The sequence below is a fragment of the Prinia subflava genome, chromosome 3 (genome assembly GCF_021018805.1).
Source record: "Prinia subflava isolate CZ2003 ecotype Zambia chromosome 3, Cam_Psub_1.2, whole genome shotgun sequence".
Taxonomy (NCBI): domain Eukaryota; kingdom Metazoa; phylum Chordata; class Aves; order Passeriformes; family Cisticolidae; genus Prinia; species Prinia subflava.
In genome coordinates, this window is record NC_086249.1 from 15,484,946 (window position 1) to 15,723,290 (window position 238,345).

At 45.9% G+C, this 238,345-nt stretch overlaps 6 protein-coding genes across 16 annotated transcripts; 2 read left to right on the forward strand and 4 right to left on the reverse strand.

Annotated features, from left to right (window-relative positions):
• Positions 1-10,244: 10,244 nt before the first annotated feature.
• Positions 10,245-21,575, reverse strand: LOC134548840 (phospholipase A2-like). The gene is made up of 4 exons (XM_063393975.1): positions 21,309-21,575; positions 18,037-18,202; positions 13,510-13,616; positions 10,245-10,488 (listed from the first exon to the last, which is right to left on the reverse strand). The coding sequence occupies exons 1-4, from the start codon at positions 21,346-21,348 to the stop codon at positions 10,325-10,327; spliced, it is 477 nt and encodes a 158-aa protein (XP_063250045.1). The 5' UTR covers positions 21,349-21,575; the 3' UTR covers positions 10,245-10,324.
• Positions 21,576-40,566: 18,991 nt separating this feature from the next.
• Positions 40,567-65,547, reverse strand: LOC134548842 (claudin domain-containing protein 1-like). 6 transcript variants are annotated; one of them, XM_063393981.1, is made up of 7 exons: positions 65,427-65,547; positions 64,374-64,468; positions 47,852-48,023; positions 43,627-43,924; positions 42,320-42,427; positions 41,790-41,927; positions 40,567-41,709 (listed from the first exon to the last, which is right to left on the reverse strand). In XM_063393981.1, exons 4-7 carry the CDS (start codon positions 43,913-43,915, stop codon positions 41,489-41,491), a joined length of 756 nt encoding a protein of 251 aa, XP_063250051.1. In that variant the 5' UTR covers positions 43,916-43,924; positions 47,852-48,023; positions 64,374-64,468; positions 65,427-65,547; the 3' UTR covers positions 40,567-41,488. The 6 variants fall into 6 exon arrangements, with proteins under 6 accessions (XP_063250051.1, XP_063250048.1, XP_063250053.1 ...); XM_063393978.1 differs by lacking the exons at positions 64,374-64,468; positions 65,427-65,547 and adding an exon at positions 48,397-48,533; XM_063393983.1 differs by lacking the exons at positions 64,374-64,468; positions 65,427-65,547 and adding an exon at positions 48,397-48,533 and having other exon boundaries at positions 43,627-43,952.
• On the forward strand, positions 54,581-56,902 carry LOC134548841 (G-protein coupled receptor 15-like). The gene has a single exon (XM_063393976.1). It carries the CDS (start codon positions 55,727-55,729, stop codon positions 56,828-56,830), a length of 1,104 nt encoding a protein of 367 aa, XP_063250046.1. The 5' UTR covers positions 54,581-55,726; the 3' UTR covers positions 56,831-56,902.
• A 7,882-nt stretch (positions 65,548-73,429) lies between the features above and the next one.
• LOC134548846 (immunoglobulin-like domain-containing receptor 1) lies at positions 73,430-90,427 on the reverse strand. Its single transcript, XM_063393991.1, has 8 exons — positions 90,294-90,427; positions 88,100-88,270; positions 85,971-86,120; positions 85,261-85,380; positions 84,976-85,122; positions 80,594-80,725; positions 78,790-79,586; positions 73,430-77,661 (listed from the first exon to the last, which is right to left on the reverse strand). The coding sequence occupies exons 1-8, from the start codon at positions 90,337-90,339 to the stop codon at positions 77,620-77,622; spliced, it is 1,605 nt and encodes a 534-aa protein (XP_063250061.1). The 5' UTR covers positions 90,340-90,427; the 3' UTR covers positions 73,430-77,619.
• Positions 90,428-91,153: 726 nt separating this feature from the next.
• Positions 91,154-149,526, forward strand: CFAP44 (cilia and flagella associated protein 44). 5 transcript variants are annotated; one of them, XM_063393985.1, is made up of 35 exons: positions 91,154-91,221; positions 95,904-95,971; positions 97,588-97,765; positions 98,785-98,947; positions 99,955-100,057; positions 100,372-100,588; positions 101,838-101,952; positions 102,456-102,620; positions 103,718-103,873; positions 104,520-104,567; positions 105,346-105,445; positions 106,679-106,773; positions 108,402-108,608; positions 109,539-109,649; positions 111,299-111,451; positions 113,136-113,354; positions 113,789-113,931; positions 114,774-115,044; positions 116,991-117,046; positions 117,473-117,635; positions 117,951-118,081; positions 119,054-119,268; positions 119,656-119,821; positions 120,617-120,794; positions 121,891-122,373; positions 123,814-124,017; positions 124,446-124,641; positions 125,645-125,755; positions 127,235-127,365; positions 128,484-128,600; positions 129,182-129,383; positions 130,070-130,230; positions 130,966-131,097; positions 131,613-131,774; positions 148,546-149,526. In XM_063393985.1, exons 2-34 carry the CDS (start codon positions 95,929-95,931, stop codon positions 131,745-131,747), a joined length of 5,268 nt encoding a protein of 1,755 aa, XP_063250055.1. In that variant the 5' UTR covers positions 91,154-91,221; positions 95,904-95,928; the 3' UTR covers positions 131,748-131,774; positions 148,546-149,526. The 5 variants fall into 5 exon arrangements, with proteins under 5 accessions (XP_063250055.1, XP_063250056.1, XP_063250054.1 ...); XM_063393986.1 differs by having other exon boundaries at positions 148,549-149,526; XM_063393984.1 differs by lacking the exon at positions 148,546-149,526 and having other exon boundaries at positions 131,613-132,028.
• BOC (BOC cell adhesion associated, oncogene regulated) lies at positions 131,944-187,658 on the reverse strand. 2 transcript variants are annotated; one of them, XM_063393989.1, is made up of 19 exons: positions 187,224-187,658; positions 156,101-156,274; positions 155,461-155,739; positions 147,603-147,749; positions 147,179-147,322; positions 146,477-146,770; positions 145,408-145,680; positions 144,585-144,883; positions 141,718-141,880; positions 141,031-141,141; positions 139,618-139,824; positions 138,627-138,808; positions 137,402-137,507; positions 137,095-137,217; positions 136,219-136,440; positions 135,606-135,832; positions 134,956-135,035; positions 134,131-134,324; positions 131,944-133,798 (listed from the first exon to the last, which is right to left on the reverse strand). In XM_063393989.1, exons 2-19 carry the CDS (start codon positions 156,189-156,191, stop codon positions 133,614-133,616), a joined length of 3,327 nt encoding a protein of 1,108 aa, XP_063250059.1. In that variant the 5' UTR covers positions 156,192-156,274; positions 187,224-187,658; the 3' UTR covers positions 131,944-133,613. The 2 variants fall into 2 exon arrangements, with proteins under 2 accessions (XP_063250059.1, XP_063250060.1); XM_063393990.1 differs by having other exon boundaries at positions 141,718-141,877; positions 187,224-187,657.
• Positions 187,659-238,345: the final 50,687 nt, after the last annotated feature.

Sequence of the window (238,345 nt, forward strand, 5' to 3'; positions counted from 1 at the left end):
TTATTCCCTCCTCAAACTCTTCATTTGTTTTGATTCCTCTTTTTCCTTTCATGGATATTTTGGCTTTGCTCACCAACACTTTGGCAGTACTTCCTTCAGAAGACCCTCACAAACTTCCATCTTCCCTCTGAAGTGCTCAGTTGGTCCCAGTTCCATTCCTAATATGATTCCAGCCTGGTAATTAGAGGTCTTCCCACTTTCCCAAGCCATTTCAGAGAAGTATTTGCCTCCCAGGTTCCTTTACCCATAGTCCCTCATACTATGGTTCCTTTAACCATAACCTATCCTGCTTTCACTGATTCCACTGCTTTGGGATCTGCACACCAAAGCTAAAGTGACAGCTGGTGACTCCAGGAATGGGCCATTGCTCCTGACATCATTTGGTCTGCGAAGTTTTGCGAATCAAGTATGAGTCTTTTTTGCTTTCAAATGCAAAGGAAAGCAGAAATACTCAAGCCTCCCTCAGCTGCGTTGTGCTTTAAGAGTTATGGAATTGAGTCTTTACTGGATACTCAAAACACAATTCCAATATCTGTGGAGTTTTGAAGATAGCAGGATCATTAGATAAAGTGTGCCATAATCCCTAATCCTGTAGATGAGGAAAGAGGTCAGACAAGTGGTGACAGCAGCCCATGCTTTGTACAGGCGTAGCACAGCTGGCAGGGCTGGGTGGTACAGGTGAGGCTTGGAGCTGCTGTAGCTCCTCTCACAGAGTCCTGCTCTGTGTGGGCCTTGTATAAACACAGACTAATTCAGAGCACCCCTCCTGGTTTTGCAGATAGGCTGCCCTCTCCAGCAGTTTTGCCCTCCACCCAAGTTGCATGAACAAGCTCTACTTAAATATAAGTAGAGTTTAGGTAGTCAACGTTTGATGAAAAAGGATTTGTTCTGCACTGAAAAAAACTCCACTTTGTATAAACACCAGGTGCATATAGCCACAAAGATACTGAGTTTCTGAAATTTCCTTTTGTGGTGCATTAGAAAATTAAACCAATGCTCTTTGTGTCCTCACCATCACTTGGGAGGGTTTCAGCAGAAGAGAGGTCTCCTTTCTATTCGCAGCCCAAAGTTGTGGTTTATACAAGCCTAAAGTGAAAAACAATGTAATATCTTCCCTCTGCTCTCAGAGCATTTTTGACATGTTCTCAAAGAGAGAGCAGAACAGCCACGGGGGAACTAATTGTTGTCACTTGCAATGTGGCTCTCATCCAGGGAGCAGGCAGAGCACTGTGAGCTCAAAGCTGTGGTAACTTTAGTAAGTGTGACATTCACTGGGCAGAATGTGAGGTCCTGTTGCTATAATACACACGTAGTTTTTACCCGTACTACCAGAGGGAGAGATGGTGAGGCCATGTACTTCAGCAACCATGAGCCAGCACACTGGGAAACTCTATAGATCTGCAGTGTCTTCATTCATCTTCTTCTTGGTGGTGGGTGAGTACCAAGCCACCTTCCTTAATTAGAAGAAATATAGGTTGTTCTTGGAGCTTGCTTGAGAAGTTATCTTTTTTTTTTTTTACCTTTCTCTTTATATACTTTCCTGTTCATCTAATATAAATGTTCAGAAAGAGTGTGTTTGCCTGTCCTTTCCCAGATGTGTATTGTTATTCCTAGAAGCTTCATTTCTATTTTGTTCCTCCGATGTATTAGCCACCAGTTACTGTCACAAGGTAGTTATTCATATCCATTTGTGAAAGCCAACCTCAGCCCAGGGAAAAAGTCATATAAATTAAGAGATATTTAAGATCAATGTGCAGTCATTGATCACTTGATCATAGATGTCTGGGAGCTGGATACAGCTTGTAAAGCATCTTCGCAGCACCAGCACGGCATGAGTGTGAAGCTGAGCTCTAAAGCAAACAAAACCATCTGAAAGACAGTAATTTCATCAGGAGAGGATATTTTTGTGGGTTGGAAATTGAGCCCTGTTTGCCCTCAACCCCTCCTCCAGCTACTGATTGTGAATAAAGGAGAGGAGATTAAACTGGAAAGGCAGAATTCTGCACTGACCTCCACGCACCATTTTGGTTCCCCCATGCTGTTGGCAGCTGGCAGAAGCTTTCAGGGTGCTCAGATTTACTCCAGGCATCAAAGACTTAAGTGAGGCTCCAGGACAGGAAGAGAGTGCTGCTGTATTTTATTCTTTCCTTTTGTCCCCCAGGGCTCCTCTAGCCTGCTTTGCACATTTGAATTCATCACTTACAGGTTGATATGGCCTTACATGGGGAAGTATAGACCTGCAGATTACGTAGAGGGGAGGCTGAGGGCTTTAGTAGGTGCCCTATTAGTGCTGCCAAATGTGGAGCACTTTGCCATATTACAGGGAGTCCCAGAGACCTTTCTCCCCTTGTGGCTGAAAACTGGACCCGAGCTAAGGACTTCATATGACCATGACCTATTAGATCATCTAATCGTTTGTCCAGGTCTAGACAAGGTCATCCATGCTGCATTTCTCTGTACCCTGTCTAGCTCAAGTGCTTTCACCACAAAGCCTTGCATTCCTCTCCATGGGCTTGGGCCCCACAACCCGCATGACAAGGGACCCACACATCACCCTGCTAATGAAGCAGTTGACTTAAAAAGAGCTTTGAAGCAGAGTCAGCAAAGCATTTGGCATGGTATGCTCCCAGATGCCGAAACGATAAGGGCATTGTGTAATTGAATACCAGTGAACTAATATGTTCCAGTTTCGCAGCCTTAAAAAATAAAAAGAAAGAAAAGAACGGGAGAAAAATAGAGGTAATGCTGTAACCTTTTCGGTGAAACCCCCAAAGAGAGTTGGGACAAAAGAGGGCAGCCTACTCCTCTCCTAATTTTCCTAAATCATTTTTAATTTTCCCAATTAAGTCACATGATTTGTATTGGATCAAAGATGTGGAATAAAACCAGACCAGTTATTTCATGATAGGAGATGCGTATAAAACTCATGATGAACGGAGGCAACTTCAAAGCACATTGTTCCTACTCAGTTACATTCTCTGTGCCACTAAGCGTCTGTGTAAAAAGTATACCTTTTGCATCACTAAAAGAAATAAAAATTACAGTTGTGTTACAGTGGTGCATATGGCAAGACTGTAGCAGGGAAGAAATTTTGTGGCCATTCCATGAAAACAAGGTAGCAGTAGCACACTCTAGCTAAAGCAGCAGTTATCCAGTGGAGAAACTGAGATTTTTAAAGAGTACTCATTACAAAACTGCTCAAATTCACTCTAATAGATAACCAAATAGATCACTTCAGAATATTTGATGCACAAAAGTACAATATGTCAGGCTTTGTCAGTTATTTCAACTATACCTTGTATTTCCTCAAAGTATCTTGTCAAGATACTTCAGCTTTTATGACTGCTGCCTCCATACATGTATTTAACTGGACAGGGAAGATCTGGACCTCAGATTTCCCCAAGAAGCTCCAGTGGGCTCATTGGTAAGATCACATATGAACAAAAGGATAATATCTCACCTGGTACCTTTAATGAGAACTACTAATTTTAGGGGACCAGATTCAAAACTACATTTGGGTACCCATTTCTCAGGCATCTAATTCCCATAAGTTGGTGTTCCAGTTCTAAGGCAAAAAATTTCACTTTGAGGTAAAAGCACAGAGCACCAAACAGCTGGTAAAGTGTTTCACATGCTTTGTTGTTGCCTAGTTTCACAGCCAGTTTATGGTTCCTGTATTTCTGCATCCAGGAGTTCTCTCTTGTCTCATATTTAAACTGTGAGCTCTATACCCCAGTCTTTTGTAAGGTGCCCAGAACAACAGGGCCCTGCTGGCTGATAGAAATCCTCTACTCCCATATGAGTCATAAATAATAACAACTATGAATACAACTGTAATTTTTGTGTACAAGCATGCCTGGAGGAACCATTCAAGAAACTCTCAAACTGATCATAAAGGGGTTTGGTTTTCCATTGCCTCGAGACATTTGTCTCTGAGCAGAGAGTGTCTATTGTCATTGTGATGCTTTACCAGACCCACACAATAGCGTTTCACACTCTGTGGATGGCAATGAAAGACTCAAGACAATGGAAAATCAGGACCTTCACTCTGGAGTGGTCTGCAGTCCTTGAGAGGACACCAACTAGCTCGAAGGGAGACTATTTCACTTGAAGAAAATAAAACAACAGAAGAGCCTTTTCCAAAAACTGGTCTGAACTCTTTCTTGGCAAAAACTTATTTTAAGGTTTGCTTTTCCCTCTTTTTGAGACAGCAACTATTCCTCTCATTTTCTGTGCCCAGTCTGCTGTTTCCAGAAATGAGATACACTCTCTTAGCTCAAGGGTATGATACTGTAATTAGCACCTGAGTATGAGAAGGCAGGTTGAAATGCCTGCTACAGACATGTTCATGTTTTTCTAACAAAAGTTAGCAGGAGATGGTCCCTTCAAAGAGAATGGCTGTTGCCCTCAGCTTCCGTACGGGCTTAAAGCTGATTTTCTGTCTCCCAGCCTGCTGATAGGGGTTCAGTCTCTGGTAATGGAGAGTCTTCCCATGATTACAAGATTTGCTGTCCTGTAACTGAAAATGTATGCCCAAAATTCTAAGAATCACATTAGGTTTTGGGATGTAGGCAATTTCATTAGATGCACACTTTTTCACTGTACTTGCCAAACTGGAACTGCCAGTGTATAACTGTACATGCATATTTTGCTTTGCCTCAAAAGCAGCTGAGGCAGGAACATCAGACCCTGGGACTTTTCGGGGTGAGAAGAAAGGGGTTGATGGTGCAGATGGAAATGGGCCTGACTGGACTCTAAATTTCACCCAAAGCCATTAGACAACGGCATTAATCTTCCTTCCTCCAGTATGGCAGTAGAAAGGAGCTGATATTCAGGAAAAGACTTGTCTGTACACAAGAACATAATCTAAGCAGGAATAAAAATCCCTATCATAATAACAGTGACTGCTCTCACGTGCTAATTCCAGGAGCCATTCTTTGTGCTGGTTAGAGGTCAGGAGCAGCAGGGACATTTATCTTCCTCAGCTGACCTCTTCTCTCTCTTCCCTGGTGCAGATGTCGGAGTTACTGGTGGAGGTGCAAACAAGGAGAATGCAGCAGCTGTGACTCCTGTAACAGCACAGCCTTTGTTGTTGACACCTGAGCCTTGGAACCTTTTGTTGACTCAAACTCCAGCCAAGGAGAAAGCCAAAGAGGGTGAAACTGTGGTCTTGAACTGTCATCTTAACAGTCCACAGCATCCCTCCATGGCCAACCTGATGGTGAACTGGTACAAAGAGGACGAAAAGGGGCAGACGGACCTGCTAGAAAAGAATGCGACCATCTTGCCAAATAACTCCAGGATCTTCATGAGTGGAGACTTGTCCCAAGGGGATGTTTCCCTGATTATCCTCAATGTGACAACCAGTGACCATGGTATTTATTTCTGTGAGGTTACACTTCCAGACGGGAAGGTGGTGACAGGAGATGGCACAAAGCTCAGGATCAGGAGGGCTCTAGGTAATGCTTGGAGTTATTTACTTTTTTTCTCCTTGTTTTTCCTCCAAAGCTGGCCTACACACTTGCAGAAACAGAGAAGTTGGCCTGTTTAGCCTCTGGCAGTAAGGGCCTGGTGTCATGGAGTGTATGCTCTATAGCATTTCTCATTATTTTTGTAAGGCCAGGTAAAATACATTAGCTCGTCTCTATAAACAATCACAGGTGTTATTATAAGGAGGAGCATTTACACCACAAAAAGAAGGAATAATGTTATCCATAAAAATAAAGTCACTGCAAAGAACGAGACAGTCAGACAAGTTCCCCTTGTACTCACAGCAATGGCAGAACCCCTATGAGTGACAGGTGACAAGGTGCCATCTCAAGGAACAGCTCTAGACTTCTTTTTGTTTTACTTTATTTCTCTCCAACCCACTGACTTGCATAGTCATTCCTTAACTCTGAATGACATAAGTAATCCCACGACAATCATGAGGATCATATAAAATATGATCGTTATATAATTTCTGATTAACTTCACTCACATTAAAATGAAAGTTGCATTGAAAGTGCCATACTATGTTTTCTTAGCCTCACAGATAGACACTAGGCATATTAAGTAAAGAGGTGACTTGCTATGTCTGTAGCAGCTGGAAATATCAAACTTTCTTTTTCTGTAGGCTAAACAGATTCAAGTCCCAAAAAGTCAACACATTAGGAGGGTTATTATCTTATTATCTAATTAACAAAAAATACCTCCTGCTGTGTCAACAGTAAATTATGCAAGTGCCATTTTCCTCTTTTTCATCATCAAAGTTTCTATCTCACCAAGATTCACTAAGCCTTTGGCCTTTTGAGCCTGAGCTACTAATTTTTATAACACTACTCAGTTTGAACTGTAACCCTAAGGCAAGCAAACTGTGCCCCTCTGCAAGGGCTTGGTCGTGTGTCTAATGAGGTCTCCTGTTGGCTTGATCTCATGGTCTCAGTAGCACACAGGTTACTCTTGAAATGTCTGCACTCTAGCCAGCATAATTGCCTTTCTGTGTTCCTGAGAAGATGAAATGTATAATTTCAGCACTGTGCCATCTCTGCCATGCTCAGTCCCATGAGCAACCAACCCATATCTTGGGATATCCCATATCCTTTCCTATTCCGAAAGGATATCGGAAGAGCTCTCTTTGCTCTCTGGTGCTGTCTCCCTTGGAAGTAGGTAGGAAGACTGATGGCTTTCTCAAAGCTGTCAGAGTAATTTTTTCCCTTTCAAAAATAAAGTATACAGGCCTGAGTCCCATTAATTCAAGCAGCAGCTTCTTTTGCTATCCCGTAAGGTCTAGCTGTTGAGGGAGATTTTCTGAGGCAATGGAGTTGCCCTGTCTCTAAAGCACCAGACAGCACAGCAGCTTAGGAATGCTGCTGAGGAGTTCCTACATAGGAATGAAAAAATCAGTAGCTCTGTGGTGCAAGTCACCCTCTGGTGTAGAAGGGATTTCATGTCAGACAGACATCAGCATGATCACAGTAAGCAGCTTCTTCTGCAGCCACTGCATTGCATATATTTGTCTGGAAAACATCTCATGTAGCTCTGCCTTCCTTTCTCCCCCAGGCTTGTTTGGTATAGAAGAATCCATTGGAACCATCATTGGGGTTGTGGCAGCTGGTATTGGAGGCATAGTGGTTCTGATCGTTGTTTTAACCCCGCAGCTGAGGAAGTGCATCCTCTGCATGAGACAAGAGTCTCGCCAAAGGTACCTGTGTTTTACCTGAAAGACAAATTAGACGTTTACTTACTTACCTCTGGTCAGACATGGGACCTGGTTCAGGAAATAAGCAGTGTGAAGGAAGCGCTAGCAGAGCTGGTTCTGTGTTCCATCACTTTTTCAAACAGTTTTTTATTTATGTTGTAGAGCTTCACCAATGGGCCTAATGAGTTACCGATAAAGAAAATAGGATCTTCTTTAATTGCCACTTTGGACTAAGAGTTTTTCAATGAGATGCTGCAGCTACTTTTAACAAAGACCAAAGACTCATTCAGTTCTTTTACATTTATGCTGAAGGATGGTTCTTCCTCCTGCCAGCTTTGTGCTTATATCTGTACTCTTGCAATGCTTGTGTACAGAAAGCCTATCATGGCTTAGGTGTGTGAGGTGTGGTTTCTAAAGCCCTACCTAAAGATCTATTTTCTATTAGATCAGCTAATAACGTTGGGAAAGCCAGACATTTTCACCACACATGAGCCAAAGAAATGGCCCAAAAAGAGGCTGAGGTACCCAAAAGCTCGCCTGCTTTTTCTGTTCTGTCAACTGGTGTAATTTGCGAGACTGACACTTCATTCTGAAACAAGTTTAGTTCCCATTTTGAGCAACCCAAGACGTGCTATGCGTTTCAGAGCGAGCTCAGCTGACTTTTTGCATTCATTGAGGAGACGTGTGATTTGCACCTCTTCTCCTGGAGCTCAAAAATCCAGCTCAGCCTGATGGAAAATTCCCCTCCCCGAAGGGCGGAAGGTAGAGCTGCTCTTGCCATTCACTGGAGCGCTGCCGCCACCTGATGGACAGCGTGCCATGCTGACACCGGGAGCTCTGCCTCTCACCGGGGAGCATCTTCCATCCTTTACTGGGAAGGGCACTCCCTTCCATAGGCTGATGCTGCCCACACTGCATCATCCCTCTGCAAACGCTCTACATTAAGAGTTCGCTACTTCTTTTGCCAGAAAACCTCGGAGGAGTTTATTGTGTTGTCCTGACACTCTGTTGCTCACTCATTCTCTCTCCTTTCCTTCTTGCTCAGCATAGCTTGAGGTGCAGCATTACAGGAGCCACTGGGATATGAAGCCTGCAGGTGGAACAACTTCTGATGACCCACAAGCCAAAAAATGGAGTTCTAGATGGAATAAAAGCCTTTGCCTCTACACGTTGACTTTGGTGTTTTTATTTTTGTTCACAAGCTTCTTTTTCCTGCAGCTTTGACAGGCACAGTGGCATATTCACCATCCTCCTGCAGCAAGGAGCAAAGCAACGTTTTGTGTAAAAATTTGTATTACCAGCTGCTGAAACTCCACTTAGTTTGGCTGCATATCTCTGAATTTAGACTCTGATGAGGCACCCTGGGTTTTCCTGTGCCATCAGTTCATATTTTATAGGTGCAGTTCCAAGTTTGTCAGCTGAGTTTCTGCAGAGACAAAAGGATCCCAGCCTACCCAGGTGCTCCAGGTGCCCATGTCATGCTAGCACTACCCAAGGAAATCAAAATCATTGCTTCTGGGAGTGCAGGTGTGGCTCCTGTCTGTCTGTGCCTGCTGCCAAAGAGGCTCCTGTCCTGTTGGCTTGCTCCAGCCCAAACGCTTGAGACAAAGATGCAGAGAAGGCCCACTCCTACATAGTTATCCTGGCTGAAAGAATGGGGTTTTGGTTTCTCTTGCCAGAAGGAAAGGTAGCATTTGAACATAAGCCTCTAATACCCTTTAAAAAAATGAGAGATGAAAGATTTGCTTGACAGCACTGATGTTCTCCACAGCCACTGTTTCGTGGTGTGGCAATAATTGATTCCCAGGCAGTCAGTGGCTGGGGGACATGCCAGTATAGGAGACCATCTTCTGTATGTATCAGAGAGCAGTGTACCAGCTCTGAAGCCTGTGGAGCAGTGAGTATATTCTTTTGCAAAGTGTGGGTATGCCTGCTAGTAAGTAGAAGTGAGAAATCCTTGCTGACCTTGCAACTGCAATTGCACAGCATAACTCTGCTTACCCTTGAACACAGCTCAGAAATGTCTCCAGTGCTGTGGTGCAGGAGGGGTGAGACAACTGGGCTCTAAGCAACCTGGTCTGCTTAAAGGTGTTCCTGCTCACTGCACAGGGATTGGAACTACATGATCTTTAAAGGCTCCTTCCAATACAAACTACCTTATTATTCTATGATTAAAAAGAAAAAAAAAAAGTGCACTATTTGGTGACAGGAGATGTGTTCCCACTACACCACAGACCAAACTCTCTGTTTCTGCAAAGGCAGATCTTGATCATGATCAGAGCAAGATCTTCCCTTTGCTTCAGCATGTGTTACCCTGTCACAGAATCACAGACTGGGTAGGTTTGAAGGGGCCCCAGTGGATCATCTGATCCAACATCCCTGCTCAAGCAGGGTCTTCCCAGAGCACATGCACAGGGTTGTGAGAGACTCTCACTGGAATATCTCCAGTGAGGGAGACTCCACAACCTCTCTGAGCAACCTGTTCCAGTACTCAGTCACCTGCACAGTATAGAATTTCTCCCTCCTGTTCAGGTGGAACTCCTTGTTTATCAGTTTCTACTCGATGCCTTCTTGTCCCATTGCTTGGCACCACCAAGCAGAGCCTGACACCCTCCCTGCAGTTATTCATGGACACCAGTGAGGTCCCCTCTCAGTCATCTCTTCTCAAGGCTGAACAGACCCAGCTTCCTCAGCCTTTCCTCATAGGAGAGATACTCCAGTCCCTTAATCCCTTTGGTCCCTGTTGTTTCTCCAGAGGGTGTCAGGGCAGTTAAAGTCCCCCACCAGAACTGGGGACTTTGAGGCTGCCTCAAGCTGCCTGTAGAAGGCCTCATGCACTTTCTGGTGTTCAGGTGGCCTATAGAAAACACCCAAAACATTGTCACCCACATTTGTCTGCCCTTTTTTCCTAACCCATGAGCTCTTGACTTGCTTGTTGTCCCCCAAAGGCAGAGCTCAATATATTCCAAGTGTGTCTCACAGAAAGGGCAAGCCCACCACCACACCATTCTGGTCTGTCTCTCCTCCCCATAAATCTAGGCCAGATAGAAATTCTCTCACACCATTGTTAGGTCTGGAAAATGAGGGAAAATTTTATTCCACCACCTTCAGGTTCAAATTGTTAGAATAAAGGTCCTAAAAAGACTATTCTGGCCCCCCAAAGCTGACATGGCAGGTGGGATGAGTGTGTCCACATAAAAAGTCCGGCCAGAGGATGAAGTGTGGATTGTACGGGGCTGCTCCCCAGCACTTGGCTGCTTCTTGGTCACACAGGCACACCATTTTTTCACATCGGTCTGTCAGGTTATCTGCAAAAGAAAATGTGAGCTGAGAATTAGAGATTCTGTATCAAAGGCAAGAAATAGTTTTAGGAGGACAAATTCCCTGGAAAGCAGTCCTCAGGGATCAAAGGCTGTGGCAGCAGGACCAACATGTTGTGTTGTGAGTGGACCTGACCCTCCCCTGCCCTCTCTCTATCAACAGGTCTGTCCTTAACTGTGACAAAGAGCATCAGAAAGTAGTAGCTAAATGTAAATGGGAAATGCTTATAAAAATCTGCTCAGCACAGAGCACTTCTTGCTTCTAGAACTGTGTGAACTATGAGGGTTTAATTAAGCAAAGCTAAAAAGGAGAATAATTTTATCTTAGCCTGAGGTAAAAATATTCCTCCATTCCTCAGCTGGTGAATTTCCCTTCTAACTCCTCCCTCTGCAAAACAGACTGATTTCAAAAGAGAAAACCAGTACTTTGAAAGGAGGAGCCTCCCTGAGGGATATTCAGAAACCTGAAGGCATCAGAGCACTCACCAGGCATCCTTCACTCTTGCTGTATCAGTTGCTGTTGTATCTCTCTGATCACAGCAGAGGAGCCAAGGAGCTTTGCAGTAGGGCCAGGTACCTGATTTTTATGAGCCAGCAGCTAGCAAAGTGATCAAAGTCCTACATGGAACTACACAGAATGCAACTATGTGACTACATTATCATAAATAACATCAAAGCCACTAGCTTAGAAGGCTACATTGCAAATGACTGAGTTGGGGTTAATGAACCTCATCCCACCTATAGGTGGTTTAAATGCAGCTGTTGGGTTCATAGTATTTCAAAGCACAGTGCCTTATTTATTTGAGGCTGCTACCATGGGTTATCTAACAGCCACAAAAACCTACACCAGGCAAATGTGCCAGTGCATGTGGGCTCCACTCTAAAACCAACTGCAACTGAGTACAGGAATTTTTTCAGATTTCACTGGACTTTGATGGATCAACGCTGAAAAATAAGAAAAGCTCGTGTTTCCTAAGCTGGTCTGAATAATCATGTATTCACTGGTAAAACTGTTTTAAGAGTCAGGGAGGACTTCAGGCCACTTTTTTCTTCGCTACCAGTCTTGCCTGATACTGTCCTTGCCCTTCTGCTCCTTGAGCTCTTCCTATGCTGTGCCAGCAACTGTTAGTCAAATGTGAATACAGAAGTCTGGCTTCACAACATTTCTGTTAGAGAGGAATGATTTTTTGACAAGACCCCACAACTAACAGCCTCTTCCGTATTCCAGATAGCTATTGAATCTGGACCTGCCTACAGGTGATGGCACATCTAGACTGGAGAATATGGTTTGGGCAGGTTTTTTTCATTTTTCATTCAGTTTTTGCACAAACAAAACTACCTAATGGTAACCAAAAGACGAGAAATGCCAACTAAAATGAGTTGCTGTTCATTTTACATGATTTATGATACAGTGTCAGGCAGCAGGCATTTAATTCCTGTTGCATTGAAATGACAGTGCAAACAGTTTTACTTCTAACCCTTCTGGACATCATTATCCTGGGCTCAGCAACCATGCCTGGAAATTTAATACTTCATCTCCTTTGTTTGAATGGGATCAGACATTATACCTTCACATCCCAGCAAGACCTGCTGTGCTGTACCCTGGGGTAGGAAATTTGCCTTCAAAACACATTTCTGTGGTTCCTCCTCACCAGGGATATCAGGGGGAGTGAAGCCTGCTGAGGGCTTGTAGAGAACAGCTGATGGATGCATCAGGTCCTGCCTGGACATCAGTTAAGGAATTAATGAAATTCATTTAACTTCTGCTTGTTGGCCAAGTCAGAGCAACTGCAGACTTCTGCACTCATATGTCCACTCCCATGGACTCAATGATACATCTCATGTCTGTAACTTGGATTGTTCCTTCACAGCAAAGAGAAACAGGACCTTTTTCCTGTAAAATGACTAGCAGAAAATGTCAGTCAAGTATGGAAATATGGGTAGGCAGGAACAAGGGCATTTGTGCATTAAAGTGACACATTCCTCTTCCAGCACTTTGTATTTAATGGATTGTTCTGGAACTTGGAATAGAGCAACTGCAGATGTGCTGTGTCCCATCCCCTATCTGCGGCAGATCTTCGGCTGCTGGTGAGGCTGAGGATTGCACCAGTGGACTATGGTTTTCTGATAAGGTAGAAATAGTCTTCTAATGTTCTAGCAGGTAACTTTGATGAGTATGGGGATCAGTTTCACTCTCACAATTTCTTTTCAAACTTTCAAAATGTTCTACAATGGATTTCACCACCAGGGGCTTTCTGGAGACTTAGAAATACGAGTGACAAGTTCTAAGACTCAAGTCATCTGGTGTATGTCAAAACAAACTGTGTGAGCCACTGACGGGCTGTGACTGTGCAATTCAAACCCTCTTGACTGGGTACCAGCTGTAGAGCTGAGCACAGCCCACACTTGCTGTCTGCCTGAAGCACTCGAGAGCATTTGATTCTGCACGGTTCAAAATCCCTGCTGGAACCCCAGGACTGCAGGCTGGAGACCCACAAGGGCAGAGGTGCAGGCTGGCATCCTATTTAACCTGTCTTGCAGCCATGCCAAGTAGCCTGGCTCTTCTCTGGCAGCGCTTAAGGGCAGTAAAAAAAATGAACAGTCCTGCTGGAGGGAGGGCCAGAACTGCAATGGGAAGAGCAGCCCCGAAGACCCACACCCGTGGGAAGAGGCATGCTTAATGCCAGTGAGCAGAAAGTCTCCAGAGAGTCATCTGCACTCCTGCCGCACTAAGATGGCTTGTGGACCCCCTCTCCCACTCTTCAGCCTGGGGAAATCTCAGGTTACCCGGAATGGGTTGTGCTGGAGCTCCAGCTTTCCTCCCAGCCCGTGGCAAGGAACGGGCAGGGAGCTTGGAAGAGAACAGACATTGCCTAGAGCAGCTTTGAAACCAGCTTGGCAAACACAAACCTGCCCCTGGGGCCCCCAAAGCTCCTTGGTGAGCCTGGTGCCTGTGGAGGAGGGAGGGAGGGAGGGGAACCCAGGGGACAGGAGGAGGGCGCTCCTTACCGCACCGCACGGTGTTCTGCTCGCACGCCCACTGGTAGCGCTGCACTTTGGGGTTGCAGCCTTCCTTCTCTGCCGTGTCATAGCAGCAGTCGTGCCTGTGGCAGCACCTGGCAGAAGAAAAAGAGAGAGTCTGGGTGTCCTCCTGCATCCTGCCTCTTGGCACGGACTCCAGGGTGCTTTGCTCACACACAGCTCACAGCAGTGTCCATCCCGGCCTGTCAGCACATCTTCTGTCAATGTATCCTGGCATCTCTGGGACAGCTCACATGTCTCAGGAGCTCCTTAATGCCATATTTACTCCCATGACCACTGTGCTTCTTCCTCTGAGCTTTTGCCCTGGTGGAAGCATGTGTGGTCAAGACATGGTAATCTGGCTGAAAGGGCGCAGAAGTGTTCCTGTAAGTTGCGCTATTGTGGCTCACTGGCTTCGGCTTAGACCCAGCCCAAAACTTGGAATTGGGATGTTTCTTGCCTTCCTCAGTATCACCAAGAAGCTTCACCTCTTCAGTTCACCTGGACATGCCATGTGCTGCTTGGCCCATAAAGGTTCTGAGAGGAGGCTACAAATTAATCAGTCTCAATGGTGAAATTCGTATCAGTTAACTTAAGAACCTTAAAAACCATCTACATCTAAGGCATTCATCCATCTTCCCTCTATGCACATCTGCACCATAGTTCATATTTTCATGCTGCAGCAATCTAACATAGGGTGAAAAGCATCAGATTTGAAAGTGCAGTTGTGTTTCAGTGACCATAGAGGGAATGAGGATGAGTAGCTCAGATTATGACATTTCTCCTATGGGCTAGTCAGTGAGATAATTCTCATTGTCAATTACTTGTGATTTTATAGAAAACTTGACCTCACCTGAATTATATTCTGGTAGTTTAGGGACTCAAATTCCACTGAGAGAATATTCAGCACTTAGAGACATTCTCTGCTGAATAAGAAAGGTTGTTTCAGCTGGAGCCAGAGAGCAGTGATCTCCTGCATATCCAGAGGATATCCTTGCAAGATCACTGTGACTCTACAGAGAAACACTCCACTAACTGGGAAAAATCGAGGCAGGCTGATTTTCCACAAAAAACCTGAAGCTCCAGCAAAGCCTAATCCATCCTCAGGGGAATGATAGGCAGCAGAGCAGGCCCAACACTAGTGTCTCATGTATGGGACACTGAGCACTGGAGGCTGTGGTCGAGAGCCACACATCAGGCTGAGCTGAGTGCCAGCTATAGGAACCAAAGGTTTGTGAGGTCTGGGGAGTGAGTCAGTAGCCAAATTGGTAAAGCTGGTGTCAGTGGTGGGGGAGCGTGGGGAAGAAGAACAGTGTGGAGGTAGACGGGCAAAGGGAGGCGTTAGGAGCCTCTGAGCAGAGGGAAAGAAATTGCTATTTATGGAGAGACAGGGGGAACAAACAGAAAGAGAGGTAGGAGAAGTGAGGAGAGATACTGTAAGGAACAAAAGATGTTCTGTGCATCAGGCAAGGACAAGCAAATGAGCACTGAATTTGCACAGGCAAATGGTGTTCTAGCTAGCTGTGAGAACTCACTGCTCCTTATCTGGGTTGGCAAAGCCAGGTGCATAAACTCTGCAGGACCACAGGATTTGGGGCACAATTCTGCTTCCCCTTACAGCAGCTCCTCCTAATGATCCCCAGAGCTGCAGCAGGGCAACAGGTAGCTGCCTCCAACACAAGGCAAGAAGACTTCTGGCTCCTATTCTACAAACATCTGAAAGAACTGCCAAGGAAGAAGACTGAGGAATCCCATTATTGTCCTTTGTCACCTTCAGATGGTCCCCACCTGTCTGGAAATGCCCTTTGCTGCACTTGGGTCAGAGTGGTGCTAAGCTTTTAATAACCTGCTAACATTGGGTTACACCAACACAAGCAGAGGCAGCCTCCAGCACGGCAGAGCCCCGGGCACCAGCGGTGGCAAACAAGCACAGCTGTGTCACCTGGGCAGTGGACAGCCTGCTCATCACCCCTGGGCTACCAGACAGCCCTAATGGCTACGGCAGGCATCAGCTGGCCAGAGCCCTGCTGTTGAGCAAATGCCAGTAAGGTAAGAATTTGTCATCTGGTGTTTGTCACTTCAACAGCACCCTCTCTGCTGTGCATCTCATCAACAACACCTTCATTTTTCCTTTTGCATTAACATTTCGACAGAGGGGAAATCTTGCTCTTCCCTTGGAGTTTGCCAGGATTTAACAGTTGGATGCAATGATCTTAGAGATCTTTTCCAACCTTAATGATCCTGTGACTTAGATGAGTCACAGATGCACCCTGCCTTTGTGGTGTTTTCAGGGAAGTGCTGAGCACCCTCAGGTCCTACTCTATAACATAGGAGCTGCAGCAGTCCAGGGAAACAGAAAGGAGAAGGAGAAACAAATCTATTGACTCTATGTGGAAGAAATGTCATTATGCCTTCAAGTGATGGAACTGTGAGAGTGGAACAAAAGGGAAAAGGTAATTACTGATGCCACATCAAAGTCAGTATGTGGAATAAACCTTGTAAAAGGATTACTCACTCAATGGCTGTTTTTTCTTTTGCACATAAAAGAGAGGTGCTTAGAAGCACTCTAGCCCTGTCTAGACAGATTGACTGAATTACACACAAGAAAATTACTCCTTTTGTAAGGGTCTCTGCAACAAACCTAGAAGGTCAAGGGGGTGAATAATTTCAAACAGTATTTGTCACTCACAGTCAGCATCCTGCCACTCTCCCTTTTTTTTTTTCTTTAGAATGGCAAATATGGAAAATAATGTGGTCACTTTGACAGGTGTGGGGTATTCAACCACACTAATCGTTGCAGTAGATCTTAGTAGCAGATATCAGTATTCCTCTAGCAAACAGAAAATGGAAATTTTTAGGGCTGAATCTAGTGTGGCATTGCTGACTCTTCCTAGCTAAGAACCTAAATAAAACTTTTAAGTTTTTCTACAGCAGCCAAGCAATGCAGCTAAGGAATAGTAATGAGTGTACTTAGAGGGTCAAGCTTCCCTTTTGCAAACTCTCTGATATTTTGAGGCATTTTCACTTGCAAAGTCTCATTTTCTACCTTTAGGATAAAATCCTAAAATACTCTCTGGAATTTAAACAACAGCAGAAACACTGGCTGATGAACAAGTGGCCATATTTTCCTCTCTCTTTTTCAGGAGTGCTGGCTACTTACATCTCCCAGGGTCATATAAATTTGGACGTCAGTCAGCCTCTGTGGAAAACAGAGGTCACTGCTCAGCCCTTCAATAAAACCAGTACTTCAAATTTGTGAAGTCATGTTTTACTTTCAAGGCTTTATTATGAAATTTGTTAAAGGATAAAAAAACAAAAACAAAAAAACCAACAAACAAACAAAAAAAATTAAACACCTTACAGACACAGCTGTAGATAAGCACTGTGATAAGCAGGTCAAGAGATATTAGTGCAATTACTCATCATTTGTGAGGCACATATTGGCTGTTTCATAGATGAAATATTTCACAAAGAGAGGAACATGATGAGAGGGCTTTGGGAGTGGAACATCTCACTGCATTAATTAAGACAGCTCCATTAATCTTAAGGGACAGACAACTTCTCTTTCATGCCCACAGAGATCTTTAACCTTGAAATTTTTTCTTCCTTCCCCACTCTCCCCTTTTTCTGTCACTCTAATTCAGCAAAATCTGCTTTTATAGCAACCTGCAATGTTTCCAGCAGCAAGGTGTTCTGGAAAGCTCAGTTTCCTTCCCAGAGAGCTGCAGACTACCTTCACCCCTGCTAAAAGCAGAGCTTGCTTACTAGTAGCACCTGGTCTGTTGACTGTAGATAGACCTGTGTGCTTTGGCTTTGATATTTCAAACCTGGCAAGATTGCAAAGACCAGGCTCGGAGCACACAAGAGGCCACTATCCTCAGCTTTACTCTCATTTACTCTCTTTAAATGTTGATTGCACAGTACAGGGAAGAAGCCTTTGATTGCAATACCTCTGACACTTGTTGGGAATAACAAGACCAACATCCTCCCCACTAAGAAAGAAAAGGAGAAATAACACCGTGCTCTCCCTCATTGTTCTACCTTGACTCAATGTGAACTAACAGCCAATGCAGGCAACAGGTTTGATTACTCCTTGCAACGATAAGGATTTCTTCAAGAGGACAAACAGTGATATTTGCATTGCTTCCATTTTAGGGACCTGGGTGAAATGACCCTCCAAATATCTTGGGTTACACTTCTTTTGTCAGGCAGGGTGTGATCGCTATGAAAAAAAAGTGCAGCTATTTCAATAAATTACATCCTGGTTTCTCCTTTGCTCTCTACCCCACATAGTACAAGGTCCTGAAAGCTTTGGTGTCATCCAGAAGGAGGTTAAGCCCTCATTCAAATCCCAAGTGATACATGGGTCACCACTCACAAATCCCCAGTGTGTTCACATATACTAAGTTCCCTGCCCACAAGGCAGCAAATGAGTCAGTGGATCACAGTAGCACAAACAGCAAAAAGCAGCGAGATCTGCACTGCTTCTGGACACACAGCTGAGCTTTCTCTTACCAGTCCGTTTTATCTTTAGGCCAGCCTCGTCCTCCCAGTCCACAGTAGCACCCATAGCCAATGTATGCCAAGGGAGACCGTCCCGTGCCACACGTTATGGCTCCAGCCAGCTCAATGATCCCTCGCGTGTGCAGTGAGTGGGACTTTCCCAGAGCACCTTTCCAAACTGCAAAAACAGGACACGGTTACACACAGGGATTAAACATGCCTGCTTCTGATTTTCCTACAGTCCTTAAAGGGACATGGTTTTCATTTTGACTGGTTGGCTGGGGGCAACCCTGACCATCTAACTAGTCATGACATTCAGCTGGCAAGGGGTACTCTGCAGGGAGCTTTGCCTGAGGTCTGGGATAATCAAAAGGTGGATGCAGAAATACCCAAGCATGTTATTTCTTCCACAGGAGCTCAACTCAAGCAGGACTTACTAGTTCTGGAGTACTAGAGTGTGGTTGCAGCTGCACTGCACCAGGAGCAGTGTCCCTGGTCTTGCACATCACAGAGCCCAAGCTGTCAAGCTTTGCAGGGTCTGTGCCAGCACCATGCAGGGCCACCTGGGCTTCACTGCACCCCAGAGCTCCCAAACCTGGGACAGTTTTCCAGCTGTGCTATTGTCCTGACCGGGACATGAAGCAGCCGAGTAGAGCCAGGAAACCAGACCTAACCAGGGCTCTGTGGAAAGAAATGAAGTTTCTATGTTGCTCTTACATTATCCAAGCTTCCCCTACTATTCAGGACCTTTTAACTTATATTCCAGGTGGCCAAACGTCCTGATAGTCCAATTAATCTGCATAGAGGTACAGCTACATGCCCTTGAGCCTGTAGAGTACACACTTTGTCAAGGACAAAGTGCCTCCATTAGACAAGATGGATGCATAGCTGCTTTCTCTTGGGACTCTGGAAGTGCTGGCAACACTTGCATCCACTTCCATTATAATGTTCCACTTAAGTCATAACAGGTGGGCAGCAGTAATTTGGGGAAAAAAGAAGAAAGGAGCTCTGTGTCAGCTGGAGCGTGTGGATGGCCACCCAAACCAGTCTGGAGATTTTTGAGTTACAAGTCTTTTGAACAGTGTCGTGATTTTGCACGTTAATTTGGAACTTTTTTAGAAACCACAGGCTCAGTCTTGCAGTAACTGTTATGGAAACCAAGAGCACCCTGCCCCTAATACTCAAACCACTGCGATGCTCTGTTGCAAACGTTGCTGCTTCTTGTGCTACAGTGACAAATAGGAGCATTTCATGCCTGGTTTTACTGTGAAGCATCAAATGCACTTTGCACTGCTCCATCAGCAGGATGAAAATCCTCAGCCCAAAAGCCAAACCCATCTGCTCATCCCTCCCTTGCACAGCCACTCCAAAATCAAACAGGGGGACTTGCCAGCATGCCTGGATGGAGAGGGAGGTGGCACCTGGAGCTGGGAATTCACCACTGGAGTTGCTTTGCCACCTGCCCCTGGCTATTGCAGCACCCTTGACCTCTTCGAAGTGTTGTGCAAACACGGGCTAATTAATCCCCTAAACCACCCAAGGACTCAATACTATTATTAAAAGAGTTGCTTTCCTTTTAAAACCTAGCCTCTAATCCCCTTGCTTGGGCCTCTTCCCTCATCTCCTGGGCTAGCTTGCTCCCCGAGACCAATCCAAAAGCCAGTGAAGACCAGGAGGGTCTCTGCCCATGAAGGACAAGGCAGGGCTCTGCTCCCTCTCCCAGCCTGACCCCCGGCAGGAGCGGGTGCCACATTTTCCCCCAGGGATTGACACCTCCGGCTGTCCCGGCACAGCCTCTGTCTGCTTCCTGGGGCATTCCTCGGGGATTAAAGGCACATTCCTGAAAAAGTAAGCGGCTGCTCACCTAAACACTACTTGAGTGTTCAGGTTTCGTGCTAAAAACACATTGGATGGGTTTTATTGAGAACTAAAGAGACCACTTATTTTCCTGGTCTAAACAGCAAGGCTCCAGAGTTAGCAGGGGGCTCAGCTCCCAGGGGAAATCACAAGTAGTGAGCTGCTTTGGATCTGGGGGTATAAATCATGCTTTTTCAACCTGTTGCAGTTTGCAGACCCTGAAAATGTTACAGTGGAGACAAAAACTTCTTTGTAGGAATCCCAGCCTTCTGACAAGCAGCTTGAATGGTTTTTTTAGCTGTCTCTCACTGGCCTCTTAAGCCAGAACTGCTGGGCTTGGTCTGTTGGCCACTGGCTGAAAATGGTTGAGGCTGGTGTAAGGTAACCTCATCCAGAAGAAGAAAGGCCATTCTTCTTTTGGGGATATCTCTAGGGATCAAGGAACTGTAATTACAGTCCAGAGCTGCTATGAAAGTGGAAAACCCCAAAGGAAATTGAGTCCAAAAGACTCAATTAGCGTGCTTAGGGCTGTATGTTCTGCAAGAGGCACCCAGGCAGCCTCTGATGTTCCTGTTCTTTGAAAGCTGTCTGGGTTTCGAGCCAGCAGCACACTGCTGCAGCTGAGAGGTCAGCCCCAGCAAGTACATTTTTAATATTCAGGTGCACAGCTAATAACTTGACCAAGAACTGAAATTGCTTTCTCTGTGCTAGGCAGCCGAGCCAACACAGTCAGGAAAGCCTTGAAAAAGTCTGAGTCTCCACAGCAGCCTGCTCCTAGCCAATGTCCCGTTAGCAGCGTGTCCAATCATTAGTTAAACTACTAATGGAGCACCTCAGAGAAGAACATACCTGCAGAGAGGTGAGCAGGGGTGAATCTGACAACTTAGCACTATTTCCTGCTTAAACTGGCAGCCTTTGCTGCAAATGAAGGCAGGGGGTTGTTTTTTCTCTTTTAAAACGCTGCTGCAGGTATAACCTCAGACCAGTGCCAATTTAGTTTTGTTGCCTCTGTGTGTAGTGGCTTTATGTTAGCAGTCATTTATGGCTTTTATAAACAGAATTTTTAAAAATTATTTTAAATTCAGTTGTGTTGAATGCTCACTCCATGGCCACTGGTATAAAAAAAAGGTATTTCTATGAAACACAGACACTAACAACTCTGTAGCAGAAAACTATTTAAAAAGAAGACCCGTGTTTATACAGTTTATGCAAACCATAGCTGGGGCTGGGAAGTGAGGCAGGCAGGCTGCTCACTTACACAGCCCCTCACTGCAAAGCTGAGGACGGTCCAGTGACACTTTTGGCCAAATCACACGGAGGTGCTGGCACGAAGCACGCCGAGCTGATGGCGAGGGGAGAGGCCGTCCCTGGGCAGGGGGAGGCAGGGCAGGGCAGAGGGGCCGAGAGGAGGTACAGGAGGTACTCACCTGCCTGCAGCAGCAGCAGCAGCAGCAGGCGGGGGCCCATGGGCAGATCGCTCCCACGCTCGGTATCGGGGGTTCGGCTGCCGGCGCTCCGGCAGTGAGAGCCTCGCCGTGCTGCCAACTCAGCCGAGGTGTGGTTGTGCTCAACAATCCTCCCGGGCTGCTGCCCCAGGCTTTATATACACACGGCTCCGCGCCCGTCGGCAGCGAACCACCCTCTCCTGCGCTGCCCCGAGCCCAGCGCTGGCCCCGCAACAGGAGGAGAGGGCGAGGGCTGCCCCTGTTTGCCCGGCATCGCCTTTGGGAGGGAGGGGCTGCTGCAGGGCATTAGGCTGGTGGCTCTGGGACGGCCCAAGACCCAGGCACTAAGCCGGGCTCCTTCTTTAAGCTCTTTGCTTACAGACCCTGGTTAACCTCTGAGAAGTGAAGCCTCCAGCCGGGCTTTCTGTGGCTTGGGCTCTCTGCTGTGGCATTCCCTTGGCAAGGATTTTCTCCTTTTATAGATTGCTTCCCAGGGTATTTTTTAAAAAAATTATTTTATTTTAAGACTGATTATTTTCATGTTTAAAAAAGAAAAGACAAAACTATAAAAATCCAACAGAAAGAATACTGTTAAGTGCAAGCATCTAATTATAAACTGACCAGAAGAGCTAATTCGGCACCACTCTGAGGGATAAATACCCTCCTGGCCTGTTCTGCACCTGACTAACACCAATAGATCTCTTGAAGACTCGTCTGTCTGCAGGTACCAGCCACGGTAGAATTCCAGCAGCTGACTCCAGCCCACTGGGGCTCTGGTCAGCCAGATCCAGGGGTGGCCTCCCTGTCACACAGCCTCTGCTTGTATGGGATCACAGGCAATGTGAGCAGGAGGAATGGCCACAGTTATTTTGTCTTTGGGCTTGAAATAGCTTTAAAACTCCTGCTCTCCTTGGTACAGCAGCCACCCAGCTTGTTGGGGTCCGAGTATCTGCGCCTTCCCTGGTGTGGGCATGAAGGGCAGGATGGGCTGCTCTGCTGGAGTGGGAGAGCAGGGCAAGAAGACTGCTTGCCCTTCCCAGGCACAGCCCAGGACTATCACAGCAGCACCCCTTGCCTGAGTTCTACATGCTAAAGCTGTGCTTCCCTTCTGAACGGCATGAGTTTAAATATTTGCTTGCTACACATTGGTAGTCAAATCAAAGGTCATCAGCAAGTCGTTTATGGGGCTCCCTTCTGCTGGGGTCCGCCCCAGTGCAGCTGCCATCACTCTTTGCCAAGCAAGTTTTCAAGATACAGTACATCCTGGGTGCCTGTGATACAGGGCAAACGAGACAGCAGGACTGAGTAAATCTCATTACAATTACCAGCCTGAAATTTCCTGCCCACCACCACCACAGTGATGGGCCACCTGCTGGTAGTAGGAGAGGGGGAGGACAACTTGAGCACACCACTCACCCAGCTGCTCCCTGCCCTGCTCTACCTCAGACGGGCTCGGGAGGAGCTGCAAAGCTTCTGCCCTTGGAAACTCCCTTCGGTAATTATTCATTTATTCAAGTAATAATGTCAAATCATGCAGAATCTTAGAACCATCAAATCAGAAAATCACAAAATCATAGAATTGTTTGGGTTGGGAGGGACCTTAAAAATAATTTGAAACCCCTGCCATGAGCAGGGACACCTTCCACTCAAACAGGTTGCTTCAAGTGCTATCCAGTCTCACCTTGAATGCTTCCATGAATGGGGCACCCACAAAATCTCTGGGATGCAAAACAGCAAACCTGTCCCAGTGCCTCAATGCCCTCACAGTAAAGGATTTCTTCCTAATATCTAATCCACGCCTATTCTTCTTCATTTAAAAACCATTCCCCCTTGTCCTGTCACTACAAGCCCTTGTAAAAAGTTCCTTTCCAGTTCCCTTGTAGCCCCCTTTAGGTATTGGAAGGCTGCTATAAGTTCTCCCTGGAGGCTTTTTCCCCCCCTCATGAACAGCCCCAGCACTGTGTCTTCATAGGAGGGATGCTCCTGCCTTCAGAGGCCCTCCCCTGGCCTCGCTCCAGCAGGTCCACATCATTCTTGTGCTGGATGCAACACCTCATTTGGGGTCTCACCAGATCAGAGCAGGGGGGGACAATCACCTGCCTCAGCCTGCTGGCCACACTGCTTTGGATGCAGCCCAGATGCAGCTGGGGCTGTGAGTGCTCACTGCTGGGTCATGTTGAGCTTCTCATCCACCAATGGCCCCAGATCCTCCCCAGGGCTCCTCCTGATCCATCCTCCACCCAGCCTGAGTTTGTGCTCAGGGTTACTATGTGTGTGAGCTCTTGCTGGCAAATGTTTGACCTTCAGTACGGACCTTTGCACAAAGAGGATGCTGGAGGACAGATGTGCTGTGCTCAAAGGCTCTCACTTCTATGGGCCTGTGAGATTTGTAGCCAAGACAGGCTTTGAAACACCATGTGAGGTCTGGCTGAACTACACCCTGTTAGAGTAAACCCGACCCCTGACAGGACGTGGCTGGCCCACTTCGTAATTGGGGACCAAGAGGGAGTTGTGAGGAACCTCTGCAGATGCTTTACAGGATTCCTGGAGTCCCAAGTCCAGAGGAACTGTCACCAAAATTATCTGCTCTGATTTGGATTTGTCAGGATAATTTGGATTTGAAAACACACTCAATCTTGTTCTTCCAAAGTCTTGCTGATTTATAAACCTGATCAAAAAAGATATTATAAGTTTCAGATCACAAATTAATTCTATTCTCCCCATTCTCATAGCATCCCAAATTACAGATCAGTTTTTTGCAGCAAATTCAAAATAAAGAAATAGAGACTCCTGTCACAGCCAAATGTTTCTTGAGTTTTGGAAGATTTCTTCAGGGTTTTAGGAAGAAATGCCCAAATTCAAGCTGAAAATACAAAGCAGAGTTAATACATTATATCCTCATGGTTGTTTCACACCACTGACTGGTCAAGTTTGTTAATCTGTGCAAATACTGATTACTGTTGCCTAAGTTAATCAGCCTATTTATTAAATAGTATTAAATGCTAATCATGTTCTTACTATGTTACAACAAATGCACTGGGACCATGAGGGCATTTCTAGTACTGTTTAGGGAAATAAAATTAATTTTCCAGTCCTACCCATTCATGTGAATTTTGCATGTTACCTGTGTGAGCTCCACTCTCACTAGTAGCAAGAGGCAGCACATGAGAGTGTTGGATGTCATCTCATCAAACTCAGACTCACACTACTCTCTGTCCAAAACTGCAAGCAAAATAAACCTCCTTTGAGCCTCAGGTCACTTGTGTGGGGCAATCGATTCGTGCTGTTGGGGGGCTGTTTCTTCAGATCAACTAGCTCTGCTGAAAACACTTCCCTTGGTGTGTACCACCAAACCAGCGGGACCTCAGGGGTGGTAGCACTTCAAACTCTTGGGCTTGTTGTTGAAAACAGTATTTGGGAAAAGTCTTCAGCTGAGGGGGAGAAGAAATTTGTAAGCAATCCACAGTTTTTGACAAGGCTTACCCAATGAAGTTCAGGATATTCAAGAAGTTGTAGAAGGTGGGCTGTCCTTCATCTCCTAGAGGCTGTGCTTCCTCAAATGAAATACCCAGCCACCACTGTGGATGTTGCCACCAACCTGAAGAAGAGATCTCTGTTCAGCACCAGCAGAATCAATATTGCTTCTGCTCTCCAGGCCAAGGGGTTTTCCTACGGGAGGCAGAGGAAGCTTTCTTGCAATACCATGAGCGTTAGAGATTCCCTAAAGCATCTGCCCCTCCAAAGACCAGGAGACTGGAGGCTGAAGGATACAGAATGATTGTTTGGGTAGTCAGAATTAGAAGAGAAAATCAGTTCTAAAGAGAAGCAAACTTCACATTATCTGTCTGGAGGAAGAAAAGTAAATCTAAGACTGCCACATGATTTCTGGTGACATAACAGAGTTAACACAGTTATATAACAAGTAAACAGTCTTGCTTAATAATATCTTGCATGGAAGGTCTCCATGTATTTTAGTGCTGATAAAGCCCAGTCAGCCTTTAATGAAGAAAGACAATATTATTATTATTATTGTTATTGCTATTGCTGTTTCCAGTTTCTAAGTCAGCCCCAAAACGAGTTCTAAAAGTGCCTCCTGGTTTAAGGGTGTCATGTGTGCATCTCCTTGAGTTTTACTGCTGCTGTGTGCTGGTCTCATCTTGATGGTGGCATTTCTGAATAGCGAAGCTGGATGGCTCCAGCCTGCAGCACCCTCTCAAAATCAGTGTTTGCTTTTGTTATAGTCACACAGCCCCCCTCAGGTGGTAAAGGCAAAAGGCCACCTCTCTCAAGAGGTGTCACAGTTTTCTCCCAGCAGGCTCAGAAGGCACTGTCTCCTGAGCTGACTGTGGGGGACCTTCCCCTCTGAAGTAACTTCTGCACATGTCATTCCCCTTCTGCACACTTTCTTGCACTCCTGCCTTGAAGGAGTGGACCTCATGGTCTGCATGGATAACCTGCTGGAGGGAAGGCAGGTGGAGCTGACAGGAGTCAGGAAATGACAGGACTTGAAGCAGGGAAGTAATATGGTATGCTGAGGGAGCAGCAGCTTCTTCCTTATCAGCATTGCTGAATGTGGGGTAAGCACTGTGGGCTGTGAGCTGGAGAAGAGCTACGCCACCCCAGCAGGCTGCCCTGCCACCCTCACGGCTGCCTCCATCCAGCCCTCGTGAGGATCCGTAGCCACACAAGGCCCGTTCATTTCACACAAAACCCAGAGCTGCATCCCTCCACACACTCCTTCCACAAACCATGGAGAGAGGGGATGCAATCCACAGGAGAAAGATGGGGTGCAAGTATCCCATTGCTGAGCAGTCACTACAGGCAATGACAGGCCCCAGCTGCCGCCTTCTGTTGTCACTGGGAACATCAACAATTTCCCAGCCTTCTTCTCCCAAGTGTTAGTGCCACTCTTATGCTGAGGCCTTCAGAAGCATCCATTTCTTTGTTTGTTCTGCCCGTTTGTTGGCCAGCAGCCTGAGAGACAAACTCACTCAGGAACAGAGAGGTTCTCGTGTCCTCCAGGAACTGTTGGGCTTTGGTGGAACTCAACCCACTGCAACTGTCAGGACAAGTAGCCATGACTCCAAAAAGGTTTTCAAGACTGCAGTCAGTGTCCTTTGGCCATAGATAGTCAGAGATCAGAACCACAGAATGCCCTGGCAGTGTGGAACCTGCTGCCATCACCACCTGGGGACATTGCTGTCAATACAAACCGAGGGCATCTCCTTGGAACCACACTGAGCACTGCCTGTAGCAAAAGCCAGGAATGCATGATCAGCTGAGCACCCTGAGACAGCTGGCTCTCAATTTAGAGCCCTGGTGACATTTCCCACTTAAAAGATAAAGTAAATGGGTACAGGTTGAATAAAGGTGTCTTCTTTCAATACTGACACCCCCTCAAGCTGCTTTAGCCTGTGAGATCCACCAAGAGGTTTGGCTGCTTCATCCAACAGGAGACTAGAGGACACCCATACACCCAGAGGTGAACATACAATCTGGTATCCAAAACAAGTTCCTGGAATGCCTCTGAGTTCCCTGAAGAAGAATGACTAACAGAAATGTGCTCATTTAACAGGAACCCCTGTTACAGACAAAGCTGAAAGACCCATGACACAAATTCATACCAATGACACCAAGATTCATGATGCTAATCAAGACTCGGAAGCCCATTAAAATACTTGGCTTGATGTGTCAGTGTTTCAAAGCCTGTTGTTTAAATTCACAGGCAGTTCTCAACAGAGCAAAATGGTACATTTTTTTTCTTTTCTGGTTGTAAAGTTAATGTAAACAGAGGTGTGCTCATAGATCTTCCTGGGAGACAGAGGAAGGGATGGCTTGGGTGGGGAAGGCGTAATACCAATCAGCACATAAAATCCTTATTCCACCTTTGCATGTACATTTCAACCCTGACAACTCTAGACCACTATCCTCACTCAGCTCTGCCCATATATTCCAGTGCTGCCTATCTACATAGTCTGCCATGCACTGCCATGCAGTCTGCTTTAGTTTCTCATTTGCCCACTGTTCAGGCTTCATTTTCCTTTTTTTCAATTGCTAAAAGTTTTCCTGCTTCTACACTTGCCATCTAATATCTCTCTCCCTCTGCCTTTTGTCCCAGCCTACCCCTTTCACCTACAATGTCATAAATAGCTTGGAGGCTCACATTGGTAACTGTCTCCAGCCTCAGGTAGCAAGAGACACTGAAAAGTGTTTTTTTAGTGAAGGTTTCCATTCATAACAGCAGGCAGTCCTGTTTAAATCATGGAGCACTTGGGAGCTCTGAGTCTTCCACTTCTAAGAGGCAGGACAATTAGAGACTTCCTGAAGAGAAGAGGATGTGTGTTACACTACCTCTGCTCCATTATTCAGATTGCTAAATTAGGATGCATCGAGTGTACAGACTAATGTCTCCTATGTTTGATATCTGAGTATATAAAGAATAAGTCAATAACGGGCTAAATTTTAGGTGGTGTTGCTACTCCTACAGGAAATGTGAAATCATGCCCTGAAGATACTGCTATGATGATTTGCTATCAGCTTTCCTGTAGCCCTTCTGAAGGCTGACCATGAGTTCAAGGTTACTGCTACAGACTTACTAGAAGAAACACAGGATAGCAAAGGTTTAGCTGCTCTCCTTTCTTGACACCCACCAGTGCTGCATATGGCAAGTATATGATCATGACAGCATGATTTTAAGCATTCCTGGAATCCCTCTGCAGCTCATCAGACCAGGATTTTGTTAACCTACGTGGAGACACACAATTACATTGATTATAGCACCCTAGAAACTCCTCCTCACTATTTCCACACTCACAGTCTGAATTATCAAGTCCAAGTTCAAACAATCTACTTCACACAGTGGATATCCTGCCACAGGCCCTGCAAAACCTCTCTCTTTCTTTAGATATATACACATCTGCACCAACATTCATAGTCACTACTCCTACCTTGTTTTGTTACACGACTCACCACCTCTGCTGTTTTGGAATTGTTGTTTTCTGAGTTCCATATTGGGTTTATTAAAAGGTTTTGGGGGAAAAAAAAAAAAAGAAAAAAAAGAAAAAAAAAAAAAGACAAGGAAAAACCATCAGGACAGTGAAAAGAGCTCCACCCTTCAGTAAGAAGAGAGAAGATGGCTCTGCAATTTGTTCTGCTGGTACACAATGCTCTGGGCTGGTCACTGTGGTCACCTAGTAGGTTTGTGGCTTTTTCCTGTCTGTCCAGCCCCTAGATGAGGGCATGCTGCCTGTATTACATCCCCTCTTCAGCCTTTGTGCTTGCAGCAGGTAAATGACCATGTTGCAGTCCCAGTGCCAGTCCTCTCCTCCCTTACATGATAAGGGTTTATCGGATCAGAGCTGTCCCTCTGTGCCCGAGGACAGGCCTGGTGAGGGCTGGATGCTGCTGTGCTCTGAATGCTGAAGGACTTAGTGCTTTGTGCCTTGAGACACAGCAAGGAACTGCCAACACAGGAAGCCCCCCAGCCCCATGGAGCTTCAATTCTCAGTCAAGCTGCCTCTCTTATATTCAGCAAATAATTCAGGTGAGGCATTTTGATTGTGACTTCACACAGCCTTTTGCTGATAAGTATAGGAAATTTTCAACTTCTACTCTGCTTTCTTGCCTGTTTCTCATACCAGACATAGTACTTACAGAAAATTTAAGACTGCACTGGAGGACACAGTGTATTTATAATTTTAACTGCTGAAGTATGGTTAGAATGCTGTTGATTGTGAGGTGGTGGAATGAGATAACAGGCTGTGCTGATGAAATGTCTTATCACTTCATGGATGCCAGTCATCACTTGGAAGTTCAGGACTTCACCCAGTTCCCAGCACACCAAGAAACTGGCTGCAATAAGAATGTTTGAATAGTTAGCAGAAAAAAGATCTGCAATGATAAATTGGGTAAATTGATGTTGGGTGTGTGGCCTTCTAGGCTGGGCAGCAAAGACTAGGCCAACTCCAGGTAGCCCTGGTTAAAATGGCTATGTTCTACTTCAGTGCATTTTCTCAAGTCTAGACTCTCACCTTTCCCCCTTTGCTCCATTGTATGTTTAGAACTTGTGTATTTTGTCTCTTTTTGCATCTTGCTCCTATCCATGTATATCCCACTGGACATCAAGTCCCTGATCTCTATCACTATATTTGCGCAGTAAGCAGCATCCATCCCTGCCTGAAGGCATTCTTGTCATTCTGAACAGCTCTGGTATGTGTTGCAATCAGCTCCTGAACTCGCTGACATAAGACTTATTGAAGGTTTCAGTATCTTCACAAACAAAGCTATATTGGATGCTCAGTCCATTTGGGATGTATGAGAAGATGAAGGTTCTCTTTTCTCCAGGCAGAAGAATGAGTGTGACCACTCATTTAAAAAAGTAAAGTTAAAAGTAAAAACTTTACTAAAAGTTTGTGACACTTCTTTGCCTACTCACAGTTTCTCTCTAGCTTCTGCCTGGAAATTAGCTCAGGGGCAACTCCGTCGATATTTACTCCTACTTCTGTTGGATTGAGGATACAGATTGTTTTGGTTCTCAAAATCCTCTGCTGGGCAGCCAGCGTATTACAGTGCAACAAGAGCTCCAAACATGTTTTTTTTTGTGGGGACTTTCTGCCCATCACTCCAGCCTGTCGAGGTCAGCAGAGCCCTCTAGGGTATTGGCCACTCCTCCCAGTTTTGTGTCACCAGTGAACTTGCTGAGGAGGCCTCTGCCCCTTCACCAAGTCATTGATGGAGAAGTTAAAAAATACTAGGCCCAGTATTGGGGGACACCACTAGTCATCTCCAGTTAGACCCTGTGCCACTGATTACAACCCTCTGGGATCTGCTGTTCGTCCAGTTCAATCCACCTCACTGTGCCCTCATCCACTCCACACTCCCTGAGTTTGCCTGTGAGGATGCTGTGAGGGCCAAAAGCCTTGCTGAAGTCGAGGTGGACAATATCCACCGCTCCCCCCTCATCCACCCAGGTTATTCCTTCACTGTAGAACACAACCAGGTTGGTGAACCATGATTTACCTTTAGTCAACCCATGCTGACTACTCCTGATCTTCTTCTCATCCATGTGAAGAGATGTCTCCAGAGTGAGGCCTCCATTACCTTGCCAGGGATCGAGGCACTGGTCAGTTGGTCCTTGGCTTCATGTGCTTCAGCACAATGATTCTATCTATTTGCTTATTTCTTCTATTACTTGAGAAATACAGATTATTGTCGGGTTTTTTTCTTCAAAAAATTCAAAGCAGTTCATCAGGCTCTGCTGGACTTAGTGACAGAAGCAGTCTAATTCTTGGAGTAACTTATCCAGAAGATGTTATTTGTTTTGCTTCCAAAACATTAATTTTTTCTGCAGTTTTGCTAGAGAAAAGCCAAAATCACATGCATGCTCTTCCTCTAGCAATTGTTTTGTCTGTAGATCTACCGAGGGCATCACTTGCCACTTGTTTAGGATGTTTAACTGTAAATATATACATCCATCAATCAAAACATCTCTCTCAGTGATCACTATATTCACTGATATTTTAACCTTTATATTTTCCTTGGCATTGCAGTTTGGCTTTCCCTGGCAGACTGATAGTTAGGCCACTGTTTAGCTTAAATTTGGCTTGGCAAGTTTGCTATCCTCTCTTGCACAGCACTGAGCACGTCTTCACACATTCCAACCACTGCCAAGTTATGTGTTTGCTGCTTTGTTTACTGTTTGTACAGGGAGTATTTTTTTCCGAGACTACTGCTGAATTAATTTTTGCTTATCAGCTTATGTTAATGCCAGATATGACCAAAATATTGTTTTCTGTGTCACATCGTATTTCCTTTGAAAGAAAACATTTCTCTCATTTTCTTCTCCGCAGACTTTTCTGGCTACAATTACTGTACTTGGCTAGTAAAAGATTTCTGAATTTGCATTTCTTACTACCTACATGTGGTGAGAAGTGCCAAGACTGATATTTTGCCCATGGCTGTAATTGTGTACTTGTGCATTTACTCTAACTTGTGTATTCAGGGCTCTGTTGTGCTATTTGCTCACTGGTCTCTGTACCATCCTACAGAGCTTTAACTGGAAGCCTGATATTAACAGGCTTGTGGAAAAGTAGAGATTGGAAATGTTCAACTGGCTGACACTTTCCCTTCACCTTTCACCTAATACTTTTGTAGGTCTTCATAGGATAATGCCTCAGACAAAGTAAATTTGTCGACATTGAAGCAGTCTGACATTCTACAAAGCAGTATAATCCTAGAGATTAAAAGCGCTGACGCAGTGATCTCTGGGGAGACAGTTTTCTTACTATGATTTTCTTTGACTCAAAAACAAAGAAAACCTCAAAGCAAAGCAAACCCCATGAGCTGAAAGCCACAACGTGGTTTCAAAACAAATTCCCTATACCACAGAGTCTAGGCAAGCAACGAAGTCCCAAAGTCTCTCCTTATTTTTTCTGTAAGTGTAGGGCAATATGTTGAAACAAAATTAACATCTAACACTAAAATCTTAAAAAATTTATTTAAAACCCTTTAGTGTGTGATCAACTCTGGTTTTACTAGAGCTGAACTCACAGCATTTCCTTCTAAGTTTTGGATACGAGACCTATCACATCAGCATCACAGACCCAAAGTGCCCAACACTGTGGCTTTGAGATGCTAGAAACTGCCTTCAAATTTGATTATTTCCAGTTGGACCAGCTCTCCTCTCCATGGGCTTACCTGCTCATGATTTTTATGTTTGCCTCTTGTTTGCTAAATTTTGTCACTAGGAGAAGATTTGTGCAGCTTTTGATAACAGAGCTGGAAACAGTTCAAAGGATTCATCTGAGAGCCGTCAGTCACACATCAGAAAGGATTTTCATTAAAAAATAAAGACACAGAGAACAAAGGGGAGCTCAAAGAGAATTCTGTCTTAGAAACCTGTGAAAAGTAAAAGAAATCTGTAACAAAGAAATCTTGCTTAAAACCCATCATTTCCAGAGGTAAATTCCAAAGAAGTTTGTGGGGAAACTGCTGATGAGTACTTCTGTGTGAACAAGCTGAAGAATACTATCTCAGAACAGATGTGACTGTGTCACTAGATTGAGACTGTCTGCTTTCTTGCAAGGCCAGAAGGAGTAACAGCTTTATTATTTACAGTTCAGACTTATTTTCCAAATTTTGCTTTTGTATAGTTCTGTCACCTCTAATTTTTGATGCTTTCCTTTGATCACTTTCAGCCTGACTCAGCACAACAAACACCTGCCCTTATTCTCCTGTTTAATTCTCCCTATGAACTACTCCAGCACTGCCTAAGAGACAGCAGTTCTGGGCTACAAATATGTGTGGTTCCATTTCAGCCCTACAGGAAATGCCATAAGTGGGACAGGAATACAGTGAGATCTGTGATGTAGAGTCAAACAAAGCTGCTTCATTTACAGCAAGTGACAGACTTTCTTAGAATGCTGCACCAAGGTTCCAAACAATTATGTATCCATTACTGTGAATTTTATAGACCAGATCTGCATGGCATCACTCAAATGTCTGCAGGATTTCAAGGCTAGTCTTTTGTTTGTTCTAAATCCAGGACAGCAAACCCCAGTGCATTTCTTCCATGTTTTGCAAAATCACCTAAAAAAATCTAGATACCTAATACCTCTCATTCATTGAATAACAGTGACATCAGGGATTAAAAAAGAAGGGTAAGATTACCATGAACTGTCATCTAGACAAAGAATTATTCTGCTTAGAACATCTTAGTAAGCACCTTGATGCCACCTTCAACAGAGGCACCAACAGTGTCCCTGTCCTCTGTAAATTAAATTAGGTTAATTTACAAGGAACAGAACAGTATTTCAGCATCTCTGGCTTGAACTGGCCAATAAATTCTAAAGGGGAAGGAAGGACAACATCATAAATACATAGACATCATAGTTTCCTCAGGTTTGTCTCACTGAGCAACTACATTAAATAAGCCCCAAATTAAAAATATCTCAAACAAATGCAACAAACTAAGATTTTAGGAAATACCTATATAAGTGACTTTTTGGAACACATCTTGGGACAGTGTCTCAGGTAAAATAAGTAATTGAATCTTCACCAAATTTCACAACACTCATTTGAGGGTCCATGCTCAATTAGCAGTTTTGGTATTTGTATTTCACAAATAATTCTGTGACAGAATAAAGAAAGTCCCACATGAACGGTGTATTTCTCTCTAACACTCAGTTAGAGCTCTTGAGTAGATGACACATCCTCCTGAACATGGCTTGGGTGAGGAACAGTGTAGGGCTGAAAGGACATACAACCATCCACCCAGAACCAAGCATGCCAAGACTGAGATGATTTTTTTCTGTCCAACAGCTTAGTGCTCCTCTACTACAGACTGGTTACCTCCTGTCTTCTCACCAATGGATGTGGACAACTACCAGCAATTCTCTATATTCATTTCCTTTGTAAAAAATGTCACCTGGCCCACCCAAAAAGTCCTTCCTTCCCTATCGTGTAGGTTATGGTGTCTAAAAGTTCTAGAGGTGCTGTTCACTCCTCTTGGGATACCCCCAGCTATTTACAACTTCAACACACAATGCCAGTTAAGGCTGAACATGGTCAAGTGAAGAACAATTATTTCCTGCATCTTTTATGCATGCCCCAATTTACTATGCCCCAGAATAGGAAACCTAGAGAAAACATCATCTTTGTCTGAAATTCAACTTTCTGAATCTTCATTTTCAGTGACTTTCTTTGTCCACGTCTCACTGCTTCAGCTAACCCTCATAATTTTTCATTAAGTTGGGAAGTTTGAAATCTGTGACATCTTTGTTGAAAATACTCCTTTCCAATGAGAAGACAAAGGTGACTCCTATAATTTCTAAAAATTCTACCAGTAAATCTAAAAACTACCTGCAATAGAGGAAAAATCCAAACTAAACATATGATAGAGCCCCTGAAAAATGAGGGGAGAAAAAATCTCGTCCTTATCCGTAAATCAGAATCTTTGCATTATGTACGACACCACCATGGCAATTTTCTCTAGTGCTCTCCATCAGTTGATCTCTTTTTCCTTGATAGCCTGTTGAACACCAACAATGTCCATGGATCAGGAAGCTATCAGCTGCCTGCTGGCATCTGGGGTGAAGATGACCCAGGGCAGGGAGCTTAACAGAAGCACAGAGCCCAGACTGTACAATGCAAATCTTTTACTGCAAATTAGGCTCTTATTTCTCATTGTGTAAACACTGGATGCAGAGTTTAGACTGTAAACTGAGCACTTGGCAAAGCAGAGCCAACAGCACCCAGGCCAGGTTACATTGAGTGCCGGTGGCTGTAGTTGCCTATCCTAACACATCCCTCTGCCTCACATTTCCAATTAGCTGGTTTTAGGATTCCTGGAATGGGGATGTGGACAGATGTAAGGTCCTCGAAGGATGGCCCAAAGTGCCTCTGATATGAGCAGCTAGTTTATTGTGGTGAAAGAAAGAGAACAGAGAGGGGAGAATCAGTGAAGGGACATTCAGGAGCTGGGAGAGGGAAGCAAGGAGACACACAAGGAGAGTTACAAGTTTGCCACCTGGATGATGCCACTCCCGTCAGCTCACCAAGGTGGCTGAAGGTAAAGCACACGTATCTGCTGCAAAATCGCTTTGGCTTCCTCTCCCCACAATGCTGCACACTTCCTTGTGCTCCCGGCAGAGGCCAGCCCTGGCTGCTCCAGCCCCGCTCCAGCCCCGGCGGGTGCGCAGGGGAAATCCCGGAGCGTGGTCCATGCTGTCCATCCCTCTCACCACCGATCCAGCCGTCCCACTGCTGCTCCCGGGCACATCTGCCGTGGCTCTTGCAGAATAGTGAGGCTGCTCCAGAATCTGGGACACACTCTGCAGGGCTGCTCATTTCCCACTGCAGCCTGAGCCAGTTCAGCAGCTTCTCCTGCCTCACCTCCCAGTGCTGCACTGGGACACGAGAACATGTGCATATCTGGGGTGTCTCTGACAGCAGCATCGTGCTCCTGGCACCGCTGGTGACATCCTCCTTATCTGTGGATGGGTAAGCACTCCCCAGAACTCCAAGACCTTCAGTGAACCCGAGCAGTCCCAGCGCTGGGCAGACACCGTGGTTCTGCACCACTGCTGCTGTTGTTTGGTGTGGAAGTAAACATCAAAATGCAAATCAAGGCTAGCTGGTTGAATGGGTCACTTCAGCGCAAGACAAAAGGGATCTGTTTGCAAAAGAAACTTCTGCTACAGCCCCAGGAAGCTTTCGGAAAGCAGATGCGATCTGTGGGCAAGAACCCCACCCCTTTCTTAATCAAAGCAATTTTATGAGGGCTGGAGAAATGACTTGAGTAAAGTCACTGGGACCACAGAATTACCCACACAAAGCAGTTTGTTTAAACTAGGGAATTAGCAGTGGGTAAGTGAGCACTGTCCAGTGCAGGGCTGAGACCCAGGAAGGATTTGGAAAGGCTGTGGAACCAGTTCTCTAGCATCTGCTCTCTAAATCACCAGCATGCAGGAAGGCTCTGGCAGAGTTGAGGCACCACAGAAAATTAGCACCCACTCTGCACTGCCAGTCCAGCACACTCCTGCTCTCATGCAGCCAGTGCTCAAAAACCCACCAACTCGGTGATCAACTGGTGGATTCAATCAACAATAAATCAACATTAGCATAAACACTTCAGGTGGCCACCTTTGGTGCTCTTATACGTGTTTGTCACAGGCAAATCCTCTGAAAATGAGAAAGGTTCTTGGGGAATTCACATGGAAATCATTTAATGTAAAAAGGTATTGGCATGGTCACTTTACCAACACTGTCAGCTACCTGGCTCTCTAGAAAATTTCCCAAAAAATCCAATCACCGAAAGGTGCAAGCTGGACGCAGAGGATGAAAAAAAGTCCAAAATTCATTGCACTGCTGACTCTAGCTCAGTCCAAGAGTACAAACACTGATGGCACATGTTGGTTGGACACTGCTGGGACAGGCTCTCACCACACTCGCCTAACATGGAGCAAAGGAGATTCCATACTAACACAGCCAATGCAACTTCCCCTGGCTGAGCTTCCAGGGGCAGGAATATATTAAAAAATATAATTTTCTAAAACATTTTAATGCAAGAGAGAATTTAAGAGAGACACATGAAAGACATGAGAAAGTTGGGAGGAAAAAAGACTATTAAAAATATCCCTAACTTTTTTTAAAGAGGATTCTGATTAAGTAAAAATTTTCATTAAACAAAAGGTTCTAGCTTTCTTGAAGATTTGCAGTCTTCACCTCAGGAAACCCAATGTGAAAGAGATGCTTGGATCCCCTACCAAGATCAGCTATTATCTTTACCCTTGCCTGTACACAGACAGCATGGAGCAGAGACATCTGACACTCATGGCTCTAACCTGAAGAATAAATAAAACACTGTCCCTGTGGCTATTTTTAAAAGGGGTAAATTTAAAAGGAGGAGACAAAGGAGTGGAATATAGTATTACTTTCAGGTTTTTTTTCAGTGCTCATTGGTTTGTACAAAGGCTTGGCATATATCAGTAGGCAGACAAGTGTTTGTTAAGTGTCAGTTTTGCATATGGCTGTTACTGCCATAATCCAGATATCTATGCAATCTTCCAGTTATGGAGGCTCCACTCTTCCACGGCCACATATCTGAACCACAACATGATCAAAGGCTTCACTTGGCACTCTGTAGTCCTGAAAGCCAGTTTAAAAACACAGGACAATATTCTACAGCAATAGGAAAATTAAGAACAAGAATGCAAACTTTTCATCCTTTCCTACTTGAAACCAGTTTATAAAGTTCTATAGCACCAACTCTAGCTGTTCCTGAGGAAATGAGAAAAAAAAGCAGCTTCAAGATGTTATCCTCTCAGCTGAGATACACAATCCACTCAAGCAGGTGGACAGTCAGTCTGAGATGTAAGGATAACAAGCTGCTGACATTTCAGAATTTTCCTTTGAATAACAGGTGCTGGCTGAGTACACACAGTACTAGAAAGTGGAAAGAGAGCTCTTCAGAAGTCATTGCCTTGAATCACAGAACACTGCAAGAGACTGACTGCAAGCTGGTACATAACTTGGTGCCAGCCGTACGTGGCAAAAATCAGAAGAGAACAAAATAAACCCAACCCAACAAAAATCCAAACATCTTTCTTGAAAAAATACTTCAGAGCATTTTAGATGAGAGGAGGCATTCACTATCACCACAGCAAAAAGACTGCAACAGACCTGCTCTGAGGAAAGGATCACCAGTCCAGCATGATCCAGAAGGAACACCAGATCAAGACACAGTTTCTGGCATGACAAGATTTAGAAGGGCTTCTTGGGTCATCCCAGACTCACCACTTGCACCCAAAATATATCATTACTTTTATATGTGGCAAATTGTCCTCTTTACACAGCAAACCAGTATTTTGTGTTTGCTCTATACTGCTTTTTATTTCCTTACTTTTTTATTTAAGTAAGGAAATAGGATTGACTATTCTGTTTTCAGCCATCTGTAATACCAGCATGAGTTGTCCTTACACAGAAATAAATAATAAACCCCTCTTTGCAGCTTCATTGATCAGTCCCTTCTCAGAACTGCTGGACAGAGTGGGGAAAACATCCATTTGAAGAAAAAAATAAGAAGCTGCTACCTACACTAAAAACTTTATTGATCTGTGAGGCTTTCTGCTAGTCTTGATTCCCCAGAGCTTTCAGAGTTGGCAAGAAAACAAACCCAAGCCTGTGAGGAAGAAACAATGTCATACAGTGGCATGTCTGAAATGCAGCTGCTGACCTCAGATTTGGCAGACAGAAGCTTTAGGAGCTTCTCATAAGCACAAGAGCACGATTCCCCCACTTAAGCCACCACTGTGACAGAGCTGTGAGAGGTGCAAGAGCAGCAGCTGGCCTTTGCTATCCTGACTATACAAGACCACAAGGGGAGTTCATGCTGGAGCCCTGGCAGCTCGCTCTAATGTAGTGCCAAGAGTCTTCAGTTCTTATGCTTTCCAGATTCCTCCTGTTGTTCCTCCTTTTCCTTTGACATCCCTTCTATTCACTTTCACCATACAATAGTTAGAGGTGTGTGCCATTTCCCCTGTGCACACAGACACACAGTAGCCCCTTCTGTCACCGATTTTCATCTGACTGTGTCTGCCCCATCCCTACCTTCAGCACTGAACCAGTATCAATAAATATATTCCATGGTCAGACCACAAAAGACTGAGGAAGACAAATACAGCCTGGTGTATTTTTATCCTCCCGAGTCGAAGCAATTCTTGCTTTTTTCAGCAAGGGTGTCTGCATCTGCACACATGTATGTGACCACAAACATACACATATGCCTCAAGTTCCTCTTGAATGCAGCTTCTGAACAAGGCATGAGGCTCTGGCAGTGTGAAGAGCCTGTGTCACACACTCTGGGTCTCTCATTATTTGTTAGTTAGTGTGTTTAACCACATCTTTTACAGAATTATTCCATCCTCAGTATCACCTCTGCTGTTCTGTCCTCCAGTGCCATTTATTGGACCCAAGCCAGCAGTCAAAGAACTCCTCTTGCTCCCATTTGCTCCCCTTGAACAAAACATACATACAAAAGCAAGATAGCAATACACAGATCCACCACCCCAAAGTGAGAGGGCCAGCCCTCTTTCTGGGCGAGATTTGCCTCACCAAGATCCACTCTGATGAAGAAATCTTTACACAAGGACCAAACTGAAAATAATCCCCATCAAATCTGAGAGGAGACCCTCATTTCAGTTAAAATGATCCAAATCAAGGCTCAATTAAAGCCTCTTTTCTTCCTATCTGAGCAGAGAAAACCAAACATTTGTCTCAGGCACAGATACAACCAAGCAATCTTAGTTTTGCTGGTATTTAAAATGATGAAGAACTAACAGCACCTCTAAGATCCCCTTTTCTCCCTATAACAATTCTTTTGGAAGCAAGAAAGCCAACATTTGAAAACTGAGATTTACACTTCAGAAAAACAAGTGTCCCATATAAGAGGAGAGAGTGAGGGCATGGGATTTCCACTGCTCAGATTAAAATCACACACTATAATTATTCTGCCAGCTCCTGAAAAAAAAAAAGAACAAAACCCCATAAACTATACCAGATAAAATCAGCAGCAGTGTTTCCTCTCAAGCTGCAGAATGGCAACTTCAGTCCTTTTGACCCAGGCTGAGGCTTGCGTGCCCTAGTAATTCTAGCACATGAGGAACACGACAAGCTGAGCAGCTAGGCCTTATCTATCTAAGTCAGGATAATGACTCTGAAAAAGCACCCTATCACACACATCAGGCAGCACAGATTTTCACTTACTCTCAGATACTGCACAAAAGTACCACACCCCCTCTCATGAGGTTACAACTGGCCCAGACTTTGCAGGGGAGGAAAGAGACTGTTTAAAGAAGAAAAATGAAAATTACTCAACAGCAGGAGAAAGAGGATAATCTCGAATGGTTTGCCACTGCTTTTTCAGTGATTCTGGTTTTCATCATCATCTTTGTTTTACTTTGTAAAGGCTCCAACAATGATAAAAAAGAACCCTGTCACATACTTGAGGAAAAAAAAAAAGAAATTACACAAGCAGTTACACCTGATCTTCAGGGAAATCATAACTAGGGCTGTTTGCTGATCCAACAAACGTAGCTTGGGTAGAAACACCCACTAGGAAAAAAAAAAAAGGCAAAAAGGCACAATAGAAAAACAGCCATGAGATAAAAATGCCACTTTCTGTGTCATTCTCATCATCTAGTATCTCACTGAATCCTTGCCATCACTTCAGTTTTGTAGGGAATTATTTCTCCTAAGGCATACTTCTTTTATTAAGCCTGCAGTAAGGAAACAAGGTGAGTTAAGGCCTCAGAATTAAACAGTTCAGTCTTGGAACATCTTTTTCTAGATATGACATGTCACCCAGTCTGGCTAGAGTTACAGTGATTTAGAATAAATATAACAGTTTTGAACTAATTAGAAATTATGGGATCTTGTGACCACCAACGATGAGCAGGAGAAAATTTCAAGTTAGCAGGAGCTCAAGAATTTAATTTAAAAAAATCTGATTTAACGTCATTGTTTCTGGTGGCATTTCCATGAAAACAGAGAGTGATCTAGACACTGGTTCTACTTTCCCCAATAAAATCCACTCTAGATCTTTCCCTCACCCTCCCATCAGATTCATGCAATGCTGAAAATTTCTGAGTATTTATTATTACTATTATTATTGAATTTAAACAAGACGGGAAAAAAACAGCACCTTTTAAAAAAACCCTGTTGTGTGCTATACAGGATAAACAGGTGAGGTTTAAAAAAAGTTAAGTTTATATATGTACATATACACACATACACTAAATCAAATTAAAACCAAAAAACTTGTGAGGAGGTCATTTTCAACAAGAGAGAAGAAAGCCTTATTCCACATCAAGCAAAAGCACCACAAATTAAGATTAGAGTGCACAATCACATGTAGTGCAGGTACCAAACTAGCCTGGATCCTGGAAGCAGTGGAGCTACAGCAGGACAGAGCTCCATGACGACCATCTGATCCCACTCCTTGGCAGAAGGAAGTGCAGAGTGTGCCTTCAGGAGGGTGTGCTGTACAGGCACTGCCACAGCTGCCTGCTCTGACTCCAGCAGTTTTGGCAGATGCCACAAAATGCAGCAAACTAGTGATAATGGGAGGCCCAGAGCTGAACTACAGACTGATTCAGCTACAGTAATGCCATAACAGAGGTTTCTGAGTTCCCCCATCTCTCTTGGGTGCTCCCTGTAGGTACTGCCTGCTTCAGTCACAGAGCAGACAGCTCTTGATTATGTGTTATTTTTGCACTGAGGTTCCCATTCTTATGTACCCACACCTTTTCTTGTCTCTCTTCCACCCCACAACACCACTTCTGTTTCCTCCGGGCTGATAGGGTAATAAAATTAGGAAGGGGCACGTACACCTAACTAAGGGGAACTGTCAAAAACCAAATGTAGCTTAAAAATAATAGCAATTCTTAAAAAAAACCCAATTAAAAAACCTGTTCAAGTTCTGCAGACTTCTGGCAGGCTTTGGTCATTTAGCCCAGAGGTCTTTGTCTTCAGGGCCTGCAGGCTAAATTGTCTTGACTGGCAAGAAGCATGCAGTACATGATAAAATTCTGACTAAACGAAAAAAGTAGTGAGGGCTGGGGGAGAAGAGGCTCTAGCATGGAGAGCCCAGACTGCAGCAGCAGCCCTTATGCCACACGGTAGGCTTTCAGGAGGGTGAATTCCTTCCTGTTGGTGCGAGCTGCCCAGATGAAAAGCGCAGCTGCCATGAACTGCAAAGGTGCTGAGACACAGGCGAGGCAGAAGGACCAGCCGAATTCACCCCTCACATCCTCCGGCAGAGGCAGCTTCCTATGGAGCAGCTCAATCCCAGCCACGTAGCAGCCAACGAGGCCCAGCGTACACAGCCCTGTGGAAGGAAGCAGCAAAGCTCAGTGAGCTCACCAGGGGCCCTCCTGAGCCGCTGCAGGAGGGTGGCAGGACACTCACCTGCTAGGAAATGCAGGACTCCAGTGGCAATGGCCGGGTAAAGGCTGCGGCAGGCACAAGCACAGAGCCCAATCAGAGCCCCGAAGCACATGAGGCCGATGCTGACAAAGGGCAGCAGAAACTGCAATCGCCACAGATCTGCACGTGAAAGGAACACACGAGTCAAGTTTGCTGAAGATGGGCTAGAAAAAGATCTTCTCCCACCATCTCACACTCCCTTCTACCCTGCTGTTTCTGCTTTGTCAGACATTCGACATTCACAGTCAAAAAGCACCAAAGATTCCACTGAAACAGAAAGAACCTAATTTGTTAACTCTCAAATCCCTGTACAGCATTCACAGGCAAAACCCTTGCTAACACATCTATATCTTCCTTTTAAACTTTGACCTACTGCCTGTGCAACTGTAAAAAACAATAAATGGTGAGTAAGACCGAAAAAGACAGAAGCTCTCCTCACTAGTGACTGAATTTGAGAAACAGGGTTTTTTTAATTCTACTTGTTTATCTGCCAGAAGTGACAAGACACTTACAGGTCCGATTGAAATCCGTGCCACTGTTGTGATTTCCAGGCTCTATGTACTTCTCTACAAACTGATCGGAGAGGGAGAAACTGATGCAGTTTGTAGTCATATCAGTTTCTGGGGGTGGAAAAAAAGAAAAAGTTGCCATTAGGTATGTCCCCTCAGCCTTCCTTCCCCCCTTTCAAATCCTCCTTTCCCAATGATCTGAGCTACGCAGCTCCTCAGAATTCCATTTGTGAAAAAGAAATTACCCCTCCAAACAGACCTGTAGATGCTTCCCTGTGATGCAGTTGGCACAATGTGTCTGTTACAAGGTACTGCACTAAGGGATAGCATTCCAATATGCAGAATCTTCAAGCTTCCCTGGATTATCCACAGAGAATTGGGTCATGTGTAACAGACTGGCAAAGTACTGCGGTGGCGAACGATGCTCAGCTATGTTGTCACATATCCTTGAACTCAGGGTCCCTTAACTAAGGTGTGCTTAGCTCCACATGCAGAATGTGCTCTCGTACTACCAGTTAAATCAAAAACGGGACAGAAGGGCCTACTTAAAGAACATGAAGGATTTGCTTCTTGACACTAAGTTTCTGCCTCAGAATCTGAGAATACTATGCAGCAGAACTGGCTTAAACATCTTCCAAAATAAGTATTTTCGTGAGAGGGGAAAAAAGAAAGGTATTTCATGTATGTTTTTTTCTCAACAAAATGTAGTTGAAAGTACATCTTTAAGAGGGCTCAAAATTAAGGAGTTCGCACATACAGAGAGTACCCAAAATCGGCTTTGAAGCAATTAAAATAATTGTTTACCACATATTTTACCCCCCAATAATTTTAAAAAATAATACAAACATTTCACTCTATATCCATTCAAGGAGTCCAAGGCGTGCTGATGCAATGGTGGGATATTTGTGACGTGAACAAAGTGAATGACTAGCTAAAAGGAATGAGTGCCTCCTAGATAAAGGTATTGTCTTTATTCCATTGCTAGATCCCGGGATCTGCCCTAAAAAGAGTGTAACTGGTAGAGCAACTATAAATGTATCTCCAACTGGACAGCAGAGGCAAAAATAAAAATCAACCTTGTAAGACTAAATTTAGATCAAGTATCATGTGTCAAAACCAGAAACTGCAGCACTGACAGCCAGAGACCATTTTGCCCTTCACTTCTTCTGTTTTTATTTAAAATCCAACCAACCAAAACAAAAGCTAGAACTAAGCCTTGTGGAGGAACAAAGTGGCACAAATCTGTTCTGAGGAAGTTAACACACAGCACCCCAGGGAAGCCAGGGAAGTGACAACTGCTCCGGAGATACCTGGTGGGCTGTACCAGTGCGAGTTTTTGGGGACGGTGATGCACCTCCGCCACAAGCCGACCGTGCCGTTGCACCGGAAGAGCGCATCCGTGTACGTCTTCTCATCCGCGTCCTTGCTGACAAACTCCTCCCAGATGCTCCTGCCCGCCTCGGTGACGTTCTCGGCGGGGGACAGCGTGTGGTACTCGTACCAGAAGTCGGTGCCGATGGAGGCAGCCATGTAGATGGTGGAGATGAGGCTGAGCACGCAGGCGATCACCAGCGCTGTGGCAAACCGGTTATCCATCATGGCGCCTGGCTGGGGGCACAGCGACCAGTGAGCAGCTCTGCAAGTACAGTGTTAGCCAGCAGTGCCATCAGCCCCCTTCTGCAAGGTCCCTTCAGGACATGCACGTCTTCCTTTTCCTACCTGCTGCAATCAAAGGAACACTGAGCAAATCTACAGTGCTGGCCAGCATCCACTGGATCTGGGAGTTCCAAGCAGGGCTAATATCCTGGAGAGTGCTCTCCAGCCACACAGCACCACCAGCTCGCCCTCAAACAGCAACTGAAGAACAACAGCAACCCGTGCCCAAAGCAGATGCCACAGCTCACTGCCAGTCATGATCCCGACTGTAGGGAACGTCAGAGACTCCATCCACAACGCCCAGGAAGAAGACTTAGCTTTCCTTAAGAGATTATCAAGGGTAGAAGTTATTTTTAGCCTGCCACCCCATACGGCTTTCACAGCTTGTGTTTACAGCAAAGACAAGAACCACAGGCACGCCAAAAAAGCCTTTCCAGGCTGCTCACAAAGGGCAGCCATGCCAAGGAGCTGGAATGCCTTTAGGGAAGAGAGAAATGTATCCAGGCACTAGAGACAGAACATGAGGGAAGCACTGGACGACAAGTTTGGAAATCAAGATAAATGCTGCAATAATGCCACAATATATACCCTGGTATTCTTGAAGACCTAGAACAATGCAGGAGGGTGGCCTGTTCCATGGGAAAAATGTGACAAAACTGAAACGCCTTCATATGCTCCCCATGAGGACTTTGCTCCGTGTCCCTCCCTTCGGGGTCATTTACGTCCTCCTTTGTGGGGTCATGCTCCCAAATGGCAGACTCAGGGTCACAGGAGGCATGGGGAAAATACAAATGCCACACATGCTTATGACAATACCATGACTTTAATGAGTAACTGATTGGTTATACAAAAAATGTTTTGTGGCTGCAATACACCAGAGGACTCCTCTCAGATGCCAGTTGTTCTCAAGTGCTTTCAGTGCTTGATTAAATTTATGGATAATTATGAATCAGGCTTGAGGCACTTGCCAGAAAAAAAAAAAGAAACTAGCTCAGCAGCTAGAGGTAGGCTGGTGGCAGGAGCTACTATCTAATCAGCTCTTGTCTACTGCTTGCTCTACTTCTCTTCTCCCACACACTTTGATCAAAATATTTTGGTCTCCTTTCTTTGCAACTGAAGGAACCGCAACTTGAAACAGCGACTGCCTTAAACCTCAACATTCATAAGGAAAAAACAGTGAAGTGCCTCAAGTCAGCCTTGTCAGTAAGGAATTATGAACTAAGAAACAAGCTGCAAATTGAAGAAGGAAATTTCAAAAAGCATCAATGTTTGCTGTTAACAATACCATTCTTATTTCTTTCCCTCTCCATCTGCTCCTCTATTTGTCTGAAACTGGCTAACAAGGAGGAGAAATTATGTGTTCCCATATCATTTCCTCAGTTTCATTTCCATATTAAATGAGGCACACTCTCTGCAATATCCATCCTTGAACTGCATCCTTAGCAAAGAGAAAGAATAGAACTGATTTGGGGTGAACTGACAAGTTCATTTGAAATACTGCGAAGTTTGCACACCACAACTGTACTTAAATAATAATCTACAAGCTGTGAACTTTTATCATGTAATAGAAATATTGAGAGAGAGAACACATCGTAGCCAGGTTTACTTGTGTGGAAAACACAGAATCAAGCTCAGACTTGGAAGCAAATTCTCTGTGCAGTGGTTATGTACTTCCACTCTCCTTTGATATCCCAGCACCTTGCTCCTGGTAGACAGGACATGGGACAGGGACAGCAAGTTTCTATATATTTGTGACCTCACCATTCAGCCATACTGAGCTAACTGAGGGATCCTCACCCTTTCATTCATCACCCCAGAAGCAAACAGGGCAAGTGGCACCAGCAGGGCCAAAGCTCCTGCGCAGCCGCACTCAGAGCTGAGCAGATCTCTCTCAGAGCAAGCAGCACAACAGGCTGCTGAGCAGGCTGGTCTGGATTTTCCACTATATTGCAATCACATCTGCTGCAAGAGGAACCCTCTGCAACAGACTCCTCTCTTTAGACAGGGCTCTCTCTGGATGGAGGGATCACAACGACCCACAAGCTCCATCCTCAGAGCAGTGTCTGGTGAAAAAGAATATAACCAGGACATTACTGGGCCACTGATCTGCTGTCACTACCTTTCAATATAAATGCTGACAACGACAAAGCCCCATCAAACTTATACCTAACACAGAGAAAGAAAAGAACTGGCCCAAAAGTCTTACTTTCAGCTACATATCCCTGCTGCCATGTGCAGGACACTAGTGCTGGCAGTATCCCTACCAGATCACCATTAAAAAACAACAAGACACGTTTGGACCAGCCTCCAGTGTGCTGCTGTGCTGGCAGCACGGCAGAGTTGATGTCAGCTGGCAGCCAAGACCAGTTCATAAGCAAAATGAAGGCTTAATCACCAAGCAGCAAATTGCCCAGTGCTCTTTATCCACTTGGTAAAAGGGACATGGCAATGTATACACACTCAATCCTTGTCATGTAACTGCAGGCACAGGTAGAGAGCAGCCAAGGGGGCTACAGACCCCAAAACCTGGCGGGTGAATCTGTGTGGCATCTGTCCCAAAATGACTTTCAGTACAGGCAGGACACTGACAAGGCAAGAGTGGACACCAATCCCTTACAGTAAAGGCCCCCCCAGTGCTTCTGCCTAACACTTTAACCACTCACAGAAAAGATGAAGAACCCCACCACACCTCATGCAAAGCCTGAACCAGTTTTTCCTGCCAGTGGACCAGACTTGTCTATCCTGTCCATTCACTGTGCATATCCACTGCATCTTCATTTACAGGAGACACACTCCCCCTTAAATGAGGTGTCCCTTCAAAGGAGAGAACCATCCTGCCAGCCCCAGAGCGAGCTCAAAGGGAGCAGTGAGCACAGTCAGTAAGAAATAGTTACCAGAGAGGTCCATGAGGAAACTCACAGCGTGTTTATAGGATTATTGCCACGCTTTACAAAAGATTCTGTGCAGAGCAATGTATAGGAGGTGCTTTAGAATAAACTTACTTGTGAAAAAATAACATTACTACTACCAAAGATGACACTAATTATAAGGACACAAAGATTGATAACAAATTAAAATGCTTTTTATCCAAAAAGGCTGTCAACAAGAGCCTTCATTGTTTTTAACAGGTTTGTTCACACAGCTCAGACAGCACGTTTTTGTCTAACAGCAGAAGCTATTTCAGACAAGTTACACCTGAAACTAAGCTGTGCAACAAATTTAAGATAACACTAGGTGGTTGTAAACAGGCAAAAGTGCTTAATGAGATACTGCAATTATATTCATCTTTTAAAATAAGTGAGACACATAAAAATCTTTACATTTTCAAAAAAGAAAATTTTTGAAAAAAGATTAAAAAAAGAGAAGGTAAAGGCCAAACTGGAAGCAATACCCAACAGAATGACTAGACTGCATGCACTTCAAAGATGGGAAAAACAAAGGGGACAAGTCAGTAAAGTTGGGAAAGAAAAAACAGAGAACGGAACAAACACAAGCATTCTGGCAAAAAATCAACTCTAAGGCTGAAGACTGGACAGCCTTTGTAAGAAGTTACTGTACCATGGCAGAAGGGAATACAAAAACATGCATATTTTTATCTTGTTGCTCTGGTCACTCCTTTCAGCCAACTGCGGGTCACCACATTTAAGAAACTCCTTTTACGTGACATCACAAAGAGCCCCTGCTGCATTCGCTGGCATTCTCTCAGGAAATCAAAAAGGCTAGGCTTTTTGCTTAGCAATCAAAAAGGGATTAGGCAGAAGGCCTACAAGAGGGTGCCAATGTGGGGAGAGGACTGGAAACAGTACCAAGCTGGACTCTCCGTTCTATATTCAGGGCAACAAAAGGTTAGGAAAGATTGCTACCAAACACTTTTTTTACCTTCAGAGATGTTCCTTCAGGACACACAGCTCCGATGATTCCAGGTCTCTTCAGAGGCACGGCGTTGTCTGGGTCCTATGGCCAGCGGAGAGCACGAAACGCAAACTTCCCTTCTGCCCTGAGCGTTCCATTCATTCAGCTCCTTCCACACCACCAGCTCACAACAAGTGACCTGCAAGCAACGAGCACACCGAATGGCTGGACATCATCATTTTACTCTGAAATTACTTCACAGACATCTTCCAGTGCTATCATTAACGAGAAAAAAAAAAGATAAGATGGAGAGAGGAAATTACTTGGCAAGCCCTCACTCAGGCCAAGAGCACCTGTCCCAGCAGGACCAGCCCAGCCCCGGGCCGGGCCGGCCGGGCATCCCCACACAGCGCGACCGCGCCCGGGGGTCTCGGGCCTCCCAGGCGACAGCCCCGCGCGGGGGGCGACAGCCGCGGGCCGACAGCAAACCCGAGGGGAACACCCTGAGCCCCCGGCCCCGTCCCCCGCCTCAGGCCGCCATCCCCTCACCGCCGGCCCGGCCCCGCACCCACCGCCCATCGCCGCCGCCGCCGCCTCGCACCCGGCCCGGCCCCGCTTCCGCCCGCCGCGCCCGCCCGCGCGGGGCACGCTGGGAGATGTAGTCCTGCCTCCCCTTCCGCAGCACGCCCGGCAGCGCTTCCCAATGGCGCCTCATCACCCGTCCCGGGGAGAAATCCCTGCTCGAGTCCGGCCGAACCTCCCGGCACCGTGTCCTCCCCTCCTGTCGCTGTTCCCCTGGGAGAAGAGGCTGATCCCCACCTGGCTGCCCTCGCCTGTCTAGTTCTTTCTATTCCTCATGGTCGCTTGTAAAAATAGTGATGTGACAACCTGGCTGAATGACTCGAGAAAACACCAAGTAAGGGGGAAAAAAAAATCAGGAAAAATCGCAAAAATTTGCAACAGTGGCTCCATGCCTGACACCGGCCATTTCCCTCCATCCCTGTACACGAAACCATGGAAATGACAAGAGGACTCTGAAAAGTGGTTAACAACTCCCCTGGCTGAGAGACCTGCCCACCTAGCCTTGGCTTTACAAGACTCCAAACAGGCACATTAAAAAAACAAAAACAAAACAACCCCACACACAAAAAACCCCAGAAACATCCGAGGCTTTCACACCTCTGAGGACTTCTGGGGAATTATCCTGACCAACTCCTGTGCCAAACAGCCAGGTCAGAAACGAGGATGTAGAGATGAAAGCAGCCATAGACTAAACTTCTTGGGTTTGATGCAACATTAATTTTTTAATTTAAAAAAAGTATTAGAAATTATGTTTAATTTGAGAAATTTATGTCTCTATGCCCCACCTGGAACGTGGAGCTGTCTCAGCACCACCTCATAATGTAACTGTCTACAAAGATGTATTTTGGGATCTGTCTGGGATTTATCCTGGACTCTAAAATACTTGGCATCTTTATCAATAGCCTGGAAGAAAGCAGAGTATTGCTGATAAACCTCACAGATGATACGAGGGAAGGGTAAATAATGACATGGAGAAGGCACTGGGACAGGGTGACCTGATCATGCAGCCGGGGCAAGCAAACATGCATTTCAATAAGGTCATCGATGAGCTCATTAATTTAAAAGCAAAGACTAGAGGCTTTACTTACCTGCCATAAGGAAAATACATGGGAAACGCAAAATTAAAAGGAAAAATGTTGGTGAAGTACCAACTGTCAAGACGTGGCCCCAAAAAACCCCCAAGTTTCCCGTAACCTCGGATGTACAAACTGAGAAATCACAAGGAGGAGAGAAGTGGTATCACATCTAGAATTGCTGCTGGCTCTGCAATAACATATCTAGTTTTGATACACTGACAAGGTAGAGATAAACCTGAAAAGGGATATGAAAATCACTGAGCAATTAGAAAACCTCTCTCGATTAAATGTATCACAGAAGGACAGTCAATTTTATTTATAGAAGAGAAGTTTATATAAGGAATTAATTTATTGAACTAAGGATTTGCAAGACTATGAAATACATGTAGTAGCAATAGGGAAGAAAAAAAACCAGGAACTTTTTTCCGTATACCTGGAAAAGCTATTGAAGGTTGATGACAGAAAAGATTAAAAGGAAAAAAAGCCAACAAAACCCCTGTGTATTCTAAGCTGTGGTAAAAGCAGAATCTGAACCATTTACTGTAAAGTGCAATGAATTATTTGACACATCTTCAGTTTTTCTGCTAAAGCTCTAATTTCATAAAAATGAAAATCAAATCTGAAGAGCTTTGCATTTTGCATTTTGCATTTGCAGCCATTTCTACTTCCATTATTAAATTAGGTCTCTTCTTTTGCCTAATCTGCCCTGATCAATATGAAATGTGCAGCTTCTCAAAAGCATCCAGAGTGAAGAGCTGCATTTTCCTTTCATTTATTTAAAATCATATACTCTCTACAGGTTTCACCTTTTTTTTTTTCTGGAAAAATACCCTTCCATATAGTAAGAGTAACCCAATAAAAACATGACAAGTGAATGCACGGGGTCATTCCTTGCCAACAACTGCCTTTTTTCTTTTTTTTTTCCTTTCACACCTCCTCACAGTGTGCCTCAGCAAAACTGCCGGTTGATCAGTTTAGTTACAGAATAGGATCAGCTGGGAAGGTTTTCAAAGTAGGAGTTTGCTCTACTGTGCACAGGAGAGCACAAAGGGAATAATGCTGAGGGCTATAGCATAAATGCTGTTCCTGCTTTTTGCAAAAGTGAAGTTTCTTTGGTAGCAGACCTGGAACATGAGCATTACTAACTTCCCAGGCACTGACAAAGAGTTTAACTTCAGAGTGCTGCGAACAAAACAAACAAAACCAAACCCCCAATATGTTGCAAAAATAATTAGATTGTTTAGTACAAAATGTCTGTAATTTTAGTTCTTGCAATCTAAGGAAATAAGTAAACACTTGTAGGAGGTGGCACCATCTGTATTAAATGAAGCTGATACAGGGCAAAACAAGCTTCTTCACGTATCACATTCACATCAGGAGTTACTGATTCAGACCTGAAAAAGGTATTCAAAATTCTCTCAGTTTTTTCCAAAACTACTAGCTGATTTACAAGATGTCACCTCCCCTAGTAAATATTCTCTTTGCAATAACAAAAAGGGCAGATTTAGTTTTAGGCACCAGCTATGAGCATTTTACACAGCCTGATTGAGCAGAAAATCATTTTGATTCCCTTCAGACTTCTTTACACAGTTTGCCTGGTTTTATTTCTGCCTTCTTTATTTTTCTTTAATATTTTTGTGGCACAAGACACAGTAGTATAATTTTCACAGACAGAAAACCTTCTAGATATGCTTCTCCCAAATACCATGAATATGAATAGCATGAGGCATTATAATATGACTCTGTGTCAGTGGTCTCCAAACCTTTTTATTATGTACCTTGTCAGTAAAAACTTTTTGAGCAGGCAGGCCTATTAAATAGAAATATTTTTTTAGAATTATACACATGTAGTACAGCACCAATAAATAATGTGCATTATACAACTTACACAAAAATATAAATTAAAAAAAGGATGAGATAAATGACAAGAAACAATAATCAATATTTTAAAATTAAGTGTACAAAAATATTTTCTTCCTGCACTGCATTTTGTAGACCGCTGCTCTCAGCGTGAAACTATTTCAGTCTATCCTGATGCACTCTCTCAGTGCCCATAATTTTACCTGAATAGGTTCCACCCTTTTCTCTTTGTTGAGACATTAAACTTCCATTGGTTAGCCTTCATGTGATTGCTTCTGAGCCTGCCTTCAACTAGCCACAGCACAGTAGGGCAGTTTCAGCCAATTTAGTGTGGGGTTTTTTCTTTTTTTTCTTTTTTAATTATATCTGTTTCTTACATAGTTTTTAAAATTATTTAAAAATCATTCAGAAACTAGTACACTTTATTTTACAGCCAAATGAACCTCTGTCCTTTTCAGCATTTATCACTATTAATAATTTACAGATATGTACCTTACTTTATCTAGATGCCTGTGCTTATATAAAAGTGCATGTACAAGCTGGAATAAAATGACGTTTAAACTAAATGAGGGTGAAACAGAGGGTGTTAAACAACAACAACAAAGAACAAAAAATAAACAACCCAAAAAACTACACCCACACCTTGCTACATGAAATGCTTCAATTGCAGAAATTTGTAAGGGGGAGATCGTGTGTGTTACAAAGAAAATCAGCAACACTGGCTACTTCCTGTGCATTTTTCCCACAAATTACGTGACACTTTACCATAACACTTGTATCACAGGCAGTACAGAACCATGAACAAAGACATGAAAGCTTTTCCCTTGCTGCTGCTGGAAATACCTCCGCATTCCTATGAGGAAGATTTAAGGAACGATGCAAACTCTGACCTGGCAGACCTCACAGGTGCATTTGAGAGAGGCAGAACCATCTGAGAAATACACAGTTTAAAGCAGATCTGGCCAAATGCAGTGCCACCATCACAGTACCTGCTCTGATTGCCTGGTTATAAAAGTTAAGTTGGTTCTCAGGTTCAGCACTACTCAGCACGCAGAAGCTTCATCTGTTCAGAGCTGTGTCAAGGGCTGGACAAGATGGGTATCCCAAATGGAAGAACATGCACCCAAGCAAAACCAGTAGCTGGTTGCTTCAGCAGAGTATTTTTTGGGGGAAAAGGGTTTGCATGTATCTAGAGAAGCCTGGGAGGAGGAAAATGATGTGGAAATATAGGAGTAGGATGAGGAGAGGATGGAGACTGTCCTCCTGAGCTTTATGGAATATCTATGCAGGAGTGTTATGAGAGGAATTTCCATGTGCTCGGTATTTTTGATAGCTTGGCTCTGTTTCAGGAAAGAGAGCTCTGGGAAGACCCTACACGATGCCCTAAGTGAATCACTATGGCATAAAAGCATCCCAGACTATGGACAAATGTGCCTGCTGCTGCTCCACTTGGATAATCAGATCACTTTATCATTCACAACAATGCTTTAGATTATCTTCAAAAATCTTCACCCAGATAAGGGTGCTTGTATTGCTTGTGGAATACAGCAACATGCAGTGACATCCATAAGTCTGCTTAGAGCATTCAAGGAATACAGAGCAAATTAAGTAGAGCAGAGTTGGTCCCTGTTGGAAAAGGACTATTATTTATTTTTTTATTTCAGTGAGTAAGGTTATTAAACCATAGGGAGACAACCTAGTGAGGAACCACAAACACAGGAATACATAGACATAAACTTATCTTTATGATGCAAACATAATTTTCGTGTTTGCTCTGAGATGGCGAGGGAAGGAGTGAGTTTCAAGGAGTGTTAAAGAGTGTGCAATGGAGTGAAGAGAAGTTTGTGTCTGATTTCTAAAGCTGGTAACTTCTTGTAGGCTGTTATTTTCTAACTGCAGAGTAAAATAAAACATAGATCCACCTTTGCAAGAGAGACAGAATTAATGTAGGACTGAGTGTTGGGTTCAGCTGGTCTCTTGCTCTAGTACCAATAGAAAGAGAATGCCTCTATTTCCCAGTGCTTCTTGGAAAAAACAACCAAAACAAAACACTAAAACACATTCCTTGAAGCAGCAATAAGCAAAGATCACACAAAATTCACCACTGGACTGAATTCATCAAACACTGTTTTTGTAAAGTGTAAGCTACTTGGGCACTTTTACACAAGTCTTGGCTGAAAACTCAGTATATTCTTTGTACTCTTCAGATGGCGAGAGGATGATTTTTAGCCTGTTTTCTTGCAGGTTTACACTTGATGTCACTTGCATGCCAATTGCAATGTCCTCATTGCAACCCGATTTGAAGGGTTTTAGGAGTTTGGTTCCGTGCGTCCTTCTCCCAGCTTTGCCAGGGAAGAAATAAGCTGGCACACAAATGCATACAGTAACTGACCACTGACAAGTCTCTCATAAAGAAAAAGACTTGCAGCAACAGTACCTACTCACTTTAATCACCACAGAAGAGACTTTTACATTTCACTGAAAATAAGAATTGTGTTTTAGGCAATCAGGTGCAGGAGATTACTTCTAGAATAACAGTGAGTCATTTTACAAATCTATGGAGTTTTTTTACTCTGATTCATGAGTGAACTAACTAAACAGAGTTACTGCCTCTTACTAAGAAGAGGAGTGATTTCTAGGATGAATGCTTAAAACCCACTTTGAGATGGCAGGAAGATGACTTTTAGCTTGTTATTCGTTACAGGTTCACATTTACATCTGTGGCGTACAAATCAATCATCTTAGCCAGGGTGTTTTTATACACCTTGATCTTTTTTCAGAGTTTGTGATGGCTGAATTACACTCATTAAGTTAATGTTTACACGTTCCATAAAAATAGTCAGCTAGAGTCCACTAGTGCCCGACAGATAGGAAGGCAGTTGTGTATAAATGGGTACTTATTAGATATCAGAATATCTACACGTGAGCCAGTGCCCACCCAAAGACCCTTCCATCCAGCAGCCAGTCGTTTTACAGCAGCTCCTGCTTTTCCAGGTGTCTGGAAGTCTACCAGGCACCTGCTGCCCAGGAGCACATAACCTGAGCAGTGGGAGAGTGAATCTGAGTGCATCCCGAGTGCACTGGAGGGACTAACCCGCTGTGCATGCAGTTGGGAGCTGCTCTTTGCATGTGGAGACACACACAGATGCAGTCTGTCTGCCTGGGGATGCAGCAGGAAGCGATTTCCTCCAAGCTTTGAGAATCCTGGAGGCCCCCCGGTCTGTGAACATGCTGGTGAGAGGGAGAGGAAGGAGAAAATGAGTTTATTTTTAGAAGAGAGGAAGGATGATGAAGACCAATAGTGCAAGTTTCAAATTAGTATGCACTGACAAAGCTGTAATGAATTCAGTAGTTTTAAAAATGAGAATTTCTGTTTGATTTATGCCACGCTGAAAGGGCTGTCTGCAGGGTAAGTCACAGCTGGAGCAATACTGATATTGCAAATGAAAGCTGAAGGAAATCAGAGCTCGTTAAAACGAGTGCTGTGTATGAGAACAGCTCAAGAGCCCCACAGGCTGTGCAGCCAGAAGGAGAAGGAACAAACCACTGCTCTGGAGTCCAGGACTACGGCTGATAAGGAGGGCTGTGCAGGGGATGGGAGCATCAAGCCAAGTTTCAAATGGCAGAAGAATATACAACACATTGGAAAACTGTTCTCCAAGCTTCTAGTACATTCCTAAGGTTGGGTGTGGAGAGTCCAGATCTAGGGGACTTGGCAGGGCTGCAGGGCAGGAGGGGGGCACTGGCAGGGCAGCCAAGAAACTGGGACTGATAAAGAACAACAGGGCAGAATGGACATAGGAGTTTTAAATGTTTCTCCCTGCATATATTCATACAAGAGAATTACTTTCAAACAGAAAACAGCAATCATAAACGGTCAAGTAAAGTAAAAACCTCCAAGCCTCAGGAAAGTCAGACTTGCCCTGACAAGCAATTTATACAAAATGTTTTGAATTTTAGATAAAGGTTGGGGCACCTGAATTCACTGTTCTCAGAGTTCTTACAAACTGGTACAATCTCAAATTTCTTCAAACTACCGATATACTTTCCTAAAAGAAAAAAAGTTCAGAATCTCAAAAACTACCTTCCCTCCACCTGAAAGAAAAGCAAAACCTGGAGCCAGAAAATGCAAAATGGAGATAGAATCAGTAAAACTAAACCTGATTTTTAAAAAAGCCACACGCATTTATTCTGAAGGCAGGGTTTTGATTAATACGATGCTCTTGTTGCTTGTTCGTTGCTTATGTAGAGTACAAATTACGTCCCCACAAAACCACTTTTCTCCTCCCCTCTCTCCCCCTCCCCCTGCTCACTGACAAAATGTTTCTAAAGAAGGCCTGGAAGGGAAGGGTAGGGGAAGCTCAGAGCCTCTCACAGCGAGAGGATGAGGACAGCTGGGCCAGAAATGGAAGTCCCCCAGCTGTCATCCACGACTACAGTCACCTTCAACTACGATGACTACTACTATGATGACCAGTGCCCGAACCACCACCTGCAACATATGTCTACTTTCCTCCCTATCCTTTACAGTGCCGTGTTCCTGGTGGGCATTGTTGGCAACTCAATCCTGATAGTGGCCTTGATCGTCAAGCGACGGGTCCAGAGGCTGATTGACATCTTCATCATCAACCTCGCTGCATCTGACTTCATCTTCCTCACCACACTGCCTTTGTGGGTGGACATGGAGGTGTCGGACAATGGCTGGAGGGCAGGAGCTTTCCTCTGCAAAGCGAGTTCCTATGTGATCTCAGTCAACATGTACTGCAGCATCCTGCTCCTCACGTGTATGAGCGCTGACCGCTACCTGGCTATCATGCAGCCCTCCATCGCGCGACGCGTCAGGACAAGGTCCTGCTCCACAGCACTCTGCATCTGTGTCTGGTTGTTATCCTGCTGCTTGGGCGTGCCAACCCTTCTGTCCAGAGAACTGAAGAAGCAAGATGGAAAGACTCACTGTGCAGACAAAGCCGTGACAGAAGCCAAACAGTTCATGTCACTGATGCTTTTAATCCTGGCCTTCTTCTTCCCGCTGTTGAGTATCTTAACCTTTTACTGCTCCATCACCAAGAGACTCTGTGTGCACTATCAGAAGGCTGGGAAACGTGATAAGAAACTGAGAAAATCCATCAAGATTGTCTTCATTGTAGTGGCGGCTTTTGTTGTCTCCTGGGTTCCTTTCAACCTTTTCAAGCTTATGACCATCCTTTTGCGACTCCTAAAGCAGCCCGACTGTTTTTCTGGCACGGTTGCTCAGATGGGCATAAAGGTGAGCAGCCCTTTTGCTTTTACCAATAGCTGTGCCAACCCTTTAATTTACTTTTGCTTTGACAACTACATCCGCAGAGCCATGCTCCAGTGCCTGTGCCCACAGGTGAAAATCAGCAGCAACAGCTCTGATACCCTGGACACCCAGCTGAGCCATTCCTTATCCAATTTTGTGGCAGGGGAGTATGCCACCAGGATGAGGAAGCGCTCTGTGTCCCTCTGACTGCGAGCTGGGACTGTGGAGGAAGGCACTTCTTTCCCCCAAAGGTGGCAGGAAAAGAAAGAGACGAGCAACAGAGGCAGTGCAAGTGTAATCCAGCCAGTGCTTCGGGTGGGAGGGATGTTGCTTCCTTTTAAATGCAGATAGATGGAATAGGAAACCTTAATCACAGAATTACTTTACAATGATTGCTGTGACAATGCACGGGGTGTAAATGTGAAACCATCATACCAAGAAATAGCTACAAATGCTTATGCTGCAACCCCAGTACAAGTGTTACAAACTACAGAGAAGAACCGTGTGATTCAGTCAAGGGCTCTCCGAGACAAGCTTTGAACTTATGTGCATATAGGTTTTTATTCTGTGCAAGAAAAGCATCCCGAGTGTTTCTTTTTGGTTCCTAGCTTGCCCACAAATAGTTCACAATGTTCTCAAACCAACCTGATCAATTCTGGGGTTTTTGGAGGATTTTTGAACTTAGAATTCCAATATTTTAATGAATTTGTGTATTATCAGTTCTCACAACTAGAGTCTTGTGCATTTGAAGTCTCAGCTTCTTATTACAGCATTAAATCTTTAGTTTTAATCATAATAATAAAGTGTTTAACCCCTCTGATTTCAGAAAAAAACAGACTTGAAGGCAGATATACCAGGAGACAAGCAAAACCATACACTTAACCTTTCTTTTAAAGAAAAGAAGACCAACAAAAGCACACTTGTGCTTTTTAAGACTTTTTTGAGACACTTGTGCTTTTTAAGACCTGACTCAATTTCTGATTACTTAGTCAGAACTAAAGAGTTGTTATCTTCTACTAAGGAAAAGGACCCAGTGAGTTCTAGAGTGAAAGGTAACACACATGCAAACCTTCTAGAAGGCTTCAAAGGGAAGACAGCTGTATCAGCTAACACAGCTCATGAAAAAAGCAGAGAAAACCCCTGGAGACTGGGCGATGGAAGTGGTATCCCTCTGATGTAACTGCAGCATGTGTACAGTCACCATGGCTTTTCTTTTCACACCTCTGTATTTTCTAAATGTCCTTAGATGGGAATAACTCTTTTGGGTGTTATAAATAAATCCTGGTATTTGCATTTTGTATCAAACCTTGTTGAACAGTTGAGCTGCTTTATGTCCGCAGAGAAATGAGAGCAGGGGCAGTGCAAACCTGGAAACCAAGGTGTGCACACCTTGCCCAGCTCCCCAGCCAGTTCCACACCGCACCACTGGCTAGCAGAGCAGGTGGAGAGCTGGCTCTGCAGGCTCGGGGGAGGCAGAAGTGTCTTTCAGCAATTGCTGGTGGCAGAGTGCTCTCTGGCACACAGTAGGATACTGGGATGCTCACCTGAGCTAAAACGGGAGTATCACAGAGACACACACCAGCTTTTTGCTCTCCCCTCCCTTCACTGCATGTGTTTGTTTCCTCCCTCACTACTTCTTCTAAAAGATTTTGCTTTTCTTCCTCCACATGATAGACAGACTTCCCTTCCCACTCCCACCTAATTCCCAAACTCCCTATTCAGCCTTACACATGAAGAGCATCAACTGTTCCCAGACCTGCCAGGGTTTGAGGATGAGACCAGTGTCAGTTCCGATTTTAAAGTGATAAAGTTTTACATTTATTTACAGTGACCCTCAGGAACTGCTGTCTCTCCTCAATGTCTTGTCCTCTTTCTACCTTTACAAGTGTATAACAAGAGCCCCCCCCCTTTTTTTTTTTTTTTTTTTTTTTTTTTTTTTTTTTTTTTTTTTAAAAAAAAATAAGCCCAAGATTTGCATTTCAACTAAGATCTAAGATATGGTTTTTATTATAGAAGAAAACCAGTAAGTCAGATTTTTTCATTATTCCCTCAATCCCCACCCAAAGCACTACAATACTTCAGAACACATTCAATCTACACGACTTTAAATACTTCTATTTAGAGCTGCTGGTTTCTTTCTTTCTTTTTCTTTAATATTTCAAAATACCAGATCAAATTGGAAAAATTACTAAGGAACTTCACCAAGATCTCATGCCTGAAGCTTTAGTTTCTGGAAAATAACAAATAAACTTGATAAATATTGCCAGTCTTGAGGAGAATCACGTATAAATGCCAAAGCAAATGCTACACATGAGCAAAGAAATAAAAGACAGAAGAGGCAACTAATTTAGCAAAGAAAAACTTGCCAGATTCTTTCAGACTTTCATCCAAATTAGTGTAACTTACTTTCTTGTGAGCTGCAGGTCATTTGACACTTTCATGACATGGTAAATATTAATTTCAATTTTTTTTTTAAAGAATAAACAACCAATGCTTGAACAGCTTTACTTCAGGAACTTTTACTATTCCGTGTTAACATTTATTATTTTTTTGTTGGCACTAACATATCTTAGGATGATACCAAAATTACTGTGATTGAATGTATTTAATGTGGTAGACTTCAATAATGTAACAGGATGCCTATTTTATCTATGTTAAAAGAATTGAATGACGGTAAATTGGTTTGCTACGTAAAATGGAAATGGTGCAGTTCTGATATGACACCTGCCAAAGACCTTGGCAAGTAATTTGGATTGGGCTTTTTTCCCCCACAACATTTATTATTTTAAAATAAATCCAGACATTCCTGAGGTCAGGAGGAACTTGTGAGTAGTTTTACAAACTGTAAGCACAAATCATTACGCGTCCCAAAATGTCAAACTGAAACGCTTGGACTCAATGCCCTTAAAAGTCTTTCCCGATCAAAATGATTCTATGATTCTTGTCTGGCTTAAAAGGCTTCACCCAGTTAAGGAGCACATTTCATGGCAAGTGAAGAACAGAAAGCAGAGAGCCACAATCCTGCAATGGCAAATCGATCACCTCAGGCTGTTTACCAAATATGTCAGCATTCTGCATATTGTCAGAGAAAGGGTGATCAAGTCATGAACGGGAACAAAGAAAGAGCTCCCTAAATCCACAGCGGATGGAACCGATGTGTTAAATGGCCCCAGAAGTAATTACAGTGCTACCAAATGTCACACACAGAGGTGGCTGGAAACCCCTAGAAAACCAGAAAGGGCCCACGGTATCTCATCTAACATTTTAACATTATACCACAAAGCCTGCAATTAGTGCACTCTAGGTCTCAATAAAAACCCAAGCAGCTGCTCAGTTTGCAGGTGCAAGTGTTCAGTGTGCTGCTGGAGTGTCGCTGCAAGTGACAGGAGCTTTTGGAATAGTCCAGTCTTACTAAATGACACAGGGGGTTTGGCCTCAAGCATCTGGGCAGCTAAGACCTGATTTCATAATGAAGTAAAAGAATGCAAAATATGGGAGATGAGAAAGCAAGTATATTGGAAATCAACAGCCTTCAAGAAGAAAGGCAGCCCTCCACCTCTGAGTTGGTAAAAAATAAGGCAGCCTTCCACCTGTGAGTTGGTAAAAAATTCCTGCCAAAGGCCAGGCTGCTTGTGTTGGTACTTTTTTATAAAATATGCGTTGAAACATACAGGTTTTTTTCCCAATTCACCTCACTTATGTTTCTGTGATGGACTGCAGCAGCTTTGGAAATTGAGGCCACTTGTTATGGTTTGAGAGCACTCAGCATTATCAAGATCAATCATCTAAATAATGCATTGTGGCCAAAATACATCTTTTCAAACTTCAAAACTGTTTCATAATTAGTTAGAGATCACATTCTTAGTCAGAATCTCCCAAGATCTGGTAAGTAAACATACATCCTCTGCTGTTTACTTCTCACATTTTCTAGAGTACACGGGATTTTACAAGAGACATCTCAGCAACAGATCCCCAAAAAAAAGGCAAATGTTTCTCTTCAAATTTGGACTGCGTTTAGCTGCTTTGGGGATGAGAGTAGGTCACAGGGATGGTAAGGTGAGAATTCTATCTCAAAGAAAATGCTTCCCACAAGGAGAATTCGGGGGCTTTCATTTGTATTCGCTTCAGAACCATTGCAAAGCATTGATAGCCAGAAAAGGTGAATGCTCACTCTCTAAAAAGCAGATCCTTCAAAAGTGAAGTGGATTCAATAATATCAGGAAATAACTGGATGCATCCAAATGTTACTAGTCAATTCTGGAAAAAAAACCAAAACAAAACAACCAAGCAACGTTCTGTCTTCTACTGGACAATGGAGTCCCCAGAACCTGATGTCCTCTTTCTTTCTACACAGATAAAACTAGTTAATATGAATAGAAAAGAATAGCTGCTTCTCAAAGGATGCCCTTTCTTTAACCCCCAATTTGAGGCAAAGAAAACCAGACTGTGAAACTGTGTGTCATCTGCTCAGAGAATGAAACTTGGTCAGTGGTTTTAAAATCCATCCAAATTTTCTGCCTTAGAACTGTTATACAAAATGTCCAAAAAGTCAGACTTTAAATGCAAAGAGCAGCTTTTTCACTGAGAAACACCGTGTATAATTAAGTACAGCACAAATGTTTGCCATATATAGCACCATGCACCTGACTTGACCACTCACATGAGTTCCCTCTATGCGCTGCCTAGGAGAGTGCGTGACTACAATCACCATTTCCCCCATCATACATCCTCATCCCCCTCCTCCTGAAACCACAGAAACTTGTACTCATGCCTCCCACAGAGAGAAGATACAAACCATTACCAAAAAAAAAAAAAAAGAAGATTAAAAAAAAAAAGAGAGAGATAGAGAAAAGAGACAGGTGCATCTTTGGTTTTGCCTGTGTTTGAACCTGTGGGTGTTACCCACCATGGATACAATCACGCTACCTCTAAAAGGTGTTGCAAATTAAGAGTAGAAGCTTGGCAGCTTTCAAGAAACACATGCACATACATAAACTTCTGCTCTTCTCCTGACCAGCCAGGACACTATGCACAGAGTGGTGCTGAGAGGCAGCAACAAATGTGCTGAAAAGTGCAGTGACATGCCCAAAACCTCAGCTCCAGAAAACGTGTCAGATATTATGAGATCTAGTCAAAGAACATGGTACTTCCAATCACTTAGGAACACACTCAAGTAATTGAAAAACTTTTTCAGATATCTCCCCAGAAGAGAGAAGGCGGCTTTGGAAATATCTAGAGCTAGAGAAGAAAATAAACCTTGAACAACCCTCATAATCCCCTAGCTTCCAGGACTTGTGTTTTGGCAACTGCATTGATGGTGTTGTGACACACACTTTTGTACAGCCACTTAAGAGGCTGTGACCTTCCTAAGGCTATTAAAAATGTCTGAAACCCCTGCTGATTCATAAAGGAGAGGTAACTCTCCTACTCTTAATTTTTAAGTACTTGTGCAACTGGACTATAATGATGCTTATAGGTCCTTATTTCCACTCTTGTCCAAATAAATACTAATTAAAGTCAGTATGGAAACTGCTGATTTTGTTGTAAATCAACTGGAATTTTATATGACTAACTTCAAGAAAGCTGGGGTTTGGCTGACAGAGAAGACTAAAAGCCTAACTCACAGACTACCTACCCAGTAGTGAACCCAGCTGGATTAGTGTGTCTCTCAGAATTCATGCTAATGATTCATCTCCAACAGCTCTGAAGAGCCGTGAAACTCCTAATTCTGTGGCCTCACAGAGAGAGGAGCCATCCAAATACGTGCTGCTGGACTAGGTTTCCTGATGCTGCTGGCTGCACCTTCCTTCAAGTGCCTCTAAGCAACTTGGATAAAGCGCAGGGCAAGGTCACGGTGATTTAGGCATCTGTGTTCTCTGTTTAGGCATCTCTGTTCCTGCTCCTCTCCTGTGGCTGTAAGGACAGGACAAACTGTAGTGTAAAACCACAAAGGCTAAAGTGTCTGCTAACAGCTGCAGGGTAACTACCAGCGTTTGACAGAATGTCTCATGTTCATGGAGAGGACAAATAGTGACATGCATCTTCTTCCTTCTTCTCTGAAAAAAACAAGCCTGTGTTCTGCCTCACGCTCCAAGTGGCATTACCAGCACAGCTGGAGAAGGCTGCAGGCAATCCTCTGGTTCACTAAGAGCAAACACTGAACAGATTATATTTCACATGCATCTGTCAAAACCCATAAGGGTAGGTAGCCGTCCTTTATCCTCAGAACTCACAAAATTCACTGAAAATCATGAGATGCCATGCAAAGCTATTCAGAGGTTCCTTTTATTTGCTTTTGAACTTGTAGATTTACCCTTTAACCACACGCTTTCCTTGCCCACTGGAAGGGAAACAAACATTCCTTTAAAAGGAAAGCTGAAGGGTTTTGGGGATATAACCACCTATTAGCATCACATATAGCCAGTCCACTCAGGGGACAGACATGCTGCCACATACCAATTTAGGTGCTTCAAAACCAGGGTTTTTATTTACTCAGTTATTTAAGTCAGGTCTGAGATTTGCTTCAAGGGAGTCAGTCATGAACCCTGGTACCCTGTGGGCACTCATGTGGGAGCAAATGCATGTCAAGAACTGAAGTACTTTCTGCATTTGTGCTCCATATTTTGATTTTATGTGTTATGACATGAGTCTGTAATGTCTGCATTACCTGCCAGCCCTCTGTGCTGGATAGCTGACAGTGAGCTGCCCAAAAAACTTTTAACAGTGCCTACTGTTCTTGTCTTTTGATATAAGAATTTTTCTCTAGGTTTACAGATGACAATTGCCTGCACCATACTTCTAACACTGCACATGAGCTGGAAAAAAATTACTGACCTATGGGGAGTCAATTTAACAGAGAAGTATTTCTTTTCCTCTCTCCTTCACTCCCATAGGGAACCCTCCACAATAATATATGATGGAGCAAAAGGCACTTACAATTGAAGTGGAAAAATTTTAAACCTAACTGCTATTAAGAAGTCCAAAGAAGAAGGATGAGGTTTATATGAACAAAGGGTGTTTTTAGAAACACAGTTAATCAGATTAACGACTTTTCAGATGAAGCATTGCTTCTCAATGAATAGTAAAGCATTACATGCCATGTGTACGTATGTGGATTTTACATAATACATCTTTATTTTTCTGGGGTATCTATTTGGAAAAATGGGTAACTCCAAATAAAATTATCAATTTCTCTCTCCAGCAAAATCTACCAGTTATTTTTACAAAACAGGACTTCTGTCAAGTCAACCTTATCATTAGAATAATAAAAACTCTTTTCAAATCTAAAACCCATAAGTCTTTTTCTGACCAGAAAGGGCTTAATTAATTACTTAGATGGCTAAAATAATTGTATGTAGCTCCAACGTTTTTTGCCACCCCAAAAGAAGAAATAGGAGACTTCCCACTTCCATGCTGAGCGAAGCAGCTCAGAAACAGGGGTGACCTGAAAGGCTGAATGGGCCCACAGCCACAGCGGCAGTTTAACTGACAAAGGCGGCATTAAACTGAGGACAAAACAGCCTGTGGCTATTAGCCAGGTTTGATTTATGTGGGTTTCCTTCCTTAAAAAAACCCAAACCCAAACCAAAAACAAAACAACAAAAACTCTGGATTTAATTGACCACAACTGAAAACAGATTCCTCCTGCAGGTCACACAGCCGCGTTGGCTGTGTTACAGTTCTGTGCCCTCCAAGTATCAAAGCTGATCTGAGCACAGCGCTGGGGAGCTGCTGCTGGAGGGAAGGTTACCTGGGAGGGTCTGTGCTCCGCTCCAGAGGGAGCAATCCGTCACTGGCAGGGCTTGTAATGTCAGGCACCCCAGAGAAAAGCATGGGCAATGACACCTTTGGAAAGAAGAGAAAAATGTTACAATCAGGAGAAAACAACCATCTTGAAGTATTTTTTCTAAGCAGGGAACTTAATGCACTTGTTTTCAAACACTGGGTCACTCACACATTTTCCCTCACATCCAAAGTTTTTGTCTCTCGAGTGAAATGAGAATAAAACAGCCCCAAAACCAACATGTGAACCCATTTAACAAGGGTGCTACAGTAAACCTGGAGATAGGAAGCTGTGAATATAAAGGTCAAGATAAACGATCTGTGCTCTTCACTGACATGTACAGCAGCAGCACTTGTAAATATTTCTTCTGTTAAGATCTCCAGTAACCAGTGCAGCTCGGGGTTGATAGCAAATGTTCTCTAAACCATTTCCAGATACACCCCTGTATGGCAGTGAGCAGGTTAATGCTTCTCCCACAAAGTACGAGGTGTACCTGATGCTGTGGTGTATATCTGAACACCACCGTCTTACGGCACTGGGGAACTTTAATAAAGCAGTTTTATCACAGCTACTGTCAAAACAGCTAGCTTGGACTTGTGCTGCAATTTTCTAGGTTTTTGAATAGCAAACCCAGGAACACTTTAAGAAACATGTCACAAATAAACACTTTTAGAAGTGCCCTGGTCGCATATCACCCCCAAATCTAACCAAACAAACAAACAAATCTGCAACATGGGATCATCTAACTCGGCACACCCTTTCTCCCTCACAAAAAAAAACTGTCCGCAAAGCACAGCGCGGTCACTACACGCCCAGACGAAAGGAGCCCCCACCTCTCTGGGGAGCCCGCAGGTAAGGGAGCAAACACATGCGAAAAACTTAACAGTGTATTACGGAAACAACATCCAAACCCTCCCCACCCAACGCCGGCCCAGCTGCAGCCTCTCAACCCTACCCCGGCCCATGCCCAAACACGCTCCCCGTTCCACGGGGTCAGGCGGTCGGCAGAGGGGAATTTACCTGTCCCAGCCTCACCAAAGAGCGGGATTACGGCTATAAAACCGCTCCTCCCTTCCTCCAGCCGCTCCTGCCCGCCTCCCGCCTCCCAGAGCATCCCGTGCTGGGCTGGGGAGCCCTCGCCCCCGCGGGCAGCTCCTGCCTCCCGGGCGTGCTGCGCTGGCCGTGCCGGGCAGCCGGGCTCGCGTGCGAAGCGCGGCGGCGGCGGCGGGGCCGCTCTGAGTCAGCGGCGGCGCCGGGGCCCGCGGGCAGCGGCGCTGACTGATCCCGGCCGCCCGCCCGGCACGCAAGGCTGCCGCTGCCCCCGCGCCCCTCCGGAGCCACCCGCTGCGCCCCCGTGCCTTGTCTCCTTACTGACTCCGCGTACCCCTGCACACACAAGCACCCCGCTTGTGATTTTGGCGTTTACGTGTAAGATGGGGAAGAGCTGCTCTGCGGGGAAGGGCAGAAGCGGGGAACCATCAGAACGATGGCCGTGACTGCTCTGCGCCTTCGTGCGCGGCCGGCATCTCAGCCTGCTGCTTCCCCTCACGGCCCTCACCAGGGGACAGAAACTGCGGTACCCAGAGATAGAATGTCTGCGTGTGAGTGAGTGTGAGCGCCGGCCATAAGGTTCAAATATCTTACAAGACTTTTCCCAGTCCTTGCCTTCTCAAACCTCCCGCTCCCGACTTTCTGCTGCTGAAGGACTTGAGGTGTTCGTCGGCAAGGGCAGCAACCACTACCCAAAGCAGCACAGAGCCCGAGGCGCGCGGTCCCTTAGCATTAATTAAGTGATTTTTCCAAGTGTTAAAGAGGCGAGGAGAGCTAGGAAGTGTAAGAGCCGTCAACGCTCCGAGCTACTGAAAACAGTGTAAAGCACCCACCATAATAAATACTTCTCAAGAAGGAGCGTTTTTGCAGAAATCATGCACACCTGAGGGTTATTCCCCCATCTCAGAAACAACAGAAACCTGACATTTCTTAAGATTTCATTTTAATTGACTCAGTTGAACCAGTTACACCACAAGCTTTTCCAAATCTCCGAAGTGAATGATAATTACTCAACAAGAAAGTTTCTATGACATGAATCTCACTGGAACGAATGCTTCACTTATGAAGCCTCTCCAAGAATCTTGAAGCACTCAGTGAACTCTGCAACAGAAATCACTTGGGAAGTGATTTCTGAACATATTTTAAAAAGAAATTACAGACTAACCTGTTTATTCCAATTGAAAATTGAGAGTAGATATGAAACATTTTAACATTGAGATATAAAATAGCCTTCCCATTACATGTCCCATGAATTTGCCCCAGGGTCCTTTTTGGGATATAAATCTTTTTTTTCCTCTGCCCAATCCCAGCCTGAATGCTGTCTCAGCTGCTAGTTTCTGTCTGAAAGGATGCCAGTAACATCAGGGGCAGAAGTAGCGGTGGAAGGTTGTCTACTTTGCTCTTCATAGGCTGCCCCATGTTTTAGATTGTACAAGAGATTAACTACCTGGAAGGTTTTCTACTTATTTTTTTTCAAATGTAAAAATGCATAGCATAGATAACCAAGTACATGATCAGGAGATTGAGTATAAACAAACACAGAGATCTACAGTCTGATTCCGTTTTGCCCCTCTGCTAAAATCAGACATCAAACTGCTAATCAGGATTTGTCTGGCTTGGATTTTCTTCAGGTTACATTGCAAAGAAGCAAAAGGATATAACTAAAATGTCAATTTTGTTAAGTTTTAGCACAGAATTCATAGCAGCTGCTGCGCTGCTCCAGCTATGCAGTGATGCAATACAGAAATGCCACTGGGTTGCATTGGTGAAGTCACATAACAGGCTCAAAATGCAACATGAGGACCCCTAAACTTTCCAATTTTTTTCTACTCTTTTTGGCAGTGCATACAAGTAGATTGAAAAGGCTGAAGCACAGATTGCCAGGACACTAAATTCTTAAGAACACATTCAGGCTTTTTCATATGACTCATGACTTTCACTCTTTCAGAAAGAAATAGTTTTGAAATACCAGAAGAACAAGCTATATTCTGAGAAAATGATTCCTTGGGATAAGAGGGGGTTTAAGTTGCAGGGCTATTCCTTATAAGTGTTATATTTGGGAGAAAATTAAAACACATTGAACAGACACATGCAAAACCAGCAGGAAGGAAATCATACCTGTAGCAAAAGAGCTAAAGGTCCTGACTTTTCCGTGTGGTATGTGTTCTTATCAGCCAAAACTTCTGCTTTTCTGAATCTCCTCCTAAATACTGCTGCATCTACATAATACATATGCATGTTCATTCATTGTGGCTGCAGAAGCAGACACTGTCTAATGAAAAGAAGCAGCAGTGAATAAACCTGAGAAACAGCTCTGCAGAAGTGGTGAAGCCACCTGGGATGGAAGAACTTGCTGCTCTGCTTGGGGACACTGATTTCATTGTGATTTCACAGGGTAAAAAGGAGCTGCTGGGACAAGGAAAATGGAAGATGAGGGGATTTTATTCCAGGCAAGTGGATAAGTCCAAGCTTATAGCTGATCTGACTGATAATTAAAGAAACAAACCAAAACAACAAAATAATGGGCTTGCTGTAGCCTATGCCACAGCCTCCAACTGTGATTTCAGAAAAATTGCCTGCTTGCTTCTGCTTGCTTAATGAGAAAGAAGAGGGATTTCTTTGTCCAGTGTGGGCATCTGGGCTGATGCAGTTACACAGGACTGATGAGGACCTGCCAGGTCTTCATACACAGTGCTGGGCATAGGTGTCCCTCTCATGAACTGGTGAAAATAGTGAGAAATTTTCCACTCACTTCTCCTTTGGAAAAGCTCGTTCAGTAGCCTCTCTGGCTGGCCAATGAAATACACTTCCAAAGCCCTGTTTAGGTTGATGGACGGTTCAATTTACTGGCATTTGTTTTCCCAAATTATCTGAAATCTTCAGACAGGCGATACAGGTGCCCCTATTTGCTTCCTGCCTAACCAAGGAGCACTATCAGTTGTGGCTACGCTGAAAGATGCTCATGTAGTGCTTCCTCCACTCAAGAGGAATCTGAGCTTAGTTAAAAGTGCCTGAATATTCAGGGTTTGTTCTCATTGCCTGCACATATTTCTTGTGAATCACAGCTACGTGCTCAGCAGAATGGGATGCCAAGGTGAGTCAGATTCCATAATGGTCAATACAAACAAGAAACTTGAGGAAGTGTAACAACCGACATTTTTTTTTTATTAGAGGGGCAATGCCCAAGCCATTCAGGAGGAATTAATTTTCAAGATTTGGCTACAGAAGAACTCTACAATCTCTATATTGCCTTCCCCATGCCCAGCCGCTTGATTTTTTGTCCGGGGAGGCTTCAGCAGATGTCTTCCATCTTTTGGTCTTTGAAGGTGGGTTCCCTCTAGTGGCATTAAGAGGAGCATCGATTCTGTCTTATTGATGGATCTTGGTCCGTAGGAGGGGCAGGGGGAAAGAGGACACTGCAGGGTGTTACACACTCACATCAGGAAACACTGACTTGTCTTCATTTGGCTAATAGCCCAGGATTGTTGTGTACCACAGGATCTTCATTTTTTCAACCAGCTGATCAATCATTATACTGACTTTAGTTGCTTCTTTCGTGATTCTCTGTCTGCAGGAGACAACAGGGTATGTGGTAAGATACACAGGATTGTGAGGGCAATCCCCATCTGCTGTAGCTAACACTGCCTGTCACTGAGTGCAGAGCTCCTCGGCAGTCCTAGAGGGGCTTCCCTCAGCAGACAGGGATAGGCAGTACGTGTGTGCCATGAGTTATGTGAAACGGTCTCTAGGTTGATCATGCTTCTCCTTTTGGGAGGAAACTCATTCCCCCACCTTGAGCAAGACATATGCACAGCTAGAGCCAGTTCTGTGATATGCATCAGGTGATCCTGGCTCACTGAGTACCCAGCCCCTCACAGCACTGCAGCATCCTTCCAGAGCAGCTGATTCTCACCAGCCAGCAGCCTCCTCTCTCGCTACCCATGGAGAGAGAGCAGCACCTGCCATCCCTGTGAACATTGTCATGCACTATGTGCCTCCCTGGGAAGAGCTTGTGCTTTCACAGGAGGCCATCTCACCTGACCCCACCTTCCAGCACCTCTCTCCCTTGGTACATCAGCCTTTGGTTCCTGATTCATTTCCCATCGGATCTCCCCACATAGATAGCTGATCAGTCTTCCTCTCTCCCACACCTCCCTTTCCCTTTTCACACATAGCTATTGGAGTGTGAGTACAGAGAAGCTTTCCATACCTGGCCGCAGTAACTGTTGGACTCTGGACAGTATCCCAAAAGAACTGACTGACTTTAGGGTACACCTTGTTCACAGCTTCATAGAAGTAAGATGTAATTTTCTCAGGGATAGCCAGCCAGTCACGACGGTCTTTGTCAAAGAGGGACTTTGACTGCACTTCTGAGAAAAAAAAGGCAAAACCCCATGAGGCTTCTCACATCACTTGTGTCTCTGGTATCTTCACCCAGGTGCAGGGGAAGAGATTTGAAATTCTGAGATTCAGAACCTGTCCCAGAATTTGCTCTACAGCATTCAGCACCCCCTCTTGCCCAGTCATGGGTAACTGAGTCATAGACCTTCCATGGCAGAGTATTTGCACCAAGTATGGGCTGTTTTCATGCCAGGTCTCTGTTGACTTGTTCCACGCTGCCAAGCACTGTGTGTTCGTGGTCTTCAACTGAATTACTTGGCTTCAGTTCTTCTTCACGGTATGTGAGAACCTGCAGAGCTGAGCTTTGTCGCAGGCAAACAGCAAAGACTTACCAGGGAAAGTGGTGCTGAGGAGCAGAATCAGAGCTATCACCAATGCCCTGGATTGCAGCATGGTTTGAGTACCAGTTCTGCTCTCCGCACAGAGAGACCTGCAGGAATCAGTATACAATGTCTGGGTTGTTTTCAGGGAAAGAAAACATGTTGGTTAAACACCAGATTTTTGCAACAAACCTAACCAATGAACGAAAACAAGAACAGAAAGATCATGGTGCATTTTCTCTGAAGAAGTGAAGAAAAAGCAGTATAGAAATGAAGGTGTCCTTTTATTTGTATAATCACAAATATCCACAAAAATAACTTTCAGAGCTCAAAGAAATATGGACAGTTAAAGCTAGTTCTTTTATATGACAGCTAAAATCCCATTTCAGTACATGAGCAAACCACTAAAAGTGCCAGAGGTCAGAATAGGTTTCCTACATGCTTAAAAATTCATATTGTGGGATTTCTTAATTTGATTTGTTTTGGTAAATTGCTCTAAAGAACATTGTGCTAGTTAGTGCATCACATACAAAGATCATCTTAGTGACCCAGTGATCTGAGTACTTTGTCTTGCTTTAGTTGAGAAAAGTAGCTAACTAGGTTCCTTTGTCTTTTTCACTCTGAGATTTATGCAGCAGAGAGTATCCTAAGCAGAACAAGTTCCCAAAAGTGAGTGGATGCAAAATTTAGCTTCATCGGACTTCCTTTGCTTTTGTCTTTTAAAAAAGTCAGCATTGGAGAATTGGAAGTTTACTACTTGGTACACTGAAAATACGACATTACATCTAAACAAGCTTTCAAACACACTGCACTTAAAAAGGTGTTTAGAAATTAAAATTGATTTATGCCCCCAATTAGAGGGCTGCATCACTCAGAGCAACACGAAGAAAACATTGAACATAGGAATTGCAATGGCAAAAAAGGCTGAAAATCTATTATATGTGAATGCTTTACTAAATCCTGTACCAGGTGGTTACAAGTCAATGTTCTGTCTTATCCCACAGTAAGGAGATTTCTTCCATTTTTATTTCCTTCTGTGCACAGATTACCTCCAAAAGCTACCACCCAGTTCACTAGATGTTTGCACAGATGCTCCTTTATTACCCTTCCTTGATTTTTAATCCCAGAACCAGTTTCCCTTTGTGTACTCCAAAGGCAGAAATTTGCTTCCCAGGAGCATGACCAGATGCTCTTACCCACTTCAGAACCTGAAGTCCCTGTGGTGACGGCACCTGGGAAAGGGTAATGTATCTCCTAACACTGAAATTCTGCAATTCCCACCATGGGCTTGACCCTCCTCTGAGTGTCTTATGGAGCATCCATCTTTCAGCTTCAGAGCAGGTGACCCCAGGTACTCCCCTCCCTCTATTTCAGCACCATTCCCGGCCATGGAGCGTGAGAAGGGCTCACACTTTGGTTTGCATGAGGAGATGGGCAAAATAGGAGACGACCTCCACTCACTTGTCTATGATCTAGATACACTAATCACAGGTCCATGCCACCCAGAACAGAGAGTTCAGCTCTTACCTGTCCTGCTTTCTCTCTTTCTCAGGCCCAAGCTGAGGTAGGTGCTCATCTGAGACCCCGGCATTTATGCAGAGCTAATATAGTGGTAGCAAGGGGTCAAAGGTCCTGCTTTGTTTCCCCATTTGCTCTTTTGCAAGCACATCCAGCTCAGTGAGACAGGCAAGAGGCTGTGGAGGACTCTGGACCTGTTTTTGAGATTTGGTAATGGAGGGTCAGTCTGACCTCGGCCCAAGAGATGCAGAAGTCAGCTTCTGGGTCACTGAGTCCCCTACCTTCGTAGGCAACCATGTCATAGAGACCCCTTTCATAAACTGACCAAACTCCACATTAATAGTAGCTAGAGCTCGGCTCAATTTTGCTCCCACTCTTCCAGTGCTCTAACCCCACTGGCTCTCACAGTTGACACTTACCTGCAGCTCTTACACCAATTTCCTCTCCATTTACAGCAAATGCATTAACCAAATGCACCCCTCTCATACTTCTCTTTTCTTCTCTCTGACCAACTCTTTTTGCACAGGTTGACTAGATAAGAATACACCTGAGACAGCTGTCAAAACTTACCAGGAGGAACATCCAGCTACAGGATCCCCAGGCCAAGAAACCCAGAGCTGTTAGAGTAGATCCAGCAGGGCACAGAAAATCGTCATGGGGTTGGAACATCTTTCCCATGGGGAAAGTCTGAAAGAACTGGGACTGTTCAGCCTGGAGAGAAGGCTCCAGGGAGATCTTATTGCAGCTATTCAATACTTAAAGGGTTCTTATAAGAAACACAAAGACTCCAAGGCTTGCACTGACAGGAGAAAGGGTAACAGGTTTAAGCTGAAAGAGGGTAGTTTTAGATTTGATGCAAGGAAGGATTCTTTACTGCGAGGGTAGTGAGACACTGGAACAGGTTGCTCAGAGAAGTTGTGGACATTGGAAGCATTCAAGGCCAGGTTGGATGGGGCTTTGAGCAACCTGTTCTAGTGGAAGGTGTCCCTGCCTGAGGCAGGGGCAGGGTGGAGGAGATGATCTTTTAAAGTTCCTTCCAACACAAACCATTTGAAGATTCTGTGGTAACATCTCCTGAGGCTCCCCAGTCTCAGTCAGAAAGTGGCTGCGTTGCTGCTGTAGGGAATGTTTTCCCAGAGCTCGTGTTCCAAGTGCCCCTTGGGTCTCCAGTGGGTCCTGTCACCTGTGTTTGGCACATGCAGCCAGGGACAAGAGACAGAAAGGCTGCAACACTGAACTACAAAGGGCATCAGCGGAGGAGTGGGAGGATAGAAATTAGGCCTACTGTGTGAGACTCAACCAATTTCCATTCTTATGTCGACCACTTATTTATTAAGTGACTCTCACGTGTGGGAAGTGCAAAAAGCTCAGCCAGTATCTTTATTTATCAACCAAACAATTTCTAGAGGACTTTTCCTCTCATGGTGCTCCAAATGCTTTAGAACCAAATGGTAAGTGTTCTTATTTTAGACATGGCAGCCAAGCTACGAGTCACATCATTGAAGAGGGCTGCCAGTGGTTTCCAGAAATTTTTCCACTCTCTAGGTATTTATCCAAATGATCTTTTATCTTAGAAAAACAAAGAAAAAAAAGTCTCCCAAAACAAGAAAAAAAAAATCCCACATACAAGCAAACCATTTTGCATTTTTGTCCAAGAAAATAACAACAGAAAATTCTTACTGATGTGTAAAAATGTTAACTCAAGAAATAAGAACAGAGACTTTTCAGTTCCACTTCTGGTGCAAACACTAAAAAGCAATTTATGGTCTAGGAAGAACACACTAGAGCAACTGGTTGAAAGTTCTCTTATATTTCAGTTATACATTTGACAGTCATTGAAAAGAATCTACACACTTATCATCTTCTTTGACAGCTGGAATAACATTCAGAAGACCAGCACAAGGCACATCATAGGCATTTAACTTAGCAGAAACAGCAATGAGCAGTCATTACTAGGAGAGGTTAATTCAAGATAACCTCAAGTGTCATTTCTTTCTTCTGTCAGGTCAACAATTGGGAGGCTCTAAGTGGGTGTTTTAAACTGATGTGCTGCAGGAGGTAATAAGAGAAGGGACTTAGCTGCCCTGTGTGGTAATTCATACTGCTAAAGAGCTTTGCATTGTGGCTGTTACCACACAAGGCAAGTTCCCCAGCCCTGAAGTCAGCCTAACTTTAGGCAGTGGTGTCATGAATACAATCCCAGAGATAGCAACTGGGCATTTCAGCACTTTCTAGTGCCAAACGGGCACTTGCCAAGACCAGATCAATGATTGCCCAGAAGCAGCCCTTGGCCACCATTCCTGGAATGGCATTCCAGAATGGCAGGGTGCTCTGCAAATAAGCAAGAAAGCCAGATATTGCAAGTACTTTCTTAATCAAAGAAAAATCACACAATTCTTTATCTCTCTTATGCTTCTCTGGTCTGAGGTAGAAAGCAGCTGACTGTAGCATGGGTGACCTTATCTGGCCCTGTGTGGCATGGTCACTTACTCGTTACATTATTTTAAATTAGGGTAACAGCGGCTATGAAGGCACTTTATCTGAGACAGAAGATTCATTCTTTGAATCTGGGGGTAAGGTATATTCCTTGTTCTTCCAGCAAGAACAGAAGAACAAAAGTCTAGAATAGCAATAACTCCCATATGTGAAATATTCAAATTTTTCCATCATGAATGGGCTGACATATGAACATCAGCTCTCTGGAATGGCTAAAAAATTAAGCATGAATAAATTGCAATGTAGAAAGAATGAGGCCAGGATATTTCCTACTGTTATTTCTTTCAGTGTGCTGTGTTGGAGCAGCTCAGTTCTCTCTCTCTCTCTTAAAAAGACAAAGACCCTGTGATCTTACTGGGAAAAGGTTCTATGTTGTATTGTGCAATGCTGCCACAATGGGTTTCATTTAAAGCAAATTAAAATCAGAAATAAGCATCTAAAGCAGAGCCTATTTCCTTCCCACTTTTCTGTCTGCGAGCAGTTGTAAAGCACGCAAAGATAGATTTCCTTTGTCGTTATTTTACAGCCCACCAGCTGGTGCTATATGAACCGCAGTGGGCTGCAGACCACTAAGCCTAGTATCATTTCTGCTTCCCTGCTGGATCACCCAATCTACTTCTGTCACAATTTAAGAAGTTGCAGAATTAACACAGAGATACAATCTATTTTCCCTGAAGAGTTTTGTTTAATGGTTCTATAAACATGAACGAAGTGACAAAAGAGGAAATCAAGTATGATATAGATAAAACCCTTCGGACTTTACAATTTGCGAATTGTGTTCACAAATCTACAATTAGTCATCCTAGCTCAATTATGGGGACTACAGGAACAAATAAAGATGGAGGGATCCTTCATAGGTGTAGATAAAAAAGCACCACCTCTGCTTTTAGCGTGCTCATACTCCAGCAGTTCCAACAGCTGCTCCCATTACAGAGAGAGTCATCATAGTTTTCTTGCAGTGTGAGTGGCTTCTTGCTCTTGGGAAAACTTGCTGGCATGTGTTGGCTTGTACACACTCGAATGTGCAGGAAAGAGAACTCCTTCCATGCAACTAGCTTGGGATCTCACCACGTGTCTCAAATAGCCTCTACTCTTTGATGAAGAAAGGGTCAGCCCTTTCCTGAAACCTGGACATCTGGGCTAAGACAGGAAAAAGTTCTCTTGCATGATGTATGAACCTACTGGAGTCACAAGGAGGGAGTCAAATTCCAGGTTACCAATTCAGCTTCCAAGGGTAGAATCTGCAGGGCTCTGGCTATCTGCTAAAAGTCAGCAGAGGGCAAAGCTAATGTCTAAACTGGTTGCTAGTTTTAGAAGAAGCAGCCCCATATAATTTTCCGTCACTGCAGTCAACATAAATGCCTCTTAACTAATAAAAATAGTCCATCATACAAAAAGGTGGTTCATAAAATCCTAAGCATGTCATAAAATTAGAAAAAAAAAAGATCCACAGACAGTGGCTGATTCAAGAGTGATCCTAGCTTTGCAAGTTCTGTGAACACAATTCCCTGTATTTCAAATGTGACTCATGGGTCAATTCACATTGCTGAGTCTGGGCCTAAGGCAGACAAGCACTATGGTAATTAGAGCCCTCCTTTCTTGATTTTAAACATTGGAGTAAGTCTTCTAGATCTTTTAGCTCTTTTTTAATTTTATTTTTTTGATAGCCATCAACTGTGGGAAAGAGACTCTGTCTTCAAAAAGTAGGCCTCCAGTGCTGAAACAAAGTCAACCAGAGAAGCTCCTTGGTCCTCCTGCTGTATCTCCATAGGTAGGAATTATGAATAAGCATGTTCAGCCAAGAAACTGTAGGAAGATGAGCACTCTGGAGTAGCCCTGGGTTGACCAGCAACTGCATTGCATATCCAACTAGGATCACTTCTTCAAAGTGTGGTGTTTCCCATCATTGTCCAAAGAAAAGAAAAAAAAAGGAGGTGGACAAAGTGAAAGTCTCTCCAAGTCTTCCAGGGGAAAGCATAAGCACATCAGTAATTAGGACATTAAAAAACAAACAGTAGCAGTGTCCCATGTGGCAGTGGCTGCGAAATAAACTAGGCAAGACAGTCATTGCTACTGGCCAATCTCCACTGCCTGGGTTACAAAATAATTCTCAAGATTCTCCAAAACATCCTTGCCAACCGCGGAGTCCCTCAAATCCAAGAAGTGCCTCCTGCAAGACAACTTCCCATGGAAGCAGCCAGCATCCACAGAGCTTCTCTTTCTCCAGAACATTTTAAATTAAAACAGTGGATTAATCTCATCAAGGAGAGATGACAAGTTCTCCTTCACAACTGGCCTCAAAGCATAGAGAAATTCTGCCTTCTAGTGTCAGGTTGAGAATGGAGGAAACCCTACAATCCAGCTCCAGATCAGAGGCACCACACATGCTGGTGTAAGTGTCAGGGTAAAGATCAGTAAAAATGGTGACTCTAAGAATTCTTCAGAGTCATTTATCCCACCCCATGTATATGATACATGGCACAGAGAGGAAAGGAAGACTACAAAATGTATAGAAAAGAGTACATGGCTTAGGCAAGATATATTCACCAAAACCATGCCTCCTTGAGCGGAAGGAAATTCTGCTCCACGCAGTCATACTTTGCTCAGTCCTTGTAGGCAAGGACAAACCTTGGTAAATTTAGCCCTTTAAGTTTACAAATAAATTCAAGTCTGTATGAAAGGCTAACACAAGTATCTTTTAAGGCACTAAGGTCTAGGCTCAAAGTAGTAGGTTCTTTCAGTCAGTAAAGAGCAAATAAGCTGGCAGTTTGCAGACATGCCAGTGAGACCTTATTAGACTGTGATCCTCCTGTTTGGGAGAGAGGCTTAGTGGGGACAAAAGAAAGCAACTGTCCCAGCTCTGCTGAGCAGCCAGGCCGAAGCAACAAATGTTACACATTCTGAAGAACAACAAAGGGCATTCCAAAGATGTTGTGACTCCCCCAACAAAGCTCCCAGGGGACTGGATCAGATGACCTCCAGAGGTCTCTTCCAATCTAAATTATTCTACTGTCTTGTTACTTTACAACTCCTTGAACATTGGAACCTTTCTCTGGTAAACTGGTGTGCAAAGCGTTTTACACACTGGGCTCCTTGCAGTGCCACGACACTTAATAAAGAGAGCTGGTTTCTCTCTTTAAAGACTGGGAATACACTATTTACTGAAAAAAATCTGCTGTTTCTACTAGAACGTTTTCAATGAACCTCAGCCCATTAGAACTTAGCTCAACCTAAGCTTCCAAATCACAGCAATAAAAATGTATGGCTTTCATGGCACCAGACTTATATTCTTCAGAGTTGTAAGTCTAAGGGGAAGCTGCTTCATCTGTTTTATTGCTGTTTGTTCAATCAAAAGCAGCCATCCCAACCTTAATAGTAAAAAATCTAGGAGGAGTCCAGTGGGCATTTTGGTTCTTCCAGTATTGACATTAAATGACTATGCTTCTTCCACTGTGGGAACTTCCTCTGTCCTGCAAGACAAAATAAAAGATTCAGGAACAAGAATCATGAATGAAAATCCCATGTCTTCCTACCTGCTCTGAGCACCATAACATAAACCATTCATACATATACACATTCCAGCTGGAACTAGAATTGCACTTCCTTCCAAAACACAGAAGGGAAAATGATACTGTGCAACATACAGCCCCTCAAAATACTCCCACCTGATAAAATTCTGCACATGTGTGGTAAGAGACACAATATTTTTTGATTTAAAAGATTCTTCATTTTTTCAGGGGGAATACACAGTCTAATTTGGAGATTAACAATTTGATATGAAGCTTTGCACACCTAGGTTGATACCTGAACTCTAATCCCAGTGCAAACTGACAAGAAGAGCTGTGAACAGTTGCTGTCCCACTTAATGTATGTTCAGTTCTCAGGAGTCCCAACAAGGGAGTCATCCTCTCCACCTGGCCTGGAGAACGACACATTCTTCATCCATGCCACCCATGACCTTAAAGCCTATTTCATGTAACTTTAGCCATCTTACCTGGATGTTTTCCCATATGTGCCATCTTAAAAATATCATGCACGTTTTAAAAGAAATCAGTAGTAAACCAACACCAGAGATGGCTACAGAGGGATGGATGCTACTGCCTAGTCTAGACGCGCTTTCTCCCCAGTCAGTACCAGAACAGCTATTTTAACACCAACATATACACAGAATCCCAAAAGCCTTGGATGGGGACAGGAATATAACATGTCACCCTGTAGGGTTCTTAATTCATTGCAGAATCCCAGAATCATAGCATGGTTTGGGTTGGGACCTTAACGATCACCTGGTTCCAATTCCCCTACCCTGGGCCAGGACACCTTCCACTAGACCAGGCTGCTCAGGGCCCTATCCAACTTGGCATTGAATGCTTCCAGGGATTTGGCTTTTTACTTTGCCCCTGAACACACTGCATCCAGGCAATGCCTGTCAAAAGGCAGGAACTCAGCAGTCTCTTCATAACCATGCTGTGCAGAGCACTCCTTGCTCCTTGGCCTCTGTTTGAAAGACAGCAGGCTACAGAAAGTAGGAAACATTCCCTCTCCCTCCCTACACCCCAGCTTTTCCCTTAGATGGGAAAGCACAAAGGCAGGTGACTCACCGAGCGGGTCCCTTTGTGCTTCTTGTCCTGAGCCGGGATGATTTCTAAGGAGCGGTAACTGGGGGGTTTCTCTTCTGGCCACTCGCGGGACCTGCGGTTCCTCCGCCTGCGGTTGGACACCGGGACACGGACCTGCTCTTCTGAGGAGCTCCACGAGCCCCTGCGAGAAGAAGGGGGGGAGTAGCTGTGCCGCCTCTGCCCGGAGTAATTGCTCCTCCCAGCATGGTGCTCGTATTCCCGCCTTCCCCCGGGCTCCTGCCTCCCACCACGGTGGTGGCTGGAGCGCTCCTTGGTCTCCTCTGGATAGAAACTGCTGCTGCTCTTGCCCCTCTCAGCCTGGCGCGGGGGTGACGCATCCCGTCTGAGGTGCTGGGGCCTGCCATTGTAGCCGCCTGTCCTCTGCCGCGGAGGGTGATCCTCTCGCTGCCTGTCCCAGGGCTCCTGGCTGTAGCTGGAGTGAGAATCCCCACTGGAAGGCAAGGGCCACCGCCGGTTCTCCCTCCTGTCCTCCACTGCCGAGTCCCAGGGCCTGGGGGTGCGGGAGGCTCTTTGTGGCCGTGAGGAGTTGCTGCTGCCATGGATGGAGGAGACGTGGTCGGCAAGAGGAGGTGGCACGATGTCGGAGCCCAGCGAGGACAGCAAGCTGGGCTGCACAGCCTGCCGCTGCTGGGAGGACGGCCGCAGCTGGGACGTGTGCAGGTTTTGGATTTCAGACTCCAGATAGTCCAAAACACCGTTGTTATGGGAAAGCTGGGCTTGTGGCTGCACCAGTGGAAGACTGTTCTGTAGAGATACATCTAAGGATAAAAGCACAGGAGAACACAGCAAGTGAATAGGAATCACTGAAGAGAAGGCCCTTCTGCACTCATGATCCCGGCTGAGTTCCTTCTCTTCTCCAGCTCCACCTCACTGCAAAGCTGCACAAGTCCCAGGCGCCACAACCAGCACATCCAGACCAAATGAAGTATGGTGCAAAGAATACTAATGCATAAGCTGCAGCATGATCAAACACGTTTTAGGCAGTACGGAGGTAAGAAGTCCAGCATACTTGGAAATACAGTCTGTGTATTTAGAGGAACATTTTTTTCCTACAGCACTGATACCATATTTTATTTACAAATAATCAGAGAAAGACCATAGTGTTTTCTTTTGCATTTCATTGAACTGGAAGAAGTACTGCAAAATAAAATGAAAATAAAAAAGGAAAATTTTTATACATATGCACACATACACCCATGTGTATGTACAGATATAAGCAACAAATGGAGAAGAAAATTCTTCCTGGTTCATTAAAGAGTCCTTCATTTTTTGCTGCATGCAGGCTAGATCTATTGCACAGAACGCAGTTTGCCCTTAATCATTTGAAGACTAGACATTTGATAAGAACTCAAACAAATTGCACCTCACTTGTCATGTCAGTTTTGGCTATAAGGAGTTGACCGTGACCAGCACAGCAGAACAAAGAGACAGTACCCTCCTCTGCCACACAAAGCAAGATAAGCTGGGTATATTTACCCTGCAGTTGCTGGGGTGTAGCACAGATACACCTTAGTTAGTGTTAAACTGCTTCACCCAGCACTGAGCCCAGCAAGACACTTAGGGTAACAGGCTGTTGTTATGCACCCAGACAAGTTTATGGAGTGCTGCAGATGTGGCAGAGCTGTCATTCTAGGACATGTAGTCATGCTAGGAACATCTTTCTCTCTTTTCTGGTAGAGACGCTAAAGCCTCAATGCTAAACTTCCCGAAGAAGTTACCTATTTCTCATCCTGATTTCCCTCTGAAATGATGCCCATGGTCTCACCTTGTTGCAGCAGAGGGTTGAGCTGGTAAGAGGAAAGTTTTGAGTTCCTGTCGCCAGCACCGTAGAACATGTTGGGTGATAACCAAGGTGCCAGTGCCTGAGCCCGCTTCATGAACTGGTGCCGTTCCAGGACTGGAAAAGAAAAAGAAAGCCTACAGCAGCTGTCCAGAGGGCACAGCTTGCAGATCACATACCATCTTGCTTCACAGGCTGTAGCCTTTGGATACAGGAAGTTCACAAAATTAAAATCTCTCTCCTCTCTATGACAAAGGTAAAACAGAGCATGGGAAATTCCAATGCAAAGTTGTAGATCTTCAAAAAAGTACCTAAAACAGAAGAAAAACTTTACTGCCTAATATTCTGATTCTAGTCCCAGCAATTGAGAACAAACAACACTATGGATAAGTATGCAGCACATAACTAAGTTAGGACTTCTGCTTGCCCTATCATTATGACATGAGCTGCAGAAAGGTGGAAAATAATGCTTCATACATCAAGACATGCAACAGTTCTCTCTCTCTCTCAAAATTCTTTCAGCTCATCACTGGTCCTTTCCCCTTTTGGCTTTGATTTTCCTGCTAAATGAGACCTTTCCTTGCCACCATTATGTGGGTTCTGTCCAGATCATATTTTCCACTTTACACTCCATCATTTTCTCTCTGTTTCACAAAGAGGGCACTCAGAGGTGCACTGTCCAGCTTTTCCCTTTCTAGTCTTTTGACCGCTCTTCTTGTCACTCCTTAATTTACCTCAGAATGACTGCTAAAATTAAATCCCCTAAGACAGTGTGGTCAAAGTGGTGAGCAAACTAAATTTCCTGTTCTCAACAGCAATGTCCAGTGTGCCAAAAGGGCAAACAGTGGAAATTTCTCTATTTCACAGGGCTTCCACCATTGCTAACTCCAGACCCCTATCCATGGGGTCAAACTCCAATTTCCCTTCCCCTTTTTCAGCATTTCTCTCCCACCTCTTCAACACAGACAAGCTCACTTGCCATCAAACCACAGCTCATTGCTGCTTCTTTTGGGAGAATACCTAAAAGCATCTTAACAGAAACTTATTTCTTCTGCCACAAACACTTAAAACTAAAGTTCACAAGCAAGTAAATTCTGCAAGTCCCTGACTTTACAAAGCCTGGTTTGTCTGTTATTACTGGCTGAAGCTTTTCAGCAATTGCACCTTTAAAAATTTCTTTTTTATGGCTTTCCTGGAGTTTCATAAGTGACAGAGTTTTACTGCAGCCTCTTCTCTGGTCAGGCATGAACAAAACATTACAGTTCAAGAAACAGATAGGAACATAATTGCCTTTGAGACTTTTACCCCTCTGATCAATCTGGCTGAAGCTGGCTGATGAAATTAAAAGCTATTGGAGGGAAAGAGACAAGGGATAGGCAGAGAAGTTGACTGCATAAGATTTGCTTCTTTAAGAAACGAGGCTACAGCTAAGCTCCAATTAATTCTGTCCCCTGGGTTCACTGCAGTAGGCAGCATTTAGACTGCACGCTCTTTGGGACTGAGCTCTCCACTTTAGGTAGCACTCCAGTTATTAAACATGTCCTCCTTCAGCTGTTTCACTGGATTTATCCAGAACACCACTTGCAGCAAAAGAAGGATGCCTCTCAAGACATCCTTCCTTTTCTCCACAGTTCATGCAGCTCCACTTAATTCTCCACTGCAAACTCCTTCCCCCTCCCCAGTCTGGCTTCAACCAGAGGGAACTACAAAGCTGGAAACTTCAGGGGTTTTAATCCTAATAATCTGGTATCCTCAAATCTGTGTGGTTTGAGGTAGCAGCTTCCAAGAATTTTGTGTCAAACTTGATTCTTTTTTGGTCCCAAGGGATATCCTTCCAGTTTATGTTTCGAATTTAGAGGATGAGAGAAAGAATACAAAGAAAAGAGATCAATATAAGGGGAAGGTCTTATCTCTCCCTCTCCTATTCCTCCAGTTACTACTCTGATAATGTCCCAGAGCCTGCTGAGTGCACGTCTTGGGGTTTTGACCTTGGTCTTTGCCTGAGGAGTAGGAGGTCCAGCACCTGTGGGCATACCTGCTTAGCATCCTCCCTCTTAAGGCAGGAAGGCTGTCACTAGGAACAAAGTCATCCTGAACAAATTCAGAATTAGCCCTGGTCTTCCCTCATTACCATCAGCCCCTCTTCCTTCCCCAGATACTTTGCCTTCCAGTTTGAATCCAATATATACTCTGATTCCCTATCTGCAAAACAGAAGTTTTTCATTTTAAAGTGAACATATTTATCTGAGGAAGGTCAGATTCACCCTAATTCAAAACTCCTACCCTGCTTTGCCAGAAGGTTTTGTTGCTCCCTCAACTTACTCTCTGTTGGAAAAATCTGTTCTTCACCTTTGACAGACTTTAACAGCTTCTGGGCTAATTATAAAAATAAAATATTTTGCAACTTAGTGAGACCCAGGTGCAAGTATATCCTATTTTTCCCTGATTCATTACTGGAAGAAGTCCACAGCAGAAAAGGAACAAATAGGAACAGCAGGAGGTCATATGTATATTTACTCTGATGGGCTTTTCTCAGAGCTTTCCACAGGGAATGTAATTGGCTTGCTCCTGGGGCATATCTAATATTTCTGTACATCTATCCTGAATCACTCAAACAATGCCCATTTCAAACCTGTTAATGCTGTGCTTCGCAGCACCCAGGATTGTCCTGCCTCTCTGGCACCTGACTGTTCAGCAGATCCACGCTGTCCTCTAGCGGCCAGCGGCGGGGAAGGAAGCACCCACACTCACCCTGCGCTCGAACACAGGTGAGGATTTCTGCCTCCTCCTCAGCTGTGTGGAATGTTACTCCTCAGCTCATTGTTTTTAAGATGTCCCCTGAAGAACAGACAATAATCTGTCTTCTTGTGTTCTTTGAGGCCCCCAGTTCATTTCTTGGAGTGCAAAACAAGTAAGTTAGAGGCAGGATGAAGTAAAGAGAAGGTGTGTTAGCAGAGAGGAGCAGGTACATGGATCCCTTGCAAAGTAGATAAAGAGGACAGGCAGCTTGCAAGGAAACTGCAGACACAGAATCCAACATCCAGTCAAGGAGACTGGGCTTGTCTGTACCTTCTCTCATGAACATTGAGAGGTTTAGAGAACCCTGCAAGAATCCCTCCTCTTTAACAGGAGGCAGGAAATAGCAGCAGCAATCTGGAGTAAGCTATAATCTGCAGCACAGAAAAACAGAAAGGAGCTCACACAAACTCTGAACCTCTTTTTTGCTGAGAACTAGGAATTCTGGAAGTGTGAGTCTCTCATCTCCATCACCTTTCATCCCCTTCACAGAAACCGATTTTTCTGCCAGATTTCCATAGCCTCTGCAACACTACACATTTTACATGACAACCTGGAAAGCCTCCAATGTTTAGTTTTGGTTTTAGCAATAAAAGGGATGCTCTGTTCACTCTTTGCAAGGGCTAAGCAAATTAAGCTTAAATCTAAAACTCCCACAGCTTACTAACACCCAAGCTATACTAAATAGCTGTTTTGAAGGTAAAGGTAAACCTGAACTAGAGCTCCTTGTTCCTAAATCTTCTCCTTGCAGCATCTGGGGAAGAACCTGGTGATTTCAATGATAAATTAACTTATTTGTTGTATTTTGTTACTGTCAGACTATGTAAGCTTCAGGGAGACTAGTCTACTTGTTGCTAACCAAATTTCAGTTACAGGAATGCAGAGGTTATATGAAATTAAAATTCAAACAGTTGCCTTATTAAAAGAACTGCATCAGGATGCAGAAACTTTATTACTGATAAAAGCAAACACAACAAAGTTTCTTTTGACCCTGAAAACTTCAGAATGTGCTTGCAAGGCTGACCAGCAAGAGAGACCATCTTTCTCCACTTTCTCAATTCCTTCCCCAAAGGAAACCAAACAAAACCTTGTTCTACTAGAAAGAACAGCTTTGAAGAAAACATGCAGATAAAAAAAAAATCCAATTTTTATGTAATTCTTCTCAGAGCAACATATGAAAGCAAGGCTTGTTTGGAGACTAGTACCAAGGCATTTGCTTGCTTTTCTCACAGGCACAGGCATATGAAAAAGAAGACAGGAAAGAAAACTCCTGAGCTACCTAGACAAGGGAATTGATTGTACCCTGGATGGTGTGAGAGAAGCTGGTAACAAGGTGTGAGTGAGGAGAAACTTCTGATAGTTGGACACAGAGGAGCAAGATAGATTCCACGTATCCAAGATACCCTCCTCTATATTCAGATTAGCTGGTCTTGGAGGACACACTGGGCAAAGAAATGTCTCTGTTTATATGGATGCTAAGCAAAAGGGAGAAAGTGGAGCTCAGCAAGCTCTCGGCCAAGCTTTTGTCTTGACAGAAGCCATAAATGGATGCCCATTTGCTTGAATCTCACCTTTCTGGTTACAGCAGCACCGTGTTGGACAGCAGCCACACTGGATGTGGCAGCAGCAATACTGGGGGCAGCACTGGCACCAGCATATCCCGATGAGCAGAAGGAGGAGGAGGCCACCGAGAATGATGAGGAGTACTGTGAGCCAGTCTGTGGGGAAAAAACGAGAGAGAAAAAGGATTGATCCTGATGTATCATAGCTTACTGAGCACCTCTCCACTGCTGGAGATGTCTTGGGGTGGAGGAGAACAGCAGGAGATATCTTGGCAACAAAGCACAGGCACTTACGGAGAACAATCAGCTTAACTTCTTTGTCCGCATCGCCTGAGGTATCTCCTGGTGCTTCCACAGTGCAGTAGTACATGCCATGGTCCCACCACATCACCTCACTGATGACAAGGTCTGCTCCTGTGGGACAGGGACTGAGAGGTCAGTGGGCTATTTGCAACTAGCAGACACTGCTTTCAGGCTCTGCCTGCAGGAGATATAGAGTACTGCATTTCCCCTCTTCCCAAGCACAGCCATCACCTTCAAACAATCCCACTTGAGTCCACTGAGAACTCCCACAAACAGCTTTCACTGCTAGTCTGTGTTTTCTGTGTGGCTGGAAGCCAACATTACTGTTTTCGGAACACAGATCCCTCTTAGGTCAGCAATCCCAATGGCTCTTCTGGCAGCAGCAATATCTACTGGGAGCATATAACACACCTGGACAATTATGCAGTACTTGGAAGAATGTATTGTTTTCTAGCCTCTGAGCACCTCAGCTGTTGTGCTCTCCAGCAAAATGCTCTGGCATTCTCAGCTCAGCCTTGGGTTGTAGTGCCTCCAACACCCTCAGGCCAGCTGGGGACAGGGCCTTTCACTGCTCTCATTCCATTTCCCTGTGCAGTATATAAGCTACAGATGACTTTAGCCATGATTATGCTTCTCTTCACTTAGCAGACTCAGAGATTGGACAGTTGCTGAGCTCCCTGCCTGCCTGGGAGGTCACTCACGGTTCTGAATGGTGATCTTTCGCTGCTGGTAGTCGATGCCCAGCACAGGGTCCTTCTGCCCGAATTTCTGGATGACAATGCGCACCTTCCGCTGGCTGTCATTGCAGTCGTCAGAGGGGTCCTGGCCGAGGGCCAAGCCAGCCTGGTATGCTATAAACACACATCAGCAGAGATGTCAAAAGTCATTTCAAAAGACCAATTTCTATCCTCTCGTAAGCAGTAGAGAAATTCTGGAGTACACTGTGTGCAATTGCTTTGGTTTAGTAATACAAACCATGGCTTCAAACCAGTAAGTTGCTCTGGAGTACTCAAAAACAAACAGAGGTAGAGCCACAGGAATGGCAGAGATTTTGAGAATGTGGGAGCTGCAGATGAGATGCCTCCTGTACTCCCAACTGAAAGAACAACAGTAGAAAGAAGCTAATGGTGGCAGGCTGGAAGGCAGCTCCCAGTATGAAGCTGAAAGGAAAAAAAGTCATAAAACACCCAGGAGTACTAGAACTAAAACAAAAGGGTGTTTATCTACCAAGCAAAATCTTCAGACTACAGACTACATGGACTGCTCTGTGGACTGTCTCCCATTCCCTCCTGTATCTCATTACATGTTGTGGAGCTCATAAAGATAGAAAATAATCCATCATCTAATTCCAGCTAAGGATTAAATGTAAAGACACAAAAGAGAATTAATGGAGGACTAGAGGCAATATCTGTGCAATACTCTTCTGACAGACTCACATCATAAACCAGCATTGAATTTCCAAGTATTTAGGAGCTGAGATTTGGGGAAACAGTTGATTCAGTCAGCATTTTCTGTGAAGAGTTTGCAGTGAAGAGAGATGAAGACAAAGCTTGTCAAAGGCTCTTGCACTGCTATATCTAAAATGGAGCATGAAGTCCCTTTTGGGGACTATTAGCTTGGGCCTGAGCTAAAAGCACTCACATTCTGCTGGCATCAGCTGAGCCAGGGACCCACCTGCCTCGGGACTAGGCTGTAGAGCCCTTGGTAACATGCCTACCCAACCCATCCAGACTGCAAAAAAGAGAGTTGGGGAACCAAGCACCCACTGTGAGCTCAGTTCTAGGTGTACAGTTATGCTATGGCTGCCTACCTAAACATTCTGCAGGGTTTACAAACAATAGAACAGAGCAGAATAGTTCAGTTGGCAGGGATGCACGAAGGTCCAACTGTCTGATTACTTCAGGACAGACTAAAATGTAAAGTAGTATACTACTGATGTAGTATTGAGCCATTCCCACACATCCTATCACTGGATACCAGGGAGAGGAGATCAGCACCTCCCTCTTCACGTCCCCTTCTCAAGAAGCTGTAGAGAGCAATGAGGCCACCCCTCAGTCTCCTTTTTCCTGAATAAGACAAGCCCAAAGTTCTTGGCTGCTCCTCACAGGATGTGTCTTCCAAGCCTTTTATCAGCTTTGTTGCCCTCCTCTGGATGCATTCAAGTACTCTGATATCCTTAAATCCTAGGATCCATAACCACATACAATACTCCAGGTGAGGCCACACCAACACTAAACATAGAGGGATCCTCACCTTCTTGGACCAAGTGGTTATCCTGGGGTGCAGTTTGTGTTCCATATTAAACACCCCTGAATTAAGGCTGCCTGCACCAGAATGTCTGCACATGAAGTGCTCCCACCACTACTAAATGTTATTACTTAGAAGTCTTCATGCCCTTCAAAACGCATGTGTTTCTTCTATTTCCTAAAATCACTAACATCTGGTCACAGGTACCCAGCTCCAACCACAGGTCCCCCATGGAATCCTAAAGCCCATTTGTTGCAGGGCCCTTGCTTTCAAACATGCTGAAGCTTAAGATGGGGCTGCCAAGACTGACTTGTGTTAACCACAGCTGAACTGCCCTGTACTCTGAGTCAATGACAAGGAGGACAAAAGAGCTCCTTTGGATGGGATTTCTACGATCTCATATGGCCTTGACGTTTCAAAGGAAATCACAGACATGACCCGCATTTCCTTGGCACGTAGGGAAAAGCCACCACCTGGTTTCTGCATAGGAAGGGGTCAAAAGCCTGTACTACCCCAGTGAGTCTACCTTCCCCTTTCTTCCCACTTGAAGAGGGATTCCTTGGAAGATGAGCCCGACACTTACAGGCTGAGTAGTAGTCAAAGATGGGGTCCTTGCAGAAGGATTTGAAGCGCCAGGTCACCACCACGTCTTGCAGCTGCGCCGAGGTGCTGTAGTCACACTTGAGGATGACAGTGGCAAATAAGGTGGTGTAACGCTCGACATCCTGCACTGTCACCAGGAGCGAGAGGCAGCCTGCCAACAAGAACACAGGAGGCTGTCAGCCCACAGACTCCTCAGGCCTCCCATCACAGCATCTGCACCACACCAACAACCCAAGTACGTCTCCTTTGGCCCCATCCAGGACCTGCACCTCCCAGCCCCTCCGGGGAAGTCATCCAGGGTTACAAACCCTGGTTAGAACATGAACCCCATCTTTCTCTGACAGAAGAAAGCAAGCTTCATTGGCCCACCTTATGGACTGAATTATTTTCTTCAAAGCACGAGTAGGCATTATGCAGCACATCACTGTGTGTTCTCCTACATGCGGAAAACTGTCCCAAAAGCACATGAGGTGGGACTTCCTTGGCTTTTAATGCTAATCAGAAAAGTTCTGCAGTGCCATATGTTTGTATAAACACCAAATGAATTTTATCAAGGTCTTGCTCAGACACTCATCAGAATGTTATCTAGTGGTGACCAGGATTAAGACAATACAACTTTCAGGCTGTAGCACTGTAGTTAATTGTTTATCACCACTTCAGAACAGCACACATCAATTACCCTCCTTTTTCCTTTTAAATTAAGCTATCAGTATGTATTTGTTATATACTCATCCTAACAACCTCCACAGCACTTTCCATCCAAGCAGCTGCACACACTCAGGGAGTTTTCACAAAGTTTCTCACACCCTATGCTGTAGTTCAGCTATATTCCAGAAACATTTCTATCTTATTTAAACTTTGATAGTACAGTAAGTTGTGCTTGTCGTTAACAATAGCAAAGTTATCACCAGTTGCCTTTGATAAGGGAATACAAACAGTGCAGGGCAAGTGTAGGATGCCCTCTTTGGAATATATGCCAGAGAACCAAACAGAGATTGCAGTCCTGTACTATTGCTTCTTAACTGTGGAGCATGACAGCAGGAAAGGTGGGAAGGAAACTGGGATGCTTGAAGGTACCAACTGTACAGGTCTCCATGAACCAACACTCGATTTTTATCATATATTCAAAGATTTCCCCTCTAGTTCCTTATTTTTAAAGGGGTTGAAAACCTGCTGTTCCTCCCCAGCAAACAGTCAGATGTTGCTGAATGTCCAATGTTTCTCATTAACCTCCTCCAAGAAAACTGAGAAGTTGTGAAATTAAGGCTGGTTCCTAAACCTGGACTGCATTACTCTCCTGCAGGACACTATCTTTCCTGGTTGGAAAGAACAAATAGGGACACCACCAATCTAGTAAGTTCTGGCTACATCTATGGCTTTGCAGTGAAGACACGAAACTCTGGAGCCAGCGTAGCCAAGTTTGGCTAGATCATCTCCCAGGAGCATACCCTCCAGGCTTTTTTGCTTCCTTCATGGGTTCTCCGTGAAAAGTATTCTCTGAGGTTCACTGTTCAAAGCCAGATCATTAGCCAAGACCCAGGCATCCAAGAAGTGAAACAATCACTTTCTTTCCAAGAGGAGGTTAGAAGCCGTCCGGCGACCCGCAAAGCTCTGCTGGCTGAAGGCCGCCCGTGGGCAAGGAGCTGAGCTCCTGCTCTCCACACGAGCAGTGCCCAGCAGGTGCAGCAGCACTGAATGACCCCAGAAATCCCCAAGAGGCTGAGGCTGCTCAGCCAGCAGCAAAAACTCGGGTGGGCGCTTGCGAGGGGCCAGAGGGGATCCATCCCCCCGTGTCCGCGCCCAGCCCCCGGTCCCAGCCGGGCTGGCCACAGGCGACCGATACCGGAGGCTGCCAGGAAGCAGGAGGCCACTTCCTCCTAGGCGAGAGGTCAGCCGCACCTTTAGGGAGCGAAACTCGTCTCCGCACGGCTTCGTGCCGAGCCCGGGAGAGCCCCGCGGGCGGGAACGGGCCCTGGCGGGGAACAGCGCCCGCCCGAACCGGGCCGCCCCTTCCCCTCACCGCGGGGCCGCCGCCGCTGCCCCGACCCCGCGCCACCTTCACCGAGGGCGAAACCCGAGGGCGCCTCCCGAGTCCCGGCCCTGCGCCGCGGGGGTGTCCGGGGCAGGGCGGGCCGGGGGCCCGGACGGGGCCGTGAGCCCCGGGCCGCACTCACCGGCCGGCAGCCAGGCCAGCAGCAGCGCCCACCCGTGCGGGGCCATGGCGCGCTCTCCTCCTCCTCCTCCTCCTCCTCCGCCCGGGGACGTCGCGCCCACTGTCCCTCCCCTTCCGTGGCACCTGTCCCTGGGCCGGGCGCTGCCGCCGGCTGCAGTCCCCTCCCTCTGTACCTGCACCCTCCGCCAGAACGCCAGACAAAACACCAGCCGGCAGCTTCGAGAACTGCTTTTAACATATATATATATGTAAAATGAAAAAGATACATTTCAAAACATGTGTTTATTGTATCAATATTATATATATATATATTTATGTCCTGAGCACACAGGTGTATGGGAAGTTCCCCGAGCTGCGCCGCCCGCGGCAGCGCGCCCCAAGCGAGGGGCGAACGGGAGCGCACCCTAAAGAGTGCGGGCGGGAAGAACGTCTGGGGAATTCAGGGAATCACACAAATCGGATCGTTTGGAAAAGACCTCCGAGATCATCCAGTCCAGCCTGTGACCGAACACCGCCATGTCAACTAGACCAGGGCACTGAGTGCCTCGTCCAATTTTTCCTTAAAACACCTCCGGGGACGGTGACTCCATGATCTCCCTGGGTAGCCCATTCCAATATCTAATCATCCCTTCTGTGAAGAAATTCTTCCTAATGTCCAACCCAAACCTCCCCTGGCTCAGAACAAGACTATCTCCTCTGGGCCTGCCGCTAATTTAATTTTCCCGCTGAGTTCTGAAAGCACCGCCACCGTGGCCAAAGCAGAAGTTACTTTCAAGAAAAAAACCCGAACAACCCAAAGTCAAAGAACCACCAGCCCCTGCAATTGGCGCGGTAGCGCGGCGGGCCCGCCCGCTGGCTCCGCTCCCGGGGCGCTGCCCCGCCGCCGCCGCGGTTGCCTGGAGACGGGAGCGCGGCGGGAGCGGGCCCAGGTACGCGGGGCTGAGGGGAGGCCGCGGCCGCTCCGGGCCCAGGTACGCGGGGCTGTGGGGAGGCCGCGGCCGCTCCGGGCACAGCCGCCCCCGGCGGGCCCGCGGGTGCCATGGGTTGTTCCCGGTAGCTCCGCTCCTCACGCCGCCGCCGCCGCCTCTGTGCCCCCCGGGGCCCCGCTGTGCCTGCAGCCTCCCCGCGGCCCCGCTGAGGCTCCCTCCCCTGCCCGCCTGCGGAGCGCCGGGTGTCCCTTGCCTGCCCTCTGCTATCCCCGCTAAACAATGATGAATGTCCTGCAGCGGGGATAGACCGTCCCGTACTTCACCTGAAATGTGGGAATTGTTGGGTTTTCTTTGCCATGTGTGAGGCAGTTATTTTTATTGCCTGTCGCATTTGTGGTACTCCTCTCATATTCATTTTAATGATTTTTCTTTACACTATAAGTTAATAAGTAACTGGTGATGTCACCTGCTCTTATTTCTGCTTTGTAAAAAACCTGGTAACCTTTATTCACAGGGCAGGCTTTAATAGACTTGAAACTTTTGCTTGCATGTGGCAGAGCTAGGATATGTGGATCATACAGTGGGCTACTTTAGGTGTAAGACTGTAAATTAGAGTTAGAGTTGTTTCTCCTAATGAAATAGGAAAATACTTAGCATGTGTGCCACATAGTAATAGGAGAACAATAGAAGGGCTCCTGTCCATGAATAGGAGGGTTCAAGTCTTTTCTCTCTGATGAGGAAGAAGAGAGACAATGGGGCTATGATAACATGCCTAGAACCTGGTTTGTAGCTTTATCCATGTTGTCTCAGTCTCTGACTAGTAAATAATTTATATACCTAAGAGAGAGTTGATATCTTCTATTATTCTCTCTGCTCTCAAGTCTTCTAGCTGTTGTAAGAGCAGCCATATTCTCTAGTACTTTTTTTTTTTCCTTCGGATCTTGGGTTGATTGCCTAAACTGACTTTTATTACTAATTTTCTAGTGCTGATGGATAATGATATACAGACAGCATTGCTTTCTATGCCTGATTGACACTTGGATATTTTTCTTTCTGTATATAAGTACTATAAGACTTTTTTTTTTTTTTTTTAATGAAAGTAAGATTTGCAAGGCTCTCCTGTTTGCCCATTTTGCACTCATCAGCAGCCCAGTAAATTGCTGATGTACTCTGATGTGGTCTGAAGGCAAAAAGGAATGCTAAGAGAGATGTTTGATAGTCTGCTGTTTTTCAAAAGGAAATGAAAGATTCAGGAAAAAGTACTGGGGAGACCATAATTGAAAGTGAGTTAAAGAAACAGGCAGATGAGAAGAAACCTGACACACCAATGCAGAGCTAGACTCGAAGAAGATGCCTCACCCTGAAAGAGATGATCAGTGTGGAGTTCCTTGTGGCAGACACCCCTCATGATACCCGAATGCTGCAGCTGTGTTTGAGACCAGTGCTACCCCCAGGACAGAAAGAGCAGAGAGAGCAGCCTGGAAGGCTCACAGTGCAGTGATAGGAGGAGACAGGACTGGAAGTCCTGGGACAAACTGAGTTCCTTCATGTGGAATGAAAACAACTAAAGGAATAACACAATCTCTCACGAAGGAAGGAGCAAGTGTCTTTTTTTTTTTTTTTCCTAAAGCCCACCAGTGGGTAAAGCTTTTCTACAAAAAATTAACACGTTTTGGAATGAACCAAAAAAATAAAATCCTGCAGAAGTACCACAATGTAGAGATAATTTTTTAATCTCTTGCTTAATGCTGGTACTTAGAGCACTGCAGTTTTATTCTGCAGTAATAGTTCCCTACTTCTACATAAACTGAATTAGTGGTCAGAACTGATGATCACTCTTCTGTGGATATAAAATCTGATAGGAGATGTCATTTAAGCACACTTAAACAGTTAATGGAGGGGCAGAGACAGCTTAAACTAACTGTTAGATATGTTCTGTTTTCAGAAGTAAAACTGTAGGCTGCATTTTGATCATTATTTAATTTCATGTATTTTATGTAGTTGAAGTGTCAGTTACAGGGTTTATGAAGGCAAGAGCTGCATTTATGAGGCTTACACTTTCAAACATCTTTTTTTCTGGAGAGAAGAAAAGTGTAGAATGAGAAAATAGATAATGGTGTCATCTCACTGAATTTGTTTATGTGTTAGCAAATAAATACCCATTTGATTTAATTATGCTGTATTTTGAATAAATGAAACAATTGTCTGAGATGAGAAATCACTTCATGTCCAAATTTAGTGAGATTTTTTCAGAGACTTTCATATATAAAGATTTTGTGTGGCAGCAAATTTGACAGAAAAGAATTGTTTTGAAATAACTGAGGTCATATACCCAAATGAACACATTTCTCCATTCTGTGGCTTTTGAGAACATAGCTAAGAAAAAGGCAATTTGAAAGAAAATGGAACTTTGCTGAGATTCCCAGTTTGTAGCGCTGTCCACTGAAACAAGGATAACCTGGATTCAGTCCTGACTTGGAATGAGTTCCTGAGTTCTTGGAATTTATGAGACTGATGTGGATGTGGTACAGTATTTCAAGTCTGTGTCTTGATTTACTAGGACTAGGAGGAAAATATATTACCTTGGTCAGACATTGGCAGAAAAATTATGATTGCTAACTTGTTTTCTTTTCTTGCTAGACTTGTCACACCAGTTCTACTTGTTACTCTCTCAGTTTTCAGTATCAAAAGGCTTAAATATTTCTGATTTAGGAAATCTGTTGCAAAAAAACCTACCAGCTTCCCCTAGGAAAATAAAATCAACTTTCAGAGAGATACATGGCTTTGTCATGGTGACCCTGTGCAAGAATTTTCTGGATCAGCCAGTCAGGAAACCCAGAATCTGCAGCCAAAGTAGACAAGTTACCCCCTTGAGCCTCTTCTGAGTTCTTAAATTCAAAATTTGATTTGGCACAAATTTGCTTGGGTGCCATCACAAAAATGTGCACAGTGGACATTGCAATACCTTTCTTTTAACTAGAACCCAGATATCAACACGAGCAGAAATGTTCATATCCTCTTTCAGCCTAAAGCATTTTCCAGATAGGAATTAATTTATAATGAAAACTATGATAGTCTTAATTTTTAGAAGATAAATGACTGCTAATTAGTTACAATAATTTGAAATCTTATAGCTCTTTTCTCTGTGGATATCAAAACACTTTGCTAAGATGGGTAAGTATTATTATCTAATTTTTCACAGGAGATAACTGAGACAGCCAGAGGTGAAATGGCTGATATAACTTGTACACGTCATTACTGAGTTTGAAATTAGAATTCAGGTCTCTGAACACTCCACTATCTATTTATGCAAATAGTCTGTAACTATTTCTTCAGCCTCAGTGATATCAGTTGTGTTACCCCATTAAAACACCAAGAATTTAATTTAAATATATTGAGATAGATTGCAATTGTTTTCATTTGTTTTCTAAATGTAAAACTTTCTACTTGTCTATTTTCAAGTTTTTCTCAGCACTCCTAAGGGATAAAAGCTCATTTGTCATTCTTATGTGAGATTATGCAGGAAAGTCAGATTCTGGCAGATATTTAGGACTTTTGGATGAAGATTGGCTATATAATAATAAGAATGACATATCTGAAATATTTCTTTTTCCTCCTTGTCTTTCTCGTGGATGGCATTATGTTAGGACACTTTGCCTTTCCTGAAATATTGGAAAAGCCTGACATTCCTCAAAATATTTTTTTCCAAACCAATTCTGATCCAAAGCAGGAAACAGGAAATGCATTTTTGGGACTTCTTAGTGGTATCAAAGTCATGATTACAAACGAAGAGACATTTGCTTGCATCCTGCCCATATTTCTTATTCTGAGTATTCATGTTTCTTTATATACAACTTCTGAATTTTCTGATTTTGAATAGTTTTTTAAATGCTGTAATATTGATACAAAGTTGCTCCAATGTGCATTTTGAAGTGTTTCATTTGGAAACAGAGAACACATATGAAATCAAAAGGCAGAAAAGATGTAGAGTAAGAGTAATGCTTATGCTTTTTTGCTTCTTTTTGAGACTTTTGTAAAAATGTGTTCAGTTTTTTATATGGCAAATTTTGACCTTTTCCACTTCAGAGGACAATAGTAACTAGTGAAAATTGTAGCACCCTGAAAAAGATGGTCTGAAAGATGAAAATCATGTGAGGGAGGGGTGTTATTAAGCCGTTTAATTTTTTTTTTTTTGAATTTTGTTAACTTTTAGAATTTGTTTTCCATTATCATAAAATGTTTTGAAGAAAGTCCTTTTTTAAAAAAAGATTCATCTCTCTTGCTTTTCCATTCAAGATATTAGGTGATCTCAGAATGTCTATCTCTGGATATTTTTGTGAGTCCACCACAAAGGTGAAGGAATAACCCTGTTGTCTCTCAAGCAGATCTCATCCCAATATATTAAAGAGAAGCTCAACACATTTAAATCATGTCAGTTCCCAACATTACACAGTGTTTAGATGAAAGTCTTGCTGTAGCAATTTATTCGGAGCTTGGAGTCCTAAAACCTGAGCCAATTAATTTACTACAAAGTAGGACATATCTTTAGGTTATCCATATTTGTGTACAGGCAGAAGACAAACAGCATCTTTGGGAATCTCAAAGCATTTGAGAGGAAATGAAAATGGTCTAAATGGCAAATAAAGGCAAAAATACTAAAGATTTGTCTTTACCACTGCCAGGGAGAAAGTACATCCATCTTTTCCAATGGAACAGGAAGCAGAAGAAGATACACAGGCAGATCCCAGTGGTGAGTATTTCCCCAATATGTCATGATTTCAGTACTGAACCTACAATAACTTTTGGCTTCTTCCACCATTCACCCCTTTCTTGCTTCATCTCCAGTGCCTGCTCTTGTTGTTGCCAAACCTTATTTTTACTCTGGTCATAGTGGAGTTCTGGACTAAGCCCTGTGCCTGCTGTTCCTGCTGTGCCTCAGCTCTCAGAGTCCCTCCCCTGAAAAGTTTAGCTGCTTAGACCTCTGTCTGTAGCTAATACTAAAACCAGATTTTTAACTCCGCCAGACTCTTCCAGTCAAAGGCTGGTATTTTTCTTTTTAACATACTTTTCATCTTGAAATGCCTGTCCAGTGTCTATTTTAGGTGTCCTGCATGTGATCTAACACACTAAATCCAGGCAGCATGAATAACAAATCCAGTTTAGAAGGATTTTTTGATGCATTGCTGCATTATTTTTGGCATTTGTTTGATCTTCCAATTACATCTTTTTTCTGTTATAGGATGTGTTTGTTTTTTTCCTTCCCCTAAGTTTTAAATTACTGGGTTTTGGAAGCAAACTTCTTACACTTAATGCTGGAAAGCTGCTGTTGGACAGAGGAGACTACAGAACTATATATTTATTTAATATGACATGTATGAGCAAATTAGTCAAAGGAATTCATACATAAGAGGGTGAACCCAATTACATGTTGCAAAAGAAAACAAAACTAGTGTTTCAATGGAATCACCAACTGCAGAGGAGCAGGAGGAAGAAGGGGAGCAAGTAGAATCAGACATTGAGAGCATTGCTGAGAACTGGTGTCCACTGAGGAGATGCTGGCACAAACTTAAAACCCCCAGTATTTTCTAGTTTTCATTGGTTTTACTGTTATTATTAGGAACAGCTTAACAACCTCAGACTCTAATCAGTTACAGTGATGAAGTACTTCTGCTCCCTTTCAGTGGGCTTAGCTTTGCTCTTTGCCTGGCTGGTCTCTGACCCCTTTGCTTGTATCTCATGGCTCACCTAGGAGAGAAAACAGTCAGGACAGCATGAAATGCTTACAAAATCGAACCTGGGACAACCAACTGGAAACTACTTTTAATGAGTGCTTATGACTAGTTGGAAGTCAAGTTGACAGTATTGTGCATTGTGATCCGGTGAGGAACTACACTGGGTCAGACATCAGCAGTTTGCTTTCTTGAGGACAGTGGTGTCTTCTGGCAGTCCATTATATGTGGTTTTAATAATTGTTTTGTGTAACAATGTGCATTCAATAGCTACTGAAAAGAGACACTTTAAAATTGCTTTGGTTTCTAAACTGGAGACCTAAATACCAAGCAAACCTCAACTGAACTGCTTTGGTAAATCTTGAATTTTAAAACTAGTATTTTTCAAATGGTCTCAAAATTTTTCTTGTTTAAATTCTTCAGTTTTGAATATTTACAGTGAAGTTTTTAGAAGCCCATGGGAGTATTTGTTGCAGACAGTTCCAGGACAAGTATTTACTAAGACATAGGACTCTTGTTTTGATCTATGAAGTATTGATTGCTCTGTCAAAGAATTGTGACTCCTTCCCTTGTATGGTTAGGTGCAAAATCAGCAACTATGCTGAATATAAATTTCTGTTATGTTCCCACTCCTGAGGTGCAAAAGGCAGTTTGGATGAACAAGATAATCATCAAGTATCCTCAGAATCACAAAAGAAGCCTGAGAAGGTGAAAAGGAGAATCCCAGAAACCTTCGTCTACTCCTATGAAGAGGTATATTCAGGACCATATGCCACTGATGACAATGAGATACCCACTGACCTTCTTACTTTTAAGTATCCTTTCTGTTGAGCTTGTGCAAATTCAAAGCTAATGATATTTAATATACGTTCTCAAGATTGTATTGATCAAATTTGGAGTAGGTTGTGTGGCATTAATGGGATACCTTTGGTTGAGACCCAGGTAAAAATCCTGGCCAGTTGTGGTTCTGGGTGAATTTAATCTTCGGTGTTGTCCTGACCTCATAAACGTAAACTGTGCGTAGTGCTTACTAAACATAAGTATTCCTGTAAAACTAGATCACGGAGAAGCTGATGTGACCAGGTGGAACACTGGTATAAGAATATGCCCTGCAAAGGTCTCCCTTGATCTGTAGCCACACTGGTGTTCCCCAAGAAGCTGAGAGGAGCACAGAAGAGTTCCTGTGAACCTCATAAGAGAGAAGTGGGAAAGGAGCGAGGTAGATTGGTATTCTGATGCTCAGAAGATCTAAACTAATAGAATAAAGGAAGTGGTGCCCATCAGTTAAGAACTACAATAGACTCTTCAGTAGGTATGGTCAAATAGGGTAGGATATGATATGTGACTCTCATATATGCTGGTGTTTTTTTCTGCAGACATAGTTCAGTTAAAGACTGGATTTCCCCCTTTTTACATCTGCCTATAAACAATTAAGAAGTGAGCTTTAAAACTTGCTTGGTTTGATCTCTTATCTGTAGAACTGTTCCTGGTAATCTGATGGACATCTTTACATTTTGTCTGAAAAGAGAACACAGACAAAATATGAATTCCTTGCAGCTTCAAATGATCTAGTTAGAAGCAAAAGTGCTACCCATAGTGGAGATGAAAAGATGGCATAAGAACTTTAGAAGGCCTTTTCTTGTGCCTTCCTTTCAGTTATAGAATCAAGATATATTTTACTTTCACTGTATACTGAAGAAAATTGTCTCCTGGCATCAGGCTTAGTCACTAGTTTCAATATTCCCACTTCAGTTTCTGTTTAAACATTTCTATCCACTTAGTAAACTGTCTAGAAAGCGAGTGTCTAATCTTTTCCTTATTGGACTGTTCCCAGACAATCTTTTGGATATGACTGTACCAGGCCAGTAAACCTGATGGTAATGGACAGACACACTGTGGGCTATATAGCAGGCAACCAGGTGGTGCTCCAGAACCTGAGAACCAACTACCAGAACTATGTCCGGAGCAGCTGTGGCAGTGGAATTGGGTTTATCACAGTAGGGCTTTGGTTTCCTGTTTAAGAACTTCAGTCACTTTCTAGGAAAAAAAAGTGTTTGTTTGGTTGTTGTTGCCAGATATGAGACTTCTACAGTTGCACATGCATCTACATAAGAAAGTATGGGATTGATTAAAGGAATGTGTGGACCATGCAGCATGGGCTTCTCGTCCCATCAATATAATTGGCAGAGAGCAAGTATCTGCACACCTTAATCCCAGGCTCAGCTACCTAAAAGGACTGACAAGTCCAGCTGGGATTAATTTTTAGCACTTCTACATACTTATTTAAATTATTTGGCTCATAGCAATTATTTTATTTTTTTTTCAACACTTCATCTGTCCTAATCACAACTGATACTAATATAGAGTCTTACTTACAATTAAAATTTGGGAAATCAAGCTCCCACACAAATGAAGAGGAAAAGTATCTGGTTTCACTCTAATAAACTTATCAAGAGCTTGAAGTCTCAAGTTCTGTCTCTGAATTTGAAGCACCTTTCCCTGTGAAAGCTCTGCCATCTCTCAGTTTTTATTGCACATGAACAAGGCTTTCAGACTACCAGCCTCAGACTGTCCTGCTTCATTGTAAGCAGCCTTTTCTGGGGTGTCAGTGTACATTTTTACACCTTCAGAGTAGTGTCATTTAGGATGGCTTTTCTGCAGCAGTCTGCTGAAGTAGATGGCTGCTGACACAAATGCTGCTATGGAAAGATTAGCTAGTGGGGCTGAGTGAGGTAGGAATAGTAAAAGGATGCATCACAAAGCAGATTGTTTGACCATTTGTCATGATTCCGCAGTATATGTGTCATATACCATTTTGTGTGCATAGTGGCTTCCTTCCGATATTGAGCAATATGTTGGCAGTTGCTCAGAATAAACACACAGAACAATGCAATCTAGTATTTATGGCAGTATGTTTTGGCTAATGAGTGAGGGAACACAATAACTAATAGGATAAAAGCAAAGGTGTTATTACAGCATGCTACAGGACTTCTGCTTTTTCAAGGCACACCCTACTAAGGAGTACTTTGCAGTAGGAGAAAAAGGAAAGAAGCCAAACATTGTCATCTACACATATCCTTCAGTGAGGCCCTACAGAATACTGAAAGGTAGTGTAAAAAGTTCTATTTTAATTTTATACAGATGGACTAGTGTTTAAAGATCCCAGCAGATGGAGTAGTGCATCATTTTTAGTTTAGAAGAAAATAGAATCTTTTGGTCCTTCACAGCGGAAATAGAAAACACTGGTTTCAAGATTTTTCATTGTTGCATGTTTTATTTAATAGAGATACCCAACCTGAAGCCATTACCTATTAAAAAAAAAAATAATTTCAGTGAAAATTGAGCTCCATCTGAGTGGATTTTTGAGTTGTTTCTAACTCTTTCCTGTGACTGTGTATTGTGGCTTGTACAATTTCTTTAGGTGGAACAGAGGTAGCCTATGTTTTTGGTGATTTCAACCGTACTGGCACTTTGCTGGCCAGTGTTGGGAGCAGCCCTGACTACATGTTGACTATCTGGGACTGGAAACAAGAGGAGACTCTGTTGAGGTCAAAAGCTTTTGCACAGGATGTGTACAAGGTCATGTTTTCTGCTGAGAACGAAGAGCATCTAACTACAGCTGGATCAGGACACATCAGGTAGGTTTGCTGATCAGGATTAATACATAACACTTTCATGATACATAGGAGATGACTAACAAGAATGTACCATTAACAATCATGTACCAATGAGGAATTCTGTATTAACTGGCCCTTACAATTACAAAAATGAGGCATTTCAAATCCTTCAACCAGTCAAACAAATCTTTCAATATCTGCTGTCCTAATAGTCTGATGCTTGCTGGTCGCCAAGTCATGGATCAGAAACCCTCTGATTTCACCAAAAGCCTACAAAAGATGTTTCCACACATCCCTTCCCTGCTAAGTTCATGGGTCTTTTTAAAAAAGGGAGCCAAACACCCAACGACTTTAAACTTTCTTTTTGTGTTCTGTGCTTATCCAATACTTGAATGTTAACACAGCAGAGACTTATGCTATGAGTGGGATTCTGTCATAATAAAAATTATATCTTTAAAAGTATAATGCATCTAAAGTTTCTTTGAATTTTAATGGGGAAATCAGATCAAAATCTGAGATTTCCTTTATAGTTTGGTTGCAAGGTGGGTCTGAAATAGCAAATTATTTATTTGGACACAGAACAAATGTGGTTTAAAATGCATTATTTATGGAAACCTGACAAAACAAAATCTCTTGCAAACTTTCCTTTGATCTAAAATACAACAAATAAACTCTGACATAGCTTTATTACATGATAAATGTGACCTTTCACCTAATGTGGACTCAAATTACGATTTCCAACAGTTATCTTAAAAGTAATATCTCCTGCACACACAGGAGACATTAATATTTAGGATAAAACCTTTGGTTCAGTGAGATTTTATAGTACAGTTTAATTCCACAAGAGGACTTGGATGACATTCAGTGAAGACCTCAGTCCCTTGGATTTACAAAACTGAGCATCATGCACTCCACAGCAAGAATAAAATAGGAATCCCTAAATATGCGTATGCGTTGTAGCTGGAAAGATGTAGCTGTGGATTTTACACTTCTTCATTTTAAATAGTAGTTTAGTCTTCATTCTGCCTATTCCAAATCCTTTTTCTAGCTTTTTCATAGGAGTAGTATAGGGAAGTGTTTGTATAGTTGCAAAGTTTTATGTAATTTTCAAAAGAAAAAACCCCAAGCTCTCCTGCAGAAAAGAGTAATACATGAGTGGCCCTTGCCTCATGGCAAGGCATGCCTGGTAAGAGTATTGCAATGTCTAAGAGAGACTGAACAGTGTTTAGGAAATCTTGTATCAGAGAGGGGTGTGTTTTTTTGTACTCAGGTTCTGGAAGATGGCTCTCACATTAACTGGTCTGAAGTTACAAGGAGCTTTGGGCAGGTTTGGAAAAACAGCAGTGTCTGACATTATAGGTTTTGTGGAGCTTCCCGATGGGAAGGTAAGTAAGAAAAAGTGACAAAAATAAAAAATACTATATACCCTTTTAGGCTTTGATATAAAGTCTTTGTAAGTTAGAGACTTACTACTTGCTTTAAAATGTTTTTAATCAGGACTGTGATGCACTGTTCTGAGAAGAAAACATTGCCATCAATTTGCCCAAACCCTGTCTTGCTTTGTAATAATTGGAAAATACTCTTGTAATTCACAGAGAAATGGTCTGTGTTGGCTTAGAGCTGAGTGTCTTCTGATGTGAAAACAGTGTACAGAAATACAAAGAGACTGTTGGTCCTAATCTTCAAACATTTCAGTGCATGCAAATTTGTCACATTGCTAAAAAGTTGAACCTCCTCAACATTTACATCTTCTCTTGCAAATGTCTGCACTTTGCCATGGATTTCATACTTTCATGGAAGGAAGCCACAAATGTTCACTGGATTCTTGCCTGTATTTCTGCACGATTACATGCAGGTGCTTATATACTTATCTTCATTTGCATTGAAGGTTGTCTCAGGAGCTGAATGGGGCAATTTCCTGCTTTGGGAAGGTGGCCTCATTAAAGTAGAGCTCTGTCGAGTTGGACGCCAACCCTGTCATGAGGGCTCTATCAGCCAGTTAATTTTTGATGAAGGAAAACTTTACTCTGTTGGAAAAGATGGTTTCATTCGGGTGAGTTTTGCTTTTGCTCTGCCTTTAGGTGTGCAAATGTCTGGTCAGCAGGTAAGTGTTATGCATTTCCTTTACCAGGATTTTGGAGAAAATTTTGGAGTGCAGTTTCTTTCTGAAAATTATTTTTTAGAACAAAGAAAATAAGAGCACATCTCCATGGTGTATGTGTTTAAATTGGATAGCATGGCATGCAGTTTTTCTTGTTTCATAGTAATAAATAAATCAACTTTTACTTTAGTAAATCAAAATAATCTCGAGTGGTTTTCTAACAGCTTTGTTCTTGACTGCATTCTAACATTTTACAATTTTCAGGCCTATTAATATGTAGTGTTATCTAAAAGATAAATGGTAAACTACAGGAATATTTGAAATTAATTTTCTGAGTGTTTAAAAGCTCAGATTATTAATGTTAAAATGACACAGAAATTAACTAGCATCTCAGAGATGCATATCCTGAAATAGGGGAAAATGAAAAGAAAAAACATCCTGTAATTAACAAATAATTCTATAAATTAAGGTCAAAATATTTTCCTTATGCATAACACCACTTTCTGATCTCACCTGTCAATGATCAAGAATTTTGCAATCTTATTTCCCTGCTCTTCAAGTGAGGACATGATGTGTCTTCTGCTGCTATGTGAAATGACCCAGATAATCAATGGAAACCTGACCTATAGACAGTGGAGGGTTTCATACCCTGCTGTTGTTGTTACTCTGTTTTACAGGTTGGTGTTATCCCCTTAGGAAAATTCAGTTGATTATAAGCATGCTAATTGATATGTTGTCCTTATCCTACAGAGCAGGACATGGAAGGGTTAGACTTCCCATTATTTTGTGCTGCCTCATTATGAGCCATGCTGAGTGCCCACAGATACCATTTATTCTGCGTAGTTCTGAAGCTGCCATGTATAGCTCTGCTGTTGTCAGGGCTGAATTCAAACTTCTGTCACTGTGCTAGGTTTTGTTCAAAGCAGTGATTTTGCTTTCTTAAAATTTTGATTTTCCATATTTATTGTGTATGAAAACAACCTGGTCTTATTTAAAAAAACTTTTTTTTTTTTTTTTTTTTTTTTTTTTATGCTTCCAATACCATGAAGATGTGGAGCTTCGAGGGAGTAGATACTGCTGATCCTGTGGATGACACAGGGTTAGTGGAGATGGAGCCTATGAATGAACTTTGGCTGGGCAAGGATGTCAGCCTGAATTTCATGACAAAAATTCGTGACCATGGACACACCTTTTGGTATGCTCAGGTAAGACACACTCAGGTACATGCATCCCTGTGGAGAAAATCAAAATGAGGGAGGTGATGGTAACAGGAGGAGTCCATTACAAATCAGTGTGGGTTTTTTGGTAGAATTTAGTCATCTTCTGGATATATAGAAAATCATCTTCTTATCTACCTACCTACCTACCTACAGTTGTTTTTTTGGTGCTTTGTTTTGATTTGTTTTGGTTTGGTTTTTTTGTGGGTTTTTTTTAACACTGAAACAGGCTTCCTAGAGAGGTGTTTTAAGGTCCAAGCCTGTCAATATTTAAGAAGCATGTAATAGAGGCCCTCAATAACATACTTTAACTTTTGGTCAGGCCAGAAATGATCAGGCAATTGGGCAAGATGATCCTTGCTGGTCCCTTCCAACTGAATTATGCAATATTATGCTGTGCTGTGTTTTTTAATGTACAGTAATGTGTGAGACTCTGGCATAAGCATGGGAGAATGGCAAAAGGTATTGTCCAAGTTCTGTTATCTTAAAATGATGGATGGGATTCATAAGACCAACATCATTGCATTTCTGTTTCACAATGATAATCATTAAGGAGTTTTTAAGAAGTCACCATGTGCAGTTTTATTTCCCAATTGAGCCTGAAAATATTCATTTAATGCTTTTTCTTCTTCAGGATACAAATGGAGCAATATGGAAACTGGATTTGACTTTTTCAAATAAGGTAATTTTGGAGGTTTTTTTCTTCTGATTTCTTCCGTTCATTTGCAATAGGAACCATATCCTATTACATCCTGTGACTATACTGGTTGCATCTGGAATTAAATTTGTGTTTTATGAAGTTGCATGGTAGAAAATTGTAGCGTTGAAAGATATTTTATTTCATAAAAATTTTCAAGTGTAATTGATTGTAATGATTGTGTAGGATGATAGAGAAGAATTTGATTTTTGATTCTTGAAATTTCAGCTGTCAAATTCAAGTTATTTTAAAAGAGTTTGATTCTGATAAACTGGTAATGAAAGTTGCATGGATACAGGAAATGAGTTCAAGGAGTGTTGTTATATCCTCTGTAGATAGGTGTTTGAGCCAACCCTTACTGTAGTCTTTAAATGACAGAAGGAACTAGAAAAAAACAAGGAGAAGATGAAACACTCCTGAAGTGTTTTATCCTACTGTAACTAGTGTTACTGCAGGAGATGTTTTTGATGGAGAAAGAGATGACAGAGGTGAAAAAGGGGGAGTTTAATTTTTGCTCTGGAACATAATAAAGTAAATAGCAACAATCCCTTGTGAGGAATAAAATCCTTTTGTGAAAAGTAAAATATGCTCCAAGAATTTTATGGTAAATAAAAGATGCATACTATAAAAACTAATGTAAAAAAAATGATAGCAAAGTCTGTAATTCCTTGGATGATGAAATTATTAACCAGGCAGCATAAGCCCAGACTGGAGAGCACAAGTCTAAAATGCAGCAGAATTTCTCTTCTGCTTTGTACTGCAGACGCAGGTCCGAGAGCGTGTGTGCACCTTCCACTCTGGGAGCATCGAGGCCGTCGGTGTCTCTCCCTTTACCTGCCTGATGGCCACCACAGCTCTTGACCGTAAGTACTCAGGGCCTTTCCTCTCCTGCCACTGCCACTGTTGGTGTTGAAGGGCAGTGATGCTTGGAACTACTGTGTTTTGTGTTTGTGCATTTGCTCTTGCCAAGTCACCTTACACGCAGTTGTTATTCCTGGGATCTGTTCTTTAATAGTTAAGGCAAATCATTCATGTTTTGGAACAATGCATTAAGACTGCTTCATCTTAAAAAACTGGGATTTTAGCAACAGCCATTTTTAATGGAAATTTTGTAAATTGTTTGTTCTGAAGGAATGGCTGAAAAGGTGAGACATCTGGTTTGAGTAACAGCACTGGTGTTCACTGTTGGGGTTTATTAAATGTTGGGATTTTTATCTTGTAAGGAATTACATACAGCTACAGTATTGTGTAAGCCATTGCAAATATTAATGTTTGTGCCTTTCTTAGAAAATAGAATAGCTATTATGCTCTCAACAACAGATAACAAGCAATTACAGAAATATTAATTTAACTTGTGCAAATATTACTGTTTAGGCCTCTCACTGTTAGCTTCATTGTGCTTTGAAGGAAGAACTACTGGCCAGAACACTAACAATGTCATTTTCACTGTTCAGAAAACACTACAAGGTCTTTTAATTCAATTCTTGTCAGTACTGTTTTGTAATTTGTCTGTGTTATACAATGCACATATTATTCTAGCCTGAAGACAAAATCCTACCAGTTGAGCAAACGACATTTCACATGTATGCCAGTTGGAATGGAATGTTTTGCAATCAATATGTGTGCCTCTGAATCTGTTAATTTTCCCTCTGATGAAATTGGATCTTTTGTGGACAATCTCCTATATTTTCCTCCCTTTAAATGTTTTCCTCCCTGGGCAGTCCCAAGTATTAGCCTATCATCTTTTCCTATGTTGTCAGTGCAGATTTTCCTTAGAGTATGCCACAATTCCATGCTCACTTGAAAATTACATGTGGATTGTCAGCCTGGGATTTCATATTACAACCCTCAGCCTTGACAACTCTTGGCTCTGTGTAAGTTGAAGAGTGAAGAAATCATATCTTTTGTTCATGAGCACCATGCTAGCTGTGGTACTCTGAAACCAGCATCTTTCCAGGCTGGAATTTTGTTACTCGAAAGAGAAAACATACATTTTATCCAGATTTTGATTTAAATTAATAGACATTTCTCCATAAATCCTAAGCATGTAAGTGATATTGCAAGAAATAAATTCTTCCTGTCTCCTTTCCACACAGGGTCAGTGCGTGTCTATGATTTTGGCAGCAACAGCCAACTGAGCGTAACCAAGTTCACGCAGGGAGGAACAGCGCTGGCGTGGGCACCGGCTGTTGTGAGTTCTTCATAGCATGTTAGCAAAAATTCATCAAGGGGCCCAGAGCCCGCCAGCATCCAGGAAGATGCTCACCAAATGAGACATTAGAGATCACTTGTTAGGCCACGGTGGGATTTACTGTAGCAGGATGTATGAGTTTGTGGGGTAGTATGTTTGTGTAAAGTATGGGAACGGTTTAACTTTACTGGGGGTTATCAGGTATCCTACTTTGTGCCTTCCTAAGATTTTAAAATCAGATCTCAGTATGCAGTATGGGAAGTAGTCTGAGTATGTAGACTAACAGCTTCTATTTAACCCACACAGAGCAATTGTCAATTAACATGAGTTAGTTAACACATTTTGAGATGACAGCCCAGACAAATCACAAACATTTGGAGATAAATCATTAAAAACTGTTGCCAGAACTGATCATTTGTGGAGTGTGGAGTCTATCACTTTTAGACATATTTGCTAATTTTAATTCAATTAGTGTCTAGTTATGTTCTTGAGAAAACATTGCAAGCCTGGTGGGTTAATTACAAGCAAATTTAGGAGGAAAATAATTATTTAAACGTTCAAGGTGAGAGTTCCACTGAGAGAATCCTTTTATTTTATAAAAATAATTATTTTATAAAAATATAATTCTGGCCATGCAGGCTTTCAGAAATGCTGTTAAGTGGTGACCTGTGTCTTCATGAAGTAAGCTGTCTGCTACAATAAATTGTACAGCAACACAAAACTGACTCAGTTCAGTTTTGCCAAAGTTATTAGTAAACACAAGCTGAAAAACGAAGGGTACTTAGTCTATCCAGCTGCATTTAAAATTGCATTAAATACTTGGTCACAGTTTAAAGTGTGCAAATGCATTTTAAAATCTGTGCTATAAATCTAAGAAAACTTAGTCCAACATACTTTGAAGCATCTCTATACCATAATCTCCTCATAGACAAGCCAGCAGTATATTTGTTAGACTAGTGAACATTGACAAGTCAGCTTATAACTGACTTCAAGACACTCAAATAACAAATATCAGCTAAATCCACAAGTCCAGCTATATCCAGCTAAAACACAGGCCTGTTTCTGCTAACCTTTATCACAGTTCAAGCCTGTCTTAATTGTTAGCAATTGGCTTACCAGCAGGACTTATGGTAAAGACTCCTCCTTTCCATCTCAGGTAGCAGTCCCTGTTGACTCCTGTGCTTTGTATGGAGTCAGCCAGATCCAAACCTGACCTCTTCAAAAATCATGCTTAGGTTTGGTGCCCCATATTTTGTTCAAGGTAATATAATCCCTTGTTTTGAGTTCCAACTCTTCTGCTTAAGAAGCTACTGATATATCTTTATGTCAGTATGAATTACCTCTTCCTCAGACGTTACAACCCCATCCTCATTAACATCTTCAGTCTCAATGGCATGTTACGACTTCAAAAAACCAAAACACAATCCAACCCCCAAAATATAACCCAATCCTCTCTCTTCCTTTGTGGTACTGTATTAGAGAGAATAAACAACATTTCCCATGTATGAAATATTCTTTGTGCTTTAGCACCACTTCCATGTAAGGTGAGTTCCAGAGCATGTGCCATATGGATTATTCTTCTAAGCTCTCTGATGTACACTGTGTTTTTTTCTTCCTTTCCCTTAAAGGTAAATCCAGAAGGAGGTCAGATTGCCGTGGGGTTTGAAGATGGTGTTGTCCGCATAATTGAGGTTTATGATCCCAGACTGCTGCCGGGTCATGCAGGACAGGCCAATGAGATTGCAGAGATAAATCTGAAACAAGTTTTCAAACCTCATTCTGCTGCAGTTACAGCCCTGGCATATGAACCAGAGGGAGATGTATTTGCCACAGGGGTATGGATCATTTAGTTTGGTTGTTTTTATTAAGCCACAAATGTAGAGCCTTTTAAAAGAGATAAGGTAAAGTTTGTTTGCTGACAACACAGTTTTACTTCTGTTGCTCATGCTGATTGCTTGTTGTAGTTCTCTGTGCTGGGAGAAGGATCTGTTTGCACTCACATCTGTTTTTCTGAAGGAAAGCAACCATGCAGTTCACACAATTCATTTTGTGAATTACTGGACTGTTTAGTGTGAATTCTGTAATCCCCTTTGAAGATGGATTTGGTTCATTTTGGAATTAGTTTAGTAGGATCTTGGAATTAGTAAAAGCAAGTCTGTGGGTACACCACATTGGCAGCAATCCAGCTGCTACCCAGCACTGCTTGGCCTTACCACAGGGCCAGTCAGTCAGTTTGTCATTATGCCTGGTAGTATTTGAGATGCTTTCCAGTTAATGCGGTGTCTATTTTTAAAAAGTTAGTCCTTAGCCATGATCAGTGCAATTTGCAGTTACATGGTCCTTGGGCTGAATTGCCATGCATTTCATGTAATGTAAGATTTAAGCTACAATGAATTATGTTGTGTACCAGTTCTGGATTTTCTTGTTATCTGGGGAAATCAGCTTGCGCTGCCTTATCTGAAAAACCAAGCCTGAGCCTGAGATTTAAAGGAGCTCCTGGGGCAATGGGCAGACAACACATGGCTGGGCATGCCAGAGAAGGCCCATGAAGGCAGTTAAGAGCTATGGGTGGCACAACATGGACAGGATTTTTATTTCCTCCCAGTAATTATCATGGAAATCCAGTCCTAAGTTCCCCTGTTAAAACACACAAAAAAATGGAAGTATGTGCTTATGTCATAAAGTGCTTAGAGTCTTTTGAATTTTTTGGTCAGCTTTGATTCAGTCATCTTTTTTGTTTGTTTGTTTGTTTGTTTTTCCCTCAGAGTAAAGACAAAACAGTTTTCTTTTTTGCTATTGAGGATGAATACAAGCCAATTGGATTCATCCGTGTCCCTGGGCCTGTACAGGCATTACACTGGTCTCCACCTTCTCATGTGAGTAATGTGTATTTGTTTTCTTTCCATCCCAGCAGTGATAACATCTCATTTTAAAAGGAATTTCCAGTGCAAATAGATGAAGATCCATGACTCTAGTCATGTCCTCTATAGACAATACAAACAATGTTTTGCTACTTCATTCTTCATGCTGTTTCAGCGTGACAGATTCTAAAAGGTTATGTGTAGCTGTATCTCTGGTTCAGTCACTATGGACATATTTTGGGTTTTGGATAATGCAAACTACAAGATTGTGGTATGCTTTTTGAGCCCTTGACTTGAAGAAACAATCTAATTCCTAAGCTTTTGGAAGGTCTGATTCTCTTGGCAAAGAAGTTATTTGGGTGTTACTCTCTGTGACTCTTGCCCATATTAAAACTGGCTTTTGAAAAGCTTTTTGACAATATTAAGAAAGATTTTGGGTGCTTCTTGAAATTCACATTCTGTGTTTGCAATGTGTCAGGGCATATAAAAATAGGTTTTTGCTAATATTTAAACGTGTTCTAGGGTTAGGGTAACATCTGAAATTTTGTTTGGTCCACTATCCTTATTTAGAGGAGAGAGTATTCATTATATTTAGATGCTAGCAAGATATATTTTACAGGTGCATAGTAGCAGAGTGTTGGTATTTTCACTTGTTAATTTGAACTGTTAAAAACTGGCAAAAGAAGTGCTATTGGTGTGAATTCTATCTTACTGCAGAAATAACATATCTTGATCTGACAGTTGCATTTTGAGTCTTTTCCTTGAAGACAAGGTACTCCTCCTTACTAAAGAAGCACCCATTGTGTCTTGGATATGTTAGATTCTGCCTGAGCAATTCCAGGATCTGGCCTCTATTGCTAGATGAGAACATTTGCTCTACACAGTGCCAGCACCTGAGTGTCACACCACTTCTTTCTTTTGTTTGTTTTAAAGAAGCATTGCTGATTAAATACATTAAATATAATGAATGCATTTCAAACTGAGGTCCTATAGACACAGGAACCATATCATTCCTAGTCAGGGTTTCCATAGCAACTCTAATATGCCCTCTTTGCACATTTTTAGTGATGGGTCAGATAAAATAAGCCTTTTCTCTTTTCTCCAGATAGCTTATGAAAATTGAAACTAAATACTTGTCTTTTAAAATCTCAAAACACTGAATAATTATTACCCTCACCTCACCTGTTCTTCCTAACTTTGCATTTTAAAGGACATGTCAGGTCCCAGCAATAAACAAACAAACTGAAAGGTAAGAAGCATTTGGCAAGACTCCGAGCCAAGTCTTGATGATATAAAAGATTTATTAGTATGGAAATATATGAAATTATCCACCTAAAATGTACTAACTCTTGGGTCAAATCCATCTTTTAATTTAACCAAATTTCCAAAAAATCATCATGCTGCTTTCAAGCTAAACAGTGTCAGAATTATAGCTGGTTTGAACAGTAAAGATTTCTTCAGTTCCTTAGCTTTGCCTAGCCTAAAAGAAGCTCACTGATTTCTGATGTCCATTTAAAAGTGTCCATAGGAATAAGAGCACAGATAAGTGTGGCTGGAGTTTGGCTTTGTGCCTGTGCATCTGCCTGACTAACTTTTCCTTCCATCTGTCTCAATTCCATTTATACCTCTGCCCTATATTTGTAATTTTTTTTGTTTTTTTACAGGACAAGAGCACTCTGCTCATCCTTTGTGAGAATGGCTTTGCTGTCCAGGTTCCTGCCCCTGTCCCTGAGAAACAGGATACAGCGACCACCTATCACATAAAAAACCTGCCAACACAGTACTTCCATTTTTGTAGTATTAAATCCAAAATCAAGGTAAAAAGTTCTCCTGTGGCAGAATTTCTTGTTCTTTGTTGTGCCAGATGATCAAACTACCCAAAAGAGTTTCTAGTCCCTGTATCAAAGGGTTTTTGCTAAGCTCCTTGAAAGGGAATGTCAGGTAGAAGCCATTTGTGGCTTGAAATTACAAGTTGTTTTTGGTTTATTCAAACCTACATGACACTGAAAGCATGATGTGAATTTTGATTATAATTAGAAGTCAGCATTAGAGAAAGAGAAAGGTAGTATTGGTGCATTTGTTCTCAAAACATTTCAATTTCGATAATTTTCACAAAAAGAGTATTTCTGGTAGTCTAGTAGTCACCTTCAAGCAAACATGAAAGTATCTTTTCTTTTTAGCAGTATTTCTGACTTTTTAAAAATGTTTCAAGTTTAAAGGTGTGCATTTAATTACTGAGTGACACTTAGTATTTAAAAAGAATATGTAGGGCCAAAGGAAAAGAGTAATGCTCACTCACAGCTATAGTTAGTTTTGTGAAACTGAAAAGCAAGCTGATGTTAGGCACAGGAGGAGAACTCCAGTGTGTAGGCTCTCAGTTCCATATTCAATCCACTACAATCCAACAGCCTCTCTGGTTCTGTTGTTACCCTGTGATTTCTCTGCCTTCTCTGTTAACTGCTCCTGCATTACCAAAGCTTCATTTCATGTTATAACTTGGAGGAAGTTAGCATTCAGGAAAAAGATCTCTTGGTGTTTTTTCACAGCAGTATCTATGAGAATGATCACAAAGTATGCATATGAAAGGAAAAATTAAAATAATATATGTAGAGTTTTGTTGGTTTTCTTGTTTATTTGTTTACTGGTCAGTTTTGTTTTGTTTTAGTCAAAAGAGAAGAATAATGTTGAGAAACTCTAAATCACTAAAAATAAAAAATATTACAGAGAGAAATAATATTAATGGCTCTCTATTTCCTCTGGAGATAGATCAATAATTAATAAGTTAGAACATGGATGTTTTAATGCAAGGAAAGATTTCTCACAGTAAGGGTGGTGAAGCACTAAAGTAGTCTTTATAGTCTGTGGAGTCCCTAGAACAGGAGATTTTTTAAAAAGGTAAATCAGACAAAGATCAGCTGATAATATTAAAGGGTTTGCTGGTTCTATCTAATAGCTTCTTAGGAAGGTACTGTTTTGGAGAATGTTTGGTACTTGTTCATGCTACAGGAGGCTTGAATGGAACAGAGTTTTAAAGGTTTGATAAATCTTTCCTTCATTGTTCAGAAGAAGTCTATTACAGCTTCTCTCTTTTGCTGTATACCAGGGATGCACTAGAACTTGTTTGAGTACAGCTTTCCAGTGCTCTTCTTTCTCCAGGGCATGCAGAGGACAGGACTTAGGATTTCTGCAGCAGTAAGCATAGTGGTGAAGATTTGGAATATTTCTCTGAGGAAATGTTGGAATCTGCTTGTCATTCAGAATTATTTCTGTTTCAAAGGACTGAGAGTAAATACTTCAGAGGAGAGAAATGGGGGCATTTCACTGGAGAGTCCCATGAAGTCTGGTTGATCTCTGCTAAGTTGACAGGAAAGAGATTTCTGTAGATATCCTGTATGTATAATGCCAGGACCACCTTGGATTTCACTTATGAGACTCCTTCAGTCAGTGATGTGTGGAGTGCCTTGGTTTCATGTCTCCGTGTTTCTCTGCTTGTTGTAATAGCTGGAAGAGGAGATTGCACGGAGAGAGAAAGAAAAAGAGGAGAAGGAGAAAGCAAGGCTTGAATGGATAAAGCAGCAAAAGGAGATGGGACTTGAGGTAGAGGAAACTAAAGAGGAAGAACCTGAAGAAAAGCCATTGCCAGATATCTTCATACCAGAGGAGCCCAGTCCCATCCTCTGTGGCTTTTACTCAACACCAGGAAAATTCTGGCTTTCCTTGGTAAATCAGTTTTTACTTCATGTTGATGATGTGACATCCTTTCCCTTTGAAGCCTGTCATCTCTAGGACATTCAATTCTTTTCATCCATGGCAGTTTCAGTGGTTTTTGTGAAGTAACCCAGAAGTGTCATTCTGTGCAGAGTGTTTGGTAGATTTTCAGTAGATGCCCTTCTTGGTGATGCCTGAATGAGCACAAAGACTGAGCTGTTCTCTCCCAAGCAGCAGGTAGAATTTTAACATAGTGGTAGAATGTCTTGTAATGCCAGTGATTGTGACAGGCTTCTGTCTGTGGATAAATAGGATCTCTAGGTGTTTGGAAGTAGCATTTTCTAACTTATCATAGCTCCTTAAGAAAGGAAGAAATTTGCATCTACCTGATCAGCTGCTTCAGTTTTCTTTTGTCACGATTTCTTTATGGTCCTTCTCTTCTTCAGGGTGGGTACGACTCAGGGTTTCTCTATCACTGTGAATTCTCACATGATGATGAAGAAGACCCTGAGAAGAGGAAAGATGAACCCTTTGAAGTGATTCCTATGGAGAACACCGAAAATAACCCCATTCACCAAATCTCCTTCTGGTAAAACACTGTAATTAACAAATAGCTCTGGGATAAAGCTTGGTGAAATTAAACTTGGAAGGGAGGAGTCTGTAGTCCTTTGTCCCTTTTTAATCGTGGCTTAACACAAACTCTCTCTGGTTTCCCTGGCACTGAGTTTCACTTAAAATTCTTAATGGACATAGCCGGGCCACATGTCTTACAGAACATTTTTTAAAGACCTTCAATGACAAAAAAGTGGGATTTCTAAATACTGACTAGAACTCGACACACCCCAGAGTGTAGAACTCCAGAAGAACCCTTAGAAGTCCCTGCATATAGTGGTCATCAGAACAGCAGTTCTTTATCATAGTTAACAAAGAGACTTAGAACATGGAGCTTGTGCTATATTCTTGTGCTAAGAATATAGGCTTTTCAGGACATTCTGTGAACTGTATGAATGGAAAGGTTGGATTCTTTTCACACTCCCAGCATTAGGTTCCCTGTAAGACCAGGCGTGTTCTGCATCAAAAGAAGGCAGGTTTCATTCAGGCTTGAATCTACTGCTGGCTGCATTCACCACCATTTGTACTAAATGGGGAGCAGGGAGAAAAAACTTCTTTTCTAGCTTTTAACTTGGTGTCAGCTACCCTGCCCTTCTCAGGGCTGAGACTAGTTCTAATGTATCTAGCAAGTGCTGGAATGTTACTGAGCAGCCAGTTAGCTGGAAAACATTTCATAGTAGAATCACACATACTTTAAATGGTCCAGATTCTTTGCTTTCAGCTTCCAAACTTGGGAAAGTGATTTCGATTAAGCTCGATTAGCTCTTTTCATATTTTGAGCTTGTTTGCTATTACTGTTTCTTGTTGTTTATTTAACAGTACCAGCCACCCCCTGATGTTCTGTGGGATGCAGGATGGCTCGCTGCGTGCTTATCCTCTCGGTGATAAAGAGGTGTCAGTGGATGCCCTGAAGAACTACTGGTACCTGAATGTGCATGACAACGATAATGGGCAGATCCGAGGGATCTGTTTAAGTCATGATAATGAGAGTCTGATTACATATGGTGGAGATGGAAACATTTTTGCATTCGACCTCTTGTCAGAGGAAGCACCTCCCAAAGAGCTAAAGGTCATAATCCCCCCTCCTAGGGTAAGTTGATACCCTCTTTCACTGAATTAGGCCTATTTGGTATGAAATAACCTGATGGGCAAATGTGCTTCAATTATTTTTCTTAAAGGGGTTTCATAACAAAAGCTGAAGTTTCCCAAATTATTCAGATGAATAGCTCTTGCAAATGTTCCCTAATAAGTGGGCTCTGGGACTGCATTGTTCCTTCTCAGTGTTTTGTGTTTTTCTCCAAATAAACATAGTATGAGTTATTCTTATGTAATATTCTACCAGTGCTTTCCCACTCAAATGCGTAGTCATGCATATTCCTGGAATGAAAGAATTGCAAGGATTTCTCATACTTCATACCTTTCTTGGGTTTAATTCCAGTAAAGAATGATTCTGCTCTGAATGGGGACTCTAGAAACCCTTTTGGGGAACACCAAATACGTAGTTTCTCCATACATCTAGTACCATTCATCTAAAATTCACGATGGAGTTTTTACATTTGCAACACAGCACAAACCGATGCTGATCCCTTTGCTCTTTCACTCTTGGACAGCATTAGTAGTAATGAATGTACAGGTGTCCTGTACTCACTGCAGAGCTGATCATCTCTGGCATGCTTCAACAGATGACACTGGGACTCAGAAGCAGTTCTGCTGATAATGCACAAGAAGAGGGATGTCAACTCCTCAACGGAAAATGTTCAGACTTTATTGAATTTTTAAAAAGTCTTAAGAGTGTCTGAATTAGATAAATATAACTTGAAAGAACAGTGAGAGCTATTGAGTGAAGAAATGCCATTGTGCACAATAAATATTACAGTAGACATTCATTCGGTAGAGTTTAAAAATCTTGAAAGTGTCAACATAAAACAAATTAAACTTTAAAATATGTTTTAATACTGGTTGGTAACTACATTTTGAAGGATGCTTGCTGGCAGAGACAGAGGAAATTGTGATTTTGGTCATTCAGCTAAATTATTCATGACTAGTTGGAATTCTTTACCAGTATGACAAGACTATATAGCACCGAGAACAGGGCCAGAGTTATTTTCTATAAGTGAATGATTAGAACCTTTGATATCAGAGCCTGCTGACTCCAGTATTACAAGAAATGATTAATATACAATTATAAAGCATATATATAGATTTATAATTTTGAGTAAGTAAGTAGCCCTATATAAAGACTTTTATGGTCAGTTCTATTATTCAGAACTAACAACATTGCTTAATGACCATCCTGGTAGAGTTTTTCCCTTCTCATAGTATATCTTAATTAAATATCTATTCTAGTTTTAAGTCATGTGGAAGATTTAAAAAATTCTGTCTTCATTAAACTTAATGAGATTCTTAGAGAATCAAATACAAATCATCTGAAACTAACTGAGTTAAATTACAGATCAATTAAGTACAACTAAATTGTTGGGTGATAGTCCCCCCTCTTTTTTCAGAGCATGATTGCCTAGGGAAATGAGGCTTGTGCTACTGAAATGTCCATCCATCTGTCATTCTTCACAGTTAATAATTGTGAATCCATTATGCAGTCAGCAAAAGGCAACCAGATTAATGACACATGTAACTGGGAATTAGCTCATGACACTGACTTTTGTCAATGTGGCAGTGAGGGGGGAGGCAAGAGAATTGGGCTGGGGGGTAGAGAACCGAAGATGTTATTGGACAGAGTGAAGTTAGGATGAGCAATGATGTAAGGATTTATGCTGCTGAGGAGGTTATAGGATTTGTGTTCTCTGTCCCTAAGAACCATGTTTCATTAGTTCTTTTACATATAAACCAGCTTCATTGCTTTTTCTGCTTGAAACATTACAGTGTAATGTTTAAAGCCCAGATAGTAACATTGAAAATGAAGATTTCTTTTGGTTTGATGAGAAGTGGTGGGAGCTCTGTCTTAATGTTTATGAAAGCTTTATTGTCTGTTGAAACTATAACTGCTTGTTTAAAGACAAGACAATATTTTTATTCCAGAGTGGTCTTGAGAAGGAGAAGGGTGCTGAAGACATTAAGGATCCTGATGCCTACACGTAAGAGATGCTTAGATAATGATGAAAGAGATTTTCAAGTATTGGTAGCTCTTTTCTCAGCCCATGTATTTCTTTTTGCCTACAAAGAGGAGGGACAAATTGATCACCCTGAATTTGGGTCATTTTTTTGTGATACACACAGTTTTTTCAGCCTTTCTCTCAATTTCATCTACTTTTCTCTGGCAGTAATTCAAATATTGTACTGTGAGGCAGTGAACTTCAGACTGCAGAGACAACAAAAGGTCTAAGCCCCTTGATGTTAGGAGTGTACAAATACAGAGGAAGATGATTCCTTTCTAAGTTTCCTTAAGAACCAAGAGTTCACTGGGAATTTAAGACTGTCAAGGAAATCTAAAAGGTCATATAAACTGTAATCTTTCCTCTCCTGCATTGAGATACCACCATTTCCTTTTTATGCATTTCCAGTATTGAGGAATACAAGCAGAAAAAGGAGTATGAAAGGAAAATGAAAGAAGCTGAAGAAAAGAAAAATAAGAAAAGAGAGCAGTTAAGTGCACTGAGACAAGACTTTGTTTTTCTCCTTCAAAAGAATCAGGAGTTGCCCAAGCACATGCAGTTGCACAGAGAGGTACACCTGGCTTTTCTGAGAGTCATTTACCTTTACAGGCCCCTTCTTCTAAAATGTTGCTATGTATCATGTTGGGGCCAAAGATGTCCAATGCTTTGGATTAAGGTAGTTTTAAGAGTATATAAATTGCTGAGACTTCTGAATCACAGCTGATGATTTGTGCCAACTAAGAAACACAGGAAAAAATGAGGTTCTCTGTGGAGATAACTTCTGAAATAAAGAATAGTTTTGATGTGAATGCAACTATGGCACCTAGGTAAAAATATGTATTATCAAGACCTAGTAGTCAAAATAAGGTTTTCCATCTTGCTGCAGGAGTTTGAGATGGACCGTAGGATCTTTGAAGAGCTGGACAGGCAGAGACTACAGAGAATCCAGTCAGTGCAAAAGGAGCTGGCTTGGGAGAACGAGAAACAATTGATTGGGCTGCAGAAACTACAAACACAGTAATTACCACTTTTCTTCTACTTCTCTCCCTGACCTTCCATGAGGCTTATTGTCTATGAAGTTGTACCTCCCACAAGGAAAAAAAATTGATTTTTCTTCCTCTCTCATATAATTAGTATTTCATCTGTTCTGATTCTATTCTTGATTTATTTGGAACATAGATGAGAGTATATGTTAATATTTATGTGTAATTGTTTCTATTGAATCTTTGGTAAAAATGCAGATAGTCAAATGAAGGAAATTACTTCATTCTGATTCACTTCTGTATGAGGAAAGCTGGTCGAGGCTGTTTGCCTGGGGTTTTGCCAGTAAGTTCAATAAGAACCAAGAACTCTTACTGAAATGTTGAAAAACAACCTGTGAAATGAATGCCTGTTTTTGAGACATGTTGTGTATCTGTCAGATATTTTAATGTCATTACTAGCACAATGTTCTCTGTACAATTTGAAGTTATGAAACAAACTTTCTCAAGAACACAAGTTTAAGCATGAGGTGCATTTTGAGTTGGTTTTCATAGATCTAGGTAAGAGCTGAATTAAGAGATGTAATGAATAGTAGTAATAAGAGATGTAATTAATAGAGAGAGTAATTAAGAGATTAATTAATAAAATAATTACACAATAAAAAGCACCTTATGCACAGAGTATGTGACTGAGAAGAAGGATAGAATGAGCATGTTTTTAATCAGTCCTTAATGGAAGATGAAAGTTACTGTCATGAAGAACCTGGTGTAAGTTTCAGTATTGGGAAAAGTCTTCGTGTGTTTATCCTTAAGCATCTCCACTCATAGATAGGATAAAAGTCAATAGGTAGTGTCAGATGTCATCAGACTATGGCAATTACTGATTTGTGAATTTACGTGTAATGATTGCATGTGCAATAAGTAAGCTACTCTATTCATGCCCTTTTTGTCAAGGCAAAACTGTATGTTGTGCTGACATCAGACAGTTTTGTCTAATTTGGGATTCTAGGTTTCAGGACTCTCTGGAATTTACTCTCACTGTTCACGCTATTCAAAGCAATCATCAGATTTCCACCTACAGCCTTCTGACAGTGTCTGAGAAATATGCCCAAGATAAGAAACACGAGGACAGCAAGTTGGCAGGATTTAAAGAGAAGTGGACAGCACTTAAAGAGACAGAACAAGCAGAAGAGATCCCCAGAAAGACAGGCCCTGTGCACAGAGGTAATGATAACCATTTAAATCTTTCAGTGATATGGTTTCTGTCTTTCATCTCAGTTTGTTTTGCTGAGTCCAGGATAAAGAAACACACGTTTAAGTGCAGGTAAAGAAATACAGCTGTGATGTGGTTTTTTAGTACCTACATACAAAGTAACATTCACACATAGTTTTTCATGTTTAGGTCAATGTCAGCAATTGTCTGTCAGCCCCATGGGTAGAATGTGACTAGAAATCAAGTCAAAGAACATGAATGCTTTCAGAACATCCACTACAATGGAATTATCCTGATTTATATCAGCTCTACCAGAGTTGTCTGAGGGAGTTTCCAGTAGCTGGGACCACACTGTGCTGCATGGTATTACATCTTCACATGCTTATGTTTTGTTTCAGAAAGTGTAGTTTTTGAGACTGAGGATGAAAGGCTGGAGACACCAGAGGTCCAAAAGCCAACCACACGTTATATAGAGAGCAGACGTGAGAAAATCAGAAGACTTGTGGAGAAATATGATGCTCTGAAAGCCAAGATCATGAAGAGGAGGGCAGAGTGGCATGAGTTGTGAGTCTTGAACTGGAATCTCTTCCCTTTTAGTTCTGCTTCTTGTTTGAGGTCAAGTAATGCTATTTAGCTGTCATAAGGCACTTCAATCTCCCTACTTAGATTTTTATATTCCCAAGAGCAGTAATTAAAACAGATACATTTTCGTGTATCTCTAAGTCACGAGAAAGCATTAGAATATGTTTAATTTCTGTGGTTCCTCTAAAATATTATCAAATTTGAATTCAGCTAGGTAGCTGCATTTTCAAATAGGGAATAAAATGTGTCTAAATTAATCATGACTGAGACACACCTACACCATTACAGTCAACTCTTAGTGAATCCTGCCAGCCCCACATGGAGCAGACACAGTAACAGCTGGGTTGGGTCAGCAGTCTCAGCATCTCAGCCATCATGTGAGTGTTTGTGATATGCCTTCATGCTCCATGCTGGTCTTTATCTTGAGAGGCAAGAAAGGGGGACAGGACGTATTTCACAGGATCATAGAATATTCCAAGTTGGAAGAGACACACAGGGATCATCAAACTCCTGTCCTTGCACGTGGCAGCCTCAAGAGTCATGCCCTGTGGCTGAAAGCATTGTCCAAACACTCCTTGAACTCTGTCAGGCTTGGTGCTGTGACCACTGCCCTGGGAGAACCTGTTCCAGTGCCCAGCCACCCTCTGGGTGAAGAACCTTTTCCAAATATCTAACCTAAGTCATATCTTTGAATGACTACTTTTTCAAGGCTCAATGACTGCTTGTTCATTTGCATGCTTTCTGTCTTGAAGCTGAGCTTTATTTTGTACCTACCAGATACAAGAACAAACCTAGAATTAACTCTGAGAATTCCAAAGATGCTGAGGAGATCAAAGAAGCACGGGAGAATATAGGATGTTACAGGCTGAAGACTGCCACTAACTACACACTCACTGAAGACGATCGTATAAGCACTGAAAAGAAGATGATGCAGCTTGCAACCCTGGAGGACTTGGTATGTAAAACTGTGTATACTGCCCCATTTTGGGGGGAAAGTGAGGCTAGGGTATTAATCACTGAAGAAATTTTTTGAAAGGAATTCAAAGTGAGTGTGAGAATAGGCCTTGAAGGACAGACAGGTGTTTTGAGCAAGATTTAGTTGCAAATCAGCCCTTCTCTTGTGAACCGTCTTGTGATTCACCAAACCCAAACCTGAATCAATCCAGGATGGCTCTTTATAAATGAGAAAGAGCATTTACCTTTACTAGTACTTCAGCAGGAACACCTGTCTTTTTTAATTAAAAGTCTTATAATCTAGTAAAACTGAGCTAAATAACCCCTGCCATGAAATACCTTTACAAAAACAGGGACCTTTACAAATAAAGGTTTTGTAAATACCTTTACAAAAGCAAGGACAAGTGTTCTAATGTGGCCTCTCTCTGTGTGCACTTTGGCAATCACTGCTTCTGGAATTGGAATCTTCCTGAGAAACCAGGTCTTTTGGAGTCACCTGCTATAGTAGGACTCCTACAGTTACCACACATCTTTTAACCACGAAGACACAATAAGTTCAAATGTTGTGCAGTATCTTTGTTGCTTTCCTTGTGGCTTCTTTCCCCCCATCCATCTCATGGGAATGGTTTTTCATTGTATTTGGCTGGAGTGCAAAAGACTGACACTGGATAATTTTGACAGCAAGGTCTAAGCATTACAGAAGCAATGCTATAGTCTCAGGGGATTTGTTGGACCATTTTAGTCTCATGCTTGGGCTTCAGCACTTCACTGTAGTGTTGATGCTGCCAGATATCCTGTGATTAACCTAACTCATTAGGACAAACAAAGGGAAGGGTTCTTGTCATAAATTCGGGGTTTATACAGATGAGGAATTCCAGTTGCTGCAGGTGGGTGGTGTGTTATTTTCTTTTATAAAGATCAGAGAAGTTTCTGCTGAGTATATTAATGATAGATCACTGTCAATTATTACTTGACATAAAAAGAGAATATTAATAGTGTCCCCTTATCACAGAATGATTAGTAATCCTAATGTTAACCTTCTTGAGTTGGGTAAAACTGTGGTGGAGAATCCTACTAAAAGTGTTTTTCCTTTGCAGATCCATGAGAGGAAAACAAATATGAACAAAGAGATTGTGTCTTTGCGGGATCTCAAGGTTTCTACCATTGATGAAATCAAGAGTTTAGTGAAGGAAGTGAAATCCATACAGGCAAGCTTAGATGTATCAGAACGTCTCCCTGTTCCCCTGATCCCTCAGTTACACCCAGATGAGGTTCCTGAAAAAATAGTTGAGTACAACAGTGACGTCCTCCTAAAGTTCAAAGAGGAGCAGGAGGCCAAGGCAAAGCTCAAGGAACCACTGGAAGGTTCCTCATCTCGTGCATTTAGGCACGTGTTTCTTCAAGCTCCTCCAGTGGAAGAGGGTGGCCCCATGGCACAGGCTGGAGATGCATCAGCTGTAGTCACAGAGAAGCAGAATGCTTTTGAGATGGGGAAAGCAGAGCCAACAGAAATGGAACTGGAAATTTTAAAGAGGGAGAAGATAAAAAATCTATACTTGCAGGAGGCCTTGATTAAAAAGGTAGGAAATTGAAAGTTATTTTTTCAGATTAAAAAATCCCACTGGATCACAAATGAAACCAAAATCCCTTCTGTCTCAGGATTGCAGCTAGTTTTGCCTTTCTGCAGTCCAGGAAAATGCGAACTGTTGCAAAGTTACAGTGTAAATCAATATAAATCCATAACTGTAACCTGTGTTCTGACTATTATCACTTGAAAAAAAATCTTAGATTTCTTATTGATTGTGCCATGAAGCTATGATCTTAGTGGCCAACACCCCCCAAACAAACAAACAAACAAACAAAAAGGACAAGTAAAATTTTTGACATAACCTGAAAAATTACATAGTTAAAAAAGCAGCATCACAACAACTTTGTAGATTCTCATTCTCAGCTCTTAAATAACTGGAGTCTCAACTTTTTGGTGCAAAAATTACTTTGTAGGACTGGAAAATGTACAAAAGAGAGTAATCAAAATGTTTAGTCATGAAAAAGATTCTTTAAAAGGTACATCTAAGTGGATAAAGTATCTTTGGCCTGCAAAAAGGGCAACTGAAATGGTTTTAGAGATGTGATAAAATTCTGAATAGCACAGAAAAAGAGTATGTGAATCAGCTCTTAAAAGAAGGAGATATATCAAATGAAATGGTCACATAAAAGCTTAAAGCATGCAAATGAAAATAGTTTTCCTATCCAAAAATTAGCTAAGCTTTGAAACTCAGCCTTAGGATGTGGGGGAAACTATAATTTGAAAGGGTGGAAAAAAATCCATTTAAAGCTGTTGAACACAAGCATACTGCTTCAAACTTAGGATGCGCCTAAGTCAGAGTTTAGGAGGGTACAGAGAGCAGTATACCAGATGTGTGCTCTGTTCACTTGTTTGCTCCACTTCTTAGCATTTCTCCTCTGATTTCTGCTACTGGGCATTGATTCTTTGGTCTGCCTCAACACAGACAGCCTTGTGTTTATGTGTATGAAGGTTTTGAGAGAATATTGAAATTCTGCTGTGAACACCACACACCTGTAAGTTAATGTTAGCAGCTGCTAGTACTGATTTAGCTGTAAATGTCTAAGGGAAGAGCCAACAGCTATTTCAAAAGAAGTCTGTCAAGGGAGAAGAGTTATTTATTGATGCACCTGGGATTGTTACATAAACCTCTGTAAACTACAGACTGCTCTAAAACATTCTCTGAAGAGTAAAATACTTGGGGGATGGAGGGGATGCAGTGAAAGATTCCTGTGAAGCCCTGGTGATCCTTTTACTATTTGTGTGCTGAGAACAAAGGCACGTTTGGGATTAACTTTGTCTTTCTAAGTGCATCAGTACTCTCTAGGAAATAGCATGTCTGAGTTGTTGATTTTGCAGAGAGAATTTTTCCCTTCTGCTCCCTTCTCTAGCTTTGCATGTTTAACTGCACTGGTAATACTTTTTCTGATCCTGATTTGATGCTCCTTTGCTCCAGATCAACACACTGGTGATCAACTTTGATGCTGAACTTCGCCTTTTGCGGCACAAAAAACTGAAGATGGATGTGCAGATGAAAAGTGCTGGTCTGCGCTGCCTCACATGCTGTGAAGAGCTGCTCATCCTGAAGAAACTTGAGGTACATGAGGACTTTCTTGAGGAGCAAATTTGTGCCCTCATCAATGAACAGGAGGACATACAAGTAAGTAGGCCATGTGTACCATTAATTTAAAATTAACAGTGCCATTTATGCATGGCTTGAAACAAAAGCAAACCATAAAGTAAATGATGGCATCCCTTGGCTTTGTTTTAGCACTGATTCAGTGAGTAGTGCTAAATTTTGAAAACCAAGAAACTCTTGATAACCAGCCTACTAGGATGGTCACTTCTAACTTCCAATACTTAATTTTTTAATAATCTTAACATTTGTATTTTAATAGATCCTTCATGATATGGCATAAATGACTAATCACATACTTTAAGAACATACTCCTGGGTGATGCTTGATTGAACTATGGGTTTAATCAAGAGAGAAAGAAAAGTTCTGCCTTTCCAGATGTTCACAGATGCATCCTATATACATACACATGGGTTGTACCTTTTAACTGAAGTAGTTTCTTGTTTGTTTAGTCAGAATTGAAGAGCTACCTTGAACGAATGGAAGACAGGAAGTGTGAGATTGTAATGCTTCAGGAACGTGAGAAAGCTCTTTATGCCAGCTTCAAAGCATCCCTTGGAGAAAACAATGAATTTGCTGATTTTTTGACCAATATTTTGAAAAAGAAAGTTGAGTATGTGGAAAAAGAAGAAGTAGGAAGAGAAGCAGGTTGAACCTCTTGTTCTTTTTACCTTATGGATTTGTTATACATTTTTCCATGTGGTCACGTACATGTCTCTCAGTCTAGCTGGAGCCCTGAGTACACACAAAACTCCAGTCAGTTCAAAAACCCATAGATCAGACCTACCCAGATTGGTTTCCAGACTGACAGTGTGTTCTGTGGCTGTCATCTTGAATGATAACCAGTGATGTAATCCAGTTTCTAACAGGGCTGCAGTTGGTTTGGTAACAGCTCCTGCAATTTACATCCTGTAAGTCAATACTGAGGACTGATAACTGGTAAGAGGAAGAGACACAGCTTTAAATGGGTGCTTCCTATGCTGTACCAATGGGAACCATGGATAAGTGGTTAGTCTGTCACACTTGTGACATTCTGCTCTAATCTGCCCACTGACTAATGAGAGATCATAAACCTAATCTACAATCATCCAGTCACAGGACTAAACATATTACAAAAGGATTTAATTTGTCTTAGTGACTCAGTTTTAAGCTGTTAAAGCTAGGCAGTCCTACTGAGCTAAAATACTTGTCCTCTCTCTGACTTGGCTTTTGATTTCAAGTGGGACATGATTAGCAAAAAGTGCAGACAATGGTGATGCTTTTATGACAGACTTGTGCTTCCATAGCCTGTTTAGTTGATTAATCCCTGTAGTAGAATGGTAAACCCACACTGTTTAAGTTCCTAATACATATAAGAGAGGAAATATACTGAAGTTAAGTCCCAAAAATATGGGCTGCACCTGTGCCTTTTCTACCACTAGGTGATCCCTCTCTCTCTCTCTCTCTCTCTCACTTTTTCCCTCCTCTTTTTTGTTTTTTTCTTTCTGTGAAAACATCGCATCAGATCAGTGCAATAGGCACAAGGTGCCTGGATTCACATATCACCAGAATGATCTTCCATGGATTAATGTGGTTGTGTTCACCAGCACATTGGCATAATGCATACTCGTGGGTCTGGAGTGTTTTGCAAGCCACTCTCTGTTTTTTTCAGATGAAGAAAATGAGAATGGAGAGGAGGATGATGAAAAGCATGACTTAAAGACTGATGAAGAAAATTGTGGATCTGAAGATGTAATCTTTGCTGACTCCATTTGCCCAGAAGGTACCTAAGCTGTTATTTCATTGTGTTAACTGGTTGTTTAGCTTTAGGGCAACATCAAGAGTTTGAAAAGAAAACACAGATTTTTAAATTATTCACTGCATGGTAAAGTCATGAAGGGCTGGAATGTGCAGCATTTTTCCCCAGAAAGCTTTGGTCAAGATAATAAAAGCACTGGTAGCGTAGACTACCCTAATTTAAAAAGTTTGGAAAAATAGAACTTAGCTAAGCAGTAAGGGTTAATTAGTTTGTGTAAAGAAGCATTCACCATTTCACGGCTGTTATCTGGAGAGAAAAGGCTCCTCTCTGGAGTGGAGCAGTGGCCAGGCTGTAGCTGCTTTCTGGAAACAGCTGCCTGGCCTGGCAGGATCCCTCCCTGTTCAGGGAAATTCTGAGGGGATCCTCATGCTCTTATGAAGCTCTTTGTTACCATCTCGTGGATTTATGCAGCAATTGCCTGTTGCTAGGCTGCTCTGAAAAGTTAGGAGCTTTACTTTTCAAAATCCTCTTAATTTGTGCATTCAAAAAAGGCAGGCAACCTTTGTCCCTCCTTTTCTTTTGCATGAACTTAGCTATTTTAGTATGTTGGTTTTTTTAAAAAAAACTCTTTGAGTGATGTGTCAATGACCATGTAATACCACTGCTCCATTTTCAAGTTTGAACTTACCAACATTTTGCCTTCCCTTTTTATTAAATTGGATTTTAAAATTTCCACAAATTGAATTTTTTTATTAACTCCTCATTCATCTCATTTTTCAATGGAATGTTGGGAAGAAATAAAGATTTTTACTTTTTATTTAAAAAGTCTAAATTTCTAATTTAATAGGAAAATTACATGTTGCATTAGCCACTTTATATTTGTCTCTCTATGTGGAATTTTTTTGCTTTTTGCCTTTATTGGGCTGTCTTTATTATTATTTTGCCTTCTGATTTGGGCATTTGATATATATCATATAATATATATATGCACTTGTTTAGCATTACTGAAATGACAGTATTAGACATTCACAGATCTTCCTTACCATGACACAGGTTCTATGAAATATAGCTTTGTTTACAAATAGAGCTATAAATGATCCCTACAGCAAGTTCATAATTTATAGTTCTATGGAGAAACAACTACATGCTGACATAATTGAAGATTTTACTGCAACATGTATTAATTACTGGGGCTGCATTGCTTACAAAAGCTAATGTTTGAGCACTTTGCTTTAATGCTTTAAATGGCATTTAACCTGACTCCTGGAAACAAACTGTCTTGACTGAATGTAAAGAAGAAAATGATCCATCCAAGATGTTCTCCTGGTCATGGAGGGACATGGCCCCATGGGTTTATGTTTAAGGGAACTCTAGGGAACCAAACCCGTGGTGTTACTAAGGGGAATGCTGGGAATGTGCACAACAGAGGGTGCAGCTCTACCCCGTAATTCCAGTGCAGTCACAGTGAAAGTAAAGCTCCTCCTTGACCCTTTCCCTCCCTAGGCTGCAGTGAGGATCTCTTCCTGAACACCGTCCAGCTCCGGCAGCAGCGGATACGCATTGAGAAAGCTTTAGCAGAGGAGAGGAAAGTTGCTGCTGACCTCAAAAAGGAATATGATGTCTTGGTCATAAAGGTATTGTAGTGTTTCCTCAGCAAGCATCAGCATGTTCAGTGTAGTGCTAGTGATTAGTGCTAGTCTAAGATTTAAAAACAAAATCCTAACCCTCTGAGGGGCCTCCATTTGGGAAGAGATATCTGTGGTAGCACAGAGGCAGGAGGCAGCTTGACATGGGTCACTATGCTTCTGAAAAGGGAAATCAAGCTGGTCCAACCTTAGCTTTCATGGGGCTGGATCCAGGCTTTAGGTCCTTTAGGTCCAGTTCCTTCCCAGCTGTCCGGCCTCATGCAGCAGCAGGAACTGGATTCTGTGGTTTGGATGAAACACTGGTGTGGCCTGGCCTATCCTCTGTGTGTGTGTATGGGAGCAGAGACTGAAGAATTCTTACCTTAACACAAATCCAGGTTAAAATAAATGCATAAAAATTCTATTCTTTCATCTGTTTCTTTGGCTTTTTGTTATTTTTCATTGCTCTTTGTCACAGGTAATCACTGAATAAACTCTTTTGGTACAAATTTTCCATTTTGCTTTCTTGAATTCCTGCATTCATTAAGAAATATGATTTGTATTAATTAAAAAATATCTTATTTTGAAGGTTTATCTGGAAGAGAGTGTGCTACTAAAATAATGTTATGCAAGTCTTGCACTTTTTTTGTCTCAAAAATGTTCCATCAAGCATGCTTAACATACAACATCTTTTAGTTTTTAAAGGCCTTCCTAAGTGCCAGCTGCCACATATTCACCCTGGAGCATGACAATTGAGTCTGAATTGTTTCTTTCTCATGCAGAATCAATAAGCATTTCCAGGCTTAACACAATAAAAATTATCTTGCAGGCTCTGTAGATCTACAAGTGTTTTAGATGCTAAACAAAGCAGCTTTCTCTTGATGAATACAGGGCTTCTCTGAGACATTCACGAGTATACATGTGTGCAAAGGTATTCAGGTTAGAATCTTGCTTCAATATATGTGGATGGTCCTTGGGTTTGGGAAACTCACCTATCATATGTAGTTTAAAAAAGCACATTTTGATGTACTTCTTTGCCTTTGGATCAGGAACTCTAACAGAACCTCGTTGCCTTATGTGTTCTAAGTATCACAGATTTTGTTTGTCCACAATTTATCTTTCTGCAGGCAAAAGAAATAGAAAAAAGTCTGGACACAACAAACGGGGAACTGGAGGCCTTTCAGTGGGAAAAGCTGCACAGACTGAATGAGCTGGATGTAGTTGTGCCTTTGAGACTCCACCAGGTAATTCAAGATGTTGTGCATCTGCATGTGCAGAGTGGCCTGTGTACATCTAAACAATGGTGTTTCTGTTCTCTGGCGCCCTTAGTTCCTGACTCACTATGGTCTCCTGGGAGGGAAGTGCCCGTAACTGAACTTCATGCTGCTATTTCCTCCAAAAATCCATTTTTTTTCCTTTTCCTGTACTGACAGAAATGAGGTAAGGACAGGCAGGCTGGCCCATTGCTGAAATGTGCATAGTCTTCAAGTGTTGTATAGGTTTGGCATGGTATTCTCCTTCAGGTCCATACCTACTGCTATTCTCCTGGGGAAAAAACCCAAAACAAACCAGCCCGCCAGAAAAACAAATCAAAAAAAGCCCCAAAACAGATTAAAACTAGTGGGAATTCTGCCCCATTCAATAATGCCAGATTGGATGCAATGCATTCATTCACACAACTCCCTGGCCCAAAAAAAGAGTCATACCCATGCTTAGTATTCCTCACTCCCTAGCTCTCTATTGCTCCCACATTTGATATAAAGAGACATCTCCATCACCCTTAATAATTAAGGCCAGCTTTGCTTATTTCTGGCTGCTTCTGCAGGTGCAGTGCTTGGTTGATGGGGAGATGCCCCGTGACTTCTCCCACACTTTAGTATTTACCAACCAGTCCTTGCAGTACCTGCGGAAGAGAATCGTGGACCAACGTCATGAAAAGATAATGCAAAGAGAGATCCACAAGAAGGCCAAGGAGGAACATAAGCAGCTTCTCCAGGACAGAAAGGAGATGAAGAAGGAGATTGAACGTGAGTAACAGGGACTCTGAACCAAACATAGCATTGCTAATGTTCCTTCTGTCCTTCTCACTGGGTGTGGGTAACTCACCATGTCTGTCTCTACACTCACACAGATGTCACAGAGGGTTACTACAGAAAATAGAACAGATCCAGTGGACTGTTTTGATGGAGTAGGAGTTCTCCAGCACTGCAGAGGCTGTGCAAAATAATTTGGAAACTTAGTATAAGTAGAGCTGACTGAGATGAGACATGGGACGACTGGACATGTTTGCTATTTCTGCTTGTAAACCAGAACTGCTAGGAAAAAAGTCATTTTCCCAAAGATACATAAGCTTTTTCTGACAATTTCTTCCCCTTTGTAACATCTGAAGGAAACAAGCCCTATTCAAAACACTTTCCCAAGAGCCAAACCCAAAGCTGTGTCTAGTACCGTCAAACCTGCAGAGGCCCTATACAGCCTGTGGTGTGAGAGTGGCTTTACTAGGACTGGCTTAGAGTGTGGCTTAGTGACCACACAGGCATTAATGGACAAGGACAAATGGCATGACTGAGCTGTGAGCTCTGTGTGGTTTTGGGTGAATTATTGATTACACAGCAAATACCAAAGAGCTCAGACAAAAAGCTGGGGTAAGGCCGAAATTGTTATGAACCAATGAATGACAGACAATGAATTTGTGCCAACGTCCCTCTGGCAGGACTGACGGAGAGGTGCAATCACCTGATGATGGAGAAGTTCGGTCGGCTCGTTGATTTTGAAGCAGTTCAAGTCCACTCTGTTAATATACCCATGGAGCAGATGAAAGTGAGAATAATGGAGAAAGAGTATGAGCATTTCATGGAGCTCAAAGAATGGGAGGTAAGCAGCAGGAAGAGTGTTGTGATGGTCTGTTAAAGCTTAGTCTCCCTGGGGGCTGAAAAGTTACCCTAAAATCTTTTGTGAACATGCTCATGTTTGATTTCTTTTCCACTTGTCCTTAATAGACCATAGTGTTCAACTCCAGTGTCCCATCATCATTCCTACCTCTGCTCCAGTTGTTGGAGAACATCCTATTTTTCACAGAGGTGGTTGATCTCTCTGTTTTGTTTTCCTCAAACACATTGTCCTATTTTATTCCCTATGTTAAGCTCTGCAGAGTGCTTTTCTCTGGCTCTCAGGTGGCATTCAGCACCTCCTGCCTTCTCTCAGTGCCTTTGGTGACAAACTGAGTACAGGGCAGGCTGTGCCTCATGTCTGGGGTGCCAATCTGGGCAGTCTGAACAGTTCATGTCTCCATTTGGTGGGGCCTAAAGCTCAGCTGCTGTGGTGCAAGCAGGCAACACGCTTCTGCTGTCCTTACACAAGAGCACAGGAGAGTACAGTACTATGTACCTTATGGCTTTCTTTTTCCCACACTTTTGCCTAGCTGCTTTATTTACTTAGGCATTTGTGATTTATATAAATTGAAAACAAAAAGATGACATTGCACTAAAGGTACTGTGGAAGGATCAGTCTGTTATTTACCTGTGGCATTTACATTGTGCCTAGCACTTCTTCCCCACTCCACACTTTTTGTCCTCTCTCATCCCAGATCAACTTTTTCTGCCTTTCTAGGAAAGAATTGTAGTCCTGCAGCATCAGCTAACAAAGCTGACAAGGGAAAACACCAGCAAGCTGCACCAGCTGAACAGGTTTTGCCATGAAAAGCATCAGCTCGAGACTGAGCTAGAATCACTGGCTGCTCAGGTGAGCCTTTTAGCCACTGCAGTGCCTGCAGGTTTGGGACTGTTCAGAAATGGGTAAGGGATCATCAGAACCCTCAGCAGCTCCCTGGTCTCACATCGTGCTCTGCAGTCAGCAGTTTGGGCTAGGAGTGGCACAGGCTGAATGGCTGCTCCATACCTTAGCATCTCTGCCATTTCTCCCTTAGCTGCTTTCTAAGACTGAAACAAACTCATTTCCAATGAAAATATGCCTTGAAGGAATTAAAAGAATATTCCTTTGTTATATGGAAACAGTCATATTACAGTCATGTAACAGCATTACAATGAGAAGTGGATTCATTGTTCTGTACCAGGGAAGAAGTCTAAGTTAGTGAACCTTCACTCTTTCACATAGTTCTGCCTAGGGTGTGGAGAAGTCATGGATATGCCCTGGTTCTTGGAAAGCTTCCCTTTCCCTGCTTGAAATAAATTTCCACTGTTCATTCTCCATGATTTATAGGAGCCATTTTTTTTCCTCCCCATTTTTTCCCACTACAGGGTGGAAAATTTGAGGACTCCCGAAGTGCTGACATCAAAGAGACAACCAGGCTGGAAAGACGGCTGGTGCACATAACTTGTGAGGTGGCCTTTCTGAGAGAGCAGATCAACCAGGGCAGAGTATGTGGGATGTAAAGGAACTCACTTTCCTTAGCAGAAAAGGTGGGTGCCTCTTTCTACAAGCTTTACCACAGGACTCTGAGACTTCAACACCCTGTTCAGAAATAGTAACTAACAATCCAAGTCACTCTTAAAATTAGCTGTGGCAGCAGTCATGCCTGGAAGTGCAACATTAATTGTTTTGGCTATCCAGGGGCTTAGTTGTAAAGGGTTATATTTGTTTTTTCTATCAAAATACAATTGTAACAACAACTATGGAATAAAAAAACAGCAAATAAAACTACTCAGTACTGTTATCAGTGCATTGCCAAGGGTTGCACTGGACAAGGTGCCCTGTGTGTGTCCATGTGTGTGCATTATGTCTATGTCTACTCTTCAAACAAGTGGCTGTGGAAAGCTGGTTTGAAGTTTCACAGGGACAAATACTGGTTTGCTACCTTGTTCTCAAAAATGGTAAAAGCAGTCTAACTCAAGTGAGCATTTGTTACTGCTGAGCAGCAGTGACCCTGCTCTGCTAACTGAGCTAGTTGCAGTCAAAGGACATATTACTGGCCAGGAGAAAGCAAAAGGCCTTTCTCCTCAGGGCAGGATATGGCATTTACCTGGCAGGAGGAGCGTGTAACCATGCAAAGTCAGCATGCAATTCCACTGCCTTGCACCTGCCTGATCAGTTAGAGGGCCAAGCTCTGTGTTTTCAGGTGTTGCTCTTTCTTGCCTCTCTAATTTGGTGTGGTGGCAGTATGTGATTATTTATAGCACTTACCCTGTCTGTGAAACCTTCCTCCATCCCAAGGGTGGAGGGCTTGTGTTCTTTCCCTGCAAGGCTCCTGAGGTGCTAATTTTTAATGGAATAAATTAAACAACCCCAGCTGCTCTTGCTGTTCCTCCCCACCTCCCGCCACAGGTATTTGTGTCTCTGTCTGGTGTATGCCCAGCAGGGCTCCAGCCACATCCCAGCCAGCACAGGCACTCCCTGCTGGTCCCAGCACAGGCGTGTGAGTGCAGCCTGCCTTTAGGGGTCCCTGCTGAGGAGCACGGCTGGAGCTGGGAGCTCTTGTGCAGCTGGAGGTTGTGCCCTGGGAGGTGGGAAATGGCTGGAGCCACAGGCAAGGGGCTGTCTGGAACCAATCCCTTGCCTAACAAAGGGCAAATACATCCAGTGCCAGCTGGGTAACCAGACACCCAGAGACTCAGCTGGAGACAGGGAGCAGGAAGACCCGAGACTAAGTACCACCAGCGACTATTTGGAAAACTCTAACTGCAGGAAAATGTCACCTTTCTCCAGGTGTCCTGCTTGCTGTATGTCTGCAAGTGAAAAAGAGAAGGCTCATTCTGTGTGAGGAATTAGCATAGAGCCAGGCACAGCAAGACTAAAGCCTTTATTTTAGATGTTAAAGCGTGGATTTGTCTTTACAGATAGGCGGCTGCAGATGGCGTGTATGTGAAAGGTTGTTTAAGTTGATCAGGCAGATATCAGAGTGCTTAACTCCAGTCCATTCGCAGGAGTGTGTTCCTGGAACAAACCTTCCTTGGGGGGAGAGGAGAAGACCTTTTGGACAGCATTATTTGTTGTGAAGCCCTCACTGCAGGAGGGTGCTGGCGCTTGGTGGTGGCAGCTCTGTTTGGACCCATGTCCCGCAGTGTCCCTTGTCCGGCTGATTCCATTGTGTGCTCTGATGGTGCCACCCAGAGCTGCTGCCTTGTCTCCTGGCTCCTCCTGTGACCTTGCTGAGGATGCCTTCTGTCTCCATAGCATTATAAAAGGCACATATACATCTATATACAAGTGCATAAATATATAAATAGGGGTGTTATACAAAAATAAATACCCTTTCTCTTTTTCTCTTTAGAATAAGTCTTTTGCAAAAGGCAGCTCACTCCCTAGCTGGTGGGAGGATGAGTCTCTAAGGGTCTCAGTGGTGGAGGGCTGCTGTTCAGATGTCTTGGTAGGTCCTGACCCAAAGCTGTGACCACCGGATTCTGGGCATGGAGATCTCCTCTGGACTGGCAGCAATCTAGTCTTTCTACCTCTTCAACTGGCACCAGGCCTAAGCAGCAAGGGCTTCCTGAGGGGGAAAGGAGCAAGAAATTATTACAGTGTACACTGGAATGAGATGCTGTGGGAAGTTTCAAGTCAACAGTTCACTTTATGAGGAGGGGTACTCTGATCAAAGAGGAAGATCTGCATGTGGAAAGTCTGGGTGGGAATTTGATGCTATGATCACACAAAACAAGTCTGATCTGCGCTACAGGGGTGGTTCAATGGATAAGGTCCTAGGGAGATGGATTCATATCACTTGAACATGAGCCATCAGAAAGGCTCTGCAGTGAGATTTCCCTACAAGAGCAGCCTCAAATGATGAGACGAAGGAGGCATGGAGTTTTTCAAACCACTGACCTTGGTGGAAGAGGGTATCCCGTCGAGCATCCAGGCTAGGGCCTCCCACTTTGCTTCCCATCACTGGATGATGGAGGCCAACAAAGTGCTCTTGAAGGTGAGGACATTCGTCTTGTGGCTGAAGAAGCTGGTGAGTGGAGTCATCTGGGAGACTGTAGAGGAAGGAGCTGTCTTCTGTTCTGGAGCTGGGCAATCTGGGGAAGGGCAAAGGGGTTTAGTGCTGTTTACAGATCTTTCCTCCTTGAAAAATGTAACTCATGTCATGTCTCAGCCAGCTCATCAATGCTGTGACACAGAACATTCCTAAATGAGGGGAAGAGCAGAAATTGGGATATATTTGTGGGATGGGAATGAGGTGATGTGGGACCTGGTATCCACGATTCAACAGCTGGTGAGTGCCACAGGAGCCAGGAGGAATAGTGCCTCAGAGGGAGCATGGTAATGAAGATGTCTGAACAGTGAGACACAAAGCACTCTCAACTGGACGTTGGGCAGATTCCGGGGCTGCTGTTTATCAGCATCAATCACAGATGTTTGCTTCTCTCATCCTGCTTTTCAGTTTCCCACTTAGAAACAGGAGGACGAAAAGCAGATGGAGGGGAGTAGGTCTTGGCCACCTCTACAAGTAAATTATTCCTTCCTGAAATCCTAAGAGGAACAAGTTGTGCAAAAAGAATTTTGACCATGGTGTCCTAGTGCTGGAGTATGGATTTGTTTCTCAAGAGCTGGGACAGACAGGAGTGTATTGAGGGCAGGCTTTTGTGAGCATTAGTCTTGTGGGTCCCAGTGCATTGTTCCACCCTCCCTCCACACACCAGGACTAACCTGGAGGCCTGGTAGTCTTGTTGGGCACTCCCATTCTGCAGCACTCTTGCCTGCAGCAAGGCGTTGGTCTCCTCGTGTGCCTGGAAGGAGAGGGAAGGATTCTTAGCAGAGCAATGGCACACAGCAGCATGAAGAGGCAGGTGCTGATCTGTGAGTCAGAGCCCCGGGGCAGACTGCTGAAACTCTTACAGCAGTAGGCAGAAAAAGCTGAAACTTTCTTCTGCTACCGAGGGCAGTGGAACTGACCACTGAAGAACTCACTTTACACTTACTGCTGAATCAGTGGGGGATAAGCAATTTATAGTCTCAGTTCTGGCACTGCCTGTTACCCTTTACAGACAGAGTCCTCAGCACTGTCAGTCCCTGTGAGCTTTGCTCAGGGGACACAGGAACTGTTCCCATAAGTTGCCTTTTCTCACTGCCTCCTCCATACTCAAGAGGCACTGGCCCCAGAAACCACCCCTTCACCAGTGTTTTGGAGACCTTCCTGTTCCCCCCATGTCTCAATAGGGGAAATCTCTTTTGGGAAGCCAGCCTTGCCACTTCTACCTGCTGCAAAGTGTGCCAGCCACATCTGGAGAAGCCCTCTCACTGCAAGTGTGGCCTTCAGCTCGTGACAAACCAGCTCTTGATGCCAGGTGTGGACTCACCTGTGGCACTTCATCGGGGCTGTAATCTCGGGGCTTGGTGCTCGTGTAGCCCACTCCTGCGGAAGCACAGATGCCATTCAGATGTGTCCTGCTGGCATAGGGCTGCCCATTGACAAAGGGATGTCCATTGGCACGAGGAGCAGAGATGCCCCTCAGAGGCACCATCGTGTACTGGCAGGACGACACCAGCAGCCCAGCTCCTGGGAAGCTCATGTCAATGGTTTGCTCTGCAGAGGGAAGGAAAAGAAAATCTGAGGCAAAAATGAAAGGTAAAGTCAAGCTTGCTGAAGCTCAGCATATATAGGGTTAGGCTGTCCTATCAGGCAGCTATTTTGGCACCCAAAGCACTCTTGGAGATAAATGGCAGAAAGGGGCCCTTTGCCCCTAGTCCGAGAAGTTCCTTTGCAACAAGGCAAGCAGGATAAGGGACAAACAGTGGCCTTTGTCTTTATGGGGTGCCACAGGACATCTGAGACTTTCCCTCTGCCCAGCCCTTCCCCACTTCCTGGAATTCCCTCACATTTTGGGTGTTTGATGCAATTACACCCAAGGTCAGATTTAATCCACAAGCAAACCATACCCTGTACATCAGCCCCCAAGAAACAACCCTTACTCTGCTTGGACCAAGCTCTCCAAAGGCAAAAGGGGATGAAAGCCACAATGAGGAGTACGATGGAGCCCAGCACAACGCCTACAATCAAGTAGGGCAAGTCGCTGGAACGGGCCACCATGGCTCCTGTCCCCAAGCCACTGTGCCCACCACTGAGTGGGGGACGCTGCTGAGGGGGCACTGTGGAGGGTGGAAGGCGACCTGGCAGACCAAGAGACTTCCGAGCTGTGGAAGGAAGAGAGAGAACATTAGGCAGAGACATGGCAGATGGCACAGCAGCCCAGCTCAGGGTGTTTATGCTGCTGTGGAGTGGCCAGACTTCTGTGATGGCTTTAAAGAAGCATTCCTGGAGGACAGGATTCCTAGGCTGATACATATGGCAGTACAGACAAGACCTCTGTGCTTGGCTCACAGCTTTGCCAGATCTGTTCTTGGACAGCTCAAGCAAAAGCAAAACCAGAAGAGCTTCTCCAAAGCACACACTTGGATGTAATGCTATTCCTGTCATGACAGTGCAGCTTATTGAAAGACAACATGGGGCCTGCTTCTAATGCAACATGGAGCTCAGCACAGCAAGGGAAAGTCAGCCCTTCTGCTTCCAGTCACCACCTATGTGAAAGTTAGGGAAACAAAATGTAACTGCTGCTCTGAGGGACTGCGATGGGCTCTACACAAGGTGTGAGTACACAGACCGGTCACACTGATCAACAGCATGGAGGAGCCTGTGCCTCTCCTCTGCAGTGCTGCCTCCACTCCTGTGTTGGGGCCTGGGTAACACACTGTCAAGCAGGGATGCTTCCTGCCCTGCTGTGCTCTGACAGCTGCGGGCAGGGAAGGCAGCAGGCTGTGCTCCCAGAGCTGCCCTGGGAAGCCGCTCACCTTTGGTTTCACAGATCATCACGTTGCTGAACTCGCTTTCGCCCCCCTCATTGAAGCACTGCATCTTAATGTCATACGAGGTCTCCGGCTGCAGGTGGCTGATGGAGTGCCAGTACCGATCTCCTGAGGAGGAACAAACACATGGAGCTCTTAACTTCCTCAGGGAGCAGGCGACTGGCCCAGCTCTGCAGCACTGCCTGGTAAAGCAGCCTGCACAGCTGCTGCCTGTTGTGCACAGGGCTCCTTTTGGCTGTGCTGTCTTCCAGTAGGGACCAGCGGCTGGGACCAGTCTCTCCATGTCTCCTACCTTCCACCACGTCCTTCTTGTAGTCACTGTCATTGTCACTGTCAGTGGGGCGGTAGTAGATGTAAAATCCATGGATGGGAGTGTTGTTGTTGCTGGCTGGGATGTACTGCAGAGAATGGGAGGGAGAGCAGAAATTAGCAGAGATATCCATGCTCTTATTGTACTAGATAAGGAGCAGCTGGGATAAATGGGATAGGACAGGAAGATAACCTAGCAGAGCAATCTTCCTCGTGTTGACATTGGTTTGCACAATAAGGGCTTTTCTACAAAAGCTCTGTGCTACTTTCTACTCTCAAGCTTTGCTTCTCTCAGGTAACAGACAAGCTGTGAATCTGAGCCTGTCACTCCAGGCATCCAGTGCTCTGCTCCCTCTCAGCAACCACAGCCAATGATTCAGAGAAAATTCCTCAACAACAATGACTCAGCTGGGCATGGGCAAGCATACCATCATCTTGACTGGCAGGCTCATGGCTTCCAGACAAACTGGCTCTTGCCATGAACTGGTCACTGCAGGAGCTTTGTGTTTCTGAAGACAGTTCTCTTCCTTCCCTACATCCAGGGCAGCACCATCCCAGCTTCGTGTGTTCTCACTGTCTCTCACCCAGTATTTTATCAGCACCTGTCTGAGTTCAAATGAACAGCTGTGGCCATCCTGCCTTGTGGCCATTTCTGGCTAGAAGCAGTTACAAGAAGAGAGCAATGCATCCCTCTGAATAAGCTGTAAGCTGTTGAAAACACTTAGATCTGGGCTCGTGATCCAAAAGATCCTACCCTCTCTTAAAAATCCTCTGGAGCGGACTGCTGTAAATGATTATCAGCATTTAGGACTGTTACCCACCAAATGAGAGTGAAGGATGTATCTACTGGAAAATACTAGGATAGAGAGAGGTGCTAATGGAATCCAGAAATCTGACCAGGAGAGCAAGCAGCTACCCAATGCATTGGATTCAGCTGTGCTTATTGAACAAAATGGCCAAGATCCCATGGTTATCCACTGCAGTCTTCCTGTATACAATGTTGGGATTCAGATGGAAAGGGTTTCCTAGGCTCTCTGACTTCCTGCCCTTCTATGTGTCCCAAAGCCACTCCTCCTCCAGTGGATGTGGCTATCCCAGATCCATTTGTGCTGGTGACATCACGGTGGCCTGGAGGAGCCGTAAGCTGGGCACGGAGCACCCTCACAGCCGGTTCCTCCCCTGCAGCGCCCTCCCCCCAGGAGCCTCACCATCCACTTGAGCATGATGGTGGTCTCGTTGATGGCGTCCGTGAAGGTGATGTAGGGCCCGGCCACGGGGCGCTCGTAAGCGCGGTTGCTGTACCCGGACACCACGTACGGCCGAGACGCCGCGCTGGGCTCGCTCTCGCCCAGGATGTTCAGCGCCCGCACACGGAACTTATAGGAGGTGCCTGCGGGGAAAAGGGGAAAGAAAACAATTGCAGGGATTGGAGTTTTCCGAGATTCCTACTGTCAGCGTGGCCCTGACTCTGAAGAGGGGCTACATCTCCAGAAGGCAGAGAGCCTACAGCAAGTTTGTTGTGGAAGTTCAAACACTGAATGGCCACATTTCAGCTGTGTCCTAGATGGAGCCTGCTTTTATTTACCTTCCCCAATTCCTGCCTGGATGATTCAAAGGTCAGACAGCAGTTTTGGAAGGTGTGCAGAGGTTTAATAAATGCCTGAAGGGATATCCTGACCTGAAAGCAGGTATGGAAAGGCATTCTTCCTCTACTCCATGAGAATTCAGTACACCAGTTCAAAGCTCAAAGCCTACATAATTTTTACCCAAACTTCACTTTACTGGTCTTTACTTTGGGGTAGTTATGTTCCCCTTTTAAGCTGTCCAGCTCCGTGATGAAATCTTTTCTCATGTGAAGTGCAATGGGATTTGTGTGCCCATCTGTCTTGCCTGTGGCTAAGGAAAGTTCTGTCCTGTCTCGTAAAAGGCAAAACCAAATGCCTTCAGTAACTGTATCCTGTAATACATAAAAGCATGCCTAAGCCTCCCTGAGGGAGGTCAAACCTGTGCTGGTCTCTGCAGCTGGAGAAATTGGAGACGCATCTGCAGCTTTTTCCCCACGCACCTAAGGCAGGGAAGCTTTGTTTTGCTCACGCATGCCAGGGCTGAGCAGGATGTGACAGATGGTTAACCATCCTCCAGGGACCCTGCAGCTCTCCTACAGACCACCAGGAAGCAGGGAGGAGAGCACCTGCCCACCTTTCTCCAGGCCTGGGATTTCCACAGAGAGGCGAGAGGGAGGAATGTCACTGGTGGCCAGGACCCAGTCTCCCAACTTCTTCAATTTCTTGTACTCCACACGGAAAGACTGGATGGGGAAGCCGCCATTCCCGCGGGGGATCCAGGTCACGTACACAGATGTCTCTGATGCCATGGAGATGGTGGGACGGTCTGGTGCCTCTGGAGCTGCAAGGGACACGGAAGGACATCAGGACCTGAAACACATTCTTGTCACCCTCTCCAGAGATTCCTGTAGCTCAGAGGTATGTGGGTGAAGGACTACCTGCACTGCACCCCACCACATGCTCTGCAGCTCCTGAGTGCTCTCTTCCTTCTGCCTCTTCATTAGAGCTGGCACCCCCAAATCCTCATGCCTTTCAGTTTGTGCCCACAAGCACCTTTTACTCCTGCTCGCATCTTGCTCCTTTTCCACTCCCAGCTCAAGAAACAAGGTTTGAGGTGTGATCACCCACCGTGGGAGAGAAAGCAGTGAGAGGGGTGGATGCAGGGCTGGAGATGGAGCAAAAAGCCTGGGTGATGTGGAAGCAGTGAGCAGGAGGAGACTGATACTGAGGACAACCAAATGTAGAAGATGGAAACAGGAGACATTGAGAAGAAACAGCTGAAATGGAAATAAGGAAAAGTTCTGAACTGTGGAAATGCAATTTGACAGGAAAAAAATCAAAAGATGGGAGAGAAGGATGAACGGAGCTATGGATATGAAAATAAAGACAACAAATGAATGAGTATGGGGGAGACTGAAGGATGGCACTTCACAGGAGGATTAGGATTGAAAGAGAGAATTTCACAGAAATTATAAAGGCAACAGTAATGATAGAGGCAAGGTAGGAAACAACAAATGGGATTGACCAGTAAGGATCTGATGTTCTCCAGTGCAGCAAGATACCCAAGTGGAACACTCTGCACCCCTAGAACAGCAATGAATTGCCCCTAGCCAGGGCTTGGCTGAAAGAGGAGGATGCCAGGACATGCAGGGACTTGGTCTTTGTTCCTGCCTCACACTCCATCAGCACTCACTGGAGCAGTGCAGTTTGTTGATCCTGCACCCCACACATTCACAGATTCCAAGACAGGCTTTCTAAACCCTCTGTGTGGAAGTCAGCAGGAGACAGAGTTGCTGAGATGCCCTTGCATTAGAGGTGGGGCCAGGCAGTGGGACTTGCCTGTTCTCCAGGACTGTCTGTCTGCCAAGGGCAGTGGCAGGGGTGTCCAAGAAGGATCTCTCCCTGTCAGAAGCTACAAACCACCCATCCAGCACTGCAGTCTTGATTCACCCAGTGGAGACTTCAACCCCAGCATGGCCTGGCCACTGCCACCCACAGAGACCCAGCAGCCCTCACCCACCCCGCTGCCACTTCAGGGAGGCCTTACGGGACAGGCGGCTGTTGTCGGCCTGGTTACTGCTCTGAGTGCTCGTGCCTGGGTCATCCCTCTGGATCTGCTGCTCTTTGCTGGCAACAATCTCTGGCTTTGGGCGCCGGCCTATGCAGAAGGGAGAGGTGGCATCAGAAACAGGGAGATGCGCTCGGAATGAACTTCTGCAGGGATGAGGAAAGCAAATATCCCCAGACAGGATGCGGAGGTAAGCACTTCCTGGACTAACAGCCCTAGGGGCTCAAAGCACTCAGCCTGCTGGCAGGAACTAAAGCTAACAGGGCTGATTTGTTAATAGATCCCCCTCATATTTAATTTTCTACAACTTTTAATTGGTTTTCTTGAAATGTTGCTACAATTCTGTCTCCAGGCAGAGGATGGATTAAATAACCTCTTGACATTTATACTAGACCCATTTTCTACAGTTCTGCAGGCATTCAACTGAGACAGCAAGGGAAGAAGAGATTTATTCCAACCCACAGAGGATGGGTTGGAATTTTCCCCATCCTACCCTCCACCTTCCCTTCTGCCAGTTGCTCTGAGGACAGATGGGTTTCCAGAGCAGAAACACTCCCATTGTCCTGAGGCTGGTGCCTTGTGCCTCAGGGCTGGGACAGGATGTTCCAGAGGGGCCCTCCCCTGACTCAGAGCCCAGGGGAGCCCAGGGAAGGGTGTGCCCTTTACCGGTGCGGAAGGTCACCATGGCCGTCTGTCCCTCGCCGGCACAGTTGTGAGCTGCCATCTCCACCTCGTAGAGGCTCCCGGGGTCCAGCCTGGTGAGGGTCAGGCGGTGCTGCGAGGCTGGGACATCCCTCACAGCCCAGCTGTCCGAGGCGTTGGTGACCTGCTGAGAGACCGATGCAGGTGCTGCAGAGCTTGGGGCAGGCTGGGCTTCTTTGGGCACTGAGCTCAGGAACTTTATTAGTAAGTTGTGTCCCAACCACATCTACCTTCCTTTCCCTCTCTGCAAAGGAGGGAGACATTTCCAGCCTGATTTTGCGAAGCAATTCAGGTATAAGCAGGACAACTCACCCAAGCCCTAGAGTGTTTTCTTGACCCCAGGGTTCAGTCAGCCCGGTTCTGTCCTCTGGTTCCCTTTGATACCACCACCCCTCAACGTGTGCAAATCTCCGGAGCGGTTGTGCCCCACAAAACACAGCATTAGCCACAGGACTGAGCTGCTTTAGGAGCCAAATCTCTCCTGCAGCCCAGCTGCTGAGCTGCTCATTTAGACACTGGCCATTTCCATGGGATGAAGTACCCAGACACAACTTTGTTTTGCTGAGTTTTACCCAGCCTCACCTCAGGCACTTTGAGGCTGAAATGAAGACCCATAATGCTGGAGCAAAGGTCTCAGCAGAGAACAGACTGTGTACAGCCACAGCCCTCAGAAAAGCCTGGAAACACAGTTTGGTTTTTGGTGATGCCCTGATGCGCCATGCAGAGGGGGAGGGAAGGTGGAACCTTCCTCCTTCTCCCCAGCTGCAAAGATAATATTTTTGCAGGCAAATAGGCAGGACACTGAAGTGACCCGGTGCCGAAAGGAGCATTAGTAATGCAGGCAATGCAACGGAACGGAAATGCCAAGACTCTGCTGTATCATTCATCTTCTCCAAGCGTTTGACACTGACTGATTAATGCCTGCCTCGTTTTATTTTTATTCCTGAGCCTGCAAAGTTGTGAGGCCAGGGAGGGGAGCCCTAAAGACTGCTAATATCCAGGAAAGGAAAAGAGAAATTCTTAAGAAAGAAAAATAAGGGCTGCATAGCGTCTGACTGCTTGCAGGCTGCTGAGAGTTTAGGGCCAGTGTAGGAACAGGGTAAAAAGAGACATTCACAGATATTTTCTAGAGAAGAAGCAGAACCTTGCCCAGTACTAATGTAGGTCTCCTGTCAGTAGGTCTAACTTTCCTCACAGCCATCTTCTACACAAAGAGCCTTTTCTTTTGTTGCTGAATTGATTCCTTCCCTCTCCACACACATGCTTTTCCAGTCAGAAATGTCAAAACCAGATCATTATATAACTTGATCCTAAGGATCTTGGATAGAAAGAGACTCTTTCTAAACAAGTTTAAGGGTTATTGGGACTAATTCCTTTCCACACAATCCTTAAGCATCCCAAGAAAGAGTCTCCAGCTGAGAATTTGGACTACACTGAAAACATATTACTGCAATCTGCAGTGACCCATGGTGACCTTCACTGCCCCACGGCCCCTTCCAGGTGACGCGCTGAAAAACAAATCAAATATGGACAAACTCCAAGGCTGCAAGTTAAGATTGCAAGCAGAATTAGTAGTTACATGATACACCACTAGGGAATAAATCTCTTCTTGGCAGACAACCAGAGCCAGTCGTCTGGAGATACTTTTGGCATCTTTGTTTTTTATTTAAGCTTGCCTATTGTGTTCCTGTGCTGGCATCTTCTCCCTTTGTTTTAAAGGGCTCTTTAAAGAAACGGTTAGCTGAAATCCTCATCTTACATTTTTTTTAGAAAGAAATCAAGGATTGTAACAGTCTTCTATTACACTACATTTTCACAATAGCACACAATTCCAGGGAAATAGCTACATATATTCACATGTACTTGAAAACAGTGCCTTGCAGTGGCTGGGAATCCCAAACATGCAATCTGGCATGTTTTTGGAATATACTCGAACCCTCTGGGGTTCTACTCAAACTCTCTGCATACCCAAAGAAAAGAAAAGCAGCAAATAAATTCAAGCCCTTTTTTCCCCACGTATCTCCAGCAAAATAGAAAGAGGTACTTTAGACCTCAGAAGCAGAATTTTTCCCTCAGCAGTGCTTCACCATTTAAAGAAACTGCTGGGTACAGCTGTGCCTGCATTGTGCCCATGGTGCCGAGAAGCATCCCAGAGGGAGGAACCCTTGGGCTCTAGCAGGACTTGGCCGTGCATGGAGTATTCACACTGTGCCACCTGCAAGTGATGTACTCCACAGTGCATTGCCTTCCAGCTTCCAGAATAGAACTGGGGAGTAAGGACCTTCCCAGAGGATTTAGCACGGCCATGACAGCTCTCTGCTGGCTCCTAGCACTCACTGAGCACGGGCACTTCGGTGCTGCTGAGCAGGGCAGGCACATGCAGCAGACAGGCTGCTCCTCTGTGTCCTGCAGCCCAAGCTGTTCAAGGCAGTGGTGTCCCTGTGGCTTGTGCCAAGACAAAAGCATTCCGGAGCAAGTCACTGTGCAGCCTGCCCTCAGGGCTTCCTACCTGTGCAAGCACACAACTGGGAATTGGACGTGGAAGCTACTGGAGAAGTGTGTGCATGTGCCCTCTGCATGCTTAGGCAGACAGGCACTGACACTGGGCTCTTCCTGGACAGCTCAGCAAACCTGCTGTCACAGCCTGTACCCATCACACCTCAGCAGGCTGAGGCTGCAGCTCAGGAGGTCCCACTAACCAGTGCCACCAGTGAGCGACGGGTGCCCACCCCAAGGCGCTCGCTCACGAGGCGTGCAGCGCATGGTGAGGCCACCAGCCTACCCATGGAACAGCACAGAGGGAAGATGGGAGCAGGGCAAAACAGGGATACCTTGCGATGCTTCACCACATAGTACAGGATGGGGGCTCTGCTGTCAGGCCGGGGTCTCCACACCAGGTCGTAGCTGTCCGTCTTGGATGTGCGTGGAGAACTGAGGATGATGGGGGCTTCGGCTGGAGTCACCAGCTCCTTGCTGGCTGCACACTGTGGAGATGCTGCTAGAGGGGTTGTCCCAGGCTTTGGCAGCCCAGCTTTATCCAAGGGCAGCTTTAAGGCACTGTCCCTGGAAGGCAGTGTTGGAGGTTGAGCCAAGTCCAGCTGGTCATCTTGCCCGGGGTTGAGTGGAGCTCCTGGAAGACAGTGTCACAGCAGGGTAAACACCCATCCCAGCCTGTGGTTAAGGCAGAGCTGTGAGCCCCTTGTGCAGTGCTGCCTGCTGTGCCACTCAAAAAGGTGCTGGCAAACAATCCCTCCTTCCCCTACTATAAACCACAGGGTTTCCTGTCTCTTTGAAGTCTCTCTTACCCTATGCAAGTTCAACAGGGTTGAAGGAATCTGGTGGTACCTCTCTTACCCCACATGAATTCAGTTTTTAAGCTCTTGCTCAGTGCAAGTTCAGAGCTAAGCTGTGGGGTCAGGCACTACACTCAAATGTCTTGTGTCTCCTGCGCAGAGAATGCCCAAATGTGCACCCATGGCCCTGCCCTTGGAAGCAAACTGGTGCCACGTGTTCCCACAGGGAGCTATGGAGACCTCAGGCAGAACAGCCCTTGCAGCACAGGTTAAATAGGAAGCAGGGGCAGCACACCCACTTCCTTCCCCTGTGTCCTGTGTGTTAGACTGAATGGCCACGACGTTGGAGAGAGGGGCTTACCCGGGCGGGCTGTCCTCAGCTGCACCATGGCTTGGGCGCTGCCCACCTCGTTCTCGGCCATGCACTGGTAGATGCCCTCGTCCTCGGGCCCCACGCTGAGCAGCCGCAGCGCCCGGCGCGACAGCCGCAGCCGGCGGCTGCCCGACAGCGGCACCGCGTTGCGCAGCCACACCACCGAGGGCTGCGGGTTCCCCCGCACCTTGCACGTGAACTTGGCGCTCTGGCCCCAGGGAATGATCTGCTGGGACAGCTCCATGGTGACCTCCGGGGGTTCTGCGTGAGGGAAAACACAGACTGCTGAGCGCCACTTGGCTGGAAGCACGGCAAGGTCGTGGCTTTGCACTTCCCTCTCTGGCACAGAGTAATGGATCCTTTCCTACCCTAAAATCCCACTCCCTTTGTGGGGCCCACACGGGTCTGCTTGAATGCCCCTCCCTTTCAGCATCACATAAACCACAAAGGGAGGTAGCCCAAGGCCATCTGCCCTCTCACAGGACATCAGACATCTACGAGTCCCATTTTTCTGAGCTGAAATGCTACTCTGCAAAGACTGTGCTTGCGCCACAACAACACATTGGCACCTGACGAAATGCAATCCGTGAAACAGGGGCTTGGCCTCCCTAAAAATTGTGAGAATGGGAAGTATGTGTGGTAGAAGTATCTAAAGTGTAGTATCCTTTACGTTTTCTGTTCCACAGAGAGCTTCCCTACAAAACAGAACAAAAACAGGACACTCCAATGTCTTCCTTATGCCTATGACAAATATGTCTAAAAAGCAACCAGGCTTTCACTAGAAAGTATTAGAACAAAAGCAGTGCCACAAATGACAGGAGAAGAGCTTCTGCAGAGGAAGGGAGGATCCATCATCTCCAGCCCATGGTGAGAGCCAAGAAGGAGAAACCACTGCCCTCAAGAAAGAATTAGTCTGTCTCCTGGAAACTAGAACCACAAGCAGGGTTTTGCATTACATTGTGGTTTGTCCAGGGAGGGGAAGAGTGCTGGTATCCTCCCCTAGAAGAAGATGAGATGCCCAAGCCCTTCCTGAAACAACGGCTCCAGCAGCACTCACCAAACACCTGCACGTTGTAGAAGATGAAGGCGGCCCCGGCCTCCCCAACGCCGTTGTCGGCCGTGCAGCTGTAGGTGCCCGAGTCCTCCTCGCTCGTGGGGTCGATCAGGAGGTTGCTGAGCAGGAAGCGCGTCTTGTTGTAGGCGGAGACGCCGGAGCCGTCCTTGGCCCAGGTGACCCGTGGCGGGGGGATGCCGCTGGCCACGCACTCCAGAATGAGGCTCTGGCCCTTGGTGACAATGATGGTCTGAGCCTCGGGAGGGTAAATTATCCGGGCTGCCTCCGCTGTGGAGCCTGCGGAGGAGAGATGGAGATGTGTGGGAAGGAAGGTGGCTGGTGAGAGAGCACCCTGTGGAGTGGGCAGGTAGGGATAATGGTAGGGCACACTGTTTCCCTGTGCTGGGGCAGGTAAATGGCAATGCAGGACAAGAGGGACATTCTGCAAGGGTTCTGTGCACGCAGCAAAGCCACCGTGCCAAAGGGCTAAGGGCTTTTGCCCGCCCACCACCAAGAACAAATCCTAAGGAAGCATGGCAATCCCTGAGCTACATACACATACTCCAGAAGCAGAGCTTGGGGCCTTCTGCTGCTGGAAAAGAGTTTTCTCAGTAACTGATAATGGTCCACACAGAAAACCAGCTGCAACAGCACTGGTCAGTGCCCCCAGAGCTGGAGATGTGCAGTGAAGGGAGAATGGCTTACGTCTCACACGGAGCCTCTCACTGGAGACTGAAGTTTTCACCTCCTGTGTCACGGGGTTGTAGGCAGCACATTTGTAAGTCCCCTCATCCTCCTGGCTGGCATTAACGATCTGAAGGTTCCCAGATGGCATAATAAGATAATTGTCTTGTAGAGAGAAAAGAGAAAGATGGTCACAAGATACGCTCCAGCCTCCTGGAAGACATGTAGTGCCCTGAAGAAAAGATGGACAAGGGGGAAAGGAAAAACCATGATGTCCCAGGCAGGATGTCAGGGAGACCATGCCCAGGATCCTAAACTAACTTGTGCTCAGACAGGTGGCAAAGGGACAAGGAGGCAGCAAGTAGAGACAGCTACTGCTGGTAAGGAAGGGAGAAACTGAGGGTCCTGTGACAGAACCTGTTGGGCCAGACCCCTGTGCACTCACCTCGGGAGGCCTCCAGCCACTCCTGCTTCACACTGTAGCGGACCTGAGCCTTGGGGTGACTTTCAGGCAGGTCGCAGGCAATCACAGCTGTGTTCCCTTCATCCACCTCGATCACATGCTGGCCATCGAACTTGAAATCTTTGAGATCTGCAAAGAGAGCAAAAGACAAGGCATCTCAGTGGCTGGCTAAACTTCTCAGTGTCAGCTCATCCTCTCCCCATGGACTCAGGGCTGTTTCATTGTGGTGCTGGCAGAAGACTGCTCTGACCCCAGCAGCTAGTGAAACTGGCTTGCTTTCACAGTTGGTTTTTTTTTCCCTTCTTTTCCCTACAAAATGAGTAACTTAAAACACAGCTTCTGGAGAAACTGCCTGTTCCAGGGCTGGGAGACTGGGTGTGAAAAAACCTGGCCTGAGAGTAAAAAATAAGCCAACTTACTGCAGCAAAGAAGGGCGGCCAAAAATGGTCCTTCTGCTGCCTGCTATTTCACACGCTGCTGCTGTCCTGCTACTGAGAAGCTGACTTTGTAGTCATAACTCAGGGAGCCCAGCCTGCTTCAAGGGTGTACAGATGCCAGGTGGGAGGAAGTGTGTGATGCCCCCTGAGCTCCTCCCACACCTGAGAAATCAGCGTCTCTGCTCCGGGCACTCTTGCTCCCATCAAATATCTCACAGCTGAAAGTTGGTTAACCAAAATGCTTCATGTGTGCCCAAGCTCCACGTAAAAGAACAGGGACTTGCAGGGAAAACCAGCTCCTCCTCTACATGGCACAGGTGCTCCTTCCCTAAAGCAGCTATGAAAACCCTGTCCCACCATATCCCTCAGCCCAGGCTGTGAAGGGAGTCCCCACTCTGGCTGAGCTCATGTGGGCAGCAGGACTGCAAGCACAGGCACTAAGAGGAAGGGGTAACTGACTTTGTTTTCTTTTCCCTGTCTTTTTAAAGCAGGAGGAGAAGACTGCAGTGAAACCCCACGGATCCGGCAGGGCAGGGAGCATGCCAATGTGGCCTCACCAAACTTTCCAGAGAGAAAACAGGTTTCCATTCTCTCCGGGCACAATGGCAAACCTTGCTGAGGCACTCCAAGCTTGAAGTTTGTCTCAGACAACCTGTGCTGTGAGGGAGGAGGTTTTGTGCCAGGAAAAAAGTCCCTCATGTGCATTTTTACAATGCTGCACACCAGCCCAGGCAACCACTGGTGAAAACGGCACATCCTGCAGTTGGTCATTGTCACAGGTGACAGGTCACGCTGTCACATCAAGGCTCAGGCTGGTGCCTCTTCCCAGGACCCAGGGCTAACAGATCTCCTGAATGGCACGCCACTAAATCTGGGTGAGACCACACTTCCTTCGCAAAACCCCACTCTGAGGCAGTGCGTTGCGTCTGCAGCCACGGCACGGCCACGTGCTGTCGACAGCTCCCTCGCCCCCAGAAACCCATCCCAGGACGTGGCATGGTGACCTCGGGCAGTTTGGGGAGCCAGGGGCAGCAGGAGGGCTGGCGGCAGGCGGGCAGCAGGCAGCCTCCCTCGGCAGCCCCGGCCAGCAGAAAAATGTGGGGTTTGTTCTCTGCGAAATGCAGCAGCGCTCCAAGAGCGAAAGACAACTCTGGCTCCAAGCTTCTCCCACCCACAGTCATGGAAAAGTGACATGAAATTTCTCATGCAGACTTTCTGATTAAAGCAAGATCCTTTATGGAGTTTAAATAAAAACCAGCTCTCTTGGCAAGGCATCGAGAAAGCCTCCCCGAGCGTGGGGCGGAGGGGCTGTCGGGCGGCTGCTGGGGGAGCCAGCGGTCCCGGGCCCAGATCTGAAGGGAGGAGGTTGAAAAGAAAAGGGGAGGTTTTGCAATGTCATAAAAATGATTTGCAATGAACATGCTTAATACTTCTGGAATTTCTTGGCATTGTTCAATTAAAAAAATAATAAAAAGAAGGAATACAGCCGAACTTCAGAAATGTGATTAATCCTTTAAGACAAGCTAAGGAGGGGAGCCATGTTTCCACTGGATATTAAAGCCAGATGAAAGTTAACTCTTGACTTGTGAAAAGCTGGCAGCTCACACCTCCTCCAACGAAAGTCACTGCTGGGAAGGGGAAGGATGATGGATATTTTCCCCTCTTTGCTTTTTATATTTGATCAAGGAATAAAATAGCGAGAGCCACAGAAATGGAAAGAGGTGGAGAAGTGGCGAAAGCCCAGCGTCTGCCTGCCCACATTGCGCATGTTTCTGCGATCAACAAAATATAAACGAGCATCAGGAAAATTAATGTGCGCCTTGGTGGTCTGGACTCATCACAGCCAAATTAAGATTTTGGAGCCAAGGCAGAGGCTCCAGCAATGCTGGCAGGGATCTGCACACACATACTTACACAAGCACGTGTACATGCACACATACGCTGAAGAGAAGAAGGGGCCCAAGAGCCTGGAAAAGGAGCAGACCCAAGGTCCTGGAATGGCAGAGCCATCTTGAGGATGGAAAATGATGACCCTGTGCCAGGGCACGCCCTGGGACGAGTGTGGGCTGGGCAGACATGGGGACCTCTCACATGCAGCCCCCCAGATGGAGGCTCAGCCCACATCTCACAGCTGTGGGTGTTGCAGCCCCACAGTAGGGAGCAAGACTTGCAGCTCTTCCTGGCTTCCCCTCAGCCCAGAAGTGAGGAACAAGGGGTGAAACTGCGGGCAGAGGGGGAAAGAACAGAGGAAGGGGATCCTGGGATGGCTGAGGGAGCAAGAACCAAGTGCCTCTGGAGAAGCAGAGTGAAACTGGCAGGGGAGAGGGGAAAAACAGCAGAACTGGGACAAACTACTTTCTCATATGCCAAGTGTGCGAGCTTCCTGCCAAACCACTCTCCTAAATTCCTCCTTCCCCGCAGAGAACAAGACTGGTTTATTTGCCAGTGGATTCTGGCCACGGGCGATCTCAGCTGCCCCACTCACTGCTGGTATGGGCATGTAGAGCCATCCTTTAGCATTGATGGGTCAGCCAGAGCTGGTGAGGGGTGGTCAGGGTCCCCCCGTCCCCCTCTGTGCATGGACAAGCTCCTCCACACACATCCTGTTGCATTTGGCCCCAGCACAGCAAAACAGAGGGCCAGTGCCAAGCTGGGACAACCAGCTCTGTCCTAGGGGGTTCAAACAAGCTGCCTGAGTTGTGGGGAGACCATGCATGTCCCCCCCAGCAGGGAGGGGTGGAGGAGAGATCCATGCCAGGGGCATATGCAGCACTTGCCCCTTCAGCTGCCCAGGCAGCAGCAGCCAGGCCCCACACCTAACCTGCAATTTGCACCAGACTCCACAACCACTGCAGCTGGGAGAAACCACATCCCCTCTCACTGGCTGGGTTTCCCTTCTCATATGGCAGCAGCCAGCGTGCCAGCCCATGTTCTTGTCCTTAAAAGACACGCCTGACCACAGTGAAACAAGTCCTCATCTACCAGCCATTGTCCGGGAGGTGCTGTGGACAGACAGACTGAGCACTGCCAATCCCAGCCGTGCTGGGATAAGAGGGCTTTTTTTTTTTCCCTTTTTTTCCCTTTTTTTGTTTAGGAGGGAGTGCAACCAAAGGCCATTGCTTCATTGCTGGTGTCCATCTGCAGCCGGCTCCGAGGCGCGATGGGGTGAGCCGGGGTGCGGGGAGGGCCAGCCCTGCAGCCAACTGTGCTGCTGTCACCGGGGAGGGAAACCAGCTGAAACCCAGGGCTGGGGGCCAAGCAACGAGGTAGGACCCAAGCAAATGAATGGGAGAGCACAAATAACTTCAGAGAAGAAGCAATAGTAAATAAAATGATGGCCCCCAAGGTAAAAGTTCTCCCTGCCACAGGGAATAGTGAGAGAGGGAAGGGAGGGAGCCTGAGAAGGGGAATAGGCAGGAATGGGGTCTTCCAGCCTGGGGGTAGGCACCATCCACTATTCCCCCCTCAGCTGTGAGAGCAGCCTAGGGCTATGGCTCTCACCCTCCATCCAGCCAGCACCTCAGGAGCCTGGGCACTGCTGCTGTCATCACCAGATTCCTCCCATCCTGCTGACACAGACACAGGCCCACAGACTCCTGCCTACTCACACCCTCCCAGCACAACTCGCCCCCACGCCTCAGCCCCACTCCCCCACCCTGGGCCCATCTAACCGTCCTCATGCCACAGCTCCGCTGGCTCACAAAACACCACCTGTGTTTTCCTTCTCTCCCCTCCTCTGTCCCTGGGGCCAGAGCCCCCGTGCCTGTTCTGTTCTGCAAATGCTTTTCCAACAGGCAGCCATCCCCTTCCTTCCCTCCCTCCCTCCCGCCATTGCCTCTGGGGAGTATCAGCAGAGAGGCCTGGGCGAAGGAAAATGAATGGGGCTGTCTTCAGAAGGCAGCTGCAAATTCCTGGGGGATGCCCAGCCCGACCCCGTGCAGGGTCACTGCCCACAGGCACCACACGCTGGGGCCCAGCTCCCCACACGTGCTGCCACAAGGCCGAGGACTGACCTCACCCACGGCACAGACAGAGGGAACACAGCAACGAGCCCCCCTTGCCCACAGCATTCCCAGGACACCTGCAATCCCACCCACCCCCAGGCCACAGGGACACTGGAACAGGTGGGGTTCCTTTGCTGCACCCTTAACCTGCTTTTCTGTTCTGTTCTCAAATGTCTTGTCTATCCAGGTCAGGCTTGCCGCTGTGTTTGCCACACTGATTTTCTGTGCATACGGATGAGTGTTGGGCGCTACACAGCTCAAGCTACCTGGCTCATCAGCTTTGCTCCAGCCCTGCACTTCAGTTGTCCCTGTGAGCTCCATGAAGAGCTCCCGACCTTCCAAGCCTCTGGCTGTTAGAAAACCAACCCTCAGCACCACGTACAAGTCCCTGGTGGAATTTCTTGGCCCTACCAGAGCCCACTGCAGCTATGCCTTTTACATACAGCACCTCTAGGAGTGGTGCTCCCTGGAGAGGGGCTGAGGCAGGGCTTTCTGGCAGGATGGCAACTTTGCTACCTAGAATCAGGCACAGAAAATATCTCTCTCTTCTTTGCAGCTGTCATTCATACGAAGGCTTAAAGCCTGGCTTGGAAAACCAGGAATACTCCTGTTTTATCCAGACTGCAGTGCTGCCCTGGGACCTGCAGGGCCGATCTTGTGCACCACGGTCAGGCCAGCAGTGATCAGCAGGTGTGACCTGCACTGATTTGCCATGGGCTGCCAAGGTTGTGTGGAACACCAGCTCAGCTCTAACTGGACTCTAACTGGACTCTAACTGCCCAAGTAATGCCTGAAGTGCTGCTCCCTTTATGACATCTCTCCCTCCTGCAAATCCCTGCTCCCTCCACCTCTTGCATATACAACAGCTATTTTATCTCTGCTGGAGAAATTAAATGCAAGTTTCAACCAGCTCTCTGAGCCAGGGGGTAGAGAGATGGCCTCGCCGTCACTGTGCTGCAGACGAGAGGAGGAGGTATCAGTCCCAGCTATGGCGTGGCTGCCAGCATTGCTGTGATGGTTATCTGCCTGCTGACTGCCAGCAAAGCACTGCAGGCCCCAGGGGACCTGGACACAGAGCCTGGGGCACTCCAGAGTGCTTCCTTCAAAGGAGGCCGAAAGAAAAGAGGGGAAATACCCTTAAAGTTGGCCAGACGATGTTACCTACACTCCTCAAAACCTAGCAAATCACTTCTTCCAATGACTCCAGGTCCTCTTCCAAAATAAACCTAAGCCTTGAAAATATTTCCATCACCTTCCTTCCCTCCACTGCTTTCTTTCACACATTCCAGTTTCACTTTCCCCCTGCCACCCCAAAATAATTTTTGGATGGGACTGAGACTTTCAGATGGTTTTCTTTCAGCCCTGAAGGTTGTCTGGAGGAGATGTATCTACTGCAATGCTGACCTGCCAGGGGCTTTCCTCTCACCATGGTCACCACCGAATCAGCTCTGAGCAAGGTCCTCTAGAGGAGCTCTGGAGCAGGAAAGTGAGCCTGGGGCACACCTGCTACCACAGCTTTCAAACTCAGTCCCACTACCAAGTCATGCTCCCTGTTCTCTCAGACCACTGCAACGCCACTGCTGCAAGCAGCCTCCAGCTCATAAGCATGAGACTGGTTATTTGAAGCCCTCCAGAAGGTTTTCCTCTCACATCTTTACTGGGATGCCCTATCTCTCTTCATTCACTGACTGCTAAATCTTCCCCACCTGGCTGCTCTTTATCACCCGAGGCTATCCAGCTGTGTGGGATACAGGCTCTGCCATCCCCAGCTACCCCTGAGAATGAGGGACACATGCAGTGCAGCACAGCACAGGGGTTTTCCACAATGGATTAGGTGCTTGATCATCCAACCTCTGGCTCCAGTTTTGTGAGCTCCACTGAATGCTGCTCCTGACTTCCTCTCAGAAGTGCATTTGCCAAAACAGGGATCAGAGCAATGGCCAAGTCCTTCTCTTTTGCACGCTCATCCCCAGTTGTGACCTAATAGGCAAAGGTGATTTAGCTTGTGGAAAGGGCTGATGCACTACCCAGTGGCTTTGACTTGCCTTGAAGGACATGCTGGGGGGCTTTCTGGAGCTTTAGGACCTGCCTCCCATCCACTACTGGTGCTAGACTAAAGCACTCAGATAGGTCAGACATACTTTTCCAAGGAGATAGAACTGCTGGTGGTGGGCTGGGGTGCAAGTTAAAACAGAAAAGGGGATCAGCTAAGCAGGAGCTGATCAGGCTGAGGAGTGTGCACACCCTACTCTCCTAAATGCAAACCATGCCTTTGGTAATCCCATCCACCTCTCCCCTCCTCTCCTTCTCTCTATCAGGCCACCAGCACACACAGCCCCCTTTCTGCTCTGGAATGTGTTCTCCGAAACTTAATCTCAGCATGGAGCTCAGGCCAAATCCCCCGACAGATTCGGCCCCGTGACAACCCCCTCCCACCCTGCCTCAGAGTTCAGCAACTCTCTCCTTGCTTTCCCTGGCCTCCTCCTCCTCCCACCCAGCCTGGCCTAAACATTTCACTCCTGATTAATGTATCAGTGTCAAGCCAATAGCTCTTGGCTTTAAAGCAAAGCCAGGCCCCACTCTGCACAAACATCTTCACTTCTTCATTTTCTTAAGACTTAGCCCCAGACTCCCTTTTGCTGGGAAAGATGAAGCCCTTTCTACGCTCAGGGACTGTCACTGCGAGGCAAAGGGAGCCTCCTCCGCACACACTTACTCCACCAAACACTGTGTGGATTTCTGAGAAGGCAAGGCTCTCCACTGCTCTTTCTCAGATGCATCCAAATACATCACCCTCTGGCCAAATACACACAACATGTGGCCAAAACCAGGCACTTGTAAGAAGAATTGCCCACCTAAGACACCTCTGGCCAGGCACACATCTCCCAGTGCCAGAGGGCAGCAGTGAGGAGCACGTAAGTTCAGGGACAGCAGCAAAGTCCCTTGCTCAGAGTTGTGTCTCAGGAAGGCAGTAAAACTCAGCACACAATGTCCCTGTGCTGGCAGCAGTCCTGCAGCAGCCCCAGCAGAAGCTGGGCCATCAGCACCAGCAGGTACTATTTATAAACTCCACCAAAAAGTCAGGAATCAGAGGAGGCAGCCTGACTGTCAGGAAACCAACCACACACATAAACCCCATAGCTCAGGTATTCCCTGGTCTTGCAAAAACTTCTCCCTGCAGGACAGGTCTGCAGCCTACCATGCAGGAGGAGGACAGCTTGGGTCAGACTGGGCCACACCACGTCAGCCAGTCCACGAACAAAAATGCTACAAAAGGGCATACGCCAAAGGAGTCACCCCTTGATGCCAGCACGAACAAGCCAGAATGGACGAGCCTCTCAAGATGTGTGAGTGATGGCCCAAGCCAAGCAGGGCTGTCAGAGAACCAGAGCTACTCACTAGCTAAGGTGACCACTGCGGGGACACTGGCAATGACTCCCTCAGGCACACGGGCGATGCACTGGTAGCGCCCCACGGTGCGGTTGTTGAGCGCCGTGATGACGAGCTTCCCTCGCTCCACGTGGATACCCAGCAGCTCGTCGGAGCCAGCCAGCTCCTTCCCGTTCAGTCTCCAGGTGAGGTTCACTCGGGGCGGGTCCACCACACACCCCAGGCTGACTGGGCCCCCGAGCTTTTGGACAATAGAAGCAGGTTGTACTGTGACCTGCAGAGATTCACCTGCATAGAGGGAAAAAACGGGAATAAAAAAGCTGTGAGACTCAGCAATAGAAAGGACAGAGGAAAAAACTGCAGTGCTGTGCATTTTGCATTCCCCATGGCCTCTCCTTGTGTTGCACCATCCTCTTGACTCCTCACACACCCACCCTAATTTTTAGAGATGTGTACACCGGCCCCATTTCTTCTTAGCACCGCCTGAGAGAAATGTTCCACTCCAAATGTGTCTCCTCCTCTAGAGGAGAGTTTGAACCCAGACCTTTGGTCAAGGCAAGGGAACAGCAGAGAGGAAACCTCCATCCTTGAGGTATGGCTGTGCTAAACAGCATCGAGCAAACCAGAATGGATACAAAAAGACACTCACTCAGGTTGGCAAAACAGCTGGCGGCCGCAAGCACGAGGCAAGGGATGGGGGACATGGGCCTCCTCCTTCCACTTCCACGTGTCATTGCCATCCCATGCGGTGTGCCCCGGGGCGCCCAGGGAACGGTCCCATAAGCTGCCTCAGGGGATGCAGTGGATCTGTGGCGGTGGATTCCTGCGGATGACAAGAGACGTGGTGGATGAAACCCCCAGGCTTCTCTCTGCTTTCCAGCCCTGCCTGGCTTCTCTACCAACATCTCTAAAGTGCCACAGATTCACCGACCCAGCAGCCTGAGGAGAGTACAGACGCTGATGTAATAATTTCTTTTCTCCAGCCTCTCCCCCAGGCATGGCTGGGAGTCTCCCAAGGCATCCCATCCTCAGTACAAACGCACACACGTACACACGCTCCTCTTCCCTATTTCATACTTGGCACAGCGAATGACAGTGATGCACACCAGGCAGTTTTCAGGAGCAAAACACAAATATTTCCAACAAAGTGTCACTGAAGAGATCCACTGAGTGCTTCTGCCACTTCTTTGCTATGTCTGGAATACAGTCTATTTTGAACACTAAAGTAAATGAGCAGTACAAGTCCATTCTAACTAAGAGACTTAGCCTACAAACATACTTCAGATTAACTGTTCTGCCTGAAACACACCACCTATTTTAAGTCTACACAAACCACCAGGTTCATATTTGAAAGCATTGACTAGCCCCCAAAAACTAGAAAGGTAAAGCCACCTGTCACAACACAGGTTGCTGTGAAGAGCTGCACACTGCAGCAGCTCCTTCAGAGACTCATGAACAAACACCAAAGCAGACAAGCCAGGTCAGGGGGATTACAGACCTCAAGAGACACCTCAGATGTCAGACTGAATTCATCTTTAATCAAAGGCAACAGGCTGAAGTCAAGAGGAGATTTCCCTCTACTGGCACCATAATGCAGATATAGCGTTTTGAACTCCTTCAGCTGCAGCACGAAGATAACTTGCAAGTCTAAGGGCACTGCAGAATTGCTCCTGTGGCATGGCTACCAGGAAGAAGCCCAAGACCAAACCCAAAGCAGCCACAGCAGCCAGCCCAAAGAGCAGTTATACTGCCTGCTCCCCCTGCAGCAATCAGCTCATTAGCCACAACCACCATGCTCAGGAGTACCTGACTCTGCAGGTGGTATTTCCTACTTCCACCACAGTCACTGCCTGAGCCATCCCCTGCTTGAGCATGTGCTCTCCATACCCATCTCAGTCAAAAAGAGGGCACAAGTCCCTTCAAGCATAACCCCCAAAATTAAACCTCCTAACTCCTGAAGTAAGGACTGACACATACTCCCCCTGAGACGCTTGGTGAGTTGTTCAAGGCAAGGCTGATTACTGCTAGCAAGGAAACCACAGCCTTTGGGGAAATATCACTACCCTCAAATGACTTTGCTTGGCTTTTGGTGACAGCGAAGGTGCAAAAGTGCAGCACAGGGCAATGTCCACGGCCAGCCATGCTGAGGTCCATCCACACTGTGACAGCAACAATCCAGCAGGCTGGCTTGAACACCTCTCTGCAAATTGGGCTGTCCCTTTTCCCCCCACATCCCAATGCCCTGCTTGAAGGAGAAGTCACAGAAGTGACATTTATATAAAGTTGAGAACAGAGAAGAAAAGCCTCTGAGCAGGTGACTTTAAAGAGAAGAAACACCAAGCAAAGCAACATGCTGCTGGAGTTTTGGAAAACCACAAAGGGCATCTTTACACGGCCCTTTGCAGGCCAGTATGAGTTCAGTGCACTGGCTGGCCCAGCAGGCTCTACACAAGGCAGCTCTTTCCAGGAGTTACACAGCCATGGGTGGAGTGGCTGTGAGGCCAAGATGACAAGCCCTGCTGAGAGGTAGAGTAAATTAAGTCAAGCTTGCCATGGCCCAATGTGGCTTCCAGTCATCCAGGAGCATGGACAGAGCTCAGACATTGGGCACATCCTGAAGGCACCCAGAGAGAACAGCTAGGCCATACTCCAGCTACTGCAGGCCACAGCCCCATTACATATGAAAATGTCTGTGGGTAACCTCCAGTGTCAAAGAGACAAGACAGCAACTTCCCTCCCACACATCTCATCCGTCTTGGTATTCACCCTCCTTACCTGAGAAAAGTCTCGAAATTTCCCCCCACCAACCAGCACACAGTGTTGTACAAGATCCTTTAGTGATTGACTTGGAGACCCATCTGAGTTGCTCAAGTTTATTTCTCCATGTAAGACAGCCCCCAAAGCACCCTTCACTATGCCACAGCCACCACGGCAAGTCACCACTGATGATGGCTGTAAAAGTGCCCTGAGCCTGTCTGTGCCAGAACATACAGCGTTGACACCACTGCTGATGCACAAGCTAAGGTCCCACTAATTACACTCATCTGGAAAAGACTTTGAGGTAGTTCACGCTTAAAAACACCTCACACCCTAAGGTTTACTGGAGATGGAAAGCCTTTCTCTGATGTAGAAAAGACATTCTGGGGTAGGTCTTACTTGTCTGGTTCCTCAGCGCTGGAAGCCCATGGAGCAAAGCTGACTCATTCCCAGTATCTGGATGGGTTTGGCAGCAGGATGGAAAAATGTTGGACGGGAAGGAGCTGCTCCCTGGAGCCCAGGCTGAGGGAGGGGGTGGGCAAAGACGTTCCCAACCAGACCTCCCTGCAGCCCTGCATCGCACAGAGCCTCTGGCCAGAAGGGCAAAGCCAAAGGCGCACAACTGTGCATGAGACCCTTCGTGAGCTAGGACCACCCAGGCACATCGGTGCAAGGACTGAACTGGCTGCCCCCAGGTCTGTGAAAAGATGAAGAGGAATAGGTGGGGAGAAAAGAAAGGGGAGCTCAAAAAATTTGGCCGCGGCACTGGGCAGATTGAACAGTATTGAGCAGAGAATGAGGAGGGAAGGTGTGTTGCAACAAGTGTATGTACGGTACCTCCCAAAACCTCCAGGCAAGAGTACGAGCTCTAAATAGGGACATGTGGCCATTTCTTTCACAGCTGAGTGAAGTACAAAAAGTAAATGGCCAGCATAAAAATAATGAGGAAAATGAATGAAAACATCAATTCCAAAAGAACTATTAGGATCCAGGGCCAGATTTTGAAATTCTCAGCTTCCACAATTGAAGCCAGATTTTCAAAAGCATTCAGTTCTTGACATGCTGAGCTCTCCTGAATAGGCAACCAACTTATTTCGATGCCTAAATGGGAGCTGACCTCTTTTGAAAATGCTGCCCTTAAGCAGCCTGCAATAGTGCAAAGCAAGGAACGTTATTAATCAGGCAGCTTTCGATCTGCCTCGTATCCCTGCCAGCAGCACCAGAGTGGACCGCAGTGGGAGAGGAGGCAGAGGTGGGGAGTGCAGGAGACCTCAGGCACTCCAGCTGACTTCCCAGAGGTGGTGGTCCTGAGCAGGGGCTGCAGGGCTGCTGCATGACAGCGTCCTGCTCTGCTGCCTCCCCTCCCCAAGGCAGGTACCTTGCGAGGTACCCCTGGTTGCCGAGGTACCTACTTCTGCAGCCACCAACAAGACCAGCCTTGATAGCTCCTGCTTAATTGCTATCTAGGAAAAGAAAGAGTTAAAGTAATTTAAATAGCTTCAAGAGGGAGGGGAAAAAAATATTAGTTGTTTATTTATTTTAAATTCTTTCCTGCCAGGTTAAAATAACAATTTCCTGTCGGTGGAGCTCTAAGTCCCTTTCAGACAGCCCAGTAAATCGAAAGAGGGGCCATTAAGAGAACAAAATTAACGAGAGCCTAATCAGCTAAGGAGGGGTGGTGGGGGTGTAAAATCTGTCGGCTCGGCTTCCCCACACACACCTGAGGGCAGCGAGGCCCCCGCCTGCAGCCCCAGCTGTGCCGGGCCATGGGGGGCGAGCAAAGGCAGCGCAGCGAGGAGGGAAAACCAGAGGTGAGGATATGAAAGGGAAGAAAGGGCCGCGCCTGCGCTGGCGGGGGGGACAAAGCTCGAAAGGAAAAACGGATTTGAATTAAGCACAGGCCGCAGGAGAGGTGTTTGCTGATTAGAAACTGAAGGTTTTACTGAGGAAATGCAGCTCGCAGCCCCAAGCCCCCTCCTGCTTAACAAGGGCCAGCCAAGCAGCCCTTGTTAGTGCCACACCGCCTGTAATTTACAAGGCTCCCAAATATGAACCAGCCCGAGCCCCGGCTCCGGGGCAGCATCCCCGCAGCACATCCCGGCCCCGGCAGGCTGCGGGAATGCACGGGAACAGCGGGGATGCGCGGGCACGGCGGGAATGCGCGGGCACACGGCAGTGGTGCGGGGCTGGGTCAGGCAGACGGACCCCGGGAACTTCTTCGTGCAAGGGATGAACAGTGGGAAGGGGCAGGGACTGCTCTGCACCGAGGGAAAGGCTGCAGCAACTTCAGTCCAGCCACCAGCTGGGGACACCCTGGGCGACTCCGGAGAATCCACTGCAGCTGCTCCCTGTTTCCAGCAGGTCAAGTAGGGACAGTGATACTCACAGCTCTCTGTTTCATACATTGAGACCTCAGCTTTTCAGAAAAAGCAATGTCTTACACAGTATTATGAGCCAATTTTACTTGTAATCATTAGTTTTTAAGACAAGACAGCATTTTTTTCCCCCCATAAAGCAAAAACCACTGAAAAAGAAACTGTGAGAGAGAAAAGAGCAACAGTACCCCTTTGTTTTACAAACTGAGGAATCTGAAGGCTAGAAGAGGAAGCCAACCCGGCCCAAATTATCCAGTAAAGCAGTGGCAGGCAGGGCTGGAAATCAAAAGCTCTCTGACTGGAACCTCCATCCCATCAGGCAAGCTGTTCTTGGATCCCAAATCTTTTCCATCTCCTCTGAAGAATCCCACTGCACAACTGTATAATCCTCTGGCTGCAAAAATACTGTCCAGGTGACATACCTGAGCAGATCAGCTGCAAAGTCCCCGCATGATTCCTGGGCATGGACAGCAATCTGGGCATCCCTGACTGCTTCTCCCCAACCCACCAAACAGTAACATCCCACAGGACAAAATTAACCTCTACCCAACCCCGTGCCCATTTCAGAGTATTAATTTCACTGTTAAGTTATGCTCATTTTCTCTGAAAGGGTTTGGTAAAAGGCCAGGTTGGTGCAGGACAGAAGCTCCCCCTTGCACGGAGGAGCATGGGATGGGGATGGGTGTGCAGGTGCCACAGGGAGTGGCAGCATCCCAAATGGAAAGCAGCTGCTATCAGGAGAGGGCAGAAAAGCGGAACCCAGTGTTACACCACCAGGATGAAGTCAAGGAGGTAGCAGAGTGTTTGTGGAAACAGGGATAAAAGCTTGCCTGTTTTTCCCTCTGTAGCGCTGAGAGCTGCTGATTTCAGAGTGCATTAGCTCTTTTAACACAGCCCTTGACTAACTGTATGAGGGGGTCCCCTCCTCCCTTTTTAAAAGTGATTAGGCAAGAAAGACTCTCTTAGTGGCTGCTTGTGAGCTCAGAGAGTCCATCAAAAAGCCACAAGAGAGAAAGCCTGGGAGAAATTCATGCTCATAGTCAGAAGGAAAATATCCAGAATAAAACCTGGCATGACACAACCACCTCCGATCAGAGTTTTCCTAAAAACTGCAACTGGGTGACCCTAAAAAAGAACCCATGTTTTAATTCAAGCAAGTCCTGAGCAATAGACACCTCTTTGAAAAAGAAACTAAACTTGCAAATAAAACATCTCTTTTCCTTGAACAGAACTGCTCATGCAAACCAAACCAGCAACAAACCAAACATGCAAACATCTCTGTAACTTTTTTGTCTTCCTCAAAATGAAGCTACTTCCCTGTGCAGTTCCTTTCCATAACAGCCTGCAGCATCACCAGGGAGAGGACTGGGCATGCTGGCTTTGAATTAGCAACAGGATGCAAAGCCTTCTCATAGCCTGCCTGACTTTTGCCCATATCCCCGAGGACCCAATGCCTGCAGTTTCTGGCACCTCTCCACCCAACAAACAGCTCCTCTGAACTGAGTGCCACTTTCCAGCTGGCATTGATCAGCCTGACTGCTGAGACCCAGCAGACCCCTTCACGTTGGCATTTCAGCAGCCACCAAGCATGAGGCTGCTTGAAGAATGAAATGCCACCATCATACCTGCTACGGGCTCCCCAGTGTCACCATGGGGGTGGCACTGTGGTGAGCGTGGCTCACCTTGGGTGCTGTCTGTGGCAGGGTCCCAGGGTGGTTGGACCTGCCAGCCAGGGACAGCTCTAGTGCAGGCAGGGCAAGGATGCAAGGATGGCCTTGCCCCACAGGATACACATCCTTTTTTTCCACAGTTACCAGGAGAGAAGCCCTGTACTAAAACAGAGTATACACACTGGCTTTGGCTGCCCCTTGGTGTGCCCTGAAAGCAGCTCCAGTCCTTGAAAAGACAAGGCTAAAGCATAAGAAAAAAAGAAAACCCACGTCCTTTTTTCAATATCATGCTCCCCCCATGCCCTAGACACTTAATTTCCCTCCTTCTACCCCCCCCTCCCCGGCTTCCCCCTCCATTCTGAGTAAATTCAATTTGACAACCCTGCTAATTGGATAAACGCTGCTCCCTACGCTCCTTTAAGGCTGCCCGCTTTTCTCTCCTTGTTTTTGGAGGGCGATTGTGGCTGTTCTTTAACATGAATTCCATCTGCTTTATTTCTCCTCTGCCCATTCAAGACCCCTCCTGAATATGTATGAAGGGCTGCGCCCCCCCACCCCCTTTCTCCTCCATCCCACCTCCCTCCCTCATCCCCCCCCCCCACTCCTCTCGCTGCCCTCTCCCATTGCCCGGGACAATAACCCCCCAAATGCCCCCTTCTCCCACCCGGGCCCTTTCTGCTTTAGATAAACACAGGCAGTGTCAAGTGTGAGGAGGGGGGGGGAAGGATGGGGTTCAACTGCCAGTCAAGCCTCGGGCCCTCAATGAAGCCCGGAGGCCTACCCTAATCTGCTGCATGCTTGCCATATGGGAGCTGTGTTGCCCTGGGAAACACTAACAGGCAGAACGGAGCTTAATAGAGTCCATATTCATTGTAATGCAGTGAAATGGCTCGAGGGACTATTGCCCCTTGGGTCTGTTTTCATTCTTCTGTTCCCCCTCTTTCTTTTCTCTCTCTCTCTCTTTTTTTTTTTTTTTAATAAATTTTTTTCCTCCCCTCCTTCTCCCCCTCCCTTTTTTTTTCTGGGGTTTTTTTGGGTTTTTTTTTTTTTTCTTCTTTCTTCCTTTCAAAAGGACGAAGTCCCTGGAGAGCTCTAATCTGGAGAGGCTGGGGGCTCCCCGAAGGGCTGGCCAGCCGATGGAGCAGGAGTGGGAAGGGGGAAGGGAGAGGCTGGAGGTGGTTAGGGAGGCAAGGAGAGGTGGAGGGCAAGAGGAAAGTAGTAACTAATAAGCATGCAGCCGGCCAGCTGTCAAGATGCTGACAATACTGCTCCGGGTGCAAAGAGCCCGACAGCCAGCGCTGGCACGGAGCTGGCGCAGGGTCCTCCCGGGAAGCGCCTGCCTCCCCTAAGAGCCTCCCCGAACGCGGCACAAGCGGCAAAAAAAAGAAAAAAAAAAAGAAGAAGAAGAAAAAAAAAGGGCACAGATGGAGTGTGCTGCACAGCCTCTTCAGAAACAAAGTGCACCTAGGAAACAGATGTTGTTGCTGCAACAAGCCTGCAACTACTGGCTGCTCTCTGGCTCCTTTTCCCAAGTGTGTGCAGGGAGAAAGTGGCCCTGGAGCAGCTGCCGGGGCTGCCTTCCATGCCTGGGACATGCTGCCTCTCCAATCAAAGCCTTTCAGACCAGCTTCACTCCCAAACTGGGAGAGCTGCCACAGTTTCACACCAACTTTTCCTCTGCACTGTCCATCCTTCTCATTCTTGATCCACCTGTAGATTCTCCTGCCTCGACCTAAGGTCTCTGTTTAGAGAGCTGAGGAATCCTGAAAGGAGTGTGCATCCACAGCACCTATGGAACAGTGCTGGTCCTGTACTCGGGGGCTTGATCTCCCAGTGTCAGAGAACCAGCAGAATTGCTGCCATTAAGGTCCTGCGAGATCAAGGCTCCACAGAAGTGCAGCTCAACATACTCTCTTGCTAAGGCAAGGAAAAAAGGGTCAGGAGGATCCCCTTGAAAGCCACATCCATGTAGCCACACACTTCCAATGAGTTATCTGCTCTGGAGTGTTTTCAGTGCTCCTCACAGCTGCTACAAACTCAGCTGCTGATGGTGCAGCAACAAAGTCTTGCTTTTTTGAGGCTTTGCTATGGGACACTGCTGAATCTTCACGGTAAGAAGAGGCAGCAGGAACGGGGTCACCCACTGATAGCAGTATGATGTGAAAACACACCTTCAGTCTTAGAAGCAAGGGATTTAGTGAACTGTATTACTTGCCTGAAGCATTCTATCTCTTGCCACATAAAAACAATATTCGCTTTATCATTCCCATCACAGCTAAAGCTGGAGATCAACATCAGTGCATTCAGAGCTGCAGGCAGATGCTGCACTAAACACAGAGGAAGAACAATCCCACGTCCTCTAGACTTCACACCATTGGTAGAAGAGTTAGTTACTCTAGGATGCTTGATACAAGCACTAACAAAATTTACCTGTCTATACCTTTTTGCTCTTTGGACAAAGAGGAAAAGTCTGTAACAGAGCGCTGGGAATAAGTGAGAGTGTACATCTGGGCAAGGAAAGCCCAGGGAACGGCTCTGCTGGCAACTGATGCAGTGGGACCCAAGGATGAGTGGCGAATGCCAGCTGATGGCAGCTGGCTCTGGTCTGGGCTCCTCCATGCTGAATCCTACATCAACATGAGGCAGGCCTCAGGTTGTTCCCTCCCTGTCAGCAGCTGCAGTGGAGGAGGGTGCAGGGAGCGACGGGCAGTTCCCACCAGGAGCTGTCATCACACAGGCACAGATGTGCCTGTGGGTAGTTTACATTACTCAGGGCACTGCTTTTGTTTTTCCCTTCTCATCCTTTGCAAACAAAAAACCCCAAACCTTGAAATCTGATGTTGAGAGTCTAATTGCCTCTTGGGTTAGGGAGAGGTCAGAGACAAGGCAGGCCCGGCAGATGCCGGGGAAGTGATGAAGTGATGCCAGGCAAAAGCCCTCAGAGATACAAAAAGGAGGTGTGGAATAAAGGTGACAGAAAAGAAAAAGCAGGAAAATTAAATTTATATGAGAGAGTCAAGAAAGAAGAAACAGAAGAGTTGGGATTTTGGCAGATTTTCTTATGTTGCATTTGTCCCCACTGCATCAGGGCAAGGACGTGGCAATGCCACAGCTCACCTGTCACATGTGTATCCAGGCTCAAGTCCTTGTCCTGTTCTCCTCTGAGCAGGGGCTGTCACCTCACACCATCACCTCTCAAGCAACTCTCTCTCTCCAGCTGACACTCTTCCACTTAATTTAAATGTGGCCTGCTCAGAGCAGCAGGAAAACCACTCCTGCTCTCCACCAGAAACTCTTTGCTGCTCTAAGACAAAAGCTTAATTAACAGATACACTTCCACAGTATGCCCTGTCCCAGTGAAACAGCACTTTTCCATGGGGATCCTGAACAGGATGTTCTTCTCCAAAGCTGTTTTCAGTCTGCATTGCTTCCCCAGCAGCTCTTGGGGAACACACAGAGCCAACTCTCACTCCCCGACTACAGGACATCAAGATGTTGACCAGAACAACCAATTTTGCAAATGATGTGGCAGCAACGCTAAAAAACTCCAAATCCTAGGCTACCTAATATCACCCGACAGCCTCTCTGCAGCCAGAGTGGTCAAGAATGGGAAGGAAGACCACAAATCATGGCAAAGGTGTGACATGGAGTGCCCTGAAAAGACCCATCTCCATTTTATTGTTTCTGTCATGTGATGGGGTCAAGCTTGCAACAGGACAGACAATAAATATCCCAGCATCCATTCATGCTGGTAACCACCAGCTGAAACACTCCTCTCTCTGTATAATATAAAGCAAAGCACAGAGGAGTGGTGGACAAACCCCAGCAGTCAGCATCTGCATGGAGCACAGCAGGACTGCTCGGGGAGCAAACACATTTCAGTGTCTGTCAGCTATGGCTACCTGCAAACTGAGACTCAGAAGCTCTTGTTCATAGAGTAGATCACAAGCCAGAGACAGCAACTATAGATGCTTTCTAAGAGCAGCCCACATCTTCATATGCTTAAGCATGAGCCTACCTTTAATTACCAAAAAAAAAAAAAATCCAAACAATCTTTGTCTAGGAACAATAGAAAAATCTTGTCCATGTCCAATTAGGAACAGTAATAGAGTTAAACAAAGACACACAAAAAAACCCCTAAACCACAAACCAGAAAAGTCCACAGAAACAGCCAGTGACACTGTTAAGCCTTCCTTGGGGGAAGCTGCTATGGGGAAATTTTCCTGTTGGCAGAGCAAAGACTTGGGTAGCTTTTCTATGCTCTGAACCTTCTTCCAGTGTGTACTTGAAGAGTAAGGGTGCATACAACTGTTACAGTAAAAAACTGACCAAGCTTATCATAAACATAAGCCAGTGGCACAGGAGAAATACCTGCTAAAACAACACATCCTCTGGATTATAACAGAGGACTTGATTCTACTGCCACCAAATCAGCCTGATCTTTGCCATGACTTCAATGGGAGCAGGCCCAGAAACTGCATTAACAAGCACAAGGCTAGTTTAACACAGTTGACATCAAAATCCAGAAGAGCACACAAAAGAGACAGGACAAAGTACTTGCCAGTAACGTCAATACAAAGTTTAATCCCCAGATGGCTGGCTTTAGAGACATCCCCATCACCACCATAAAGAGAAACTGCCTTCTAGTTTGCACTCCTTTCAGCAGTGACTTGTTGCTGGGATGCAAAAGAACACAAGCCCATTTTTCTTGTCCTTTGAAGATGGTATTTAAAAGTTGGGGATTTTTTTTCTTTCATAAATTTGGGAATAAATGGGAGTTTTTACTCTCCATAGCTGTCACTAAATTGCTTTTCACTAACAATAATAATTTTCATTATGGGAGCAGGTCAAAAGCCTCTAGAACTCTCTGCTGGGACAAATTTCCCCTGGAAGACATGTCACTACTCCAAAAAACACAAGAGGAAGCTCAAGGCTAGCAAAACAAAGGGACAGAAAGGACTGTCCATAGAAAATGCTCTGGCTTGTGCCAAATGCCTAAGGTGGGGTGTGGGGATTAGTGGAGAGTGCCAGAACCCAGATGGGCTGAGCCAGAGCCCTACTTTGTGCCATGATCAGCAGCTGCCACACCTCCCCAAAACCCCATGGGGCCCACCCCGAGGTGAAAAACCATGGGGGTCACTCTCACAGTGGGGTCTCAGGATGGGTGACAGATTTCCCTTTTCCCAGAGATGAAGAGGAGAGGGTTGCATTGTTTAGGCTTTTTTAAAAGTTGTGTTTGCATGTGATTTGCCCCATTTATCATCACGACAATAAACATGCCTTTCCAAAAATGATGGTCCCGTTGAGGACAGTGAGCCAAACAGTGAAACAAGACCTCGGCTCGCCCTGCACTGACAGATGGGCAGGGCCAGCGTATGGTTCCTCTCTGGCGACAAGGGGGTGCTGCGTAACAAAAGGATGGCAAAACGCTGCTGCCTCAGCGCCTGGGAAGGGAGACTCACCTGCCTGTGCCCCAGCCAGCTGCCAGGACACACAGGCAATGCCACAGCCAGGCTCGTCAGGCAGCAGCGCCCGTGAGGGCTGGGCACAGCGCAGGCCTGCCACTGGCTCCCCCTGTCACTGCTGCCCGTTGGCACTGGAACCCAGGCTGAAAGCACGAGCTCAGAGCCCAGGGCCCCTCCCCAGGCCTTTCACACAACAAGCACCAGCAGCAATTCCAGCTGTACAGTTTGCTTTCCTTGACGCACAGTTTACTTTCTCCATTCCCCCGCATCCCACCCCTGCCACTTACCCCTCACTCCAAAAAGGCTCTCTCAAACAGGCTTAAGCTTTAAACAAATAAGGGCTTGGCAAGCGGCAGCCTGCTCCCGTTTCTCTCCCCACCAGCCCAGCTTTCCCCCCGCCGCCTCCACCTCTGAGCCGTGGCGCAAGCGGAGCTGGCGAGCGCCGCGCAGGCATAGAAAACAAACACGTGGAGCAGAGCCAGCTGTGAAGTTGGATTTGGCATACAGTGTTTGCAGAATGAATAGAAGCACATGGGAGAAGAGGGAATGGGAGAAGGGGGACAGAGTGGGGAGCTGGGGGTGCCCTGGGCTCAAAGGGGAGAGCGTGACTCCATTACAGAGCCCTGGCACATGCCCGCTGGAGGGTCCTGTGCCCTGCCTAGAAGTGGTGGGGGGCAAAGTCCTACAGCCACGTTTCCTGAGCTATTTGGTGTTACACTTCCCCACCCCTTTCCTCGCGAGCTGGACTGTTTTTGAACGTGCTTGCCCTTCCTCCCAGGCAAAAATTAGTGTGTTCTGATGCACATAAATGCACTTTTGCCCCCCCAGGGCATGCAATTCTCCCCCTTTCTTTCTTTCTTAGGGTTTCTATTTCCCATGCACATTGTGCTCCAGGGCCCCACAGCACAGGAAACCCTGACCCAACTGCCCCATCACCTCGGCTGAGATTATGCATGTTGAAGGTCCACATTTACACTAATCCTCCTCCCAACTGTCCCTTTCTGGAAGGGTTTCAGACAAAATATCCCTCCTCTTAAACCCAAGCTCCCAGGAGATGTTAGTTCGGGTATTATTTATTATTCTGCCCTCATCAGTCTGGTCGAGCCATGGGAATGGCACTGGAAGGCTTTAGAAATAGATCACCTATGGCCTTACACCAACACTGGATCCATGCAGGTTTTCCTCCCTCTCCTAGTCATCTCCAAACAAAATGAAAGAGAAACGTAGGCACTCTGCCTGGTTTGGGGCAGAATCCAGCGATTTGACGTGGTTTGCTTGTGGTTTCCATCCCAAACCATAAACCAGCCCAGGTTTGCTTGGAAGGTCCTCAGCTGTGTTTGGAGGCTGTAAGAAAAGCAGCAGTGTCCTACCTGGTCTTGGAGCCTGTCCAAAACAGGCCAGCAGCTGGATGGATTAACAGCCCGGCCTGACCACCCAGACACCTGCAGACATGTTTTCACAAGTCTCATTAGCACCCCTGAAACACAGAAAGGACTTTACCCTCTCCAGGCCAGCCATGAACACTTGTCCCTCAGCATCGCTCCAAAGCGCCAAACTGACGACAAGAGACAGTAATTGGATAGTTTTCTTCCTGAGAACTACATTATGGACCCCTGATCACAGCCAAGTAAGGTAACTTACCTTGGAGAAATATTGCAATTGCTTTTTTGTTCTTGGTTGGAATTTACTGAGACACCAAATAAAGCCATGGATCACTGCAAATAAAGCAGTGCTCAAAACCAACCATCCCACTCCAATCTCTTTCCCTTTTGAAGGCAAATTAGCAAGACAGAGAGGGATAGAAACTCACGGTCTTGGAGGTTATGACGCCACATTTCTGGAATCACCTCCACTATTGGACAAAATATACCTCCTATCTTTGTGTCTCAGCTTTCCAGGCTGCAAAACCAGGAACAGCTGGTGCAAGCAGTAACAGATGAACATGAGTCAGACAATTTCAGATTCTCTTATGAAAGGTGCTAGACAGGTATGTGGTGTTATTATCTGTACTGCTTCCTGGTAGCCCCAGGATTTTTGGATTAGTAAAATACAGATGTCAGCATCTTGGGGATACTGCCTCGGTAACTGAACCAAGCAGGGAGGGGCATGCTGATTGCAACAAGGGGAAAATATGAATTTTCACCACACACAAAATATTGTGGTTAAGGCAGACAGAGAGATACACTGACAACAGAGAACAGGATAATTCATTGGGGTTTGTCAGACTAAACTTTGTGTAATCAGAGACTGCAGGGAAAGTGTTTGTCAAGCAAACATTCAAACATCCAGCTGCCAAGAACTAAGTAAACAGAGAAGGAGAAGTAGCAGAGCCAATGTGGCACCATTTGCAAATACCCCAGATTAGCAGTCACGGGCCAACTGAGCCCATCAGCAGGCACTAGTGATGCCAAGGGGATGAAGTACTGAAGGACGACCCACCAGCAGGATGGACAAACGATGAGCAATTCACACCTTCAAAATGTTTTCACCCAGAATAGGATTTGCAGAACGGGGCAGGTGTGAGTGCAGCAGTCTGTGTGGGTTCAGTGGACACCTTCCTGCACCACACACATACAACCACCTGAGCAAGTGAATAAAGCCAAGTCCAAGCTGAAAGGAGTCCTCCAAGATAGCATGCAATACCCAACAGCTCTGGTACCATGCATTTAAGTCCCACTTTACCCAAAAGCCTGCAGTGGTATTTACTGTGCTTATGAGGAGCCAGAGACCAGGGCCAAGGAACTGAGGGCAAGCCAGCGGATCCAAGGCCTGAAGCCAAGGGTGCCTAGTGGCACTTGGGCAAGTGAGGGGAAACACTGGTCTCTGCTTCCCACCTGAGTGCCTATCCATCAGCCAGTGCTTCCCTCCCATGGTTCACAAGACTGCTGGAAAGGGTACCTGGATGACTTAATGGATCCAAGAAAATGGATAAAGAATATGCAAGTTCAGACATGCTGTGCAGTAAGATGTGCACATGGAATTTCCAGCCAGGTCTGCTGACCTCCATGGGAAAGCATTCAAGATTGAACATGTCAAAAATAAAGCTGAAACCATCACAGGCAATTCTATACATGCATCTTTTGTCTACATGCCCCTGTTCTTCTACACCTCATCCCAACAACGATACCTGAGTGGTATTATACTAATTTCCTATAGATCAGACCTCTCTTGGCTGTCTGAGAGGAGTGTAAGAAATACAGGGCATGTTTCAAGGCCAGCACAGAATGCATCACCTCTCTGTTGGTCACTGGCCATGGATACACCCACAGTAGTGTTGGTATAACCATCCCTTGGCATGTTTGTGGCCAGCTGCATTCTGCACAAGTGATCAAAGACACTCCTGCTGCAGCCAAAGGTGCTGGGAAGAGGTAGTTTGTGGTTCTGCAGCCCCAAATTACTGACACCGTTGTACCTACACTGTGTTTCTGTTCAGGAGGTTCATGGGTGGGTTAGGAAAGCTGTCATCCTCCTAGCTAGAGAGGACTGTGAGAGATCAAAGGGCCCAGAGAGGCTCCGGGTCCTAAAGAAAAAGAGGCTTGCAGGTTTAGTTGTGGTGAACAGTGACTCTGTCTGAGTTGACACAAAGAGACTGGATGCATTTTATGCATACAGCATTGGTGCACTCCAACTCTGAGGGAAGAGGGTGTCCCTCCACAGGAGAACCCCATCCAGATTTAAAAGGCTGAATTTCCATACTAAGAAACAGTCCAGTACCACAGACAAAATCCCTTGAGTTTGTTTTCATCAGGAGATAAATTACCTCCTCTAGAGTCCTGACATAAGTGCTCCAAGTATTTATAACCTGGAAGAGGTATCAATGAAGAGGCAGTGTTGCTTTAACTTTCCCTTTCTGCTCCCCTCCTGTATCCTCACCCTCAGTTTGCTACTGTGCAACAGCCCTTGAGCAGCTAAATCAGCAGCCTACACACACAATGCATTATTTAAGGCCAAGGAGCTATAAATAGGGCAGTAAATACAGGCCTATAGAGGTTTTCTGCCCCCCATACCCTCCAAACTTGCCATTTTCACACATGGGAGACTGGCTCAAAACAGAGGGAAGGAACCAGTGCTGTGACCAGCCAGTGGGCCCCAGCACAACCACGAAACAAAACAAAAGCCCCACTACCTGGGGTTGCTGCTGCTGCAGTCCCAGCAGTGCAGGCTCCTTTGGTCACAGGACAAGGTGTTTCCCAAGCACCACAAGGCAAAAGTGGTCCCTGCCCTGCAATGGGAACAGCTGAAGCCACGTTCAGCAGCATCCCAAATCCGAGCAGGTGCTTCTGGCAGGGCAGGAGACAGCACAGCAGTCCTCACCCCTGAAAGGAACATGCTGATCTCGTTTTTCCAACAGCAATCGCACTGGTGTTGGACCCTCACTCACAAACAAGTGCAGGCTGCTCATCCACTCATTAGGGTTTCCAACAGCAAAACAAGCACCTCAGACTGTTGACAGCATTTAGTCACAACAGCAGACTTTGGCTTGAGACCATTCACATCAGCTGGGCCACATGACATGACACCTTTTGGACCACTTTTGGTCCAGGCCTTTGCTGTTCCCCTGGATGGCAGAAGCAGGCCAACAAAGGGTTAAACCTGGTACAGCCTCAAAAATCACTCCCTGCTTTCTGAAGCAAGAACATCTTTGGCAGGGTCCCCATCTGGAAAATGACATCCTGTCCCCCCTCACTTCCCTCTTCTCCCCCTGAACTCAGAACAAAGCACTGCACTGCCCAACACGCTCCTCCGCTGGTTTCATCTTGGTCCAAACGCTTCTTGCGTTTCAACTTCTGCCAAAAAGAAATGCATAAAAATATATAAAAAAGGCATGTGTGGGGCAGAGGGAGAGGAAACAGAGAGAGTGGAGGGAAGTCATTAAAATCAAATCTTGATTAGCTACCAGTGGTGGAAAAAGGACACCGGGGAGAGGAGATTTTTCTGTTGTGATATACATCTTGAGGCTGAAACCAGTAGGCCCAGTGGAGACAAGACCTCTCTACACAGGCCTCCACCTGGGACCAAAACTAACAAGCCTTGCCTTTCCAGTCTACCATGTGCCGTTGCCACCATCATCAGAGGAGGCATCTGCTTCCTCAAAATAATTTCTGCCAATCACCACACACATTCTTGACCACTCTTAAAGCTGTAGCTCTCACAGAATTCCTGCACCCAGCACTGAGCCCTGCTGGTACATGACTGGAGGATGCAGCACAGCTGGCCTGCCCCTTCCACCTTGATATCAAACACAAAGGTTTGGCCATTGCAAAGCCATTGGAAATCCTACAGGAAATGAGCCTGGAAAATATGGCTTGTGCATGCTTTGTGGATAGGCTGGATGGGCCAAATGAAGAGTCCCAGACTGGCTCTGTCTCCCAAGAAGACAGAGAAAATAATTTTTAAAAAATGCATTGGCTAAAGAAGCATTTAAAAGCAAAACAAAAAGCCCAGTCTGGTTCACAGTCTGTAGTAGCTGAACCCAGGAACACGCAGAGCATGTTTTTTGTTCCTTCAGTACAAAAGCCCTTGGTTTCCCCTCCTCCTCATTCCAGCATTTCCCCATCGGGGGTGTCAGAGACAGTTCAAGGCCTCCCAGTATTTCAGACAAAAATGGGTCTTGCTGCCCTGGGAACAAGTGGGGTCTAAGAGAACTGGACAGATTTGGGGAGCTGAAGAGCTGTGTAGGCCAAACCTGCTGCCCCTGGAGGATGGCCAAATGGTCACCTTCCAGCACCCCCATGACCTGCCAGAGGCCAGTGCTTGCCTCCAGGCTTTGGCTTCCCAAGGTGTGACTTTGGCTCAAAGGCTGCACAGCCAGGCCACTTGGATTCCCCAGGGCTTCCCTGTGCTACAGCTGGTGCTCTGCAGCATGTCAAAGAGAGGGAGAGATTAACTCCTTTTTTAAGTATCTCATTACTGTTATATTTTTAAACACAGCTGGTTGAAAATTATTCAGCAAAGCCATAAATAAATAAATACTTTGAGGAAATTTCCTGCGATCTGAAAACTTTACTGACTGCCTTTATCAGATTATGTTCCCTCTCCAGTATGCATAAGCTCCACTTGCTTCTGCTTTCTCTCCATTGAAACATCAATAAAATATCAAGATTTCACTGCCTGTACTTTTTGCTATTTTAACAACCACCCTCCTAACCAGCACAGCAATCACATACTCATTGTTGTCCCACCTGACAATTTTTAATTTTCCCTGTAATCAGAGGTGTCACCTGCCAAGGCCCAAAGAGCCAGACATTAAAAATTTATCTCCTAACCCTGCCTGCAAAACACTTCTTTTCCTGCTCCTCAGGAGAGAGATGACAGAACAGTCAGATGGCAATCTGATGTCTCTGATAGGCTTTCCTCTTTCACAGATCATCCCGCTAGCTTGGTTTAGAAAGCAATTTCTAGAGCTGAGGACAACAGTCAAAATCACCATCTGTCATGACATCTTACATAAAATAAATAAGAAAGACAACACCACCCACTACCTCCTATTAGCAGACTGTTAAGGAAAGCAAACAATCACCCACTTCTGAAGAAGCCCTAGACAGGAGGAGCATTCCTCTTACAGTAGGTCCCTGCCTGCCCGTGGCAGACAAAGCCTATTTCGTAGTGTCTGTACAAGACCCTGCTATTACATAAATAGGAAATAAAGTTCAGCTGAAAAAAGGTGCCTCAAGCTTGAGGCTCTGCATAGAGCAATGGAAATGCTTGCTCCAGAAAGGCTGCCTTTTTACATTACTTCTCATTTTAACAGGATGGTTCCCATTTAAACCCTCTTCAACCTTGAAAGAGATGGCTTGGAGCTCCCAGCCTCCTTTCCCAAATGCTCACTCACTCCTTGTAGCCCAAAAAAGGAAATAATTTCATGAACAAATCATTTCCAGTACTTTTCTTCCAGGCTATTGTTATGTGACTGCATTTGGAACTAAGGGAGAAAAAAACCAAATACATGACTGTGGTCAGAGTCTGGCCTAGAATAGGGGAAGGAAAAATAAAGAAACCTCAAACCCCAAACCGAATCCTTGTTTTATATGTTCAGTCATTTTTGGAGAAAACTGTAAGCAGTAAAGACACCAGGAATAAACAGTGACACCAGCTCCTGGGCTTTGGGGGTGGTAACAGGAGATTCTAATCTGTTCTCCATCTATCAGCGTATTCTGCACAGCCTAAGACATTCTTAAAACCTAAGTCTAACATGCTAATAATCTAATTGAAGAAGTCTACCTTGTCTTCTGTTGCAAAAGACTAAGAAGCTTCTGTGTCATGAATTGCTTAATCATTTTAGAATGTCTTTTCAATGCAGAAATCACCTTTGTTCGAGAGCTATTAGCAAAGGTTTCAGAGAAAAGATCAGATTGTCTTCTCCAAAGACTCACCCATCAGTGTTCTGGGAGGACACAGCAAACCCCTGACATTTGCTTGTCTACCAGGAAAAATAAAACTAGAACACTTTGGATTTTCCAAAAATCTTTATATTACTGTCCAGTAAAGGAACATAAGGAGAATTAGATCCTTTTATTTTACAAAGACTCCTTTAAGAACTCAGGTACTCTGCAAAAGCCTTTCTCTGCCTCAAGGACATTTATCTCGAATTGCTTACAGGGACTGTCAGCACTTTCTTTGAGAAGGGAAATCTGAGACTGTCCCATAGCACAAAATACCCCCAGCAAAACCTTTCACTGTTCAGTGCAAAGTCATCTGTAGATCAGGTCAGGCAGTACCTACCCTCCAAAGTACATTATATACTGTCACTTGCTCCAGATCACAAAGACAGCATTAGAAGTGGGAAGGAATAAGGTCTTTCCCTCTAGCAATTGTGAAAACTTACCTAAGGGAAATACAATCTCAGAATTACCATCAGGGAAATTATTCACCATTTCTTAACTTGGAAAATACCATAAACTCTTTCAGGAAGAAAAGCACTCAGTTTTGTGAAAATGCTGCTCCATGATTTTAGATCCAGTTATGCAGCTGGCACACTCTGCCCTGGGATGGGTAAAACAAGCTGTTCTCATCCAGTCACATCCACAACGTGCTGCAGGATTCGATAGCTCCTCACAAAAGACATAAGCTATACAAAGATAAAATGCTACAATGGGACAGAGAGCAGCTTCAAGAATTCTCTCTGCAAGCCCAGCAGGGAAACAATTATAATGTTCCTCTGCCTTTCTTGCCAGCAGAAGTTTTTCTGTTTCTCTGCTTCACTTTGCCGATAACAAACATCTGTTGGGAGCATCCTGCCCTGTGCAAGAGATGAACACATCCATCGCAGCCTTTGGGGCTCTGTACTCAAGCAAAGCCTCTGGAAATCCTCCTCTGTAACAGCCACAGACCAGCTGCTGGTCCTACCTATTAACTACAAAATTCTTCCATTTGTCTTTTTTTTAGTCTTAGCCTTAATTAGTCTTTTTTTTTTTGCAGCCCACAAGTAGTTCAAGTAGTTAAGGAGACATTCAAAAAACCCAAAATGAGCCTCTAGCAGAGATGATCTCTTGAGATCCCCCATACATGCCTAGGACCTTTATTTTAGGACCTTCCTTCCCAGCTCTTACCTACCATCAGCTCCTACTCACATATTTCTTCAGCAGAAAGCTCTAGAAGCCCAAATCGGCAGGCTCCAAGATAAAGCTGACCATCTGTGGCTCATTAACATCTCACTGAGGCTTTTTGGCCTGGTTCCTACATGCCCCTTGCAGATGCTGGCATGTCAGCACGCGCCGTGTCCACCGCTCGTCTGGCTGCCTGTAAGGAGACAGGTCAGCACAAAACCCTCCCAGCCTGCAAAAAGCCGTGAGATCAGAAACGTGGGGGACACTTGAAAACCTTTGAACCCTCAAGGCCCAATCCACCAGCTGAGGGGAAAGAAGGGAAGGGGAGACATGGATCTCACTTGGAGGACGGCGTTTCTCCAGAATAACCTGTGGGGAGGCAGCAGCCCTGCCTGTGTCTGCAGGCAGCCACCGTGCCCGGGCAAGGGCTCCGCAGACCCGCTCCGACACGCAGCGCTGCACTCGCCCCGGGTCGGCGAGGGCTGCGAGCATCCTGCAGCAGTGGGCTGGCGCCTGGGGACGCACCCCTGGTTCTTCCTTATCAGCCTTCCCCAAAACAAGTAAGGGCAGGGGCACCCAGGATAGGGCCCAACAAGCCTTTCTCAGCCCCGGCAACCGCTGCTGGCAGCACTGGGACCTCAGGGAGAGGAGGGGAAATTAAAGGCACAAAAGGGGGTGCAAGGGCCTGGCAGAGGCGCCCACATCCTTTGGGAGGCAGCACGCACGCAGGGAACAGTGGCACGCTAGAATCCCCAGCCACAATCCTGCTCTCCCTTCTCACTGCGAGGTCTGAGGCAAAGCTGAAAGGGAGCTGTGTGCTGGGAGAGAGCAAGAGATTATTCTCAGTAAGCATGAGGAGGGATGGGTGGCACAAACCCATTTTTTAACACCTTTTCCATCCTATGCCCTAATTCAGCTGGACAGCAGTGAAGGCAGCAGCTATGCTGGGGCCTCTTCACAGTCGTTCATGCACAGGGAGTGACCTGGGATCAACAGAGAAGAAAAAGCCATAACTGTGCAGCTGTCTGACATCTCCCACCACTCTTCCACTCCCAAGGCACTGACTGCAAGGGCACAAACACCTCATCTGAGATCTCTTCTGTAATTGAATTATTTAGCTTGCAGAGAGCAGCTCAAAACACTTGCCAAATGGAGGAGTCCTACTACAGATAGGCTCCTCTTCCTGCAGAGTAGAGCAAAGAGTCATCTCTTCACTTAGACAAGAAAGCCCCTGGCAACACAGTGCCATTAAAACCAGTATGTTTCAAAGCATTCCTCAGAGCAAAAAGCCTCTGACTGCAGTTCAGGCTGTTACTCAGACGGCAGTAGGGCATGGCCATGAGCACCCTCCCAAGACAGTTTGCCTGCAGCTTTTTGTAAATAGATACCAGAAGAGGATGCATCTGAATCCCCACCTGCTCCCCCAAACAGCGCTCCAAGTCAGACAAGAAAGGAGAGGGGAAAGAACCTGCCCAGGTTTCACTGAAGCAATCCTATCCTCCTTGAGAGACAGTTCCCAGTTAAAGCATCAAGCCAGGTTTTGCTTATGTCCTGCCACTGGTGTCCACACAGCTGCTCCCTACTGGGCTACCTGTGCCTGCAGGGGTCAGATTACCATTCAGGTATCCCTGTATATCCCCAGACACGTGCTCAGTGTGCTCAGGAAGAGCAGCTCTTTGTAACCTTGCTGTCCCTCCACCTCCTTACACTGTAAGGTACCTCTTTGCTGACCTGAACACCTCCTCTTGCACCTGGGCACAATACAAGCCATGGACTTGGCCTTAGCAGCATCTGTTAGAGCTTATTCTTGGCTTGTGCACTGAAAGGCAATGCCTCCAGAGCAGGAGAAGCAGTCCCAGACCCCCTGTGGAAAGAAGGCATACAATATTTATGTAATGGTACTGTTTAACTTGAGATTGCATGCTGCAAGCAAAACTGTTATTACGCTGGCACTCTCCTCTTCCAGCTACCTTTCAAAGCACAGTGCCGCAACTGAAAACTGGCTGACAGGAGAGGATGAAAGACATAACTGGCTCCTTTCCTTTCCCTTCAGCCACAAGCTCTTGCTCTCCACCTGAAGCTCCCCAGCTCTGCCAGACCCGCTGCCCGCCCCAGCGTAAGGCACGCACAGCAGCAGGACACTACCAACACCGCCTGCAGTGCCAAGTGCCCCTTGGGGAAATCACTCCCTGGAGCACATGTAGCCACTGATGTGAGCTGAGGGCTGAGGAAGATGAGACTCTGCTATGGACAACTCTCAGCTTCAAGGCAGACAACTTTCAATCAAGGTTTAGTGACACTCGACTTTGACCTCTTCTGAGCAGGGCATAGTGGAAGATGGAGGATGAGACTGAGTATCAGGCACCGTGGGCTCTGGAATTAGCTTCAATCCTGACCTGCCACCTCATTCCAAAGCACATGTCTCCTTTTCATGCTCTATTTTTATCTTCTTTTCCACATTTGCCTCACTGTTTTGAATAAGGATGTAGGAACAGTCTCTCACTACAAGTTAACATAGTATCTATCATAGCTGTGTCCCAACCTTGGTTAAAACTTGTAGACACAACTGTAATACAAATAATAATTTAGGTTTTGGAGTATGGTGATGGGGGAAGATGGCATGGCAGGCCTTTCTCAGCCCTTCATCCAGAGAGTCAAGAAACCTGTACTTATCTTCAGTGCTGAAGCTATGCTAAAACTGGGTTATACTCACATTTTTGTGGCTGATGAAATTTGCACTTGTTTGCTTGGTCACTAGTTTGGGAAATTTTTTTAAAGGTGGTTCTTTCAAGTGGCTCAGAGGTTAGGGATGTCCAAAGCTACCCCCAGAGAGATTATAGGGTCAGGCATCAATGATAAACACAGCCTGCCACTTGGTCTTGATGTTGTTCTCTTTGTGTTCCTATTCCCTTCTCCCCAAACCTGCAGCCCAGGCAATTGTGAAGAAAACAGGACAACTGCATATTTAGCAACTGTGTTCCTGCCTAAATTGCTACATGATGTAAATAGCAGACCCTTCCTTCCAGAGAAGACCACAGCTTCATGATGCTCGTCAGCAGGATCCCTCAGCCCATATGGCACATTCCACACCAGGCAAGCACAGCCAGCTCTAGTGGGAGCAGGAGTAGACTGGTGCCTGTCCTGTGAGACACAGGGCTGGCTTGTCTTGCTGCAGCCACACAAACCAGATCACTCTGCCCTAAGGCTCCCTGAAATTGGCTCCATACCTCCCCACCAAGAGGTGAGTAGGGTCAGCAAGCACACCCAGGCTCCAGCAGCTCCAGCTCTGTACCTTGGTACTGACCTCCTTTTCTCAGCACCCCTCATCAAACTAATGGGCTGTATGGTCCTCTGGCATAGTTGATCATGATCCCAAGACCTTCTTCCTCTCTGCTGCCTGGGCAGCCATCTCTGGCAGGATCTGGAGCTGGGGTGACAATAGCTGAACTACTCTTGCAACATTTACAGCACCTCAGGCACCCAGGGCAGCAAGGTCCTCAAAGGCAATCAGTCCTTGCGTGGCCCTGGACTCTTTCTCTGCAGCATTACAGAGGTGTTCAGGCACTAGCTGGCATAGAACCAGGAGCTCAGCTCCTCATCTGTTGGAAAGTAAACATCTTTTATCTTCAGGCTAGTCACAGACACCCCAAGGAAAAAGTTGGAGTGATGAAAGGAGATGACGGACACATCTAAAGCAGCTGGCGTGCCTCTCCAAGGAGCTCTTCATGCAGCAGCTTCTCACAGGCTTGCCTTGCCCTAAAGCCTCCAGCTGCAGAAATGCCTGACAGCTATATGCCTGATGCCCTGCTTGGCCAGCTGAGGGGTAGGGAAGTCCCCACAGGGACTCAAGAGCTAGCAGATATCTCGCCCTTCTCCTGCAAGGGTCCCATAGCTCTGCTGTGGTCTGGCTGGCCATGCCCATAAGTTGTTATGAATGGGGTGCTCCTCACTGGATTCAAACCCCATTACAACTGGATTATTGAGGCCATCTTGCTCTCTTTCTGCCCAGATGACTCTGGCTTGAAGCTGCACTTCAAGTGCTTGCAAGCCAGGATATGCCTGAATAGCCACTTACGAAACAGGGTCCATTTCCATGCTGCAGTAGGTGGTCAGGACTAACCTGGGCAGCTGTTTCACTCCCATATGACAGTGGGACTGTCCCCTAAACCCACCAAGCATGACCCTGTACTGAAAAGTGAAGAGGGGAGATGGTCTCAATGCACAAGTCTCATTGACTCTCCCCTGCATCATCACAGTCAGCCCAGGTGTTTTCAAAATATCCCACCCAGCATGTTCCGGAAACCATCTCTTGACACTGGGACTCAAACCCAACCCTGCAATCTGACAGTGCTTGGGTTTGTCAAACAAGCAGCTTTCTTCTGGAGAAATGGAACATAAAAATCATATGCCCATCACCATTCAGAGGCCCCAAAGAATCTCTCACTGACAGCAGCAGGCTCCAAAGAAGCTGGACCAGCCAGTCCCTTTTACCCCCTGTGGACAACAAAAAGCAGGAATCTTCTTGCTCCAGAGGGGACTTGCATCCAGAGAAGTGGTGGAGCAATGAGAATGCTCTCCACGTCAGCGACAGTTCAGGGAGCAACTTGGGACAGAAGGCACAAGATTAAATTTCTTCAGCATCCAGAACACCATTGGCTTCCAAATAATGTCTATTTGTGTGCGTGCATGCACAAGAATCCTCGCTCCATGGTCTGTCTTTGTGCCAGCATACTTCCAGCGCTGCGACTCTCTAGGGACAAGGCCCATACTTGTATTCAATCTCAGCTTTGGCTCCCAAACACTAAGGTTTCAGATTATGTTTTAAAAAACATTTTCTCTGGCAACTGGGCTGTTAATGGATGTGATGTTTTTGCTCTCGCCTCCTCCCCACCTTTAAAAGCTTGGCACTAAAGGGCTTCTTTGAAGATAAGGCCAAATTTTCAATTTAAGGGGAGGAACTTCATAAAGTAGATTTGAAGGGATGGAGAGGAGGAGGAGGGGGGAAATAAAAAAAACAACCAACCCTGGAGCCACTTTGCCTGTTGAGATGTACACTGTACAGCACATAGGATTACAATGGACTCTCTGTACCACCACTGGCTGGAGCCAGAAGTTTGCTGCAGCTGCACTGCTGCTACCTACGCGAGGCTCCCTGAGGGTCGCATGCAGAGAGGGCCTTTGCTGTAGCTGCACACCAGCCTGCCCTCCAAACCAAAAGCATCCTGCAGCCCCTACAGAGCCCACATCCACCCAGCAAGCAGGGGCACACGTCCCCAGAGGCAACCACAGGAGCCGCCCACTGGGCTGTCAGTGCCGCGGGAGGCTTCTCTGCTGAAACCAACCGTGGTCCTCATCCGAGAGGTTTTTTGAGGGCCTGCAAATCTATGGCCTCTCTTGATCTCCAGCAGACCTATCCTCAGCACCACAAGGAGGCAGGGAAGTGCCATTTAGTTTTGCAGGTGGAGAGTTGCGGCAAAGAGCAACTTGCCCCAACTTGGGGGGAAATCTGTGGTGTAGAGGGGAATCAAATGCAGCTGCCCTCACATCCCAGGCTTGCACCCTAAAACACTGGCATCACTAAGCAAGGTGGCTGCTCTCCCTAAAAGTACCAGGATAAATTACAGTGACATTATCAGGAGAAACTGAATTTTGCAAATAAATGCTGCATCCAGGCCAGTACATCCATATTTGAGGTGTATTTCTCAAAGACTACCTCAGTATGTTTGTATTACCACAGCTTTCTAAACCACACTAAACACATTAATACACAGGCTCTATCTAACCCGTCCTTTTGTTAACTGAAGGGAAAATAAAAAGTAACTTCATTCTGGTACTTAAAGGTGACAACACAGTTCTAACAGGGATCTTTACACCTTTTTCCCCTGCAGTCGTCATTTAAAGAACAGCAGAAGGACCTGATGCATAGTCTGCAGATACACAAGCTTGTTCAGACTCGCTGACATTACATCCAGTGCACACATCCCTGCATTTGGCAGGGCCCTGGGTCTGTGGCTGTGCATGAAAGTACAACCTGCTAGCTAATGTCTCTGCCAGAGTGGACCTGAGAGAGCTAAAATGGCATTGCCACTGTGGGGCTCGGGGTGGAAGATTTACCGCCTATGCCAGGCACAGAAGTTAATGAAAAATGACCACTTTCCAAAACACCATCTGGCTTCACATGCACATACAGAGACACCACAGCCCAAAACTTCTGCAAACTTGACAACAGTGGGTTTCCAGAGGGGCAACATGCTGTGCTGTGCACTTTGCCAGCAAGCCTCCAACACTCTGCACAAGCACCAGGCGCAGTCACCATCCTCACATCTAAAGGCTGCTCAGGGAAGATGACTGGACGCAGGGCAGCAGCCTCTCAAGAGCAGCTGAGCAGAAAGCAAGGATAAAGTCTGGCTCTCACCTCTGTGCTGGCACACTGCCCACAAGGAGGGCAAGGAAGCTCAAGCACGTCCCACACGCTCCCTGACGCACATTTCTCTCCATTGATGCCACTAGAGCCAAAATAAACTGGCACTGCCTCTTACTCAAGAGCTCCTACAAGACACAATGGCAGCCCTCAGAGCCCCTCACAGGCATCCAGTCCAGGTGCTCTGCTACCAACCCCATCAGGCAGAGCTGAGCCTCCCATCCCACTTGTCCTTTTGCAGGGAAGAGAGGCCATTTTAATAAAAGGAGCATGTAACATCCTCAGGGCAGGGATCTGTTGCTCCCTGTTTAAGCAGAAAGCTCTGCAGCGCCTGCAGCAGCTCTGGGACTGTGTAAGCACCAAGTGGTTTCTTTTCCCTGCAATAAATATCCTTCTGAGCTTCTCAGCCAACTTGCTTCCACTGTGTCCATACTCTTCTTGTCTTAGCTTCCCATAGACACTGAAGACAGCTGTGTTGCTGGAGCACATGCTCCTGTGGAGAGATTTTAGAAGACTTGTGCACAAATATGCATACAAAGCAAATTTTGAAAGCTTCCCATTCTGCAAGCATTCCCTCCAGAGAACTGGCTTCCAGCACTGTGTTCAGCCAATGAAGCAGCAGATCCGATGCTGTATGATTCAGAGCCAAGAGGAACTAAACCCAGTATCAGGAAACAAAAAGATGCATGTGATACCTTACACTGAACAATTACCCAAAGAACATTTAGAAACCTGGAAGGTGATATTCACCCCCATTCTACCTAAGGACCTGCAATTCATTTAATCATTATTCACCTTAAATTGTTCTTGTGGCCTAGGAGCTGGAATATGTAACAACCTCTTAAACTGAGACTGACCACAGGAGCACCAGAACACACAGCAGCAGGTTTTTTCCCTCAGGATGTTTTCAGTCTAACCAGAAACAGGAAGCCTCCAAAGATTTTGCAAGAGCACTTTTTCCTTGTGGGATATCCCATCCTAACTGCAGAATTCACACTGCAAATTTTTAGCCCGGGAGGTAACAGTTCAAACCAAGAGATTTGCAAGCCTTGGTCTGTAACACACCAGCAGTAATACATCAGAATCACCTCTGCACATTAAAGAAGTCCAAGGGAATTGTGCCTCATGTCTCTGAGGCACTCGGCATCAGATATTAAAATGAACAACCCACCACTATTTACTGCCAAAGGAACTTCTGTTAACCTGGAGTTACCTCGGCCTAATGCTGTTGCAACACCTTGCAGGCTGAGTGACTAAACTGAGCCCAGCTGAGCTCAAGTCTCTGAAAACCCACCCGCAGGCCAACCTGGACTAAAACAACCAGCGTGGTCCCCAGCACACTTTTCCCTGTCATTGGTCCCCTGCTTCATGAGGCACCCAAAGTGGCGTGCTTGGAGACAGCCTGTCTTTGCCTGGGAAGAGAGTGATTTTGGAGGCACAGAGGTGCCTCTCCAGCCCTGTGGCGGTCCTGAGAAGGCTCAACACAACAGAGAGGGTTCAGCCCAGTGCACCTGAGTTCTGCTCTGTGAGACATGAGGGCGGGTATGGGTTAGCTGGCAAAAGCCAACAGACAGCAATAACTGCTCCCCCCTCTCAGTGCTCAACCCATCAGCACAGGCTCCAGTTCCATTTTCTGCATGGGAACACTAAGGCACAGGGCTCTGGAGAAAATTCAAGCTCACAACCGGGCATGTGCATGGGCTGAAGACCCAGCCCAAACACCTGCACTACCAAACACATGCTTCCAACTGAAGTGCCTTTCCTGTCCTGTCACCCATGTTCCCTCCCCCAGCCCAGGCAGAGGGAGCAAGAGTTGGGTTTTTTCCCTATGCTTGTTATCAGATTGCAAGGTTTCTGTGCGCCTAAGGGCATGTGGTTCAGGAATAGGCCAGGAAACACTGGCAGGTAGATCTGGTGGTGTTTCAGTCACGTGTTTCACTTACAGTGACAAGAAACTACAAAAAATCAGGTCTGCCCTAAATGAGTAACTTTTCTTAACTCAGGAAAGGAAGTTTCTCCTCTGCAGCACTGGGGAGTATGAGGACAAGGCAGGCTGCGTGCTTCATTGCCCCGCCCGTGATGCTTCTTGCTTGGTAGGAGGCTCCAGCTGGCTCCCAAAGAGGCAATTCTGCTGGCCCTAGTCAGCCAGGAGGAGCTGTACCAGCATCATGAAGGTACTGCAGTGCTGCCAGTTTGGTACTGAAGATTTAGAGGGATCTGTCTGCTGTTAGTTTTGAGGACACAGCAGAACTTCAAGCAGTGAAGTGGACTGAGCAATGGTTCACCTGTCCTTCAATGGGGCAAAACTCCAAGCCAGGAGTGACAGAGTGACACACACAGAGTCAGTCATGCTCTGAGGGCTGGAAAGACCTGTGCAAACACCAGACACCGAGTTTCACTTTGCAATCCCAAAGAACCTCTTGCTCTGTGCTTCTGTATCATGTCAGCAGAAGGCACAGCAAAACTGCCTTCTCCAGACTGCAGTGACACACAGAACTCATACAACTTACATGCTAGTCTGGAGCACACACATGCAGAATCATGCAGCTCCAATGCCTCTTCATTGTGCCACGCAGAGAAGAAATGTGTGGATTCAGCTACTTGTACTGGGATATCTCTCAAATAAAGGTCCTGTGGGTGTGTGTATGAATGGGAGAGAACAGAGAACTGAACTTGCCTTTCCCATCTGCACAGGACCTCTGTGAACCCTTCAGATGAACCTGTCTCGCATTCCCCAGCAGGAAGCAGGGAGGACTGCACTGTATCTGACTTCAAATTTCACAGCAAACACCTATTGGGACCTCTTCTGCTTGGTATATGCAGGATGAGTCCCTGTAACTCTGTCTGAAGGGGACAATTAAGAAAAGAACATGGAACAAAACTCCATTTACTTATTGTAAGAGAATATCATGCACCCAGCAGGGAGCTCACAGCTCTTCCTAATTGTCCTATTTACTTCAGAAGATCCCCACATGACTCCTAGTAGCATGGGAATTTATTTCACCTTCATATCTTTAGGTCACTTAAACAGAACAAATCTTCACTGCGAACCCACGATTTCTGCTGAAACCCTTCCCCAGGAAGGGGGATTGATGAACCTCAATATTCAACCCATTAATTTGAAGTGTCTGCCATTTAAGTACATAGGCATAAATATGGAGGAACCCTCCTCTTAATTGTAGGCACACCGAGTCAGTTAGTTTCAAAAGCAAACTAAGATAAAATTCTACTTACAAAACGCCCACATTCTTCTAATATTTTCCATGGTAGTTTTTTAGCCCATGGGAAAATAAATTTTAATGGCAGATTGCAAATGAATGTATCAAAAAGACACTATGGTAGCAATGTAGAAATTAAGAGAATTGGGCACCAAGAAAAACATTGAAGACATGCTGGGAATTACATGTGGGTGCTGATGGATTCCTGTTATCCCACTCACATAACGCTGCAGAGAGGTCAAGAGAGTTTCTTTAAAACAAACAAGGACAAAAAAGCCCAACTTTAATAGACGTGAACTGCCTCTCACACAAAGCCAATGAAATAACACTTGGGGTACCAGAATCAGTTGAGGAAATGCCCAAAGATAGATTTGTATTAAGTACCTTCTGCCAGCCAGGGATATTGGTTAAAGTCTATTATTTTCCAAAGTAGGTATTAGTATCTTCAGAGCACTTGAGAAAGTCTTGTTCGGACATGGCTACAAATTCAGCATTTCACTTTCTCCCCAACACATTTTCTATTTACAGCCACCATCCAGACGATCTGCCAAAGCTGCAGTCCAAGAAGGGAGGCATGCATGCACAACTCCTACAACATCCCACTGCCGGGCAGAAAACGACTTCTCCTGACCCAAGTCACTCCTCATCCTTGCACCAGAGTTAAAAAACTCCTCGGTCACAGAAAAGGACAAAAATTCTACTAACAGACAAACTACCCACCCCCGCTTTCTCTGCAGCAGCCCCTTCACAGAGCACGATCCGAAATGCCTCCGCATCTGCCAGAGACAGCTCTTGCCTGTAAACTCCCAGCAGCTTTTGACAAGAGTTGGAGCAATGGAGGATGGATCTGCGGCTTACTTTGCACAGCTTCTCCTTCTCCCTCACTGCTCACCGTGCCTCCTCGCCGAGCCGGCAGTGAGGACGCGGCGAGCTCCTGGACCAGGCTGCTGGGGCAGCTCCAGGCGAGCCTGGAGCAGCGCGGAGCGTGTGCGTGCCCTGGGCCCTCCATTAGTTCTGCCCGACCCGCCGAGGAGGGAGGAAGAGTGGCAGGGAAACATCCGAGCCCCCACATCTCACCTGCCTGAGCGAAAACAAGCCCCGTCCCCGTGGGGACCAGCGGGTCTCCACTACTCCCTCGTCACCTCTCCTACATCCCTAGGCAGACCCCCTTGCTCACATCCCCACACCAAGTTCCCAAACTCTGCCGCTGCCTGAAGATGGATGGGGCCAAAGCCCGGCGCCCCATGGCCCGCCACCACCGAGCGTCCTCCCGGCCCCCCGCCAGGGCCGCCAGGCCCGGGCCCCTTCTCTTTCACTCACCGCGGTCTCCAGTGGAGCAGGCGGGGGGAAACACAAAGATGCCCCAAACGAAGGGAAGCAACAAAGAGGCTTAACTCCAGGAGCTGGGAACTTCCAGGCCGGATCTGCGGGGAATTCACTACACACACACACACACACACACACACACACGCACGCACACACACAGAGGGGAAAAAAGAGAGAGGGAAAAAGAGGGGGAAAGCCTGTTTGGGGGAAGGGGAAAGTGAGGGAGCCCTTGGTTTGGGGGTGGTGGTTGTGCTTTTTCTGCGGGCTGGGGATGGGGGGCCGCGCTGAGCTCAGGCGCGGCGGGAGGAGGAGGAGAAGGAGGAGGAGGAGGAGGAGGAGGGAAGAGGCGCCGGGATGCGGGAAGCCAGACCCTCCATACGGGAGACGGCTTTTGGATGACTGAACTCCCAAACAATTCCCTGCTCTGGCTACTCCTGCCCCAAGAGCCTCCCTCCTTCCCCTCCCCCTGAGGAGGAGGGAAGAAGAGGAGGAGCCAGAGGAGGGAGAAAACTCCAAGTAAAACCCCTTCCCCAGAGGCAGGCAGCGGCCGGGCCCCGGCCCCCGCCCACCCCGGCCCGTCCCCCGCCCACCCCGGCCCGTCCCCTCAGCACCGCGAACTGCGACCCGCGGGCCCCAGGGCCGCTCCCGCCGCCCCCCGCTCCCGGGCCGGCGGAAGCGGGAAAGTTGGGACGAAAAACTTTGTTATGGGCGGGGGAGGCGGCCCGGCCGGCCCGGGGCGAGGGACGAGGGGCTCCTCCGAGCTGGCACCGCACGCTGGAGCGGCTCCATCGGTCACGGAGCCCCCCGGGCGCCCCCCCTGGGCGGCCATCCCGCCCCATCCTCGGCGGTCACCGGGTGTAGTAAATACCAGAAGGATGAAAAGGTCTTATCTTCAACCATCCCTTCCTAGCAGGTGCCTGCTCTCACGGAAAGTGTCTCAGGCACAAATTTTCAGGCGAAGCAGTGGCACCACTCCCTGATATTAAACCCCACCACTTCACGTCCCTGCACCAGAGTGAATTCATGCCCCAAACTTTAAATTTACCCAGAGGTGCAGGGAAATCTTGGGTCTTTCAAGGCACTTCAGTAAAGATTATCTTGAAACAATTCTGTCACTGAAAGGTCAGGATAGGTTTCTCACATTTTTGCCATGTAGAGAAGAGTGTAGATGACAAACATGATCTGTAGTTTCTAAATGTGAAGTCTTCAAAGAAGGTGAAAGAGCTGAAGTTTTTTGGCACTTTAGAAGAGTTCTGACCTGGCTTACTCATTTCTCATAAGGATTATGCAAAGGAATTTTTTTTCTATTTGTATCTGGGGTTCTTACTTCCTCCGTTTATTACATGGGTACTGAAAAGATTAAAACTCATTTTTCTGTAGGACTTTTTGAGTTCCAAGGGAGTGTGTGTTGATGGCTTTGTCAGCTTTCATTTCAATGAGTAAGCTTATAATGTTGAACACAAACTTCCTTCCTCTGAAACGCTAACTTTGCTCTCTAATTATCTTTTAAAGAATTGTTTCCAAGATTCCAAGCTTTTCCTTATATTGCTCAGTAACACACTCCTCAAGTGCTAAATCCATATGTAGACACCTCACTAAGTGGCCTAATTTTTACAAGTGCTAAGACCTCTAGCACCTGCTTTGTCTGAAAAACGCTGGTTTCCTAATTTAAAGCAGTCGTAAACTCTCCTAAATTAAAGCAGGAATTGAATTAGCCCTGACTAGTTTTAGGCTTACAGAGGTGGGAAGAAAAAGGCGAGGGAGCAGAATTAGAGCTACGTTGTGCAAAGAAGTGCCCCAGGGCTTGTTAAACAGTATGAAAGAAAAGATTGCAGCCCTGCAGGATTACATTCCCTGTTTAACCCTGGGCCTGAAGGAAGAGATGGACGCAGCAGTGCCCTGCATATGCTGTGCTTCTCACCTGCCTCCCAAAAGAAATGCCTTGGGACAAAGCAGGGTGCTGGTTTGTGCAGCCATGTCCCCTTGGCATCCCTGGACAAGCCAGTGGCAGTCCTGCTCTCAGGAAGCTCTGTTGTTGCTGCACTGGGGATGCCTGCTCTAGGCTGGCATGCATTTGTTTCAAACTCCCCGCCAGAACTGACTTCTGGATGCCACTGGCCTGTCTGCAGCTCGAAGTAGTGTGAAAGCCCAAACCCCCTCATTAACCCCAGTTCCTCAGGCATAAAGAAACTTTTACTCGGGGCATTGACCAAGCACAGCCTGTGGCTGGGGGTAGGGGGTGTACCATCTCCTTCTGGAGATGCCAGAGCCCCCCTGATCCTCGGCTACCGATTTGCCCATATTGGCCCTTTCCCTCTCTGATCCCAGACAAAATTCCCACTGCTGCTGCTGTCAGACGCAAAGGCTTCTCCTTGGGGCCGCTGAAACTCCAGCTGTTTGATATTGTGAGGAGCAAGGCAGGGGGCACAGAGGGACTCCGCATGAAAGGGCGAGCTCAAAGGAAACCGGACCCTGGCATGTCGGCACGATACTCTGTGGGTAACAGGCTCAGTTAAATTTGCTCATTCAGCCAGCTAAGAGGGAGAGTTTTCTCATCTGTCCTGCTATGTTTAATTCATCCACACATGCCTCCCAATTACAGCAGGAGTAATAAACAGAAAGGGATGTTGGGGGTGGGGGGAAGCCAGCCAGGCCCCAGCCACCAAACCTAAGTGCCCTGAAAAAATGTGAACTGCACACTGCTGGGGTTTGCTGTCCTGGGAACAGCTCATCAGCAGCTCTGGCTCTGAGTCCTTAGGAATTTTAGCCCAGGTTCGTGCCTGAGTTTTGTTGTTTTGTCTATTTTTCTACAGAGATGTACATTGAAGGATGTGTGTTGCAGAGTGCTGCTTTAGGTGTACCATGTCTGCCGCCTGACTTAGGCAAAACTCCCAGTAAAAATCACCGTGGTATCCCTGCCTCCACCGAGGCTCCCAGGCTCACTACCAGGTTCCTCTAGCTCTGCATTTCTGCAAAATTGAAATATTGATGGGGGGAATTGCTCTGTGAGGCAAAGACAAGATGGATAAAATACTCCATCACAGAGCGAGTTCAAAGCTGTCTGGCCATGCTGTTGGAAATTCAGGGTAAGTTTGTGGAAGGATGGATGAGGAATTGATGACTAGCTCAGTTCCAGGAGTGGCCATGGTCCAAAGTGACCAGCAAGTCATCTTATGTAGAGGAGAGGGGAAAGACTCACATTACCAAGGGATGTGAATGGGAAGCCCCCAGTTCAAAGGAGTTTCAGCATGAGTTTTACTTTGTTTTACTTTGTTTACCCTCTTGTAAAGCTATTTGTTACTTTGATAATCCATAGGAAACGGGATCATTTCTCTCCAGCATGTCAAATTAAATAAACAAATAAAACCTTGTTTGGCTGGTGAGAAGCTTAGAAAGGAAAGTGTATTTGTATAGGGATTCAGGAACTAAGCATCTTTCAGGAGCAGAAGATTAGGAAAGAAATCAGAGAAACAAAGGGGGAAGTGATTCAGTCGTCAGAACTCAGAGAGCCAAATTAAAGAGGGGGTAGGATGAAAGGACAAGAGATAGGGCCTGCCTATATTAGGAAATCTCTGCTGGCATAAACTAAACCAACTTGATGTCAGTTTAGTTTTACCCCTAGGGTCCAAGTCAGGGACATAGACTTGGTTGTGACAAGCTCATCCTGATGTCAGACAGAAATACCAGACATTCAATGGTGTTTCTTTTATTTCAGAAGAAATACGTTACCCCTCATCCACAAAAACAAGCACACACAAGGGATAACACAAGGGATATGTATTTTGAAATCAAAAAAAATTGCAGTGAACCAGTGCTAGCTTTTCCCTCTGAGAGGGGGGTTGGCAGCAAGATAATTTTACTAGTACTGTTCCTGTTTCAGACATGATAAAAACAATATAAAAGAAACACAGACCCACAAAGGTATCATTCTCCTTCTTAGCAGTGAAACAATTATTGGTATAAAACATGTTATATATTGGTATAAAATGTGTTATATATGGGTACAGCTGTGCCTGTTCTGTGCCACATACCCACAGGGGATGTTGTGAAGAACTACCATTCTGTTTGTAGTCAGGTCATTGATAAGAAATATTTGGAGAGTTAGTGGGCTCCCAAGTCTATGAGAAGATTTGGTTCCAGGTCCATTTGTTTCCTTGTCTTAAAATGTTCAGGGATCGGCAGTCAGAGAGATCCTCTTGTGTTTGGCAAGTGTTTTACAACATCACTGAATATTTTAAGTGGAGAACAGAGTAGTTAAGAAAATGTTTTGTTAATGGGAAGTTATCAAAGGCAGTTGGTAAAATTTTTTGCTTGAATAAGGAGATCAGACAAATGCCCATAATAAATAGCCTTTCCCCCACAACCCCTCTAGAATCCTGCTTTCCTTCCTCAGAACTTAGCAACTACTCTCCTATAGTTTAAAACTTCTCTTGCAGTGAAATCCAATATTACCACATTTGTGATCATGACCACACACTTCCCTGCCAGTGCTGGATGTGGGAAGTCCTGAGACTGGATACAAGAGCACCACGAACCTGCTGTGTGCAGAAAGGGGTAGGACAGGCCATCCTGCCTTTGGGTTCACCTCCAAAGTCCATCTCAGAATAATGATAAGAAATGCTCCCCTGATGGACAGGATGTAAAACCAAGACCGTGCATGTCATCTTTTGCAGTGACAATGTTGCTCTGTGCTGTTAAATAGGTGTTGCATTTTATCCAGAGACAGTGAGATTTCAGCGGCGGGCAAGCTTATTCTCATCCTTGAGTGGGAAATTATTTGGAAACTTTTGGATGCATGTACAGTGGGTAGACAGGGTGGGGTGCTATTAAGTACTTCACTCTTCCAAGTGGAGATGAGAATTTGGACAGTAGGTGCTGAAAATAGGACTTGCATAGGTGAAATGCATTAGGTGGAATGAATCATTTCCAGTAAATGTTGTGAATCCCAAATTGGAGGAGAGATGTATATAATGTTTTAGTATATGCATTCAAATTATATGCATGTGCATAAAACTACAACATCACCAGCTCTTTAAGAATCAGTTTGGGGTTTTTTGTGTGTGTGCACCCCTTCAGCTGGAAATCATGGCAGAGTGTGAGATATTTTAGTGGAGTTGGCTTAGGTGGCTTTGAATGATCCTTCCCCCAGTATCCATTTTTAGCTTTGTAGAGGTTTGTTGGAAAAAGCAGGTTTTTTCTTCTCACATCAGATTTGTTTTCTCTGTGGAGACTCTACATGGAAACCTGGTGCTACAGTAATTGATGGGAATCTTATTCCCATCAGTACAGACTCCATTAGCTTTACGATTTCACACTTTTTATGATTCCCTAATCTGTAGCAGGTTGTTGCAGGTTTACAGACAACAACAGTGAAGATGAGAAGGCACCTTAAAGGTGTTCCAGGTTAATGCTGAAGACTGAAAAGATCCCTTTAGGTGGAGAGTACTCCCTGGATAATTACACCAGTGGGAAATAGCTACCTGTCATGTCTGTCAACAAGGGAGCTTACCTTTTAAGGCACACAGATCTCCCTTTACATCACATTCTGTCTTTGTTGTAGTCCATTTATTCACCCATTATTCACCTATAATCTCTCTTCCTTTACCACTTTCCCACACACCTGTTGCCTTTCCATCTTTCTTTTTCATTGCTTAAGGCTTGTGCTTACCCTGTCCTCTGCAACAGCCCTCAAACAGGTCCTTAACTTCAGGAAGTGAAAAGCCTGGGGATACCCAGTCTCCCCGGCCCCCACCAGCCCTGCATCTGTCCCTGTGCCCCCCAACAGCCCCCTCCCATCCGTCACCCACATCCTGAGCATGAAAGCCAGCCGGATTAATCCGGCACAGAGCACATTGTGTGTGAGTCATGACAGGCTCACTAAGGCGTGCAGTGCTGATAAAAGGCAGCTCTGATGGGCTCTGTCAGGGATCCCGGAGAAACAGCGTGGAAAAAATCTGCTAACCCACATCCCAGCCTGGCAGCCGGGGCCTGGAGACAGCCAGGCACCGAAGGGAGTGTGGGGAAGGGGTCCTGATCCAGGCTCAGCCTGTGGGGAAGCCCCTGGTCCCAGGCATGAGCTGGTGCTTCCTGGGGTCATCCAAAAGCTCATGAAGGAGGGCTGGTGCAAGCCTCAAGGTTTTGAGGATGCATCCTGGGATAACCTCTCTCTCCCCAGCTGACCATCTGGCCAAAGGACATTCCTGACCCCCAATGTCAGAGGCTTCAGTCTCCTTAAACCCACCTTCCCCTGCTCTGTCCCAGTGGCTAGCTCTGCTAAAGGAGCCTGAAAGAGACTGCTTTTGCCTAACTTGGAGGACATGTCTCTCAAAATATTGTTATTTTACCAGCCTGCACTTTCCCACTATTTGTTCCTTTTTCATATGACCCCTTAATACCATCTTCCTCACTATCTTCAATTCTCTGGTGTTAAGCCTTGCAGACACTGATGTTTGAACCATTATGAGTCCCTCTCCTTTTGGTCAGCCAGGCTACGCATTGCCTATCTGCAGCATCCTCTTAGTACTCTCCTCTCTGCTTGTATATGGTGTCCACTGAATGCAATCACCCCACTGCAATCTGGAGGCTCAGGCAAAGGCAAAGAGAGAAAGAGCTGGTCTTACACCTCCGTGCCTCTGGGCAGATATGCCCTGCTTTGTCTTTTCATTAGGCTGTGCACAAATACACTTACACTGCATTTTAAAGAGCAGGCTAGCAGAGGACCTACCAGTCATTTCTTTGAAACTTTAGAAACTGGGTCTTCTTCCAGAAGAAAAAATCAAGGCTGATGCCAAGGCCATGGTGCTCAGGAATTTACAGGCTCTGAGAACAAGGGTTAGGTGAACTTTAAAAGGTTATATGACTTAGTGTTCCTGATCCTTTTTTAATCCAAAGACCAAACTAACCTTTCAAGGAGGAAAAAAGAAATCCACACATTCTTTCGTGACATGATACGATGCAGCAGCCAGCGGTTATGGGCAAATAAAAATCAGGCAAAGCTTTGAAATCCTTCATTTTTCATTTCTACCAGCTGCTTTTATTTGTCGCCATTTCATTTGAGTGCATGTGTTAGATATTGCATGAGGCATGACTGTATGGGTGGGAATTTGGAGAAGGATGCTGTAATCCACTTGCAGACTGCCTTCTGAAGTCTTGCAAGACACCAGTGCTCAAAATACTCCCATTCCAGTCTGCCTGCTGCATGCCAGGCCATGCTGAGCTCAAAACCCATTTAATCCCCTTTTCTGACTGATGTAAGCCATACCTAGAAGCATCTTGTGGAAGGCAGAACACTTGGCTTAGGGAATGGATGTCAGCTGTAATCTTTTTCTCTACAACTTTAATTTTACTCTTGTATACTTCATTCCATTACTTCTGATTCTAATATTTTTGGACCACCCCTGCTTAGTATTTACAGGTCTTTAATCCTCTCTGTTGTCAGAGAGATAAACTAGGTCTGGGCCCAATTCTCCCTCAGTTAGCTGGGTGTAAATGTCTCTGAATTCACACCAGCTAGATGCAATGTAACATGAGAAGTGTGTGAGGCCCTTTATTCTGTCAGCCTGTCCTCATAAATCAGCTCCCACAGCAGTACCTGAAGTAATTTTCTCAAGACCGAAGAAAGCACGCATGGAGAAGGTTTTGTCAAGAGTCTAGGGAGATCAAATGGTCTCAGAAGGTTTGCTGTTCCCTGCAGTGCTGCAGGCATCTCGGCCAGGGTTGCTGAGTGTGAGGACCATGCACAGCATGGCTTGGCACCAGAAGGGCTTGTGGAAGGGGGATGTTAAGCCACTAGAAAAATCGTAGTTGTGTTGGCTTGTTGCAGTATGATCCCAGCTGAAGAACCATGCATAACCACGTCTCTGTTTCATCTCAGCTGAATACAGAGCCAGTTTACCTGCCCAAGAGGTTTCAATTTATACTAGCTTTTGGGTAGTGAAACTTTCCCATGAGACTGAACTGCTAAGCAGCTTTTTTGGTGGCCCTTTCTACAGCGTCTCTTGTGTGAGCTGGAACAAGAATGACATTCCCTCCCACCCAAGTGACTTGTGCAGCTCTTCGCCTGTGTCTCATGAGAGAGACAAAGCCAGTAGGTCCCTGGCAGTGTCTGTTTGAGGTATGAACCAAATATTGGTCCCAGCACAGTACTACGACTCAAAATATGACACCAGGCAGCACCAAAATTGCTGAGCGCAGTTGTACCATGGTGAATACACCACATTCCGCACTGCCACAGCCACTCAGCATGTCCTTGTCCACTCTCCCACACAGGGACAGTGCTCTCCCTGGCACAGGAGCAAGAAGAGGCACTGGAGGCAGATCTCTTTGTGTGCCTTCAGAGGTATGATGTCTACAGGGTCATACTGCATTCCAAAAATGAGAGAAATTGAAGAGGTATAGCCAGATTAGAGTTACCTAGACATGAGGAAGATTGAGCAAATGGCAGTCCTGATAGAGCAAAATCACCTTTTTCTGCTGTTCCTTGGAAGTGTGTTTCTTGTGGGGTGCTTCACATTTTCTAATCTGGAGCCAAATTCTTCTTCCTAGAGTGCTTCTAAAGATTTTTACCAACTAAAAGCCAGACCCAGACTCCTGCCTCCTGCTGAAGTCCTGCTAACTACTTCTCAGAGGGCAACAACCTTCCAATAGGTGTGTGGCTTGGCTCCTTGCATAGGAAATACAACATTGGTGTAAAACACAGGACAGCTTGGCCAGTGTAGTTCTTGATACCACCATTATAATCACTGCAGAAATAAATACATCTTTACCCAAGAGATATTTGTGTCAAAGAATATATTTTTTAAAATAATATCTTTGGGTAAAATCAGAGGCTACCTTGCTTTCTGAAAGACTAGTTTGGCTGGTGTCCTTGACCTGCCAGAGCTGTGATTTTCTAAGGACCCTGAAGGAGATAAATTTCCTTATTGAAGCTCAGTGGGATTTGGGGGCTGGGGTGTGTGATTCTTCTCTCCCTTGAATATTTAAACAAGTACTCCTCAGACATCTCTCTTCTGCTTGTCACTCTTTGCCCTGTTTGTTTGTTTTTTGCACTTCTTGCAGCCTGGACAAGGCAAACAGGCCAGTCTATTGTTGGTGTGCATCTCTTTCACTGCAAGATTTGTTTATGTCTTAGCACAGTGATGCAATATTTGGGTTGAACGCTTCAAGGGGAAATGTTTATAGAACTAAAAAAATATTTCCTTTTGATTTGTTTATAGGAAGTTTTTTCTTGTGGTCTTGAGTTTTGAAAAGGCCTTTGCATGTTTTCTTTTCCGCCTCCCCCACTCCCCCTCTGTGGATTTGAAGTTTGGTGCCAAATTCAGTCATGCTAATGCCATGACTGACTCTTTAGGTATTTCTACCATGCTCTACACCACTGGAGTATCTTCATCCTGGCCTCCTAGATCTTCTCAATAGTGTTATCCTTCTTAAATGCTGAAGTTCCCAAAGCTTCTCAGCAGGGCTGAGGGTTTTCCAGGCCCACAGTCCAACAACTCCTCTTTGTTCCTGAATTATCTCTGACCTGGGCCGGCCCTCAGGCAGGGCAGGCTACACTAACAGGGGAGAGTTGGAAGAGTTAAATGGGAACATTGCTTAGAAGGAAAAACAAAAGAGTAATAGGAAAGGCATCTTTGTGTGACCGAGGCTTAACCGAAACCAGGCCTTCTCCCTCTGCCTCAGCCAGGAAAACAAGAGAGTACGTGCAGGCAGCCACCGGCAGAGCGTGCACGGGTGTCCTCCTCTGCCTCCGAGGATGGAGGCAAGGCACAGCCACTCACAGCCAGAGGGAGGGCAGACACTCACTCATGTGGCACCCCCAGGGCACAGCTCGGGTGCATTTCCACCCTGGCACTCACACCCTGTGTTGCACATCCCCTCCTCCCTTTCTGCCCTCTCCCATATAGGTGGTGTTTGTCACCTAGAGGAGGCTCTCACACGCTGTTGTACTCTATCCTCCAGGCATTGTGTGTCTGCTTTTTGGGAAACACTTGAGTTCCACTGGGCTGCCTCCTTGTCACATTGGGTCAGTGAGCAAGGATGCTGAAGGGATCAATGTCACAGTTTCTACCATCCCTGACTCCGGCCACTCTTGCAAGCAGGAGGCATAGATGGGGCAGGAGGAGGTGCATACGTTCTCTCATGCTTTGCAATTTTGCCTCTTTGTGCAAAAACCAGAGAGAACACTCACAGGGTCCTTCCAGCCACCGTCCTTCTAACCTAACCCAGCACCATCCATTGCCAGTCTCCATTCTCTTGACAGGATAAACCATTATCACCTTTGCCTTGTACCCACTGGGGTAACCAGAGAGAACAGAGAATGTAACGACATGTGCCCAGCTCTTTGAACCAACAAATTTCACCAGCCCTCAACAAGGCACTCCCACACCTATGTCACCACAATTTCAGGGCTGGAAATCTTCAAAATATGGCTGGCCCTGAAGCCCAGGTGCAGCTCACTTTCCATGAGCTCACTAACCAGCAGAGCCTCACAGACCATCGTCTGGCAACAGCCAGTGTAGGAAAAAATACTTTGGAGATGTTTCCAGCTACTTCCAGCTGCTGCCTGCACAGAAATAGCATGAGATCACTGGCTCAGAGGAAGCCTTGGCTTCCCCAGCCCCTGGCCATCAGCAGGTGGCCCCGAGAAGTGGAGTGGCCTGTGTGTGCTGTGGCAAGGGGGACCTGGCATATGGGCATGGGCATCATGCACAGATGAATAAATAAAAGCCAGCTCCCTTGCTTTGCTGGCTGGTGGGCTCTCCTGCAAGAGGCGACTGGGACCGGTGTTTGGTTTTTCCCTGGAATGCTCACAGTTCAACACAAAGTGTGTCAGAGCCGTGCTGTGGCTCCCCTGTCTCCCTCCAGGTCCTGTGTCCCAGCAGACTGCTCGGTCACCACAGAGGGACCCAGGACAGCCCCCAGGCCCCCACTCCCACCCTGCCTTCTCCCTGAGGCTGAGATCCATCAAAAAGGAAAAGCAAAGGTAATGAACAGCCTTCAGTTCTCTCACTCTGACAGTCACCTTTTCTAATGGTCAGTAATACAGGAATGCCTCAGAGACGTGTTCTGTGACAGCATCGTTGTGCCTGAGCAGGACCCTTCCAGGAGCACAAAGGCCTCACTTCAAATATGTTTGCTCTGTCCTGTTGTTTGGAACTGAGATTGCCCACGAGTCACAGCCTCCTGTGCATCCATGCACCCCAGCTGTTGCCTGGAGCAAGACACCAGGGCATGGCTTGGGTCTCTGCTGAGAGCAATGCCAAGGTTTTCCTATAAGGTATCTACAATGCTGGGTGAAAAAAACTAAGGCTAATATATTTTGCACAGAATTCTGGTCTTGATGAGAACTATTTTATCTGGGGACTGTGTCTACCACACAAATAGGCCATGATAACTAATACCTGGTAGTCTATCTTGGCTCTTCACACATAAGACAGACACCAGGTCATCGTGTCGTCAGGGATTTTAATGCCAGATGGAAGGCAAAGTAGACCAAGTTCACTTACACACCATCACCACAAGCCTTTGTTTGTGAGGGAAAACCAGGAGAGGTATCACCCACAAGCTGTGGCTAAGTGCATACCTTCATGCCATCTCAGTCCCTTCTTGGATGTGATAACCACATCCTTCAGGTCTGTGGGTCACACCAGCTTGGCACAGTAACTGTGTCCCCCACAGATGGTGAGTGCACGTGAGTCTGTGCGTTGCTGTTGTTGGATGCTTGTTCCTAGGAGAGGTAGAAATAGCTTATTTATTCTGTTTGGCATCTATATCCATTCCCTCTTCTCCTCCCCACCCATAATCCCCTCCCCCAAACGCCAAGCTAATGCCTTCCAGATGAGGTGCTAGAAGCTGCTAATTGCACCCGGATCCTCCTGATTCGTGCTTCAGTCAGCAAGGCACCTCGCTAATGGATCTGAGACTTGGCAGTGGGCCTGGGACCAGTGTCAAAGGAAATGGATGAGAGGGAAGGGGAGAGCAGAGGGTTAGAGGGAGAGCAGGGAGACCCAGAAAGGAAAAGGATCCCTCCTCCTCACACCAAGGGGCCGAATACTGATAAGGGCTTGCGGTTGTCCCCTGAGGCTAGGTGGTTTTGTGTGGGATGGCAGGGCCCGGGCATGTTGCCTTCTCCTGTCAGAGAGCCCACGCCTGTGCTGGGGTACTGCTCCCTGCCCCTGTGGGAAGGCTTAACCTTGCACTGGGGCAGCGAGGCACACCTGGGCTTTATCACTTCCCACACTGGGCAGGGCTTGAGCTCTCCTGATGGGATGCTGGGACACGAGAGCTGGGAGCCAGCTGGGGGCTGATGCTGAGCTGTGGCTCCCTGTTGATCCAGAGCATCTGTCTCACATTCCTGGTGGGTTCCAGGAGAAGAGGAGCCAGCTGGGGTGATTGGATGTGGATCAGAGGTGGAGAGGAGAGAAAACAAGAGGGAAGGGGGTTGGGGAGGTGATAGCAGGCAGGATAAGGAAAGACAGAGGCCTGGAGAGGAAATAGATTAGTAGGTACCACAAATGGAAAAAGCACGGGGCAGAAGTGGAAAGGCAAGAAGGAGAACTGGAGGCTGGAGAATAAGGAGATGGTGTATAACATGTTGTTCTTGCTCCTGTACAGCCTGCAATAGCCACACTGTGGCCTGGGGAGGCTGTGCCAGCAGCCAGACAGGGCTGCAGCCTCTCTGAGAGCCCCAAAGGGAACTGTGCATGCTGTCCTGCATGGGAGCCCTGGGACCTCACTGCAGAGCCTAAGGGATGGAAAACTTCCTATCAACACATAAATGTCTAGGGACTATTCCTCAGTGTCTCACCAGGCTTAACTGCCTGAGGGCAGGTCTGTTTCTGGACATGTGGATGACATCAACACAAAGAGACTTTGCTTCAGCATCTCAGCCTGGGCCTGAGAACAAGGTTGTTGCTAAGTCCTTGAGAGTTAGCTTAAGGGTGGCATGAAGAAACCTCCTTTCTGTGTGCTGGAGAGCCCCAGGAGAACTGGGAGTAGTTCCTCTCTATTTTGAGATATCTCTCCAGCATTTAATCCAGTGTCTTCCCCAAATGGAGTTTATTACACTCATTTTACTGATGGAGAAAAGTGAAGTAACACTGTCTTTGGTTCCAAAAAGAATCCAGGTCCCACCTGGGACAGGACTTGTGGTTGTCAGTCAGGGGATACCTGCTCTGCTAGACCATGAAGGTCTAGCATGAAGAACCAGCAGAGCCATGAAATTGTCAGAGAGGGAAGGAAGGTTCAAGGGCAGAACTGCACCAGATAACTGAGAACAGGGAAAATGTTTAAACCCACACTGGTGGTCTGGATAGATGGGCACGTGGTCTCAGCAAGTCCTCTTCACTGAAAAAAACCCCAAACCAGGGAACACTGGGGTGGAAGGAAGCCTGCAGCTGCCAGGAGGACCCTGGAGGTGTGTTGCAGCATCAGGTAATCTGCATGATAATCCTGGGAAAGATGCTCCAGGTGGAAAGGTGCCAAGCTGAAAGCGGAAACAGGACAACCAGAAGCAACCAACTGCAATGGGGGCCCAGTTGGTTGGAACTGGTAAGACACTGTGCTAAAATGTCTTTGGCTCTGAGTCCCGTTTTCATCAACTTTGCAATTCTTGGCAAAGATGGGAGGGAGTTTCCACTAGACTGTGATTCATTTAGTGAAATTTGATCATGGCCAGCAGGGGAGGGAAGTAGACAGACAGACTGACAGAGAGACAGTGTATTTTGAGAAGAGGAGGCAAGACTGTCAGGCCTCTGCAGAAAGGGCAGAAAGAGACCTGTTCTGTCTGATAGGAATCTTGGTGGGCAATCTTATGGGGGAAGGGGTGAGGAAGTAGAAGAGCAAACTAATTACAGACATTGTGTGTGCTTGGATGTGCCTACAGACTGATTAGCTCATGTCTCCGAAGCACTTGGAGATGGAAACCAGTTAATTATCCTTATTAATTTTTCCCCTTTTGTGCTCCTAGTTATTTTTGGAGACCATTTTAAGCACAATGCACCACCCAGGTGTTGGCTGCCCCAAAACCCATTGAATTCCCTATTTGTCTTTCCCTTTCCTTACACAAAGGCCAAAACAGTCCCAAAGAGAGTGATTCCTTCCTCCTGAAATAAGGACAAATAAAGAAAAGAAGAAGAAAAAAGAAATATAACATATCCCATGCTGGCATGCCCAAATTGCATCACATTTGCCTGTTTCTGTGCCTCTGGGGGCCAAAAGGCAAGGAGGGTGACTGTCTCTGAACTCATCAGTGCCTTAGAATACTGTCAGGTCAGTATCCAGGTGCACAGGAAACAAAAGTACACTTGCTCTGCAGCTTGTTGCACAACAGTTAGGACTTAGATTTAGCAAGAATTCTTTCCAGTCTTCTTGTTGTGGGTATCCACCAAAGGACACCGAGGAAAACCCCTGTGAACATCCTGAGGCCATTTCTGACAACAGAAGCATTTCAGGCTTCGGGAGTGCAATAGGAGTAGTTATTTTTTTGAGAGAAACCACAGAAAAACCTGGCCTTTAATTTAATCTGCCACCTGTTTCCCTTGTTCCCAGATAGAGGGCATGGCCCCTGGATGACACGTGAGCTGTTACCCTCTAACATCTGTGACCTTTAGGTTGCTTGGAGAACGGAGGAGGAAGTCTCAAAATGCTTATATGTGAATGAAGACACTTTGGGATTGAGGATTTGGGAGCAGACCATGCTTTTGCACCTGCGGTTGGTGTGCAGGCAAAGTGGTGGCAGCACCCAGCACCCTGTGCCCCAGAAGAAGGGCACACAGCCTGATGTACCTCTGGATCCATGTGGGAATGGGCATGCCCAGCCCCACAGCCTGCAGTGCCCCTCGCTGGTTCTGTGTGCCCAAATGCTGCCTCAGCACTTGGCTGTCTGCTTCAGGGCATGGGGGTCATGCAGTGGTGTTCTGGACTTCAGGAGCTGCCCTCCTGGGGCGTCCTGGGCACCTCTGCAAGAAGTCCCCCAAGGAAAATCTTGGAAAGGTCTGGCTTTGGAGAAATGCCTGGCCCTTTTCTTCCCCTCCTTCCAATTTCTTGCTGCCTGGGGTCCAGGCACACCCTGGACAACCAGGTGGGAAGCCACAGTCCAAGAAGTGGAGAATTAACAGGTTTTCAGCGCTATGCCAAAGCATTAAACGCTGGGAAACCAGACCATACACACCATGTTAAAATAAAGGGAGAGCTGAAGACTTCCAGACCATGAAAGGTTTGATCTGGCTTGTTTATTTTTTGGCAGGAGGGACTGAGGGAGGCCAGGGCAGGGACTGAGCACGTGTTGTATGTGCCAGAGAGAGCACATCTCCAAGTCAGCTGCATTCTGTCTGCTTGCACACGTGGCCCATCAGTCCCATTATGGTGGGTTGGATGCAGGAACCAGGTCCATTGCAATGTGATTTATGAATCCTCTCTGAGGTCCCATCTTTTCCCTCCTCTTCTTCCTTTTGGGGACTTGGGGATTTGGTTGGTTTGGGGGTTGTTTTTTTTAAAAAAGAAAGAGCACTTGAAGTTCATTTAAGGCAGAACCCCTTGATTTACTGTGCTTTGGTTTCAGAAACAAAAGATGTTAGTGGGGGCAAGAAGCCATTTAAGTTTTTGAGTATTTTTTCCCTTTTACACCTCAGCCTCTCTGTAAGGACACAAAGCACGCTGTGGTACAACACCAGCACTTGGCTGGTGCTGAGAAGTGCCCAAATGAGTTTGGGCCACAGGTGCTCTGTCAGAGTCACATTTTCTCAAGCAGGGAGTCAATCCATCAAGAGAGAAATCACTCCTCTGTGCTGTTTCTATACAAAATGCCTCTGCTGAGATCTTGGAACCTGGCAAAGTCAAAACAGGATTTCACCAAGATACAAGAAGTGTTGTTTCAGATCTACAGAACAGAACTGAATGAAACTGAAGGATAGCTGTCAGCAAGGGAAAATTAGGAGCATGGCTGAGTTCTCATACTTTGAGGAGCCAAAACTGATTTTTTTTCTCCTGAAGTCCAGTTTTTGCTTCATTGAAAAGCAGACCTATTTGTTTCTTTCTACTGCAGCATATCCTAGCCTAAAAATCTGTCATCTGCACTTTGCACACTTTTTATAAGTGAGAAATGAAGTGGTCAGATACACACTAAATTATGAAAAAACCACACTCACACTCAGGTAATTTATTTGTGTCTCTCAATGTCATGTTCACAGTAATTCTGAATGTCCAGGAAAGCATCACTGACAAAACCTATGTGGACCTCTTGCACCATAAGAAAACCACCAGATAACAAAACCTTCTGCTAAACCCATCCAGTGATACAGCTCAGGGTGCCTCGCTACACTGGGAAATCAGAGACCCAACTCCAGCAGCTAGTGCCACCAAATGAGTCAAAACCTCCAGAGTAACTTGATCCCTACAGTTCTGTGAGCAAGTCTTGCATGCTTCACCAAGAGCATATATGACACCTTCAGAGCAGGGTGGGGCTGCTGGCTCCTAAGTGGTGTCAAAATACTGCCATGAGGCACTATGTTACTCAGCATTCAAGGGTCAAGACCAGAATCCACTGGGAAAAGCAGCTTGTGCCTATAAGAATCCCCACACTCAGACTTTCTTTGGCCACTGGAGCAGCAGGAAAACCTGAAGTGCTGCTCAGGACTTTATTCAAGGCACAGGTGATGGAGAATGGTTTCCAATTCTTGCCATTTGCACTGGAAAGAGAAATGTTGAGAGAGGATGCAGACAAAGGCTAGCAGCACGGTCAGGGGAAGAGAGTGCCTATCGCGAGACAGGAGACTGTTGATTTATTTTGCCCAGTGAAATGCAGGCTGAGAATGGATATGATTGTTCTTGGTAAACACATCAGAGGGATAAGCACCAGGGAGGGAGCAGAGCTATTTAAGCCTTGGAACAATGTTGGCGTGAGAACAAGTGGGCATGCTCCAGCCAGGAATAAATTGAGACTGGAAATAAGAAGAATGGTTTAAGCCTCAGAGCTGTCAAGTTCTGGAAGAGTCTACTAATTGGGGTAGTGGGAGAATCTTAAAACTTATTAGGATTGTTTGGATCTTCACATTTGTGCGGAAGATTGCACGATGTGATTGCTGACAATACAAGGGCCAAGACGTGGTAAAATAGGAGATCCCTTCCAGCACCACATCCCTACTGAGAGGCACTTGGGATTGATTTGTTTGTCATGTGTCCATGTTAAGGCAGGAGAGCTGCAGGCTCCTTTGCCATCCAGCCCTGAGGGGGAGATTGTTGGCAAGCCAGCTGCAAGCAAGGAGATGAGGATACTTTCTCAGATGGCTGAAGATGATATGATGGTTGCTATTAATGAGCTCTGAGGAGAAACGTGTCTCTTGTCCCAGGAGGAAGACTGCAGGCATCACACCAGGCCACAGCCAGGCAGCAGGGCAGAAACAAACAGTAGAGGGAAAGAGTTGAAATTCCAGAGGAGAAAACCAAGGGCAGGCATTTTCTCATTAGAGAGCAGGGGACTTCATGTGTTCTTTGTCTTTTCAAAGGCAACAGAAGTTAAACAATAACCAGGGAAAATTTACATAACCCATTCTGTCATTTGGAGCTGAGGCAGCTCTGCAACAAGCCCTAGGATCAGCTGTGCCATTTAGGCCATGAGTCAGTCTCAAAAAACCCATGGGTTTATGCAGTCATATACATTTTTCTCTTTTTAAAGAGCCCTTCTTTGTCTATTAACAACCCAAATCCATGGTCCTCCTTGTTAGAGCCCGCTGCTCTTTTCAGCATCTCCCAATGGAAACTGCAAGTTTCCACAGTGCTTGAAGCCTGTGGCAAACTTTGGTGATCTCACGTGGTCCACCCCACACAGGATCTGAGGTATGGAGCCAGGTGGCTCCTGACGTGTGGGAGGTCCCAGAATGCAAGAACTCCACAGCAAGAAGTGACAGCTCTGGGAGCTACAGCCAAGGAGGAATCAGCTACCAAGTAGCCTGCCTCAGGCTTGAAATCACTTATCTGTGCTCAGCATGAATGAGAAAACTTACTGGCCAAAAGAATCATCGTGCAGGGCAGAGGGGTAAGACTGAGTGCCCTGGGCAAAGACTGAGAGATATGTCTTTTCTTGCACATGGGATGCTTTACCTCTCAGCCCTGTTGTGTTTCCCCAGGACTGTGTCTCCAGGCTCTCAGTGGGCCTACATGTGTTAAATCCAGCGGTCTTACATGTGGCAGCTCAGGAGAGAGGGTGCTGACAACTGTTCAGCAAAGTAATTCCTCTTAGCCTCCAAAACCAGTGGCACCTGGGCAAAATGGGAATGCCACAGCTCTCAGCTGCTCCTATGAAACCTCTCAGCCTCCCACTGAAGGTAACCCAGCCCAGTTTAAATCTTGGCCTCCTGTAGTTGCAGCCAAGCAGATGGAGAGGCTTGTGCTCAGGAAACAGCACCTTCCTCATCCCTCATCAGGGATCCCACCTGAGACAGTGGGGGAGTGAAAATCTGAGCAATATTTCTGTGGGTGTGCAAGAAAGAATAAATATTACAGCAGCTGGTTAATGCATACCCCTCCACATGAGCATGATAAGATTGAGTTCTAAATTCCTTTTCTTTAGTTCACTGCACGCACACATGCAAATTCCCTCCCTTCTCCTTAGGAAACTGAAAGAAAGGAAAAGCAATAATAAAATATTTCAGATGAGAGAGAAAGAATTCTCCATGATTGAGAACATTTAATGGGAACCAGCTGCCTGAGCAAGACCAAAGGCTGATCCTGCTGGGGGTTTGTTGACAGTGTCACTTTCCATAGGTACCTGCTGAGGAAAAGAGAGGGATGCTCAGGAGACAGCGCAGAGGAGGAAGGTGAAAGAATGAGCTGCATAATGTTTTAGCTCCACGCAACCCTGTCTCCCCCTTTCCTTTTTTCAAGAGACTCTCCAAGCTCTTGGAGAAGAGCCATGACAGGACAAAACAAGAAAGCATGAGTGAGTTGGTGCGAGCATGTGGGTGGCTGTATCTGAGCAAAAGAGGGTGGGTGGAAGAAAGGAAAGAGGAGCCCAAAAGTGCGTGAAACAAAAGCCAAGGCTGTGTCTCTGCTCCCCTTCCTGTTCTTCCTTGCAACCAGACAGCTGCAATTAAGATGTAACTGATACACCAAGAGCTGGTCCCTCGTGCTCCCTCGCCTCCTCCGCGCCTGTCTGCCCATGGTGGCAACAATGCCAGGCATGGACCCAGTGGTGCAGAGCTGCTGTGTGACTACCAAACCCAGCCAGAGCAGCCAAATCTCACCAGAGCAACCCTCAGGACAAGGAGTTTTAGTGGTGTAAAATGTGGGCTGCTTCCAAGTTCCCCTTTCTCCTGTGAGGAATACCCGTCTGCATGGACCTGCCCATGCTGCCACCTGGGTGTTCATGAGGTGGTGGGACCTGACTTATGTCCTGCTCTGTCTTGGCCCCAACCCCTCTGGAAAGAGCCCTCACTCCTGCAGAACCTGGTGCACCACATGCAACCAGCCCAGGGCCCTGATCTTGACCCAAGCCCATCATTCAGGGCCCCACATTTTGAAAGATGCATTTAGCCCTATCCCTTTACCCAGGGATATTCACTCCCTGTTCAAAGCTACATAGATCAGCAGCAGGAAACCTTGTCAGCTTGTCCCCTCAACAGTGACACGTGTGTAGATCAGGGCTTCAAGTGTACAGAAGGTTGGAGCAAACATTTACACATTGAAAACCTCGATATGGATTGGGTGATGTACTCTGAGCTGAATACTGGTATGGAACCGTAGTGCTTCATTGGGCCACCTAGCAATTCTTTATATGAAAGTTATCTTTCAGCTGGAAGAGATAGTCCTGTTGGCAATACTTTTGCCCAGCTTTTCCAGGTCTCTGTACTCTGTTTTCCATGATTTCTGTTGACAGCCTTCAATGGAATTGGATCTCTTAAGAGTTTCCTCAAAAGCCAGGAACCCAAATGTCCCCTTCCCCCAAAGCAGGAGTTAAGACCATCATGACGCATCGTGCACTCCACTCTACATACTTTAATTGTGGGTTTGTGACAACTTCCGAGCTCTAAGGGTTTATACTTTCCCACCACAGGAGAAAGTCACAGTCCTGGATATTTTACTGGTTCAAACAGGCAAGAACAGTGAGGGGAAATGCCAATGGAGTCAACGCATGTATCGTATGTTCTGTTCTCCGAACACCTGAGATGCCAGGGTTTAACAAGACAGCACCCACAGACCCTGCTCCCCTCCAGGAGGGCTCTGGCACCTCCAAGGTGTTTTGTCAGTGTGATGGTAGGGGAGGTAATGTAAACCCCATCATAGCTGACACATTGACACAGACTGTAAGATCTCAGCACAGCCGTAGCTGCAGCTGCAGGCTGGTGACAGCACTACCTGTTGCAGAGATCAGAGGAGGAGACATCATAACAGTCTGGGGCTGAGAAGAGGGAATGTGCTGGCAAGCTGTGGCATGGATCTGATTTTCCATTCAGTAATCCCATGGTAACTCAAGAAGATGGTAAATTGCAACTGCAACAGCTCACTAGCAGCCTAACATTTCCTCATGGTGCTCCTGAGGTGTGGAAAGATCTCTGCAGAGTGAGGCCCATGAAGGGGGGAAGCGTGCAGCAAAAGTTTTGGAAAGTTGCCCTGCAGCCTCCTTCGCCATTACCCTTCCTCTCAGCAGTGTGCAACCCCCTTCTCTTCGGTTCAGCGCACTCGTGCGTGTGGGGCCGACAGCCAGAGGGGCAGGAGCTGCTCCTTCTTCACCCATAACTTCATCTGCCGCTTTTCTTTGCAAAGGAAGCTGCAATTAAACCCCAGGATCAGTGCAAGGAGAGTTTCCAGGCTTGGCTGTCTCTCCCTATGGGCAGTGCAGCCTGAGCGCCAGGCTCTTGTCACGGAGCCCCTGCTGCTCCCCGGGACTGAGTGGAACCACGGCCAGTTTACATTAGCAGCCAAGTGACCATCTGGCACAAAGGCAAAATATGATTATTATGTTTAGGTGCATGCAGCCTTTGATGTGGTGCCCAAAGGTAACAATAAAGTTTTATTAAGTTTTTTCAATTATGTGGATCGTGACAATACTATGACAAGACTGTTTGAAACAACCTTCAAAATGAGGTGTGGGAGGCTAGCAACACCCAGCCACATGTTGCTTCTTAATCCCAGCTCCACTGACATTCATGAAACTTCAGCTGGTGTAAGGGATACGTGCCACAGCTGCTGAGGATGCGGGTTCCTACCCCAGGGCAGCCTCAGCAAGGGGCTTTTAGCAGAATTCAGGAGATGAGGACCCTGCCTCAGCAAGCCCATGTTGCTGCCTCGCACATCGGCCTCAAGCGAGTCTCGCCTCCTCCTCGCACCTCAGTTTCCCCCTCCTGGAGGCAGACATGGATCAGTTCCTCTGCATGCTGCCGAGCATCCTCCCTCTCTGCTTCCTCCCTAACCTCCCTCCCTTTTTAATCAGGATTTGTATGTGGGTTTCCAGGCTTCCTGGCTGTCCCGTCTCCTCTTTCTCCTGCACTGCTTTGATGTTAATTGTCTCCAGCGCTGGAGCGCTCCTTGGCTGATTAAGTCCAAGAGTCCTCCCTGGTTTTGTTGACCCATGAATGGGGGCCTCTTCAGTGCTCAGTGGAGTGCGGGCTCATTGCCCCTCCTCCTCCCCCCCATTCGGTTTGATGGATTAATCGTGCTGTGTAAAGGAAAGTGGGGTGGGAGGGGAAACTGAAGCAGCGGGAAAGGGGGGGAAGGAGGACGGGAGAAAGGGAGCAAGAAAGAGAAGGACCTTCGGCAAATGCTCGACTGCCCTTGCTTAAAATAACACCGTTTATTTAAGCAGGTCAGGCACACAATGGCTTGAGAGGGGCTGCTACTCAGATCATGGGACCCTGCGTATGCTGAGTAAGAGGCTGGAGAGGGTGTTAGCCAAACTCTGAAAGCTGGTCTGTTCTTCCCGATGTCTCCATCTCCCCCCAGCACACACACTTGCACCTCCTCTTTTCCTTCTCCCTCCCCTTCAGACACTGGAGTCCTTTGCCTTTTTGGCAGTGGCACGGCTCAGAGCCAGGAATGGAGGGGCTCAGAGAGAAAAAGGGGGCTCCAGACTCTGTCCCTGCTATCCTGGCGTGCAGCCAGGAGAGGAGAGGCTGCTGGCCCTATGGAGTGGGCTTCCAACAAAAGTCTGTGGTGAAACAGATGCCAGCATTTCAGAAAGACTTGTCCCTCAGCCCCAGCTGCCACCGCTGCCTTGCTGAGGGCCCAACTGCTCCTGCTGAGGCACAGGGTATCTGCGAAGCTCCTGGTAGAAAAGCATGCCTCCTGCTCCTTTTTCAAGAAAACAATTGGTTTCATTCAGAGGTGAGATTTGAGTAGCTGGGGCAAAACCAGCAGTATCAGTGTCAGCTGGCTGAGTGGTCTGCTGAGTGTGTTAGACTTGGTCTTTGTTCCATCAGGGATATAGTACACCTCTCCATTATCCAGTTGCTGGGCTGCTCGCAACGCAGCCTTGCTTGTGGTCTGCAGCACCCCTTGGTGTAGCAGTCCTTTGCCTCTTCATTCTGTCCCATCTAGGGATGTCTTAGTCCCTTCTCACCAGAGATGGCCAAACCAGGTGTCAGGAGGCAAGGGGGAGCCCCACAAGTGTCCTGGCCCAGGCTGCCTGCATTGTCATTGCAAGTTGCTCTGGTCTCCAAGCCTGGCCAATGCCAGCGGCCTCCTTCCTCTGAGCAAGACTGACCCAGTCCTAAAGACATGTACGAGAAATCCCAGAGAGACTGCAGTGGGTGCCTCTCCCTTCCCCACCTCCCCTTGCTCCAACCTCCCATGCTGTTCCCATCCATAACAAATGCAGAGTCAGGCTCGGGAAACGAAAAGACTTTTCCCAAGAGGGACCTGTGCAATTTTCCAGCCTCTCCTTCCACTGCCGCTTCCCCTTCTCCATCCTCCCTGCCCCAGTTTTCCCTGGCTGATGGCAGCAAAGGGCCGGTGGTGTTGGCAGGGTGCTGCCGGCTGCCTGGCAGGCTCTCCCGGACAGCCTGCCAGGCTTTTCAGGGCTCATTCTCACTTTCCAGAGGCTGGAAGTGCAGAGCAGGAGACAGGCTGCCTTGGCAGCCTCACTGTTTCCAAACATTGAAAGGCAGAGAGAGAAAAGTCTGCTTCTCCCGGCTCACCAAAGCCACCACCACCATGGATGCTGGCCAAGTCCGCCTAAAAATAACCGCGGTGCTACCGGACACACGTGCTTCCCGGGACAAAGCGGGACAATGCACCCAGGGCAGCAGGGAGCGAGCAGAGAGGGCCGAAGGAGAACTTGGAGCCTTTTCCTCCGTCCCCCCTCTCACCAAATAAAGCTGCCTGTGTTGTCGTAGCAGTGCTAGTCAATAGCGACCAGGGACGTCTCTCTCGGTTTGTTTTCACAAGAGGGCTCCAACCAGTAGAGCTCAGAATAGCTGCAAATTGTCTTTTCCCAGCTGAGAACGTCTCGGTTCCCATTGTGCTCACACGTGTGAAAGACAGCACGGCCGGCACTGTGGTGTAGGTGACCCTACAGCCCAGGGTTGCCTGGAGGTAAGATCTCCCTCACCTCCAACTCCACCTTCAGGACGTGTGAGATCTGCTGGGATTGCCTCTCACTCCAGCAGCTGTGATCACATCTGGTCCACCCAGATGTGACTGCAGCACATAATTGACTAAAGTGGACTAAGGACAAAATGGAAAGTGTGTGACTAGCTCAAGCGTGACTCTGGCCTCTTGGGAATGTGTCTCGCTAGCTGTGCTGCCCAGCTGCAACACAGGGGGGTGGGTAGGTGCTTTTCATCCATCAGCCCCTGGGCAACCACGCTGATGCCTCCAGATCAGCACGCGCCACGCCAGGTCCTTCCCACACTCCCATGTCTGATGCTTTCAGTACAGACATCAAGTCTGCCTTTGGAAGCAGCTCTGGGGCTCCCCTCCAAGTGCAAGCCAGATGCGCTCGGTGTAATGCAGATATCCTCTGCTTGTAAAGATACCTGCCATGTGTTTCTGCTTGAAACAGGAGAAGTGAGAGGAGATGTAAAAGCAGATGTGTGATCCGGGGCACTCTCTTCCTTCCTGCTGTGGCCAAGACATGTCCCAGCCCCAGCTGGAGGGTCAGCACAGACAAAATATCCAAGTTCCCCTCTTGGCAGGAGGGCGAGGGTAACTGGAAAAGCAAAGCTGTATTTTACCAGCAGGAAAAGGCAAAATCCTGAATGTTTCCATCGGCTGGAAGAGGCTCCACCAGCCCAGGCTGTCCATGAAGCTGTAACACACCTTCTCTCCAGCCCGTGTGCTCGCTGAGTGTTTCTTGGTGGGGGAAAGCTGATCACAGCCAAAGGCTGGACAACAATCTTTGCTAAGTCTGACAGATATGCTGGGACACCTCACTTCTATAAAAATAGGGAAGAACTGAGCAGGAGGCTGAGTGTTTCTTATCCCTTCAGATAAGGCTCCTTTTCTTTAAGTCAAAATAATTCAGCAAAATTGACGTCAATTTCTTAAATGTTTCGGGTGACCCAGAGTTTTGGGGTAAGACACAAAAATCCTACCCCAAGAAAACAGTTTCATCTGAAACAATTTTCTTTGCTCTAAATCTAGGGAGTTTTGGCTTCTTCTTTTTTTTTCTTTTTGTGGGAGGAAGAGAAGAGTGTTTAGAGAGGGTTTGGCACAGGGAATCTCAGTCCCAGCAGATACATACTTGTTTGTCTATTTACAATCAGGACAATCCAAAACTGTTAGCAGATGTAACTGAGTTAAGACATGAACATGAATTTAGAAAACAATACGAACCATCATTTGTAAGAAAGGCTTGGAGGCGAAATCCAAGTAATTGATATCGTAAATCCCTCAAGACATTATTATGGGGTATTTGTCACCTCAGAAAAAGTCAGGATCCCTTGCTTACATACCTGCACCTACTTTTGAGGCATAACTTTGGATATTCATGCTTCAAATGTCAATGTGTAAGCTAAGGCAGACATTATTTGGCATTTCTTCTCGTCCTGAGGTATTTCAAAGAGTATTTGCCAGATCTCTGTGAAACTGCTAAGTGCTGAAGCTGCAGTGAATGATGTTTTAATTTGGTCTCAGGGCTTAAAAGAACATCTTGAAAGACTTAGACAAGTCTTAAAAAGTATGAGAAAGAGACTTAAAACTGAGCTATAAAAAAAGCCCTATATCTGATGTAATAAGTTATTTAAATGAGGCATAAATTGAGCAAAGATGGTGCAACTGGTAATGTGCATGAAATGTTGAAGTGTTTAGCTCTGCAAAACAGACTGGATTTGTGACAATTTATGGAGATGATAAGCTGGTTTTGACAAAATTAATTCCAAATGCTCAGGGAGGGTCTGATTTTGCAAGGTGGTGAGCATTTATTTTTTTTCCTCTCATCCAGAACAACACTTAAACACGTGCTTGGTCGTGCTGACTTGGCTTGTTTGCTTCTGGGGTGGGATGCTACACAACACAACGCTAAGGAAAGGTCATGTCGGTGCTGGAACGGGAACCCAGGGAGTGTGTTAGGGTGCCCTCATTTCACTCACCCTCCATCTCTGCTCCACAGGTATAAAACAGGCACAGGTTTCTTTGTCTGGTTGGTTTTTATTGTTTTGTTTGGGTTTTTGTTTGGTTTTAGTTTGGGGTGGGTTTTTTTTGTTTTGTTTTTGGGTTTTTTTTGTTTTTGTTTTTGGGGTTTTTTTTGTTTGTTTGTTTGTTTGTTTTTGGGTTTTTTTTGGTTTTTTTGTTGTTTTTGTTGTTTTATCCACAGCAGCTTTGGAAATCAAACATCTGCTGGTGAGTAGGTTTGCTGGGATGCCATTCCAGAGGAGATCAGCAGCAGGATGCAGACTGGAGGTGGACAAGTCGCAAAGGGACTCATCACCACTGGGTGAGCCTCAGCATTCGAGAGGGAAAGGGAATTGGGAAAGCCGGGCTGAGACCAGGCCTCCGCTGCTGCCCTCCCCGAGGCAAACCATCACACCCTCCCTCACGCTGAGGAATGCCAAATGTGGACCACATAACACGTGGAGTGTCCCGCTGCCACTGCTGCCACCTCCTCCTCCGCAGCTCAGGGCTGGGATGGTTCACGCGTCGTCAGAGTCCCTCCCGAGAGGTTACTGTTCACATAAAATCAAGTACACATACATATGATTGCTAGAAAGAAAAACAACTTTCAAGAATGAGCATGCAGAAAAGGGGAAAAACACCCCAAACAAACCCTCATTCCTTATAGCATTACTTCTAGTGCAGGCATGCACGAAGGCAAGAGAGTGTTTAAGAGGAGACAAGGTCTCCCTGACAGGAGGGACTCCTCCCTCGACCAAGGTTTTTCTGGGCTTGTTTTCCTCCAAGCAGCACATCACAAAGCCATCTTCTCCCTCTTCCCCTCCTCCCCGGCCCAGGTTGTAAAATAACGAGTTTCTTGTTATTCTTGTTATTGCTGAATGGCAGAGGTCTGGAGCCCTGTGAAGAGAAGGGGGCAGACTAATTAGGGTAACGAGAGCCATCCTTAATGAGCACTCCTGACTAGGTGGGGATTTAAAGAAAAAGGAGGGGGCAGGGGGGAGAGAGGTCAATTCGTAGAGCTTTCTCTCCCCTACCCCCAGCTCCCACCCCTGCCCTCCCCTCCTCCCAGTAAACCTACCGCAGTTTGGGGTCTGAGCATGGGGGCTTCTCTATATCACTATTAGTTATTAAACTGTATTTTCCTGTTTTGCCTGACTTCATAGGGAGTTGATTTCGTTTCACCTCCTTTGCTCATTTTCTCCTGGGAAGGTATGTCAAGTGTTGGACTGTTCCCACCTCTGGACCTTATAGTGTCCTTGGGGGTGCTCTAAGAGTCCCTTCTGGTTGATATCTCATCAGCAGGGTGGTGCCTGAGCAGAAGTGACAGCCAGTTGTACCAAAACCTTGCAGCAATCCCCAGAACGGTCTGCTGGGTGTGCAAGACCTGCTACATCCATGCATTGAACTGCTCCACATTCAAGCTCCACAGATCACCAATGTGGTTCCTCTGGACAGTGCCAACAGTACTGATGCCCCCACCTATATAAGTGAAAACTGGGCTGCACTTGCATGTGTGGGCACAGCAGATGCAGCTTTGCAGCTGGATCTGTCACGGGTGGGTGTCTTTGTCACTAGGAACCATGCCACCGAGGCAGCACAGCCTGGCCATCAACACTGGAGATGTCCCAGATGTAGTTCTGGTACCCTATAACACAATTCAGCGTTAGTTGCTTGCTACATTCTCCCTTAGTAGGAACAAGCCTCTTGAGCTCCCCTGAGTTCATCCCCTCCTGTACGTACACTGGCAGGAGCTGAAAGCCCCACGCATGGAAATTCAATTGCAGAAACTTTCTCATTCCACACCCACCTCCTTGGGTTTCTCTCCTGTTCTGCTTTCCCTCGCTCTGCCTGAGCTGTGACCAAAGGCCCCCGTGAGGCTGCAGCTCCGGAGCCCTCAGTGCCGCGGAGCCGCGTCTCCTCCATGTCCCAGGGACGCGGCAGATAGAGCAGGTTGCCAGGCACACCCCGTCTCAGCGGATGGCCAGGGGGGTCTCCCAGGGCCCAATGCTCAGAGGGGCCCTGGCAGAGGCTGGGAGCACACTGGGATGGCTGGGTTTCTCTTTGCCAGCCTTGTCCTCCTGAACGTGCCCCGAGTCGGCATTAGGCTGTCACCTCCAGCAACTCCTGTGATGTTATTTGCAAAGATCTGTCAGAATCCATGCCCAGTTAAATCATCACATGCTGAAATGCTTAAAGAGGCTTCCAAGGAGCAAGCTCGCAGCCAGAAGCGTGGGAGGAACGTAGTCTGACAGAAAGGAAATAAGCAGGGAACATTTTACCCATAAAAGCACTTTGCTTTCTCTTTGCTTCATAAATCAGCTTTCTCTGATCTCATCCAAAAAAAGGCAATTAATTCCCCACTTCTCCCTGCCTGGGAGATGTATTCTTTGCTGTATTTGGATCTTGCCTCAGAGAATTTAAGAGACCTAATTGTTTCCACTGCTCCTTCCAAAATCAGGGAACAAAATAACATCAGCACTGAGGCCCTGGGCCACACCTCCCAAGGTGCCAGGCTCCTTCCTTTGGGAGACAGCGCTCTCCCCACCTGCAAGAGCCAGGTCTCCCGCAGGGGTCCCTGAACCTGGGGACATTCCTGTCAGCACCCAGCACCTGGCACTGAAACCTCTGGCCTTACCATCATTGCCAAATGCCAGGTAGAGCCAGATGAGGGGGGAGCACCCCACTCTTTTTGGGAAGAAGTCACTAATGGGGTGTTCTTGCTGCCTGCGGTGGAACAGGTCAGGCAGATAATTATTCACCAGCAAGACTAAAAGGTTTAATTGGCCAGTAGTGCATGGCCCCAGAGTAAAGACCTGTGCACAGCCATGCAGATTCCCTCCCTGTGCTGAGCACACTGCATTCTGCCAAGCCTACCAGAAGTGTGGCTTTTTATCAGATCCATTTCTCTTCTCTGTTTATAGCTTGAGGACGCCAGGGCCCCTCTGGACTATAGTTTGAACTAATTTAGCATTTTTTGTGGGTGAATTCCTTGGATTACCAAGAAAGTCTTGACACAAGGGCCAGTTCCTTTCTATTCCTGCCCTGACGTGCAGGCTCGCTGGTAGTCTCTCCTAGCAGAAATGACCACACATCTCCAAAGCAGATGGCCTTTACGGCTGCTTCTGATGACCAAATAAGAAGAGAAAAAATGAAGTAAATTTGACTTTCATTGCTGGGTACAGAGGATGTGCTCAGCTTGCACTCCTGTTATTCTATTGATTCATGCCAGAGGCACTTTACCCTATGCATTTCTTGGTTATTCTAGAGGAAAACAAAAAAAAAAAAAAATCAAAGAAAATGTGGGAAGAGAGGGGACCAGGGGCATTTCTGAAGCAGTGGTGTTTCACAGGGAGGCTGTAAAAACCAACGGCATTAGATGAGCACCACCAAACTAGTGAAAGGCTGAATTACAAGCTGAAGGAAATATGCATCTGGAAGGTCTTGAAATAAAAGCATCCCTTCCTCAAGCTGTTCCCCAACAGCTGTCTAACTGGAGGTCTGCCTCTTCACATTTCATCCATCTTAAGTCAAATACACTCAACTGGTGCCAAATTATGGCAGGGGACAGCATGCCCTTAAGTGTCCAAAAACATGCTGCTGTCCCCCAAGGAGGTCTGACATTAAGGCTGACATGGAGAGGATGTTCCCCTGGCATCCTCATGGCCCTGCCATGGTGCTCAGATGTCAGGACATGCTCCTGCAGTGGTGGCATGCACAGATCTACCTCCTCTGGTGGTTTGCCAAGTCCTCCAGCGTGGAGCTGTGGTTACTGTCGGTATGAGAGAGACCCATTAACAATGTATTACCCAGGGCCTTTTGCAGTGTTTTTCTAACAGGAGAAAGTTTGCACAGCTTGTGGGGAGCGATTTTAATAGAATAATTAACCACTGTTGCTTCTTCATCCCAACATACAGTTGCCAGGTCCCTCGCCCTTGGGTTCCCTACCCTTTCTAGGCTCTGGCAACACCTATGAAAGTACAGAAAATCTCTGCTACAAGAACCTTTCTGTCCATTATAATGAGAGAGAAGCACAATGAGTGGGATGTTCATTTTAAGGGAGTTTTATGATTGCCACTGACCCTCCCTGAGACCGAGCTGGCACACTGTGCTTTAGAAACACAGTGATGGGCAGTGGATTGTTGGCAGGAGCTCGACATCCGCTCTGGCCCGAGAGCCCCAGGTTTGCTTGGCTCTGCTCTTGGGAGCCACACCACTGTGTGGGAACCCTGGGCAAACGCTCCCCCATCTGCAAACCAGGCAGATGCACAGCTCAGAGATCCCCCACTGCACCCAGAGATATGCCAGCACATTGATTTTGCTGGAATCAGGACAAAGAACATGGACGTGGCTCTCTAATGTGCTGACAGCACTGTAACTCCTGGGCTAGGGGGCCTCAAGCGTAGCCTCACAGGGCTGTAAATGACCAGGCTATAATTGACCACCACAATTGTCATTAAATCTGCATTCACAGACCACCAGGTCAGAGAAACCATTTCTTGAATGTATGTCCATATTTCACATTCTGGGGTGGAGCACTTGCTGGCTTCATCTTTCTGTCTGATTTTTTTCCCCCTCATGAAAAAAAAAAAAAAAAAAGAAAAGAACAACCAACATCTTAAAGGCTCATTTTCTTCCCAGCACAGAATGAGCTCAAACAGCCAAACCTCAGCTTTTTTCACAAAGTGTAAGCCTTGTTTTGCAGCCAGCCGAGGAGTGAGTGGAGCTCAAGCTGGATGTGTGGATGGCTGTGGAGGCAGGTGAAGGTACAGGGAGAGCCTGCACATGCCCAGCAGGTGCACAGAAGTGTGAAGAGAGGGAAAGCATGGATGTCATAGCATGGGATATATGACATGTTTGCACACATGTGTAAGGGTACATACACACACACACATGCATACATGGATGAAGATTCATTTTTGTGAATATCTGCCCAAGAGGACCCCGAGTGTGCAGGTCTGTGCAGAACTGGGTATGCAGAAGAGCTCCCTGGCTCCTCTCTCAGTTTAAAGACTTGGCAGGAGAATGGGGACAGTCACTGAAAAGCTTCATTTTCTGTGTTGGGTTTGTCTGGGGGACTGGGCTGTAGGCTGCTTCTGAGTCTGCCTCTTGTACCTGCTCTGAGAACCTGTTTTGCTTTCTAACTTTATTCCTATTTTCTATTTCTTCCTTTCCCTCTTTCTGGCTGCTTTTCTGTTATTCCTTCATCTCATGTTTCCTCCCTCAGCCACTTCTAAAATGTTTTTCTCCCTCCCTTTCATTTCTCCCTTCTGTTTCTCCTTTCTAGGTCTCTTCTCTCATTCCTTCCACGCTGGCATCCTCTCATTTCTCTGCCTCCCTCTGCTCCCCCACCCTTGCTCTCCATCCTGCCTCTTTCCCTCACTCTCCTGTCTCACATGCTTTTGTTTTCCCTTCCCTCTCCCCCTCTGCTCGGCCTCTCTCCCCTCTTCTCTCCCTCCCGCTTCCTCACTCCCTTCTCTCTCTGAAATAAACTTCCCTGTGTGAAGCCCCTGGCCACCTTCCAGCCTCTGGTGAGATGAAGGGGTCCCTGGCATACACTCAGCTCTGTGCTCCATAGGGCATTGTAACCACGGGTACCAAGGCCATAAAATCTTTAGTGTCTCTAGGAAAGATGACTGTAAATTCTTCAGAAGTCCCACCATGGGTGTAAAGATTCTCCCCCCCACACCTCTCCCCTCCTTCCCCAGGCCTCTGTGAAAGGAGCAGTGTAGTAAAGCGAGGGGCTCACTCCTCCCCTTTGCTAAAGCTCCAGCTCTGATCAAGATTTCAGCAGAGCATGGCTCTCCCCATTGACTTCAAGAGGAGATTTCAGTACCCTGCAGAGCAGAGAAGCAGTTCTCGCCGCTCTTTTGGTCACTTAGGTATTTGACTTTATAAACATGATTTAAAAATGCTAAGAAAGCACTGAAGAGAGGAAGGCCTCCCCTCTAAATGTTGAGCAAACAGAAACACACGAAGCATTGTTCAGCTCTGAAAGATGAACCAGCCTCGGGCCAGCAAGGGAGTGTGGGGAAAGCAGGCAGTGCATTAAAAATAGGTTAATTCTCACATATTACAGATTGGCTGGAAGATCCCAAAGAGTGTTTGTTTTTTTAAAAAAACTGCTTCCCAACCTGATGAGCACCAAGCAGATCTTCTCAGGGTTATTCAGCAGGGAATTTAGACAAGGCTTGGCAGAGGCAGCACAGATTCCAGCTTTTGGCCCCAGGGATCTGTGTTTAGCAAGAGCCAGACCTGGTTACTGTCAGGCTGATGGGTGGATGGGACTTGGATGTGCAGAAGGCCATCGTGACACTTTTTTATCTAATGCATGGATTTCCTGATGCTTCTCATAGGAAGAGGGAGCACAGGGTTGCCATGTGAAGAGCCATATGGCAAAAGCTTTTTGGGACTCCCACACCACGCACCAAACGTACAATACGCTCCCATCCCGTGCTGCCAGCCCGGAGCAGGACATCCCCCTGGCACTGCCCTACAGAGGAGGTGCAGCAGAGACAACATGCTGGCCATGGAGAACATACAAGGTGCAACAGCTGCAGCAGGAGAGAGCCTGACTTCTCTGCCTAATTCTCACTTTCAGTGTGACAATCTTGACAGGCCTGCAAACACAGAGCCCATCCCTCCTAATGGGTTGTACTTCGGCATGTGGCAGGGATAGTAAATTCCCTAAGGCTTCCAGGTTGGTGTGCAGCTAACAATCCCATGTTTACCTTCTCTAGACTATGGGCCAAGTTCATTTCAAACAATACAGGATGAGGAAATCGGGGCATTCATATTCTCATCAGTTACTGTCCACAGTGTGTCTCATGAAGGGGAAGCAGTGAGGGGGAATGGGGTGGCACGGTGGTGTGTGTAGGAGTGCCCGTGACTGCAGCAGAGGCAGAGGGGGCAGAGTGGGCCGTGGGAAGGGGCTTTGACAAAATTGCATCTGTGAAAAGTAGTGGAGAATTTTGCAGCTGAGGGGTGCTGTGAAGTTGGCAGAGCCTTGTGGAAGACCATCCAAAGCACCTGGCTCTTTGGTTGCTGTTCAAATAGCAGATTTGCCCAAAATGGAGGAAAGCATTGAGTGGAAGTTGCATGGCTCTTTTGTTCTGCTTCTCCCTTTTGCTTCCCTTTGCCAAGACCTGCTCCATACATTTCCTGCTGGAGAACTGCAAAGCCATTTCCCGCCTTCCCACTTAACTGCAGACAGCTACAGACAGCTCCTTTCATCTTCCTTTGCAGCCTCCTCCTCCTCCCGGGGTGCTTTAAGCATAGCCAAGCTTCCTCTGCAGTTATTGCCACCTCCACAGCCTCTTCTGAGCTTTTGGTGTTTCTGACCTGTTGTTTCCATGGCACTGTGGGGATCAGTTCCACTGGGTCATCTCCAGCTCTCCACTAACGTGCCAGTGCCTCCAGCCCTGCTGAAACCTGATGTGCTCAGCCCATTGCACAGCAGAGGGCATGGACATGCCCCACTTGTTCAGCTCTGGTGGTCTGCTGCCTGGGTCCTAGTGAGCACCATAACAAGAGTGCAGACAGTAGGACCTAGGCTTTCTTCCCAGCTGTGCCACTTTTTAAGGTAGGATGTTTTGGACTGAACCACATGTTTATCTGTGCCTCAGTTTCCCCAGGCAGAAAATAGGGTTGCATACTCTGACTGGTTTTGGCAATTGATCTCATCGTTAGGTATCTACTGATGCATGTCTGATGGCCTCCTTCTCTGGATGAGCTCCTGCAGTTTGAAGCTGAGGTGTCCTGGTCTGAAAAAGCCCAGGAGTGACAAGCCAAAGCAAAGAGGCGAAAGTGTGTACCTGGGTGTTAATAGCAATCATCTTTCCCAGGGAGTGTAATGAAGTGGTGTTCCCCACCCATTCCATCAGTGTGATGTCTGGGAAGGGGCAACACCAGGCACAAACCTCCAGCAGCTGATGTGGTGGACATGCCAGCCAGTCTGAGGCCTGGGCTGGCTGGTGAGACCACGTAAAAACCACGACTGTCCCTTGTGTGGGGGAACTCATGGCCTCAGCTAACCACTGAGACAAAGGGAGCTGGCCAGGGAGGAGGGAAGGGGTCATGGGGCCAGGAGAGGAGTGGAGTGATAGCCCTGGGGTACCACGTGGGGTGACAGCTTCCAGGCTGGGTGCATTCCCATGAGAGGACTGGGGTGTGTGGGGGTGTGTGGGGGTGTGTGTGAGGAAACTGAGAGAGCCCCTTCTGTGGTGCACTGCCAGCTCTGCCCCACTGTTTAGCCCAGGACGTGTGCTGACCTGTGTAGTGCTAATGGGGGAGGAAAAGAGGGGCTGCAGGTTACAGCCTTCTTCACCCTCCAGCAAATCCACCCTTTGGGTTTTCTGCAGACAGCTCCCGCTTGCCAGATATTTCAGCCATGCAGCCCTTGGAGGGAAGGTGCAGGAGGAGGAGGAGGGAGGATTCAGGTGGCAGCATTTGTTCTGTGTCCTCCCGGTGGCCCTGAAACCCTCCAAACCTCATTTTTCAATAGGCCACCAAAACAACCACTAGATGTTTAATGACTTTCGATCTCTCCTGCCCCAGACTGGCTTTGAAACAGTGACTCAGATGCCAAAGTCCCAGTAGCGAAGTGGCTTTTTAATGACACAACTCGAGCTCGAATTCCAGGCACAGGGGAGGCTTTGACACTGCTGTTTGTTTTCTTATTGGAGAAGTTCAAGAGAAGCTCAAGGCTTAAAAGCAAACCCTTGAAAGCAAAGCATTCCTAATCACATAAAAGTGTCTGAGCAGGCCAGGGCTGAAGAGGGGGCTTGTGACTTTAATCTTTGCATATCCCTTTCTTTCTTCAAGCATCTCTCCCTCTCACAGAGGGGACACACACACGCACACACAAAACTCTCCTCAACGCCAATAGTATAATGCTGCAGGAGAGGAAAGAGGAGGAAGAGGAGGAGGAGGAAGCCAGCCCGCCTGCCTGCCCCCATGCTGAGCCTGAGCAGACTTTGTGAGAAAGCTTCTCTCCATCTGCAGCCCAGCCCGGTGGGAGTCAATTAATTCTGAATAACCTAAACCGACAGAGGTATTTGCATTCACAACCTGACTGATGACCGTATAAAACTGATTTATGAATTGAAGTACTTTCCCTCCCCTTATCCCCAATTCAAGCCATAATTGATTATACGTGCTGCAGCGAAATTAAAGAAAGGAAAATTAAAAAAAAGAAAAGAAAAAAGGGAGGCTCCACAGACGCTGCTCTATATTCTCAAGGTTTCCCGGGATTAGCCGATCTATTCATCACTTATTTTTTTTTATTTAAAAAGTTGCTTCCTTTACCCTCTTCACCAACTTCTCCCCCCGCTCCCTCCCCTTCATCCCTGCCCCTCACCACCACCTCTCAGCCCAGGCAACAACACAGTGGGTCGGACCTCAGGAGAGATGGTGGGAGGCACAGAGCCCCCCCAGCAACATTCCCACAGTGTGACAGCATGGAGAGAAGACTTTAAGCCTGGCACCATTCCAGGGCAGAACAGACCCCTCCAAAAGGAGAAGGGGCCTAAACTGGAAATCCTCAACCCAGCACTGTCCGAAGGTCCAGCTTAACTTGCTGCCTTGTGACTGCTGCCTTGTAGACCTCTATGGGGTGGGGAATTCACTTGGCCCTTCCAACCAGTCATCTCTTTAAGAGATGCTTTCTTATCCTCATGCAGTGCTCATACAGTGCCCTCCACGACCTAGGGAGAAATGCTGTATGAAAGCAGATACTATTTATTGGGCAAGATCCACTTGCCCAGTGTCAATAGGAAGCACAAGAAATCTTGCTGGAAGCTGTTGAATGATGCAGCTCCACAGATTTTCTCCTGGCCTGTAGTACATTGAGCTGAATCCATAAGCATGAGAACTGGTGACCCTTTTAGTCTTTTTTTTCCCCTCATTATCTACCTACTCCATCCTATCTGTCATCCCATTTTCATTATCTACTCATTGTTTTTCTTCCCATTTTACATATGGGAACATAGGTCACCTCTTAGTCCTGCTCTTTTTTTTGTTTGTTTCTTTCTAATTTTTTTTTCATTTTAAAGGAATGGATATGTCCTCTTATTCCTTTCTCTTGAGTGGGAAGAGACAAACAAAAACCTGGTATAGCTAAACCCATGTATGATTTCACTAAAACTCATTTGCCTAGAGTGCTCTGTAAAGCTCGCAGACCTCTTGAGCAGGTTAAGTACAACTTTGTATCACTTTGTGCAGTTGCAATGCTTATTGTTCCTTTTCCTTTAGGGAAGTATTTAAACCAAGCACCTGGACACAGCTCAGCAATGCCATCTGCATTCCACCTCCAGTGAAGGAAGAAAGACTGAGATCCAAGTGAGGCAAGGCAGGCATTTGGAGCTTGTCCTAGTAGCTACAGGTCTGATGAGGAGGGCTCATTTATTTCAACCTCCACAAAGTTGTCTCTCTCTATTTGGGTAAAACGGAGAAGAATAAAAGGGCTCAGTGGAAAAACATCACACAAGACCACTTCCCTTAACTGTTCAGAGAGGCCTTCAGCAAGGAGCTTATCCAGGGACTTTTTTGCGTGGCAGCTATGGTGCTACCATGGAGTTCAAGGAGAAACCACTCTGCTTTCCCAAGGAGAAACTCCTCTGACAGGCCCTGGGAGGGTGAGGCAGGGGCAGGCAGGGAGGCAGTGCTGGGCAGGGATCCAGCTGTGCCTCCTCCGCCGCAGCTGCTTGCCTGCCCCTCACGTCCCCGTCCCCCACTGCCTGACGCCTTTGTCCTGCTCTGGGGCCATTTCCCTAGAAGTTCAGTTTTGCAGGTGTCTGACCTCATTGTGCTGGGAACAAGGGGAAGGCTGGGGGAAGGGAGCTCTGTGTAATTAAAGCCAAAAGCCCTAGGCAGTGCTGGAAAGCTGAACCTTAACTGGCATCTCACATCTCTGGTGCGGGCTCTGGGCGGGACTTCGGAAAAGCTTCAGAGCAGAAAGCTTCAGAGCAGGATTCAGGAGATGCTGCCAAAAATCACAGGGGACCCAGGAGGCAGCACTCCACATCCCAGTAGTCAAACTCTGTGCAGAATAAAACCCACTTCACAGCAAATAAAGCCTTTATGCTGCAACCTGGGACATCATTTGGGAAAAGGCTGTCTCTGGTTCAAAAATTTACAAGTCCCTGCTTCTGGAAAATGGTGCTGTGTCCATCCCACATGTCAGCTCTGATGTGAGCTGCACAGCCGGGTTCTGCAATGGTCTGTGGTCCCCTCATAGCTGCATGGCTTGTCAAACTTTTGCTGCGCAGGGAGGGCGTCTTGCACCCTGAGGTAATGTAAGGAGCAAATGCAGTGTCCTGGCTCTGGGGGTGTCCTCCAAACAAACCTCCCATTTCAAAAAGCAGCAGCTCCAGGGTGCAACAAGGGGCACTGTATGTGGGCTGGGCTTTCTCACCAAGAATGCCTATCCAAATTAACCTGATGATAAAGATTGTGTCTTGAGGAGGTGAGAGCCAGCAGTGCCATGAGCAACTCAGGAACTCCCGAGCCAGCAGACAGCAGAGGGTGAAGGCTGCCCATACACTCATGTCTCATGTGGGAGCTGCAGACCCAAATTTGTGATTCTTTCATCCCAGGCTGAGGTACTGAGCTCTGGGACAGGGAGCCAGCAACACAGAGTGGAGGTGGGCAGCAGCCCTGGCACTGCCCAGATCCCACATCTGCCCGGCTCCCTCCCATCTCCACCGCAAAGAGTCTCGCAGATGTCAGCCCCGACAAAAGCACGCAAATGGGAGGGACGTCAGCGCAGATTTACATCCAAAGGTCGCCATGTCCTGAGTGGTAAACGGGTGGACAAAGAAGTTAATCGAGGAGTCAAAAAGGGCAACCTGAAGAGGAGCGGCAGCTGGGAATGTAGAAGCAGAAATCAAGGCAATTAGCAGGAAAAAAGGAGGGAGACTTTTGCATGCCTTTCTGATTTTTTCCACATGGAAAGAACAACGCCGTATTATCTGAAACTGAATTATTTTTACTGTCAGCTGAGAGAGAGCAATCAGTAGGCTTGAACTGATGCCTCTGCCAGCAGTCACAGTCTTTCTTCCCACACAAACCAGCCACCCCTCTGCAGACAAAACAGCTGCCTGAAATTCCAGGGCTGGAAAGGGGAGAGCAGTGCCATCCCTGCTCACACCTGCACTGACAGGCTCTGCTATCACTTATCTGCTGCGACAACGTGTGGGAGCATCCATCAGAAAACTGATACTGCTTCCACACTGATACACTGATACACTGGGTGCTCCACAAACAGGGAGCCCAAAGATGGTGGGAGCTGCCTGGAGCCTGCAGTGCAGCCACCACAAGCAGCAACAGGTCCCTGCAGCCTGCAGCCAGGCAGGCATTTCTGAACTATTGTTCAGGGTACAGACTAAGGTCATGTTCCCTTTTAAGCTGAGTCAATCTTTTTACTGAGTTCATTGGGAGCTTGGGCTCAAGCCAGTAGTTGCTAGATGGACCGAACATCATCTTTCAGAGCTTGGACAGAGCTGTATTAGCCCCAGGGGTGTTTGGGTGATGTAGACTTGAACACCATCACCCATGTGACTAAAACTAAACTAGAAAAAAAAAGTTTCATAAATATTGATAAATATGCTTTTCTAATAATAATAACGCTTTTCTCTACTGCTTTAAAAAATCCCCTACAACATGAGGAGTTGCTTTTCTGGTTAGTCAAGGAATTCTCCTCTTTCAACAGCACAAATTGATCAGCCACCTTGTAATACCATTAATTCAAATGAGCAGAGACACTAGCCAGCTGCTGGATGGGTACCAGAGGGGCTGGATGCTCTGAGCAAGCCCAGTCACCTCCCAGGGCTTGCTCTGCTCCCTGCATTTAACATGCCCACTCTGGAGTCATGGAGAAACCTTACCACACTGACCTATTGCTAAGGAAAAAGCTGTTTATTGTTCCCAGGAAATCCAGCTCCCCTTTCCTGTAGTGTGTGACTCCCAGGCAACAGAAAGAGTGAGGACTCATTGCTTCACCCACAGCATGAACAGTTTGGGGAACTGGGGTAATTCCAGGGGTCTCTGGACTTAACTTGGGAGACAGCTGGGCACCTTCCTCTTTCAGCCTAGAACTGGGCAATTAGCCTTGCTCAGCCAGCAAACCTGTGAGGAACTGGCTTCCCTATGCTGTATTGCCACACTTAGGATCTAGCAAAAATACAGCATCTACTTAAGTGAGGCAAATGCAGGATGAAAAATGCATTTTGCCAAATTCCTGGGAACTCTTGACTGGCTGAGTCCAAGCATTTTTTGCATAGGGCCTAGCTGAAATAAAGAGACAAAGGACAATGACAAAGAAAAAAAAAAGTGGCTACTGGTCAGATACAAGTCATTTAGCTCTTTCTCCCAGCCAAATTCTGTCTGGATCAAAGAGGGGTAACAAAATATAAAAGTAATTGGGTATCGTCCTGGGGTCTTTACAACACAGAAGATCAGACTAGCTGGTCTAATGATACCTTTTGGCCAACAAAATATGAACTGATGCCCCATCTTTCAGACACTCACTTTCCCTCTCAAAAACTCGGTGCAGATTAGGTCTAAAATCTAAATGTCCCTTGTTGCCACCACGGCTATGCTGGGCTTGTCTGATAGTTGCACCCTTGCCCCACTGCCTTGGGAGCTGTTTCTTCTACACTTGTCCCCATTCGGTCGCTTCTGTTATTAAATTCCAAAGTGACAGACCCCGGAGAAATGCAAGTGGTTAATTTATTTTTTTCCAGCTGTAAACATGCAAATACTTTTATCAGATTTTGTTTCTTAAAATGTCACAGACAATGGGGCACTTTTCCATGAGTAAAGCCAAAAACATAAAAATGTCTCCCGGACAATATTTTGTCTGCGACACTGGAACATGTTTGTGCAACTGGCTTCAGGACAATAATAATAATAAAAAAAATCTAGCCCTTCCTCTGATGGGTATCAAAGCATCCTCAGGAAGGAGTAGGATGACCACAGGGCCGAAGCTGCCAGGTCACACACCTGGGAGCGGGGGAGATTTCTCTGCCCGCTCCCCAAGCCCAGAGAAAGCACAGCAGGGGTTTTGTTTCTCGACGCTGCAGCTTGGCGGCCGTGCCGGCGGGTCATATTTTACAGTCTGGGCCAGGGCAGGATGAAAAACAGAGCTCTGGTTTCGCGATGGCACCGAACCCGCAGCCGACGCCCTCTGAGAGCGCGGGGACCTCTCCCCTGGGGCCGCTCGGGGCTTTTCCCCCGCCCCTCTCCTCGGGGAGATCCTCCCTTGTGCCCGGCGGCCTCTCCCCGCATCCCTCCCCCGGCCGCGGTCCCGCCACACACACGCACGCACGCCCCGCGGGCGGGCACAAAGCCTTTCAAAGCCGCCCTTTATGTCCCCCGCAGCTGCCCGCGCAGCCCCTGCTCCAGCGCTCGCCCAGCGAGGATGCGTATTCTTCGGCTCCCAAAGGCCCCCATTGCTGTCAATTAGTTACGGGACGCCACCGGGATTCAAGGCTGACAGCTCCGGCAAAGCAGGAGAAATGGACTCAGTGGGGAGCGAGGGGGCCTGCCCTCTCTCTTTCCCCCCCCTCCGCGTCTTTCTCCCCGCAAGAAATACCTTTCTCAGCGAGGCTTTTTAAGCCGCCCCCCCAGTCCCGCCGCCCGCATGCAGGGGCACGCAGGCAGAGAGGGATGCACGGCGCCGAGAGATGCCAAACGTGCTGTGTGTGAAAGGGGCGAGCCGGCCTGCCCACCTAGGGGGACATCAATATCTCTGAGGGTTTCTTTCTCCCCTGCCTCCATCCTGGTCTCCAGTTACAAATCCCCGTCTCTCAGCTCCCCGGGATGAACGTAACATCTTATTTCTCTTCGACTTTCCCACCCAGGCTGGCTTTCTGGAAGGGGAGGGATGGGACAAGGTTAAAATGCGACTCTGCAACAAGCGTGGGTTTCACTTGGCAGTATTTTATCTGTCGCTTCTGGGGATTCTCAGCTCGTCTCCCTGTGTGTAACCTGAAGTGTAACCCAGCAAGCTCCCAGAGAATGGGGGAGTAAAGCCAGGAGGGGGATGCTGACCCGGTGATTTCACGGCAAACGTCGGTGCTATGAGATTTAGGAAAGAAACAAAGGCTGTAATGGTTTGGGAGTGAGGGACCTCTTTAGCAAGACCGTGGAAATAAGATATATTTCAAGAGAAGGCATTCCCACGCTTTCAGCCTTGATATTTGGTATGGAAGAAAATCCAACCCAGGCACTGGCTTTGGTGATTTTAAATGGGATGTGTTTCATGTGAACCCCAGCCTTGGCTCCTGACATAAATTCCAATTAGAAATGGGGAGCACTCACTCCTAACTCAAACTTTATATGTTTGTATCTTTCCTAGACATTTGGATAATATGGAGGGTCTTACGCCAGCTGTGGATTTGGCCCAGCAAAAGTCGTCTATCGGGATCAAAGAGGGATAACAAAACAATATTTAGGGGTTTTTTTCCTTGTCTCTGCTATGGGCTGTTTGTGTGTCCCTTGTCAAGTCACTTCATCATGCACCCACCCGAGCCATGAGCAGTTTCCATTACTGTCCCAGCACATCTCCTGCCTGGAGGCACAACTAAGTCAGGGTGACTGCATTTCACATGCCTTCTTGGGCACAGATGATCCTTTCATGTGAAACACTTGAAGATAAGAGCAGCTCAGATTCAATTTCTTGGACCAGAATTTTCCCCCTGAAGTTTGGATCCTGACTGGTCCCAACCCAGAAAAAAAAGAGTTTTTTGGTTTGGCTGCATCGGAAGGCTCCAGCTCAAGCCCACATGGCAGAGTCTTGCACAAACAGCTCATCTCGAGAGACTTCTGCTTCCTGGAGAGATGAAATCTTTCAGAAACAGCTCTAGAAGAGATTTCAAATCCCTAGGAATAAATCCTCCCCTCCGCTCCCACCCACATCTTGGCATTGACATGGAACCATGGACCTTTGCCTAATTCAAAATCAGATTTAGACAACAAGCTCTGGGCTATTACAGTGGGAATGAGAAACCCTCACTCACAGTGGGAAAACCCATGGACATCCTTGAAGGCCAGCAGAAGATGTTGGGAGAGTTGTGCATGGCTTAAATTGCGTGTGCACTATTATTTTCATGCTGTGGGGGCTGGAGAGGGAACAAGGCAGCAAAATAACTTGGTGTTACAAAAGGCAGATGTGGTAAATAGTTCACAGGAGAGGCTGACAGCATTCCTAGGCCACTGGAGGAATAAGCTGTCCAAGGAATGGCTTCTAAATGAAACAGCCTCCGTGCAGTTTCTGCATCAGGACAAAGGATAGGTTTATTTTGGATGTGCTAGTAAAACTGCTGTCTGCGAGCCATAAGGTCATACAGCTAAGGTCTGGCTGCTGTCTGGTGAGGAAGCATTCCTCTGGGCCTCCTCTGTCAGTGTGCAAATGCAGGCCTTGTAAAAAAGAATAATATATTCCCCATTCCCCTACAGAGCAGCACTGCAAGGAGTGAACTCACTGCAAGGAGTTCAAACCTACTTGTGCTGCAGCTGAAAGGTTATTCACATGGAGAGTACTCAGTAAGAAAATGCTCTGTATCCTGAGCAAGGGATTGGTGATGGTCAGATGATGGCACATGAGAGATGCACTAATTGTGTCTTTTATGGTTTCCTTGTGCACAGCAAGGCAGAAGAAACCTGTAATCGTGATGGCACCAGCTGGCTGCCTCATTGATGAACCATCAAAACATGAGAGCGTCCAAAAAAACAGAGTGCATCTGAAAAGATGAATTCTCTTTTCCATCTTTTGACATGGTGCTGGGCTGTGTTACTGCTGATGGTATGTTATATATTTTACAGCCAGTCTGAGAAGGCACTGGCTTCCATAGCCATGAATCCAACACTCGTGACTTTTGCTTTGTTCGTACAACCATGTACAACCATCACACATTGCTCATTTAGAACAAACCGTGCTAGAAAGGAAAAATTCAAGGGATTTGTGTTTGGTGGATGAGTGTTGAGCCATAATGACTTCTGGGACATGGACCTCAACACACCCAGCAAAAAGCAGTAAGAATGAGAATGGCTGAGCTGGAAACACCAAGGGATGTCTCATAAATAATGGAATGCATTAGCAGCACCGAGGTGGGCGGGAGATGATGACGATGGGGGTGATGGTGAAGAGTGGCCAACGAGAAGAGTGGATCTCACACAGCGCTTCCTGGGAGGCCACTTGGGTCATGGGCGTTCTCATCAGGCTGACAAAGAATGTCAGGGCGTGAAAAAGTTAATGTAGTCCCTCTAATTAACACCTCTTCACTGGCTGAGACCAGAACTACCTCTGCTCTCTACGCCTCCTTTGCTATGCACCCTCAGAGCACCTGGTACCTGAGCTGCCAAAAACAGCCTCTGGTGAGAGGTGCTTGTCACCATGTCTTAGTGCATCACTGACAGAGCCAAGAGATTCAGCTCACCACCACGGGGAGCGAGCAGGTAACAAACTGACAGGGTTTTCTGCCGCAGTCAGTGTTGGGGAAGCAGTCAGGAAAAGGTGAAAATCTCTGGGATGAAATCCTCCCAGAAATGCTGGCTCTCTTCCATCTTGCATGCTAATGCTGAAACATGAGGTTCTCAGGCAGGGATGAAAGGAAAACACATCTCATATCAGACAGGACCCTTGGGACTGGGACGGGGGGTAGGAGGATTTGAGGCAAGAAAGAAGATCTTTCTTCTCCTTTACATTCCCATTAGCACTGAGCACCACACAGGAAGAAAAAGGTTTGATGTCACAACACCGAAGTGCTCTCCCTACTTCTCCTTAGGGAGATGCAGGCCTACAGGAAAGATCCTACCAGTCAGCAGTCTCGTGGCATGGAGAATTCCACTGCTTGGGCAGGCAAAAGAGACTTTTACCATTTGCTTTAGTTTGCAGAATGGGGGACTGCACCTAGTCTGTAAATATGCTAAATCTTTCTGAAAGGTGAATTTTCATCCAAGTTTTGATGAAAGGTTTTGTGGTCTGCATTGGACTTGTCTGTTGTAGTGCTCTCTCCTGAGTTACCCTATGGACTTCCCCATCTCATCAGATGGGCAGTAGGGGCCTGATTTGCCCTCAGCTTAAGACTTGTAGCTCTGATTAAAATACCCAGCTGTGAGAGATGAATCCTGTTTTTCAGAAATGCAGTTCAGTGGGGAAGGCTGCCTCACCTGCGAGAGGGTTCTGTGATGATGAGCCAGAGTTAAAAGAGCAGGGTTCAGATCCTACTGTGCTGTAAATGCTCTGGGGTGACCTGTTGCAGATTACTTTGCCAAGGACAGTGTTTCATATTCCCCAGCTGTTGTAGCCAGTGCTGGTTATACCCAACTGGCTGTAATAACTCAGCTGGTTATAACCCCAGGGAGTTGTGAGTGTGGTAGAGTAGCAGTGCTCAGCATCCCAGACCCTGCATGTTACAGACTGTGGCACTCCAGCAACCAAGTGGAGATGCATGTGGGCACTGGAAATGCCATTCTGCATGAGCTCTGGGGTAATAAACAGCAGCGATACTAGGCTGCAGAGCTGACAAACAAACAAAAGCTCTCCTTCCATTGCTGACACAAACATCTTTTTATTGCAAAACTGGGCAGGAAGATAGTTTTTATACTTTGTGAGCTCGAGGCTTCATTCAAAACCTTTCCCACTTTTATGCCATATTCCCACAAGAAGTTAAAATCTGAAAAATCAGTGTTGCAAACCAACAATCTTTCTTTTTTTTTTTTTTTCATCTCCATATACAGACTTCTGTGGGTTAACACCTTTGATCCAAGAGACGAATCTGTTCCTCCAAGGCTGCTGGTACACAATGTGCTGGTCGGTTTGCAATCTCCCTCCCACCCTTCCACTAGTGAAGGTCAGGCTCAATTGCTCTGACCCACTCAGCATGCCATGACTTCCTCAGCAGCAGACACAGCAGAAGATTTTATTTCATTGGTCCTTTCACACATAAGGAGTAGCCCCTCCATGGCCAAATGCATCTGTCAGGTCTCCCCCAAATCTCTGCTCCCCTGTGGGTCCGTGCATGACTGTGTCTACATCTTGAGGGCATCAAGCATCCCGTGCTGGCAGACAGCCCTTCACAGTGCCAGTGAGGGTTGCAGGAACAGGTGTGGATGCCAAAGGATATTTAATGTCACATGGCTTAAACTGGAAAGGTTTGAAGTCTGGACAATCCACCCTACAGAGTGCAATTTAAGAAGGCACGATCTCCCTGGTTCTTCCAAGGAGTGATTTGAAGGCACCTCAAGGGAGAGAGAGAGTCCTGATATCAAAGGGTTCTTTAATCTGGCAGAAAAGGGCATTTATGAGAACCAGCTGCCAGCAGTTGAGGCCAGACAAATTCAGACTGAAAATCAAGGTGCACGTTTTCAACTGTGAAAGTCATTAATCTGTAAGGCACATTGCCTAGAAGGCCAGCGGTGGCTCGGTCGCCGGCAGGCCTGAAATCAGGACCAGATGTTCCTGGAAGAGATGATATCACCTAGCCAGGGACAGCAGGCTCAGGGAAGGAACCATGCAGGTCTGAGCTGGAAAGTCACAGTCGCTGCCACAGCCACCAGCCTTACAGCCCATGTTCCATGCAGGAATGTGTTTTTTTATATAAATATGCACATGTAGATGTGCAGCTTCACACGTACAGCCCCAGCTGGCATAGACTAGCATGCCTCCAGCCAAAGGTCTCCTCTGTACACTCTATTTATTTACCCATTTCAATCTTATAGAGCAGCACAACTGCCCAGCCTGAGCTCAGGGGCCAGAATCTCCACTGGGAGATTTGACTGGGCAATAGGACTGGGGGAAGGGAGAGCGGCTGGGCTCCCGCTCACCTGCTGGGAGGGATGCCTGCCATTGCCTGCCTTCCCCCCACAGCCCATGAAGGTTCTTTTCTTCGGGCCTGTGCTGCCTCACAGCGCCTTGAATGTTGCTTAGAGCCTCCATTGAGAATCACTGGATTGGGCAAAATCCTATATTCACCCTTCCTTCCCTGGCCCCAGCCCTCCATGGCTGAACTGCAGCCCAGACGTTACGAGGAAAAAAAAACAACAAAAAACCAACCTAAAAACCACAGACACACATACAAAAAACCCACGCAAAACAAATAAACAAACAAACATAAACAAGAAAATAAGGAAAAAAGAAAAACATAAAAAAGCAAACCCCAACTCTCCCTGCTGCCAACAATGACAACAAACGGGGCCCTGGGCCTGTGGTTGATGGCATCAGCAGAGGGACCCTGCGTGTCTGGCTGCCTCCCTTGCTGCCAGTCCCCTTCCTGCCCAAGCCCCTGATGTTGCTACATCTATGCTCCTCTTTGTCCTCCTCCTCCTCCTTCTCCATTTTTTCCTGGTTAACAAGTGTGCACTTTTACAGCTGTGGTCCCTTGCTCCTTCGTGCTTTTTGCCTTTCTTGTGGCAGCAAGGGTTATTTGCTTGGGGCAGGGGGAATGTAGGTGCAATTTATCCTTGCACAGGTTGATGCCTCTCTGTGTTGGCAGTGGAACACAGGGAATGGCTGCAGCTTGTGCTCCAGGGCTGAGCAACACAATGTTGATGGGCTGGGGAGAGGAGGAGGGGAGGGGGTGAGTCAAAAGGGCCTCCTGAATCGATGGGGAATAATATGAAAGGGAAACTCTGGCAGGCATGGGACGACCCAGATGGACAAAGTGCAGTGAGGCAGCTTAGTTAATGGGCTGCATTAAAATTAAACAGAGACATTTTCCAAGCAGCACGGTGACCGCAGAAGGGCTTTGCAGTCCCTGTGGGAAGGTGGTGTAAAACAAAACCAGGGAAAACCTTTCCCTCCCTTGCTGCCCTGTCTTCAGCAGGTGTAAACTGGGGCAGCCCTGCTGTCCTCCCCCTGCCTGGGTTAACACAAGCCAGCTCCCAACATCCCTGCCACCAGCCTGCATTTCCATAAAAGGGAAGATGATCTTGTCAATGTTGCTGTAAATCTGAATTTTTTTTGTACATGGTTGCCGCTCTCAGAGAGGTGACAGCCGCTTACCAGCTGGTCACCAGCACAGGGAAGGACCTGGGCAGCCTGCAAGACCAAGACAAGCTTTAAAGAGGAGGATGATAATAAAATGCATCCCTCCCCACTCCCAGCCCTGTCAGGAGGAGGATTTATACTCCTCCTTACAAAGGACTAAAAGTAGTCATTTAGGCTGTGCTTCAGAAAAGCACCTGCTTAGTTGCTCAGTTACTTCACTGCAACTGGAGCAACTGGAGCACATGGTTAAGGACACGCTTAGAGCCGCTGCTGGGTAGGAATAAACTTAATTATATGCTTAAACTTAAAGAGGTGTTTAAACACCTTGCTAAATCATGGCCTTGCACCTGAGGAAAGTGAAATGTAGAAGCTGACAAAGCAGAACAGAAGAGCAGCTTTTGGAACAATGAACCATTTTAGGTTCTTCGTTCCACAGTTAACGAAGAGGAATGAAAATCCTTGTTACTTGGTGACTGAAGATGAAATGATCAACCACCGAGAAAGAGCTATGTTGTGATGTATTACACAATGGAATGCCTTTAACTGGCAAGAAATATGTATATGCTTTACTGCATCTTCCTTTCTGTTTCTTCTTTATATTGACTAGGATATGAAGCATATGCCTTTGTTCAGAAAGGCACAGTAATGTTTGATTTCTATTCTGCATACCTCAAAACCATTAACCAAGATGTCAGTGCATATCAGGGCCCCCGAGCAAATTTACTACTCTTCATATAAAAACAACCAGGCCATTTAATCAAGTGCTGGACTGACAGTCCCCATATTACCCTCATGTAATATACTACAGGAAAACTCCCCGAATAGTCTGTGTTTGGCACTGCAGGCTGTAGTTGCCCAGCCCCTTGTGTTGTACCCACTAGGAAGGTGCCAGCAGAGAAGGCAGCAGTAATGCCCATATCCTGCCCTACAAGGTGTATCAGCACCAGGGAGGTGGGTTGAGCTCCCTCCTCTGTGCCTGTCTGAGCTGTTGTGACTGTCACCAAAGGCACTAGTCAGGTTGCAGCTCTTCTCATGGGAATACTTACTCCAAAGAGAGTCTGGAAGACACAAATATGACTTTTCTGCCCTCATCTTGAATTGCCATAGTTTGGACATGATTTAGGAGACACTGATTGCCCACAATGATGGACTCACAGAAATTAACTATGCAGGAAACATAAATTACTGGGTATTTTCTTACCTTTAGGAGAAGTAACTCTCACAGTTCAGCTTCACAGTTCTTTATTTCAGAGGCAAATAATTCTCTAGAATTAAGCAGAAAGAGATCCCAAATTTGCATAGCATGCAGGTAACTGGGATGTAAGTGAAGAGCTTTCCTCAAGCTTCCCATACATTTTAAGAAGGACTGTCATGGTAGCCCTCTCTGAAGACATCCATTTCATAAACAATACATTTTTGAGAAATGTTAATTACTTTGGAAATGCAGTCCAGAAAAAAAGAAAGATGAGCTATAAACATTGTCCTTCCTCAGTTCATGCACCAAGACTTCAGACCTACCTGTTTCACAGACATGTAAGCCCCCTGAGTGTTCTGCTTTAACAGATGTGTTTAGATATCAGAGAAATGTCACATCTAAATCAAAAGTATTAGCAGCCCCAAAGAATGTTTTTGCACATGAATCAGCAAATATCTCTCTCTCTCTCTCTTAGGGTTGGATGGATCTGTGTAACAGAGATGAACACCTAATTATACTCATGTTTCTGCAACAACATACACGCATGATCCCAGCTGGACCCATATCACACTGACTCTCTGGAGCAGCAGAGCTGCAGGAAATCTTCCATACATCCTTAGCACTCTGTAAGCCCACAAGCTGGGAATAAGTTATGGTTGGCTGAGTGGATGATTTGGTGGAAGAAATAACATGGGATATGCCAGGAGCTGGAGGGACTCAAGATGTGGCAGGAGACAACCAAAGCCAGACAGTGACAGCATGCTCATGGCTTTGGGACAAAAGGTTAACTCTGCTCTTAATCAATTCCACCTATAAAATACTGTGTAAACAAATAGTAGCTGCATGCAATGTCTCATATTTGCTGCTTTACACAGAATCATGGAATCACAGAGTGGTTTGAGCTGGAAGGGATTTTAAAGCTCCTTCAGTTCCACCACCCTGCCATGGGCAGGGATACTTCCACCAGACAGGGGTACTCCAAGCCCTATCCAACCTGACTTTGAACACCTCCAAATGAAGGCCACGAGGATGGTGAAGGGTCTGGAGGTGAAGCCTTTGAGGAGCAGCTTAGGTCTCTTTGTTTTTTCAGCCTGGAAGAGACTGAGGGGAGATCTCATAGCAGTAACAATTTCCTTGTGAGGGGAAGAGGAGAGGCAAGTATAGAGCTCTTCTTTCTTGTGACCAGTGACAGGACTCAAGGAAAGAAGATGCAGCTGAGTCAGGGGATATTTAGGCTGGATATCAGGAAAAGGTCTTTCATCCAGAAGGTGGTTAGGCCTTGGAACAAGTTCCCCAGGGATGTGGTCACAGCACCAAGCCTGACAGAGTTCAAGAAGTGTTTGGACAAAGCTCTCAGGCACAGGGTGTGATTGTTGGGGTGTCCTGCATAGGCCAGGAGTTGGACTCGATGATCCTTGTAGGTCCCTTCCAACTCGGCACATTCTATGGTTGTACGTGGCAAGAGTTGCCTCCCACCCTTGGCTCCCTCAGGCTAAAACTCAGATACTCTTGGGAAGTTGGAAGTTAAAGCTAAGGGAAGGAAGGGTGTGGCAGTGCAAACAAACTCACTGATGGGGCTGAACACCTCTGCACAACTCCCTGGCATGGCTCCTGCTAAAAAGTCAGAGCAACAAGTACCTGCAGCTGGAAGGCAGCATGCCACCTGTTGCTCTCCTTTCATTTTTGTGCCTGTGGCTTGTTGTCTCTTTGTCCCTCCAGATCATATCGAAACAAAGTCCTCCTCCTCAGTACTTCATGGCCCTCAAGGCTGCCCATGTCCCAGGCCCCCACCAGCCCTGCATCTGTCCCTGTGCCCCCCCACCCCCATCCCTTGCCCGTCACCCACATCCTGAGCATGAAAGCCAGCCGGATTAATCCGGCACAGAGCACATTGTGTGTGAGTCATGACAGGCTCACTAAGGCGTGCAGTGCTGATAAAAGGCAGCTCTGATGGGCTCTGTCAGGGATCCCGGAGAAACAGCGTGGAAAAAATCTGCTAACCCACATCCCAGCCTGGCAGCCGGGGCCTGGAGACAGCCAGGCACCGAAGGGAGTGTGGGGAAGGGGTCCTGATCCAGGCTCAGCCTGTGGGGAAGCCAGGCATGAGCTGGTGCTTCCTGGGGGTCTTGGGTCATCCAAGAGTTCATGGGGCCAGGGGAGGGCTGGTCAAGCCCTCAGGTCCTGAGGCTGGACCCTGGGATAACCTCCCTCACTCCAGCTGGCCAGGGTAGGCATTTATGAAGCTATATAAAGGGAAGTCTGCCTGATCCTTCTGTGCATCCTTCTGCTTGAAACTTCCCTCTGGATAATTTTCTCTGTTCAGTTTGTCACAGCTGTGGACCACAATTTTTTTCCCACTCCTTTGCACTTGGCAGTGCTGCTCCCAGAGGACCAGCAGGAGAGATCATGGCCCAGCAATACCCAGTGGCCTCTGGTGTGCTGCCTCATAAACCACCAGGAACCTGTGGTGTGTGAAATCTTGCTACAAGCAGGTGTGTAGCTTACTGTAACACTGTTCCAACAGGTTAACAGCTGTGTTTGCTGCAAAAAGGGTTCAGCCCCAAGCCTCAGGCAGTCCAACAGCTTGTCTGACCACAGAACTGGAGATAATAGGGACCACAGCGTCAGGGATATTGCAGAGAAATCGGGATAACATTTATGTGCACCACTGAGCTGGGAGGAGTTGCAGCCATGGGGTCTGTGTGGAGGGGAAGGCAGCAGCAGCAGATTTCAAAACAATCTAGATAAATTGGAAAATTGGTCTCAAATCAGCAGGATGGAAATCACTCAAGAGCGAGCGCAAAATACCATAGTGAGGTGTTGGAACTCAAATGCAAAATGGGGACTAATTGGATAAAGAGCACTGCTGCAGGAAACGCTCCCAGGATTGCAGACAAAAAATTAGTCAACACTGTCATGCTGTTTCAAAACAGGCAAGTCTCATGATGGGACCCATTAATGAGAGATTTACAGGGCAGGCATAGGAGAAAATGACTGTGCTGCAGTTGGCCTGAGGACTCTGGGCACAGCACTCTCCAAACTGGGTAAACAAACTGGGGAGCTCTCTAAGGTGCAGAAGCAAGCTCCGCAAAAGCTTTGGAAAACAAAATCTATGAGGGCAGCATGAAAGAACTGGGTTTATTTAGTCTGGAGAAGAGAAAACCAAGAGCGAGCATTAACAGCCCTTCAATACATAAGGGCTTGTCCTAAAGACTGCAAAGTCCAAGGAAGGAGCATGAGGAGAACTGGGGCTGGTTTGCAACAAAGTTTTAGGCCAACAGAGCAATAATAGGGAAACTTTGGAGCTGATGAGGGACGCTCCAGATTCTCATTCATGGGTGCAATGTAAGTGGAGGTGGAGATACACTTGTCAGGAAGGGTTCAGGTATAGCA

What these genes read in the sequence shown, in the direction of transcription:
- LOC134548840 (XM_063393975.1), bottom strand. Translation starts at nt 21,348, where the DNA reads ATGGGCCCCCGCCTGCTGCTGCTGCTGCTGCTGCAGGCAG. An exon ending in GCTGCTGCTGCTGCAGGCAG is followed by an intron (nt 18,203 to 21,308) that starts GTGAGTACCTCC and finishes CTGTTTTTGCAG; the next exon opens with TTTGGAAAGGTGCTCTGGGA. An exon ending in CCTAAAGATAAAACGGACTG is followed by an intron (nt 13,617 to 18,036) that starts GTAAGAGAAAGC and finishes TTCTTCTGCCAG; the next exon opens with GTGCTGCCACAGGCACGACT.
- LOC134548842 (XM_063393981.1), bottom strand. Translation starts at nt 43,915, where the DNA reads ATGATGGATAACCGGTTTGCCACAGCGCTGGTGATCGCCTGCGTGCTC. An exon ending in CACGGATTTCAATCGGACCT is followed by an intron (nt 41,928 to 42,319) that starts GTAAGTGTCTTG and finishes TTTCACGTGCAG; the next exon opens with ATCTGTGGCGATTGCAGTTT. An exon ending in AGTCCTGCATTTCCTAGCAG is followed by an intron (nt 41,710 to 41,789) that starts GTGAGTGTCCTG and finishes TTCCTTCCACAG; the next exon opens with GGCTGTGTACGCTGGGCCTC.
- LOC134548841 (XM_063393976.1), top strand. Translation starts at nt 55,727, where the DNA reads ATGAGGACAGCTGGGCCAGAAATGGAAGTCCCCCAGCTGTCATCCACG.
- LOC134548846 (XM_063393991.1), bottom strand. Translation starts at nt 90,339, where the DNA reads ATGGCCCCGCACGGGTGGGCGCTGCTGCTGGCCTGGCTGCCGGCCG. An exon ending in GCTGGCCTGGCTGCCGGCCG is followed by an intron (nt 88,271 to 90,293) that starts GTGAGTGCGGCC and finishes TCTTGTTGGCAG; the next exon opens with GCTGCCTCTCGCTCCTGGTG. An exon ending in CTTTGACTACTACTCAGCCT is followed by an intron (nt 86,121 to 88,099) that starts GTAAGTGTCGGG and finishes GTGTGTTTATAG; the next exon opens with CATACCAGGCTGGCTTGGCC.
- CFAP44 (XM_063393985.1), top strand. Translation starts at nt 95,929, where the DNA reads ATGGAACAGGAAGCAGAAGAAGATACACAGGCAGATCCCAGTG. An exon ending in GAAAATTCTGGCTTTCCTTG is followed by an intron (nt 113,355 to 113,788) that starts GTAAATCAGTTT and finishes TCTCTTCTTCAG; the next exon opens with GGTGGGTACGACTCAGGGTT. An exon ending in GATGAAGAAGGAGATTGAAC is followed by an intron (nt 129,384 to 130,069) that starts GTGAGTAACAGG and finishes TCCCTCTGGCAG; the next exon opens with GACTGACGGAGAGGTGCAAT.
- BOC (XM_063393989.1), bottom strand. Translation starts at nt 156,191, where the DNA reads ATGGCAATGACACGTGGAAGTGGAAGGAGGAGGCCCATGTCCCCCATC. An exon ending in CTACAACGTGCAGGTGTTTG is followed by an intron (nt 145,681 to 146,476) that starts GTGAGTGCTGCT and finishes TCCCTCACGCAG; the next exon opens with AACCCCCGGAGGTCACCATG. An exon ending in GCCCCGATGAAGTGCCACAG is followed by an intron (nt 135,036 to 135,605) that starts GTGAGTCCACAC and finishes CTCTCCTTCCAG; the next exon opens with GCACACGAGGAGACCAACGC.